The 288,358-nt window shown below is 37.9% G+C and overlaps 2 protein-coding genes, 1 long non-coding RNA gene and 1 other non-coding gene across 14 annotated transcripts; 2 read left to right on the top strand and 2 right to left on the bottom strand.

Annotated features, from left to right (window-relative positions):
• Positions 1-115,411: 115,411 nt before the first annotated feature.
• Positions 115,412-132,373, bottom strand: ANGPTL5 (angiopoietin like 5). The gene is made up of 8 exons (XM_086338900.1): positions 132,223-132,373; positions 130,149-130,293; positions 128,397-128,500; positions 127,392-127,485; positions 123,784-123,884; positions 120,630-120,750; positions 118,206-118,391; positions 115,412-115,971 (listed from the first exon to the last, which is right to left on the bottom strand). The coding sequence occupies exons 1-8, from the start codon at positions 132,316-132,318 to the stop codon at positions 115,652-115,654; spliced, it is 1,167 nt and encodes a 388-aa protein (XP_086195026.1). The 5' UTR covers positions 132,319-132,373; the 3' UTR covers positions 115,412-115,651.
• An 8,359-nt stretch (positions 132,374-140,732) lies between these two features.
• On the top strand, positions 140,733-256,380 carry CEP126 (centrosomal protein 126). 10 transcript variants are annotated; one of them, XM_086338873.1, is made up of 11 exons: positions 140,733-141,133; positions 147,901-148,020; positions 187,412-187,557; positions 199,429-199,540; positions 216,502-216,697; positions 223,734-225,876; positions 238,064-238,176; positions 241,674-241,749; positions 243,298-243,507; positions 249,850-249,914; positions 255,986-256,380. In XM_086338873.1, the coding sequence occupies exons 1-11, from the start codon at positions 141,006-141,008 to the stop codon at positions 256,043-256,045; spliced, it is 3,369 nt and encodes a 1,122-aa protein (XP_086194999.1). In that variant the 5' UTR covers positions 140,733-141,005; the 3' UTR covers positions 256,046-256,380. The 10 variants fall into 10 exon arrangements, 7 of the variants coding, with proteins under 7 accessions (XP_086194999.1, XP_086195003.1, XP_086195000.1 ...); XR_015141741.1 differs by lacking the exon at positions 238,064-238,176; XM_086338877.1 differs by lacking the exon at positions 216,502-216,697.
• On the bottom strand, positions 245,202-281,019 carry LOC147357305 (uncharacterized). Of its 2 annotated transcripts, XR_015141754.1 has the most exons (4): positions 280,886-281,010; positions 260,672-260,823; positions 248,876-248,966; positions 245,202-245,604 (listed from the first exon to the last, which is right to left on the bottom strand). It is a non-coding gene; the product is annotated as an uncharacterized LOC147357305 (long non-coding RNA). The 2 variants fall into 2 exon arrangements; XR_015141755.1 differs by lacking the exon at positions 260,672-260,823 and having other exon boundaries at positions 280,886-281,019.
• LOC147357306 (small nucleolar RNA SNORA57) lies at positions 260,541-260,690 on the top strand. Its single transcript, XR_015142562.1, has one exon. It is a non-coding gene; the product is annotated as a small nucleolar RNA SNORA57 (small nucleolar RNA).
• Positions 281,020-288,358: the final 7,339 nt, after the last annotated feature.

Here is a 288,358-nt window from a genome sequence, read left to right as displayed (position 1 = left end):
ATTATGATAAAAAATAATTTTTCTCTTGTATTTATAGTATTATTTGTTAAACTTTAGAACTGCCTATCAAATCTTCTACAATATAGCTATTATTTTAAGCATTTTTTCTGTTCTTACAGATACTGATTTATGAACACCATTTCATGAAATCACAATATCACACAAATTTTAGAATTGGAAAGGTCATTTATGGCCAACTAATTTAAGTTCCCACTCAGGGCAGAATTTACTCTACATTGTAGAGTCTACAATATTTATGATAGGTTCAGTCTCAATTTAAATACTTCCTTTCTGCCTATTGACCATATATTCTCCCTTATTCTAGGGAGAATACCCATACTTTTCTACCATGCTCCCCTTCTACCTCATTTCACCCTGTATGGCCCTTGGGAAGGACCCTTGTCTCAGGGGTAGCATAAATAACCCAGGAGAAGTTCATCAGCATATTGAGTCCACCCATTCACAGTAACTGACTTAGATGTGTGATCCATATTAATCCAGAAATAATGGGAAGGTACCCCCTTTTCTACCAACTTATACATGGGAGAATATGGATATGAGCTATTGATGGCTATTTTGTAGCCTTCTTTGTGATCTGTGGAACAGAATAAGTTGGAAAGCAGAAATGAGAGATGTAGAGAAACAGGTTTTCAATGATATAGCTTGAGTCCTAGGATTACGCTGCACATGGAATTTTCAGTTGAGTGAGCCAATAAATTTCCTTTTTGTTATTGTGGTTTTGTTTGTATTAGGGCTTTAGCCAGTGAATGTTGATTTTTCTGTCACTTGCAAATAAAAATATGAAAACTGACACGTCAAACAGATGTCTTCATAAATTATTCTTACTTTTAGGGTGTCCTTGAAGGAAGAATTTGTTATCACTCTCTACTCTAGACCCATGAACTCATTTTGAACTTGGGGCCAACTTAAACCTCTACTGTTAAATTAAGCAACTCCCTGCTGTGTACATAACTGGCACACAGGGAATCCTCAGTGAAAGTTGATTGATACATACAAGAATTTACATTTCCAAGGTTATATGGAAGTTAAGGTTAATAGTCAAATTGAACTACTAAATATCATTAATAGAAATGTCTCTTGCAAGGTTAACCACATTTTGTCTTTTTCATTCAAAAATTTGTAAAAATATTTAGCAGACAGATTCAAACATCAGAAGCCCTTTAAATAAGCCATTAAAAGGTTTTAAAGAGTTTAAAATATTTAAACACCACTGTTCATAGTCATTAAAATAGTATAGAATGGTAATGAAACCAGTATCTGGCAGGGAATTAACCATATGCTTAGATGTAAATGACTAGAAAAACTAGTATCTCCATCATTGAAAAGTTAAATATGTTTATTAAGATATAGGCACTATGCTAAGTGCTTTAATTGCATTATTTTATCCTTCTAATAACTTATAAGGTAGGTACCAAAAATTATCTCTCTGAACCTCAGTTTCTTTATCTGTAGGGTTCTAATCTGTAAATTCCCAACATCACATAACTAATAAATGTAGAAATTCAAGCAGACTTACCTCAAGTTCATGCTCTTAATCTGGAGCTTATAACCAATAAATCTAGTATGTAGACACACACTCTGAATGGTAAATATTTTCAGAAAAAATATTTTTTATTTAACTAACACCAGGTCTATTAGTTTATGTACATTCAGCTTCTTGCAGTGATACTCAAGAGTCTATGGAATGCACTTCCATCCCATAAGTATTACATGCCTTCTCAAATTTTTTGGCATCATTACAAGGTACAATAATGAATAGTAAATAATGATGTCTAAAAGTCCAAGGGAGTTCATTGTGGGTCAAAGTAATATGTCAAGAGGCCATGGGAAGAGAATGTTACTGAGTCACTCAGTTTTTAAAAAACTATTTTAGACTTCTTTTTTTTTTTATCTTATTTCTTTTTTATTTTTTTATTATTTTTTTTCCTTAAATTTTTAAAAGAAAATCCATCCTGAACCCTCCTCCCTCCTCCCTCCCCATATCATCCCTCTGGATCGTCCCAGTGCACCAGTCCCAAGCATCCAGCATCGTGCATTGAACCTGGACTGGCATCTCGTTTCATACATGACATTTCACATGTTTCAATGCCATTCTCCCAAATCTTGCCACCCTCTCCCTCTCCCACAGAGTCCATAAGCCTGTTCTATACATCAGTGTCTCTTTTGCTGTCTCGTACACAGGGTTATCGTTACCATCTTTCTAAATTCCATATATATGTGTTAGTATACTGTATTGGTGTTTGTCCTTCTGGCTTACTTCACTCTGTATAATAGGCTCCAGTTTCATCCACCTCATTAGAACTGATTCAAATGTATTCTTTTTAATGGCTGAGTAATACTCCATTGTGTATATGTACCACCGCTTTCTTATCCATTCATCTGCTGATGGACATCTAGGTTGCTTCCATGTCCTGGCTATTATAAACAGTGCTGCGATGAACATTGGGGTACACGTGTCTCTTTCCCTTCTGGTTTCCTCAGTGTGTATGCCCAGCAGTGGGATTGCTGGATCATAAGGCAGTTCTATTTCCAGTTTTTTAAGGAATCTCCACACTGTTCTCCATAGTGGCTGTACTAGTTTGCATTCCCACCAACAGTGTAAGAGGGTTCCCTTTTCTCCACACCCTCTCCAGCATTTATTATTTGTAGACTTTTGGATCACAGCCATTCTGACTGGTGTGAAATGGCATCTCATAGTGGTTTTGATTTGCATTTCTCTGATAATGAGTGATGTTGAGCATCTTTTCATGTGTTTGTTAGCCATCTGTATGTCTTCTTTGGAGAAATGTCTATTTAGACTTCTTTAATAAAGAGATCTTTAAATATACAGTTTCCAGCAATGATGACAATTTTGATTGATTCTAGTCTATCCTCCCTTTGTGTGCATGCTAAGTTGCTTCAGTCATGGCTGACTGTTTGAAACCCTGTGGACCCTGAGCCCCACCAGGCTTCTCTGTCCGTGGGATTCTCCAGGCAAGAATAATGGAGTAGGTTTCCAGGCCCTCCTCCGGGGATCTTCCCAACCCAGGGATTGAACCCATGTCTTTAACATCTCCTGCATTGGCAGGTGGTTCTTTACCACAAGCGCCACTGGGAAGACCAGTGGCTTCCTTTAAGAAAAGTTAACTATAATATAAGCCAGAAAGTGATAAGTAATGTTAGAGAGAAAAACTGCACACAGATATGAAAATTAATCAATATTAGTTGACATGAGAATCAAGCCATAAGTTTTTTTTTTTTTTTTTAGGAAAACATGTTTACTTTTAAAAATCAGTGATCTCCATGCATGTCAAGGTGTTTCACAATAAGATGGCGGAGAGACCTCTGCTTTTGCTCCGTAGGTGTATCTGTCACTGTGTTCTATTTGTGGATGAGTTATCTACTAAATTCACCTTCTGGTGACAGTAATTTCCAATAGCTGTTGCTAAGGAGTTTTGCCCTTTCATGGATCAAAGGGGCTTGCATAATTCAAGGAAGCTATGATCCATGCCATACAGGGCCACCCAAGATGGATGGATCATATGATGATTTCTGACAAAATATGGTCTACTGGAAATAGCAATCCAATCGAATGTTTTTGCCAAGAGAACACCATGAATGGCATGAAAAGGCAAAAATATTACACCAGAAGATGAGCACCCTAGGTCGAAGGTGTCCAATATGCTACTAGGAAAGAGTGGAAACAACTACTAATAGATCCAGACAGAATGAACTAGCTGGGCCAAAGTGGAAACAAAACTCATTTACAGATGTGTCTGATGGTGAAAATAGAGTCAGATGATGTAAAGAACAATATTTCATAGGAACCTGGGATGTTAAGTTCATGAATCAGGGTAAATTGGATGTGGTCAAGCAGGAAATCAGTTTAGATATTTTCCTGTAATTGTGGTTTTCATTCTGTCTGCCATCTGATGGATGAGGATAAGAGGTTGTGGAAGCTTCCTGATGGGAGGGACTGGCTGTGGGGAAAACTGGGTCTTGCTCCAGTGGGCAAGGCCATGCTCAGTAAATCTTTAATCCAATTTTCTGCAGATGGATGGGGATGTGTTCCCTCCCTGTAGTTTGACCTGCGTCCAAATTATGGTAGGGATAATGGTTCAGTTCAGTTCAGTCACTCAGTTGTGTCCACCTTTGCAACCCCATGGACTACAACATGCCAGGCTTCCCTGTCCATCACCAACTCCCAGAGCTTGCTCAAACTCATGTCCATCATGTTAGTGATGCCATACAATCATCTCATCCTCTGTCATCCCCTTCTTCTCCTGCCTTCAATCTTTCCCAGCATCAGGGTCTTTTCAAATCAGTCAGTTCTTCACATCAGGTGGGCAAAGTATTGGAGTTTCAGCTTCAACATCAGTTCTTCCAATGAATATTCAGGACTGATTTCTTTGGGGATTGACTGGTTGGATCTCCTTACAGTCCAAGGGACTCTCAAGAGTCTTCTCCAATATCACAGTTCAAAAGCATCAATTCTTCAGCACTCAGCTTTCTTTATAGTTCAACTCTCACATCCATACATGACTACTGGAAAAACCGAAGCTTTGACTAGATGGACCTTTGTCGGCAAAGTAATGTCTCTGCTTTTTAATATGCTGTCTAGGTTGGTCATAGAGTTTTTCCAAAGAGCAAGTGTCTTTTAATTTCATGGCTGCAGTCACAATCTGCAGTGATTTTGGAGCCCAAAATATAAAGTATGTCACTGTTTCCCTATCTATTTGCCATGAAGTGATGGGACCAGATGCCATGATCTTAGTTTTCTGAATGTTTAGTTTTAAGCCAACTTTTTCACTCTCCTCTTTCACTTTCATCAAGAGGCTCTTTAGTTCTTCTTTGCTTTCTGTCATAAGGGTGGTGTCATCTGCATATCTAAGGTTATTGATATTTTTCCTGGCAATCTTGATTCCAGCTTGTGCTTCATCCAGTCCAACATTTCTCATTATGCACTCTGCATATAAGGTAAATAAGCAGGGTGGCAATATGCAGCCTTGATGTACTCCTTTCCCAATTTGGAACTACTCTGTTGTTCCATGTCCAGGTCTAACTGTTGCTTTTTTGGCCTGCATACAGATTTCTGAGGAGGCAGGTCAGATGGCCTGGTATTCCCATCTCTTTCAGAATCTCCCACAGTTTGCTGTGATCCACACAGTCAAAGGCTTTGGCATAATCAATAAAGCAGAGGTAGATGTTTTTCTGGAACTCTCTTGCTTTTTCAGTGATCCAATGGATGTTGGCAATTTGATCTCTGGTTCCTCTGCCTTTTGTAAATCTAGCTTAAACATCTGGAATTTCACAGTTCACATACTGTTGAAGTCTGGCTTGGAGAATATCGAGGTAATGGTGACCTCCTCCAAAAGGACTTATGTCAGCATGCTCTGCCTCCCAAGACTGCTGCAGTCAGTTTCCCTGATCATGCAGCAAGCTGCTGTTGGCATAGGCCTCCACCAGAGAATCCCAAACACTCACAGCCAAGTATGGCTTGGTCTCTTGTGGGGTCACTGATCCTTTCTCCTGGATCCTGGTGCTCACAAGGTTTTATTTGTGCCTTCCAAGACTCTGTTTCCCCAGTCCTGTGGAAATTCTATAATCGAATCCAACTGGCCTTCAGAGTCAAATTCCCTGGGGGTTCTCAGTCTCTTTGTTGGATCAACAGGGAATAGCTGAGAAAGGAAGACAGGTAAAAGGCAAAGAAGAAAAGGAAAGACACATACAGCTGAATGCAGAGTTCCAAAGAATAGCAAGGAGAGATAAGAAAGCCTTCCTAAGTGAATAATGCAAAGAAATAGAGGAAAATAATAGAATGGAAAAAAACTAGAGATTTCTTACAAAAAAATTAGAGATATCAAGGGAACGTTTCATGCAAAGATGAACACAATAAAGGACAGAAAAGATATGGACCTAATAGAAGCAGAAGAGATTAAGAAGAGGTAGCAAGAATACAAAGATGAACTATACAGAAAAGATCTTAATGACCCGGATAACCATGTAGTGTGATCACCACCTCGAGCCAGACAGCCTGGAGTATGAAGTCAGGTGAGCCTTAGGGGCATCACTACATATGAAACTAGTAGAGATGATGGAATTCCAGTGAGCTATTTCAAATCCTAAAATACGATGCTGTGAAAGTGTTGCACTCAATATGTCAGCAAATTTCGAAAACTCAGTCCAGTGGCCACAGGACTGGAAAAGGTCAGTTTTCATTCCAATCCCAAAGAAAGGCAATGCCAAAGATTGCTCAAACTATCACACAATTGTGCTCATTTCACTTGCTGGCAAAGTAATGCTCAAACTCCTTCAAGCTAGGCTTCAACAGTACATGAACCAAGAACTTTCAGATGTCCAGGCTGGATATGAAAAGGCAGAGGAACCAGAGATCAAATTGCCAGCATCTGCTGGATCATAGAAAAAACAAGAGAATTCCAGAAAAACATCTACTTCTGCTTCATTGACTACTCTAAAGCCTTTGACTGTATGGATCACAACAAACTTCATGGCAATCGAATGGAGAAACCATGGAAATAGTGACAAACTGTTTTCTTGGGCTCTAAAATCACTGAGAATGGTGACTGCAGCCATGAAATTAAAGGAGCCTTTCCCCTTGAAAGAAAAGCTATGACAAATCTACAGTGTATTAAAAAAAAAAAAAAAAAGAAAGAAAGACACATTACTGACAAAGGTAAGATTTTTTCAGTAGTCATGTACACATGTGAGTGTTGGACCATAAAGAAGGCTGAGTGCCGAAGAATTGCTGCTTTCAAATTGTGGTACTGGAGAAGACTCGAGAGTCCCTTGGGCTGCAAGGAGACCAGTCAACCCTAAAGGAGATCAGTCCTAAATATTCATTGGAAGGACTGATACTGAAGCTGAAGCTCCACTACTTTGGCCACATGATGTGAAGAACCAGTTCATTGGAAAAGACCTTGATCCTGGGAAAGACTGAGGGCAGGAGGAGAAGGGGGCAACGGAGGATGAGATGGTTGGATGCCATCACCGACTGAATGAACATGAATTTGAGCAAACTCTGGGAGATGGTGAAAGACAGGGAACTCCGGCATGCTGCGGCCCATGGGGTCACAAAGTCAGACATGACTGAACAATTGAACAGCAACAAGCAAGTGACAGCAAGAGTGAACATCGACATCTTAGGAATCAATGAACTAAAATGGAATAGGTGAATTTAATTCAGATGACCATTATATCTACTACTGTGGGCGAGAATCTCTTAGAAGAAATAGAGTAGTCCTCATAGTCAACACAAGAGTCTGAAATGTAATACTTGGGTGCAACTTCAAAAATGACAGAATGATCTTTGTTCATTTCCAAGGAAAACCATTCAACATCACAGTAATCCAAGTCTATGCCCCAAATACTGATTTTGAAGAAGCTGAAGTTGACCAGTTCTATGAATACCTACAAGGCCCTGTCAAACCACACACACACACACACACACAAAAGATGTCTTTTTCATTACAGGGGACTGCAATGCAAAAGTAGGAAGTCAAGAGACACCTGGAATGACAGGAAAGTTTGGCCTTGCAGTACAAAATATTAACAGAGTTTTGTCAAGAGAACATGCTGTTCAAAGAAAAATTTTTCCTACAACACATGAAACAATGCTACACATGGACGTGGTCAACTGGAGGAGGAAATGGCAACCCACTACAGTATTTTGGACACAAGGACATCACTAGATGGTCAATATCAAAATCAGATTGATTATGTTCTTTGCAGTTGCAGATGGAAAAGCTCTACACAGTCAGCAAAAACAAGACCTGGTGCCCACTGTGGCTCAGAACATGAGCAACTTATTGCAAAATTTAGGTTTAAATTGAAGAAAGTCAGGAAAAAAAACACTAGGCCATTCAGGTATGACCTCAATCAAATCCTTTATGATTATACAGTGGAGGTGATGAATAGATTCAAGATAGACAGAGTGCCTGAAGAACTATGGGCAGAAGTTCAGAACATCATACAGGAGACCGTGACCAAAATCATCCAAAGAATAAGAAACACAAAAAGGCAAAGTGGTTTTCTGAGGAGGCTTTACAAATAGCCAAGGAAAAAAGAGAAGCAGAAGGCAATGGAGAAAGGGAAAGATATAATCAACTGAATCTAGAGTTCCAGACAATAGGAAGGAGTAATAAGGCCTTTTTAAATGAACAATGCAAAAAAAAAAAAAAAAATTGAGGAAAAATAGAATGGGAAAGACTAGATACCTCTCAAGAAAATTAGACATATCAAGGGAACATTTCATGCAAGAACGGTTACTATAAAGGACAGAAAGAGTAAGGACCTAACAGAAGCAGAGGAGATTAAGAAGAGGTGACAAGAATACACAGAAGAACTGTACAAAAAAGATCTTAATGACCCAGATAACCATGATGCTGTGGCCACTCACGTAGAACTGAACATCCTAGACTGTGAAGTCAAGTGCGCTTTATGAAGTGTTACTATTAACAAAGCTAGTGGAGGTGATAGATTTCTAGCTGAGCTATTTCAAATCCTAAAAGATGATAGTGTTAAAGTGCTGCATTCAATATGTCAGCAAATTTGCAAAGCTCAGCAGTGGCCACAAGACTGGAAAAGTTTACATTCCAATCCCAAAGAAAGGCAATGCCAAAGAATGTTCAACCTAACGTACGATTGTGCTCATTTCACATGCTAGCAATGTTATGCTCAAAACCCTTCAAGCTAGGCTTCAGCAGTATGTGAACTGAGAACTTCCAGATGTACACTTTCAGTTTAGAAAGAATAGAAGAACCAGAGCTCAGATTACTAATGTTCATTGAATTATGGAGAAAGGAGGGAATTCTTATGGAAAAAGATGTACTTTTGCTTCATTGACTACAATAGGACTTTGTGAATCACAACAAACTGTGGAAAATTCTTAAAGAGATGGAAGTACCAGACCATCTTACCTGTCTCCTGAGAAACCTGTATGTAGATCAAGAAGCAACAGGTAGAACAGGACATGGAACAATGGACTGGTTCCAAATTTGGAAAGGAGCACATCAAGGATGTGTAAGCACATCACCCTGCTTACTTAACTTCTATGCAGAACACATCATGTGAAATGTGAGACTGCATGAATCACAAGCTGAAATCAAGATTACCAGGAGAAGTATAAACAACCTCAGATATGCAGATGACACCACCCTTACGATAGAAAGTGAAGACAAACTAAAGAGCCACTTAATGAAGGTGAAAGAGGAGAGTGGAAAAAACTGGCTTGAAACTCAACATTAAAAAAACTAAGACCACGGCATCCGGTCCCATCACTTCATGGCAAATAGAAGGGGAAAATAAGGAAGCAATTGCAGACTTTATTTTCTTGGTCTCCCAAATCACTGTAGATGGTGAGTGCAGCCATGAAATTTAAAAGAGGTTTGCTCCTTGGAAGAAAAGCTGTGAAAAACCTAGACAGTATATTTAAAAGCAGAGCCACCACTTTTCTGACAAAGGTCCATCTAGTCAAAGCTGTGGTTTTCCCAGTGATCATGTATGGATATGTATGGATATGTTGGACCATTAAGAAAACTGAGCACCGAAGAACTGATGCTTTCCAACTATGGTGTTGGAGAAGACTCTTGAGAGTCCCTTGGACTGCACAGACATCAAATGAATCAATCCTAAAGCAAATCAACCCTGAATATTCATTGAAAGAACTGATGCTGAAGCTGAAGCTCCAATACTTTGGCCACCTGATGCAAAGGACTGACTCACTGGAAAAGACCCTGATGCTGGGAAACATTGAGGTCAGGAGGAGAAGAGATGACAGAGGATGAAATGGTTGGATGACATCACCAACTCAATGGACATGAATCTGAGCAAACTCCAGGAGACAGTAGAGGACAGAAGATCCTAGCTTGCTGCAGTCCATGGGGTTGCAGAGAGTCAGACATGACTTGGCAACTGAACAGCAATGACAACAACAGCAAGAAATTTTTTCATAATGGCAGAAATTTTCATCCTCCTTGCCCTCACCTGAATTCTGTGTCTTAACACTCTTTGGCCCAGTATAAGCACTCAATAAATAGTTTTTGAATAAACTAAATAAAGGTATAGTTCTTAATAACTTCTATGACTGCATTTGGCAGCAACCACCAGTGAAAACTGTCTTCAGCATCTGCTTTACCCCAATTTGCCCCAATTTACCACTGTAAATTTGGGGTATTTCTTGCCTCTGGGACAGCTCTCAGATTTCTAGTAGCTGGATGTCTCAAGGATAATTTCTGAGCACATTCCTATTGAATAATAAGAAATGGTCCCTGCTGAGAGCTCTGGGTAAAATCCTACACAACTCTTCCTAACAGCTCTGTGGAATGATCCAAAGCTCTGTGGAACTGTAATCTGAGCATAATTCAAAGACCATCACAATGTCCCATGCTAACTATCCGTTCTTATTCCTGTGTTCCAACTCAGAGCATAGTTCCCTTGACTCACTAAGGGAACCCTTTCAATAGTTGAAGTTATCAATAATTCAATTCACCAAATATGTACTGAGTGTCTACTCTAAGAAGGCATTCTTCCAGATATTTAATATAAGGCTCATAAATTTCTCCTAAGGACTTCAAATTCAGTTAAATGTGGACATTAGCAAAAGCTCCAGATTCCCCTTCACATATGGTTTGATTCTTACATTTCTATAGCATTTTCAAGTTAACAAACACCCTGACATATATTTCCTGACTTAGAGTTTCTTATCACCCCTGGGAGACAGACATAAAAAATATATATATATATATATATATATATATATATATATATATATGCACTATGCTGTACACCTGAAACTAAAAAAGCATTGTAAATTATACCCCAATAATTTAAAGAAAAAAACAGAATAAGCATGTTGACTAAGATCACAACAACTCTTAGACTCCTTGCTGCTGCTGCTGCTGCTGCTAAGTCACTTCTGTCGTGTCTGACTCTGTGTGACCCCACAGACGGCAGCCCACCAGGCTCCCCTGTCCCTGGGATTCTCCAGGCAAGAACACTGGAGTGGGTTGCCATTTCCTTCTCCAATGCATGAAAGTGAAAGTGAAGACGCTCAGTTGTGTCCGACTCTTAGCGACCCCATGGACCACAGCCTACCAGGCTCCTCCGTCCATGGGATTTTCCAGGCAAGAGTACTGGAGTGGGGTGCCATTGCCTTCTCCACTTAGACTCCTTAATAACCAGAAAACAGCAGTGCTTGGTTTTTTATTCAAGTCAAGAGACATTTTTCACTAGATCTTTCTGTCTCCTCTCAGGTACTAAAAATTTCTTGTTGCTGTTATTCAATGCAGATATTTATTAACTTCTTTGTGTATTCTATCTTTTAAGCACCTCATCCATTCAAGATACTGGAAGTATTGTGTGTATAGAGCATCTTTTCTCAAGGCTGTTTTACATTATAATGAGAAAAATAAAATATCTAAGGGTATCTATGTTAAAACAGGAAGTGAAACATACCATAAAAGAGCTCCAAAATAAAAGTGTATGAGAGAGATAATTTCCAGCTGGAGAAAGAGCAAGTAAGATTTTCTGCAAATAAGACACTGCAATAAGAAATACATGACTAAAGACAGAAATTCCATTTAATGATCTTTGCAAAACATCCCACTATTTTGGTCAGTTATAAGCTAAGGAAAAGACGGAAGAACACAATGACCCATTTCAAGTTCATGACATTGTTCTTGCATTTAAAAAAAAAAAAAACTGAACATGAAGTGCAAATGCATAAATTCCCACACTGGCAAATTGTGAGTGCAAAGTTAACAGAGGATCTCCACCCACCCACCCCCAATGCACTTTTCATTGGAGAAAACTTAGCTTAAATTAGTAGAAAATTATAAGCTTCTAAGTTTAGCTGACTCAAAACCTATCGGAGATAAATCTTAGTCACTGCTGGCAGAGTCATCTTCCTCCTGGTTGTAGTTCATATTCTGTTCATTCAGTTGATTACACATAACACAAAACAAAGTGGCATAGTCACGTGCAATCCAAATTTGAATCAACTGTGAGGATATCCTTAGTGCCAGTGTAATTAGGATTGGCTTAGATACTGGAAAATCCCATGGACAGAGGAGCCTGGTAGGCTGCAGTCCATGCAGTCATGAAGAGTGAGACACAACTGAGCGACTTCACTTTCACTTTTCACTTTCATGCATTGGAGAAGGAAATAGCAACCCACTCCAGTGTTCTTGCCTGGAGAATCCCAGGGACGGGGGAGCCTGGTGGGCTGCCGTCTGTGGGGTCGCAGAGTCGGACACGACTGAAGTGACTTGGCAGCAGCAGCAGTAGTAGATACTAAGTGGAAATTCATCAGCCAATATTGTCCACTAAGAGAGAATGTGTTTACCAAAAATGTACTTGCACCAATCAGCCTGTCTTTTTTTCTCTTCTAATTTTAAAGCATTATACTGGAACCAAGAAAAGGCATGATTTTGTCTTATATGTCTCTAAAGATAGTATTTGTTTTGATTTTTCTTCAATGTGCCATTAAGACAAAAGAGAAAATCATTATTTGAAAAATTTTGAAGCCTTGAGATGAAAATATTTAAAACCACTGGAGTAGAGAACTAGGGGCAATCAAATGGTTACAAGTAAGAGCCAGATAAGTGAAGACAGGAAGTTATAGTAGCATAGTTAAATGAGCCATAAAGTATATAAACTTATTTTGTGATAATAACCAAAATTTACATTATCAAGATGCTAAAGGATATTGTAAATAAAGCAGTTTTAGGTACGTCTCATATTTGTAGCTTGTTTATAATTTGGAAATTTACTAATTTTCACAATTCATAATTTTAGATGTTTTCTCTATGTGCTTTATATTAGAAGTATATATTTTCATTGCTTAGTTGTAGAAACTAAAGCCCAGATGGGTAGGTGTTGACCAAAGTCATACGACGAGTTGGTGGAGGAGCGTGGATGTGAATCTTGGCTTCTGGTTCCCAGTTCCAGTGCATATTAACCACCCTACATTCCTGTTAAGTGGTTTCAAAAATTCCAAAAATGAGAGTATACCTGGCTTCTTTACCAAAGTAAGCAGTAGAATGGAGGGATGTCCTTCATTCAGCAGAAGAGATCAGAGGAAAATGAATTAGAAACTGCAAGTGTGTTCACATTATTCAAATTCTTTGTAAAAGATAGATTAGCTACTCAAAGAAAAAAATTAGAAAAAAAATTTAATTAAAGGTTGGCAAGGCTTGGGGTCAGTCAATAAATGTCAAAATGGATCATTAAAGCCGGTTTAGGGACATTTTATGGCCAAATGAGTAATAAGATAAAAATAGCTAATAATAATTAAGAACTTATTTACCAGGTACTGTATGTACTAAGTGCTTTAAGCATACCACATCACTGAATACTCATATTATGAAGCAGGTATTACTTTGATCTCTATCTTACAGATGAAGTAATGAAGGAAAACAGGTTGAGGGATTTCCCCAAAGCCACAAGCTGAAAAGTGGCAGAAGTGGGACACAGAAAGTCTGATTCCAAGGCTAAAGGTCTAACAACCATATTTCCTCTACTTGTTCTAGTTATTGAGTCCAAACTGTGTCAATAGTATAAAATTGCATTACTACAATCCTTGTTATTCCTAAGAACCCTAAAATACATATAATGCCCACATGCTTTATATCTGGGAAACAAATTTGGGAGACTAAGTGGAAAAAATTTAAAAGTCTAAGGAGGAACTTAATCAAAGTCAAAAAGGAACAGAAGAAAGTGTTCTCACCAGAGGCAGGTAAAGGAGCCTCTTCTTACTCCTTGGAAGGACAGTTATGATCAACCTAGACAGCATATTAAAAAGCAGAGACATTGTTTTGCCAACAAAGGTCCATCTAGTCAAAGCTATGGTTTTTCCAGTGGTCATGTATGGATGTAAGAGTTGGACTGTGAATAAAACTGAGCACTGAAGAATTAATGCTTTTGAACTGTGGTGTTGGAGAAGGCTCTTGAGAGTCCCTTGGACTGCAAGGAGATCCAACCAGTCCATTCTAAAGGAGATCAGTCCTGGGGGTTCATTGGAAGGACTGATGTTGAAGCTGAAACTCCAATACTTTGGCCACCTCATGTGAAGAGTTGACTCATTAGAAAAGACCCTGATGCAGGGAGGGATTGGGGGCAGGAGGAGAAGGGGACAACAGAGGATGAGATGGCTGGATGGCATCACCAACTCGATGGGCATGAGTTTGGGTAAACTCTGGGAGTTGGTAATGGACAGGGAGTCCTAGCATGCTGCGATTCATGGGGTCGCAAACAGTCAGATACGACTGAGCGACTGAACTGAACTGAACTGAACTGATGAGAGAGAAAGGACACTTTGACATTAAAATGAGCCAAACGTCAAGTAGAATAAGACATTTAACTGCCCGTGTCATTTAGCAGTTCATCAGTGACTTGGCAAGAGTCGTTTCACGTAAGTCATTTTGGGAAGGGAATATAAATCAAATTTCAGTGGCTTAATGGCGTGACTGTGAGGTGTGTGCATCCATGCATGCACACTCAGTTGTGTCCTACTCTTTGGGACCCTGTGGACTGTAGCCCACCAGGCTCCTCTGTCCATGGAAGTTTCCAGGCAAGAGTACTGAAGCAGGTTGCCATTTCCTTCTCCAGGTGATCTTCATGAGCCAGGGCTAAGACCCACATGTCTTACATCTCCTGCATTGGCAGGCAGATTCTTTACCACCAAGCCACTTGGCTGAGGACATGTCAAATATAGTGTAAAAGAAAGACAAGAGGGCAGTAGCTGAAGGGAACTTCCAGAGAGACTATTCTTGACATAAAGATATTGGAACATATTTGGATGGAGATGGAAAAGACTCTTTGAAGAGAGATATTTAAGATACAAGGAGAGGATGAGGTAACCAAAGAAGCTATATCCTGAAACAGGGGAAAAAGATGGAATTCATAGCACGTGTGGGGAGATTTGCTTAGACAGGGTGAGAGCCAGCCATTTCAGGATGTCTTCTATGTCAACAGGGTGATTGAGGAAGTGGAATAAAATGCAGAATACTAAAATATTAGTTTATTTTGATAGATGAAGAGGAGGCAAGATGAGTGGCAGAGAGCTGTCTGATTATCAAGGTCATGGGAAGACTTTGGAGTTCAAAGAATGAGAAAACGTCTATCAACTGAAAGTGGATCAAAGCTTAATTTCAAAGCACTGGGCTTATGGAAAAGGGATTGGTAACAGTTTGTCATTTGTGAAAGTACAACATGTAAACATCACCCTATCCCACAGTACACTCATGTATTTTGGAAAAAAAAAGTTTTACTAATCTTCATCATGTTATTTTAGGACCTGCAAAATTATTGTGAATCATTAGTTATATAGTAGCTTCCCTGGTGGCTCAGTGGTAAAGAATCTGCCTGCAATTCACAAGATGCCTGTTTGATCCCTGGGTCAGAAAGATCCTCTGGAGAAAAGAAATGGCAATTCTTTCCAGTGTTTTTCCCTGGGAACTCCCATGGGCAGAGGAGCCTGGCAAGCTACAGTCCACAGGGACATAAAAGATCTGGACACGACTTAGCAACTAAAACCACAGCAACAATAACCATTCATTATATGAGACTGCTCCCACCATGAAATTTTAATAATTTTTTCTAAATTAATTTTTCTTCTAACATTCCCTGCTTGCCTCTGTGTCTATTCCTTTTTATATACATACAATTTTAAAGGTTACTTTCCATTAACAGTTATTACAAAGTACTGGCTATATTCCCCACGTTGTACAAAACATCCTTGAGCCTATCTTATACCCAATAATTTGTACTTTCCACTTTCCCCCCTCAATATTGCCTCTCCCATTCTCTCTCCTCTGGTAACCACTAATTTGTTCTATCTGTGAGCCTGTTTCCGTTTTGTTATATTCACTATTTGTTGCATTTTTTAGATTACATATATAAATGATAATTTTTGTCTTTCTCTGTCCAACTTATTTCATGTAGCATAATGCCCTCCAAGTCTATTCATGTTCCTGAGAATGGCGAAATTTCATTCTTTTTATGGTTGAATAGTATTCTATTGTGTATAGTATTCTATTGTGTATATACCAGACCTCTTTTGCACATTTATCTATTGATGGTCACTTAGGCTGCTTCCACATCTTGGCAATTGTAAATAATGCTGCTATGAACACTGGGGCACATGTATCTTTTCAAATTGGTGTTTGGGGTTTTTTTCACATATATACCCAGGAGTGGAATTGTTGAATCATATAGTAGCTGTAGTTTTAATTTTCTGAGCAACCTCCATACTGTTTTCCACAGTGACTGCACAAATTTACACCCCCACCAATAGAGTACAAGGATTCCCTTTAATCTACATCCTCGCCAACATTTGTTCTATGTGTTCTTTTTGATGACAGCAGTTCAAACAGATGTGAAGTGATACTTCATTGTGGTTTTGATTTGCATCTCCCTGAAGATTAGTGATGTTGAGTATCTTTTCATATGCCTCCTGGCCGCTTGCATTTCCTCTTTGGAAAAATGTCTATACAGTTCTTCTGACCATTTTTAATCAGATTTTGGGGGGATTTTTGTGATGCTGATTGTATGAGCTATTTATATACATTGGCTATTGATCTCTTATCAGTCATATCATTCCAAATATTTTCTCCCATTCAGCAAGATATCTTTTCATTTTGTTGATAGTTTCATTTGTTATACAAAAGGTTTTAAGATTAATTAGATCCCATTAATCTATTTTTTCTTTTATTTTCTTTACTTTAGGAGAGAGATCCAAAAATATATTGATGCAATGTTTGTCAAAGAATATTCTCCCTAAGTTTTCCTTTAGGAGTTTTATCGTAGTTGATCTTACATTTAGGTCTTTGATCCATCTTGAGTTTATTTTTGTATATGTTAGGGGTTGTTCTGATTTCATTCCTTTACTTGTAGCTGTCCAGTTTTCACAGCACCAGCACCACTTATTAGAAAAACTCCATTGTATATTCTTGCCTCTTTTAACATAGATTAATTGATCATAATTGTGTGTTTATTTCTGGGTTTTCTATCCTGCTGCATTTGTCTCTGTGTCTGTGCCAGTACCATACTATTTTAATTATCATAGCTTTGTAGTATAGTCTGAAGTCAAAGAGTATGTTTCCTCCAGTTCTGTTCTTTCTCAAGAATGTTTTTGCTATATGCAGTTTTGTGTTTCCATGCAAATTTTAAAATTATTTGTTCTACTTCTGTGAAAAGTACCATTATTGGTAACTTGATACAGATTACATTTAATATGTAGACTGCCTTGGGTAATATGGTCATTTTAGCAATATTGCTTCTTTCAATCCAAGAACACTGTATCTTTCCATCTGTTTGTGTCATCTTCAATTTCTTCAATGTTTTAAAGTTTTTAGAGTACAGGTCTTTGCTGCCTTAAGTAAGTTTATTCCTAGGTAGTTTAATATTTTTAATGCAATGGTAAATGGGATTGTTTCCTTAATTTTTCTTTCTGATGATTCATTGTTAGTGTATAGAAATGCAGGAAATTTATGTATGTTAATTTTGTATCCTGCAATTCTACCAAATTCAGTGATGAGCTTAATAGTTTTCTATTTATAGATTCATGTTGCCTACAAAACAGTAACAGTTTGACTTCTTTCTTTCCAATGTGAATCCCTTTTATTTCATTTTCTTCTCTGATTGTAGTGGCAAGGACTTCCAAACTGCGTTGAATAAAAATGGTAAGAATGGACATTTTTGTCTTGTTCCTGATCTAAGAGAAAATACTTTCATATTTTCACCATTGAGTATAATGTTAGCTGTAGTTCAGTCATATATGACCTTTATTATGTTGAGGTAGGTTTCTAGGTTTCCCTGGTGGTTCAGATGGTAAAGCATCTGCCTGCAGTGCAGGAGACCTGGATTCAATCCCTGGGTTGGGAACATCCCCTAGAGAAGGAAACGGCAACCCACTCCAGTACCCTTGCCAAAAAAATCCCATGGACAGAGGGACACTCAAAGAGTCAGACACAACTGAACGACTTCACTTTTTTTCTTTCTTAGGGTTCCTCTACACACAGTTTCTGGAGAGTTTTTTTCATAAATGGATGTTGAATTTTATCAAAAGCTTTTTCTGTATCTATTGAGATGATCATCTCTCTCTCTCTCTCTCTGTATATACATATATATGATTTTTTAAGTTGCTGATCTCATAACTACAAATGCATTTTTGAAATCCTGCATTTATACTCTTCTCTTATTATTGGTTTTAAGAACATATTTTATGTTTATTTGTATTTTGTATCTCTTAACTGCTTATTGTGGATATAGATGATTTTATTACTTTTGTCTTTTAACCACTATACTAAATTTGTGTGTAGATGATTTCCTACTCTTACTGGACGTTTGCCTTTACTTATGAGCTTTTTCATTTTGTAATACTCTTGTTTCTGTTTGTGACCTTTTCTTTTTAGCCTAGAGGAGTTCCTTTAACATTTGTTGCAAAGCTGGTTTGGTCATGCCAAACTCTTTTAGCTTTTTCTGGTACTTAAAATCTTTGATCTTACCTTCAAATTTAAATAAAAGTCTTTCAGGTAGGGCATTCTTACTTGTAGGTTTTTCGTTTTCTTCACTTTAAATATATGTGCCACTTCCTTCTGACCTACAAAGTTTCTGCTGAAAAGTTGGCTGATACCCCTCTAGGTGTTCCCTTGGATGTTATTTGTTGGTGTTCCTTCTCTGTTTTTAATGTTCTCTCGTTATAATTTTGTCATTTTAATTACAGTGTGTCTTGGTGTGTTCCTTTTGAGGTTCGTTCTGTATAGGAATCTCTACGTTTCCTGGACTTGGGTAACTGTTTCGGATGTTAGTGAATTTTTCAGCTATTATATCTTAAAATGTTTTCTCAGGCCCTTTCTCTGTCTCTTAACTTTATGGGACCCCTATAGTGAAGATCTTAGGGCATTTGATGTCTCAAGGGTCTCTTAAACTGCCTTTGTTTCTTTTTATTCTTTCTTTCTATTTCAGTTCAGTTCAGTTGCTCAGTCATGTCCGACTCTTTGTGACCCCATGAGTCACAGCACTCCAGGCCTCCTGGTTCATGACCAACTCCTAGAGTTTACCCAAACTCATGTCCATCGAGTTGGTGATGCCGTCCAGCCATCTCATCCTCTGTTGTCCTCTTCTCCTCCTGCCCCCAATCCCTCCCAGCATCAGAGTCTTTTCCAATGAGTCAGCTCTTCATATCAGGTGGCCAAAGTATTGGAGTTTCAGCTTCAACATCAGTCCTTCCAATGAACCCCCAGGACTGATCTCCTTTAGAATGGACTGGTTGGATTTCCTTGTAGTCCAGGGGACTCTCAAGAGTCTGGTCCAACACCACAGTTCAAAAGCATCAACTCTTCAATGCTCACCTTTCTTCACAGTCCAACTCTCACATCCATACATGACCACTGGAAAAACCATAGCCTTGACTAGGTGGACCTTTGTTGGCAAAGTAATGTCTCTGCTTTTTAATACACTATCTAGGTTGGTCATAACTTTCCTTCCAAGGAGTAAGCATCTTTTAATTTCATGGCTGCAATCACCATCTGCAGTGATTTTGGAGCCCAAAAAAATAAAGTCTGACACTGTTTCCACTGTTTCCCCATCTATTTGCCATGGAGTGATGGGACCAGATGGCATGATCTTCGTTTTCTGAATGTTGAGCTTTAAGCCAACTTTTTCACTCTCCTCTTTCAGTTTCATCAAGAGGCTTTTGAGTTCCTCTTCACTTTCTGCCATCTTTCTGTTCAGTGGTAGTGATTTTCACTACTCTACCGTCTAGCTCACTGATCCATTTTCCTGTATCATTTAGTCTACTATTGGTTCCATCTAGCATATTTTTATTTCTGATTTTGCTTTCTTCATCTCTGTTTAGTTGTTCTTATATTTTTTAACTCTTTGTTAAAAACCTCTAACTTCTCCCCCTGTGTATCTATTCTTCTTCCAAGTTCTTTGATCATCTTTACAATTATTACTCTGAATTGCTTCTTGAATAGATTGCCTATTTCTCTTTACTTAATTCTTCTTTGGGGGTTTAATTTTGTTCTTTCATCTGAAACATGTTCATCTGCTGCCTCATTTTGCCTACATTCCTGTTTATATTTTTATGTATGTGGTAAGTTAGTTACACTTCCCAACCCTGGAGAAGTGGCGTTCTGTAGGAGACATCCTATGCATCCCAGCAGTGCCCTCCCCGTTCATCAACCAAGCTATATGCTCTAGAGGTTTCCCCTAAGGAGGGTTGTGTGGGTCCTTCTGTTGTAGCTGGCAATATTGGCAATCTGGTAGACTTGGTTGGCTCCTAGCCTGATTGGTTAACAAGCTCTGCCTTGTGTGGATGCTGCTCTTTAATGGGGCCTGGTCACAAGGTGGCTGGCTGAAGAACCCTAGCAGGCCCTAGGGTTACTGTTAGCTCACTGCTGGGCAAAGTCAGGGTCCTGAAGACTTCAGAGCTGTTGTCTGCCCAATGGAGTTCAACGCCAGGTCATGAGGTTAGTCCTGGACTACTGGCAGATAGAGCTGTTTCCTGGAGTCTGGGTGGAGGCTCTAGGGATCCCAAAGATTGTTGATAGGGATTGGCCGATTTCTGATACAGTTGGATATATGGTCCAGGGTGTCCCAAAATTTGCCTTGACCTACTACTCAAGGACAAGGCCAGGGCTCAGCTTGTTCAAGGGTAGGTTGTGACCTGCTGTGAATGTGCTGAGTCTGCAAGCTGCAGGATTATATTTTTGTTTTGTTTTGTAACTGGTGTCTTCCACCTGATGAGTGAGGTTGGTCTAGAAGCTAGTTCAGGCTTCCTGGAGGGAAGGGTCAGTGTTTGCCCACTGGAGGGTAGAACTGTGGTTTGGCCCTCTGGTGGGCAGGGCCATGTCTAGGGACATGTGTGGGCTCAGGAGGCCTGTTTGCTGATGGGTGGGGCTGTGTCACTGCCCAATTAGCTGTTCAGCCTGAGACATCTCAGCACTGACACCTAGAGGTTGTTGGGTGGGGCCATGTCTTGGCACTAATGAACTAAGATGGCAGCCACCAGCACAAGTGCTCACATGTAAAATGTTGCCTAATATAACTGACATCAGCGTCTATGTCCCCAGAGTAAGATGCAGCTGCATCTCTGACTCTCCAAGAGTCTTTCTAAGAACAGCAAATAGGTCTGACCCAGGCTCCTATCAAATTGCTGCTCTTGTCATGGATACCAATGTGTATGAAATTTTAGGGGCACCCTTTAAGGTTGAAGTCTCTATTTCCCCCAATCCTGTGGGGTTCTCAAAATTAGTTCCATTGGCTTTCAAATCCAAATGCTCGGGGTCTTATTTTCCCAGTACAGGAGCCCAATGTGGGGCTCAGAACTCTCTTATAGGAGAACCTCTGCAAATAATTATCCTCCAGTTTGTGGGTTGCCTACCCAGGGATAGGGGATTTGATTATATCTCAAGTCCACTCCTCCTACCTGTCTCATTGTGGTTCATTTTTTGTGTCTTTAGTTGTAGAAGATCTTTTCTAGTAGGTTCCAATCTTTTTCAAAGATGGTTGTCTGCAGATAGTAGTGATTTTGGTGTGCTCACAAAAGGAGCTAAGTTCAAGGTCTTTCTACTCTGTCATCTTAGCCACTCTTTCATATCTGTGTCTATTCCTCCTGCTAATTCAGCTCCACCTCCCAAGAAGTTCAGGAAGGCCTAATGGTCCACTTAGAGGCAGCTCCCAGTTAGCCCACTATGGACCATTCACACCAGGACTGAATTATCTGTTCAGTCTTCTTAGGGTTATCCCTCACTGATCAAATCATGGCCTGAAAGCCAGCAGCCTAGGCTTCCCCAGACACACCAAGTCATAATCTGCATTCTTTCAAGGTCTCCAGGCCAGTCTTACACACATTACAATTTGAGATGCATCAGTTTAGACTTCTCTTCACAATCTGTCTTAACCTTAAGTCTGATTGTTTATGTCCCTTTCAATTTCCAATTTAAATTTCTGAAAGAAAGGCAATTTTTCATTCACCTTGCCTACAGCATATTTGCCTCTGGATTATAGTACCAACCATATTTAGCTCAGGGTAGGCAATTCTTCAGTTCATTTTCAGGTTCATCTTCTGCTGTTACAACCCTTTCAACTCAAATTTCTTTATTCAAGCCATAGTCATGCAGCTCCACCCGAAAGCAAGCTGTGCTGTCATACTATCATGACTTTTATCATGTTATTCTTTTGATCCCTCCCTAATCCTTTTCCTTTTGTTGAACTACTAATTACCATAAAAGTTTATTGTCACCTATCCTATAAAGCCTTGTGTGCTCAATCACCCAGTCATGTTCAACTCTCTGCAGCCTACCAGGCTCCTCTGTCCATGGAATTTTTCAGGCAACAATATTGGAGCAGGTTGCCATTTACCTACTCTAGCAGATCTTCCCAACCCAGGGATCAAACCTGCGTCTCTTGCATCTTCTGCATTGGCAGGCAGATTCTTTACCACTGAGCCACAAGGGAAGCCCCCATACCACACTGGATCTTAGCCAAAAGGCCGAGAAGTGAAAGCAATATAACTGTGTCCAAAAACCTATCATGCAGGACTGCTCTTTTCTCTACCATTATTTCTCTTTGTTACACGTCTATTATGTCAGATATAAACACTATATTATATATTTCTTTATCTATTTCATGAGGGCAGAACTATATTTTATTCATCTTATATCTCTGGCACAATTTCTAGCACCTTGCCAACACCCAGTTATAATGAATATGTAGATAAACATATGACACGGACATAGATATCGACATAGTTTACTTTTACATTATATTTAGTTAATTTATATATATTAGAGTTTATATATACAATTTCATATATGTATATGTAGTTTTTATTTAGTTTATATGTTTAGTATATATATATTTAATTTGTATACAAAGGATGAGATGGTTGGATGACATCATTGACACAATGGCCATAAGATTGAGCAAACTCCAGGAGATAGTGAAGGACAGGGAAGACTGATACACTTCAGTCCATGGGGTTGCAAAGAGTTGGACATGACTTAGCAACTCTACAACAACAAATTTTATATATATGTGTAAAGTCTAGTTTATATACATATAATTAATAAATATATTTTGTCTATATTAGTCTGTTTGTGTATGTATGTCTTCAGGATATGTAAATTATTTGAGTTTCTCAGTAGAAAATGCCAAAAAATTATGAGACTTACTAAACATAAGGGAGTTGGGGGGAAAAAAACTTCGTTCTCACAGCCCCCAAAATAACTGACATAACCACGTAAATCCCATGAGTTTATGCAGTTTCCTTTCAGCCAAAGTCTGAGACACTTTTGTTGTTGTTTAGTCGCTCAGTTTTGTCAGACTCTTTGCGACTCCATGGACTGCATCATGCCAGGCTTGCCTGTCCATCACCATCTCCCAGAGCTTCCTCAAACTCATGTCCCTTGAGTCAGTGATGCCATCCAACTATTTCATACTCTGTCGTCCCCTTTTTCTTCTGCCTTCAATCTTCCCAAGCATCAGGGTCTTTTCCAATGAGTCAGTTCTTCTCATGAGGTGGCCAAAGTATTAGAGCTTTAGCATCAGTCCTTCCAAAGAGCATTCAGGGTTGATTTCTTTTAAGGTTGACTGGTTTGATCTCCTTGCAGTCCAAGGGTGTCTCAAGAGTCTTCTCCAAAACTATAGTTTAAAAGCATCAATTCTTCGGCTTTGAGCCTTCTTTATATTCCAATTCACATCCATACATGACTACTGGAAAAACCATAGCTTTGACTAGATGGACCTTTATTGGCAAAGAAATGTCTTAGCTTGTTAGTATGCTGTCTAGGTTGGTCATAGCTTTTCTTCCAAGGAGCAAGCGTCTTTTAATTTCATGGCCACAGTCACCATCTGCAGTGATTTTGGAGCCCAAGAAAATAAAGTCTGTCACTGTTTCCATTGCTTTCACATCTATTTGTTATGAAGTGATGGGACTTGATGCCAGAATCTTCGTTTTTTGAATGCTGCTTTTTAAACCAGCTTTTTCATTCTCCTCTTTCATCCTTATTGAGAGGTTCTTTAGTTCCTCTTAGCTTTCTGGCATAAGGGTGTTGTTATCTGCATATCTGAGGTTACTTATATTTCTCCTAGTAATCTTGATTCCAGCTTGTGCTTCATCATGCATGATGCATACATGTAAGTTAAATAAAAGGGTGACAACATACAGCCTTGACATAGTCCTTTCCCTATTTGGAACCAGTCCATTGTTCCATGTCCAGTTCTAACTGTTGCTTCCAGATCTGCATACAGACTTCTCAGGAGACAGGTAAGGTGGTCTGGTATTCCCATTTCTTGAAGAATTTTCCACAGGTTGTTATGATCCACATAGTCAAAGACTTTAGTGTAGTCAATGAGGCAAAAGTAGATGTTTTTCTGGAAACCTCTTGCTTTTTCTATGATCCAATGGATGTTGGCGATTTGATATCTGGTTCCTCTGCCTTTTCCAAATCCAATTTGAATATCTGGAAGTTCTTGGTTCACATGCTGTTGAAGCCTAGCTTGGAGGATTTTGAACAATACCTTGATAGCATGAGAAATGAGTGCAATTGTGTGGGAGTTTGAACATTCTTTGGCATTGCCTTTCTTTGGGATTGGAATAAAAACTGACATTTTCCAGTCCTGTGGCCACTACTGAGTTTTCCAAATTTGCTAGCATATTGAGTGCAGCACTTTCACAGAATCATTTTTTCGTATTTGAAATAACTCAGCCAGAATTCCATCACCTCCACTAGCTTTGTTCAAGGTGATGCTTCCTAAGGCCCACTTGCGAAGGCATTCCAAGATGTCTGGCTCTAGGTGAGTGATCATACCATCATGATTATCTGGCTCATGAAGATCTTTTTTGAACAGTTCTTTTGTGTAATCTTGACACCTCTTAATATCTTCTGCTTCTGTTAGGCCCTTACTATTTCTGTCCTTTATTATGCCCATCTTTGTATGATATGTTCCCTTGGTATCTCTAATATTTTTGGAGAGATCTCTAGTCTCTCCTATTCTATTGTTTTCCTCTATTTCTTTGCATTGTTCACTTAGAAAGGCTTTCTTATCTCCCCTTGCTATTCTTTGGAACTCTGCATTCAGATGGGTATATATTTCCTTTTTTCCTTTACCTTTCACGTCCCTTCTTTTCTCAGCTATTTGTAAGGCCTCCTCAGATAACGATTTTGCCTTCTTGCATTCTTTTTCTTGGGGATTATTTTGATCACCACCTCCTGTAAAATGTTATGAACCTCCATCCATAATTCTTCAGTCACTCTGTCTATCAGATCTAATCCCTTGAATCTATTGTCTATCTGATCTAATCCCTTGAAACTAGATGTTTAATAGTTACCAAGTGTCTAGGTAAGTTACCCAAACTAGACCTGTGATCATTTTTCTCAGTCATGCGCTGCATGACTTCCAGCTCTTCCAATTCCTTTCTGAGCCACTTACAATGCAAAACTCCTTTTTAATAGCCACAACTGTCAGTAAATAAGCAAGAATTCATAGAAAGTCCAAAATGTACAAGAACAGAGTTGAAGAAGGAGTTCTTGTCCCTAGAAATGTGAGAAGGAAAGATTTTATTATATTTCAGGCATTATTCTAGACATTTCACCTGTATTTTCACTGCTATCTTCATGACAACTTAAAATGTAACCATATTATGATTATCCTCCAAGGATATTTTTAAGTTTTTATTCATAAATCATTGTTTAACAGAAAGGGTTGCACCTTGAAATCACTGAGAACAAAAATTCTCATTTTGACACTCATCTTTCAGAAGAAAAATCAATGCCCATCTTCTTTTTTAAACATTTGTGAGTTTTAATACATCCTATGAGGTGACTTCCCAAACTACCAATAAATATTGATTTTAAGAGCTAAATAAGGTGAAAAACTTATTGGGAAAATTTTTTCTGCTAATGTATATTGGTTTCTTTTCCCTTCACTCCTTGTCAGAAAAATCCTAATAGATAATTTCCGAAATCAATCCTAGAGTTTTATATAACTATTACAAGTTGTTGTTTGGATAGAATAATTAAAAGAATCAAGCTCTATCTGCATTGAAATATATAAAAATGAGCAGTTCTTCAGCAAACAAAGATTCTTCAGTAAACAGGAAATTTCTAATTTTACATCACCCAGTCAGTTCCAGTTTCAGTGTATCAAGATCTATTTTGAATATTGTCATTAATGTGCCTTCAGAAATATAATTTTCTCTTAAAATTCTTTTCAAATATGATTTTCTATTCTCTTAAGTATAATAATTTGTTCTTTTTGTCATGTAGATTTCAGTAGATTGTGTCAATCATTTTCCACAATGCAGATTGTGCTTAAAATGAAATTCAATGATGGCTACAAAAAAAGTGTTATTATATATACCTGCTGGTCTCCCTTTCTTCTAGTAATCATGGCTCCTCCTGCCCTCAGTTCACAAATGTAGCGAGAAGAAGGTCTGACCACACCCCAGAGAGCTGAAGGTGTGTGGGCATTTTGTCAGAACCGTCTTAAGACCTAGTGTTCAAGCAATAAGTCTTCACCCCTCCCTTGCCTCATTTAACTGGCTTTCCTTCTTCTACTGCTCAAAACCTATGCCTTCCCAAAGTTTCGTCTGCGGTCCTTAGGAAAGTTCTGATTAGGAAAATTGACTGATAAAAAGAGGTCCTTATTCTCACTGGATAGTTGATTTTTCCTGGGACCCTTTCACCTGATTCAAAAGTACAGCATAGCACCAACATATCTTATGCCACACATACCTTAGCAGTTTTGTCTTAACAATCGAGGGAGCTATATGCTACATAGCTCCCTGTAAATATTAGCAGCAACCTCATTTTTCCATGGAGACATTAACCTTGTTTCTTAACCCAACCAAAGATTCCTTGACAGATCAAACAATCATCCTATTGTCCTAACTGGATAAAGCTTCTAAGGAAATGCTAATGAGGTTAGCTTCCCTCAGGGTATTTTATGTTTTTGCAAGTGAAAGCAATTGAATGAATGATGATGTCAAACCTTTTGCTCATAATAACCAGAAATCTGGTGGGGAGGGTACAGCTAACCACGCCCCTTCCCCTCCGCCCCCAGGAAAACAAGAACTAATGAGAAACATTCTTTGAGCTGTGCTCAGCTAAATGAGGAGTATAACATCAAAATGTTCCTAAGAAACACAACTTTTCAGCCCCAGTAATTTTAGATGTAACAATTTTCCTATTATCTTCCAGTGAGAAGTGGTTTATCTTACATATATTTTATTATCTTTGAAGCTTTGTTTGCCACAACTAATTCGAATACCTGGAGAGAGAGGTCTTTCTTACTAATAAATGTCAATTTTTCCAAAATTATCTTGACTAACAAAGACTCCTGGACACCTGAATATTGTCTTAAATCTGTGATTCTTCAACCAGTTTGCATCAGAATCCTATAGGGCTTGTTAAAACAGAGCTGGGGGCCCCATACCCAAAGTTTCTGATTCAGTAGGAGTGGAATAGGGTCTGAGAATTTATATTCCTGACAAGTACCCAGGTGAGCCTGATGCTGCCGATCCCGTACCAAATTTTGAGAATTATAAGAGGTAATAAATAATAGGCTACTGTATTTATGACTGCTACTGCTAAGTCACTTCAGTCGTGTCCGACTCTGTGCGACCCTCCCCCCGTCCCTGGGATTCTCCAGGCAAGAACATTGGAGTGGGTTGCCATTTCCTTCTCCAACGCACGAAAGTGAAAAGTGAAAGTGAAGTCGCTCAGTCGTGTCTGACCCTCAGCGACCCCATGGACTGCAGCCCTCCAGGCTCCTCCGTCTGTGGGATTTTCCAGGCAAGAGTACTGAAGTGGGTTGCCATTGCCTTCTCCGGTATTTATGACAGCACTCTCTAAAACTGATAATTTTGTGTAAGAAGTTAGCAGTTAAATAGTGAAGAGAAATAGCTCCTATTACGTCCTGGAATGGTAATAAAGATTTATATTAATGGATTTTAAAAATTAGCTCTTTTAAAATACAAGGTGATGTCAGGATTCCCATAACTGATCAGCTGACGGGTCAGTGGTGAAATGGATGTTACTATCCCAAGGTACCAATGTCCCTGGCCTGTGACCTGAAGTAACTCATGAGCTTCACATTGGAAAGACCTTCCAGGGATTACTAGCCAAATGTCAATGGTGCCATTTATGGAGGAAAGACTATCTAAATAAGAGAGGCAAATTAAAGAAAAGTAGGGGAAAGAAGAATGAGGTTCTGAAAAGGCAAAGCAAAATCTCACCTATAGTCTATTATAATTTGCCTCGTCTGCTGCTGCTGGTAAGTGGCTTTAGTCGTGTCCAACTCTGTGCAACCCCATAGCTGGCAGCCCACTAGGCTCCTCTGTCCCTGGGATTCTCCAGGCAAGAACACTGGAGTGGGTTGCCATTTCCTTCTCCAATGCATGAAAGTGAAAAGTGAAAGTGAAGTCGCTCAGTTGTGCCCGACTCTTAGCGACCCAATGGACTGCAGCCTACCAGGCTCGCCGTCCATGGGATTTTCCAGGCAAGAATACTGGAGTGGGGTGCCATTGCCTTCTCCAGCTTCGTCTGCTAAGAAAGTCTATTCCAAACTTTAAGAGTAGGTCTGGACCTGATATTGAAAGAAATCTTTCCAATGTTTGCTCTATGACCATTGTCTTTTTCCTTCCCTTTTTTCCAACAGTGGAAACTTCTTGTTGGTGTTTTTAATTAAACAAGACCACCATCAGCGCCACATAAAAATGACATATTTCATATGGTTTTACTTAGAGATAATTCATGTTATAACATTTCTGGAGGGCAACTGGCTGTATAAACCAAAAAAAAATTTTTTAAGTAGGTATTTTTTGAACCAGCAAATCCCTTTCTTGGAATTTATGCTGATTGAAATCAGCATGAATATATCTTCAAATGTAGCAGTCTTTATTTTTAAAACAATAAAAAACCTAAATGAAAATAAAAATGACAAAACCTAATAACAATCTTTTAAAACTTGTTGTACATTAATATAAGCCACTTAAATATTATAGAAGAATTTTTAATTGATACAGAAAGATATTCAAGATATAGTATTACATTTTTTAAAAGCCCAAAACATGTTCTAAATCACTATTTTGGAAAAATGAGTATGTGAATATGTGAAAGACAGTGAGTAAACACCAATATACTAACCTATAATCTCACTATCTAGAGACAAATGATCACTGAATTCTTTACTTGACCAGATTTTTTAAATGATAATTTGTTTCATGGTGAGAAAAACAAAATTTAAATAATTTAATATTTTAAATAATTATGAATATAATTTTTATTCCTTAAAAATAAAGAAGCTATTTGAGAATTGTATAAAAGTTAATTTTATTTTCACATATAAATAAATTGTTTGGACCAGATAAAAAATGTTGAGTCTACAAAATATAAGGAAAAATTATCTGCGTTCATCAGTGAAAATTTTTCACAACCAAAAATTTGTTTTTCCAGTTTCTAGGGTAGATCAAAACTGATCAGTCTTGAAATAATAATGAAAGAAACTCTTCTACTACTAGGGTGCTACTAGATACAATGCTTTTTTTACTAAAAATATATGAACAAAAGACATGTGGGATTTTGTTTCTTTTTATTTGGTGTCCAGTAGCTAGTGCTTCTATTCATGAAAAAGTCAGTATTCTAATACTCACTCATTAAAGGGTATAAATTTAATTTCCTTTAGTTACTCTGTCCTAAAATGGTCAGCATCAAGGTATGGCTAGCACAGTTGTTTATAGTGTGGGCACTACAAGCTGCTCAGGAACACAGAGGGATTTCTAAACAGTGGATTTTTTTTCTTCACATTAAAGCATCAATGGCTAGCCTGCTACACTAAGTTGTACACATGCCAACTTCCAACGAAGCTCAAAATCCTCATGGTAGTTTCTTCTTCATTTACATACTGCTCAGATCTAGGTCCTACCACCTGAGTTATAACTCCATATTATACCTGCCATGTCCTTGTAATTTAATTACTTAAATAATCCTAGTTTCTTGAATACTTTGGCTATAACTGCTTGGAAAAGATACTTCAAAAAGAAATCTGAAAGAGATAATATCTAAACCGTAAGATTGTTTCTGGCTCCAACTTTTTAATCTTTGCACTTCTTGCTCAGTAGAGATTCTTCTCTTTACACAAGGCCCAAAGACATGAAGCAACTATACAAATAATTCACATTATTCTGGTGGGCCATTTTTTCCCTCTAAGGTGAATGTGTTTATTTTTTAAATGTTTAGTGAGCATAGTTGATTTACCACATTGCATTAGTTTCAGGTACACATCCAAGTGACTTACTTATACATATACAGATATCTACTTCTTTTTTAGATTCTTTTCCTATATAGGCCATTACAGAGTATGGAGTAGAGTTCCCAGTGCTACAGAATCGGTTCTTATTAGTTATCTATTTTATATATAGTAGCGTACGTATGTCAATCCCAATCTCACAATTTCTCTTTTGCCCCCTCTTACCCTTTGGTAGCCATGTTTGCTTTCTTGACTCTTGTTTTATAAATAAATTCACTTGTATCTCCTTTTCTTAGATTCCACGTGTAAGTGATATCATATGATACTTGTCTTTCTGTGTCTTATTTCACTCAGCATGACCATCTCTAGGTCCATCCATGTTGCTGTAAATGGTGTTCATTTTATCCTTTCCATGGCTGAGCAATATTCCATTGTATACATATATATACACCACATCTTCTTTATCCATTCCTCTGTTGATGGATATTCAAATTGCTTCCATTTCTTACCTATTGTAAATAATGCTGCAGTGAACGTTGGGGCGAATGTATCTTCTGGAGTTATGTTTTTTCTAGGAATATACCCAGGAGTAGGATAGCTGGGTCACATGGTAGTTCTAAGTTTAGTTTTTTAAAGAACCTCCATAGTGGCTGTACCAATGTACATTCCCACCAACAGTGTAGGAGGGTTCCCTTTTCCCCACACCCTCTCCAGCAATTATTGTTTGTAGATATTTTTTTGATGATGGTCATTCTGATTGGTGTGAGGTGATACTTCATTGTAGTCTTGATTTTCATTTCTCAAAATAATTAGTGATTTTGAGCATTTTTTCATGTATTTTTCAGCTATCTGTATGTCTTCTTTGGAGAAATGTCTATTTAACTCTTCCCCTTACTTTTTGATTGGATTATTTGTTCTTTTGGTATTGAGTTGCATGAGCTCTTTGTGTATTTTGGATATTAACACCTTGTTGGTTGCTTCATTTGCAAATATTTTCTCACAGTTTGAGGGTTGTCTTTTCATTTGATTTATAGTTTCCTTGGCTGTGCAGAAGCTTTTAAGTGTAATTAGGTCCCATTTGTTTATTTTTTTTTCTTATTTTCACTACTCTAGTAAATGGATGGATCAGAAAAGATCTTGCTGCAATTTATGTCAAAAAAAGTATTCTGCCTATGTTTTTCTCTAAGAGTTTTATGGTATCTGGCCATGCATTTAGATCTTTAATCCATTTTGAGCTTATTTTTGTGTATGGTGTTAGGGAGTGTTCTAATTTTGCTCTTTTACATATAGCTGTCCAGTTTTCCCAGCACAACTTATTGAAGAGGTTTTCTTTTCTCCATTTATATTCTTGCTTGTATTGTCACAGGTTAGGTGACCACAAGTATGAAGGTTTTACTTTGGGCTGTCTATCCTTTTCCATTGGTCTATATTTCTATTTTTGTGCCAGTACCATTCTGTCTGATTTCTGTAGCTTTATACTATTGTCTGACGGCAAGGAACCTGATACCTCTAACTCCATTTTTCTTTCTCAAGATCGCTTTGGCTTTTTCAGGGTCTTTTGTGTTTCCATACAAATTGTAAAAATTTTCTTCTAATTCTGTGGGAAACGCCATTGATAATTTGAGAGAGACTGCGCTGAATCTATGGACTGCTTTGGATAGTATAATCATTTTCACAATATTAAATTCTTCCAATCCAGGAACATGGTATATCTATCTGTTTTGTTGTTGTTCAGTCATCCAGCCATGTCCAGCTCTTTGCAACCCCATGGGCTGCAGCATGCCAGGCATCCCTCTCCCTCACCATCTCCTGAAGTTTGACCAAGTTTATGTCCTTGGCATCAGTGATGCCATCCAACCATCTCATCCTCTGATGCCCTCTTCTCCTTCTGCCCACTTTCATTTCTTTCATCAGTGTCATATAGTTTTCTATGTACAGGTCTTTTGCCTCCTTAGGTTGCTTTATTCCTAGGTATTTTATTCTTTTTATTGCAATGGTAACTGGGATTGTTTCCTTAATTTCTATGTTTGATCTTTTGTTGTTGTTGTTGTTGTATAGGAATCCAAGAGATTTCCATGTGTTAAGTTACTATCCTACAACTTTACAAAACTCATTGATGAGGTTTAGTAGTTTTCACACAGCACCTTTAGGATTTTCTATGTATAGTATCACGTCAACTGCAAACTGACTGTTTTACTTCTTCTTTTCCAATTCGGATTGATTTTATTTCTTTTTCTTCTTTGATTATCATGGCTAGGACTTCCAAAACTATGTTGAATAACAGTGGTGAGAGTGGACATCCTTGTCCTGTTCTTGATCTTATGGGAAATTATTTCATATATTTCACCATTTGACAATGTCTGTTGTAGGTTTGTCGTATATGTCATATATAGCCTTTATTATGTTGAGGTAGGTTCCCTGGTAGTTCAGATGGTGTAGAATCTGCCTGCAATGCAGGAGACCCTGGTTTTATTCCTGAGTTGGGAAGATCCCCTGGAGGAGGCATGGCAACCCACTCCAGTGTTCTTGCATGGAGAATCCCCATGGACAGAGGAGCACAGTGGGTTGCAGTCCATGGGGTCACAAACAGTCAGACATGACTGAGTGACTAATTACAGCACAGCACAGGTTCCCTCTGTTCACTTTTTTGGAGAATTTTTATCATAAATAAGTATTAAATTTTGTCAAAAGCTTTTTCTGCATTGATTAACATGCTCATATGGTTTTAATTCTTCAGTTTGTTAATATGATATATTACATTGATTGATTTGTGTATGTTGAAGAATCCTTGCATCCCTGGGATAAATCCCACCTCTCTATGGTATATGATCCTTTTAATGTTTTGTTGGATTCTATTTGCTAGTGTTTTGTTGAGGATATTTGTGTCTATGTCCATCAGTGATATTGGCCTTTAATTTTCTTTTTTGCATATCTTTGTTTGATCTTAGTATCAGGGTAATGATAGCCTCACAGAATGAGCTTTGGAGTGTTTCTTCTCTGAAATTTTTGGAAGAGTTTGAGAAAAATAGATGTTAACTCTTCTCTAAGTATTTGATAGAATTCACCTGTGAAGCCATCTGGTCCTGGACTTTTGTTTGTTGGAAGATTTTTGACCACAGTTTTGATTTCAGTACTTGTGATTGGTATGTTTATATTTTCTATTTCTTCCTGGTTCAGTCTCGGAAGGTTGTACCTTTCTAAGAATTTGTCTCTTTCTTCCAGGTTATCCATTTTATTAGCAAATATTAATAGTGGCTTGGAGTAGTCTTTTATGGTCTTTTGTGTTTCTGTGGTGTCAGTTGTAACTTTTCCTTTTTCATTTCTAATTTTGTTGATTTGAGTCCTCTCCCTTTTTTCTTGATGAGTCTAGCTAAAGGTTGATCAGTTTTGTTTATCTTCTCAAGAAAACCAGCATTTTGTTTCATTGATGTTTTGTATTGTTTCCTTTGTTTCTATTTCAGTTATTTCTGCTGCTATGATTTTTGTGATTTCTTTTCCCTCTGCTAACTTTGAGTTTTGTTTTTTCTTCTTCCTCTAATTACTTTAGGTTTAAGGTTAGGTTATATACTTGAGATACTTTTTGTTTCTTGAAGTAAGATTGTACTGCTATCAACATCCCTCTTAGAACTGCTTTAGCTGCATGCCATGCATTGTCCTGTATATATTGTCATCTGTTTCTAGGTTTTTTTAATTTCCTCTTTTATTTCTTCAGTGATTCATCAGTTGTTTAGCAACATTATTTAGCCTCCATGTGTTTGAGTTTTTAACAGATTTTTTTCTGTAATTGATTTCTAAACTCATAGTATTGTGGTTGAAAAAGATGCTTGATATTATTTCAATTTTCCTAAATTTACCAAGGCTTGATTTGTGACCCCAGATGTGGTCCATCCTGCAGAATGTTCTTTGTACACTTGAAGTTGTATTCTGCTGCTTTCAGATGGAATGTCCTATAAATAGCAATCAATTGTATTTGGTCTACTGTGTTATTTAGAGCTTATGTTTCCTTACTGATTTTCTGTCTGGATGATCTTTCCCTTGGTGTAAGTGGGGTGTTAAAGTCTCCCAAAATTATTCTGTTACTGTTTCCCCTTTTACAACTTTTTGCAGTTGTCTTATATACTGAGGTGCTCCTCTGTTGGTGCATAAATATTTACAGTTGTTATATCTTATTCTTGGACTGATCCCTTGATCATTATGTAGTGTCCTTCTTTGTCTCTGTAACAGTCTTTATTTTAAAATATCTTGTGTGTGATAAGAGTATTGCTGATTCAGGTTTCTTTTGATTTCCAATTGCATGGAATATCTTTTCCCATCCCCTCACTTTCAGCCTGTGTGTGTCCTTAGGTGTGATATGGGTCTCTTGTCAACAGGTTATAAATAGGTCTTATTTTTGCATACATTCAGTCAGTCTATTTTTTGGTTGGAAAGCATTTCATTCATTGACATTTAAGGTAATTATTGATATATATATGCTTCTATTGCCATTTTCTTAATTGCTTTCAGTTTGTTTTTATAGGTCTCTTTTCTTCTCTTCCTCTTTCTTTCTCTTCTCTTGGGTTTCTTGCTTTTAGCAATTCTTGTAAAACTGGCATAGTGGTGCTGAATTCTCTTAGCTTTTTCTTGTCTGTAAAGCTTTTGATTTCTCTCAAATCTGAATGAAAGCCTTGCTGCATAGCATAGTCTTAGGTGTAGGTTTTTCCCCTTTCATCACTTATAATATGCCCCTCCCTTCTGGCCTGCAGAGTTTCAGCTGAAAAATCAGCTGATAACCTTTATGGGGATTACCTTGTATTGGGTTGGCCAAAAGATTCATTCAGGTTTTCTCATAGAGGATATTTGTTGCTTTTAATATTTCTTCTTCATATTTAATTTTTAATAGTTTGATTAATATGTATCTCAGCATATTCCTCCTTAGGTTTATCCTGTGTGGAACTCTCTGTGCTTCCTGGGCTTAAGTATCTATTTCCTTTCCCATGATAGGGAAATTTTTGACTATGGTTTATTCAAATATTTTTTCAGGCCCTTTTTCTTCTTCTTCTGGGACCTCTATAATTTGAATGTTTGTGCTTTTAATGTTGCCCCAGAGGTCACTGAGACTGTCCTTATTTCTTTTTTTCTTTTTTCTTTATTCTCTCCCAGAGCAGTGATTTCCATCATTTTGTATTCCAGCTCATTTATCTGTTCTTCTGTCTCAGTTAATCTACTATTGAGTCATTCTAGTGTATTATTCATTTCAGTTACTCTTTTGTTCATCTCTTTTTGTTTGTTCTTTAGTTCTTCTAGGTCTTTGTTAAGCTTTTCTTATATCTTCTTAATCTGTACTTCCTTTCTGTTTTTAAGATGATCTAAGGATCATCTTTTCTATTATTACCCTGAATTCTTTTCCAAGTAGATTGCTATCTCCTCTTCAGTCATTCTCCTAGATTTTTATCTTGCTCTTTCATCTGCAACATATTTTTTGTCATCTCATTTTGTCCAACTTACTGTGGTTGTGATCTCCTTTCCAAAGGCTGTGGGATCAGTTTCTCTTGCTTCTAGTGTCTACCCTCTGGTAGATGAAGTTTTTCAGAGGCTTATGCTGTTATTGCCTTGGTACATGCTAAGTTGCTTTAGTCATGTCTGACTCTGTGCAACCCTATGTACTGTAGCCTGCCAGGCTCTTCTGTCCATGGGATTCTCCAGGAAAGAATACTGGTTGCCATGCCCTCCTTCAGGGCATCTTCCCAATCCAGGGATCAAATCCATGTCTCTTATATCTCTGGCATTGCAGGCAGGTTCTTTACCACTAGTGCCACCTGGGAAGCCCCTTGATGGGAATCCCCTTGTTAGGGGATTTTAATTGATGGTGTGGTGATTAGAGCCTGCCCTAGATATTGAGCAGGGCTTCCCCTTTGCTCTGTGGTTTTCACTTCCATCAGGCATAAGTGTGCTCCCTAGTTGTTGGAGTAGAAGCCCCCGATCTATTTCTTAGCTGTGATTCCGGTCTGCATTCAAGGTAAGCAGGATTAGAGCACTCCCACTGGGAGAGAAGTCACTGAGTTTTCCTCCTTTGAAGCTGTTCACCTGTGAATGTGCTCTGCTGTGTCCCCTTTCTCCTGATGTACAGATTCACAAAGTATACAGTTTTGGCACTGCTCTCAGACCCACTTTAACTGTGAATGTGCCAGAAATTGGCCCTGGTGACTCTCAAGCATTGCTTTCACTGGGCCACCGGTGCAGGTACACTGAGGTTAGGTCCCAGTATGGCAGGAGGTATGCACCTACACCACTGCAGGAGCTATAGAGGCAACTCAAGCCCTGATCTGCCCTACTCCCATGTGCACGTGCCCACAGGACCCACAGCTAGCTGCTAATGCCAGACTTAGCTATAACAGCACTTGATGTCCTTTTGGATGTTTTGCAGGTGTTGAATTTAGGTATAAGCACAGGGGTAACTCCACAGTTTGTGCAGCCACAAGGAGAGATTTCAGCTCTTCTTCCTTGGCCACAAAGCCCCTGGGGCTCATCTATGGTTTCAGCTCTTCCTGTGGATAAATTTCCTAGTTGGGGGAGCTATCTGCACCCTCTTGGGACAGTGGCACATATTCTGGCACCCAGTGGCAGATTTCCTAGTAGCAAGAGTTTTCTGTGTACTCCCAGGACAGCAAGGCAGATTCTGGCACCTGCTGATGGATTGTCAAGTAGCGAGAACAATCTACACCCTCCAGGAACAGCAGGTTTCCAGCACTCAGGGCCGGATTTCTCAGTCATGAAAGATTTCTAAAGCTTCCCAGGACAGCAGGACAGGTTTTGGCACTCACTGGTAAGTTTCCCAGCAGCAAGAGCAGGGCAGATCCCAGCCCCCACTGGAAGATTTCCCTGTAGGGAGTTATCTACGCCCTTCCGGAACAGAGGGACAGTTTCCAGCACCCACTGACAGCTTTCCCAGTCTTGGAAGCTTTCTTCACCTCCCAAGACAGCAGGGTGGGTTCCCGCACCCATCAACTGACCTCCTGGTCATGGAAGCTATTCATACCCTCCTGAGACAGCTTGGTCAGATACTGAGGACCGCTGGGGAATTCTCAGTGACAACTAGATCTGTCCTCACCCCTTTGGGTCTGCGGGGGCTGGTACTGCACCCCTGCTGTTATATGTTTTTAAATAGAAACTGGAAACAATTATAAAGCTATTCATAATGACACACTATTGGAAATGGAATTTTCTGCTTGATCTGAAGTAAGCAATGAAAGACAACTTCCTATTGAGAAATCAAAAACCCAGTGAACTGTTACAGAAATTCCTAAAAACATAAATGACAATTTTTCACCTATTTTTAAATTAAAGTTCATTTGTGATTTGTTTTAAATATTTGACTATAAATTGTATTTTATTTTGGTTTGCATGTAATCTTTACTTTTGAGCACTTAAATGAATCTGATTTGATTTTTAAAAAGAAAAAAAAAAGGACACTATCGAAAGTTTCTGGGTCCTTGTTTAGCTACTACCTTGAGTGTTTGGTATCAGTAATTAGTACCAAGCAAATATTTATGAAACTCTTAAGTTTTCACAATCCATTCACATAATTTATTATTTTGAACATCAAATCAGATGTGACACAGTCAAAATATAATTATCCTTGTTTTTTTAAGTAGAGAAATGGAGAAACTAACATTATAGTTTAGACCAATAATATCCAGTCACTGAACTTTAATTTTTTTTTAATAAAAGCTCTTATTTAAACTTCACAATGAGTAGAATATATAATTATTCTCTAGATGAGAAAACAACAACTCAAGAATTTTTAAAGTTATTCCAGACAAAATGATGAATAATAGTGGCTTTGGGGAAGTAATCAGTTAAATATGTAAAACTACAGTTTATGACTCCATTAATTGAGGCAATCTTAAATTTCAAGTTAATACATATTATAACTTTACCCTTTAGAAATTTGAAAATTTCCACTTACTTTTCTAAAAAATAAGCCTTCCCTGGTGGTTCAGATGGTAAAGAATCTGCCTGTGATGCAAGAGACCCATATTCAATTCCTAGGTTGGGAAGGTCCCCTGGAGAAGGGAATGGCAACCAACTCCAGTATTCTTGCCTGGAGAATTCCATGAACAGAGGAGCCTGGTGGGCTACAGTTCATGGGATCACAAAGAGTCAGACACAACTAGGCAACTAACACACACAAACCCTAAAAATAAACATTCTTATCTTTAAGGTAATTCAAGTATATCCTTGCACCTTACAAACTAAGGCATCTTAAATTATTTATTGAAATAATATTTTACTCAATGTGAAAAATTATTGTATGTACAGCATGTTTGGATGCATATTAATAAAATAAGATTCTTTAAACATAAATTTTGCTAAGCAGAATTTTCCCCCTCACCCTTCATGTCCTTTACTCATTTGCTCATCTATCTATATATCCATCCATCCATTCATCTACCATCCCCTTCTTCCCTCTCCCCCTCCCTATTATAGGCAGTAACTATTTCAAGGGCTGAGATAACAAAGAACTCACTGCCTCCTGGAGGCTCACACTCCAGAGGAAGAGCCTCAGAGAAAAGTAACATAATTTAAAAAAAAAATGATATTATAGATGTGAACAAAGAGCTTAGGGCCTGAGAAGAGAAAAAAAAAACTACAAAATTTATTAATATTTCTGACATACATTTGCCAGTCATTTGTCACTTTTGAACTTGACATTTGAGGTGATGTCTAAAATTCCTCACAAAAGTACCAATATTCATTGTGAATTTTAGTAAGACAAAGCAGTGAGTTTTTGTGTTTTCCATAAGTGGACTTTACATAACACAAAAAAATGTTTTATGTGCAACCAGAAAAAGAAATATAATTGATATTTTTAAATAACATACACAAAATTTACCCAAAGAGGAAACCTCTAGAGGTACACTTTTTCACTGTGATAGGAGAAGGAAAGAAAAGGAAACTGTTTGCTGCAAAGAATTTGAAAATTGCACCGTCATTAATTTTTTGGATAAGGAACACCACACACACTCAAAAAGACATGCTGTGGCCATTGCTATTTCCAATCTTCTATTCTTGTAATGTTTTAGAGATGAAGAGAGCCTTATTGACACCATCTTCTTCCACTAGTTCTCTTAAAAATGTTGGGAACTACATGGAGCAGAAAGAGCACAGAGTTCCATCTGAGACATGTTAAGCTGCAGTGTTAGAGGGGGAAGAGTATCAGCCCATTGTTGGAAAGAAATTTTAGAGAGAGCACAGATCTGGGTAATGTTCTATGATTAGAAGTAATATGATTTCTATGAGAGAAAACTGAATGCCAAGACTCTATATCTATTATTACACTGCCTACATTAATGTAAACAGTGTTAAGCTCCTTGTGAAATCTGTCCATGCTCTTCAAATTACCTGAAAGTCTACTTTCCCCACTAGATCTTCCTCTTTAATAGGCAGCTCAATTATCAGCACATGCAAAAAGCTTCTCCAGCCACCTCTGTTGACAATGACTTTGCCTTTAATAGTCAAGTTTGTGTTATAGTGAAGACACAGCTGTTTATATTCACAAACAGATCTGCCACCAAATAGTCACATGAACTTAGGCAAGTAGACTTCCTCTGCCTTTACAAGGGAACTCATATATGTATTGATACTAATCAGTACCTTCTGCATTGTTTTGTATGTTAGCTTTGTCTTTTTAGCTAAATGATAGACTTTGTGTCTGACAAAACTCTGGAAATGACGAAAATTATTAAATGCTATTAAAAAATCCATATGTAAAGGAAGATTTGAGGTTTGGAAGGTGTTCCTATGTATTAACATCTCTATTTTTAGGCACTTGAATTTGATTTCCAAATTTCTTCTGGCTCCACAAGTTTTTTAGTTTAGTGACAAGAAAGTAAAGTCCAGATGAGTTAAGTGATAACATCAAGAACAAATAGCTAGCTATTTACAGGATCGATTGATTTTGACTTTTACTCTTTTATTCTTTGTTTTGTATTATATTAGTAAAGAAAGATAAGAATTATTTGAATGATTGAAGTAAAGGTCTGCCTGTATGTTAACCAACTGCTTCTTAAAAGTCTTTCGGGTGCTATTTTCCAAAGTCAAAACTGATCAGATGTTTTTATGAATAAAGTTTGGCTATCTTTAAGGTGGCTAAAACTTAACATATATGTACACTATAAATATGTGATTTTATATATATATATATATGCATATATATCTAACAGAATATTGTGCAATATCTTGATCTACAGAGTGACCCACAATCTTAAAAAGAAGTAAGAACCGCTGGTATAAATGATGTATTAAGTCTCTTTCACTCTAAAATTCTATGACTACATCATTAGGTCTGCTAATTATAAATAGCTAGATTTTTGTGGTCAAATTCTTCATAATTAGCTGGATTGAAATGTCATACATACTATTTTAAACTTCAGAAAAATAACAATATTTACTTCTATTTTTAAGACAATGCTAAAATAAAAAATTTTTAATCATTTCTGGCTTTGGGTTACTGCATTTAGGAACTCCGAGAATGAATGAACTTTATATTACAACAGGGCAATGCAACATGAATCACAAAAGTGCTTGACTCAAGCAAGGCCACATCAACTCTTCATCAGAGAAATACACTGCTTTCCAACCATGGACATCTCAAGCTGTGCATAATTATTTATAGAAATGTTCTTCCTCTAGCTTATACTAGATCATTCTCATTTTAAAAATCAAAGACATAATCAATTAGAACCTAAATTGAATAAATTCAATATAGTAATAAGACATAAAATAAGAGATACCTCTGTCTTCTTTGGGCAAATTGCTTAACCTTGTCCAGGTCTCCATTTCCTCTGTTATAAAAATAAAGAAATGAGGAATCAAATCTCCTCCATTTTCTTCATCTACAAAACCTTACCCATCCCTTAGACATGGCTTACCTCAAATTGTTTGTACCTAGTTATTTGTATCCTCATTTATTTGTAAAGCCTCAGCTGTTTGTAAAGCCCCCTCAGCCAATTTAAGTTCAATTCAGTTGAGTCATTCAGTCGTGTTTGACTCTTTGCAACCCCATGGACTGCACCCCACCAGGCTTCCCTGTTCTTCACTATCCCCCAGAGCTTGCTCAAACTCATGTTCACTGAGTCAGTGATGCCAACCTACCATCTTATCCTCTGTTGCCCTTTCTCTCCAGCCCCCAACCTTTCACAGCATCAGGCTCTTTTCCAGTGAGTCAGCCCTTCACATCAGGTGGCCAAAGTATTGAAGCTAAACCATCAGCCCTTCCAATGAATATTCAGGGTTGATTTCCTTTAGGATTGACTGGTCTGATCTCCTTGCTATCCAAGGGACTCTCAAGAGTCTTCTCCAGCACCATTTCAAAAGAATCAATTCTTTGGTGTTCAGCCTTCTTTATGGTCCAACTCTCACATCTATACATGACTACTGGAAAACCCATAGCTTTGACTATACAGATCTTTGTCTGCAAAGTGATGTCTCTGCTTTTTAATATGCACTCTAGGCTCATCATAGCTTTCCTTCCAAAGAGTAAGTGTGTTTTAATTTCATGGCTGCAGTCACAATCTCAGTGATTTTGGAGCCCAAGAAAAGAAAGTTTGTCACTGTTTCCATTTTTTTCCCCATCTCTCTGACATGAAGTGATAGGATTGAATGCCATGGTCTGAATTAAATCCACCCATTCTCATCCATTTTAATTCACTGATTCTTAAGATATCAGTGTTTAATCTTGCCATCTCCTGCTTGACCATGTAAATTTGCTTTGATTCACAGACCTAACCTTCCAGGTTCCAATGCACTATTGTTCTTTACAACATCAGACTTTACTTTCACCAGCAGACACACCCACAACTGAGTGTCATTACTGCTTTTGCCCAGCCACTTCATTCTTTCTCAAGCTATTAGTAATTGACCTTGCTCTTCTCCAGTAACATATTGGACACTTCCAACCTGGAGGATATGATTGTCTACTGTCTTTTTTTTTTTTTTTTCCTTTTCATACTGTCCATGGGGTTCTCCAGGCAAGAATACTAAAGTCAGTCACCATTTCCTTTTCCAGTGGACCACGTTGCAACAGAACTCTTCACTATTATCCATCCATCATGGGTGGACCTACACAGCATGGCTCATAGCTTCATTGAGCTATGCAAGCCCCTTCACCACAACAAGGCTGTAATCCAAGAAGGGGATACACAGTGCTACAAATTCTCAAATCACAAAAATCTATCATGCCTGTGTTCAATAAAGGGAAGTTTAAAAATACCTTCCAAAAACAAAGGATTTCAAGATTCACAGCTATTTAGGGGGGAAAATAGCAAAAAGAGACTTTTAAGTAAAGATACAGTAAAATTGTTCTTTTGGAAGAATGGCCAAAAGATAAGCCTACCATATATAATAAGCCTGGCCATATATGATAAGTCTACAGCAAACATTATTCTCAGTAGTGAAAAACTGAAAGCATTCACCCTAAGATCAGGAATAAGACAAGGGTATCCACTTTCACCACTATTATTCAATATAGTTCTGGAAGTCCTAACTACAGCAATCAGAGAAGAAAAAGAAATCAAAGGAATACAGATTGGAAAAGGAGGAGTAAAACTCTCACTGTTTGCAGATGACATGAAACTGTACATAGAAAACCCTAAAATAGTAACAGAAAATTACTAGAGCTAATCAGCGAATTTAGCAGTTTCAGGATACAAAATCAATACACAGAAATCACTTGCATTTCTCTATGCTAAAAATGAAAAATCAAAAAGAGAAATTAAGAAATCAATCCCATTCACCATTGCAACAAAAACAATTAAATATCTAGGAATAAACTTACCTAAGGAGACAAACAGAGAAGGCAATGGCACCCCACTCCAGTACTCTTGCCTAGAAAATCCCATTGACGGAGGAGCCTGGTAGGCTGCAGTCCATGGGGTCACTAAGAGTCGGACACGACTGAGCGACTTCACTTTCACTTTCATGCATTGGAGGAGGAAATGGCAACCCACTCCAGTGTTCTTGCCTAGAGACTCCCAGGGACGGTGGGGCCTGGTGGGATGCTGTCTATGGGGTCGCACAGAGTCGGACACGACTGAATCGACTTAGCAGCAAGGAGACAAAAGAACTGTGCACAGAAAATTATGAGACACTAATGAAAGAAATCAAAGACAACATAAACAGATGGAGAGATACTCAATGTTTCTGGGTAGGAAGAATCAATATTGTGAAAATGACTATACTACCAAATGCAATCTACAGATTCAATGTGATCCATATCAAATTACCAGTGGCATTTTTCACAGAACTAGAACAAAAAAATTCATAATTCATATGGAAGCACAAAAGACCCCAAATAGCCAAAGCAGTCTTGAGAAAGAAGAATGGAGATGGAGGAAACAACCTTCCTGACTTCAGATTATACTATAAAGCTACAGTCATCAAGACAGTACAGTACTGGCACAAAGACAGAAATATAGACCAATAGGTCAAAATAGAAAGCCCAGAAATAAACCCATTCACCTATGGGTACCTTATTTTTGACAAAGGAGGCAAAAATATACAATGGGGCAAAGACAGCCTCTTCAATAAATGGTGCTGGGAAAACTGGACAGCTGTGTGTAAAAGAATGAAATTAGAACACTTCCTAACACCATACACAAAGATAAACTAAAAATGGATTAAAGACCTAAATGTAAGACCAGAAACTGTAAAACTCTTAGAGGAAAACAGGCCAAATACTCGATGACATAAATCAAAGCAAAATCCTCTATGACTCACTTCATAGAGTAACGGAAATGAAAACAAAAGTAAATAAGTGGGACCTAATTAAACTTAAAAGCTTCTGCACAGCAAAGGAAACTATAAGCAAGGTGAAAAGACAGCCCTCAGAATGGGAAAAAATAATAGGAAATGAAACAACTAAAAAATGGTTAATTTCCAAAATATACAAACTCATACAACTGAATACCAGAAAAACAAGCTAGTCAAAAAGTGGGGAAAAGACCTAAACAGAGATTTCTCCAACGAAGACATACAGATGGCTAATAAACACATGAAAACATGCTCAACATCACTCATTATTAGATAAGTGAAAATCAAAACTACAATGAGATATCACCTCATACCAGTCAGAATGGCCATCATTTAGAAGTCTACAAACAATAAATGCTGGAGAGGGTGTGGAGAAAAGATAATGCTCTTGCACTATTGGTGGGAGTGCAAATTAATACAGCCACTATGGAAGACAGTATGGAGATTCCTTAAAAATCTAGGAATGAAACAACCATATGACCCATCAATCCCATTCTTAGGCATATACCCTGAGGAAACCAAAATTGAAAGGCACATGTATCCCATTGTTCATTGCAGCACTATTTACAATAGCTAGAACATGGAAGCAACCTAGATATCCATCGACAAATGAATGGATAAAAAAGCTGTGGTGCACATACACAGTGGAATATTACTGAGCCATAGAAAGGAATGCATTTGAGTCAGTTCTAATGAGGTGGATGAAACTGGAGCCTATTATATAGAGTGAAGTGAATCAGAAAGAGAAAGATAAATATTGTATTCTAATGCATATATACAGAATCTGGAAAAATGGTACTGAAAATTTATTTACAGGGAAGCAATGGAGAAACAGACATAGAGAATAGACTTATGAACATGGGGAGAGGGGAGGAGAGAGTAAGATGTATGGAAAGAGTAACACAGAAACTTACATTACCATATGTAAAATAGATAGCCAACGGGAATTTGGTGTATGGCTCAGAAAACTCAAACAGGGGCTCTGTATCAACCTAGAGGGCTGGATGAAGAGGGAGGTTCAAAAGGGAGGGAATATATGTATACGTATGGCTAATTCATGTTGAGGTTTGACAGAAAGCAACAAAATTCTGTAAAGCAATCATCCTTCAACAAAAACAAAAATAATTTTAAAAAATCATTCTTTTGGATTCTATCACATCAGAATTTGGAGCAATTTTTATATTCAGTACAGGAGTAAACGGATGAAGTACACTGCTTCCCAGTGATCAAGTAAATGAAGAACTGAGAGGAAAGAAAACTTCCTGTATGTGAATGTTTACATATTTTTCTCTTTTGCGTATCATTTAAAACCTATGTTATCTATAGCAGGGATCAGCAAACGGTAGTTTATGGGCCAGCAACTGTTTTTGTAAATAAAATTTTTTGGAGAATATGGTGAGTGATATCAGCCACATGGCAACATAAGATGCCACTCCTATTTGTGCCCCCTCTTCAAAAGCTAAACTTTGGCATCCATCTATGAACAAAAGTACCTCTGTGGAAGTTGTGAGATCCAGCACCTTATGCCAAGGGACCAAGAAGAGTTCCACATATGAATTGGCAGATAGGTATCCCTACAGATTGTGAAACCAGCAAGATCTGGCAAATGGGCTCCAGTCCCTTTCAGCCCTGGTTGTAGAAAACCTAGAGAGTGCTGCTTTAGGCATACAAAATGGATGAGAGGGCCTTTTTCAAAAAAAAAAATAAGTCAATCCTTCCTAAATACAGATTTTAGCACTCCATTGTAGCAAAAATAACAGCAACAACAACAACAAAAAAAATGGGGTCGGGGTGGGGGGGGGGGAGGGACCCAAGTTTGGATACACTGGAAAAGATAAGTGGAAATTTGAAAGCACCATCCCGCCCCCAAGGCAGCATGGGAAACTTCCTTGCAAAGGGGAGGGAAAGCAGTGAGTGAGTACCCAGCAGTGGAACACTGCTAGAAAAACACATTTCTCTCCTGCAGCACCCAGATTAGCAAGTTGACCTCCACTATAGGGAGGAAGGTGAGAAAAGAGGCAGATAATATCAAAGGGCAGTAAAATGACACTGTTCCTGCTGACTTTTTCAGGACTCCAGCAAGAAACCTACCCAAGGGCTACTGGGAGAACTTCACTTTAGGATTCCTTCACCTTGTACCCCAAGTATTGAGTGATATGAGAACATTTCCTCCAACTCTGGGGCTAGATCCTGTGCACACACCTGGGTTTGGTGGCCAAGATCTGCTAGAGTAACTTCAGAAACAGAAAGCTAAGCCAAGCTATCAGGTAGGGAGAAACCACAAACACAAACAATAGCACCAATTCTGAAACACAACAGAGCAATTTCCTGAAGCTGGTCTGGTGACTTCTAAGAACCAAGAAGACATAAGACATCTACCCAAGAATGAGCAAGAAGTGTGGAATAAGTGCATCCATTCATTGTTGGAGAAATTCCCAGATATAAGCAGGGCCAATAAAAAGAATCTACCACATTAAACTAGTAAACATTTGAGGAAGTGATTGATATAGCTAATACAAAAACAGGAATGCAAAGCTCCAGAGAATAAGACTAATGAAGAAAGCATGTTATCTTCAGAAGTAATAATAATCCTCTAGTTCAGTTCCATTCCATTCAGTTGCTCAGTCATGTCTGTCTCTTTGTGACCCCATGGACTGCAGCATGACAGGCTTCCCTGTCCAGTCCATCGCCAACTCCTGGAGCTAGCTCAAACTCATGTGATGCCATCCAACCATCTCATCCTCTGTCATCCCCTTCTCCTCCTGCCTTCAATCTTTTGCAGCATCAGGGTCTTTTCCAATGAGTCAGTTCTTCCCATCAGGTGGCCAAAATATTGGAGCTTCATACTTTCATAATCTTCTAGTAACTGAATTCAAAGGCAAAATTTTGCAGTGTAATCAATAAAAAGTCAAAATAGCTATTTAGAGGATGGCTTAGATAGTAAAGCGTCTGCCTACAATGTGGGAAACCCGGGTTCGATCCCTGTGTCAGGAAGTTCCCCTGGAAAAGGAAATGGCAACCCCCTCCAGTACTCTTGCCTGGAAAATCCCATGGGTGGAGGAGCTCAGTAGGCTACAGTCCATGGGGTCGAAGAGTCAGACACGACTGAGTGACTTCACTTTACTTCAACAAACTTCAAGAAAACAGAAAGGCATGCAACAAAACTAGGAAAACAGTAAGTGAGCAAAGTGAGTAATTAACAGAGATAAGAATCATAAAAAGGAACTAAATTGGAATTCTGGAGCTAAAGAATTCAATGAATGAAATGAAGACTGTAAAAGAAAATATCTACGGCAGAATAGACCAAACAGAAGATAGAATCAATGATACACAGGATGGAAACTTTGAAACTCAAAGTCAGAGGAAAACAAAAAAGAAAGATATTCCACACAAATAGAAACTAAAAGAAAGTAGGAGCAGTGATACTTACATTTGACAAAATAAACATTAAGCAAAAACAATAAAAGAGACAAAATTGGTCATTATATAATAATAAAGGGGATCAATTAAATAAGAACGCATAACAATTGTAAATATACCCATATTCTACATCAGCCAAAGCAGAACAACATCCAGTTGGGGATGCATATGGTGGTGAAAGTAAAGTCCCATTCTGTAGAGAACAATATTTTATAGGAACCTGAAATGTAAGGTGCATAAATCAAGGTAAGCTGGAGGTAGTCAAGCAGGAGATGGCAAGACTGAGAATCAACATTTTAGGAATCAGTGAACTAAAATTAGAGAAACCAAAGGAAAATTAATGCAAAGATGGGCACAAAAAAGGACAGAAACTCTATGGACCTAACAGAAGCAGAAGAGATTAAGAACAGGTGGCAAGAATACACAGAAGAACTATACAAAAACGATCTTCATGACCCAGATAACCATGATGGTGTGATCACTTCCTAGAGCCAGATATACTGGGGTCCAAAGTCAGGTGGGCCTTAGAAGGCATCACTATGGACAAAGCTAATGGAGGTGATGGAATTCCACTTGAGCTATTTCAAATCCTAAAAGATGATGCTGTTAAAGTGTGGCACTTAATATACCAGCAAATTTGGAAAAATCAGCAGTAGCCACAGAATTGGAAAAGGTCGGTTTTCATTCCAGTCCCAAAGAAAGACAATGCCAAAGAATGCTCAAACCATTGCACAATTACACTCATCTAACATGAGAGCAAATTAATCCTTAGAATTCTCCAAGCTAGGCTTCAACAGAACATGAACCATGAACTTCCATATGTTCAAGCTAGATTTAGAAAAGGCAAAGGAACCAGAGATCAAATTTCCAACATCTGTTGGATCATTGAAAAAGCAAAAGAGTTCCAGAAAAACATCTATTTCTGCTTTATTGACTATGCCATGGCCTTTGACTGTGTGGGTCACAACAAACTGTGGAAAATTCTGAAATAGATGGGAATACCAGACCACCTTACCTGCTTCCTGAGAAATTTGTATACAGGTCAAGAAGCAACAGTTAGAACCAGACATGGAAAAACAGACTGATCCCAAATTGGGAAAGGAGTAAATCAAGGCTACATAGTCACCATGCCTATTTAACCTATATGCAGAGTACATCACATAAAATGCCAGGCTGGAGGAAGCACCAGCGGAATCAAGATTGCTAGGAGAAATATCAATAACCTCAGATATGTGACTGACTCCACCCTTATGGCAGAAAGCAAAGAAGAACTAAGGAACCTCTTGATGAAAGTGAAAGAGCAGAGTGAAAAAGTTGGCTTAAAACTCAGCATTCAGCAAATGAAGATCATGGCATCTGGTCCCAGCAGTTCATGGCAAATAGATGGAGAAACAATGGAAACAGTGAGAGACTTTATTTGGTGGGGGTGAGGAGGGGGGGGGGTTCCAAAATCACAGCAGATAGTGACTGCAGCCATGAAACTAAAAGACACTTGCTCCTTAGAAGAAAAGCTATGACCAACCTAGACAGCATATTAAAAAACAGGCATTACTTTGCCAACAAAATTCCGTATAGTCAAAGCTATGGTTTTTCCAGTAGTCATGTATGGATGTGAGAGTTGGACCATAAAGAAAGCTAAGCACCGAAGAATTGATGCTTTTGAACTGTGGTGTTGGAGAAGACTCTTGAGAGTCCCTTGGATAGCAAGGAGAGCAAATGAGTCAATCCTGAGGGAAATCAGTCCTGAATATTCATTGGAAGGACTGATGTTGATGCTGAAACTCCAATACTTTGGCCATCTGATGCAAAGAACTGACTCATTTGAAAAGACCCTGATGCTGGGAAAGATTGAAAGCAGGAGGAGAAGAGGGTGTTAGAGGATCAGATGATTGGATGGCATCACTGACTCGATGGACATGAATTTGAGGAAGCTCCAGGAGTTGACAATGACAGAGAAGCCCGGTGTGCTGCTGGGGTCATAAAGAGTTGAGCGACTGAACTGAACTGAACTAGAATGGACCAGAATGAGCGAATTTAATTCAGATGACTATTATATTTACCATGTGGGCACGAATCTCTTAGAAGAAATGGAGTAGCCATTTCTGAGTCAACAGATGAGTCTGAAATGCAGTACTTGGATGTAATCTCAAAAACGACAGAATGATCTTTGTTCATTTCCAAGGCAAATCATTCTCAGAGTAATCCAACTTTATGACAGTCCACGAATGTTGAAGAAGCTGAAATTGAATAGTTCTATGATGACATCTGAGACCTTCTAGAACTAACACCAAAAAAAAAAAAAAAAGATGTCCTTTTCATCATAGGGGACTGGAATGCAAAAGTGGGAATTCAAGAGATGCCTGGAGTGACAGGCAAGATTGGTTTTGAAGTACAAAATGAAGCACAGCAAAGGCTAACACAGTTTTGCCAAGAGAACACACTGGTCATAGCAAACACCCTCATCCAAAAACACAAGAGTCACTACACATGGACATCACCAGATGATCAATACCAAAATCAGATTGATTATATTCTTTGCAGTCGAAAATGGAGAAGCTCTATACAATCAGCAAAAACAAGCCCAGGAGTTGACTGTGGCTCAGATCATGAATTTGTTATTGCCAAATTCAGACTTAAATTGAGGAAAGTAGGGAAAAACCACTAGGCCTTTCAGGTATGACCTGAATCAAATCCCTTATGATTATACAGTGGAAGTGACAAACAGATTCAAAGGATTAGATCTAACAGAGTGCCGAGGAAGTATAGATGGAGGTTCATGACAACTGTACAGGAGGCAGCGGTAGAGACCATCCTCAAGAAAAAGAAATGCAAAAAGACAAAATGGTTGTCTGACAGGCTTACAAATATCTGAGAAAAGAAGTGAAAGGCAAAGGAGAAAAGGAAAGATATGCCCATATGAATGCAGTGTTCCAAAGACTAGCAAGGAGAGATAAGAACGTCATCCTAAGTGAACAATGCAAAGAAATAGAGGAAAACAATAGCATGGGAATGACTAGAGATCTCTTCAAGAAAATTAGAGATACCAAGGGAACATTTCATGCAAAGATGGGCACAAAAAAGGACAGAAACTCTATGGACCTAACAGAAGTAGAAGAGATTAAGAAGAGGTGGCAAGAATACACAGAACTATACAAAAAATATCTTCATGACCCAGATAACCACGATGGTGTGATCACTCACCTAGAGCCAGACATTCTGGAGTCCAACGTCAATTGGGTCTTAGGAAGCATCACTATGAACAAAACCAGTGGAGGTGATAGAATTCCAGCTGAGCTATTTCAATCCTAAAAAATGTTGCTGTAAAAGTGCTGCACTCAATATGCTAGCAAATTTGGACAATTCAGCAGTGGCCACAGGATTGGAAAAGGTCAGTTTTCATTCCAGTTCCAAAGAAAGACAATGCCAAAGAATGTTCAAACTACCACACATTGAACTAATTTCACACGCTTGCAAAGTAATGCTCAAAATCCTCCAAGCTAGGCTTCAACAGAACATGAACCATGAACATCCAGATGTTCAAGCTGGATTTAGAAACAGCAGAGGAACCAGAGATCAAATTGCCAACAGCCGCTAGATCATAGCAAAAGCAAGAGAGTTCTAGAAAAATATCTACTTATGCTTCTCCTGGAGAAGGAAATAGAAACCCACTCCAGTAGTCTTGCCTGGAAAATCCCATGGATGGAGGAACCTGATAGGCTATAGTCCATGGGGTCGCAAACAGCCGGACACGACTGAGTGACTTCACTTCACTTCACTTATGCTTCATTGACTATGCTAAAACTCTTGACTGTGGATCACAGCAAACTGTGGAAAATTCTTAAAGAGATGGGAATACCAGACCACCTTACTTGCCTCTTGAGAAACCTGTATGCTGGTCAAGAAGCAACAGTCAGAACCAGACATGGAACAGCAGACTGCCAAATTGGGAAAAGAGTATGTCAAGGCTGAATATTGTCACCCTGCTTATTTAACTTATTTGAAGGGTACATCACATGAAATCCTGGGCTGGATGAAGCACAAGCTATAATCAAAATTATGGGAAAAATATCAATAGCCTCAGATATGCAGGTAACACTGCCCTTATGACAGAAAGCAATGAGGAACTAAATAGCCTTTTGATGAAAGTTAAATAGGAGAGTGAAGAAGCTGGCTTACACCTCAACATTCAAAAAACAAAGATCATGGCATCTGGTCCTATCACTTTATTGCAAACAGATGGGGAAACAATGGAAACAGTGACAGACTTTCTTTTCTTATGCTCCAAAATCACTGCAGATAGTGACTGCAACCATGAAAATAAAAGATGCTTGTTCCTTGGAAGAAAAGCTATGACCAACCTAGACAGCATATTAAAAAGCAGAGACATTACTTTTCCAACAAAGGTTTTTATAGTCAAAAACTATGATTTTTCCAGTAGTCATGTATGGTTGTGAGAGTTGGACCATAAAGAAGGCTGAGCACCAAAGAATTGATGCTTTTGAACTGCGGTGTTGGAGAAGACTCTTGAGAGTCCCTTGGACTTCAAGGAGATCAAGCCAGTCTATCCTAAAGGAATACAATCTTGAATATTCCTTGGAAGGACTTATGCTGAAGCTGTAGCTCCAATACTTGGCCACTTGATGTGAAAAGCTGACTCATTAGTAAAGACCCTGATGCTGTGAAAGATTGAAGGCAGAATGAGAAGGAGACTACAGAGGAAGAGATGGATGGATGGCATCACCAGCACAATGGATTGAGTTTGAGCAAACTCTGGTGTAGTGAAGGACAGGGAAGCCTGGAGTGCTGTAGAACATGTGCATGTAGTACATGTAGAACACATCTCAATGTGTCAGACACGACTAAGTGACTGTACAACAATAACAGCATAACTACATCAGTGCACCCAAATATAGACAATGATACACTAATACTGCATGGATGCATGCTAAGTCACTTTAATTGTGTCCGACTCTTTGCAAACCTATGGACTGCAGCTTGCCAGGCTCCTCTATCCGTGGGATTCTACAGGCAAGAATACTGGAGTGGGTTGCCTTGCCCTCCTCCACAGGCATTTTCCCAAGCCAGGATTGAACCCACACCTCCTGCAGCTCCTGCATTGTAGGCATATCATTTGCTGCTGAGCCACTAGTGAAGCCCACAATAACAGTAGAGGACTTCAGTACCTCACATTTAGCAATGGTTAGATCATCCAGAAAGTAAATCAAGGATAAATTGGACTTAAATCATGTATTTGACCAAGCCAAACAGGTAGACTTATATAGAAATTCCATCCAACAACAGGAGAATACACCATAGTCTTCTCAAGTACCCAAGGGACACTCTGCAGGATAGACCATATGATGGTCAAAAGCAAGTCTCAAGAGACCTTCTAAAGATTTAAAGTATACCAAATATCATAAACTTAGAAATTAACAAGAGGAGAGCTGGAAAGTTTGCAAACACATGGAAACAAAAGAGCACATTCCTGAACCAGTTGGTCAGGGAAGTAATCAAAAGGTAAATTTAAAAAAAAGAAAAAGAAAAACTCGAAATAAATGGGAAGTTTCAACATCAACACACCAAAACCTGTGGGAAGTTGCAAAAACAGTCTGTGAGGAAAGTTTATAGTGAAAAAAATGCATATATTAAAAAAACAGAAAGATCATAAATAAATAATTTTATAACTCAAGGAACTAAAAATATAATAAAAAACTAAGTAATAAGAAAGAGAGAAATGGTAAAGATCAAAGAAGAAATGAAATAAAGACCAGAAAAAAACGATAGAAAAGACTGACAAAATTAACAGCTATTTTTTTGAAAAGATAAAATTGACAAACCTTAGCTAGGCAAATGAAGTGGGAAAAAAGACTCAAGGAAATAAAAATTTTAAGTGCAGAAGAGTCATCACAATTGACACTACAGAAATACAGAGGCTCGAGAGAAAACTATAATCAATTATATGCCAACAAATTTAATAACCTAGAAGAAATTTTAAATTTCCTAGAAACAACAACCTACCAAGGCTGAATCACAAAGAAATAGAAAATCTGAATTGACCAATTTTCAGTAAGGAGATTGAATCAGTAATAAAGAACATCCCAACAAACAAAAGTCCAGGACCAGATGATATTATGTTGAATTCCACCAAACATTTAAAGAAGAATTAACAACTGCTAAATTGCTTCAGTCGTGTTGGACTCTGTGCAACCCCATAGACGGCAGCCCAACAGGATGCCCCGTCCCTGGGATTCTCTAGGCAAGAACACTGGAGTGGGTTGCCATTTCCTTCTCCAATGCATGAAAGTGAAAAATGAAAGTGAAGTCGCTCAGTCGTGTCCGACCCTCAGCGACCCCATGGACTGCAGCCTTCCAGGCTCCTCCATCCATGGGATTTTCCAGGCAAGAGTACTGGAGTGGGGTGCCATTGCCTTCTCCGGAGTTAATAACAAACCTTCTCAAACACTTCCAAAAATAGAAGAGGAGGAATTTTTCCAGACTCATTATATGAGGCCTGCACTACCCTGATATGAGAACCAGAGAAGAACACTACAAAAAAAAAAAAAAAATCGAAAATTACAGACTGATTCCCTGGTGGCTCAGATTCTTTACGAATCTGCCTGCAGTACAGGAGACCCATGTTCAAGCTCTAGGTCAAGAAGATCCCCTGGAGAAGGGAATGGCTACGCACTCCAGCATTCTTACCTAGAGAATTCCATGAAGAGAGGAGCCTGGTGGGCTACCGTTCATGGGTTCATAAAGAGTTGAACACAACTGAGTAACTAACACTTTCACATCTATGAATGTACATGAAAAATCTTCGAGTATTAGTTTTCATATTTGATGAATATTATAAACTCTCAGATCTAAAAAGTTCAACAAATCTCAAGAAAAGAAAATGAAGAAACCTAAACCAACTCCCTAAGAGGGAAATCTATGTCTTTAATCACTTATATTAGACAGAAGAAAGTATAATATCAATGACAAAAGCTTCTACCTTACAAAGTTAAGACAGTCAAACCCAAAATGAAGAGGAGCAAAGGAATAAGGTAGAAATAAATAAAATACAAAACAGACATGCAACAAAGAAAAATAATAAAGATAAATGCTAGTCCTTGTAAAGGATAAATAAAATGATATACCTATTTAAGACTGAAAAAGGAAAAGAGAAAGAAAACAAAAATTTCCAATATTAGGAATAAAAGAAGTAAAACTATAGATTCTAAAAATATTAAAAAGAAAGTAATGAATAACTTTATGCTGATAATTTAATAATTTAGAGTTAAAAGCAAATTCTTGAAAAATAAATACTTAGCAAGACTATATGAACATTCTATCAATGAAAATTGAATTTGTTAATAAAACCTTATCACAAGGAAAACCCCAGTCACAGATGACTTCACTAATAAATTCTATCTGACATATAGGGAATAAATATATCAATCTTATACAAACTCTATGAAAATTGAAAAGGAAGGAACACTTTCCAACTGGTTTTCTGACATCAGCAGAATCCCAATACAGAAACCTCGAGGAAAAAATTTACCAGAAAGAATATTACAAAATAATACCTCTCATTAAGATAAAAGCAAAATTCCTTAACAAAATACTGCTAAGCAAGTTCAGCAATACATATAAAGGATAATACATCAAGATAAAATTCACAAAGGTGAATATCAGAAATGCAAGGCTGATTTAATATTTAAAAACCAATAAATGTAATTTACCATATTAATAGAATGAAGGAGAAAAACATATTAAAAATGAGATCATTTCAAATGACTCAGACAAAAGCCTTTGTGATAAAAATTCAGACCTACCTGATAAATGGCCTCAATGAAAACCTGCAGCTAACATCATGCTTAAAGGTAATATTGGGTGTGGTTTCCCTAAAACCAGGAACAAAGCAAGGATGTCTGCTATAACAATTTCTACTCAGTACTGTATAGTGTTCTGCTGGTATGGCAAGAGAAAGAAATAAAAGGAATAAAGACTGGAAAGAAAATTATTTACAAAAGATATTATTGCTTATATAGAAAATCCTAGACAATCAACAGAAAAGTGTCTAGAATTCATGGATGAATTTAACAGTGTTTTAGAATATAGGGTCAATAGGCAAAAATTCAATTGCATTTACATTTGGTAGCATCAAATATTTGGAAAATAAATGTAAAACAAAACAATTTGAAAAACATCAAAAAACAAAATATGTAGGAATAAACTTAATTTTTAAAAAATGCAAAATCTGTATTTTAAAAACTAGAAGACCTTGTAGAGAGAAATTTAGAAGAATGTTAATAAATGACAGATACACCATGTTCATGAATTGAAAACTCATGAACTGATATTAATTCTCCCAAAATTGATCTGTAGATGCTCAAGCCAAATCAAATCCAAGCACAAATTTTTTCTGTAGAAATAAGAAGGTTGATTACAAAAATAATATAGAGAAATGCAAAGATCTGAGTAGCCAATATACTCTTTTAAAGGAACAAAACTGAAAGATACTACATGATTTTAGGACATGTTATAAAATTACAATAACCTAGATAGTGTGGTATTGGTTGCAAAATGGGCATATAAATCCATATGTATGATAGAGAATTTAGAAATATATCTAAGTATACTAAACCATATGTACACACAGATAATATATGCTGCTGCTGCTGCTGCTGCTAAGTTGCTTCAGTCGTGTCTGACTCTGTGCGACCCCATAGACAGAAACCCACCAGACTCCCCCATCCCTGGGATTCTCCAGGCAAGAACACTGGAGTGGGGTGCCATTGCCTTACTTACCCATATATAGTTAATTGGCTTTTGAACATTTTTTTAACAAATGGTGCTAAAGCAATTTGTTACTCACATGAAAAACAAATCAACCTCAATCACTATCTCACACCATGTAAAATTAATATGAGATAAATCATAAATCCGTATTAAAAAGATAGACTCATAAACTTTACAAAAGAACACAAAGGTGAATATCTTTGCAATTTTGAGAAGCAAGTATTTTATAGGACACAAAAATCACTAACTGTAAAAGAAAAAAAATAGTGATTAATTAAGGTCTAACAGTTTTTTCAAATGCTTCTGCTTTTTAAAGAAATCATTAAGAAAATAAAAGCCAAATTATACATATGCATAAATATATATATATGTGGCAAAGTACTTTTATCAACTCTTTATCCTACAAAACAATTTTTTCTTAATGGAAAACATGGGCATCAGACACTTTGAAAAAGAAGATGTGTGAATAATCAACAGATATATGAAAAGATGAAAGATAATTAACATCAATAAATACAAGTTTAAAACAACCAGTAAATGCAACTTCAAATTCATGGATAAAATTAAAAAGACTAATAGTGTTGGTAAGAATTTAAGCAACTGGAACTCTCATACATAGCTGGTGAAAGTGTAAACTGATACAATCACTTGAAAACAGTTTAGCAGTTTCTTTATGAGTTAAATTTGCATTTACCACATGATACGCTAATTCTGCTCTCAGATATTTACCCAAGAGAAACGAAAACATATGTCCACAGAACACTTACCCATTACAATATTATTGATAAGAGAAAAAAAAAAAAAAGGATAAACAACGCACATATTCTACCACTTGTAGAATGGACAAATTTTGGCACATTCATTAAATGCAAAACTACTTGACAGCAAAAATGAACAAACTACTAAAACACAGAAGTGTATAAATCTCAAAAAATCTCATCCTATTGAGAGGGATGATCCCAAGATGGTGGAGGAATAGGATGAGGAGACCACTTTCTACCCCACAAATTCATCAAAAGATCATTTGAATGTTGAGCAACTTCCACAGAACAACTTCTGAAGGCTGGCAGAGGACACCAGGCACCCAGAAAGGGAGCCCATTCTCTTTGAAAGGAGGTAGAACAAAATAAAAAAAGACAAAAATAGAGACAAAAGAGTTAGAGACAGTGACCCAACCTGGGGAGGGAGTCTAGAAGGAGAAGTTTCCACACAGTAGGAAACCCTCTCACAGGCAGGTCTGTGGGGAGTTTTGCAATCTCAGATGGCAACATAACCAGGAGAAGAAAAAAAAAGCCCACGGAATGGTACCTAACAGAAATGGCCAGTAGAGAGTTAGCCCAGACACTCCCGTTCACCACCAGTGAGCTCCAAACTGTGAGCAGGCTCCCAGTTGCTAACCACGTCTTCCTGGGATCCTGGACAGTTGACATCTACCAGGAGTATTGCAACCTGATATCAGCTCCCCAGAGGAGACACACAGCACACCTGAGATGGTGCTCTCTGGCACACCTGGGAAGCCAAGCGGCCAGGACCAGGGAGCTGATTAAGACACACAACCCACCTTACAAAAAAAAAAAAAAAAAAGACCTTATTTTTAAAGCAAATTTCATATATGTATTTTTAAAATTTTCTGATTAATTTTATTTTTTATTTTTATACTGTATTTTGAGGATCCAACCTCTATTCTGGATTTTCAATCTTTGCTTTTTGGTATTTGTTTTCAATTTTGTACCTTTAAGAACCTAATTTTCAGTGTCCGTTTTCACTTAGGGATTTCATTATTGTCTTGATTGCTCTCTCCTCTTTTGACTCCAGCTTTTCTCCACCAGATCACCTCTATCTCCCTCCTCCCCCTTCTCTTTTCTATTAACTCTGTGAATCTCTGGGTGTTCCAGGCTATGGAGAGCACTTAGGGAATTGATTGCTGGCTAGACTGTTCTATCCCCTTTTGACTCCCCCTCTTCTCCTCCTGGTCACCTATATCTCCCTCTTCTCTTCTCCATGTAGTTCTGTGAATCTCTCTGGGTGTCCCTCACTGTGGAGAATTGTTTCACCATTAACCTAGATGTTTTATCATCTGTGATGTATCAATGGAGAAGTCTTGAGGATACTGTGAGAGGGACTGAAAGCCAGAGGCAGGAGGCTTAATTCCAAAATTTGAGAACATCAGAGAACTCCTGATTCCAGGGAACATTAATAGACAAGAGCTCACCCAAAGGTCTCCATATCAACACTGAAACCAAGCTCCATCCAAGAGCCAAAAAGTTTCAGTGCAAGACATACCATGCAAAGTAAGAACACAACACTGAGCATTAAAAGACAGGCTTCCCAAAGCCATGTCAAACCCATAGACACCCAAACTCACTACTGGACACTTCATTGCACTCCAGAGAGAAGAGATCCAGCTTCACCCACCAGAACACAGACGTAAGGTACCCCAACCAGGAAACCTTGACAAGCCACTAGTCCAACACCACCCACAGGGAGCAGGCTCCACAGTAAAGAGGAACCACAAACTTCCAACGTATAGAAAGGGCACCCCAAACACAGCAATCTAAAAGAAATGAAAAGGCAAAGAAATATGCAGCAAGTAAAGGAATCTGATAAATACCCACCAAACGAAATAGAAGAGGTGGGGATAAGGAGTCTACCTGAAAAAGAATTCAGAATGATGATAGTACAGATGATCCACAACCTTGAAAACAAAATGAAGTTACTGATAAATAGATTAGAGACAAGGATTGAGAAGATGCAAGAAATATTTTAAAAGAACCTAGAAGAAATGAAGAAGAATCAATCAGTAATGAATAGTGCAATAATTGAGACCAAAAGCACTCAGAAGGGAACCAACAGGAGAATAACTTGAGCAGTGCAGAGGATAAGTGAGTTGGAAGATAGAATGGTGGAAATAAACGGAGCAGAGAGGAAAAAAGAATTAAAAGAAGTGAGGGCAACCTCAGAGAACTCTGGGACAATGTTAAATGCCCCAACATTCGAATCATAGGTGTCCCAGAAGAAGAAGACAAAAAGAAAATGGCATGAGAAAATACTTGAGGAAATAATAGTTGAAAACTTCCTTAAAATGGGCAAGGAAATAACCACCCAAGTCCAAGAAAATCAGAGACTCCCAAACAGGACAAACCAAAGGCACAACACCCCAAGACACATATTAATCAAACTAATGAAAATCAAATACAAAGAGCAAATATTCAAAGCAGCAAAGGAAAAGCAACAAGTAACACACAAGGGGATCTCCATAAGGATAATAGCTCATCTTTCAATAGAAGCTCTTCAGGCCAGTGGCTTTGTAACTGTGGCCATATGTGCATGGATTTATCTCTGGGCTTTCTATTTTGTTCCATTGATCAATATTTCTGTCTTTGGGAGAAAATAATAGCAAATGAAGCAACGGACAAACAACTAATCTCAAAAATATACAAGCAACTCCTACAGCTCAACTCCAGAAAAATAATGACCCAATCAAAAAATGGGCCAAAGAACTAAATAGACATTTCTCCAAAGAAGACATACAGATGGCTAACAAACACATGAAAAGATGCTCAACATCACTTATTATCAGAGAAATGCAAATCAAAACCACTATGAGGTACCATTTCACTCCAGTCAGAATGGCTGCGATCCATAAGTCTACAAGCAATAAATGCTGGAGAGGGTGTGGAGAAAAGGGAACTCTCTTACACTGTTGGTGGGAATGCAAACTAGTACAGCCACTATGGAGAACAGTGTGGAGATTCCTTAAAAAACTGGAAATAGAACTGCCTTATGATCCAGCAATCCCACTGCTGGGCATACACACTGAGGAAACCAGAAGGGAAAGAGACACGTGTACCCCAATGTTCATTGCAGCACTGTTTATAATAGCCAGGACATGGAAGCAACCTAGATGCCCATCAGCAGATGAATGGATAAGAAAGCTGTGGTACATATACACAATGGAGTATTACTCAGCCATTAAAAAGAATACATTTGAATCAGTTCTAATGAGATGGATGAAACTGGAACCTATTATACAGAGTGAAGTAAGCCAGAAAGAAAAACACCAATACAGTATACTAACGCATATATATGGAATTTAGAAAGATGGTAACAATAACCCGGTGTACGAGACAACAAAAGAGACACTGATGTATAGATCAGTCTTATGGACTCTGTGGGAGAGGGAGAGGGTGGGGAGATTTGGGAGAATAGCAGTGAAACATGTATAATATCATGTATGAAACGAGTCGCCAGTCCAGGTTCGATGCACGATACTGGATGCTTGGGGCTGGTGCACTGGGACGACCCAGAGGGAGAGTATGGGGAGGGAGGAGGGAGGAGGGTTCAGAATGGGGGACACAGGTATACCTGTGGCGGATTCATTTCGATATTTGGCAAAACTAATACAATATTGTAAAATTTAAAAATAAAATAAAATTAAAAAAAAAAAAGAAGAAGCTCTTCAGGCCAGAAGGGAATGACAGGACATACCTAAAGTGAAGAAAGAGAAAAAACTACAACCAATATTACTATACCCAGCAAGGATCTCATTCAGATATGAAGGAGAAATCAAAAACTTTACAGAGAAACAAGACCTTAGAGAATTCAGCACCACCAAACCAGCTCTTCAACAAATGCTAAAGGATCTTCTCTAAACAGGAAACACAGAAAAGGTTTATAAACTTGAACCCAAAACAACAAAATAAACGGAAATGGGATCATACTTGTCAATAATTACCTTAAATGTAAATGCGTTGAATGCCCCAACCAAAAGACAAAGACTGGCTGAATGGATACAAAAACAAGACCCCTATATATGATATTTATAAGAGACCCACCTCAAACCAAGGGACACATACAGACTGAAAGTGAAGGACTGGAAAAGATATTTCATGCAAATGGAGGCCAAAAGAAAGCAGGAATAGCAATACTCATCAGATAAAATAGACTTTGAAATAAAGACCATGCAATGAGACAAAGAAGGACACTACATAATGATCAAAGGATCAATCCAAGAAGAAGATATATATAACAATTATAAATATATATGCACCCAACATAAGAGCCCCTCAATACACAAGGCAAATGCTAACAAGTATGAAAGGGGAAATTAACAGCAGCACAGTAATAGTGAGAGACTTTAACACCACACTCATACCTATGGATAGATCAACCAAATAGAAAATTAGCAAGAAAACACAAGGTTTTTTTAATGATGTAATGGACCAATTAAAGGTAATTGATATCTACAGGGCATTTCACCCCAAAAGAATGAATTTCACCTTTTTCTCAGGTGCACACAGAACATTCTCCAGGACAGATCACATCCAGGGCCATAAATCTAGCCTTGGTAAATTCAAAAACATTGAAATCATTTCAAGCATCTTTTCTGATCATAATGTAAGATTACATGTTAACTATAGGGAAAAAAAAAAAAACTATTAAAAATACAAACATATGGAGGCTAAACTAAACTCTTCTGAATAACCAACAAATCACAGAAGAAATAAAAAAGGAAATCATAATATACATACAAACAAATGAAAATAAAACACGACAACCCAAAACATATGGAATTCAGTAAAAGCAGTGTTAAGAGGAAGGTTCATAGCAATACAAGCTTACCTAAAGAAACAAGAGAAACATCAAATAAATAATCTAACTTCCCACCTAAAGCAACTAGAAAAAGAAGAAATGAAGAACCTCAAAGTTAGCAGAAGGAAAGAAATCATAAAAATCAAGAGCAGAAATAATGAAAAAGAAAAGACAGTAAAGCAAAAATCAACTAAACCAAAAGCTGGTTCTTTGAGAAGATAAATAAAATAGACAAACCATTAGCCAGACTCATCAAGAAAAAATGGGAGAAGAATCAAATCAATAAAATTAGAAATGAAAATGGAGAAATCACAACAGACAACACAGAAATACAAAGGATGTTAAGAAACTACTATCTGCAATTAAATACCAATAAAACGGACAACTTGGAAGAAATGGACGAATTCATAGAAAAGTAATACCTACCAAAACTGAACCAGGAAAAAGTGGAAAATCTTAACAGACCCATCACAAGCACTGTAATCGAAACTGTAATCAAAAATCTTCCAACAAACAAAAGCCCAGGACCAGACGACTTCAGTTGAAGTCTACCAAAAAGAAGAGATAACACCTACCTTACTCAAACTCTTCCAGAGAATTGCAGAGGAAGGTCAATTCCCAAGCTCATTCTATGAGAGCATCATCACCTTAACACCAAAACCAGACAAAGATACCACCAAAAAAAGAAAACTACAGGCCAATGTCACTGAGAACACAGATGCAAAAATCCTCAACAAAATTCTAGTAAACAGAATCCAACAATATGTTTAAAAGAGCATACATCATGACCAAGTGGGCTTTATCCCAGGGATGCAAGGATTCTTCAATATTCACAAGTCAATCACCATATTAACACATCACATTAACAAATTGAAAGATAAAAACCACATGATCATCTCAATAGATAAAGAGAAAGCCTTTGACAGAATTCAACACCCATTTATGATTAAAAAAAAAAAAAAAAGTCTCCAGAAAGCAGGCCTAGAAGGAATATACCTAAACATAATAGAAGCCATATATGACAAACCCACAGAAAACATTATTCTCAATGGCGAAAAATTAAAAGCGTTTCCTCTGAAGTCAGGAAGAAGACAAGGGTGCCCACTCTCACCACTACTATTTAAGATAGTTTCAGAAGTCTTAGCCATAGCAATCAGAAAAGAAAAAAATAAAAGAATCCAGATTGGAAAAGAAGAAGCAAAACTCTATTTTCAGATGACATGATCCTCTACATAAAAAACCCTAAAGACACCACCAGAAAATTACTAGAGCTAATCAATGAATATAGTAAAGTAGCAGGATATAAAATTAATACACAGAAATCCCTTGCATTCCCATACACTAACAATGAGAAAACAGAAAGATAAAGTAAGGAAACAATCCCATTTACCATTGCAATGAAAAGAATAAAATACTTAGGGATAAATTCACCTAAAGAAACAAAAGACCTATATACAGAAAACTATATAATGCTGATGTAAGAAATCAAAGATGATACAAATAGATGGAGAAATATACCATGTTCGTGGATTGGAAGAATCAGTATAGTGAAAATGAGTATACTATCCAAAGCAATCTATAAATTCATTGCAATCCCTATAAAGCTACCAACAGTATTTTTCACAGAACTAGAGTAAATAATTTCATAATTTTTATGGAAACATAAAAGCCTCAAATAGCCAAAGCAACCCTGAGAAAGAAGGATGGAAGTGGAAGAATCAACCTTCCTGACTTCAGACTATACTACAAAGCTACAGTCATAAAGACAGTATGCTGCTGGCACAAAGAAAGAAGTATAAATCAATGGAACAAAATAGAAAGCCCAGAGATAAATCCACACACTTATGGACACCCTATCTTTGACAAAGGAGGCAAGAATATACAATGGAGAAATGACAATCTCTTCAACAAGTGGTGCTGGGAAAACTGGTCAACCACCTGTAAAAGAATGAAACTAGAACACTTTCTAATACCATACACAAGAATAAATTCCAAATGGATTAAAGATCTAAATGTAAGACCAGAAACTATAAAACTCCTAGAGGAAAAAATAGGCAGAACACTCGACGACATAAATCAAAGCAAGATCCTCTATAACCCACGACCCAGAGTAATGGAAATAAAATCAAAAATTAACAAATGGGACCTAATTAAACTTAAAAGCTTTGGCACAGAGAAGAAATCTATAAGCAAGGTGAAAAGACAACCTTCAAAATGGGAGAAAATAATACCAAATGAAACAACTGACAAAGAATTAATCTCCAAAATATACAAGCAGCTCCTGCAGCTCAATACCAGAAAAATAAATGATTGAATCAAAAATGGGCCAAAGAACTACACAGACATTTCTCCAAAGAAGACATACAGATGGCTAACAAACACATGAAAAGATTCTAAACATCACTCATTATCAGAGAGATCCAAACCAAAACCACAACAAAGTACCATTTCATGCCAGTCAGAATGGCTGCTATCCAAAAATCACAAACAATAAATGCTGGAGAGGGTGTGGAGAAAAGGGAAACCTCTTACAGTGTTGGTGGGAATGCAAACTACTACAGCCACTATGGAGAACAGTGTAGCGATTACTTAAAATAGAACTGCCATATGACCCAGCAATCCCACTGGTGGGCATACACCCTGATGAAACCATTATGAAAGAGACACGAGTACCTCAGTGTCCATTGCAGCACAGTTTACAATAGCTAGGACTTGGAAGCAACTTAGATGTTCATCAGCAGATGAATGGATAAGAAAGCTGTGGTACATATACACAATGGAATATTACTCAGCTATTAAAAAGAATGCACTTGAATGAGGTGGATGAAACTGGAGCCTATTATACTGAGTGAAGTAAGTCAGAAAGAAAAACACCAATACAGTATATTAATGCATATATATGGAATTTAGAAAGATGGTAATGATGACCCTTTATGCAAGACAGCAAATGAGACACAGATGTAAAGAACAGACTTTTGAACTCTGTTAGAGAAGGCAAGGGTGGGTTGATTCAGGAGAATAGCACTGAAACATGTATATTACCATATATGAAACAGATCACCAGTCCAGGTTTGATGCATGAAACAGGGCACTCAAAACAGGTGCACTGGGACAACCAGAGAGATGAGATGGAGAGGGAGGTGGGAGGGTGGGAGAGGGTTTCAAGACAGGGGGACACATGTACACCTATGGCTGATTCGTGTCAATATATGGCAAAAACCACTATACTGTGTAAAGTAATTAGACTTCATTTAAAATAAATAAAAATTTTAAAAAACAATTTTTAAAAATCCTATTGAAATAAAAAATAATATATAAAAGAGAGGACTGACTAGGCATAAGAGAGAGGAAATTGTATAGTAGTGAAAAGTATTTGTTATGTTAACTGGGATAGTTTTGTTGCTTGGGTACTTACAATTATTAGAACATATTGAACTGTACACTTCAAATTTATTTGCCATCAAATGAACAAATTTTATCTCAAAAAAAAAAAAACTGGCAGCTGTAAGACTACTGTTAGTAGCCTTATACACGTTTTGTACACAAAATGATAAGTCACACAGATTCCCTTCAAGAAAGAGCTTGTTACCCAGCTGTGGAGAGTACATCTCTCAGCCCTTGGCAACCAAGCCAATGTATGAAGGATGTGACTTGACCAACATCCTAGCCTTTCTGAGGCAGCCGGCATTCGCTGACTGAACGCAGTGGAAGAATAAAGATCCAACCATTTTGGCCTGACCTAGGCCTCATCTCACTCCCTTATTTCCCCCTACAACACACACACTGCTACACCTCTTCCCCCAACGGTGTTGGCCACCACCCTGATAACTGTGATGCTTCCTCCACCCAATTCCTCCTCCTTCCTTTTGCAGGTGATGATCTCTGACACATATCTTTCACACTGAACTCCATCTCCTTATCTACTTCCAGAGAGATCAACTTGTGATAATTCACTTTGGCAACACTGTGAGTGGCACTTTGGCATCGCATACCTGTGGAGTTTCTCTAGGAAGTATCTTAGCCACATGCCTCAAAATCCTTGCCTTGGGTATGTTTCACCTAGCTTTACTCAGCAGAATGTGAACAGTCCTTCCAGAGGGTCTTCCTAAAAACTGAAGCATAACTTTTTATCTCTTCTGAATGTATGTTGGAATCTTTTCAAGCTGTTCTGCCTCTATTCAGTCAGGATAGCAGGAAACAGATGGCACACTCAAGTTGGTGAACTGGGAAAAAGAAACAGAAAAGATTATTTATATAGGTTGGGTAGGCCATATGGAAATCAGTGAAAGATAATTCAGTATCTAGAGTCTAACACCAACAGGATGTCCTAAGAAACTCCCACTGGGCCTGAAAGTGTGGAAAAGAGGCATGGTAATTGGAATCAGAGAGATTGTGTGCAAAGAGCTCCTAAGAGAATTTTCCTGCGAATTACCACATTTTGTTAATAATTTATAATTATTACATAGTTTCAGAAAAATGAGTAAAATATTTCTAATTCTACTTTAAAACTCCTAAATAATTATTTGGTCAGTATTGTATGCCAGTTATTTCATTCATTCATTCAACAAATATATATTGAATATATACTATGCCAGGAATACATTTAGCCATAAATTTATAATTATAAATTTATTTAGCCATAAATTTATAATCATATTCAAATTACATTTAGGTGGCAGTCTAAGGTTTCTGTAATTACTGAATACTTTTACCACTTGACACATCCATACTACCCATGTATATCCTTGAATGAAGGCACATTTACCCAGCAGGATTTTATATTATAATTAACTTCTGGTGGAATTATTTTGTGTGCTCAGTTGCTTCAGTAGTGTCTGACTCTGTGCGGCCCTATGGACTGTAGGCCTCCAGGCTCCTCTGTCCATGGGATTCTCCAGGCAAGAATATTGCAGTGGGTGCCATTCCCTTCTCCAGGGGATCTTCCTGACCCAGGGATCAAACATGTATCTCTTGTAGCTTCTGCACTGCTGGCAGATTTTTCACCCCAGAAGCCCACTGTGGAATTGTTATACTAAGTTACTATTGTTGACACACTCAAATATATCTTTATGAATGATTTGTGTGAGTAATCAAGTACATTTCTGGTTTAGGGTGAAAAAGTACTATATAATAAAATAGTCAATGCATAGAGGCAAACAACAGGGAACAGAATTATTCAAACATGTACTTTGAAAATTAAAGTCACATTCACTATTAAAATAGTGAAAACCTAAAAAGTCTGTGCATCTTTTGGGTCCTCCAGGAAACAGATGCCCAGGAGAAGGGAGACGAACAAGAGGCTTTCAGTTAACTCACTTCAATTGCGTCCAACTCTTTGTGACCCCATGGACTGTAGCCACTAGGCTCCTCTGTCCATAGAATTCTCCAAGCCTAGAGAATACTGGAGTGAGTTGTCATTTCCTTCTCTAGGGGATCTTCCCAACCCAGGGATCAAACCAGCATCTCTTATGTCTCCTGAGGAGAGTTCTTTACTACTAGAACCACCTGGGAAGCCCTTACTGAAAGTTCAGTTCAGTTCAGTCACTTAGTCGTGTCCAACTCTTTGTGACCCCATGGACTGCAACATGCCAGGCTTCCCTGTCCATCACCAACTCACAGAACTTACTCAAACTCATGTCCATCGAGTCAGTGATGCCATCCAATAAACTCATATTCTGTCATCCCCTTCTCCTCCTGCTTTCAATCTTTCCCAGCATCAGGGTCTTCTACAGTGAGTCAGTTTTTCACATCAGGTGACCAAAGTATTGGAGTTTCAGCTTCAGCATCAGTCGTTCCAATGAATGCCCAGGACTGATTTCTTTTAGGATAGACTGGTTGGATCTCCCTGCAGTCCAAGGGACTCTCAAGAGTCTTCTCCAACACCACAGTTCAAAAGCATCAATTCTTTGGTGCTCAGCTTTCTCTATAGTCAAACTCTCACATTCATACATGACTACTGGAAATACCATGGCTTTGACTAGAAGGACCTTTGTTGGCAAAGTAATGTCCTTGCTTTTTAATATGCTGTCTAGGTTGGTCATAGCTTTTCTTTCAAGAAGCAAGCGTCTTTTAATTTCATGACTGCAGTCACTATCTGCAGTGATTTACTACAAGTAGTATCTATGAAAATTAAGGGGAAAGGAAATAGGAGTAGATAAGGAAATTCTTCAGACTGTAATACAGTTCTGAAATCTCTGCCATTAAAGCAATATTATCTGCTTAACTGAGGTTGTTGCTGTTTCTCCCAGCAATCTTGATTCCAGCTTGTGATTCATCCAGCCCAGCATTTCATATGATAGACTCTGCATGTAGAGCTTCCCTTGTGGCTCAGCTGGTAAAAAATCCACCTGCAATGTGGGAGACCTGGGTTTGATCCCTGGGTTGGGAAGATCCCCTGGAGAAGGTAAAGGCTATCCACTCCACTATTCTGGCCTGAAGAATTCAAGAGTTGGACACAACTGAGCAATTTTCACACATAATCATTAACATAGAGCCTAAGAAAAGCATACCAATGAGTAAGATGTATTATTGTGCTGTGTAATCATTAGCTCCAGACCTAAAGAAAGGCCAGGTCTTGAGTGAGATATATTGTTGCTATATCAACACAGGGAGTAAAAGAAACATGTCCTACCTGACTAAGGCAAACAAATGTCTAAAAGAATGTTTGCCTCTTCCTCCCTTAAGGGCCTTGGACTTCTGATCAACCTGCCTAAGCTTTAACTCTCTCAGTATCATGGGTCAGACAAATAATATGGCCTAGGCAGCAGAGCTAATCACACCAGAGCCTGGTCTTAATGTGGAAACAATTCCTGCCTGGGTCCTACTCAAATCTGGCAGCCTTCTGGGTCACGCAGCAAATGGTCTAGAATACAACTACTGAGTGTGGAATGTGCTGCCCTCAAAACCCAAAGAGAAATGAACCCTATGTTTCTTTGTAGTAGAGGATGCAAGATGCTGCAAATTATCTTTCATATTGGAGTAGGTGTTCCAGCATGACCCTGAGCACTGGATCTCTAAGATTTTCTTGAATGGCACATTATGGAATCTTTGAATATTTTGTTTCCCATTCAACGTAACTTTTTTACTGTGATCTCCAGCATGCTAGCCACATCTAGTTTATCTGGCTTAATCAACATGATGTCACCAATTTAATGGATTGATGTGATATTCTTAGGATGTTCAGAGGGCCCAGATCTCTTTTGACCATATTGTGACAGAAAGCCCTATGGCAAAACTCATGTAAATTTTTGCTCATTCCCAGTGAATGCAGTTTCTGATACTTTTTTTCTGACTGGGAGAGAAAAGAACATATTTACCAAATCAGTGTCTGCATACCATGTGCCCAAGACCTTATTAACATACTGTTGCTATGATTCCACAGGCAGCATAGCAGCCAGAGTGGGTACCAATACTTAGTTGAGCTTGTAGTAATCTATAATCTCTTCTGAGAATCCATCCAACTGCTGCAGGAAAGAAACAGGTAAATTAAAGAGATAGATGAAGGGCACCACCACCCTTGCATCTTTATGATCCTTAGCAGCGGAAATAATCTCTGTCATATCGCCTGAAATATGCAATGATTATTTTATCTTAGCAGAAGGTAGTGGTTGGAGAGGAATGCATACAGTTTTAAAGGTTCCCACTTTGGCTTCCCCGCTATAGGATAAGGCCTAGAGAATAGCAGTTACATCAGCTGCTATGTATATCAATGCCATTAATACATTCCTAAACCAAGGAAATGGTCATGAGACTCCCAGTCTTGGACTCAGTAGACCTGATGGAAACTGAAACTTGGCCACTACTCCATTTACTGCCCAGAATGGAGCCACAGTGATGCTCCTGGTCTCCAGATATCAACATCAACCCAAATTCTGTGTCCAAGATTCCTCAGAACATCTAGTGCACTGTCATCCAAGTAAATAGCCATACGTCCCTTCAGGAAAAGATCAGAAGAATCAACATAGTATATGTTTTGTTTTAGAATTTCTAGGGGTATGCTGGCCAGATTTAACAACAACAAAAAAAAGGACACAATTAAATTTGAATTTCAGATAAGAAATGAATAATATTTAGCCAAAATACTTTCCAAGTATTGTATAGAGCATGCTTATACTAAAACGCTGTTGTTTATCCGAAATTCAAATTTAACTAGGCATCCAGTATTTTAGTTAACAACTCTATCCTTACCACCTCTTCAGTCAACAGATTCCAGATCTGAGAAATGGATTGAGTCCAGGTCTTGAGCAAGATACTCTTTTGGAGCAGGGAGTAACTGACTTCAGTCTCCTGCTTATGTATTTTTGTCTTCTGCCTTTAGCATGTACGGTTAAACCTGTTTTTCCCTTGGTGACATCATGTACTTTAATCATCTTTGCAATTCCTTCAAGGTCAAGCCATTTTGATGACTCCCCTTCAACCTTACTGGGCTTCCCTAATGGTTTAGATGGTAAAGAATTTGCCTGCAATGTAGGAGACCTGCGTTTGATCCCTGGGTCAAGGAGATTCCCTAGAGAAGGGAATGAAAACCACTTCAGTATTCTTGCCTGGAGAATTCCATGGACAGAGGAGTCTGGCAGGTTACAGTCCATGGGGTCACAAAGAATTGGACATGACTGAATGACTAACACACAAACACACTTCAACCTTACTGACTCTTATGATAATTGTGACTGCTCAGCTTCTGGAAGCTAACCACCAACAACCTCTTTTGCTTTGTGGCCCTGTCATTTCCACTGCAGTTAATAAGTCCAGCTCTATGACCAATTTTTCTACTGTCAACCTTGGCCTGCAGAGAAATCACCACAGCACTTTCACTTGATACTGATTTCTCTCGATACATTCCTGATTGTAAATGCATCCCTTGGGCCCTTCAGTGAAATAAAATAATTCCTTGTTGGATCTTTTGGTATCACAAAACATCCATTTCCACATGCCTCTTTTTCTGCATCTTTTAATATGTTCCTACAGAGTGTCAATTACAATATTGAATACTATTTACTCTATTACAAAATCAGGTGAAGGGGTGGATATATTTTCACTCCAAAGTTACTTAGAGTATGCTACCAGTGGTTGGCAATGAGATTATAGGAAATTTTTTTTCCTTCACGCCTTTATATATTTTATAAAATATTTTTTCAGAATTAGAAAAATAATTTTTAACACTTAAGTTTACCAGTTTATTATAAAGGATATTATAAAAGATACAAATGTTCAGCTAGATGAAAAGGCACAGAGGGTGAGGATTAAAGGATTAAAGGCATTTAGGGTGAACCAAATCAATAACCTCAGATATGCAGATGACACCACCCTTATGGCAGAAAGTAAAGAGGAACTAAAAAGCCTCTTGATGAAAGTGAAAGAGGAGAGTGAAAAAGTTGGCTTAAAGCTCAACATTCAGAAAACAAAGATCACGGCATCTGGTCCCATCACTTCATGGCAAATAGATGGGGAAACAGTGGAAACAGTGTCAGACTTTGTTTTTTTGGGCTCCAAAATCACTGCAGATGGTGATTGCAGCCATGAAATTAAAAGACGCTTACTCCTTGGAAGGAAAGTTACGACCAACATAGATAGCATATTCAAAAGCAGAGACCTTGCTTTGCCAACAAAGGTCCGTATAGTCAAGGCTATGGTTTTTCCAGTGGTCATGTATGGAGGTGAGAGTTGGACTGTGAAGAAAGCTGAGTGCCAAAGAATTGATGCTTTTGAACTGTGGTGTTGGAGAAGACTTAAGAGTCCCTTGGACTACTAGGAGATCTAACCAGTCCATCCTAAAGGAGATCAGTCCTGGGTGTTCTTTGGAAGGAATGATGCTAAAACTGAAACTCCAATACTTTGGCCACCTGATGCGAAGAGTTGACTCATTGGAAAAGACCCTGATGCTGGGAGGGATTGGGGGCAGGAGGAGAAGGGGACGACGGAGGATGAGATGGCTGAATGACATCACCAACTCGATGGACATGAGTTTGAGTGAACTCCAGGAGCTGGTGATGGACAGGGAGGCCTGGCGTGCTGCAATTCATGGGGTCACAAAGAGTCAGACATGACTGAGCAACTGAACTGAACTGAACTGAACTGAACTGATGGAGAAGGCAATGGCAACCCACTCCAGTACTCTTGCCTGGAAAATCCCATGGAAGGAGTAGCCTGGTAGGCTGTGGTCCATGCAGTCGCTCAAGAGTCGGACACAACTGAGCGACTTCACTTTCACTTTTCACTTTCATGCATTGGAGAAGGAAATGGCAACCCACTCCAGTGTTCTTGCCTGGAGAATCCCAGGGACGGGGGAGCCTGGTGGGCTGCCGTCTATGGGGTCGCACAGAGTCGAATACGACTGAAGCAACTTAGCAGTAGCAGCAACCCTCCCCCCCTAACACGGGTGTGTTCACCAACCCAGAAACTCTCTTAACTCTATAGCTTAAATATTTTTATGAAAGCTTTGTCACGTGTAAGCATGATAGTTTACTAGCTCATTCTCCAGCCCCTCTCCCTTCCCCTGAGGTCAAGCGTAATGCTGAAAGTTCACACCTTGTTCTTGCCAGTGACAAGATCTTGTGCTGACACTGACTAGGGAGCCCCAGTCACCAGTCATCTCATTAGCTTACAAAAAGCATTCTTTTGAAAATGGTGATAAGGAAAATAATTTTTAATATTTTATTTAAAAATTATTTTTAATTATTTTTTAAAAATTTTAAAAATTAAGAACATTGGAAAAGATACAGAACACCTTTGAGCAGCATTGACGCATTTTTTTACATTGTCAGTTACTATGATAATGCCGAGTTTCAGGTACTTTATAGACTGAAGCAGTTTGATGGGCATAAGTACAAGAGATGTGCAAAAAAAAAAAAAAACCCAAGAGATCATTTGTGACACTGCTGTATAGAAGCTAAAAACTTAAATGCCCACCAAACTGAAGTAGAATTTTTTAAATTAGAGCCAGACTACAATTCCCAGAAAATTGAATCAGTTTTATTCTTATCTGGAATTACATCACAACTTCTCCCATTTTAACAGGACTAAATTAATCTGGACTCTGAAAGTAAAAGATAGGCAGAGCTTTTTAAATTTTATGCCATATGAACAAATTCCCTATTGATGATTTTTTTTTTCACATTATAGCTCTAAATTCATGATTTGAAAACATACTGTTTGGCACAGTATTGACTATATTTTTCCTTAAAATACTGTATTTAATAGGTTCAGAAAAATGGAAGATGCTCTCTGCCTTACCTCCTATACCAGATACCAGTAGAAACTCTTTTTTTCAGACACTCATCTTTATAATGTAATGTGTCCAAGTTACCATACAAATACACTAAGAGAATCAGAAAACAAACGAGGGGGCCTGTGCCAGAATCATGTAGCCACTGCCTTTCTCCTGGGCCATTCTTCTTAGGAGTCTGTAACAGCCAGACCCTATTGCCTCAGTCTCCAACACATAATGGCATTCATTACAGCCGATATCAAAGCACAAGCAATCACAGAGATGCTGCACAATACCCCTCTCTTGCTTTTCATAAGCCTGAATCAGTCACCCCAGTGTGTTAGTTCTCCTCAAAATAAAAATGTCTCCAGGGACTTTCCTGGTGGCCCAGTGGCTGGGACTCCATACTCCCAGTGCAGGGGCCATGGGTTCAATCCCTGGTCAGGGAACTAGATCCCACATATTGAAACTAAAATGTTCACATGCAGCAGCTGAAAGATCAGCATGCTGCAATAAAGATGAAAGATTCCATGTGACCCAACCAAGACCAGGCGCAGCCAAATAAATTATTTTTTAAATTACCCGAGGACTGATATTTTTTTAAGAAAATGCCTCCAGAACCTGCCCTCTTTATTCCATCCCTATCATTACTGTTACTGCAGTGTAAGGTTTTGGAGTTAGACATTTTGGGGTTCCAGTTTTAGTTCTCATGTACGAGTCTTGAATAAGTTACTTAACCTCTTTGAGAAGTTACATAGCCTGGATTTCATTATCTGTAAAATGAAAATATCTCTTATATGGCATATTTATAAAAATAAAAGATTATGTGCAGTAAGTACTTAGCATTATGCTGCTGCTGATAAGTTGCTTCAGTCATGTCCAACTCTGTGCGACCCCATAGATGGCAGCCCACCAGGCTCCGCCATCCCTGGGATTCTCCAGGCAAGAATACTGGAGTGGGTTGCCATTAAGTAGTATAAAGTAGCTGCTTGATAAAAGTGGTGGTTTACTTTGTTCCATCCCTTAATGTCTAATCTAACCTTTACTATATGATATCCTTCTAATGGGACTCTTTGCCTCCTTTTTCCTCTTCATTCTAATCCTCTCTATTTTTGCCAAAACTTCTATATTTAAAAAAAAATTAATCACACCATATCCCCATTGAAAAATTATGTCACATTATTTATAAGATCAACTCTCAAATTCCTAGCTCACCATAAAATGTCTTTATGGTTTGGCTCCCATTTTTCCACTCCTCTCATTATTTGAGCCAAAGACAACCTTTAAATATCCATTATATGTCAGGTATAGTGGATATGGTGGGTAGCAAGACTCACATGACCCATAGTCATAGAGCTTATTTAACAGTCTCCATTATGTTAACTCTTTCCTGAACAGAGTATTTATTCACCATACAGTTTAAAATGAGGAAAGGGATCAAATCTGATTGAAGGAGAACTCAGAGGAAAGGCAGGGAAAATTGAAATGTTAATTCAACCTCTGGTTTTAGTTTAACACTAGCAGGAGAGAAAAGTTGCCAATGGAGCCAATGAAGCCAATGGAACTATGCACAGCTGGAGGAGAGTTCAAGTCCCTTAGAAGTGATTATCAGACAGACCTTCTAGACCAACTGTCATTAGGGCAGGGTCTTAAAGGTAGGTAGAATTTCTACAACTAGAGGAGGTGGAAGGTATTTCCAACTGAGAAGAGCATCCAGCCAGGCCAATCATCTTGTCAGTCAAGTTTGAAGTTACTATCAAAGAAACAGAGTGTTCAAATGATAATGTCTAGGTTTATTTACCCATAGGAAATCTAGTTATCTTAAAACAATCATCCTCAAACTTTTTGTGAGTCAGCATCACTTGGGTTCATTGAAGTATACTAAGTTCTGAGCCTGTTTTTACCAGTTTTTCCAGGTAATTCTGATACGCACAAAGTATTGAGAACCAGTGTCCTTAAAGAGCTAAGCCAATGCTTTCCAAAGCATGGTAAATGCAGCAGCATCACCTAGAAGCTGGTTACAAAAGCAGGAAATGAAAACCCACCATATCTACTGAATGTTTATGTATTAATAAGATCCTCAGGTGATTTATATGAACCTTTAAGTCTAACCTTTCAGTCTAAACCCTAGCTTCACCCTAGGAACTTAAAAATTACTGATACGTGGATCTCATCCTCAGATTCTTACTTAATTTGTATGGAAGTGACCTGGATGTGAGTTTTAAATGCTTCCTAGATAATTCTAAAAGGCAATAAAATTTACAAATCATGGATCTAAGCAATTTTCAGGCTTTCCTGATTCTTTATAAGTATACTAAACTAATATGGGCTCCTTGATAGTTTTTAATAGTCCCATAAAGACAAAAGAAATCTGAAGAAATTTCAGTTAATTATAAAATATTAGAACAGATTAATCTTTCACTAACTTCATATTACAAACCCATACACATGCTTAGTTTATATGTTATAGAAGGAAGCAATAAGAATAAAACTATGTATCATATGTGTAAGCTCTTCTAGTTATCAAAGTGCTCAGATATTAAACTTAGCAGCTCACTGCAAAAGTTTCTGTTGCTTAATTCATAGGGAAGTTGATTGGGAAAAAAATAGGAGGGTTCCCTTAACCAGTAGGGTTATGATATTTAAAAGAGGGTATTTTGAACCTTAGAAATCAATAATACTTGCATATAGACCATGTTCATATTGTTGAAATATATAATTTAGTTTGATTTTGCAATTAAAGACCCACTACTACAACAACAACAACAAAAAAGCTTATTCTAATTGTTCTTTACCAGCTGAGCCACAAGGGAAGCCCAAGAATACTGGAGTGAGTAGCCTATCCCTTCTCCAATGGATTTTCCTGACCCAGGAATTGAACCAGGGTCTCCTGCATTGCAGGCTGATTCTTTACCATCTGAGCTATCAGGAAAGCCCTATTCTAATGATACTATACATTTTAAAATTCATAAAATTCACCATCACAATATTGAGTCTATCGTTGATTAACATAGCTTCTCTGTAATAGTTTAGGGGTTTTTTCATGTTTTAAATAAAATTTTATAAATTTATCTTTAAAAATAAAATCAAGATCATAAAATCAGTGACTTTTTATAGCTTTTAAATGGATATAAAAAGACCAAAAAAGTCTTGGTGCAAGAAAATTCTGTGGGGTGAAATTGAATTTTATTTCTTTGGAAACATGGAGATATGCTATTTCCATATTTTACAAACTATCTAATTGCCTATGATCAGTAGCATTTATGATTATATTGCCATCTGCTGGTGAATAATTTAAGACTCATATAATGATGTAATGCTTATTTTCTTTTAAAATAAACTTGATTTTTTGCTACTGTTTTCAGTGAATGTATATCTCACATTAAAATTTAAAACTTCATAAGAAAAAATCTTTGACTCATCATATAAACCAGAACATAGTTAAGGCCTATTACAAAATATGCTTTGAGAAAATACGCGAACTGAGGATTTGTGAGTATTGATTTATATGCAGGATTTGGTCCACTGTCATCCTCAGTTCTAAGACTGCAGGGTAGAGTGTGCCTGGGCCAGGGGCCTGGGGTCACCCTGAGCTGTTTCCTGAGCCCACTGCTGCCAGCTGGCCAGAAGCTAGGTTCCCTTCACGGCATGTGGGACCCCGGGACAGCATGGGGCTGGTGTGGTCACCAACTGGTGACTGACTCTGGCCAGGGTGTTCTACCTCAATCACAAGTGTAACAAGGATGAGTTAAATCAGTCTCCCTGAAGCCCTTCTGGTATCTGTTGGTGCTGCCTCTTTCCATCTGCCTCTGGAACAGCCCAAGCTCTCGGGCTGGACCTTGAGGAAACCTACAGCACGATTTAGACTTTATGTTTTTGAAAACAGCTTTGGTGTGTGAATGCACACAACATTAAACCTCGCTCTGAAACTTGAAAGGAAAAGTAGACTGAAGAATACTTCAGCATGTCCCTGGCCACGGTTAGGTTATCAACAACAGGGAGTAGAGATGGGTTCTCTGCTAAGGCATTAAAGACAAGTCCAGGATTCTAGGGAATTCTCAAAGTGCAGTACTCACATAATTACACCTGGTGCCAAAGCAGAAAGAAAGGCAGAGAGAAAAGGCATGTGATTACACAAACGATATATGTACATTATGAGGAAAGTTAGGACTCATATAGAAAAATATAGGTCATTCTACACCTCTGAATGTAGTTGGACTTTTGGTCCTAAAGAAATAGGTATGTGGAATCCCTTCCAGTCCATGGTGGCTCTGGTGAAGAGCGATATAATGCTTGAAAGAGGAACAGCTTTGGGAGTGTGCTGTGACTTTCCCCTCTGCAGAGACCTGGGGTGTTTTTCCCACTCCCTCCTTGACACGCAGGGAGAAGAACATTAGCCAAGATTTCAGGCTCAAAGTAAAGATGTGAGGCTCCAGCTGGGTGATGGCCTTTCTGCTCCAGAAGGAGGCTGCCTCCAGGAGGGACACTGCTGTCTCTCCCTCTCCATATTGCTTCGAGAAAGTCCTGTACCTCTATGCCTTCTCCTTTACCTGCCTCTTCCTCCCTGACCAAAAAAAAAAAAAAAACACTTTGTGGAACCCAAAGAAGGGGTGCACATGTGTTTTAGCTTTCTAAATGTAGGATCACTCTTTCAGACCCCCACTTAGCTCTTAGACAATGCACTTCCAGCCATTGCTAGAGGTACGGAGACACCTACACAGACTTTGCTGCGTTGTGCTTAGTCACTCATTCATGTTCAACTCTTTGCTACCCCATGGACTGTAGCTTGCCAGGCTCCTCTGTCCATGGAATTCTCCAGGCAAGAATACTAGAGTGGGTTGCCATGGCCTCCTCCAGGGGATCTTCCCAACCCAGGGATCGAACCCAGGTATCACAAATTGCAGGTGGATTCTTTACTGTCTGAGCCACCAGGGAAGCCTAACGCCACCAGTGTAATTTTATGAATAATTTATTATGATTAGAAATAAAGCATGGCAGCTGTAAGTGTTCAGAGCCAGTTTCTATACCAATATTTCGCAGTGTAGCCTGATGCAAGTCAGTTCACCTTTGTTTTCTCTCTATTAATTAAGCAGTTGACCAGACTAACAAAGACAACTAGGCCTTTCATGGTGTGATCCTTAATTTTATGTGTCAGTATGGCTAGGTCACCAGGAGGGCATGTCAGCCCACTCCACAACACGCGTGGCTCAGTCACAGTATCCAGATGATTGGTCAAATGTTATTCTAGGTATTTGTGTGAAGGTTATTTTTAGATGATATTGGCATTTAAATCATTAAAACATTTTTAGGAAGGCAGGTAAACCTCCATAATGTGGCTGGGCTTCATTCAATCACTTGAAGACTTTAATAGAAAGAGAAGGAGGTCTCCTAATGGCTCTCTTTCTCTGGAGACCCCATGACTAATACACATGGTAATGGATTTATGTCAGCGAAAGTTATAAAGAATGTTCATTTATAAGTTAAAATGAGACATATTATTCCATAATACTTTTTCCCCATCAAAGTAACTGAAAAAGCCAAATTTGTCATCAGAAAGGGAAATCGATGGCTTCAAAGAATAAGATATTCTTGGCACTTCATATGCTGAAGTTATTTTGCTATGGAATATGCATTTGCCCTTTGTTTTTGGTTAGCTGATCAGCAGCTGGGAGGTTGTAGCTAGTACACTTTGAGTCACCCTAAAAGTCATATCTTTGTAGCCCTGCTATAGTCTTCTTCCCCTGAATATAGGTGGGGTATATGACTCACTTTTATACCAATAGAAAATGGCAAAGGATTTAGCAAGTCACTGTCTTGTTAGCTGACATTATATAAGACTCACAGTCTTAGGGAACTGGAGAGATTCTCCAGTCAGCCTTAAAGAAGCAAACAACCATTTGGGGCCTACAGAGAAGGCTACATGAGGGCCTGAGGACTTCAGTCCTATAACAACGAGGACACGAATTCTGCCAACAACCAGAATGAGCTTGGACGAGGATTCTTTGCTTAACAAGCCTCCAAATGAGAACTCAGTGTGGCTGGCACCTCAATGGAAGCCTATAAGATTCTAAGCATAAGACCCACCTAAGCCATGCCCAGACTCCTGCCCACAGAAATCATGAGATAATAAATTTTTTCTGTTGTAATTTACTAAGCTGTAGTAATTTGTTAAACAACAATTATAAACTAACACAGAGATAGTCCTCATTGTTTTAATCTTTCTCAGAAGCAGTACCCAGCATATCACTGTTGATGGCAATGGGAGTCAGACATTTCTTCTGTTTCCCCAACATCAAATTTGGGATTGTGACATTACGCCCATTCAAATAGATGCTCTCAAGATTCAAAGTCTTGGATAAAAGACATGAATATTCACAGAAAACAGTAATAGTAATATTAAGAATTACACACAATCTTTTACTATTACCTGTCACTTTTGCCAGCTGCGTGAACCTGGAGCAGCAGCTGCGTGGTGCTGGAGCAACTTTGAGGAGATACCCCCATGTCCAAGGGCAGAGAAGCCCCAGCAAGATGGTAAGAGGGGCAAATTTGCTTTTAGAATCAAACCCCATTCCCACCAGAGACATTCAGAGGGCTCAAACAAACTTTATGCACACCAGGACTCAGAGACCTCATAGAGACTGAGACAGAACTGTCTCTGAGCATCTCCTGTGGAGGTGTGGGTCAGCAGTGGGCTGCTGCAGAGACAGGCACAGCAGACCTGGGCATGGCATAAGCCCTCTTGGAGGAGATCGCCATTAACCCCACCACAGAGCAGCCAGAAGTTACACAGGACTGGGAAATAGACTCTTGCAGGGCACAAACAGAACCGTGTGCACCAGTACCCAGGAGAAAGGAGCAGCGACCCCACAAGAGACTGACCCAGACTTGTCTGTGAGTGTCCAGGAGTCTCCAGCAGAGGCATGAGTCGGCAGTGGCCTGCTGGAGGGTTGGGGGCACTGAGTATAGCAGTGCCTGCATGGGACCTTCTGAAGGAGGTTGCCATTATCTTCATTACCTGCACCATTGTTTGAAAGTGAAAGTGAAGTCGCTCAGTCGTGTCCAACTCTTTGCGACTCCATGGACTGTAGCCCACCAGACTTCTCCATCCATGGGGTTTTCCCATGGCAAGAATGGGAAAGAATGGCAAGAATACTGGAGGGGGTTGCCATTTCCTTCTTCAGGGGAATCTTCCCCATCCAGGGGTCAAACCCAGGTCTCCAGCATTGCAGGCAGATGCTTTACCCTCTGAGCCACCAGGGAAGCCACCGTTGTTTCAGTTCAGTTCAGTTCAGTCGCTCAGTCGTGTCCGACTCTTTGCAATCCCATGAATCGCAGCACGCCAGGCCTCCCTGTCCATCACCATCTCCCAGAGTTCACTCAAACTCATGTCCATCGAGTTGGTGATGTCATTCAGCCATCTCATCCTCTGTCGTCCCCTTCTCCTCCTGCCCCCAATCCCCCCCAGCATCAGAGTCTTTTCCAATGAGTCAACTCTTCTCATGAGGTGGCCAAAGTACTGGAGTTTCAGCTTTAGCATCATTCCTTCCAAAGAACACCCAGGGCTGATCTCCTTCAGAATGGACTGGCTGGATCTCCTTGCAGTCCAAGGGATTCTTGGACTCTTGCACTCCAAGACTCTCAAGAGTCTTATCCAACACCACAGTTCAAAAGCATGAATTCTTCGGAGCTCAGCTTTCTTCACAGTCCAACTCTCACATCCATACATGACCACTGCCCCAGGTAAATAGTAGGGAGGGAACACAGCTCCACCAATCAAGAGAAAATTGGATTAAAGATTTACTGAGCATGGCCTTGCCCATCAGAACAAAACCCACTTTCCCCTCAGTCAGTCTCTCCCATCAGGAAGCTTCCATAAGCCTCTTATCCTTCTCCATCAGAGGGCAGACAGACTGAAAATCACAATCACAGAAAACTAACCAATCTGATTACAGGGAACAAAACCTTGACTAACTCAATAAAACTATGAGCTAGGTAGGGCCACCCAAGATGGACAGGTCATGGTGGAGAGTTCTGACAAAACATTGTCCACTGGAGAGGAGAATGGCAAGCCACTTCAGTATTCTTGCCTTGAGAATCCCATGAACAGTATGAAAAGGCAAAAAGATAGGACATTGAAAGGTGAACTCCCCACGTCAGTAGGTGCCCAATATGCTACTGCAGATCAGTGGAGAAATAACTCCAGAAAGAATGAAGAGATAGAGCCAAAGCAAAAACAACACCCAGTTGTGGATATGACTGGTGATAGAAGCACGGTCGTATGCTGTAATGAGCAATATTGCATAGGAACCTGGAATGTCAGGTCCATGAATCAAAGCAAATTGGAAGTGGTCAAACATGAGATGGCAAGAGTAAACATTGACATTTTAGGAATCAGTGAACTAAAATGGACTGGAATGGGTGAATTTAACTCAGATGACCATTATATCTACTACTGTGGGCAGGAATCCCTTAGAAGAAATGGAGTAGCCATCATAGTCAACAAAAGAGTCCAAAATGCAGTACTTGGATACAATCTCAAAAACGACAGAATGATCTCTGTTCATTTCCAAGGCAAACCATTCATTATCACAGTAATCAAAGTTTATGCCCCAACCAGTAATGCTGAAGAAGCTGAAGTTGAACGATTCTATGAAGACCTATGAGAGCTTCTAGAACTAGCACCCAAAAAAGATGTCCTTTTCGTCATAGGGGATTGGAAAGCAAAAGTAGGAAGTCAAGAAACTCCTGGAGTAACAGGCAAATTTGGCCTTGGAGTACAGAATTAAGTAGGGCAAAGGCTAATAGAGTTTTGCCAATAAAATGCACTGGTCACAGCAAACACCTTCTACCAACAACACAAGAGAAGACTCTACACATGGACATCACCAGATGCTCAACACTGAAATCAGATTGATTACATTTTTTGCAGCCAAAGATGGAGAAACTCTATACAGTCAGCAAAAACAAGACTGGGAGCTGACTGTGGCTCAGATCACGAACTGCTTATTGCCACATTCAGACTTAAATTGAAGAAAGTAGGGAAAACCATTAGACCATTCAGGTATGACCTAAATCAAATCCTGTTACGATTATACAGTGGAACTGACAAATAGATTCAAAGGATTAGATCTGATAGACAGAACGCCTAAAGAACAATGGATGGAAGTTCGTGACATTGTACAGGATACAGGGATCAAGACCATCCCCAAGAAAAAGAAATGCAAAAAAAGCCAAATTGTTGCCTGAGGAGGCCTTACAAACAGCTGAGAAAAGAAGGGAAGCAAAAGGCAAAGGAGAAAAGGAAAGATATACCCATTTGAATGCAAAGTTTCAAAGATAGCAAGGAGAGATAAGAAAGCCTTCACAGTGATCAGTGCAAAGAAATAGAGGAAAATAATAGAATGGGAAAGACTAGAGATCTCTTCAAAAAATTAGAGATACAAAGGGAACATTTCATGCAAAGATGGGCACAATAAAAGACAGAAATTATGTGGACCTAACAGAAGCAGAAGATATTAAGAAGAGAAGGCAAGAATACACAGAAGAACTATACAAAAAAGATCTTCATAACCCATATAACCACGATGGTATGATTATTTATCTAGAGCCATACATCCTGAAATGTGAAGTCAAGTGGGCCTTAGGAAGCATCACTATGAACAAAGCTAGTAGAGGTGATGGAATCCAGTTGAGCTATTTCAAATCCTGAAAGATAATGCTGTGAAAGTTCTACACTCAATATGCCGGCAAATTTGGAAAACTCAGCAGTGGCCACAGGCCTGCAAAAGGTCACTTTTCATTCCAATCCCACATAAAGGCAATGCCAAAGAATGCTGAAACTACCATATGGTTTCAGTCATCTCACACACTAGCAAAGTAATGCTCAAAATTCTTCAAGCCAGGTTTCAATAGTTCATGAACCATGAACTTCCAGATGTTCAAATTGGATTTAGAAAAGGCAGAGGAACCAGTGATCAAATTGCCAACATTCATTGGATCATTGAAAAGGCAAGAGAGTTCCAGAAAATCACCTACTTCTGTTTTATTGACTATGCCAGAGCCTTTGACTGTGTGGATCACAACAAACTGTGGAAAATTCTTCAAGAGATGGGAATACCAGACCACCTGACCTGCCTCTTGAGAAATCTGTATGCAGGTCAGGAAGCAACAGTTAGAACTACACATGGAACAACAGACTGGTTCCAAATAGGGAAAGAAGTATATCAAGGTTGTATATTGTCACCATGCTTATTTAACTTCTATGCAGAGTACATCATGAGAAATGCTAGGCTGGATGAAGCACAAGCTGAAATCAAGGTTACCAGGAGAAATATCAATAACCTCAGATATACAGATGCCACCACTCTTATGGCAGAAAGCAAAGAACTAAAGAACCTCTGGATGAAGGTGAAAGAAGAGAGTGGAAAAGTTGGCTTAAAAATCAACATTCAGAAAACGAAGATCATGGCATTTGGTCCCATCACTTCATGGCAAATAGATAGGAAAACAGTGGAAACAGGGACAGACTTTATTTGTTTGGGCTCCAAAATCACTGCAGCCATGTAATTAAAAGACATTTATTCCTTGAAGAAAAGCTATGACCAACCTAGACAGCATATTAAAAAGCAGAGACATTATTTTGCCAACAAAAGGTCCATCTACTCAAGGCTATAGTTTTTCCAGTAGTCATATATGGATGTGAGAGTTGGACTATAAAGAAAGCTGAGCGCCGAAGAACTGATGCTTTTGAAATGTGGTGTTGGAGAAGACTCTTGAGAGTCCCTTGGACTGCAAGGATATCCAACCAGTCCATCCTAAAGGAAATCAGTCCTGAATATTCATTGGAAGGACTGATGTTGAAGCTTAAACTCCAGTTCTTTGGCCACATGATGCAAAGAACTGACTTATTTCAAAAGACCCTGATGCTGGGCAAGATTGAAGGTGGGAGGAGAAGGGGATGACAGAGGATGAAATGGTTGGATGGCATCACCGACTCAATGGACATGAGTTTGAATAAACTCTGGGAGTTGGGAATGGACAGGGAGGCCTGGTTGCAACCCCCTGCAGTCCATGGGGTTGCAAAGAGTTGGATACAACTGAGCAACTGAACTGAACTGAATCGATTACTTTTTCCGTATTCTATTTGTTAAAAATATGTCATTAAGTCAAATCAACTAATAGTGAGGGAATACACAAAGCATCATTATCAGGAAGCAGAATACCAGGATACATGGGGCCATCATAAACCATCATTTGTGGTTGCCTACCACAAATGGTGCCATAGCAGGAACTTTGCATTGGGTCTGTGGCTGGCAGGCTGGACATTCAGAGGCAACAGTAGGTAGATCATCCTTGGTAAATGAAGTCCACATTATTGGTGCATACATAGCTCATATAATGACCCTATGGGATTTCCTTGGTTGCTCAGACAGTAAAGAAACTGCCTGCAATGCAGGAGACCTAGGTTCGATCCCTGGGTCAGGAAGATCCCCTGAAAAAGGGAATGGCTACCCACTCCAGTATTCTTGCCTGGAGAATTGCATGGAGAGAAGAGCCTGGTGGGCTAATTGCCATTTCATTCATGTGCCCACCATCCGAACACAGGGCTGATCAGTACAGAGGCTGCCTACTGTCAGGTGACTGAGTCATTCTGTAGTTTGGGTTGTTCAGTCTTTCTTCCTTGGTGAACGCTTCTTGGTGAACACTACCGCTGGACACAAAATTCTTCACGTGTTGTGCCCACTTTAGCATATTCATCCAAATGACTACACTAGAAATTCTTGTCTCTGATTTTCCAGTCTTTTTCCTTTCAGACACATAACCAATTGATGTGACTTCTTGCAAATTGCCCATATGTTTACATAGAACATAATCATCCTTTGAGTATTGCAGATGCAGCTAGTATATTAATTATACCATGCTTACTTCCCTGAATCTTCCAATTCAGTCCTCTAGAGTCTTCATAATAATCATAGCATTTTGACTTCATAGTCATTATGGTTTCATAATAGAATGGGAAAGACTAGAGATCTCTTCAAAAAATTAGAGATACCTAGGGAACATTTCATGCAAAGATGGGCTCTATAAAGGATAGAAATGGTAGGGACCTAACAGAAGCAGAAGAGATTAAGAAGAGGTAGCAAGAATACACAGAAGAACACTACAAAAGAGATGTTAATGATCCAGATAACCATGATGGTGTGATCACTCACCTAGAGCCAGACATCCTGGAATGTGAAGTCAAGTGGGCCTTAGGAAGCATCACTATGAACAAAGCTAGTGGAGGTGATGGAATTCCAGTTGAGCTATTGAAAATCCTGAGAGATGATGCTGTCAAAGTGCTGCACTCAATATGCCAGCAAATTTGGAAAACTCAGCAGTGGCCACAGGACTGGAAAAAGTCAGTTTTCATTTCAATCCCAAAGAAAGGCAACATCAAAGAATGCTCAAACTATCGTACAATTGCACTCATCTCACACGCCAGTAAAGTAATGCTCAAAATTCTCCAAGCCAGGCTTCAGTAGTATGTGAACCGTGAAATTCCAGACGTTCAAGCTGTATTTAGAAAAGGCAGAGGAACCAGAGATCAAATTGCCAACATCCTCTGGATGATAGAAAAAGCAAGAGAGTTCCATAAAAACATCCATTTCTGCTTTATTGACTATGCCAAAGCCTTTGACTGTGTGGATCACGATAAACTGTGGAAAATTCTGAAAGAAATGGGAATACCAGACCACCTGACCTGCCTCTTGAGAAACCTTTATGCAGGTCAGGAAGCAACAGTTAGAACTGGACATGGAACAACAGACTGGTTCCAAATAGGAAAAGGAGTATGTCAAGGCTGTATATTGTCACCCTGCTTATTGAACTTCTATGCAGAGTACATCATGAGAAACGCTGGGCTGGAGGAAGCACAAGCTGGAATCAAGATTGTTGGGAGAAATATCAGTAACCTCAGATATGCAGATGACACCACCCTTATGGCATAAAGTGAAGAAGAACTAAAGAGCCTCTTGATGAAAGTGAAAGAGAGTGAAAGAGTTGGCTTAAAGCTCAACATTCAGAAAACGAAGATTATGGCATCCGGTCCCATCACTTCATGGGAAATAGATGGAGAAACAGTGGAAACAGTGTCAGACTTTATTTTGGGGGGCTCCAAAATCACTGCAGATGGTGACTGCAGCCATGAAATTAAAAGATGCTTACTCCTTGGAAGGAAAGTTATGACCAACCTACACAGCATATTGAAAAGCAGAGACATTACTTTGTCCACAAAGGACCATGTAGTCAAGGCTATGGCTTTTCCAGTGGTCATGTATGGATGTGAGAGTTGGACTATAAAGAAAGCTAAGTGCCGAAGAATTGATGCGTTTGAACTGTGGTGTTGGAGATGACTCTAGAGAGTCCCTTGGACTGCAAGGAAATCCAACCAGTCCATCCTAAAGGAGATCAGTCCTGGGTGTTCATTGGTAGGACTGATTTTGAAGCTGCAACTCCAGTACTTTGGCCCCCTGATACCAAGAGCTGACTCACTTGAAAAGACCCTAATGCTGGGAAAGATTGAGGGCAGGAGGACAAGGGGACGACAGAGGATGAGATGGCTGGATGGCATCACCAACTCAATGGACATGGGTTTGGGTGGGCTCCAGGAGTGATGGACAGGGAGGCCTGGCGTGCTGCGGTTCATGGGGTGGCAAAGAGTCGGACATGACTGAGTGACTGAACTGAACTGAACGGTAAGTTTGCATCACATCCTGCTGTCTTTGCAAGGCTTAAATTTTTTACTGCAGGAGAGTACTACCAAGTCAATAAATTCTTTCATATTTTGTTATTGATATCAGTCCCAAAGTTAAGGACCCTCACAATCTAGTCTCAGGCTTACACCATAACTCCTACTACAAATTCTACAACTCCTTTGGGATATACTCCTGTCCCTTCCCAATCCAACCCTGCACTTCTCAAACTAGATTATTCTGTAACTGAATCATGAATATACCTACTGGCCAAGACAAGGGTTGGGAAGATTTGTAGCAGAAATTTTTATGGACTGTCTTTCAACCCAAAAAAAGAAACTCTTAATTAAGAAGACATGAGCCATTTCTGCACTTTCAGAAATTTGGGGGGCATCAAAATTTATCTACCCAAATAGTCCCATCTCAGGTGTTAGAAGTCCAGAGTCTCTCAGCCAGTCCTAAACTCGCTCTAACACATCTGCTTAGATTGGGCTTTTTAACCATCTTTCACATTCTATCACTCAGACCACTGGGTCTTGAGTTTGGTCATCTTTTTCTGCCTTCCTGATGCAGGAAATGGGTATTTCTTTATATATAATCAAATAAGTCCTCTGGCTCTCACATCTATTTCAATTGCTTGTTCATTTTCTTTTTGAAAGAAAGCTTCTCATAGCTTCTATTTCCTCCATGTCTCAAATACCTGACACATCGCACACACTAGTGCAACCAACCCTGCCATGTGGTAGACCACCACCATATGCCACCAGTGAAAGTTTACATAACGTCCTCATTACCAGAGGGGCAGTGAATAACCCAGCTCCAAACCACAACTTATCACTTATTTTTCAGTCCATATCACTTCTAGTACCAACTGTTGCAGGTTGGATTTTCTAGAACCAATCTGAGATGGAATTTGGGATGCAAGCCCAACAAATCTTCTAACCAAACAGGCGAGGAACTCAAGAGGCAATACTGCTTACCAGAGTTGTCCTGTTTCGGGCTGCAATGCCCAGCCTTTTTCACCCTCTCCTATTCAGTCACTGGATATGAAATTTCCCAGCAAGGGGTGATTGTGGGTGAGGAAAGTGACCACAGAGGCAGATCCTGAAGGATCTCACAGCTAGAAGCTGCTGTGTCCTGAACTCCCCACAATGAGGCTAGAAACCCTAACGGCAAGAGACCTGAGTGCCACATCTCTGTGTTTGCCACATGGTGGCAGTAGAGGAAGAATGGTCTGCAATTATAAATGGAAAATTTACCAGCCAAAATAACTGCAGAATATTGCTACCTGAATTTGCAAAATATGGGAACATGTATGAGATTAAGTAGAAAATGTGAAGCTGCTAGACCAAGCAAGTTCTAACCTTTACCTTAGGCTTTATTTAGCGATGTGGGTGGAATTACCAGATTATGGATTTGACTATAAAAGCTGAAGTAGCCAGTTTACCGCTGAACAAACTCAGAAATTTGAACTCAAAGGTGGTCCTAGCTAGGTTCTGGCTTGTATAAACAAAGAATTTCTGTCGATTCAGGACTTCACAATATAGAAATCCTGAGTGGATTTATAATATATGAATTAGGAAATCACTATCTAAATAATTGGGCTTTCCCAGTGGCTCAGGGGTAAAGAATCCGCCTGCAATGCAGGAGCTGCCGGAGACTCAGGTTCAATCCCTGGGTCAGGAAGATCCCTGGAGGAGGGCATGGAAACCCAGTCCAGTATTTTTGCCTGGAGAATCCCATGGACAGAAGAGCCTGGCGAGCTATAGTATATAGGGTTGCAAAGAATGGGACACCACTGAAGCGACTTAGCATGCACACACATCTATTCAATTACATCCTATTAAAGGATGCAGAAGGCATACTCTTTCCATCAAGACTTAAGAAAGGAGACATCTTTAAAGTCCTAGAGTGGTGGTTAAATATAATGAGCAATAATTCCCAGGATGGAATGCAGGGCTACTATGAATTGGCTGATCCTTGTGCCAAGCAAGACCAGGCTTTTAACTGTAGCTGATACTTCAGTTGTCCCCACTTTGCTGTTATCCTTGCTGGTAACTGAGTGTGACTTTTAAATATATGCCATGGACCCTGGCATCTCACATTTCTCATTTTTCCTAATCATGAATTCTGAAGGTGTGGTCACTAGGATGGAAACATTCACTAGATAGTTGTTAGTGAGGTTTGGTGAATTTCCTCCCTTCCCAGGTTAACGGTTGCTACAGCCATAATTAGTTGTCAGAGTCCCTTTTGAAGATTCCCCAGCATAAGGTGATTTTCTGCCCATGCCCATGAGTTTCACTCAGTCTGGATCACCAGAGGCTCACCCACAGCTTCTCCCTGACTTCTAGAAGAAGGAGGTCATTTGAAAGCCCAAGATTTCTCTCCCCCAGTGATCTATGCTCCTAAAGCAGTAAAACTTGGATATTCAAAGGAGAATCTTCCATCAATGCACCAAGCAAATAAAGGATGTAGTAAAGTCTACAGCCCTTCTCCCACATTTGAGGCTCTTCCTTCATAAGAAATGAGAGTAGTTTCTTCTAGTTCAAATAGAAACATCTTTGCTACTCATATCAAATAATCATTTCTAAAGTTGGGCAGATAAAATCCCTGTTTAGGAGAAAACCTACCTCTAAGCCCTCCTTGAATAGGGGCCTGCACTGTTACTACATCCTGTAGATCCATTTGAACATCATCCACCCAAACCAGGAATCATAGTGACTGTGAGACCCTGCCCCATTTCCCACCATCCCTCCCTACCATGATGCCTTTTCTGGTACAATGAACCAGACAAGGAAAGAGTAAGACCACAGAGGCCCCACTGTGTAAGTCCCACTCAAGGCAGATCTCTACTTCCTCAGCTGGGAACTCTCTAGCTCAGGCAGAAACCTCAAGTCTCGCAAAGTATTCGGCATAAAGGATGGATAAGGCCATGTGTAAAAGGGTTCTCCTGATCCCATGTTGGAGTAGGAGGAAACACACAGGCCTCTACCCCTGTCCACAGCTGGAGAAGCTGCTTCTCTCTGGAGCCTCAGGCCTGGAGATAGTAAGGATCTGGCAGCTCAGGAAAGCCACAGCTGACCACAGACCCATCACCCAGGATAATTCATTCCCTTAGAACTGCTGCTACTGCTGCTAAGTCGCTTCAGTCGTGTCCGACTCTCTGAGACCCCATAGACAGCAGCCCACCAGGCTCCCCCATCCCTGGGATTCTCCAGGCAAGAACACTGGAGTGGGTTGCCATTTCCTTCTCCAATGCATGAAACTGAAAAGTGAAAGTGAAGTCACTCAGTCGTGTCCAACTCTTTGCGACCCCATGGACTGCAGCCCACCAGGCTCCTCTGTCCATGGGATTTTCCAGACAAGAGTACTGGAGTGGGGTGCCATTGCCTTCTCCATCCCTTAGAACAAGAGGCAGATATAACATAAGGTCAGGCCTGAAGGTAGCTGAGGCCAGGGTATCTTGGGGATCCAGGAGAAGAGTGCTTCCATTGAAACATCATAATGAAAACTCAGAATAATAAAGAACAGAAAAGAAGAGGCCTAGCAGTAACTAGGGATCAGAGCTCTTTCCCTCACCCCGCATTGAGTAGCAGAAGATCGCTTCAATACAATGAGGCATGGGTTCCAGAGCTCATAACTAGCTGTTTGATGTCTTGTTCTCTAAGAAGATTTGATTGAGGAAATGAGACATGTGCCATTCATCAGGGCAGATCAGGGATTCTGTCTTCAAGTAAACAAGGGTTAGAAGTCCCAGGAATGATTTTGAAATCAAACATCAATGGCTCAGAATGACCATCATCAAAAAGTCTACAAACAATAAATGCTGATGAGGATGTAGAGAAAAAGGAACACTTTTACACTGTGAGAAAGTAAACTGGTACAGCCACTACTGAAAACAGTATGGAGGTTACTCAAGAAATTAAAAATAGAACTGCCATATATTCCAGCAATCCCACTTCTGGATATATATCAAAAAGAAATGAAATCACTATTTGAAAGAAATATCTGCACCCCATGTTCACCATCAGTTCAGCTCAGTTCAGTCACTCAGTCGTGTCCAACTCTTTGCGACCCCATGAATCACAGCACGCCAGGCCTCCCTGTCCATCACCAACTCCCAGAGTTCACTCAGACTCACATCCATCGAGTCAGTTTTGCCATTCAGCCATCTCATCCTCTGTCGTCCCCTTCTTCTCCTGCCCCCAATCCCTCCCAGCATCAGAGTCTTTTCCAATGAGTCAACTCTTCGCATGAGGTGGCCAAAGTACTGGAGTTTCAGCTTTAGCATCATTCCTTCCAAAGAAATCCCAGGGCTGATCTCCTTCACAATGGACTGGTTGGATCTCCTTGCAGTCCAAGGGACTCTCAAGAGTCTTCTCCAACACCACAGTTCAAAAGCATCAATTCTTTGGCGCTCAGCCTTCTTCACAGTCCAACTCTCACATCCATACATGACCACAGGAAAAACCATAGCTTTGACTATAGCAACCTAAATATCCCTTGACAAATTAATGGATTATAAAAAGATGTGTGCATGCATATAATGGAACAACATTCAGCCATAAAAGAAGAGAAGCAAAAGCTGCCATTTGCAATAACATGGATGAATCTTGAGGGCATTTGCTCCCTTGCTTCAGTCATGTCTGACTCTTTGCAACCCTGTGGACTATAGCCCACCAGGATCCACTGTCCAGGGGATTCTCCAGGCAAGAATGCTGGAGTCAGTTGCCATTTCCTCCTCCAGAGGATCTTCCCACGCCTCTTACATCTCCTGTATTAGCAGGAGGCTTCTTTACCACTAGTGCTCCTGGGAAGCCCCTTGAGGGCATTATGCTAAGTGAAATAAGTCAAAGAAAGACAAATACTATATGATCTCACTGTGGAATTAAAAAAACAAAACAAAACAAAACACCAAACTCATAGAAACAGAGAGTATAATGGTGGCTGCCAGGGGATGCGTGATGAGGGAAATGGGTACGTGTTGGTCAAAGGTACGAACTTTCAGTTACAATATGAGTAAGTTCTAGGAATCTAATGCATAGTATAATGACTATAGTTAGCAATAATGTATTGTATACTTGAAAGTTGCTAAAAGATTAGATCTTAAGTTTCTTATAACAACCAGGGAAAAAAAGACAATTTGTGAGGAGAAGAATGTGCTAACTTCATGGTTGTAGTCATTTTGCATTACATGCATGTATCAGTTGGCTCAGACAGTAAAGAGTCTGCTCTATCCCTGGGAATGGATACCAGTATTCTTGCCTGGAGAATTCCATGGACAGAGGAGCCTGGCGGGCTCCATTACAGTCCATGGAGTTGCAAAGAATCATACACAATGGAGCAGCCAATGGAGCATGTTCACTTTCACTTTTCTCATGTATCAGATCATTATATTGCACACCTTAAATTTATACATTATATTTTAAATTTTTTCTCAAAAATTAGAGAAAAAAAGAACCAATGGCTAGAGTACATCAGCAAAGTGATGGAGTAATGAGCCAAAAAAATGAGATAAAACTGAATTATTAAAAAAAAGATTTAATTAATACAAAACTGGAGAGGTAGAGAAAACAAATACATGAGAAAAATACAAAGAGCAAGAAAACTTTAACTAATCATATCAATAAATACATTAAATACATATGCTTGAAAGTCCTCAATTTAAAGGCACAGATTTTAAGGTTGGATAAGAAAGCAAAACTGAACTACACACACTGTAAATATAAAGATAAAGCATGGTATATCTTTTTCCATCTGAACACTAATCAGACTAAAGCTGGAATGGCTACCTTAATAACCAACAAAGTATCCTTCAGAGAAAAGAGTATTTTCAGAAATAAAGAGGGTCCTTTTATTATAATAAAGCCATTAATTGATCAAAGGACATAAACCTAAAAGTTGGCTTAAAGCTCAACATTCAGAAAACGAAGATCATGGCATCTGGTCCCATCACTTCATGGGAAATAGATGGGGAAACAGTGGAAACTGTGTCAGACTTTATTTTGGGGGGCTCCAAAATCACTGCAGATGGTGACAGCAGCCATGAAATTAAAAGACGCTTACTCCTTGGAAGGAAAGTTATGACCAACCTAGATAGCATATTGAAAAGCAGAGACATTACTTTGCCGACAAAGGTTCGTCTAGTCAAGGTTATGGTTTTTCCTGTGGTCACGTATGGATGTGAGAGTTGGTCTGTGAAGAAAGCTGAGGGCCGAAGAATTGATGCTTTTGAACTGTGGTGTTGGAGAAGACTCTTGAGAGTCCCTTGGACTGCAAGGAGATCCAACCAGTCCATTCTGAAGGAGTTCAGCCCTGGGATTTCTTTGGAAGGAATGATGCTAAAGCTGAAACTCCAGTACTTTGGCCACCTCATGCGAAGAGTTGACTCATTGGAAAAGACTCTGATGCTGGGAAGGATTGGGGGCAAGAGGAGAAGGGGACGATGGAAGATGAGATGGCTGGATGGCATCACTGACTCGATGGACGTGAGTCTGAGTGAACTCTGGGAGTTGGTGATGGACAGGGAGGCCTGGCGTGCTGCGATTCATGGGGTCACAAAGAGTCAGGCATGACTGAGCAACTGAACTGAACTGAACCTAGTAATATAATTCATAAATTATCTCAGCAAAATAGGACCAGAAGGGAATTTTTTCAACCTTATAAAGGGCATCTACAAAAACTTTATTCATAAACAATGTGATTATCAATGTAGAAAATCTAATCAAACATGTTTAAAAGTTACTAGAACTGATAAGCAAGTTTATCAAAGTTACAAGATATAAAATCAATACATAAAAATCAATTTTACAATAGTAAAAGAAACGGTGGTGGATCCAACCATGAAATGCCTCTCGGCAAGAACGAGTATGAAACTATTGATACACACAATTTACATGAAACTCAAGGAAATTGTGAGTGAAAAAACAAAGCTCAAAATCTCAAAAGAATACACTATATGACTTCATTTACACAACATTTTTTAGATAACGTAATTAAGATATGGAGAGCAGACATGGTTGAGGAGAGAAAGAGGGAAAGCCTTCTGCACAGAGCACAGTTAGGAAACCAACAGCCTCCACTGTCCATGCTTTCAGAATCTCTCAATCTTTGACTTGAGGCCACACTCTTCCTGAGCAGCTCCAGGAAGTGATTGATCATGGGGGGAATCATAAGGCCTGGCTATTTCTGCACAGTATTGGAAACTCTAAAGGAGAATATTTGCTCTTTAGCTCCCTGATAGCTAGCCAAGTCTTTCTCAAACCTGGGGAATCTGAGCCACAATCTGAGGTTCTTCTTATCCAATCTTTCTTCTTTTTCTTTTATGGGTGTCAGACCTATATCACATTCCTATTCCATTTCTATTCCAGCCCCCCTCCCATTTCCTTTATCTTTCACATATATTGCCTCCAGTTAATTTGTTACAAAAGATGCTTTCAGAGATGACAAGTGGGAACTATTGCTCCTCAAATGCCAAAGAAAAATTTTGTTCAGTAACAGAGTCACAGATCACTGTGTAAGTATTAACTTATTTGCTGAATTATACAGAAAAGTGTCCAAATATGATGGTTTGGCTACACGCCCAACTCGTCACTGCATCATGTACCCTAATGCCTGTAGATCACGTTTTTGTAAATAAAGAGCAATCATCAAGGTAAAGAATGCTAGGCAAACAAACCAATGTCAGTTGACATGACTTGGTCGGCTTATATACATACTACTAATAGCCCATTGTCTGCTTAAAGCGTCTATGGGAAGCTCTTGGCATAATCAGACTATATTTTGACCCACCGCTACCCTTGTGGCATTATCCTGTAGAACTCAACATTTTGAAGTCCAAACGATATATTCAAAAATCCCCAAGTGCTCTATGTCAATGACACAGTAGGTGAATAATCCAACATTGGCCAAAATACTGTATAAGAGCCCTGGGTGAAAATGTCTAGGAGTCTTAGATCAAGCCAGATTTATCTTTAAAGAAGAGAAACATCCTGAGGGAAAACTTATCAGCCCATGTTTTAGGAGGAAGGGGAAGAGTGAAAGGAGACTGGACAGATAATATAACTTTTCAGACACTACAGGAGACTTAATGAGCTAGTTAGATAGAACCCTAGGGATCACACTAACTCAAGATAGACCCATAAGCATATTCATTCAAATGGAAGAAAAAAATAGGGCCACTTGTTGAAAACAATTAGAGACAATTTTTTAACATGCAGTTGTCTAAAGCAACAGATAAGAATTGGGAAAAACAACAGATTAATCAAAAAGCTTAAAAGGAAAAACTGGCAAGTAAAAGTCCATAAAGTCTTTAAAAAGCTGTATATACTTTAGTATAAAACATGGAAATCTTCTTGGGATTTTTCTAGATTTCTGAGAATCTAGAAGGCCATTTGAATGTGTAGAGCTGTGTGTACTCACAAGGCTATGTGCATACTCAGGAAAGATATAAGAAGGCCCTAAATTCTTGCCTTTGACTGACCTTGAGTTTCTGCACAAGGAAAAGGTAAACATTAAGGTTTCATTGTCAAATGCCTGGCTGAGTGTTTAAGGCAGGCCCCCAACACATATACAGAGGCACTTAGTAGAGACTGGGATCCTTACTGATTCCAGACACTTAGGACAATTTGTGTCCAATCATTGTATGACCACCAAGCTAATCAAGTAGACACTTCAGTGACCACATATGAAAAAGAATAAGAACTTTACAAAACTGATTCTGAAAACTCACTAAACAAAATTACAAATAACAATAAAAGCTCAAAAAGAATCTGAATTCCAGAGTTAGCACACTATATTATTTTAAATGTCCAGTTTTCAACAAAATATTATAAGACATGAAACTGAAGAAAAATGTATGATCAAAACACAGGACAAAAACAAACAAAACCAACAAATGGAAAGCACCATTCAATAAAAACTGCTTTTGAGGAAGCCCAGATATTGGAATTAGTAGACAAAAACTTTAAATTCAGTGTTTAAATAAAGGGAAAAAACCATATGTAAAGATTCACAGGAAAGCATAAAAATGATACCTCATCAGAGATTGTAAGTTAAAAATAGAAATTATTTTTAAAAAATCACTAAAGTCTAGAGCCAAAGAATATAATAACTGGACTAAAAAACTCACATTAGGAGCCCAACAGAAGATTTGAACAGGCAGGAAAAAAGAACTAGAAAACTTGAATAGAAGTCAACTGAGGTTACCTAGTCTGAGGAGAGAAAGACAAAAGAATAAAGGAAAATGAATAGAGTGACTTCCCTGGTGGTCCAGTGGTTAAGAATCTGCTTCCAATGCAGAGAACATGGGTTCAATCCCTGGTTGAGGAACTAAGATCCCACATGCCACAGGGCAACTAAGCCACAGCTTGCCATGCCGCAGCTAGAGCGCCCATGCATGGCTACGAAGAGCGGCAAAAGTTTCGCATGCCACAGCTAAGACCTGACAATGCCAAATAAATAAATAATTTTTAAAAAGATGAATCGAGTCTCAGAATCCTGTACGACACTATCAACTGTACCAACATATAGCACACTGTGGAGAAGGCAATGGCACCCCACTCCAGGACTCTTGCCTGGAAAATCCCATGGACAGAGGAGCCTGGTGGGCTGCAGTCCATGGGGTCTCGAAGAGTTGGACACGACTGAGCAACTTCCTTTTCACTTTTCACTTTCATGCATTGGAGAAGGAAATGGCAACCCACTCCAGTGTTCTTGCCTGGAGAATCCCAGGGACGGGGAGCCTGGTGGGCTGCTGTCTATGGGGTCACACGACTGTAGTGACTTAGCAGCAGCAGCAGCAGCATAGCACACTGAGAATCTAAGAAGGAGACAAGAAAGAGAAAGAAGCATTAAAAAAATCCCAAATTTGATGAAAATCATTCATCTACATGTTCAAAAATCTTTGTTGCTGTTGTTTAGTCACTAAGTCATGACTGACTTTCTGTGACCCAATGGACTACAGCATTCCAGGCTCCCCTGTCCTTCACTGTCTCCTGGAGTTTGCCCAGATTCATGTCCATTGAGTCGGTGGTGCTATCTAACCATCTCATCTGCTGCCCACCCCCCAGCCACCCCTCTTTTTTTGTCTTCAGTCTTTCCCAAGATCAGGGTCTTTTCCAATGAATCGGCCCTTCTCATCAGATGGCCAAAGTATTGGAGCTTCAGCATCAGCATCAGTCCTTCCAATGAATATTCAGGACTGATTTCCTTTAGGATGGACTGGTTTGATCTCTGTTCAGTCCAAGGGACTCCCAAGAGTCTTCTCCAGCATCACAATTTGAAAGAAACTCTAAATAAGATACGCTCAAAGATCAGATAAAAATGTCCTAACATTGATTGTGCTGATGGTTGTACAACTCTGAACATACTGCTGCTGCTGCTGCTGCCAAGTCACTTCAGTCGTGTCCGACTCTGTGCGACCCCACAGACAGCAGCCCACGAGGCTCCCCTGTCCCTGGGATTCTCCAGGCAAGAACACTGGAGTGGGTTGCCATTTCCTTCTCCGATGAACATACTAAATGCCACTGAACTAACTTTCTAAATTGTGAATTTGAGTAGTATGTAAATTATAGTCTCAATAAAACTTTTTTTTTTAAGAAAATGAAGTACTGTTACTTTTTACAACATAGGTGAAACTTGAAAGCATTATGCTAAGTGAAAGAAGTCAGTTACAAAAAAATCATGCATTGTTACACTTATATGAAGTGTTCATAATAGGCAGTGTCCTATGCCCTAAAATGGGTATAGGATTTCTTTTGGGAATGATGAAAATTTTCAATTACATAGTAGAAATTCTTACACAATCTTGTGAATATACTAAAAATCACTGAACTGTATACTTTTAAAGGATGACCTTTATGGCTTGTAAATTATGTCTCAATTCTTAAAAAAACAACTCTGCCTTCCTCAAATTTTTTATTGATGGAAAGAGATAAAATTATTATTAAGTTTGTACATGATTATGCTAGAAATTTACTAAACTTGGTTTAAAAACATGTTTAAAACACCACCTATTTAAAACAATGCTTGCTGGGAAACAGGTATTATTTCGGAAAATGTCTTTTCTTAGTTTTCTGTTCCCTGCCCAAGTTTCAGGGAAAAGAATAATATGCAACATATAATTAAAAAACTATGACCATTAGTCAAAGCATAGATTATATAGGATAGTTATGTTACTGCTGGACCAGGACAGCTCTATGCTTATCTCTGGGAATGCCTGGGATTCTAACTCTGACTTTTAGCCAAGCTAAGGGCAGTAAGCTAATGATTTATGATGTGCTGTTTAGAGTTTGAACTATCCTGGTGTCAGCCAGGACCAGTGTTTTTTTTCATTGATTGTTTATACCAGTGTAACCAGTCAGACAGCCTGGCTTGGCTATGTGACCAGGAGAGTCATAAAAGATGAAGATGGAAATTCAAATTCCTATCTCAAAAATCTATCATCACACAATTCTTGGTAACTCAGTCTGGAGACAAAATACATCCTTGCGCAAATAAGAACGGGGAGCCGCATTGGGAAGTTTCTTGGGCTCCAGATACTTGCTTGCACTCTCTTTCTCCTGCTGTACTAAATAATGTGCCTCTGTAGGTCATGATCTGTGATGCCTTGCAAGTCTTTCAATTATCCAATCTAATGTACTTATTGTACTAGTAATGCATTCCTTACTGCACATCTTTTTTTTATAAAAGTAAAGGAGGACACGGAGAAGGCAATGGCAACCCACTCCAGTACTCTTGCCTGGAAAATCCCATGGACAGAGGAGCCTGGTAGGCTGCAGTCCATGGGGTCTCGAAGAGTCGGACACGACTGAGCGACTTCCCTTTCACTCTTCACTTTCATGCATTGGAGAAGGAAATGGCAACCCACTCCAGTGTTCTTGCCTGGAGAATCCCAGGGACGGGGGAGCCTCGTGGGCTGCCGTCTATGGGGTCGCACAGAGTCAGACACGACTGAAGTGACTTAGCAGCAGCAAAGGAGGACAAGCCTCAGAAATTCTATTCGATAGGCTGATTCATGTCGATGCATGGCAAAAACCATCACAATATTATAAAGTAATTTTCCTCCAATTAAAATAAAGTAATTAATTTAATTAAGAAAAGAAAAAGAAATTCTATTCCAGTGAGGCTCTCACACTGTGAATACAAGCAGAGAGTAGTCCCATTCCTGGGGCAGTGCCAACATATCCAGGAGTTGTTCGTGAAAAGAGATTTCAAAGAGAATGCATCTCTTCCCAAACGTGGAAAGTCAAACCTGGGTACCCAATTCAAACCACCACAAGTGATGCATTTGATAGACATGGGTATAAGAGCTATATCTATGAAAGAGAAGCTTATGCTGCTGAAGAACTTTCTCAGTAAGTCCAAGAACTAAGGGTCAGACAACCAACCCCTGAAGCTAAGGATCTACTTTTAAAGTACCAACCCACCTCACATCATCTAGCATCTAGACCATAAAGTGAAAGTGTTAGTCACTCAGTTGTTTATGATTCTTTGTGACCCCATGGACTGTATCCTGCCCACCAGAATCCTTGCCATGGGATTCTCCAGGCAAGATTACTGCAATAGGTTGCCATTCTCTTCTCCAGGGGATCTTCCTGACTCAGGGATCTAACCTGGGTGTCCCACATGGAGGCAGATTCTTTACTGTCTGAGACACCAGGGAAGCCCATCTAGAACACAGGTCTCAGAGAAAGACTCTTCCAAGGCACTTCAGCAAACATCACAGTTATCTCTGGTCATGCCTGGGCTGGAAAAGGTTTACGGTTAAAATTTACCAGAATAATCCTGGAGCCCAAACATTCAATTCAGGAGGATAAGATCCCCCCATCCTCCACACAATTCACAATCAGGTCCTCTAGACCAGGGGTCCCCAACCTCTGGGATCTAATGCCTGGTGACCTGAGGTAGAGCTGATGTAATGATAATAGAAATAAGGTGTACAATAAATGTAATGCTCTTGAATCATTCTAAAACCATCCCCCCAACCTGGTCCATGGAAAAATTGTCTTCCACAAAACTGGTTCATGCTGCCAAAAATGTTGGGCGCCGCTGCACCCACCAGAGTCTTCCTCACATGTTATCTTAGCTCTCTGACACAGGTGTCCAAATTTCTCCAAATTCCGCCACTGAAAAAGTATCAGGGCACACGGTGCCATATCCTCACAGATTCGAAGTAAACTTTAGATGCTTCCCTCTGCTTTTCCTCAGTTCACCCTGTCAAGAAAGTATGCAGGGAAAGGCCTGACTCTAATTACCTTCCCACTGAATCTAACCACCAGACCCAGCCACTTCAGTTGCTATTTAACCACCCTCATTCGTTCTATCATGATGACCTGTTGTCTTTTTCACCCAAAATGTAACCAGCCAGACATCCTGGCTTGCTGCCACTCTAGAGAATTTCGACAATAGGCTGGTTCTCAAGACACTGGCTTGTATTTGTCATTTACTGTCACGGCTATAGGGCTTCCCAAGTGGGTCAGTGGTTAAAGAATCCACTGGCCAATGCAGGAGATGCAGGATAGATCCCTGGATCAGAAAGATCCCCTGGAGAAGGAAATGGTAACCCACTCTAGTAGTCTTGACTGAGAAATCCCACGGACAGAGGAGCCTTGAGGACTATAGTCTATGGGGTCGCAAAAGAGTCGGACACGACTTAGCGACTAAATAACAACACAGGACTATATTCTAGATCTCACCATTTGGAACCATATGGCTCTAAGATCCCTGTATTCACACAGAACTCTGGTCTCAGCAACCTGTTCTTCCCACTTGCTTAGGTGACAGAAGGGATTCCCGTGGCCTGCAAGAGCCCTAACGCAGGGAATAATCAATCCCAATGTAAATCCCTCTGGAGCACGAATTCATTTTTACTCTTTGAGCTATTTTTGAATATTTCTTTAAAAGCTGACAACAGAGAGAAGGAAATATGTTGTTTTCATTGGTTAATTTTTGGATGTGAAATAATCCAGTTAACCTTTCCTTCAGTTCAGTTCAGTTCAGTCACTCAGTCACGTCCGACTCTTTGCAACCCGATGGACTGCAGCACAACACACTTCCCTGTCCATCACTGACTTCCAGAGTTTACTCAAACTCATGTCCATTGAGTTGGTGAAGCCATCCAACCATTTCATCCTCTGTTGTTCCCTTCTTCTCCTGCCTTCAATCTTTCACAACATTGGGTCTTTTCCAATGACACAGTTCTTCACATCAGGTGACCAAAGTATTAGAGCTTCAGCATCAGTCCTTCCAATGAATATTCAGGACTGATTTCCTTTAGGATGGACTGGTTAGATCTCCTTGCAGTCCAAGGGACTCTCAAGAGTCTTCTCCAACACCACAGTTCAAAAGCATCAATTCTTCAGGGCTCAGCTCTCTTTATAGTCCAACTCTCACATCCATACATGACTACTGGAAAACCATAGCTTGGAAGTGACAAATAGATTCAAGAGATTATATCTGATAGACAGAGTGCCTGAAGAACTATGAACGGAGGTTTGTGACATTGTACAGGAGGCAGGGACCAAGACCATCCCCAAGAAAAAGAAGTGCAAAAAGGCAAAATGGTTGTCTGAGGAGGCGTTACAAATAGTTGAGAAAAGAGAAGTGAAAGGCAAGGGAGAAAAGGAAAGACATACCCATCAGAATGCAGAGTTCCAAAGAATAGCAAGGAAAGATAAGAAAGCCTTTCTCAGTGATCAATGGAAAAAAATACAGGAAAACAATAGAATGGGAAAGACTAGAGAGCTCTTCAAGAAAACTTTCCTTGAGGACTACCTGTTTCCTAGGGGAGAGAGTGAACACTGAGGAAAAATTCTCCAAAGACTCTGCTAGGAGAAGGCCCTAATCTTAGTCCCAGTTCCAAGGAAAATGACTCTATCTATGAAGGCAAATAAGAAAAGAGTGGATCATCAGCTGAGCACCTAAGAGGAGCAATGTGTAGCCTAAGCCATGAGGTGTCATCTGGCTGCTCATGTAAGCATCTGCTCTCAGGGCTCAGAACACTTAAGAACACCGGTGGGATACAAACACCTAGCAGGGAACTGACTGAGTTGGAAGCATTTAACAAGACAAGACAGTGGTTGACATATACAACAGTTGCACTATAAAGAAATATATATCTGTTTATATTCAGACTTATTTAGAATTAATAGTTAAATTTAAGTACTGCTGCCCAGATGACAGAACTTGTCAGATAATTAGCTGTTTTGAAATTTTTTATTTATGATACTAAGTCTGTTTACTTCTTGCATATCTGGTAGGTTTTAGGTTTCTATTTGAGTTATTTATGGAGTTTCACCACCCCCAAAATGTATTTTTGTAACAAAACACTCGAAGTGAAAAATTATAGTATTGTTAAAATGTAAATTAATTGTGTTTTCATACGTGTTTCCAAGAAATCTGTATAACTTATACTTCAGTTCAGTTCAGTCACTCAGTCATGTCCGACTCTTTGCGACCCCATGAATCGCAGCATGCCAGGCCTCCCTGTCCATCACCAACTCCCGGAGTTCACTCAGACTCACGTCCATCGAGTCAGTAACGCCATGAGCCATCTCATCCTCTCTCGTCCTCTTCTCCTCCTGCCCCCAATCCCTCCCAGCATCAGAGTCTTTTCCAATGAGTCAACTCTTCGCATGAGGTGGCCAAAGTACTGGAGTTTCAGCTTTAGCATCAGTCCTTCCAATGAACACCCAGGACTGATCTCCTTTAGGATGGACTGGTTGGATCTCCTTGTAGCCCAAGGGACTCTCAAGAGTCTTCTCATAGTTCAAAAGCATCAATTCTTTGGCTCTCAGCCTTCTTCACAGTCCAACTCTCATATCCATACATGACCACAGGAAAAACCATAGCCTTGACTAGACGGACGTTTGTTGGCAAAGTAATGTCTCTGCTTTTGAATATGCTATCTAGGTTGGTCATAACTTTCCTTCCAAGGAGTAAGTGTCTTTTAATTTCATGGCTGCAGTCACCATCTGCAGTGATTTTGGAGCCCCAAAAAATAAAGTCTGACACTGTTTCCCCATCTATTTCCCATGAAGTGATGGGACCGGATGCCATGATCTTCGTTTTCTGAATGTTGAGCTTTAAGCCAACTTTTTCACTCTCCACTTTCACTTTCATCAAGAGGCTTTTGAGTTCCTCTTCACTTTCTGCCATAAGGGTGGTGTCATCTGCATATCTGAGGTTATTGATATTTCTCCCAGCAATCTTGATTCCAGCTTGTGTTTCTTCCAGCCCAGCGTTTCTCATGATGAACTCTGCATAGAAGTTAAATAAGCAGGGTGTCAATATACAGCCTTCACATACTCCTTTTCCTATTTGGAACCAGTCTGTTGTTCCATGTCCAGTTCTAACTGTTGCTTCCTGACCTACGTACACATTTCTCAAGAGGCAGTCAGGTGGTCTGGTATTCCCATCTCTTTCAGAATTTTCCACAGTTTGTTGTGATCCACACAATCAAAGGCTTTGGCATAGTCAATAAAGCAGAAATAGATGTTTTTCTGGAACTCTTTTGATTTTTCCATGATCCAGCGGATGATGGCAATTTGATCTCTGGTTCCTCTGCCTTTTCTAAAACCAGCTTGAACATCAGGAAGTTCACCGTTCACATATTGCTGAAGCCTGGCTTGGAGAATTTTGAGCATTACTTTACTAGCGTGTGAGATGAGTGCAATTGTGCGGTAGTTTGAGCATTCTTTGGCATTGCCTTTCTTTGGGATTGGAATGAAAACTGACTTTTTCCAGTCCTGTGGCCACTGCTGAGTTTTCCAAATTTGCTGGCTTATTGAGTGCAGCACTTTGACAGCACCATCTTTCAGGATTTTCAATAGCTCAACTGGAATTCCATCACCTCCACTAGCTTTGTTCATAGTGATGCTTTCTAAGGCCCACTTGACTTCACATTCCAGGATGTCTGGCTCTAGGTCAGTGATCACATCATCGTGATTATCTTGGTCATGAAGATCTTTTTTGTACAGTTCTTCTGTGTATTCTTGCCACCTCTTCTTAATCTCTTCTGCTTCTGTTAGGTCCATACCATTTCTGTCCTTTATTGAGCCCATCTTTGCATGAAATATTCACTTGGTATCTCTAATTTTCTTGAAGCAACCTCTACTCTTTCCCATTCTGTTGTTTTCCTTTATTTCTTTGCATTGATCGCTGAGGAAGGCTTTCTTATCTCTTCTTGCTATTCTTTGGAACTCTGCATTCAGATGCTTATATCTTTCCTTTTCTCCTTTGCTTTTCACTTCTCTTCTTTCACAGCTATTTGTAAGGCCTCCTCAGACAGCCATTTTTCTTTTTTGCATTTCTTTTCCATGGGGATGGTCTTGATCCCTGTCTCCTGTATAATGTCACGACCCTCATTCCATAGTTCATCAGGTACTCTATCTATCAGATCTAGGCCCTTAAATCTATTTCTCACTTCTACTGTATAATCATAAGGGATTTGATTTAGGTCATACCTCAATAGTCTAGTGGTTTTCCCTACTTTCTTCATTTAAGTCTGAATTTGGCAATAAGGAGTTCATGATCTGAGCCACAGTCAGCTCTTGGTCTTGTTTTTGTTGACTGTATAGAGCTTCTCCATCTTTGGCTGCAAAGAACATAATCAGTCTGATTTCGGTGTTGACCATCTGGTGATGTCCATGTGTAGAGTCTTCTCTTGTGTTGTTGGAAGAGGGTGTTTGCTATGACCAGTGCATTTTCTTGGCAAAACTCTATTAGTCTTTGCCCTGCTTCATTCCGTATTCCAAGGCCAAATTTGCCTGTTACTCCAGGTGTTTCTTGACTTCCTACTTCTGCATTCCAATCCCCTATAATGAAAAGGACATCTTGTTTTGGGTGTTAGTTCTAAAAGGTCTTGTAGGTCTTCATAGAACCGTTCAACTTCAGCTTCTTCAGCGTTACTGGTTGGGGCATAGGCTTGGATTACTGTGATATTGAATGGTTTGCATTGGAAACGAACAGAGATCATTCTGTCATTTTTGAGATTGCATCCAAGTACTGCATTTTGGACTCTTTTGTTGACTATAAGAGGATCACAATTCTCCTTAAACCATTTGTTTCAGTTTCAAAAGACTAGCCTTACTGAAACACAAAATGCTTCAGGCATTAGTGGAAAATGAAATACCTCATCTTATTCCCAGCTGTTTAATGCATTAAATTTTTAAATGCCACATAACAAGTATTTGATTTCTTAAGCTCTTTTATAGAAAACAAAAAGTATGACTACATTAAATGTATAATACTAGGAACCACGAAATGAAAATAGCCTTCTATAAGCTTCAGTATTGCCAATTTTTCTCATCTCTATTTCTCAACATTTGTAGTTATACTTGTTTATTTTAATTGAAAGCACAAGTCCTGTGACACTCTTACATAATTTCTTGGATTGTAAGCAACCACTGCAAGCCTGACGGCAAGCCTGGTTGGGGCAAATTTCAATAGAAAATATAGTTTTGCTTTTGCTTTTTTTTTTTATCTCCTGTGTCTTTCCTGTTAGCTCAGTTGGTAAAGAATCTGCCCGCAGTGCAGGAGACCTGGGTTCGATCCCTGGGTTGGGAAGATCCCCTGGAGAAGGGAAAGGCTACCCACTCCAGTATTCTGGCCTGGAGAATTCCATGGACTGTATAGTCCATGGGGTCAAAAAGAGTTGGACACAACTGAGTGACTTCACTTTCATATCTTCTATTACATCAACCAATGGCTTTCCAAGTCTTTCTATATAAAGCACTGAAAATCTGTTTCAGACTAGCATAAGGAAAATCCCATGGATAGGGGGCCTGGTGGGCTGCAGTCCATGGGGTCTCGAAGAGTCAGACACGACTGAACTACTTCACTTTCACTTTTCACTTTCATGCATTGGAGAAGGAAATGGCAACCCACTCCAGTGTTCTTGCCTGGAGAATCCCAGAGACGGGGGAGCCTCGTGGGCTGCTGCCTATGGGGTCGCACAGAGTCAGACGTGACTGAAGTGACTTAGCAGCAGCAGCATGAGAAATATTCACTGCACAGTAGTACAATGTAGACAACAGATATTTAGGGGCAGGGCCAGATTTATGTAAGCCTCCGTATGTCACTCCATCCAGCTGTTTGTCATGTGGAAGGGGTTCAGAAGACCTGTGCTCAGTGGGGAGTGGCCACGATGATGGAGTAGAAAGACCCCTAGCTCACCTCTTCCTACAGACACATCAAAATTACAACTATTTAAAAGTAAATATTGATGAGAAAGACTGGATGGCTAGAAGAAAAAAATCTATACACAAAGATATAAAGAAGGAAAAATCAGATGTGTAAGAGGGGTAAAGATACAGAATAGTCAAGCCTATACCTCTGGAAGGGCAACCTACAAGCTGGAAGATAATTACAGAGGTTGCCCTCAAAGAATGAAGGGTCTGAGCCCCGCATTGGGCTCCCTAACCTGAGGCTCTTGCACTGGGAAGACAAACCCTCTGAACATCTGGACTTGAAGGCCAGCAGGGCTTACTTTAGGGATACCCTGTGTGCTATGAGAAAAAGAGACTCCACTTTTAAAGAATGCACACAAAATCTCACATGCTCTGGGATTCAGAGCAGAAGCAGAAATTTGAAAGGAGTCGGTCAAACCCATCTGCTGATCTTGGAGTCTCATTGGGAAAGGTAAGAAAAAACTGGAACTCACTCTGGGGATATAAATCCTGGGGGCACCTATTTGGGGGAGCTTGTTCTACCACAAGGATGCTGGTACTGACAAGTGCCATTTTGGAATCCTCCCTTTAGTTTGTTAGCACCAAGACCTAGCCCCACCAATGAGCCTATCAGCATCAGTACTGGGACCCTCAGGCCAAGCCACTAACCACATGAGGACCCCATCCACCAGCAGACCAGCTGCCTTAAGATCCCCTTAGCCCACAGCAGCCTCAGGATCCAACCCTGCCTTCCAGGGGCCCAAGATCCAGCCCTGCATACCAGGGCACCAGTACTAGGCCCAGGGTCTCCAGGGCCCTACAGCCAGAGACTCTGGGGCCCAGACACACTCACTAGCCCTGAGACCAGCTATATTCATTAGGGGGCACGCACTAGCCTCAAGACACACCGGGCCCCAGCCCCACCCTTCAGAAGACTGACAGACCAACTGCAGGACCCCAGGATACCACAACCAGAGAACTTAGAATTTTGCAAAGAGTTAGAATATATAAAGAAAAAACAAACAGAGATAAAGAATACAATCACTGAAATAAAAAATACAGTAGAGATCAGATCAGATCAGTCACTCAGTCGTGTCCGACTCTTTGTGACCCCATGAATCACAGCACACCAGGCCTCCCTGTCTATCGCCAACTCCCTGAGTTCACTGAGACTCACGTCCATCGAGTCAGTGGTGCCATCCAGCCATCTCATCCTCTGTCGTCCCCTTCGCCTCTTGCCCCCAATCCCTCCCAGCATCAGAGTCTTTTCCAATGAAGTCAACTCTTTGCATGAGGTGGCCAAAGTACTGGAGTTTCAGCTTTAGCATTATTCCTTCCAAAGAAATCCCAGGGCTGATCTCCTTCAGAATGGACTGGTTGGATCTCCTTGCAGTCCAAGGGACTCTCAAGAGTCTTCTCCAACACCACAGTTCAAAAGCATCAATTCTTCAGCTCTCAGCCTTCTTCACAGTCCAACTCTCACATCCATACATGACCACTGGAAAAACCATAGCCTAGACTAGACGAACCTTTGTTGGCAAAGCAATGTCTCTGCTTTTGAATATGCTGTCTAGGTTGGTCATAACTTTCCTTCCAAGAAGTAAGCGTCTTTTAATTTCATGGCTGCAGTCACCATCTGCAGTGATTTTGGAGCCCAGAAAAATAAAGTCTGACACTGTTTCCACTGTTTCCCCATCTATTTCCCATGAAGTGATGGGACCGGATGCCATGATCTTCGTTTTCTGAATGTTGAGCTTTAAGCCAACTTTTTCACTCTCCACTTTCACTTTCATCAAGAGGCTTTTGAGTTCCTCTTCACTTTCTGCCATAAGGGTGGTGTCATCTGCCTATCTGAGGTTATTGATATTTCTCCTGGCATATCAACAGTAAATTAGATGATACAGAGGAACAGATCAACATGCTGGAAGACAGAAAGGTAGAAATCATTAAAGCTGAATAGAAAAAAAAAAAAGAATGAAAAGAAGTAAGGACAGTTAAAGAGACTTCTGGGACAACATCAACATTCAGATTTAAAGAAGACCTCAAAAGCATAATAATAACCACTTTGTAGAGGTCCAAGAAGGAGGAGAGAGAGAAAACTGGGAAGAGAACATATTTGAGGATATAATAGCTGAAAACTTCCTTAACCTGGAAAAAGAAACAAGCATCTAGGTTCAGGAAGCACAGAGAATACAAAACAGGACCAGTCCAAAGAAGATTACACCCAGATATGCTATAAACAAAATGGCAAAAAAAATTAAAGATAAAGAAGTGAAGTGAAAGTCATTCAGTCATGTCCGACTCTTTGTGACCCATGGTCTATACAGTCCATGGAATTCTGCTGGCCAGAATACTGGAGTGGATAGCCTTTCCTTTCTCCAGAGGATCTTCCCAACCCAGGGAAATAAAACAAAAAAAACTCCCAACCAACACAAGTTCAGGACCAAATGGCTTCAATCTGCATTCTACCAAACATTTAGAGAAGAGTTAACATTATCATTTTTAAACAATTCCAAAAAAATTGCAGTTGTAGGGACACTTACACATTCATTCTACCAAGCCAACATCACCCTGATACCAAAAAAAGAGAGAAAGATCACACACAAAAAGAAAATTACATGCCAATATATCTGATGAACATGAATACAAAAATCCATAACAAAATATTTGCAAATGAAATTCAACAACACAGTAAAAGAATTATACACCATGATCAAGTGAGATTCATCTCAGGGATGCAAGGATGGTTCAATATCCACATATCAAACAAACTAAGAAAATAATCCCATTTAAAATCACATCAAAAAGAATAAAATACCTAAAAATAAATCTTGCTGAAGAAAAAGACCTGTACTAGTAACTTTAAGACATTGATGAAATAAATTGAAGACACAAATGGATGGTAAAATACACTTTGTTCACTGACTAGAAGAATAAATACTGTTAAAATGATCATACTACCCAAAGCAATCTATAGATTCAATGCAATCCTTATCAAAATACCAAGTGCATTTTCATGGAACTGGAACAAATAATTCTAACATTTATGTAGAAATACAAAAGACTCCAAATAACCAAAGCAATATTGATAAAAAAAAGAATACAGCTGGAGGTATCATACTCCTTGATTTCAAGCTATACTACAAAGCTATAAGAATCAAAATGTATGGTACTGGTACAAAATTAGACACACAGATCAATAGAGCAGACTAGACAGCTAAGACATGAACCCACACTTATATAGGCAATTAATCTATGACAAAGGAGACAAGGTATACAATGGGGAAAACAGAGCCTCCTCAATAAATGGTGTTGAAAAACTGGATAACTGCATGCAAAAGAATCTAACTGGCCTACTGTCTCACACCATGCACAAAAACAAATTCAAAATGGTTTAAAGATTTAAATCCAAGACCTGAAAACATAGGCAATAACTTTTTGAAATTGTTCTTGGTAATACTTTTTGGATATTGCTCCAGAGGCAAGAGAAGCAAAAACAAAAATAAATGGGACTACATCAAACCTAAAAGCAATTGCACAGCAAGGGAAACTATCATCAAGAAAGGCCACCTAATGAATGGGAGAATATATTTGCAAATTATATGTCTGATGAGTTAGTATTCAAAAATTCACAAAGAACTCATACAACTTAACATCAAAACACAAGCAATCTAATTTTAAAATGGGCAGAGGATTTAAATAGACATACAGGATCTGAATAGGAGACATGCTGATGGCTAACAAGCACATGAAAACATGCTCAACATCACTAATCAACAGAGAAATGCAAATCAAAACCACAATAAGATATCACCTCACACCCACCAGAAAGCTATTAGCAAAAATACAGCAAATAAGAAGTATTGGCAAGGATATGGAGAAAAGGGAGCCCTCAGCACTGTTGGTGTGAATGAAAGCTGGTGCAGCTGCTATGGAAAATAGCATGAGGATTTCTCAAAAAATTAAAAATAAAACTATCATATGACCGAGTCACAGATGTGAAAGGTACAGTGTGGGGACTATAGTCAATAACCATGCAGTATCTTTGTATGGTGACTGATCATAACTAGACAATAACAATATGGAAATACTGAATCACTATGTTGTATAACAGGTGCTAAATAGTGTTGCAGGTCAATTACACTTCAAAAGCAAATGAAAATTATACTTCAGAAACAAACTAATAGAAAAAGAGATCAGATTTGTGGTCATCCGAGGAAGAGGTTGCAGTGAGGGGGAATTGAATGAAGGCAGTCAAAAGGTACAAACTCCCATTTACAGGACAAATAAGTAGTAATGATACAATATATTGGGTTGGCCAAAAAGTTCATTCAGTTTTTCCATATTATGGAAAATCCAAAGAAACTTTTTGGCCAACCTAATACATGATAAAGGTAATTAGTACTGCTATATATATATTATATATAAATGTTGATAAGAGTAAGTCCTATGAGTTCTTATCACAGTGATAATTTTTTCTCTGTTTTTTACAATTTTGCATCTATTAATATATGCGTGAGTATCTATGGTTTTTCCTGTGGTCTTGTATGGATGTGAGAGTTGGACTGTGAAGAAGGCTGAGCACCAAAGAATTGATGCTTTTGAACTGTGGTGTTGGAGAAGACTCTTGAGAGTCCCTTGGACTGCAAGGAGATCCAACCAGTTCATTCTGAAGGAGATCAGCCCTGGGATTTCTTTGGAAGGAATGATGCTAAAGCTGAAACTCCAGTACTTTGGCCACCTCATGCGAAGAGTTGACTCATTGGAAAAGACTCTGATGCTGGGAGGGATTGGGGGCAGGAGGAGAAGGGGACAACTGCTGAGGTCCAGCCCCGGTGGATCCAGGGAATTCCAAGCAGGGATGGCGTCGGCGAGGATCAGGAAACAATTACTTAATTAAACGTTAATTAAGGATAGAAAGAGTGGTTAAATAAGGATAGCTCAGTGAGAAAATTTAGTGGAGAAAAGAGGCTGAATAACTTGGTTTACATGGAAAGCTAATAAAATTCCAAAATAAGGAATTTGTGTCACCTACGTAGGCCACAGGCATCCTCCCATTCTCCCGAAGGAGAGGAGATACTAAGGCCTTCCCAGTCAGATCTTAGAAGCTCAGGCAAAATTAGTAGGCTTGACGAGCCTCCCCGCCCCAGATGGGAATTCAGCCAGAAGGTGAGAGAAAGAACGACATGGGGAGACCAAGTTGCAGTGAACAAGGCCCGCGTTTTATTTTTCAAAGCAGTTTTTATGCCTTAAGTTATGCATAGAGGATAATGGGGGAAGGGGTAGAGTCAGTAGTAAGCCAGGCTTTCTTCCTGCAAACCTATCATATGCAAAAGTTTAGGTGATTTACATCATCTTCTGGCCCGGAGACCTGTTAACATTTTAAGATCCTTTCTTCAGAAAACTTATTTTTCTCTAAAGGTGATTATTCTAAAGTCAGGCACCACCCTCTGAAAGCATTAGATAAATTTGCATTCCTACAGGGCAAAGGTGTGGTGGACTATAACAAGAAAAAGAATTAACTCAAGGGTCCAAGGTTACAAACATTAAAGCTACTACTTACATTCCTATGCACCAATTATATTAATCAATACACTGCCAGGGATAAAGTAGGTAAGGGATATGGAAACTTAGCAGCAAACATTGGCCCAACAAGTGAAAAACCCTTCACCAATACAATTTCTAATCAGTCTTTTAACTGCTCAAAGGAATCTGTATTTAGACAGTTTAGAACATCTCATGCCTCTCACAGTTGGGAGGCTCTGAACAATCACATGTGGCTGGAAGAACCTATTCAGGCAGGCTAGAGGACTTCCAAAGGAGTTTGTAGTTTGAAACACCCTTGGCACGCCCAGGAACTTTATTAACTGGAGCTGTAAGTTAACTCTTTTTCAGAGAGAGGTGGTGGGGGGCAGCCCCCCGTGAAGTCAGAGGTGTAGGTGAGAGCACAAAGCAGTAAAGTAGGCAGATTCTGGTTTTGGGGGAAGATGCTTGAGAATTTCCAGGGGGACTCCTGAGGCTCGATCCCGCCTTTGCGTATGCCAAGCCTCCTTAGTCATGACCTTTGCCACAGGCAGAGTTCCTCACGCTGGCTCCCAGCAGATGACAGAGGATGAGATGGCTGGATGGCATCGTTGACTCGATGGACGTGAGTCTGAGTGAACTCCGGGAGTTGGTGATGGACAGGGAGGCCTGGCGTGCTGTGATTCATGGGGTCGAAAAGAGTCAGACACGACTGAGCAACTGAACTGAACTGAATTGATTGCTGCTGCTGCTAAGTCGATTCAGTCGTGTCCGACTCTGTGCAACCCCATAGACGGCAGCCCACCAGGCTCCCCCATCCCTGGGATTCTCCAGGCAAGAACACTGGAGTGGGTTGCCATTTCCTTCTCCAATACAGGAAAGTGAAAAGTGAAAGTGAAGTCGCTCAGTCCTGTCCCACTCTTCGCAACCCCATGGACTGCAGCCCACCAGGCTCCTCCGTCCATGGGATTTTCCAGGCTAGAGTACTGGAGTGGGGTGCCATTGCCTTCTCCGACTCAACTGATTAAGTCGCTTCAATTGAGTCCAACTCTGCTACTCCATGGACTGTAGTCCACCAAGCTTCTCTATCCATGGGATTCTCTAGGCAAGAATACTGGAATGGGTTGCCATGCCCTCCTTCAAGGGATCTTTCCCACCCAGAGATCGAACTTGCATCTCTTAAGTGAAAAGTGAAAGTGAAGTCGCTCAGTCATGTTCGACTCTTTGCGGCCCCATGGACTGTAGCCTACTAGGCTCCTCTGTCCATGGGGTTTTCCAGGCAATAGTACTGGAGTGGATTGCCATTTCCTTCTCCAGGGGATCTTCCCAACCCAGGGATCGAACCCATGTCTCCCGCATTGCAGGCTGATTCTTTACCAGCTGAGCCACAAAGGAAGCCCTTGTGGCATCTCTTAAGTCTCCTGTATTAGCAGGCAGGTTCTTTACCACTAGCACCACTTGGAAAGCCTGGAGCCATTTGCACCAAATCTCCTCTACAAAGAACATGACTATGCTGCCATTTAGAGTCATTTATGTTTCTCAGTTTTAAAATAGATTAGTAACCTACTTCTAAGCACTTTAGTTCTCAAAGCTATTATGAATGTTAACTTTTTTATTTATAACTAATCTATGCTGGGCTTCCCTGGTGGCTCAACTGGTAAAGAATTCACCTGCAGTGTGGGAGACCTGGATTCTATCTCTGGGTTGGGAAGATCCCCTGAAGAAGGGAATGGCTACCGACTCCAGTATTCTGGCCTGGAGAATTCCATGGACTGTATAGTCCATGGGGTTGCAAAGAGTTATGGACACAACTGAGTGACTTTCACATGCTGGTGTAGAGCAAAGTTTTTTGATCTGTATATTTTTCTTTTGATTTTTAAACTGGACACAGTTTTAATGTTTACTGATAATTAAGTTGACAAAATAACAAAGCATTTGTATTTTTAAGTGGAACCATTTATCCATGGACAGAAGGCCATGGGAAACCATACTTACCCACTTGCAACTATATCCTGTTCATGTTCTGTACATGATTTATTCACTGCTTGGAGAGGAGATCAAAGTGAAAGCACTCTTGAGAGGTGAACATGTCATTTTTGCTCATCCCTGAGCTTAAATCAGTGTTTGTGTTCTAATCAAGTTAAGCCTTTTGCTGGACTTAGATAATGCACTGTGATCTCTATACCTTCATGCATGGTAAAGAATTGAACTGCAAAGCAGGAGATGTGGGCTTGATCACTGGGCTGGGCTCAGATGGGAAGGAAGTGCAAAATCACTCCAGTATTCTTGCCTGGGAAACCCCATAGACAGAGCCTGGCAGGTTACAATACATGTGGTCTTAAAGAGTGGGACATGACTTAGCAGGTAAACAACAAAACAACATAGCTGATTTACAATATTGTGTTATTTTCTGCTGTACAGCAAAGTTAATCATTTACACATTACATGTATCCACTTTTTTAGATTCTTTTCTCATATAAGCTATTACAGAGTACTGAGTAGAGTTCCCTGCGCTATAAGGTAGTGTAGTGTTAGTCACTTAGTTGTGTCCAACTCTGCGACCCCATGGACTGTGGCCCACCAGGCTTCTCTGTCCATGGGATTCTCCAGGCCAGAATACTGGAAAGGGTTGCCATTCCCTTCTCCAGAGGATCTTCCCAACCCAGGGATCGAACCCAGGTCTCTTGCATTGCAGGCAGATTCTTCACCATCTAAGCTACAGGGAAGATCCTGTATATAGAATAGTGTTATACAGTAGTTCTCAATAGTTATCTATTTTATGTATAGTAGTATGTATAAGTCATTCCCAGTCTCCTAATGTATCCCCACTCTTTCCCCCATGGTAACCATAAGCTTGTTTCCTACATCTGTGTCTCTATTTCTGTTTTGGAAATAAGTTCATTTGTACCATTTTTTTTTAATATTCCCCATATAAGTGATATCACAAGATATTTGTCTTTGCCTGTAATTCAGACCTCCTCTCACTTCATTTTTTCAGATACTTCTACCCTCCTTTGTACATTGTATAATCCTAACTCTGGACAAAGTACTTTTCCGTTCAACCCTAATTTTCTTAATTAATTGAAATTTGGTCCAGCACATTCCTTGCTATGTTTTCCTATAGAAGCCTAACCATTCCAACTCCTTCAAACTTCATGAAAAGTAGAAGGGATAAGTTTGCTCCTAGAGCCACCTCTAACCCACTGATTCATTGCTCTTTCTTCTTCACTTAAAGTTCACACCATTCCTATTGGCTTAAAAAGAGTTAAGATACAAATATGTTTTAAAATGCAACTGGTAGTTTAGTTGTGTCCAACTCTTGTGACTCCATGGACTGTAGCCTGTCAGGCTTCTCTATCCTATGAGGAAGAAAGGATATATCCTATAGGATATGGGAAAATCTATGGGATTTTTCCAGGCAAGAATACTGAGTGGGTTGCCATTTCCTTCTCCAGGGAATCTTCCCAACCCAGGGATCAAACCCTGGTCTCCTGCATTGCAGTCAGATTCTTTATCTACTGAGCTACCAGAGAAGCCACCATCAGAATTCATCTGCTCAGGATACAAATGTATAGTCAGTTTATTACAAATAAAAGTAAATTTATTAGCCACAATAAAATAAGAAAACAAGGAAGACTTTATTTTTGCAGCAAACTCTTATTAATTGTAAAGTATTATGGAGTCACTCAGAAATAGGTTTTTAAACCATGTGAAGTTTATATATTAATCTGCACAAAATTATTCTATATAATTGTCTTCTATAGAAATTATCTGTGGATTATATGGGTAACTATTTCAAATAAATATAGCAATAAATAGAATGCCTTTTTAATTTTCCTAACACTCTACTATGGTTATATATGCTTTAAAGAAAAGGGAAAATCCTTTAAAAGGACAATAGATTTCAGGTAGACAAGTTGCAATTCACTCAAAACAGATTTTATTATATATTACTAATATAGGTAGTAGTAAAAGCATACATTGAGCCATGTTTTCCTTTATTAAAACCCTACAAAATTAAAGATTTCTAATTAGATTCATAATACCTAGATGTCATCTATGGTTAAATTTTGGCAAATGTGCTTAAAACAGTAAAAAGAGAACTATGTAGAATCTTTTATATATTATCAAAAATAGCATTAAATTTTTAAATGAGATTATTTAAAATATGGATTGTAAGTTCTTCTAATTTTCATCGAAGCAGATTTAATCTTGATGGGTGAGTTGTTTTTAGTCCACGTGTCCCATCGAATTCCAGTTGTAATCAACTTTCCAGAGAAGTGATGAATGCCATTCAGATTTGCGAGACCACACTGGCTGAACCACCAGCCGGTATTGTTACTGAGGTGGCTGCAGCTCTTCACAGACTGATCACTGATGAAGCATGCAGGACGACACCCGTCATTATCAACATCTGGTGTGCTGAAAGGCATTGCATTTTGATTATCTTCTTTTCTGAAGCCCCGGAATGCATCACCTAGGTAAAATAGATTTTTTTGATGACTAAATTTAAAGGCACTTTTTGTAATTTTAATCAACCTTTACCAACCAATCATGAAAAAGCATTGCATCTAAAACTAAGGCTTAAATTACTTTTTACTAGATATCAGATTAAAATCTCTCCTCCAGGAGCAATAGGCCAAAATCTGGTAATGAATTCCTCAACATAACAAACATCTTCAAGTGGACATTGCATGCGTGCTAAGTTGCCTCAGTCGTGTCCAACTCGTGTCCAACTCTCTACAACACTATGGACTGTAGCCCACTGGTTTCCTCTGTCCATAGGATTCTCCAGGCAAGAGTCCTGGAGTGGGTTGCCATGCCCTTCTTCACAAGTGGACATTTAATGGCACAAATTACAGAGGTCTGTGATGGCCTAGGTAAAACTCTGCATATTATCAGTTAAATTGAAAAGTATTACATCTTTGCTAACTGTGTAAAAGGACCAAACAGTAGCAGTATGAACTGAATGATGGCTTCTTTTGTATTTTTTTTTAAAACAAATGAAACATGAAAATACATCTCATTTTAGGAAAGAAATGCCAAATAGAGTTCCCTAAATATGTCTTTATCAATTAGCCCATTTTGTGTTCTCTTTTCCTTTTTGTCCAAAAAAATCCTATATATAGCATGATATGGCACTTTTCAAACATTGGAATTTTTTCTGAATCTTTGAATCATGAAAGGGTAATGTAAACTTTGTTGTACATTCTCTTATCACAAGGGTCTGTGCTGCTCCTTTGCCACACACCATCCGGCCCCACCTCTGCCCTATCCCCTTTATCTGGCATTCACTAATGTGTTCTCCATTTCTGTGCCTTGTCTCAAACTGTTCTCTTTGCCAACATTCATTTGCCCAAATGCCATCCATTCCTCCAAGTACAAATCACTGATTCTCAACTATAAGGATGCTAAATATCCATCTAGTTGATACAAATACCTGGGCCCAAACTTACTGCATCAGATTCTGCATAAGTATGTACTTTCAAAAAGCATCCCAGGTTGAATCTAACATTAATTTTTTGTTGAAAATCACCCTTCCATGAAGATTTCCTGGATGCAATCAGTCGGAATCATTCTCTCTCTCTTAACCTCAGTCCCTTGGACTGCAAGGAGATCCAACCAGTCCATTCTAAAGGAGATCAGCCCTGGGTGTTCTTTGGAAGGAATGATGCTAAAGCTGAAACTCCAGTACTTTGGCCACCTCATGAGAAGAGTTGACTCATTGGAAAAGACTCTGATGCTGGGAGGGATTGGGGGCAGGAGGAGAAGGGGATGACAGAGGATGAGATGGCTGGATGGCATCACCTACTCGATGGAGATGGACGTGAGTTTGAGTGAACTCTGGGAGTTGGTGATGGACAGGGAGGCCTGGCGTGCTGCAATTCATGGGGTCGCAAAGAGTCGGACACGACTGAGCGACTGAACTGAACTGAACTAACCTCCAAAGATGTATCAGTATTCTGTTCTATTCTGTTTCCAGTTCTATTTACTCTTCCCCTCTATATTGTGATCAGTTAAAGAGCTGGAAGCGCAACTCATTCATTTTTGGATTTCTAACACTAATCATACCTACTGAACAAGAACCATCATGAGCAATCAACAGAAGAGCTAAATTTAATATTAACTCAAGTTTAAAATATCAACATCAAAATATAAATTTAACATCAAGTATTTTAAAGTGCTAACAAATATAATTTTGGGGGGCGGAAAGTAGATGCACTGAAATATAGACCCTTAAAAACCCATTAAACTAGTTGTTCTATCAGCCTGGGTCCTTGCCACGGCTCAGATGTCATGAGCTGGCATCCCGGGAAGTCACTTAATCTTTCTTCACCTGTGAAGCGAGAAGAGTGAAGATCAGCTCTAACATTCTAAGACTTTTAAATGCTGGACTTTCAGAACATGAAAATGGAAATAATGCCTTCCCAGCCTGTCCCACAGAATCGCTATCTAAAGAATCAATTGAGATTACATATGGCAAGTTGTTTTAAAGTGTATAAAGCAGCTCAAAACCATGAGATGATGCAACCATCATAGCAGAGTTTCAAAACTCAAGACTTAAACAGTTTTCTCATTCTTAATCTAATCTGTCAACAGTTATATAAATATATATATATGCCAAAATAAATATATTACTTTTTATCTTCATCTAATATTGAATCAGCTAGATTTAAATCTTTTGGATAATTTTAGGAATAAAAAACTTACCAGCATTTCCTGAATATCGTCCTAAGTGCACTTTAAAAAATTTTGTTTCATCCTCTATCCAAAAATCATCATATGATGCATAAGCTAATGTGTCATCTTCAGATTCCAGTGCCACATGCAGCATAAAACTGGTATTCTTCTGATTCACTATATAAAAAGTCTTTTTCAGTCCTAGCCAAAACTCACCTGTTAAAAAAAATGCTTTTTTAAATATGTTATAGCATATTTAAAATAACTCGTTTTATTAGCATAACCCTGTGTTATTAAGTGCTTGATGTTGTTTGGTGTTTCAATAACTCTGAGATGGTCCACATAAATTATTTGAGGGAATAGATGGCCCTAGCTCAAATTATCACTGTGTGCCTAATTTGCCAATATATATATATATGTGTGTGTGTATATCTTCCCATTTCTGCTTTACTAGACCAAGGATAACTAGATTGTTTCATTTTTTAACTGCCTAAATTAAATTCAAAAAGTCATTTAAAGATTAAGTAAAAAGTCAAGTTCTACCTTAAGGCATATCAACAAAAACTACCAGTTCAAATATTATGGCAAGTAACAAAATGTTTGGGAAGGAAATGGCAACCCACTCCAGTGTTCTTGCCTGGAGAATCCCAGGAGCCTGGTGGGCAGCCGTCTATGGAGTCGCACAGAGTCAGACACGACTGAAGCGACTTAGCAGCAACAACAAAATGATGTATACCAGTAAATGTAAGAGGTTTAACCTCCATATCAGCAACTCCTAAAGAAATATGTCCTGAAAGTGCTCAATAGAAATTATTCTTTCTCTGTCTTTGAGAATAATGTTTTGTGAACTAATATTTCTTTGTTATAATGCAGCTTGTCAGTTACCTCTGAATGAATGAAAATGTAAGGTAGAAACACCAGAGTAATCTCAGGTTAGGGTCAGTATTTCCAAGATGATTGTAGATCCAGGATGAATTCCTAAACTCCGTAATACAAACTGCGTATTTGCATGTTCTAGCCATTGGCATTCTACCTCCCTCTACTCACTGACACGGCCTAAATGTGAACACTCCTGCTCTGAAGCACATCCCTCTGCCTGAATCATGAAATTACCAAAGGAAGTAAGGTCTAGTAAAATTAACTTCAAAGAGTTGGGGATGATGTGACAGCATTCAGACTCTTAAAACCATAGCTAAGACATTAAGTCACTCTCAAGGGCTTGCAGGAACATTTTAGCGGCATACCCACCTAGAACTTAAGATATTCTGAAGAAGTACAGGAAGAAAGGAAGTAAGAAAGACGGACAAGTAAGACAGGACTGCTTGGTTTCTCCTAGTCTGACACCAATTAAATGTCCTTGCCACACTTCCCCTATACCCCAAATCCCAAGTGTAACTTAAGATACTTTCCTAAATACTGTTTATTTCTTTAATAGGCCAAATACAAAGCAGTCTGTTTACCAAAGTATATCTGCCTGAAGACATTTTTCATTAAAACTAAAATGATCTCCCTACAGAAATAAGGATTATGTAAGGAAAATAACAATTTAGAGTATGCAGATCTATGACTGCTTGATTCAGATGGCCGGGCTTGTTGGAAAATTGGAGGTAATGCTGAGAAAACACAAGTATATCAACTGCACTCCATAGTATGGCAGCTATTTGGCCTTCTTTGTGACATTTTATTAAATTTCACACATTTTCTAACCTCTCTGACATGCAGTAGGGTTTTTAGCAGTAGGACTAACACCACCACTTACTAAATCCTTGAATGACATTATTATGGGATGTTAAATATTTTAAGTTATAACAACAGCAACTTAAAATAATAGCATAAAAATGATCAAAGTCACCTGCAAATGTTCCAATTAATGTAAAATTCTGCAGTGTTCAGAAATACTAATGTTTCTGTTCAACAGCCAAAGTGATGTTGCCATGGAATATTGGGAACAGATTTTACAGTTCACCTGGGGTTTCCATTTGCCAAATTTTGAGCATAGTGATTTTTACTGATGCTTTTATAAAGCACTACTTTCAGTTCACATTATTTGAGCTCATACACAATGTACCCCAAATTTCCATTTCATTTGTTTATACAGACACAGCACAAATCTCAAGAATTTCAAGGTCCCTGTTCATTCAGTTTTTAATTCTACAAATAACTATTGACCATCTGCCAGAACGCTGCTGGGTGTATAATCAATACTTAATAAATACCCAACTTACAATTTTCAGTCAAATCACATTTCAACAGGCATCTAAAAATAAAGATATCTAGATCCCAACTGAAGACCTCCTTATTTTAAATAATTTGGCTAATGATCAGAGAGTAGCTTAAGTCATGTTTTTATACACACAGGATTTACTATTTTTACTAATAATTTGACCAATACAGACAGTCTATAGGCATAATACCAAAAAGAAGAAAAAAGAGGAGAAATGAATAAAATTTGACCTAAGAGGTCACCAAATCCATCCAGATAATCACACCACAACTTTTGGAAATCAATTATCCCATCGATCCTTTTCTGTATCACAGTCCATCCACCTCCTCTGTAATCCATGTCACACATAACCTAAAATAAACCCAGAAAAGACAAAAACAACATGCTATTATTTTCATTCTTTGATATAAAACTCATACTTCAAGCTTGTGCAAGTCACTCAGTCATGTCCGACTCTTTGCGACCCCGTGGACTTTATAGTCCTTGGAATTCTCTAGGCCAGATTACTGGAGTGAGTAGCCTTTCTCTTCTCCAGGGGATTTTCCCAACCCAGGGGTTGAACCCAGGTCTCCTGAATTGAAGGCAGATTCTTTACCAGCTGAACCACAAGGGAAGCCCAAGAATCCTGGACTGGGTAGCCTATCCCTTCTTCAGTGGATCTTCCTGACCGAGGAATCAAACTGGGGTCTCCTGCATTGCAGGTGGATTCTTTACCAACTGAGCTATTAGGGAATCCCATACTTCACCCTGAGCCTAGAGAAAGAGACGATACTGCCACTGAAAGTTTCAATGCAGCTGTATATCATTAAAATATTCAGATTTTTTTTTTAAATCTCAAGAAATAATACTGTTTGTTATAAAACAAACATAACTGCAGTCCCTGCTTCAGTCAATATATGTGTTTGTAGCATTTTAAGGCTCTTATTCCTCAACTTTATAAATATTTTTCAGTTGAGTAATAATAGTGACTGATTTTACAGTAATAAAAGTGACAGATTTTATTTTCTTGGGCTCCAAAATCACTGTGGACAGTGAGTGCAGCCATGAAATTAAAACATGCTTGCTCCTTGGGAGGAAAACTTTGATAAACCTAACCTAGACAGTGTATTAAAAAGCAGAGACATCACTTTGCCAACAAAAGTGCATATAGTCAATGTTATGGTTTTTCCAGTAGTCATGTACAGGTGAGAGTTAGACCATAAAGAAGGCTGAGTGCTGAAGAACTGATGCTTTTGAATTGTGGTACTGGAGAAGACTCTTGAGAGTCCTTGGACCACAAGGAGATGAAACCAGTCAGTTCTAAAGGAAATCAACCCTGAATATTCATTGGAAGGACTGATGCTGAAGCTAAAGCTAAAGCTTCACATCATGGCCACATGATGTGAAGAGCTGACTCACTGGAAAAGACCCTGATGCTGGGAAAGATTGAAGGCAAAGGAGACAGAGGCAGGAGCATCATCGATTCAGTGGATACGAATCTGAGCAAACTCTGGGAGACAGTGGAGAACAGAGGGGCCTGGCGTGCTGCAGTCCATAGGGTCTCAGAATCAGACATGATCAAACCTGCATCTGTTATGTCTCCTGCAATGGCAGGCGGGTTCTTTACCACTAGCGCCACCTGGGAAGCCCCATAGATGGGGTTTAGACCATGCTTTTCTGTCTGAAAATCTCAATCTGAACACGGGTCATCCAGGCTATGGAGAAAAAAAGCAATCAAAGACAGACACACAGGCATATTTGACATTGTTTTAAAAATCAGTGTTTTGATTAAAAGGAAAAGTTATTTATAAAGAAATGTATCACTCTGCCACATCAGATGGATGTCATTTGTTTTTGTTGTTGACTTAGCAACTGAAAAACAGCAAAAACAAATGACATCCATCTGATGTGGCAGAGTGATACATTTCTTTATAAATAACTTTTCCTTTTAATCAAAACACTGATTTTTAAAACAGTGTCAAATATGCCTGTGTGTCTGTCTTTGATTGCTTTTTTTCTCCATAGCCTGGATGACCCGTGTTCAGATTGAGATTTTCAGACAGAAAAGCATGGTCTAAGCCCCATCTATGGGGCTTCCCAGGTGGCGCTAGTGGTAAAGAACCCACCTGCCATTGCAGGAGACATAACAGATGCAGGTTCGATCCCTGGGTCAGGAAGATCCCCTGGAGGAGGGCAATGCAATGCACTTCACTATCCTTGCCTGCAGAATCTCATGGACAGAGAAGCCTGGTAGGCTACAGACCACGGGGTCGCAAAGAGTCAGACGTGACTGAAGCAACTTAGCACATGCCCCATCTCAACAGGACTCATAGATGCATCTGTGGTGCTCTGCTAAGTGCCCTTAAGAGGATCACCATGGAGGACTCACTGAAGTGACAAAGCAAGAAAATCAGAGCAATCCTCCCCATCAGAAACTTCCCACACACAGACAGAAAAAGGCAGTGTGGAGGAAGGTAGGGAACCAACACTTTCCCACAAAAGAGGTAATTATGCGTCCCACTCTTCACAAAATTAGAAACCTTCCCTTTCCACATCTGTTCAGGCCCATTTCTGAATCTGTAGGTGAGATAATTTAGGTAATTTAAAATTATTTCCCACTTAATTCCCAATTTTTGACATTCTGTTAATAGATGTCAGAAAATGTTAGCAACTGAGATGAGAAACTGATAGTATCTACTTAGAAAAATTATTTTATTGTGTAATAAAGACCATTAATAAGGTATGATATTCATATTACAACCTTTCTAATGCACAAAAACGTAACCAGAAAATTATATATATAATATTAATATGCAATATACAATAACATATAGTTTTAATAATACATAGAGTTGAAATGGTAGAGGTAGAAAGGATAGATATGAGTAATTTATTTTATGCAGTTTAAGAAATGGATCAGCTTCTCAATCTTTCTCACAATTTAGTGAAAGGTTTTTTTAAATTATTAATTTTTTATACAATCACAAAAAGCCATTTACCATCCAAAGTATATCCATGTGTAGGAAGAGAAACTAAAGTATTTTTATCAAGCTCCAAGACAAAGTACACCATTATTTTTTAATATCCATAAGCTAATTAAAGCAAATAAGTATTTATTTTACATAATTCCATCTGCTGTAAGGATAAGATCTAGCACCAAAGGGACTCACTTTAAAGAATGTAACCAGAAACACTCAAATAGAAAAGTGAAAGACTCTCTAATTCTTTTACTGGTTTGTGGTTTGGGCAAAGAATCCCAGAAAATAAAACTTTTGAAACTGGAACCTATACTAATTTATCTGAAAATTTTTAAGAAGAAATAAAATAGTAAAACAATTAAAACTAATGTTATTTAAATAGATTAGATGCCTATCCTATTCCATATATAATAAGGGAAAACTTTACCTCAAACGGATGACTTGCGCCTTCTGGATGGATTATATACAAACCACTTGGTGTTTTGGTGACAGAACCAATGGTATCTTTAATATCTGTACAATCTAGACCTATAAAAGTAAAATTAGTTATTTAGGATATTTCCACATATACATTTAAGACTTCATCATTTTATTATAAAGAATTGACAGTGTTATGTGAAATTATTATTAAAATGTACATTAATGATATGCTCATTTAACTTGTATGCAGAGTACATCATGAGAAACACTGGGCTGGATAAAGCACAAGCTGGAAGCAAGATTGCTGAGGGAAATATCAATAACCTCAAATATGCAGGTGACACCATCCTTATGGCAGAAAGCGAAGAGGAACTAAAGAGCCTCTTAATGAAAGTGAAAGAGGAGAGTGAAAAAGTTGGCTTAAAACTCAACATTCAGAAAACTAAGATCATGGCATCCAGTCTCATCGCTTAATGTAATATAGATGGGGAACCAATGGAAATAGTGACAGGCTTTATTTTCTTGGGCTCCAAAATCACTGCAGATGGTGACTGAAGCCATGAAACTAAAAGACACTTGCTCCTTGGAAGAAAAGCTATGACAAACCTATACAGCATATTAAAAAGCAGAGACATTACTTTACCAACAAAGATCTGTAATAGTCAAGGCTATGGTTTTTCCAGTAGTCATGTAGGGATGTGAGAGTTGGACTATAAAGAAAGCTGAGTGTTGAAGAATTGATGCTTTTGAACTGTGGTGTTGGAAAAGACTCTTGAGAGTCCCTTGGACTCCAAGGAGATCAAACCAGTCAATCCTAAAGGAAATCAGCCCTGAATATTCATTGGAAGGACTGACACTGAAGCTGAAGCACCAATACTTTGTCCGCCTGATGCGAAGAGCTGACTCATTGGAATAGACCCTGATGCTGGGAAAGATAGAAGGCAGGAGGAGAAGGGGACGACAGAGGATGAAATGGTTGGATGGCATCACCAACTCAATGGAGATGAGTTTGAGCAAGCTCTGGGAGATGGCGATGGACAGGGAAGCCTGGAGTGCTGCAGTCCATGAGGTTCTTGAATCATGCAGTCCATGACTGAGCAACTAAACAACAGCAACAATGATATGATGATTTTAACTTCTTAAAAAGAAAAATCATCTCATCATTAAACATAAGAATCTAGATGAACAGAGGAACTGGGACTAAATAATTTACACTGCAATAAACCTTCACTGATAGCTCACTGTTATTGATTATTTGCCCAGTTGGTATCAACATTTATTTAACATGTTTTACAATTATGCACTCTCTTGTCCAATAAATAATGTATTTTCAGAAATCTAGACTTATCTTGGAAACATAATATGTGACAGAAATCTGTAATGATGACACAGAGAAAATCCAGAAGAATAAGTAGGCTAGCTACTATTGACACATCCTTTCTCCACTGTTTGAAACTTCAGATATTCTGGTGTATTGGGGCCCCCTTTAAAAACAAGCAAAGGGAGAGGAAGAAGGAATCATGTTCTTCACCAGAGGAATTGATGCTGAGGCTAAAGCCTGCTCTGTTGACAATAGCTAGAACTGTAGCAGTCTATAATCACCCCCTCTAAAGCATTCCACTTTCCAGGTTGTAAACATAACTATTATGCAGATATGATGCTACATTTTACTCTAGATGCTTTATTTTGCATTATCTCCTATAAACACAATAAAATAAATTTAATCTTACAATATCAATTACCCAGAGAACAAACACATCAAAGCCTGAGACTTCAGAGCCAGAAGCTTGGGTTAGAGTCTAGTTCTACTCTTTACTAGTCAGAACTATTAGCTAAGTTTCTTAACTACTTTTCTTCATGTGCAATATTGTTATAATAATAATACTATCTACTTCATAGTGTTATTCTGACAATATACATATAAGACATTATGTAAAGCACTTAGCATAGTGCCTGCTGCTGCTAAGTCACTTCAGTCGTGTCCGACTCTGTGCGACCCCATAGACGGCAGCCCACCAGACTCCATCGTCCCTGGGATTCTCCAGGCAAGAACACTGGAGTGGGTTGCTATCTCCTTCTCCAATGCATGAAAGTGAAAAGTGAAAGTGAAGTTGCTCAGTCGTGTCCGACCCTCAGAGACCCCATGGACTGCAGCCTTCCAGTCTCCTCCGTCCATAGGATTTTCCAGGCAAGAGTACTGGAGTGGCGCGCCATTGCCTTCTCCGAGCATAGTGCCTAGTACACAGTAAATATACAGAAAATATCATCTACAAAAAGTTAGCTGTAAAAAATTGTTTGCTTTCCCCTTTACTTCCAGAAGATATAGATTTGTTGCCTTTCTTCTGAGTTGCTAAGAGATATTTTTACGATAAGCTTATGCTTAGAGATATGATAGAAGCTTACTGCAAAGGACTAATCTGTGATAGAGTATCTGCTTTGCCATCACCATACAAATAAATGTGAACAGATTGTTTAGATTTTTCTGGACTCCATATTCCTTAGCTGATGATAATCATCATCATAGCAAACTCTTATACTGTCTTATTATGCTCAGGCAATACTTTAGGAGATTTTGATGTATTTACTCATATAAGTCTCACAAGAAACATACAAGGTAGGTACTATAAGTTTGGGCTTCCCTGGTGGCTCAGATGATAAAGAATCTGCCTGCAATGCAGGAGACCTGGGTTTAATCGCTGAGTTGGGAAGATTCCCCTTAGGAGGAAATGACAACCCAGTCCAGTATTCTTGACTGGTGAATTCCATGGACAGAGGAGACTATTATTTTCCTGATGAGGAAACTGATATCAGGAAACAGTGGATCAGGGATTTGAAGACAAATGATCTGACACCAAAGTCCATGCTCATGACCACCTTGTTACACTATTTTCACTACTCACAAATGAGGTAAAATAATATAATAAAAAATAACACAATAACATGTGAAAGTGCCTGTCATAGTCCCTGACACATAAGTGCTCTCAGTAACAGTTTATTTCCTTCTCTTTGCAAGGAAAAAAAGAAAGATCGCTTACTAGGCCGTCAATAAACATTTATTTGCTTTGAAACTTTGGTATTAATTCACAACTGTAAGATATATAGGGCATTTTTATTAGAAACCTATTCCTTTAGGAATTACTGTACTGTTATACTGTATTTTAGCATCAAAAGAGCTAAATTCTAGTTTCTTTCTGAATCAAGCTTCTTCTTCAAATTTTATATTCTAATTTGAAACATCTCAAGCATGTCAAAAGTACTTCTTACAGGTGGGAGGAATTCTGAGACTTTTTCTTCTAAGCAAAGACTGATTATTACTAAAATGTAAAAGGAGAGCCTACATTCGGTTACATATTAATAAAACTATGCTATTTTCAACAAATTCTGAGTATCTGTCTATAGCCATGGCTTTCAAATGGTCAGAAAAGTTTGCCAATTCAGAAAAGTATGCATTGTCTATGCCGAAATTTGCTTAATGGCAGGTGTTACTCCTCCAGCCTGTTAGATGATAACAAGCTATAATTTTTAAACAAAAGTTCTAGATGTACCAACCTGTCCATGAAATGTTTAAGTAACAAAAGACAAATATGAAAAGGCTGAAATACAAAAAGTTCTCACCATGTGACTGAACTGGTCTGTGAGGAAAAGTATCCAGCTGTTTTCTAAAAACTTCTGTTGTCAAAAGGAGAACTCGATTCATGAGCTCATTAACCTAAACACACAGGCATGCATTTAAGCAAATATGTATTGGAACAAAACTTTTTTAGCTGAATTCTGTAACTGATATCCCTAAGCCTCTTATAAATCCAGCTTTGAAACATATATAATGCTCATCTTTCTTTTGAATTTCTCACTGCTATAATAAAGCAGTAGATTGCTAAATAGCATTCATTAAATTCAGTACCATTTTCCCCTGAACACTGCCTTCATCTGCCCATTTCTATATTTGACTACTCTTGCAGATCTGTTCTTTGTATCTTGTCTGCTCCTTTGCTGTAGTTTGTTATCTGCTCTTCCTCTTGCCATCCTCCACACCAGCTGCCAATCTAGTCATTGCATTTCCCTGCTCAGACACTTCGATGACTTCTTGGTGTGGCATGATTTAGTTCCTATTTCTTTGAGTCAGTTTTCCTTATACACCCTCTACCTCACCAGTCAGTCCACCCCTGCACCACTTCAAGCAGTTCCCCAAGGATGGAACGTCCTGCTCTTAGTCTTCTTACCCAAACTTTGTGACCTCTGAAGTATTTATCCATCTTTCATGACTCATTTCATAATTTCTATAATCTGGGAAATTTTTCCACAGCTCAGATTTTGAATTGCTTTTGTGCAACTTTCTTCAAGTTTCTTTTGTGCAACTTTCTAACAGCATTCACAACATTTTCAATACATTTTTCTGCCCCACCCCCCAACCCCCCCTGCTCAGACTGAATAAGCTTTAAGTGAAGATCCTTTTTTTGGTTATTGCTTTCTGTTTGCCTGTACTTTACTATGGTGTCTCTGCCATAGTAGGCACTAAATAGATTTCTGGATATTAAAAAAATCAAACAATTATACTTCTAGCTAACTATATCAATGTATATATACAATAAGAGCACAGTTCTAAAAAAAAAAAAGCCATACCTGATTAATTAAATAATCCAAGGAAGCTTGCTGCTCATCCATCATGTTTCTTAGTAGTTTTTTGGTACTTCGTGTATAAGAAACAATAGAATTTTGCAAATTCCCTTAAATCATAATAAAACGGGTTTGCTAAACATTATATTGTTATAGAAAATAACTACAGTAAAACATAAAGAATTTTTTAATGATTTTGGATAAATATGTAAATGCAATAACATCTCAATCTAACTAAATACATAGAGTTGCATATTCTGCTTAGGACTTTTTTGTTTAACTAAAGATTAACGAAGAAAACAATTGTTTCAGTACGTCCCAATGAAAATATGCTTCCTAATAATCTATTTTAACCCCCTAATTTAATCTGATATAAATGAGAGACAACATTCTGAATATCAATTCTCACTTTATGAGAGAGAAAGAAGCAGGAGGTCAAAAATTCATCAATTCTTATTAATAAGAAAGTAAAAGGCAATAATTCCATATCATGAAAGTTAATTTCTAAGTTAAATCTCTTTTAATTTTTTTCTATTAATGCTATATTTTTGTATAAAGAAAATGCAAACACACAAGCATATACACCCATAATAAACCTCAGTCAAAAGTTTTGACTGGTTGATTTCTGGTTAAACTTTTTTACCATGTATTTTTTCTTTTTAAAAATGTTTTTATTTTAAAACAATCTTACTCATAGAATAGTTGTAAGAACAGTGTGAAGAATTTTTTCTTCTTTTGAGAGCATGCCACCACGATGCCTCTGGATATTTCAGGGTATTTTACACCAAAGACATTCTCTCCAACACAACCATCAAAATCAAGAATTATGCAGTGATTCTCAGACTTAATCCAAGTTTATTCAATTATACTGATGATATCCTTTATAACAAAAGAAGTCCCCTATTGTTGCATAATTATTCTTTTAAAAATTCGTCATTTCTATTTTCCTAAATTTCACTCTAGCAGTAGAATCCCATTAATAACTCTTGATAGTTTAAAATCTGCCTCGTTCAGTTTCACCTGTCATTTTTACTTTCGGTCTCTCACTTTCTATTAGATATTTGCTGGATTTAGACATTTATCTTAATGGATCTAAACCTACACTCATTGGTTTGAGAAGCCTGAGATATTTGTGTTACACGCAGAATTAAACACAATAAAGTGAGCTTTTTATATTTCTGACCTAGGAGTTAAAGTCCTATAAGAACTGGCTCAGAACTCCCTCTCCTTCTGATCCCCCTTCTCAACCCATCCCCTAGGTACATATGAGAATTACTCATATGAGAGAATTACTCATGAGAATTACTGTGCTGCTACTAAATAGTTTTAAACAAAAGCGAAAATTTTTAAATTCTTTATTTTTCATGCTTTGCTACATAAATTGGCTATGAATTTGCATTATATCTATTGTAGCAGTTATTCAATATTAATTAATTCCCCCCTCAAAATTTAGGTGAAATTTTCTATTGATTCAGACGAAACTAAGAAAATAGTCCTAGGCAAATTGATAGTATCAGGGCCTTCTGTGGTCACTTGATGTTACTGGGCTATATAATATAGAAGAAGGAATTGTTCATTTACAAATTAGGTAAATTAGGTGTGAAGCACCTACTATGTGCCCAAGACATATACCTCTAACCTAGGATGATCGGGATATATGGTAAATGACTCAACAAATGTTAAAGTATATTTTTCCATCTCGACCATAGAAATAATAAATCATATACTTTTATAATTCTGGTTATTTTTAATACTTACTACACATGAAATATTTTTCTTCTCGTGTAATTTTAGTTTTAATATCACATGACTCCTCACAATCTTCTTTGTAAACAGTAGCATTAGTTTTACTTTCACCTTTTGTATTAGATTCATCTTCTACAATGTTAACTCCTGGAGAATCCTTTATATTAAAAAAAAATAAGAAGAAGAAAAAATATATGAAGTATGTTATATTACCTAATATATCATAAATAAGACTCTAGAAAAAAAATGAGATTTTAGGACATACACGAAGAAAGACTATATAGTTAATTGGTTAATTCAAACTTCCACAAACAAATCTTTTGCTCTCTTTTTTCCTCTCCAATTCCAAGAGGATTCATTTAGGGCCTACTTTCCATTACAGTGGTTTTATGGCCTTGACTGTTACACATTTCCCTGTGTGATACAGTGCTGAGCCATTCCTCTTTCAGGAATCATGCCATTTGAAATTCCTTCTATGGATACTAAGAAGGTTCCCTGAGAGGCCTACATTTCTATGCCAGCAGGACATTCTGCCACCAATTTGTAGGAATTGTGATGTGGGGCTGAGGGGAAAATGTGTAGGAGATTTGTTGCTTTTGTATAAGCTAAAGTATTTACAGATTTGAAAGGTAAAGTATTCATAGACTTAAAAGGCAACAATAATAATAACAGAAACAAAGAATGGAATTTTTCTTTGCAAAATCAACAACAGATGTCATTTTAAAAAGCCAGCAATGTTGTATCTAGAATGGATAAACAATGAGGTCTTACTCTGTAGCACAGGGAACTATATTCAATATCCTAGGATAAACCACAATGGAAAGGAATATTAAAAAGGATACATATTTTATATATGTATGATATAAATATATATAACTGAATCACTTTGCTGTATAGCAGAAATTAACACAACATTATAAATCAACTACACTTCAATAAAATACATTTTTAAAAATTAAATTGAAATCAAAAGCTAACAACCAACTATAAACTTTTGAATACCAGTGGGGAGAAGGAAGGAGAGAGGGACAAGGTAGGGGGTAGGAGAGTATAAAGTACAGACTACTATGTTCAAAAAAAAAAGAAAAAATGCCGATTACAGCTGTCATTCCAAATGTATCAGTTCTTATTGGTACATTGTTGGGTTTTTTAATGTTAAAGCATACATTACCAGTTTTTTATTATTAAAACATTCTTTGGTAGAAGTTATAAGATTTAAATAACTATAATTAAAAGAAAATAATAACAAGATCTGTCATCTTTGACATGGATATTGAGAGAAAAGTGAAGAGCTAATCACATAATTTAAAAGATATTTGCCCAAAATACATTTTGCTACAAAGATCTACTTTTAACTTTTGCTCTTTCCCCATCCTCCTATAACAATTGACATATTAGCTGTTTTCAAAAACAGCTATAGTTTACAACTATAGTTTTTTAGATGTAAATAAGATTCTAAAATTTTTAGCACAGAGAATTCTTACTAATACTTCTGTAGCTTTCTTAGAATTTATTCTTGCTTCAACTTTGGAATTTGATATTGATACAGTGGTAAATACATTTTATAACATTTAAATATTATAAACCAATATTTAAATTATAGAGATTCAAATTACCATCTACTCATAGTATTGCATACAGTCTTAGCTACCACTCTGACATTGCTCAGAATACAATTTTTTAATATTAAATTTTAAAATTTCCTGAGTAACCAGGTACAAGATCATATTTGAAGTATGAAAGTTTATAGAACAGTTTTTGTTTTTTAGTAAAATTAACTTTTTATTTCCTATCAGATATTTCATTTTTAAAGTTAAGTGGAAAGTTGTTGTCTAGTTTTTAACCTAGGTCTGCAATTTCTTTAATGTTTTACAAGAAATGTGTTAAGAGTCAATCTTCAGTTTATAGTTTCCTACGTTTAAAAAGAATATTATTTAAGCATGTCTCAGCATTTCTAAATAAACACTTTAATTTTTCCATAAATTATATTGAGTGCTGTAATTAATCTTGTCAAACACCTAGTATATATCTTAAAAACTATATAATCATGCTTTCTTAGCTAAAATAACATTGCTGAAATTCTTACCGTAGAATGATGCTCACAGTTATCTTGTATAGCTTCTCCACAAGTAAAAATACATAGATTTAAGAACAAGAGTGAGGCTTGGAAAAGATAAATCATATTTTTCTTGGTTGGAGAAATGAAAATTTTCTTCAAATATCAGTTAGCTCTCTGTGGAAAGAGCTCCAGTACATTGAGTCTTCAGTCGAAAATTTCTGGAAGGTGTACAACAAAAACAGAAGCCAGTACTTACTGGTTTCCATGCCCTCGTTTGAAACAACACCCTTCATATAAGGAATAAGGTAGCCTCCAGAGATCCCATCATTCTATGTTATACAAACCCTTTTTATCACTATATGTCTGCATTGTAAATTCATGCTTTTGGAATATAAGCAATAGCTGGCCAACTAGCTAACTAAATCAAGAAAGCAACCAAGAATTTATAGTTATCCAAGTTTTATGAGCCAGGAATTTTTTTCCTCAGAAACAAATGCTTTTGATAATGTGTAACTCTCTTACTGTGAACCAGTTTGCATAAAAATAGTACGAAAGTAGAAATTAAGTTTCTACTTAAATGATGGAGTGGAAGACTAATACATTAAAACTATTTCTACAAAATACTAAATAGAAATTTAATCAGTGTGGACACCCAGAGCAGATAATTCAGACTTAAAACATTTTTACAACTGAATGTAGCTATCGATGATGGTCATATTCACCACCTAAACCAAATTCCTAGGACTGTAACTGATTTGTATGTTTACATCAATAGTGTTAAAATTTCAACAATTGTGAATATAAGGGCACTGTTGTTAATGAAAATCACTACTCTCTGAAAGCTGATTGATCTCTCTGACAGATCAATGTCTTTGATGGATTTTCAAATTCTCCATGATAGAGGCTCCTTCTTTTCCCTATAGAAACATGCCTAAGTCTTCATTACCCTAAAATTAAGACTTTCCTGAGTTTTATTTCCAATTCAAGGTATTATTGTCTCCATTTCCATTCCTAGCCCAAGAACCACAGGGTAGAGATGACAGTTTTGATGGCACTCCCATAGTGAGTGGTATGGTCTAGGTATTAAGATAGTAATTAAGGAAGTAATATCTTAGATTATTTTCTTACTTTACATCCTCACTACCCACTGCTTAAATGCAAGCACTGTCATCTCTTATTCTGCTGAAATTTTCTCAGTTTCTCCCAAGAGGCAATATGTGGTAGTTGAGAGTGCTGGCTCTCGTACCAGAATTCTTGGATGAATCTTGATTCACCACTCCATTGCTCTGGAAACTTGGGCATAGTTACCTAATATCATGATAGCTTACTTTCTCTGTAGAATGGGGATTGTCATGTGGATTCAATTATTTGACGTATGTGAGCACTGGGCACAGTGCAAGAGAAATGACAAGTATTCAAGTGTTAGGTGGTATCATTATTATTTTTATTTTCATCATTATTTTCGAGTATTAATCTTTAATCTTAAATTTCTAGTTGAAGTCTTACAAAATTGAAAAGAAGATGGCAGATTTTTAGTAATTTTAAAGCAGCCAGACGTTAAAATACTTTGTTCTTTCACAGCTTGCCCACAGACAAATTCAGGAAATTCTTACTTGAGCAAGAAAATAATTCAGCAGAAAAAGTAATAGCCTCAGCAAGAAAATACTTTGGTAGAAGGAAAAAATAGCCTCAGCCAAGAAGAAACTGAAAGCTCAAGAAATTGTCCATCACACACTGCCTCACATAATTCTCAAGGTTATGACAGTATCCAAATTAGATTACTATGTGAAAATGTTTTATAACCATAAAGTGGTTACTATATTTTCTTCTGTAAACAGAACATCATTAACAATTTCTGAAACCATGTTAACGAAATCAGATGTCTAATAGGCACCTCACACTTAACATACTTGAAACTTAAATCTTATTCCTTCTCCCACACTCAACCTATTTTAGTAAATGGCAATATTCCTTATGTAGTTGGTTCCAGTCCCATATCTGAGAGTCACATTTGACTCTTCTTTTAAAAAAAAAAACTCCACTCACTTGCCACAACCATGCATCAACACATCTTAATGACTCAGGTTAAAATTTTGAAAACTTCTCGCTACCTCTTTGACTACCTAGTAAAAGCCTCCATAATCTCTCAACCAACCTACCATAACATCCAATCTGGTCTCATTGTTTCTAGTGTTATCAACTGTAGACTAGTTTCCCCATAGCCACTAGAGCGATCCTTTTGAAAGATTAAATTAGGTCTTACTCTCCTACTCAAAATTTTCCAATGGCTTTCCCTCCATTGGAAGTTTGATTTTATATTAATTCCTTATGTATTACGTAAGTCACCACCATATTGGAAGGACATCCCCCATACACTGCTTTAATTTCATGTCCTAGGACACTTCCCCTACCTCACTCTGTTCTGGATACAGTGGTCTCCTTGTTGTTCCTTGAATATATCAACTAAAATTCTGCCCTCAGAGCCTATTGTACTTAAAGCCCCCACTGCTTCTGAATAACAACCTTCATCCATATAGTTGAGTGGCAACGTTCTTTCTTCATTCAGACCTCTTCCCAAATTTCCCATTTTGGGAGGCTTTTCCTGAGCACACTATCTAAAATAGAGCTGACATCAGTTCTCTATCCCTCTACACTACTCCATTTTTCCTCATAGTACTTTTCATTACCTAACATATTCTAGTAAGAAAGAAAAATAAATACAAGCTTAAAGAGCACAGGGACTTTGAAGTTTCGCTCACTGCTGTATCCCACCACTAGAGAGTACTTGGCACATAGTAACTGGTCAATATTTATTTTCTTAATAAAAGAATGGATTACTTTATGGCTTTTAATGTGAAAAACTAATCATTATATTTAATTCATTTATCTCTTTTAACAAAATATAGAGATTTTTCCTTTCCATTCAGTTCAGTAGCTCAGTTGTGTCAGACTCTTTGCAACTTCATGGGCTGCAACACGCCAGGCCTCCCTGTCCATCACCAACTCCCAGAGTTTACTCAAACTCATGTCCATCGAGTCAGTTTTGCCGTTCAACCATTTCGTTCTCTGTCATACCCGTCTCCTCCCGCCTTCAATCTTTCCAGCATCAGGGTCGTTTCTGGTAAGTCAGTTCTTCGGATCAGGTGGCCAAAGGATTGGAGTTTCAGCTTCAACATCATTCCTTCCAATGAACATTCATGACTGATTTTCCTTAGGATGGACTAGTTGGATCTCCTTGCAGTCCAAGGGACTCTCAAGAGTCTTCTCCAACACCACAGTTCAAAGCCATCAATTCTTCCGTGCTCAGCTTCATATCTATAAAGGTCCAACATACACATGGACATCACCAGATGGTCAACACCGAAATCAGACTGATTATATTCTTTACAGCCAAAGATGGAGAGGCTCTATAAAATCAGCAAAAACAAGACCGGGAGCCGACTGTGGCTCATCATGAACTCCTTATTGCCAAATTCAGACTTAAATTGTAGAAAGTGGGGAAAACCACTAGGCCATTCAGGTATGACCTAAATCAAATCCCTTATGATTATACAGTGGAAGTAAGAAATAGATTTAAGGGACTAGATCTGATAGACAGAATGCCTGATGAACTATGGTCAGAGATTCGTGACATTGTACAGGAGACAGGGATCAAGACCATCCCCATGGAAAAGAAATGCAAAAAAGCAAAATGGCTGTCTGGGGAGGCCTTACAAATAGCTGTGAAAAGAAGAGAAGCGAAAAGCAAAGGAGAAGAGGAAAGATATAAGCATCTGAATGCAGAGTTCCAAAGAATAGCAAGGAGAGATAAGAAAGCCTTCCTCAGTGATCAATGCAAAGAAATAGAGGAAAACACAGAATGGGAAAGACTAGAGATCTCTTCAAGAAAATTAGAGATACCAAGGGAACATTTCATGCAAAGACTGGCTCCATAAAGGACAGAAATGGTAGGAACCTAACAGAAGCAGAAGATATTAAGAAGAGGTGGCAAGACTACAGAGAAGAACTGTACAAAAAAGAGCTTCATGACCCAAATAATCAGGATGGTCTGATCACCCAGAGCCAGACATCCTGGAGTGTGAAGTCAAGTGGGCCTTAGAAAGCATCACTACAAACAAAGCTAGTGGAGGTGATGGAATTCCAGTTGAGCTATTTCAAATCCTGAAAGATGATGCTATGAAAGTGCTGCATTCAATATGCCAGCAAATTTGGAAAACTCAGCAGTGGCCACAGAACTGGAAAAGGTCAGTTTTCATTCCAATCCCAAAGAAAGGCAATGCCAAAGAATGCTCAAACTACTGCACAATTGCAGTCATCTCACACGCTAGTAAAGTAATGCTCAAAATTCTCCAAGCCAGGCTTCAAAAGTACATGAACCATAAACTTCCATTGTTCAAGCTGGATTTAGAAAAGGCAGAGGAACCAGAGATCAAATTGCCAACATCTGCTGGATCATGGAAAAGCAAGAGAGTTCCAGAAAAACATCTACTTCTGCTTTATTGACTATGCCAAAGCCTTTGATTGTGTGGATCACAACAAACTGGAAAATTCTGAAAGAGATGGGAATACCAGACCACCTGACCTGCCTCGTGAGAAATCTATATGCAGGTCAGGAAGCAACAGTGAGAACTTGCCATGGAACAACAGACTGGTTCCAAATAGGAAAAGGAGTATGTGAAGGCTGTATATTGACACCCTGCTTATTTAACTTATATGCAGAGTACATCATGAGAAATGCTGGGCTGGGTGAAGCACAAGCTAGAATCAAGACTGCCGGGAGAAATATCAATAACCTCAGATATGCAGAAGACACCACCCTTATGGCAGAAAGTGAAGAAGAACTGAGAAGCCGCTTGTTGAAAGTGAAAGAGGAGAATGAAAAAGCTGGCTTAAAGCTCAACATTCAGAAAACTAAGATCATGGCATCTGGTCCCATCACTTCATGGGAAATAGATGGGGAAACAGTGGAAACAGTGTCAGACTTTATTTATTTGGGCTCCAAAATCACTGCAGACAGTGATTGCAGCCATAAAATTAAAAGACGCTTACTCCTGGAAAGGAAAGTTATGACCAACCTAGATAGCATATTAAAAAGCAGAGACATTACTTTGCCAACAGAGGTCCGTCTAGTCAAGGCTATGGTTTTCCCAGTGGTCATGTACAGATGTGAGAGTTGGACTGTGAAGAAAGCTGAGCGCCGAAGAATTGACGCTTTTGAACTGTGGTGTTGGAGAAGAGTCTTGGAAGTCCCTTGGACTGCAAGGAGATCCAACCAGTCCATCCTAAAGGAGATCAGTCCTGGGTGTTCATTGGAAGGACTGATGCTAAAGCTGAAACTCCAGTACTTTGGCCACCTCATGCGAAGAGTTGACTCATTGGAAAAGACTCTGATGCTGGGAGGGATTGGGGGCAGGAGGAGAAGGGGACGACAGAGGATGAGATGGCTGGATGGCATCACTGACTCGATGGACATGAGTTTGAGTGAACTCCGGGAGATGATGATGGACATGGAGGCCTGGCATGCTGTGATTCATGGGGCTCGCAAAGAGTCTGACACAACTGAGCAACTGAACTGAACTGAACTGAACTCACATCCATACATGACTACTGGAAAAACCATAGCCCTGACTAGATGGACCTTCATTAGCAAAGTAACATCTCTGCTTTTCAATATGCTGTCTAGGTTGGTCATAACTTTTCTTCCAAGGAGCAAGTGTCTTTTTATTTCTTGGCTGCAGTCACCATCTGCAGTGATTTTGGAGCCCAAAAAGATAAAGTCTGACACTATTTCCACTGTTTCTCCATCTATTTGCCATAAAGTGATGGGACCGGATGCAATGATCTAAGTTTTCTGAATGTTGAGTTTTAAGCCAGCTTTTTCATTCTCCTCTTTCACTTTTATCAAGAGGCTCTTTAGTTCTTCACTTTCTGCCATAAGGTATCATCTGCATATCGAAGTTATTGATATTTCTCCCAGTAATCTTGATCCCAGCTTGTGCTTCACCCAGCCCAGCATTTCTCATGATGTACTCTGCATATAAGTTAAATAAGCAGGGTGTCAATATACAGCCTTCACATACTCCTTTTCCTATTTGGAACCAGTCTGTTGTTCCATGGCCAGTTCTCACTGTTGCTTTCTGACCTGCATACAGATTTCTCACGAGGCAGGTCAGGTGGTCTGGTATTCCCATCTCTTACAGAATTTTCCACAGTTTGTTGTGATCCACACAATCAAAGGCTTTGGCATAGTCAATAAAGCAGAAGTAGATTATTATTGCTTAAATCATACTTACCCTTCCTGCCAAAAGATAAAGCTTATAAATGCTTCAAATTATCTACTATCCAAATATTTAATCTTAAAGGTTTTTCTAGAATCTATGCAACTTAATAAAGGACTGTACTACTTAAAACATGAAAAGCCTGCTTAACATTTTGAAGAAGGGAATAATTTAAAGATCAAAAAATCCTGTAATTTTTTTAAAAATTGGTAACATTGTGTTTAAAATTTCTTTCCTTCTTTATCATTGTAAAGCAACATTTGAATGAAGAATGATTATATGGGCAAGCATTTGTAGGAAACTAAGAAACCAAATTATGCTTCTTAATGCTAATACACCATGTGACAAAACAATAAGGTGCCTAGAAGTCATGACATACAAAACTAATAATATAGCAAAAACTAGACTTTCAGGAAGGCTGCTGCTGCTACTGCTGCTAAGTCGCTTCAGTCGTGTCCGACTCTGTACAGCCTCATAGACGGCAGCCCACCAGGCTCCCCCGTCCTTGGGATTCTCCAAGCAAGAACACTGGAGTGGGTTGCCATTTCCTTCTCCAATGCGTGAAAGTGAAAAGTGAAAGTGAAGTTGCTCAGTCGTGTCTGACTCTTAGACGCCCCATGGACTGCAGCCTACTAGGCTCCTCTGTCCATGGGATTTTCCAGGCAAGAGTACTGGATCAGGAAGGCTAACCATGCCCAAATACTTCAAACAGCAAGCATTCACTTTTATTTGCACTTTACTGACCTACATTACTTGCATGCTAAGTCACTCCAGTTGTGTCTGACTCTTTGCTACCCTATGGGCTGTAGCTCACCAGGCTCCTCTGTCCATGAGATTTCCCAGGCAAGAATACTGGAGTGGGTTGCATGCCCTCCTCCAGGGGATCTTCCCTACCCAGGGATTGAACCCACATCTCCTAAGGCTCCCGCATTCCAGGTGGATTCTTTACCACTGAACCACAGGGGAAGACTCCCCTATATTGCTTACTCTCTCTCAAATTGGCTCTAGAGAACAGACTTGTGATGATAGCCAGTGGGAATAGAATCAATGTAAATTCCTGTGACTAAGTCAGTTAAAAATTTGCAAAGATAGCTAATCCTCCTAGTGTACACAGTTAGGCTTTCTTTGCCACGATTACATATTGTATCCTCTTGGCATGGTCCTGAAGGGGGCTTACGTGCTTTGTGTTTTAAGTCAAAACTCGATTTGTTGTGGCAGTTTTAATCAGAACACATTCCAGTTTGAATCATTGCATCCAACTTTGCAAAAACTCTGTTTCAAATAGCTTCAACTGGAAAAGTTTATTATTTTGAACTCTAAAAATGAACAAATTGATTCACAAAGACATAGGCATTTGAATGCTCGGTGAGTAATTTTCATTTGGTTTGTACATTCTGCTTCCAATATGGGAGGTTTTTCCACACACAAAGAAAAAAAAAAAAAACACACTGAAATATACTCAGAACTCACATGTGTTTTTACAATGAACTCCAACAAAAAGTTTCAGCCTTTTTTCAAATGTTTTACTTGCAAAACTTCTGAACTGATGGCTCAAAAATCCATTCAATTTTCCATACCTCCTGAAACAGTTTCAATATGATGATCTCTTTTGGCATGTCTTCCCAGGAGATTACTAAATTAAATCTGCACTACTTTCCTGGCCGCCGATGCTTGATGGTCTATTTCCAGAATCTGGCAACAAGGCTGGCACCATTAAAAGTCTTTGAAATGCAGACCTTATAAGTAGGGAAATGGCAAGGAAGACGACTTGCAGACGGAATGGCAGAAGCATCAGGGAGGGAGTGATGGAATGCAGAGAGAGGAAATTTCCACTCCCAAAGCTTTTTAAAAGAGATGGTGATTGGGAACAGTGATGCTCCAGAAAGACAGAACTTCAATCACACAACAGCACTCGGTAGTTAAACAACAAATCCTACCCTGAATTACCTCCGAGGAAATCATTTCAAATCCCCACAGTGGCTTTTGCCAATATCTGGGGATTTTTGCATCTCACTGTCTTTCATCACTCTTAGTACCCCCACTAAAACAGCCTCATAAAAGCGAGGTGGAACGGAGTCAGGTTCCGAGGCACAAGTCAGCACGCCCTCCTGAGAGGACTCGAGTCCCCGAGGATGCAAGCTTCCTGACCGCCGCCCACGGGCAACTCGGGGGTTGGAGCGGGGGGCGGGAGGCGGGGCACGGGGAGGGGTCCGCGCCTCCTATTGGCTGTCTCCAGGGCCCCGCCCCCACACCCTGGTCGCCGTCGCGAAGGACGCGGCGTCGGTTGCTTGTCAACATGGCGGCGGCGTCGCCACCTCTGCCGTTTCCAGGCAAGGTCGCCGCTGCGGCAGCTGCCGTCGACACCAGAGCCCAGAGCGCCGCTGTGCGGGAACCGGAGCTGCGGCGGCCAACTTTCCCGCCTCAGTGACGCGAGGCTTGAGAGACGGAGTGCTGGGAGGGCCGGAGGAGGCAGCGGGTGCTGCCATGAGGGCGGCTCTGGGGGCTAGCCGGGAGGCGGCGCTGAGGTGAAGGATGCTGACCAGGAGGCCTGGAGCCCGGAGCGCGGTCGCAGGACTGGGCGCTGAATCCCCGGACACCCAAGTCAAAGACCCCCTCAGCCCTCGCTTGAGCGGCGGGCGTCACCGACCTGGCGCCTACTTGTATCCTTCCAGTCGTGGTTGCCTGGGTGGCGGTGTTGGAAGTGGGGAGCCCCATCTTTTTTCTGTTCTGTTCCCATTATCACAGATGCTAGATGAGAGAAACCAGCCAGTCATCTTAATGCGGGTATTTGCTTCGGCAACTGTCGCTGCTCCCCTTAAACCTGAAATAACATCTTCTATTCTAGGACCACTTTCGCGGCCGCCTTGTTATCTCCCCCGTTTTCAACTTTGCGGTAATTTTTTTTTTTTTTTAATGAGTTTTGAAATAGGTAAACGTATTCTCTGGGGATTGTTTTCTTGTAGAGTTAGGCCATTATGTTCTTTACTTCATATTATCCATCTCCTGATAATTCATGCTGCTTGGAGAAAAGAATGCCGCAAGTAAATAAAATGTTTTGGTCTCCTGAAATAGTCCGTCTTAAGAGTTAACCTAACACTTCCTTTATTTTACAGAGCTGCTAAAGCCTAACATAGTTGGTTAATTTGTTTTGTTTTCCATCCTCTGTCCAGTCTGTTGTCAGAGAGACAACAGACAAAATGAGAAGCAAAGGACCTGGAGCCTTCACACTGGTTTATCACTGACTTGTCCCTACCTAAGAATTGGTCTAGCCCACCTTTGACATTATTATTGGTTGCATTGTAGAAAATTGAAAGTGTTCAACAGTTCTGTTTTCAGAATATGTAAACCATGTTTATTCCTTCAGAGAATGTTATGATAATTAGAGTGTAACCTTTGTATTCTCAAAGGACTTGGTTGGTAGTGATGATGCTATGTAATCATCTTCATTCTTGTCAGAGAGTCTCTGCTTTTCAAATTAATTCCCATTCTTATTGTCTCCAGGTTCTGGGAGTTGCACTTTTAAAAGCAAGTAAACAAGCAATTTTCATTTAGTGCTTCCTTTTTTGGCTAGGTGCTGAGGAAGACAGGTACATACAAAGCTATTTAAATAATGGTAAATATCCCTCTTCTGATCATGCTTCCTCAAGTTTTATCCCATCTTTTCTTGCTTTAGTCGACTTTTCAGAATGCTAACCTGCAATGACAGCTTCTGATTCTTTTCATCTATTCATTATTAACTCCATTCACTTTGGCTTTTGCCCTTGCTGCTCCTCAAAACTATCCTGACTCAAGGTGCAATCTGAAATAAACCGGATTGCTTTCAGTATGTATTTGATTCTGCCCCCTTGACACTGTGTTTCATTGAACCCTGAACTCCTATTACACTGACCCTGATTTATCTGTAAATCAGAAAATAGGGAAGCACTGTAAGTGGCTCATTGACAAGGTGTATCTTTCCATCATTTTCATTAGTGAAATGATCATAGACTTAATATTTTTAAATTTTTAAGGTATGAATGTTGATACAACAAAGGAAATAGTTGTAAAATAAATTTGGCAGTACCTCAAGTGAACAAAACCAAATAGATATAATTCCAGAATTATAATGTTGGTTTCCTATAAAGAAATGTATTACTAAAAATATACTTAAATACTAAATATATAGTTAAAATTAAGAAAGTTGTAAATAATCATTTCAATAGATACCCTGAGCCTTTGCTAAAATCCAACAACTTTTGCTAGTGTGTGTGTGTGTGTATATGCATCTATATGTATTATATATAATATACATTTTTTCCTAGTTTATACATATATATTTGCTAGTAAATCAAGAATATCATTGTTACTAGGTGGAGAAACACTTAAGCACTTGTGTCATATTGTACATTCTCAGTGTCTGTAATGTTTCATATTGGATACCTGGTACAGAGTAGGTGTGCAAATTTATTAATAACTAAATTTTAAAAAATGAACTGTAGACTTAAAATAAGAAGTGGCTTGGTAAAATTTCTACATGTGACTTCTAAATATGAATTCAGTACTCAGAGGCTATATTTCTCTACTTAAGTTGGAATTTCCTAACTCTAAAGGCTATGGAAGAACAAAACTTCATGAAGTTTATCTAATTAAAATTAGATGAAGTTCTATAATTTCAATTTCTTAAAACAATTCAAAAGGAAATAGAATAAAATTTGTTTTCAAAAAAAGGAGGGAAGGTCTCTCATGTCCCCTTCACACTATGCCTCTTTTTTCTCACAAGTATCTCCAGTCTTTTCCCCTTCCATTTTATCCTAGCACCCACCTTGCCTCTCTTTATTCCCTACCCAGTTTAACCCTTTTTAATTATCTACACATATTCTCTCAACAACATCCTTGGTTCTTTGTACTCCTGTTCTTCTTTCTCAACCATCCAGTAACTATTACCACCCTATATTTCTGCTCCTTCACTCAATAATAAAAAATCTGTCAGAGAAAAGTCACAAGATGGCTGTGCTTTGATTGTTCTCAGCTTCACCAGAACAAGAACGGAATTCTGTCTTGTTCCTTTTAAATTAACTTCTGTGCCAGCTCTTGATCACCTTCCCTCATTCTTAATACCCTGTCTTACTATTTCATAAGAGAATGGATGCGTAAACTCCCTCAAGTCCCTCCCAACAAACAACACAAACCATCCTACTCCCATCACCAACCTCAGTCCCCTACCCTATCTTTTTATCCAGGCTCACTGATAGGATATATATCACTTTTACTGTAGAAGGTGAATCCATTCACTTATGTCCTTTTTTTCATCACCTCTCTTTTCAGTAACCCTGGATTGTAAATTATCCTAACTCTCTATTACAATTTACTTCCAACTCTTCTCTAATAGCCTTCTTTCCCTAAAGCCTATAAACACCCTCTAGTCTTGGCTATCCTTAAAACTAAAAATCAAACCTTTTGATCATAAGAACTGTTTTAGTATCTCCTGTCTCATTATTCAAACCACTAAAAAAGAGTAGTCTAAATTCACTGTCTCCACCTTGAGTTACACTTTATACTTCATTCCAAAATATACTTGAACTGATTTAAAAAAAAAAAAAAAAAAGGCATGGACTGTAGTCTGTCAGGCTTCTCAGTCCATGGAATTCTCCAGGCAAGAATACTGGAGTGGGTTGCCATGCCTTTCTCCAGGGTATCTTGCCTACCCAGGGATCGAACCCAGGTCTCCTGCATTGCAGGAAGATTCTTTATCATCTGAGCTACTGGGAGGTTCATAAAAAATAAATACAAAATTGTAAAGAAAAACTGACAGAAAATAGATTTTCACATTTTTCATAACTTGAAGGTATAATAACTTTACCTTTTGAAAAGCAAGAACCAATTTCAAATGAAAAATATTTCAAAGATAACTTGTTAATTTAAAACTTTAGGGTAAGGGGAAATTGTATAATTAAATAAAATGAATTATCTGGAGGAAATACTTGTAATTATGATAGAAGGTTAATATTTATACTATTCTATATAGAATTTACTGAAATTGATTTTTTAAATGAAGTTCTCAATAGGTAAATGACCAGTGACTCTGAACTAACAATCCACCAAAGAGGAAAATAAAATTAGTATCAAATAAGACAATTTTTCTGTTTTGCTAATGCATACATACTATAACCTGACTTTCCACATGGTCTTTCTTTTTTTAAAAGTACTACCTTATACTCATGAGGTTTTAACTCATATTCATATATATCTAATGACATGTAAATTTATATAACCCTTTTGGAAATCAATTTGTCTGTGAGACACTGAAAGCTATAAAGATATGTATACCTTTTGTCTTAGTTTATCTGCTGAGAATTTTCTCCAAGGAAATCGTTCAGCAAGCTTTTATTATGCCATTACCATATTCTAAGCACCATGCCAGGCATATTATATTTTATAGAAATGTAGAGGAGATACACATGATGTACCCATGAGAGTGTCATATCATCCAGTGAGGGTTAGAAAAAGCTTCATAGGGTAAGAACTGTTTGAGGTGTCCCTGAAAGGATGGGTAGAGTTAGCCAGCATGTACCAAAATATAATGGCATACTATGTCATAGCTTGTTCTGTTAATAAGTATCTTGGTATGATAGTGTGACTGAGCTAGGAGTCATGTAGGGAAGTGTTGAAAAATGAAGATGAAAAAACAGACCAGATTATAGGATGCCTTATATTCTAATGTTATCATGAAAGTAACAGGGAGATTTTAGAGAACAGCAAAGAATGAGAGACATAGTGAGATTTGTGTTTAGCTGATTTTGTGGACGTTCAAATGGAGGATGACAAGTTTAGGAGTAGTATGATGAGTTAGAAGACTACTGAATTGGTCTGGGCAAGGGATTTAGAGCATCACAGTCAAGGCTGTAGAAGAAGGTACAGAAAAGAAAAAGAATCAGGATAGCTCTAATAATTTGACAAGAGTATTGGTTATATGATTCATAGTTATTAGTGGTGGTACAATATTTGAAAAAACCTAAATGAGCTACAATTAGAAAAAGACTATATTGGGAGAGGATGAGGTGGGGTATATTAGGCTATGCTTTTAAGTTACAATCATTATGTATTACTTAGCCAATACTACAACCTATAATTTTCTTGGTTTTGTTGTTGGGTTTTTTTTTTATATAAATATATAACCTTTCTTTGAACAAGTATTTAATTATGGTTTTTATGGAAATATCTTACCTTTACAGTACAGCTTGTATGAAAATAAAAGTTTAACCAGCCATCTAATATTTTTTAAATTTGAATACCATACTTTGAAGAGATGCAAAGGCAAAGCATTTTTTATAACTCAGCAGGCAATATTATATATATATATTAGCCATATATATATATAGAGAGAGAGATTTAATTAAATCTAACATATAGTTGTCAGAACATTATTACAAACATTACATTTGTGATTTTCTTTATGTTACTGTGCTGAGACTGCAAGCATGTTAAAACCTTGAACACAACTGTTTCCACGTGCATCACACTCCTTCATATTTCTCACCTGAACCGAAGCAACTTCTCCCTTTGCTCCCACCCAACAGTGTTGATCTTGGGTACCCTGAAAGGAAGTTGCACTTTCCTCCACTGAGATGTTGTGACTTAGCAGTTAGCCATCTTGTTGAAGTCTGACTCCTTCTAATAAATTACTCTATTGGAAGAAGAAGCTAAATCTTTAGCTTTTTCCATGCTAACAATGAACCAGATTCCTTCCTTTTTTTTTTTTGTTTCAATTTTATAAATCCTTCAAAAGAAACATTAAATAAAAATATCATGTATGCAAGTGCATGTATTTGTTTATGGTGAGGTACAAAATTTTATAATAAATTATTAATGGCCAATGGCATAAAAATAGATAAATAGCAACATAACTGAAAGTGCCCATTTGCAAAGTTTCAAATGACTAAAACATTCAAATAAATGTGATTGGTTTGAAATATATAGTATTGGATAGTTTTTTTTTTTTACTATGTTGATACTGAAACACTGTAGGATCCTAAAATTAAGACATTTTGAATTAACAAATTATGTACTGCTTAACTTATTATTTAATATGTTGTTTTATCACTAATATTTATATCTTATAAAAATTTTGATTAAATAGACCTCTTAAAGAGAATTTCAAATCTTTATTTGGGGGGAGGAGTGGTTTAAACATAGTTCATTCTAAAAAGACAACTAGGCATGCTCTCAATATATAACCTCAATACAATCTTATATACATCTGGAGGCCTGGCATGCTGCGATTCATGGGGTCGCAAAGAGTCGGACACAACTGAGCAACTGAACTAAACTGAATGATGAGGTACTGGAAATGGTAATTCAATGACCACTTCTTAAAACTTCAGAATCATTAAAAACAGAAAAATACTATGATAAACTTGATAAAGGCATTCAGTAATGCCAGTTGAAATGTAGCTGAGTAAATGCAGACATTAGTTAACCACAGCAATTCAACATTTAAAGAAATAAATTTCAAATGAATGGATGATTTAGATAACTAAAATACTCTTTATCTGGCAAACTTCTTGTAAACACTGCTATGTATGGTTTTCCTGATGGTTTGTTTTATAACCTATGAGTAAATCACCAAATTTTCCCAGTTATATTGCTAACTGATTTTTAATATTTTAATATGACTTTCATAATGTGAATTGGAGAAGGCAGTGGCACCTGGAAAAGCCCATGAAAATGTTGACCAAAACGTTTAACTCATCTACTTTATATTAGTGAAATATAACCTCCTTTCATTTTTCTACATGCATTCCTAAGATGTACATGTGTGTTAAGTCACTTCAGTTGTGTCTGACTCTGTGCAGCCCTATGGACTGCAACCTGCCAGGCTCTGTCCATGGGATTCTCCAGGCAAGAATGTTGGAAGTGGGTTGCCATTTCCTTCTCCAGGGGATCTTCCTGACCCAGGGATCAAACCCAGGTCTCTTAACATCTACCTGTATTGGCAGGCAGATTCTTTACCACCAGCACCACATGGGAAGCCCAACATTCCTAAGATAGCAACTTGTTAATAAATCCCAGGGACGGAGGAGCCTGGTAGGCTGCCGTCTATGGGGTCGCACAGAGTCGGACATGACTGAAGTGACTTAGCAGCAATAAGTACCCAAATATCTGTATAATGAAAGAAAAGATAGACATTCTCCTTATCTAGGCTCATGATGTATAAAAGTAATTAATTTTTCCTCAAAGAAAATGAGATGTATCTTCAGATCTATTATCAAGTCAGGAAAAAATAAAACATCTGCCAGTCATACACTGACACTAATGTGTACACATACTAGTTATTCCACAAAAAATCATTACGTCATTATATGAGGCCGTAATTATATTTATCAGGTAGCACTGACATTCATCCAACTAAAGACGTAAACCACTGTCCTTAACTTTATGCTGTTATTAGAGATATGAAAATTCATTTTGAGAAAAATTTAGAAGAAGAGCGCCAAATATTACTGCAGCAACAAAAAATATGTCGAAATCGAGCACGTAAATATTTTGTGGAGTCAAACCGGAGAAAAAAGTAAGTAACTGTATTTTATTCAAAAGCATAGAAACTCAGTCTTTATAAATTAATAATTTCTCTACTTTGTAGCATTTTATGAACCTAAGTCATGACAGTGATTTCTGTATAAAATTGATCAAAATTTTTGTGACTTTTAAATTTTATTGTTTTTCTGCCACACCACAGAATGATGTATCATCTAGTTTAGTAAATGTAACTGAGGCAGTCTTTTCTTGGTATAGAATTTATTAGTGTCATATCTACTTCTTAAAATGACTATAAAATATATTCTTCATTTTTTGTGTCATTTTATGATAAAAGGTGACCAATTAGCATTTATGCTCTAATAGAATATATTTTATTTTAATTATTATTCACTTATATATAATTTTTATGTATGTACTTCCCTCATTCATCCAGTCAGAAAAATAGGGGAAATATGAATAATGGTGGAAATATTATAAAAAGAATTTTATAAATGATTGCCACTTTAAAAAAAGAGCTTTCTAGTATAAACTGGCAACTAAATAAAGTAAAAACGCAAATGCAAACAAGCCTATCTCTGCTTGACATTTCTCAAAATTCATTTGAATTGCTGGTTTATTTTTTAATGCAGAGTGGTTATGCCATTTTTATTGTTGTTTCTTTCTCCCTTGTTTATATTTCTGCAATAGCTGAATAGCAGAAAATCCCTAGAGTTTATTAACTACATCATTGGGCATATGTTGCAAATCCCATTTGGGGAATATAAAATTGTTTACCTGTAATTTTTTTCTGGCACTGTATTTCTCTTTAGAGTAGCTCTGTACCGCCTGGTGTAGTTGATAATATTTAATGAAGCTTCATTTTGTTTCTGTTTTTTATTTGTGTATTTCTGTTTTTCCCCTACCTTTCAGCTCCTGAAGCTTATAAAAGGCACTGATAGATGTTCCATAAAGATGAATAATCTTATGTTGAAAGAGTCATTGGCTTTGGAGTCAGAGATCTAGGTTAAAATCCTAGCTCCATCAGTTAGAGCAAGTTATTTAAGCTCTTTGAGCTTTAGTTTCTCATTTATGATTGGAATTAATACTATGTATTTCAAGGAATTATTATGTAGAGCAAAAAAGTTTAATAATAGAAATGGTTGAGAACACATATACAAAATATTTGTCATGTAGTGCTTCAACATTAAAGCTTATTTTATTAACAAATTAGTATCTGTCAATTGTACATTTTTAATAGTCTTGCTGTATGAAATGGCAGGCTTTATATGTGGAATTTGATTCGTAAAGTTCCAACCTATCTTGTCTCATCAAATACCATAAGAATTCTGATGTAGAAAATATAGAAGAAAATTTGGGGTTTAAAATTCTAAGAGGCAGTACATTTTCCAGTATAATTTCATTATGTTTTCCTTTTCTGTTGCCCTACAGATGGGTAAAGAAAACCTGTTTTTATGTAAAACCACATAAAAGTGTTTTTTTAAACACTAATCATTTATTTCTATATTCACCTTTTATAAAGGGAACAAAGTTCTAGATACACTTCTGAACTTCAGAATATATCTATCATTGTGACTTTTTTGGCCTTGCCATTATCTATCCATTTATGCTTTACATCATCTGAGTTTATGGTGTCTATTCATATTATGGTCAGAGTTTAGAAAAACTATTTTTCCTACAGGTAGAGATGGTCTCCTAACACTTAGGTGTTTTCCTACAAAATAAGATAAATTTGTACTTTGACATTGTCAATACTGTCTCCCCAGTAGTACTCAAAAGATCTTCATAGCCCCAAGTGCTCTTTTTTACTTTTATTAATTGCCTAAAAATCACACACATTTTATTTTCTTGTTACCATTTTTTGCGTTTCTGTTGCCAGTATTTTTCTTGTATGTGTTTATCGCATTCTTAAGTTTTCTATTCTGTCACTCAGTATTCATACAGTGAAGTCCCCTTTGTTTCTCTCCAAGACCTTCCTCCACCAGTAGTTACTGCTGTAATAGATGCACCCATAGACCTAATCACAATAGGCATCCTGAGACTTCCCTTAATTGCTCTTAGCAATTAGAGCCACAGTTTCTTGTCTTCCATAGCATCCCTTTTTTTGTTTTGTTTTATAATATTAATTTGTGGGAACACAACCTCAAATAACTTTCTAGTTAGGCTGCTTTGTGGACCAAGTAATTTTAATATATACACATACTTAAAGAATATTAACTTATTTCCTACATTGTTTTTAATTTTCAACTTAGAACTATCTTTTGATAAATTAGTGAAGAGGCATTTATTCATCAACAGCATAGCTAATTCAGTACCAATTATTAAATACTATATTAGGAGAAAAAATAATTTTGGTTAATCTGTTTCATCATTATAAGTTAGAAATGTCAATAATCAGATCCAATATGGCTTCATGAGGAAACTAAATAGAAATAAATTTTAAGAAGTAAAGAACTCGAAAGAAACATTCAAATAGTTTTAAAACAATATAATGTTAGTATGTAGGCTTAAAAGTTCAGATGATCAGACAAAACTCCTATGTAACTATATAACCAACTGGCATAATAAGAAAGAAAAGGATTGAATGGGGAAAACTGCCCAAATAAAGCAAAGAGGAAACACTAGCAAGTGGTGAGGGTCAGGCACTTTGGAAGAATCTTTAAAACCTGTAATAAAGAAGCTTCCTTAAATATCCTATAGGCAGAAAAAAAATTACCTAGAGAATCACAGGGTGAATTATTTGGTGAACATGAAGTATGAGGTAGCTACATTATCTATTTGTGAGAATGGTGGAGTATGGAGTTCCCCATGAAGCAGGAAAACTGTACCTTGGAATAAATAAGGACTTATACTTTAAGGAATTTAAGTCATATTAATCAAGCCTACATATATAGATGTATGGAATAAGCTAAAAAATATAAACAGATTCAAATAAATCCAATTATCAGTAGATTTAAATATCCCTGGATATATTATCCATGCATGCGTGCTCAGTGGCTTCAGTTGTGTCCAACTCTTTGGTACCCTATGGACTGTAGCCCATAGGCTCCTCTGTCCATGGGATTCTCCAGGCAAGAGTACTGGAGTGGGTTGCCATGCCCTCCTCCAGGGGATCTTCCCAACCCAGGGATCAGACCCACGTCTCCTGCATTGCAGGTGGGTTCTTTTCCACCGAGCCACCAGTGAAGCCCATGTTATCCATAATATGTTCATAATATATTAAAGAGAAATGAAAGGAATTCAGGATATTTAGAAGTTATTTTCAGCTATTGAACGTGTTATAAAGGATAACATTTATTCATTCAATTAACATTTGAAAGTGTAGTGAAAGTGTTAGTCTCTCAGTCTGAGTCATGTCCTACTGTTTGCAACCCCATGGACCATAGCCCACGAGGCTTCTCGGTGCATGGAATTCTCCAGGCAAGAATACTGGAGTGGGTTGCCATTTCCTTCTCCAGGGCATCTTCCCAACCCAGAGATCAAACGTGGGTCTCCCACAGTGAAGGCAGAGTCTTTACCATCTGAGCCACCTTTCATATACCAGAGGATAAAAAATAAAATGCATCATTCTTGCTTTCTATTTACTAATAATGAAGTAGTAAAAAAAAAAAAAAAAAAAAAAAAAGGATGGTAGTGCTGTACAGTAAATACTACAATTGAGTCACCAACAAGGTGCTGTGGAAGTACATCTCACACAGTACATGACAAAGAATTCCTGGAAGGGTAAATTCTTATTAGATAATGAGGAGTTAGCTCACTTGAGCGGCAAAGGAGAACAATATGTGAAAAAACTTAAATGTTATGAAATAAAAGACATTAAAAAATAGTTTTATGTGATTTAGGCACTGGAAAATGTGGAAGGGTATCAGGAGAGGAAACTATAGAGCTGACAGGAGACATTACTAAAATAACTTTTGTGCCAGTCTAAAGAAATTAAACTCTATCCTGAGATGCTGTTGAAAGAGTAAAAGAGAGATGGATGCTCATGTTCATATTTTATCTCATTATAACAAAGGGTAGAGAATGAATTGAAAGCATAGGCTGGAGGCAAAGAGGAGGGGTAGAAAGCTGTTATGGGAATCTAAGCAAGAGAAGGTATGAAGCTGGCCTATGAAGGCAGAGTCGGGATTGAGTAGTAGGGTCAGTAGGAGTCAAGGGTCAGTTATGGGTGGCTCATGAAGAGCATTGTCAGAAGAGGAATACTCATCAATTATGCAAACCTTATTCTGACATTTTTAATACAAATCTAAATTACAATGCATATTTCTGTCATCTTTTATATAGATTATGATAAATGTGTTTGATCTTTTCTTCATGCCTTTGAATCATTATTATGGGCATCAAAATATTTTACTCTGTTATGTTACTGTGTTGCCCTTGAGCTATTAAGTTTAATTAGTTTACAATACTAGCCTCTACTGGTTAGCTTGGTGAATTCTTTGTTAAAAGATTTTTTCCCTTACTGCGTAGCTGTAATTTCTTTTTTAAAGTTAAATTTAACTTTGTTATTGTTACTGTTTAGTCGCTAAGTCATTTCTGACTCTTTGAGACCCCATAGACTGTACCCCACCAGGCTCCTCTATCCTTGGGACTTGCCAGGCAAGAATACTGGAGTGGGTTGCCAGTCCCTTCTCCAGGGGATCTTCTACACCCAGGGATTAAACCCAGGTCTCCTGCATTGTCAGGCAGATTCTTTACCACTGAGCCTCCATTTTGAGGTAATTGTAGATTCACTTGCAATTGTGAAAAAAAATACAGAAAGATCCCATGCATGCATGCTGACTTGCTTCAGTCATTTCTGACTCTTTGTGACCCTTTGGACTGTAGCCTGCCAGGCTCTTCTTGTCCATAGGATTCTCCAGGCAAGAATACTGGAGTGGGTTGCCATGCCCTTCTCTAGGGGATCATCCCAACCCAGAGATGAACCTGCGTCTCCTGCAGCTCCTGCCTTGCAGGTGTATTCTTTACCGGTGAGCCACTGGGGAAGCCCAAGATCACATTATACTCTCTATTCAGTTTTCCCCGGTGGTAACATCTAGAAAAACTATAGTGCAGTCTCACAACCAGGATAATGACATATATATAGTCAAGACACAGAGCATTTCTGTTATTTCACATTGCCCTTTTATACCCATACCCACTTCCCTCCCACACCCATCCCCTGGAAATCACTAATCTGTTCTCATTTTTGTAATTTTTTTCATTTCTAGAGTATTATATAAATACTATCATATATATGTATAGTGTATATATTATATATATGATGATTTATGTATGATTCAGAATTGCCTTTTTTCACTCAACCCATTTCTCTGGGATTCATCCAGATCGCTGGATTATTATCGATTAATATCGAATGGATTATTACCATTCACCCATTAAGGATATCTGGGTAGTTCCCAGTTTGGAGTTACTATGAATAAAGCTGCTATGAATATTCATGTATAGGTTTTTGTGTAAGCATTGAAGGCAGGAGGAGAAGGGGATGACAGAGGATGAGATGGTTGGATGGCATCACCGAATCAATGGACATGAGTTTGAGTAAACTCCGGGAGTTGGTGATGAACAGCGAGGTCTGGAGTGCTTCGGTCTATGGGGTCGCAAAGAGTTGGACACAACTGAGTGAACTGAACTGAACTGAACATTTTTATTTCTCTGGAATAAATGAAGGAGTACAATTGCTGGATCATATGGTGGTTTAGTCTTTTAAAAAACTGCTAAATTGGTCTTCAGAGTGACTATCCACCAGCAGTGTAAGAGTGATCCAGTTTTCCACATCCTCATTAGCATTGATATTGTAACTATTTTGTATTTTAGCCATTCTTAAAGGTATAGTATCGAGAAGGAAATGGCAACCCACTCCAGTATTCTTTCCTGGGAAATTCCATGGACAGAAGGAGCCTAGTGGGCTACAGTTCCATTGGGTTGCAAAGAATTGGGCACAACTTAGCAACTAAACAGCAACAACAACAAAGGTGTAATATCTTGGTGTGGTTTTAACTGATATTTTCTTAATGCCTATTGATGCAGAATATCTTTTAATGTGCTTATTTGCCATCTGCCTATCTATGAAATTTCTCATAATGTCTTTTATCCATTTTCAATTTTTTTGAAGTATAGATAATTTACAATGTTATGTTAGTTTCAGGTGCACAGCCAAGTGATTCAGTTATACGTATATGCACGTTCTTAGATTCTTTTCTGTTACAGGTTATTACAGGATATCGAGTGCAGTTCCCTGTACTCAATATCCTGTAATATTGAGTATTACAAACTTGTTTGTTTTTTACCTAGTCTATGTATAGTAGTGAGTATATTTTAATCCCAAACCCCTAATTTATCTTCCTGCCCCTCCCACTATCCCCTTTTGTAACCATAAATTTGTTTTCTATGTCTGAGACTATTTCTGTTTTGTAAATATGTTAATTTGTATCATTTTTTAGAGTCCACATATAAGTGGTATCATATATTTATCTTTCTCTAACTTCACTTAATATGGTAATCTCTAAGTCCATAAGCAAATGGTTTTATTTCTTTCTTTTTATGGCCAAGTAATATTCCTTTGTATATGTATACTACTAATTTATCCATTCATCTGTTAGTGGACATTTTGGTTGCTTCTGTCAGGTTGGTTTATTTCTCTCCTTTCATTTTTGTCTCATCCATAACAAAGATTTGGAATGATGGACTAATTACAGCTAAAGCAGGCAGGATATCTTGACTGTTGTCTCATAATAGCAAGGATTCAAAACAACAGACTAGTTACAGATCAACTACAGCTCAAGCAGACAGAACTTTTATTAAACCAAAGAGTGGATAGTACACTCTGGAGACTTGGCAGCAGCTGTGGCTACGGTCCTCTTGGCTTCCATTTTTATACTTCCCATCTCCTCCTCTTGTTTCTGCCCTGTGTACCTACCACCAATCAGGAAAGGGAATGCAAATGGATGTATGCTCAAGGTCAATCAGGGAAGGGGGCATGTCTGGGCACATGCAAAAATAGCATTTTTACATATTCATCTAGGTGGGGGTGGGCTGGGAGCTTTGTTAATAGTTGCAAGTTACATAACAGGCTCTATTGGTCCTGCTTTCCCATATTTCAGTCTGTTATAATCATACATATGTATAGAATATTTATGAACCTTTAATGGGCTCCTGGCTGCCTAAGGATACTTGAGGACACAGCTGTGTACAAGAGAGAATGTGCCAGAGTTGGAGAAGCCCTGTGGCGAGTCTGTATCCACTGTGGGCCTAGGGCACATGGGCAAGAATTGGAAAAGTCTCTGTGGCTGTTTTTGTAGCATATCTGTGAGCTCTCCTGTGAGTGTCTGAGGTGGGGTTTAGAGATCAGCTTGCATCCCTTTCCCTTAAGCCACCCCTCATTGCTCATGCCTAACTTCCTACCTAACATTCCATGTCTTGACTATTGTAAATAGTGCTGCTGTGAACATTGGGGTGCATGTATCTTTTCAAATCAGAGTTTTCTCCAGATACATGCCCAGGAGTGTGATTACAGAATCATATGGTGACTATTTTTAGCTTTGTAAGGAACCTCCATGCTGTTCTCCACAGTGGGTGCACCAGTTTAAATTTCCATCAACAATTTAGGAGAGTTCCTTTTTCTCCAGACTCTCTCCAGTATTTATTATTTGTAGGCTTTTTAATAATGGCCATTCTGACTGGTATGAGATGATACCTAACTGTAGTTGTGATTTTCTAATAATTAGTGATATTAAGCATCTTTTCATGTGTCTATTGGCCATCTGTACGTTTTCTTTGGAGGAATGTCTCTTTAAGTCTTCTGCCCATTTTTTTTATTGGGTTGTTTGTTTTTCTGATATTGAAGCTATGTGAGCTGTTTTTATATTTTGGAAACTAATTCCTTGTCAATAGCATCATTTGCAAATATTTTATCCCAGACTATAGATTGTCTTTTCATTTTGTTTATGTGCAAAAGCTGTGTAAAAGCTTTTAAGTTTAATTAGGTCCTATTTGTTTTTGTTTTTATTTCCATTAGTCCAAGAGATGGCTCCATAAATATTGCTATGATTTGTGTCAGTGTTCTGCCTATATTTTCCTCTAGGAATTTTACAGTATCTAGCCTTACATTTAGATATTTAATCTGTTTTAAGATTATTTTTATATGGTGTTAAAGAATATTATAATTTCATTGTTTTACAGATAGCCGTCTAATTTTCCCAGAACCACTTCTTGAAAAGACTGTCTTTTCTCCATGTATAGCCTTGCCTCCTTTGTCTTCAGTTCAGTTCAGTCACTCAGTTGTGTCCGACTCTTTGCGACCCCTTGGACTGCAGCACACCAGGCCTCCCTGTCCATCGCCAACTCCCAGAGCTTACTCAAACTCATGTCCATTGATTCAGTGATGTCATCCAGCCATCTCATCCTCTGTTGTCCCCTTCTCCTCCTTCCTTCAATCTTTCCCAGCATCAGAGTCTTTTCCTTTGTCTTGGATTGACTTTTCATCCATTTTCTAATTAGATTATTTTCTTTTTTACTGTCGAGTTTTGAGAGCCCTCTATATATTCTAGGTACAAATCCTATGTCAAATGTGTGGTTTGCAAATATTTTATTCTGCACTGGAGTTTATATTTTCACCTTCTTAATAATAGAGTCTTTCCTAGAGCAAGTTTCTCATTTTTATGAAGTCCAGTTTATAACTTTTTCTTCTTATAGATTGCATTTTTGGAGAAGTCTTTGCTTAGTTCTAGGTCCTGAATATTTTCTCCTAAAAGTTTATACACTTACAAACTGTAAAAAGTTTGTGTTTTTACAGTCTAGGTGTGTGATCTATTTTAAGTTAATTTTTTTATAGTGTGTGAGACATAGGTCATGGTTTTTTGGTTTTGTTTTGTTTAACCTATGGATATCCAATTAGTCCAGCATTCTTTGTTCAAAAACTATCTTTCCTCCATGAATTTTTTGCATCCTTGTCAGAAATCGTTTGTGCATATTTATGTGGGTCTATTTCTTGGTTCTTTAAATGGCAATCCACTCCAACACTCTTGCCTGGAAAATCCCATGGACGGAGGAGCCTGATAGGCTACAGTCCATGGGATCGCAAAGAGTCAGACATGACTGAGTGACTTCACTTTCACTTTCATTTTCATCCCTCCACCAAGGCTATTACCCAGTTTTGGTTACTGTGGCTTTAAGTCCTCAAATCACTTCCTTCCATTTTACTCTTTTTTTTTTTCAAAATTCTTTTATTCTAATTATTTTGCCTTTACATATAAAATTAAAATAATCTAGTTTGTATCTGTAAAAAATTCCACTAGGATTTTTATAGGAATTGCTTTATACTTGTATATCTAAAGGGTATGGGAAGAATTGACATACTTTCTATGTTGAATCTCCTAATAAATCCACTGAGTATTTTTCTTTCAATAGTGTTTTTTAGTTCTAAAATTTCCATTTGGGTTTTCTTTGTATCTTCTGTTTAGTTTTTGAGACTTTATGTTTTCATTTGCAAACCTGTCAACTTGGTGTTGGCCTATGGACTATCTTTTTTCATTTAGTTTGTGATCTTCCTGGTTCTTAGAATGACAAGTGATTTTTCTACTGGAAATCAGACATTTTCATATCTTGTTATGAGACTCTGAAACTTACTTAAACCTTCAGCCTTAGCTGGCTTTCTCTGGCACTGTGCCAGCAGAGGAAAGGAGTAGGAGGGGGAGACACTGCTTCATTGCTGACTGTTGGAGGTGGAAGTCTAGGTTTACCCCTCTGTTGACAGGGTTGGGAAAGAGACTTCTTATCACTTCTGGGCAGTTGGAGTTACAGCTCCTCACGTGGTCCCCACTGGCACCACATTGGGAGTGGCCTCATTACTGTTAGTGAAAGTTGGTAAAAGTTTTGTCTTTCCACAGGCCTCTTGAACAGAATCCAACCAGGGGAAGTAGGGGATATCTCATCACTGCAAGGCAGGTGATAGTGCAGACTCGCCAGGTAATTACTGCTAATACTGGGACTAGGAAGGACCTCATTATCACTGGATGGGGATGAAAGCCTAGCACTCTACTGAGCTGCTCTGACAGCCAGTTCCGGCTACATTCTGGCGAGGATGGAAATGAAATCTAGGCTCCCTACTCAATCTTGGCTTAGATGGGAAAAGAACCACAGGTCTTTTTTTCTGTGATGTTTGGATGGAGTAATAAGATTATTGTCAAAAAGTTTTCTGTCTTGCTACACTGGCCTTTTCCTCCTCATGGAGCTACAGATAGCAGACTCTTTTTTTTTTTTTTTTTTGGTGGTGGTGGTGGTGAACTGAGAGATGGTGCTTTTTTGTCCTGTTGACATTTCTATGTTGCCTATTTCTCCCACTCCAGGTATGGGATATAAGAAGCCAAAAGAAAACTCAGGGAGCTTACGATCATGTTTTCCCTTGGATCCTGAGGTCCCTAGCCAGTTTACCTCCTTTTCTCCATCTTTCAGACTCTTCTAAATTTTTTTTATAAAAATGTAATGTCCAAGATTCTTATTTGTACTTAGTGAAAGACATAGCAGAAAGTCTGTTTACCTCCTCTTCTCAGAAGCAAAATTTCTTTTTTTTTTTATCTTTTTTTTTTAATTTTATTTTATTTTTAAACTTTACATAATTGTATTAGTTTTGCCAAATATCAAAATGAATCCACCACAGGTATACATGTGTTCCCCATCCTGAACCCTCCTCCCTCCTCCCTCCCCATCCCATCCCTCTGGGTCGTCCCAGTGCACTAGCCCCAAGCATCCAGTATCGTGCATCGAACCTGGACTGGCAACTCGTTTCTTACATGATATTATACATGTTTCAATGCCCTTCTTCCAAATCTTCCCACCCTCTCCCTCTCCCACAGAGTCCATAAGACTGTTCTATACATCAGTGTCTCTTTTGCTGTCTCGTACACAGGGTTATTGTTACCATCTTTCTAAATTCCATATATATGCGTTAGTATACTGTATTGGTGTTTTTCTTTCTGGCTTACTTCACTCTGTATAATAGGCTCCAGTTTCATCCACCTCATTAGAACTGATTCAAATGTTTTCTTTTTAATGGCTGAGTAATACTCCATTGTGTATATGTACCACAGCTTTCTTATCCATTCATCTGCTGATGGGCATCTAGGTTGCTTCCATGTCCTGGCTATTATAAACAGTGCTGCGATGAACATTGGGGTACATGTGTCTCTTTCCCTTCTGGTTTCCTCAGTGTGTATGCCCAGCAGTGGGATTGCTGAATCATAAGGCAGTTCTATTTCCAGTTTTTTAAGGAATCTCCACACTGTTCTCCATAGTGGCTGTACTAGTTTGCATTCCCACCAACAGTGTAAGAGGGTTCCCTTTGCTCCACACCCTCTCTAGCATTTATTGCTTGTAGACTTTTGGATCACAGCCATTCTGACTGGTGTGAAGTGGTACCTCATAGTGGTTTTGATTTGCATTTCTCTGATAATGAGTGATGTTGAGCATCTTTTCATGTGTTTGTTAGCCATCTGTATGTCTTCTTTGGAGAAATGTCTATTTAGTTCTTTGGTCCATTTTTTGATTGGGTCATTTATTTTTCTGGAGTTGAGCTGTAGGAGTTGCTTGTATATTTTTGAAATTAGTTGTTTGTCAGTTGCTTCATTTGCTATTATTTTCTCCCATTCTGAAGGCTGTCTTTTCACCTTGCTAATAGTTTCCTTTGTTGTGCAGAAGCTTTTAAGGTTAATTAGGTCCCATTTGTTTATTTTTGCTTTTATTTCCAATATTCTGGGAGGTGGGTCATAGAGGATCCTGCTGTGATTTATGTTGGAGAGTGTTTTGCCTATGTTCTCCTCTAGGAGTTTTATAGTTTCTGGTCTTACATTTAGATCTTTAATCCATTTTGAGTTTATTTTTGTGTATGGTGTTAGGAAGTGTTCTAGTTTCATTCTTTTACAAGTGGTTGACCACATTTCCCAGCACCACTTGTTAAAGAGATTGTCTTTAATCCATTGTATATTCTTGCCTCCTTTGTCAAAGATAAGGTGTCCATATGTGTGTGGATTTATCTCTGGGCTTTCTATTTTGTTCCATTGATCTATATTTCTGTCTTTGTGCCAGTACCATACTGTCTTGATGACTGTGGCTTTGTAGTAGAGCCTGAAGTCAGGTAGGCTAATTCCTCCAGTTCCATTCTTCTTTCTCAAGATAGCTTTGGCTATTCGAGACTTTTTGTATTTCCATACAAATTGTGAAATTATTTGTTCTAGCTCTGTGAAGAATACTGTTGGTAGCTTGATAGGGATTGCATTGAATCTATAAATTGCTTTGGGTAGTATACTCATTTTCACTATATTGATTCTTCCAATCCATGAACATGGTATATTCCTCCATCTATTAGTGTCCTCTTTGATTTCTTTCATCAGTGTTTTATAGTTTTCTATATATAGGTCTTTAGTTTCTTTAGGTAGATATATTCCTAAGTATTTTATTCTTTCCATTGCAATGGTGAATGGAATTGTTTCCTTAATTTCTCTTTCTGTTTTCTCATTATTAGTGTATAGGAATGCAAGGGATTTCTGTGTGTTTATTTTATATCCTGCAACTTTACTATAGTCATTGATTAGTTCTAGTAATTTTCTGGTGGAGTCTTTAGGGTTTTCTACGTAGAGGATCATGTCATCTGCAAATAGTGAGAGTTTTACTTCTTCTTTTCCAATTTGGATTCCTTTTATTTCTTTTTCTGCTCTGATTGCTGTGGCCAAAACTTCCAAAACTATGTTGAATAGGAATGGTGAAAGTGGGCACCCTTGTCTTGTTCCTGACTTTAGAGGAAATGCTTTCAATTTTTCCCCATTGAGGATAATGTTTGCTGTGGGTTTGTCATATATAGCTTTTATTATGTTGAGGTATGTTCCTTCTATTCCTGCTTTCTGGAGAGTTTTTATCATAAATGGATGTTGAATTTTGTCAAAGGCTTTCTCTGCATCTATTGAGATAATCATATGGTTTTTATTTTTCAATTTGTTAATGTGGTGTATTACATTGATTGATTTGCGGATATTGAAGAATCCTGGCATCCCTGGGATAAAGCCCACTTGGTCATGGTGTATGATCTTTTTAATGTGTTGTTGGATTCTGATTGCTAGAATTTTGTTAAGGATATTTGCATCTATGTTCATCACTGATATTGGCCTGTAGTTTTCTTTTTTTGTGGCATCTTTGTCAGGTTTTGGTATTAGGGTGATGGTGGCCTCATAGAATGAGTTTGGAAGTTTACCTTCCTCTGCAATTTTCTGGAAGAGTTTGAGCAGGATAGGTGTTAGGTCTTCTCTGAATTTTTGGTAGAATTCAGCTGTGAAGCCGTCTGGACCTGGGCTTTTGTTTGCTGGAAGATTTTTGATTACAGTTTCAATTTCCGTGCTTGTGATGGGTCTGTTAAGATTTTCTATTTCTTCTTGGTCCAGTTTTGGAAAGTTGTACTTTTCTAAGAATTTGTCCATATCTTCCACATTGTCCATTTTATTGGCATATAATTGTTGTTAGTAGTCTCTTATGATCCTTTGTATTTCTGTGTTGTCTGTTGTGATCTCTCCATTTTCATTTCTAATTTTATTGATTTGATTTTTCTCCCTTTGTTTCTTGATGAGTCTGGCTAATGGTTTGTCAATTTTATTTATCCTCTCAAAGAACCAGCTTTTGGCTTTGTTGATTTTTGCTATGGTCCCTTTTGTTTCTTTTGCATTTATTTCTGCCCTAATTTTTAAGATTTCTTTCCTTCTACTAACCCTGGGATTCTTCATTTCTTCCTTTTCTAGTTGCTTTAGGTGTAGAGTTAGGTTATTTATTTGACTTTTTTCTTGTTTCTTGAGGTATGCCTGTATTGCTATGAACTTTCCCCTTAGGACTGCTTTTACAGTGTCCCACAGGTTTTGGGTTGTTGTGTTTTCATTTTCATTCTATGCAAATTTTGATTTCTTTTTTGATTTCTTCTGTGATTTGTTGGTTATTCAGCAGCGTGTTGTTCAGCCTCCATATGTTGGAATTTTTAATAGTTTTTCTCCTGTAATTGAGATCTTATCTTACTGCATTGTGGTCAGAAAAGATGCTTGGAATGATTTCTATTTTTTTGAATTTACCAAGGCTAGCTTTATGGCCCAGGATGTGATCTATCCTGGAGAAGGTTCCATGTGCGGTTAAGAAAAAGGTGAAATTCATTGTTTTGGGATGAAATATCCTATAGATATCAATTAGGTCTAACTGGTCTATTGTATCATTTAAAGTTTGTGTTTCCTTGTTAATTTTCTGTTTAGTTGATCTATCCATAGGTGTGAGTGGGGTATTAAAGTCTCCCACTATTATTGTGTTATTGTTAATTTCTCCTTTCATACTTGTTAGCATTTGTCTTACATACTGCAGTGCTCCCGTGTTGGGTGCATATATATTTATAATTGTTATATCTTCTTCTTGGATTGATCCTTTGATCATTATGTAGTGACCATCTTTGTCTCTTTTCACAGCCTTTGTTTTAAAGTCTATTTTATCTGATACGAGTACTGCTACTCCTGCTTTCTTTTGGTCCCTATTTGCATGGAAAATCTTTTTCCAGCCCTTCACTTTCAGTCTGTATGTGTCCCGTGTTTTGAGGTGGGTCTCTTTGTAGACACCATATGTAGGGGTCTTGTTTTTGTATCCATTCAGCCAGTCTTTGTCTTTTGGTTGGGGCATTCAACTCATTTACGTTTAAGGTAATTACTGATAAGTATGATCCCGTTGCCATTTACTTTATTGTTTTGGGTTCGAATTTATACACTGTTTTTGTGTTTCCTGTCTAGAGAATATCCTTTAGTATTTGTTGGAGAGCTGGTTTGGTGGTGCAGAATTCTCTCAGCTTTTGCTTGTCTGAAAAGCTTTTGGTTTCTCCTTCATACTTGAATGAGATCCTTGCTGGGCACAATAATCTGGGCTGTAGGTTATTTTCTTTCATCATTTTAAGTATGTCTTGCCATTCCCTCCTGGCTTGAAGAGTTTCTATTGAAAGATCAGCTGTTATCCTTATGGGAATTCCCTTGTGTGTTATTTGTTGTTTTTCCCTTGCTGCTTTTAATATTTGTTCTTTGTGTTTGATCTTTGTTAATTTGATTAATATGTGTCTTGGGGTGTTTTGCCTTGGGTTTATCCTGTTTGGGACTCTCTGGGTTTCTTGGACTTGGGTGATTATTTCCTTCCCCATTTTAGGGAAGTTTTCAACTATTATCTCAAGTATTTTCTCATGGTCTTTCTTTTTGTCTTCTTCTTCTGGGACCCCTATGATTCGAATGTTGTAGCGTTTAATATTGTCCTGGAGGTCTCTGAGATTGTCCTCATTTCTTTTAATTTGTTTTTCTTTTATCCTCTCTGATTCATTTATTTTTACCATTTTATCTTCTAATTCACTAATCCTATCTTCTGCCTCTGTTATTCTATTTGTTGCCTCCAAAGTGTTTTTAATTTCATTTATTGCATTATTCATTATATATTGACTCTTTTTTATTTCTTCTAGGTCCTTGTTAAACCTTTCTTGCATCTTCTCAATCCTTGTCTCCAGGCTATTTATCTGTGATTCCATTTTGATTTCAGATCAATTTCACTATCATTATTCGGAATTCTTTATCAGGTAGATTCCCTATCTCTTCCTCTTTTATTTGGTTTGGTGGGCATTTATCCTGTTCCTTTATCTGCTGGGTATTCCTCTGTCTCTTCATCTTGTTTCAATTGCTGAGTTTGGGATGTCCTTTCTGTATTCTGACAGTTTGTGGAGTTCTCTTTATTGTGGCGTTTCCTCACTGTGTGTGGGTTTGTACAGGTGGCTTGTCAAGGTTTCCTGGTTAGGGAAGCTTGTGTCGGTGTTCTGTTGGGTGGAGCTGTATTTCTTCTCTCTGGAGTGCAATGAAGTGTCCAGTAATGAATTATGAAATGTCTATGGTTTTGGGGTGACTTTGGGCAGCCTGTATCTTGAAGCTCAGGGCTGTGTTCCTTTGTTGCTGGAGAATTTGCTTGGTATGTCTTGCCCTGGAACTTGTTGGCCCTTGTGTGGTGCTTGGTTTCAGTGTCGGTATGGAGGTGTTTGATGAGCTCCTGTCAATTAATGTTCCTTGGAGTCAGGAGTTCCCTGGAGTCAGGGTTTGGACTTAAGCCTCCTGCTTCCAGTTATTGGTCTTATTTTTACAGTAGTTTCAAAACTTCTCCTTCTACACAGCACCATTGATAAAACATCTACGTTAAAGATGAAAAGTTTCTCTACCGTGAGGGTCACCCAGAGAGGTTCACAGCATTACATGGAGAAGAGAAGAGGGAGGAGGGAGTTAGAGGTGACCCAAATGAGATGAGGTGCAATCAATAGTGGAGAGGGTGGGCTAGCCAGTAATCACTTCCTTATGTGCGCTCCACAACTGGACCGCTCAGAGATGTTCACGGAGTTATACAGAGAAGAGAAGAAGGAGGAAGGAGACAGAGGTGGCCAGGAGGATAAAAGGGGGGAATGAAAAGGAGGGAGACAGATCCAGCCAGTAATCAGTTCCCTAAGTGTTCTCCACCGTCTGGAACACACAGAAATTCACAGAGTTGGGCAGAGTAGAGAGGGGTTAGGGAGGAGACACATGTGACCTGGTGGAGAAAAAAGTGAGTCCAAAGGGAGAGAGAGCAGTCAAGCCAGTAATCTCGCTCCCTAGTGAAAAATGGGTACTGAAGATTGGGTTCTTAAAGGTACAAAATTGGTAACAAATACATAAAAGCAAAAATTAAAAATCTAGAGTAGAGTTTGGAATTTCAAAAATACAATGTTAAAGAAAGAAGAAGGAAAAGAAAGAGAGAAAAAATGAACAAACAAAAACAAACAAGGTCACGAAAATTATAAAGAAAATATAGGTACAAAATTCATGACTAATACCAAAAAGCAAAAGTTAAAAATCTAGAGTAGAGTTTGGAATTTCAAAAATACAATGTTAAAAAAAAAGAAGAAGAAAAAGAAAGAGAGAAAAAAAAACAAACAAACAAAAGCAAACAATGTCGCAAAAATTATAAAGAAAATACAGGTACAAAATTGATATCAAATACCAAAAAGCATAAATTAAAAATCTAGAGTAGAATTTGGAATTTCATATATACAATGTTATGTAAAAGAAGAAGAGAAAGAAACAGAGAAAAAAAAAAGTCACAGAAATTATAAAAAAAAACTATAGGTACAAAATTGATAACAAATACCAAAAAGCTAAAATTAAAAATCTAGAGTAGAGTTTGGAATTTCAAAAATGCAATGTTAAAGAAAAGAAGAAAAAAAAAAAAACAAGGTCAAAAAATTATTAAAAATATGTATATGGAGTTTGCTGAAGAAAAAAAATAGGGTCTTTTTTTTTGCAAAGTAATAGGTTATAAAAGTGAAAATTAAAGGAATAATAGAGGACTTAAATTTTTTTTTAATTTAAAAAATGAAAGAAAGAATGATCGTAAAAATAGTGAAAATATATCTAGGACTTTCTCTGGTTTTGTTGTGAGTATTGTGGGTTCAGTTCATTTTTGGCTAGTTCCTTGGTCCGACTTATATTTCTCAAGATCTATAGGCCCCTTCCTATGTAGTCGGTAGTAACCACAGGGTTTTAATCTATTACCTGTAGCTTCCAAGGCAGTTCCCTCTGTTATAGCTTCTTCTGTTTGCTGGTCTCTTCAGTGTCTGGTTTCCGCCCTGACACAAAGGGGATGGTGGAGGACACTTTTTCTTTTTAGGCTCACTTGTTCAGTCGCGCTGTGGGGAGGGAGGGAGGGATCCTGCAGACAAATAACACTGGCACGTGCTCGCAGTGCCTCAGCCACACTGGGTCTGCCCCCGCTCACGGCGCGTGTAGCCTCCCTGCCCACACTGCTCAGGCTCTAGGTTGTTCCACCAGGAACCATCCATGGCTGGCCCTGGGCTGCCTGCACCTCCCAGGTCCAAGCCGCTCAAGTTCAGGCACTCGGGTAGTCCTCAGAGGCGCAGACTTGGTTGGGCCTGCGTTTTGTGCCCTTCCCAGGTCTGAGCAGCTCAGGTGATGAGGTGTTTGGCGAGCGCGATTGCTGCAACTTATCGCCTCCCTGCCGCTCGGTTATCTAGGTGTACAACTGGCGCACCTTCTCAGGCAGATGTTGACCGTCCAGACCCCCAAGAAGTTTTAGTTAGCAAAGAAGCCTGCTTACAGTTTTATAGATAATGTCTCTCTGGGGCTGCGATTGCCCCCTTCCGGCTCTGGCTGCCTGTCACCAGAGGGGGAAGGTCTGGAACTGGCTATCTCTGTTCAGTCCTTTGTTCCATGCGCGGGCCTGGCGGTGTTTTAGGTTAGGGCTGGCTTTTCGCGTGGTAGATATCCCACAGTCTGGTTTGCTAGCCCAAATTTTTTCACTCAGATAGCGCTCAGGGTATTCAGGCCAGGTCCTTACTCTCAGCGATGCAGCCCGCGCCGCACCTCCCTGCCCAGCACCCGCTTGCTAATGGCATGTGCAGGCGTCTGCGCTGCTTCTCCGCTGGGGGAGTTACCGTAGGGCTCGCAATCTGTGAGTTTTAATTGTTTATTTTTTCTCCCTGTTATGTTGCCCTCTGTGCTTCCAAAGCTTGGCACAGATTCGGCAGTGAGAAGGTTTCCTGGTGTTTGGAAACCTCTTTTTAAGACTCCCTTCCCGGGACTGAACTCCGTCCCTTCCTCTTTTGTCCCTTTTTTGTCTTTTATATTTTTTCCTACCTCCTTTCGAAGACGTGGGTTGCTTTTCTGGGTGCCTGATGTCCTCTGCCGGCATTCAGAAGTTGTTTTGTGGAATTTTACTCGGCGTTTAAATGCTCTTTTGATGAATTTGTGGGGGAGAAAGTGTTCTCCCCTCCTAGTCCTCCGCCATCTTCCAAAATTTCTTTTTGATGTTAGTATTTCTTCTTGTGGACTTCCCTATTGGCTCAGTGGTAAAGAATATCTCTGCTAATAGAGGAGCCACAGAAGTGGGTTCAGTCCCTGGGTTGGGAATATCCTTTGGAGGAGGCAATGGCAACCCACTCCAATATTCTTGCCTAGAGAATCCTATGGTCAGAGTATCCTGAAGAGCTACATCCATGGGGTCAAAAAGAGTCAGACACTGAACACTTACATAAACATACACATTTCTCCCTCTAGACTCTTGTTCACCTTTCTTCTTTTATTTCTAATGCAGTATTACCTAAGTAAACAAAGGATTTTGTCGGAACTGAATCTAATAAGAATTTATGTGAATAAGGACTTGAGACTCTTATGATTGAAATTTATGTGCTTTAGTTGATATTGATATTTATTTTAGCCAATACCTCAGCCTATAGAGAAATGAGGTGCTATTATATTTTCCCTTTGTAGTATGTACATTACTAATTCTATGTGTTAAGTTAGAATATGAATCTTTGTTGTTTGGGTATTTTCCCCTCCAATAAGGGTAATTTTTCATTTTTTGTTGTTTTCTTTTCCAGTTAAATGACAGATAATAAGTTGGAAATATGATATTCAACATAGATTTGGGGCATTCCAAATAAGTTTCACTCTTTTCAAGTACAAGATGTGTTTCTTTGCCATGCAGTGAAAATTGACAGTATGTTCTTGAGCTGTCTTATTTCTTATAGGATATTGGCATTGTTGTTTGTTTAAAATGTTATACTTTATTCTTAAAAACTATTTTTCCAATTGCATTAATTTAAAATATGTTTTATTCTATTTTTAAATATCTTTAATTATCTCAAAATATAGTTGAATTTTAAACTTATATGTGATCATATCTCTAAAAAGTTATAATTACCTAAATCTGAATTATAGTTCCAAATAGAAAAAACTGCATCACAGAAGGCCAGCTCTCCTGTGTTGCAGGAGAGCTGTGTTCTGCCTGTGTTATTCTGATTGAAGTTACTCTTAGTCACTATTGTTTTGGTTCTGTTGTTAAAGGAAGTTATTGTCATGGTGGTTATTTATATACTTTTTAAGGAAGTATATAAAGAAAAAAATTATATTCCATAATTGTAGATTCCCAAACTGTTTGTTTGTGGAAACCAAACAAACAGTTTAGGAAATAGCCATCATTTTATGAAGTGTATCGCTTTGAGTCAAGGTGGTCTGAATCTTTCATGGTCTACATCAAGGTGGTCTACATCTTTCATGGTCTACATCAAGATGGTCTACATCTTTCAGAATTATACATTTTAAATAGACTCTTCAAAAGTTGCTAAGGCACATTATTCATAATACCCGATCCAAAAGTCTATTAACAGATGAATGGATAAAGAAAAAGTAGAATATAAATACCATGGATCCATGTCTTGGCTATTGTAAACAGCAGTGAATATTGGGGTGCATGTATCCTTTCAAACCATGTTTTTTTCTGTATATATGCCCAGGAATGGGATTGCAGGGTCACTCTATGCAATGGTAGCTCTGTTTTTGGTTTTTTAAGGAATTTGTTCTCCATAGTAACTATACCAACTTACATTCCCACCCCTAGTATAGAAGGGTTCCTGTCTCTCCACATCCTCTCCAGCATTTATTGTTTGTGGGTTTTTTGGATTCTTTTTTTGATGATAGTCATTCTGACTGGTGTAAGATGGTATCTCATTGCATTATAGATTTGTATTTCTCTGATCATTAGTGATGTTGAGCATCTTTTCACATGCCTTTTGGCCATCTGTACATCTTCTTTGGAGAAATGTCTGTTGAGGTCTTCTGCCCATTTTTTTGATTGGGTTGTTTGTTTTGATGAAGTTAAACCTCATGAGCTATTTGTAGATTTTGGAGACTAATCCCTTGTCTGTCACATCACTTGCAAATATTTTCTCCTAATCTCTGGGTTGCCCTTTCATTTTGTTTATTGTTTCCTTTGCTGAACAGAAACCTTTGAATTTAAGTAGGTCCCACTTCTTTATTTTTGTTTTTACTTGTTGTATTTTGGGTGAGAAATTGAAAAAGATATTGCTGAGATTTATGTCAGAGAGTTGCAGCACTGTTTACAATAGCCAAGACATGGAAGCAACCTCAGTGTTCACCGACAGAAGAATGGATAAAGAAGATGTGGTATGGAATATTACTCAGCGATTAAAAAGAATGAAATAGTGCCATTTGCAGCAACATGGATGGACCTAGAGATTGTCATACTGAGTGAAGTCAAATAGAGGAGAAATATATAACATCCCTTATATGCATGATCTAAAAAGAAATGATAAAAATGAACTTATTTACAAAACAAACAGAATCATCAGTTCAGTTCAGTCATGCAGTTATGTCTGACTCTTTGCGACCCCTTGGATGGCAGCATGCCAGGCCTCCCTGTCCATCACCAACTCCCGGAGTTTACGCAAACTCATGTCCATTGAGTCGGTGATGCCATCCAACCATCTCATCATCTGTCATCCCCTTCTCCTACCACCTTCAGTCTTTCCCAGCATCAGGGTCTTTTCCAATGAGTCAGTTCTTCGTATCAGGTGGCCAAAGTATTGGACTTTAAGCTTCAGCTTCAGTCCTACCAATGAATATTCAGGACTGATTTCCTTAGGATGGACTAGTTGGATCTCCTTTCAGTTCAGGGGAATCTCAAGGGTCTTCTCCAATACCACAATTCAAAAGCATCAATTCTTCAACACTCAGCTTTCTTTATACTCCAACTCTCACATCCATACATGACTACTGGAAAAAACTATAGCTTTGACTAAACGGACCTTTGTTGGCAAAGGAATGTCTCTGTTTTTTAATATGCTGTCTACGTTGGTCATAACTTTTCTTCCAAGGACCAAGCATCTTTTAATTCATGGCTGCTGTCACCATCTGCAGTGATTTTGGAGCCCCAAAAAATAAAGCCTGTCATTGTTTTCATTGTTTCCCCATCTATTTGCCGTGAAGTAATGGGACTAGATGCCATGATCTTAGTTTTCTGAATGTTGAGTTTTAAGCCAACTTTTTCACTCTACTCTTTCACTTTCATTAAGAGGCTCATTAATTCTTCTTCACTTTCTGCCATAAGCATGGTGTTATCTGCATATCTGAGGTTATTGATATTTCTCCTGGCAGTCTTCATTCCAGCTTGTACTTCATCCAGCCCAGTGTTTCTCATGATGTTCTCTGCATAGAAGTTAAATAAGCAGGGTGACAATATACAGCTTTGATGTACTACTTTCCCAATTTGGAACCAGTCTGTTCTTCCATGTCCAGTTCTAACTGTTGCTTCTTGACCTGCATACAGATTTATCAAGAGGCAGGTCAAGTGGTCTGGTATTCCCATCTCTTTCAGAATTTTCCACAGTTTGTTGTGATCCACATAGTCAAAGGCTTTGGCATAGTCAGTAAAGCAGAAGTAGATGTTTTTCTGGAACTCTCTTGCTTTTTCGATGATCCAGCAATGTTGGCAATTTGATCTCTGGTTCCTCTGCCTTTTCTAAATCCAGCTTGAACATCTGGAAGTTCATGGTTCACATACTGTTGAAGGCTTAGAGAATTTTGAGCATTGCTTTGCTAGCGTGTGAGATGAGTAATGCTAGTATTACTTTGTGCGGTAGTTTGAGCATTCTTTGGCATTTCCTTTCTTTGGGATTGGAATGAAAACTGACCTTTTCCAGCCCTGTGGCCACTGCTGAGTTTTCAAAATTTGCTGGCATATTGAGGGCAGCACTTTCACAGCATCATCTTTTAGGATTTGAAAGAGCTCAACTGGAATTCCATCACCTCCACTTACGTTGTTCATAGTGATGCTTCCTAAGGCCCACTTGACTTTGCATTCCAGGATGTCTGGAATAATCACCATTGTAATTATCTTGGTCTTGAAGATCTTTTCTGTATAGTTCCTCTGTGTATTCTTGCCACCTCATCTTAATATCTTCTGCTTCTGTTAGTCCGTACCATTTCTGTCCTTAATTGTGCCCATCTTTGCATGAAATGTACCCTTGGTGTCTGTGATTTTCTTGAAGAGATCTCTATAGTCTTTCCCATTATTTTGTTTTCCTCTATTTCTTTATATTGATCACTGAGGAAGCCTTTCTTATCTCTCCTTGCTATTCTTTGGAACTCTGCATTCAAATGGGTGTATCTTTATACACTTAGAGAATAAACTTATGGTTTCCAGGGAGAAGGATGGCAGGAAGGAATAGTTAGGGAGTTTGGTATCAACATGTACACAGTACTATATTTAAAATGGATAACCAACAAGGTCCTACTGTGTAGCACAAAGAACTCTGCTCATTGTCATGTGGCAGACTGGATGGGAGGGGAATTTGGGGGAGAATGAATACATGTATATGTATGGCTGAATCCCATTGCTGTCCACTTGAAAATATCACAGCGCTGTTAATCAGCTATACTCAAATACAAAATAAAAAAATTTTAAGTAAAAAATAAGTAAATAAATAAACACCATGGAATGCTGCTCAGCCTTAAAAAAAGAAGGAAATTCTATCATTTCTGACAACATGAATGAACCTGGAGGACATTACACTAAGTGAATAAGCTAGACACAGAAAGACAAATATTGCACGATCTTTCACTTAGACTTATATGTAGACTCTAAAAACAAAATTGAACTCATGGTAACAAAGTGGAATTATGGTTTCCAGAGGCTGGTAGGGAGGATTGGGGATAAAAGGAGAGAGATTGATCAAAGAATACAAACTTTGGATACAAGAATACAGCTTTCAGCTATAAGGTGAATAAGTTTGCAAACCAAATGTACAGCCTGGTGACTGTAGTTAATATTAATAATAATATATTATAAAAAATAATAATGTATTATATGCCAGAAATTTGCTAAGAGAATAGAGCCCAAGTTATCACACAAAGTAATCAGAGGTGATGGGTGTGTTATTAGTTTGATTGTTGTAATTATTTCAGTGTGTACATGTATATCAAAACATCATGTTATAAATCTTTAATACATACAGTTTTTATTTATCCAAAAATATTATTTTTACATTGCCAAAGAAGACCATGTTTCTTCTGTGAAAAAGTGTAATTCCATGGTAAATGGGAGGCAGCAACATACCCTTCCAGTGCTGAATTCTGCAATGGCAGAGAAGCTGTCTCTCGTTTGCATCCCCAGATCCTTTTATTCCCACAGTCCTTACCACAGTGCCTGACATATATTAACATAAAAGAAAATCAGTAACTACTCATTAAGTGAATAAGGACGGAACTACATTAATCATCACTTTTTTAATAAGCAAAGTTTTTTAGTAAGACTTTGTTTTATTGAGCCTGTCATTAAGTTTGGGAGTAGAAATGTCTGCTTTTTGATCACATTCCATCCCTTGTTTAATTTGATTAGGTCTATCACAGCCTATATTTCCTATGATACAAGAAAGTGCTGTGTGAAATTATTTTTTACTATCTTTATGCATTTTATCCCAGAGAACAGGGCCACTGTGGAACATTATAAAATTATAGTGATAGTAGTTTGCTATCAAAATGACCTTCTGATTATAGCGTGGAAAATAATCACTTCTTAGCTTTGGAAATCCATCATTCCTCATTGCCAAATTGTTGAACTGGTGTTATTTTCTCAATATTTTCTCAATCTGAAAAACTGCTAATTTTTTTCTTTTTCTCAGCTCAGAACTTTTGCATGCTATTTATTCAACCTAAAGCATATCCTTCCCCCTCATTCTTTTCATGACTGGCCTCCTTATTCTGAAAATTGTAGCTTAAATGTCATGTCTCCAGAGACATGTTCCCTGTTTACTTTATTTAAAGTGAGTTTCCTTGGTTCCCTATTATGGACTAAAGTTTATTTACTTCAGAGCACTATGACAATTAGGAATTCTTTGTTTACTTGAGTAGATTGCCTCAATAAATTATAAATAACTACATAGACCATATCTGTTTTACTTATCCCCAGCAGATAAATTATTAAGTTAAAATAATAAATAACTGCTTTTAAATGTGCGCTGATCTATTGATGTTAACATGTGGTCAGACATTTGTTCAACAACTATTTATTGAGCATCCACCAAGTGCAAGGCTTTGGTATTCCAGAAATACAAAATTCCAAGAATTCTAGAAATTAAGTTTTCAGTCCCTGTACCCAGAGAACTGAATATGATGGGGGAGAGGCTATGAGATTAATTCTTTGATTCAACAATGAATATTCCAAGCAGGATGCTGTGTGCTCACCCAACTGTCCTTCTTAAGATACTGAGAGTCTAACAAGTAATACAGAAAACTGAAGAGATGATTACAGGTTAGTGGACAAATACTATAAGAAAATCAAGCTTAGTGTTCTTTGGGAAGCCAGTTTTGTTACAAGTGATGTCAGAGACAGAAATGCTTTAGAAAAAGAAAAATTACCCCAAAAAGGCTGTTACATAGTATATCGTATAATGATTAAAAACCAGCCAAAACCAGACTGCCTAGTTTAGACTACCAGTTCTTCCACTTAGTAATTAATGTGACCTTAGAAAAAAGTACTTAACCTTTCAAAGACTGAGTTTTTTCATCTATAAAATACTTAACTCAGAGAACTGTTGTGAGATAAAACAAGATAATACACATAAAATACCTATCATATACAATGCCTTAGTATTACCTGGAATAATAGTAATAATAATAGTAATAATACTATTATAGTAGTAATAATAATAGTAGCACCTGGAATAAATTATTATTATTATTATTATGTCATTTTCACAGGTTGCCTTATGTGTAGTAATGAACTTTTCTTTCCCAGCAGTCTTCACCCAAACTTCCTTTTTAAATCAGTCCCTAGAATCCTGATTGTATCCCCTGTCCAGAATACAAAGGTCAGCTATATAAACTCTTACCCATGTGCAGAGTGCCTTTCAGAACACAATAAACGTGGAAAATGTTCATCCCCTCCAAAGCAAAATGAAGGCTTAAAACAGGTGAAGATGTGATTGTTTAGAAACTATTCCTAGAACCTCAAATTTAGATTAATATGGATAAAAGTAAATTTTTAGGTGTATAACAAATTCTCTGCTTAACAGCTTCTGTTTTTCTCTATGATAAAGTATGTGAGAGGAAAATAGAAGGTGATATTGTAGAAAGTAAAAAGAAACTAGTAGATATTTGATTGGAGAAGGCAATGGCACCCCACTCCAGTTCTCTTGCCTGGAAAATCCTATAGACTGAGGAGCCTAGTAAGCTGCAGTCCATGGGGTCGCTAGGAGTCGGACACGACTGAGCGACTTCACTTTCACTTTCCACTTTCACACGTTGGAGAAGGAAATGGCAACCCACTCCAGTGTTCTTGCCTGGAGAATCCTGGGGACAGGGAAGCCTGGTGGGCTGCCATCTATGGGGTCGCACAGAGTCGGACACGACTGAAGCGACTTAGCAGCAGCAAAGGATGGAGTACGAGGAATCATTGTTACCCCTCCTTATCACTCCTAACCTGTCTGTTTTCTTTAAAATCCTCCAGCTCTTTTGAAGCACATCCAGTCAAACTATGTTACTTACCACTCTCTGATTGTGGTTATCTATAGATCCTCTATGTCATCCCTTGAAAATTTTAGCACCTGGCTCTTTTTGTCTCCCTACCACTATTCTAGTGATTGTACTTTGTAATTTCAGTATTTGCCTAAACCACCCATCCAACCTGATGGCCTGTTATTTTCTTGAACTTCACCCTGTCATTGACCTCAGCTATTACCAATTGCTTCTCTACCTCCTAAACCTAAATTTCAAGCATTTCAATCTCTATACCTCCTATCTTTCCATATCACTTCCTCCTAGTACTCTGAATTCAGCAACTAAGAACCCACCCCAGTCCACTTGTCTTATCACCGTTTTTCTGTTCATTGTGTGCTCAGTCATGTCCGACTCTTCATGACCCCATAGACTATAGCCCACAGGCTCCTCTCTCCATGGAATTTCCCAGGCAATAAACCCGGAGTGGGTTTCCAGTTTCTTCTCCAGGGGATCTTCCCCACCCAGGGATCGAACCCACTTCTTTGTGTCTCCTGCATTCATGCGTGTTAAGTTGCTTCAGCCATGTCCAACTCTGTGACCCTATGGACTGTAGCCTGCCAGGCTCTTGTGTCCATGGGATTCTCCAGGCAAGAATACTGAAATGGGTTGCCTTGCCCTCCTCTAGGGGATCTTCCCATCCCAGGGATTGAACCTTGTCTCTCATATTTCCTGAATTGGCAGGCGGGTTCTTTACCACTAGCACTACCTGGGAAGCAGACAGTTTCTTTACCACTGAGCCGCGTGAGAAGCCCCTGTTCATTCCATCCCTTATATCCTCACTTTTATTCAAACTGAATAAAGTGATCTATCATTATCATTCCCTTGCATGTATTAATGCCTCCAAATCCCTTGTAGTTAATTTCTACCCTTATAACAACCATTGTTCTGATTTCTATAATCAGAATTCATTTTGCCTGTTTTTGTACTTTTGTTTCTGGCTTCTTTTTCTTAATGTTGAAAGTCATCCTCATCATTATATATATATCTATATATATATCAGTAGGTCATTCTTTTTTATTGTTGAGTGGCATTACATTGTAAGAATATATCATAATTTGTGTATCCATTTTCCCATTGATGGACATGAAGTTGTTCTAATTTAGGACTATTAATAAAGCTACTGGCTGTGATAATTCAAGCTGAAGTGGTAAAACATGCAAGAATTGATAAGAAATTTTTTTTGTAGATGTGTGTTTGATTTCTCCCAAGTAAATACCTAAAAGTAGAATTGCTGCATCTTAGGGTATATGTGTGTTTATCGGTGTATGAAGCTGTCAAACAATTTTCCAAAAGGGCTAACCATTTTACACACCCATTAACAATGTACATGAGCCCCAGTAGCTTTTTAACCTTCTGACTCAACCTTTTCACATTTAGCCATATAATAGACTTTAAATAGTTTTATTTTGCAATTCCCTGATTAGTCATTCCTGTATAGTTTTTGTGAAGTCCCTGTCCTAATACTTTGTTCATTTTTTAATTGGATTTTCATCTTCTTGTCATTGTAAGATTTTTTTAATGTATTCTGGATACAGTTTCTTTGTCAGATATGTATTGTAAGTATTTTCTTCCAGTTGATGGCTTGCCTTTTCATTTACTTAATGAAATCTTTCAAAAAGCAGTTTTAATAAAGAACAGTTTATCAATTTTTTGTTCTATGGATAGTTCTTTTTGTGTCCTCTGTAAGACATTTTTGTCTACTCCAGGGTTATGAACATAGCCTTCTTGTTTTTTTCCAAAACAGTTATAGTTTTAGCTTTTTAGTTTAGGTTATCATTCATCTCAATTTGTGTGTGGTGTGATACAAAGGCTGAGGTAGTTTTTTCCTGTAAGTGTATCTAGTTGCTCTGGCACCATTTGTTGGAATTGTTTTCTTTTTTCATTTAGTGGCCCTGGCTTCTTCTTTCAAAAATCAATGAACCATGTATGGGAAGGTCTACTTCTGTGTTGCATATTCTGTTCTACTGGTCTATATATTCCATACCAATACCACTATAGGAGGAAAATATTTCATGTTTTGTTTTTCTTCTGTAGCAGTTTTACTAACTTATTTCTTTTAAGAAGTTAGTCCATTTTATCTAAGTTGTCCAATTTACTAGCATAAAGTTGTTCATAATATTTTCCTATTTTTTAAATGCCTGGGGTATTTGTAATGATCTTTCATTCATGATATTGATCATTTTTGTTTGCTTTTTTTTTTTCTTCATCACTTTTGATAAGAGTTTATCAATTGTATTTAGATTTTCATAAGCAAATTTAGTCTCTGTGGTCTCTATTTTTTGTTTAGTATTTCATTGGTTTCTTTTCCAATTTTTGTTTATTCCTTTCTTTAGAATAAATTTGTTCTACTTCTAACACCTTAAAATAGAAATTAAATTATTGATTTTAAACCATTCTGTTTTTCTAATATATGCTTTTAAAGTTATTTCCCTCTTAACAATCTTATAACTACATTTAACAGGTTTGATATGCTGTATTTGCATTTTCAGTTAGTTAAAAAGTTTTCTTTACTTTTGATTTCTTCTTTGACCTGTGGCTTATCCAGGAGTATATTGCTGTGGTGGTTTTTAATTTCCAGTTATTTGGAGCTTTCTTAGATATCATAATTGATTTCTAATTTTTTGGTCAGAAAACATGTTCTGTAGGATTTGAATTTTATGAGATTCATTGGCATGTATGTTATGGCCCTACCTAAGATTTCTTATGGTGTACTTGAAAAGAATGTATATGTTGTTTCTAAAATAGTTGTTGGTTATAAATAAATAACAAGGTCAAAGTAGTTGATAGTGTTCTTCAAATCTTCTATATTCTTACTGATATTATTTATCTGGTTGTTCTATCAGTTATTAAGAGTGGGATGTTACAATATGCAACTATGATTGTGGATTTATCACTTCCTCTCTTTAGTTCTGTTTGTGTGATGTATCTTGATGATCAGTGCATACATATTTATGATTGTTATGTTTTCTTGATAAACTGACCCTTCTCTCGTTATGAAATGTTGTTTTTCATCTTGTAATACTCCTGTCTTAAGGCCTACTTCATCTGGTATTAATATATATTATATATATATATATATATATATTTTTTTTTTTTTCTGCTTTTTCATCCTTTGGCTTTCATCCTATCTGTATTTGCAGTGGTCCTCTTGGGTTTTGCTTTATAACCAATTGAGCAAGTATTTCAGTTATAAACTGTGAATAACTGTGAATAACTATGAAAGGTCTGAGATTTTTTAACTGGCTTGCAAGCTAATGATTTCGCTTACACAATTTCATATATGTTGTGGTAGGCTAAAAGAAAAACATAACCCCCCTAATTCAAAGATAGACTTTCCATAGGAAAAGCAATAGCCAAAGAATATCATGTGTCAATTCCCAAACTTCAGGCTCCAAAGGGCAATGCAGTGAAGGCCACAGCAGTTATATATGCAGTAGGGTTCATTACAGAGTAGGAAGCAGAGAATTGGGCAAGTCTAATCTTATACATTGCTGCTGCCCATCCTCCCCTCCAGAGAGAGAGACATCTTATCTTTACTCTGGAATGTAAACAAGTAGAGATCTCTATCTTTACTACCCCAGATTGTCTCCAGGAAGAAAGACCTTTCTAAGTTTTACTAACCTGGAATGTCTCCTTATACAAACATTTTTAACTAGGCTGTAAATGCCTTCAAAGAGGACCTGAACTGTGTAGAAACATGAAATATTCATAGAGAATTATCTCCCAAAACCAAGACTCTGCTTTTTAAATGGAGTGTTTAGTTCATTTACATTTAATAATTATTGAAATGGTTTGATTTAGGTCTATAATTTAACTTTGTTTTCTATTAATTCTTTATTTTTTCTATTGTTTGTGTGTTCCTCCTTCCTGTCTTCCTTTGACTTAGTAAAAACAAAAAGTTTTTTTTTTAAGTTCTCCTTTTTTCAGTGGTTCCTATAGTTAATATTAGATCATTTCAACATTTTACTTATGTTTACCCACCTCCCTGGCATCCTTTGTGCTGTTTTGTCATTTCTTTTATACCTATAATGTTATAAACCCACAATACAATATTGTATTTTTTGTATTAAACCTCCAGTTGTCTTTTTAACAGTTGAGGAAGAGAGAATTAATATACCCTTTTCCATTTACCTGCATATTTATTGTTTTCAGTGTTCTTCATTCCTTTGTGTAGATCCATGTTTCCATCTGGTGTAATTTCCCTTTAGCCTGAAGAACTTCCTTTGGCATTTCTTGTAGTACAGGACATCTGGCAATACTCTCAGCTTTTGTTTATCTGAAGATAACTTTATTTTACTTTCGGTTTTAAAAGACAGTTGCACTGAATCCACAGTTCTGAGTTAACAGCTATTTTCTTTAGCACTATAAAAAGGCCACTCTCTTGTCTTCTGACCTCCATGTTCCTCATAGAGAAGTTAGCTGTCATTCTCATGAAACGTTAGCTGTCATTCCTGTTTTATTCCTGTATATGTAGTATACCTTTTTTTCTGTAACTACTTTTAATATTTTATGTTTGGTTTTCATTAGTTTGACTTAAATTACCTAGGTCAGTGGTTTGGTATTTATCTTTATAGGAGTTCACTGAGCTGCTCTTATCTGTAATTTAATGTTCTTCACCGAATTTGGAAAATTTCAGGCCATAGTTCTTCAGACATTTTCTGCCTTATTCTCTTTCCCTTCTATTTCTGGGACTCCTGTTATACATATATTGTACTACAGACACATAATAATGACCACTTATCATTTGGTGACCCACAGGTAACTAAAGTTGTTACTCATTCTTTTGCCCTCTCATCTGTGCTGTTGTTCAGACTAAATGATTTCTAATTAGTCCTCAAGTTTACTGACTCTTGTGCTATCAGTAATCTGCTACTAAGCCTACTAGTGGAAATTTTTATTTCAGATATTGTACTTTTTCAGCCCCCAAATTTCCACTTATTTCTTTTTAAAAATAACTTTCATTTCTCTCCTCAGTACATTTTTATTTCCCTTTAAGTATTCAAGCTATGAAAAGTTCTCATACATTTGCTAGTCTGTATCTCCTAATACAAGGGCTTCCTTGGTGACTCAGTAGTAAAGAACCCTCTTGCCAATGCAGGAGACATAGGTTCAATCCCTGGGTCAGGAAGATCCTCAGAAAAGGAAATGGCAACCCAGTCCAGTATTCTTGCTTTGGAAATCCCATGCACAGAGGAGCCTGGGTGGGAGTCAGACATAACTTAGTGACTAAACAATAACAATCTGCTAATATAAAGCCAATGTAAACATCAATTATATTTTCACGCTCTTACAAGAGTAATAATGGATCAGTTCAGTTCAGTCGCTCAGTCATGTCTGACTCTTTGTGACCCCATGGACTGCCGCACACCAGGCTTCCCTGTTCATCACCAACTCCCAGAGCTTGCTCAAACTCATGTCCATCAAGTTGGTGATGCCATCCAATCGTCTTATCCTCTGTCATCCTTTTCTCCTCCTGCCTTCAATCTTCCCCAGCATCAGGGTCTTTTCTAATGAGTCAGTTCTTCCCATCAGGTGGCCAGAGAATTGGAGTTTCAGCTTCAGCATCAGTCCTTCCAAGGAATATTCAGGACTGATTTCCTTTCAGAAGGACAGGTTTGATCTTCCTGCAGTCCAAGGGCCTCTCAAGAGTCTTCTCCAACACCAAAGTTCATAAGCATCAATTCTTCAGCGCTCAGCTTTCTTTATGGTCCAACTCTCACATCTGTACTTGACTACTAGAAAAATCATAGCTTTGACTAGGCAGACCTTTTTTAGTAAAGTAATGTCTCTGCTTTTTAGTGTGCTATCTAGGTTGGTCATAGCTTTTCTTCCAAGGAGCAAGTGTCTTAATTTCATGGCTGCAGTCACCATCTGCAGTGATTTTGAAGCCCAAGAAAATAAAGTCTGTCACTGTTTCCATTGTTTCCCCATTTATTTGCCATGAAATAGTATATAACAAATTTGCAATTATTATTTCTTGCTTACTAGAATCTTTTCAGAATCTTCTATCTTTTCAGTAACAGTAAAGTGGTTATAATTCATTTTTCCTGTTTTAAGATTCTAAACAACAAATAACTTGTTTCCCTATTTTTGTGTCTGCTATGCCAAGTAAATGTTTAGTGTCTTATCTGATGACTCAAATATAAGCTATTAATGAACCACTTTACACATTTGAATTACAGAAAAAAAAATTTTTATTTGACAAATTCCCTTAAGCATCTGGACAGCCATGGATTTCTCAAGCCACCTCTCAGGTATATAGTTTTGTCTAGAGTAAGCTTCACAATGGCCAAATTAAAAAGGACAGATAGTGCATTCGCCCACCCTAATTTTTGTGACAATCAAAACTCCTTCACAAATTTGTAAGCACCCAGGGAAGGGGAAATATCCCAGGGTTGAGAACCACTGTATTAGAATAATTAAAGGAAACTCTGTTTTAAAACAAAATTTTTATAAAATTAAATGACAGCTATGTGTTTTCCTATGAATTAAAAGAAAATTATTTAAGAAGTTGTATTAATCCTTTTATAGGCCTTCTTAATTTCTAACCTAGCTTCCTTATTATTAAGTCTTTGTCTGCTGTGAAAGCTCTTCCTTCTTCTGAAAACCAAACCGCCTACCAGAAAAGTTTATTAAAATATCTGCTAGTCTGATATGTCCATTGAGCACTTAAGATGTAACTAGTCCAAATTTAAATATAAAGCAACACTTAGTACAAAAAAGGATATAAAATATTTCAATAATTTTTACATTGATGCATGTGTTGAAATGAAAATATTTGAGACATACTGAGTTAAATAAATACTGAAATTCTCCTGGTTTCCAATGTGGCTACTAGAAAATGTAAAAGTATATATACAGCTTACATTTTATTTCTAATCGACAGTGCTGATAAATTATATCTCAGTATGGAGACGCTTAAGTGTTCATCTGATTGCACAGTTGCACAAAGGACCTTATAGCTACACTTGCTTTGTACATTACATAAGGTTGAGAAAACATCCTTCATATCAAATACCTGAGGGGATTCTTATTTTTTATTGTGATAAAATATGTATAACATAGAATTTACCAGTTTCACCATTTTTAAGTGTATAGTGAAAGTGAAAGTCGCTCAGTCATGTCTGACTCTTTGCAACCCCATGGACTATACAGTCCATGGAATTCTCCAGGCCAGACTCCTGTAGTGGGTAGCCTTTCCCTTCTCCAGGGATCTTCCCAACCCAGGTCTCCTGCATTGAAGGTGGTTCTTTACCAGCTGAGCCACAAGGGAAGCCCTTTAAGTGTATAGTTGTGACATTAGGTACATTCACAGTGTTGTGTAACCACCACCATCATCCATCTCCAGACCTTTTTCACCTTCTCAACTGAAACTCTGTGCCTATTAATTACTAACTTCTCATACCCTCACTCCCTCCAGCCCCTGGCCACCAGTATTGCACTTTCTGTCTCTATGAATTTGACTACTCTAGGTACCTCATATGTATGCATGCATGCTGTTGCTTCAGTTGTGTCCGACTCTGCAACCCCATGGACTGTAGCCCACTAGGCTCCTCTGTCCATGAGATTCTCCAGGCAAGAATACTCAAGTGGGTTACCATGCCCTCCTGCAGGGGATCTTCCTAACCCAGGAATCAAACCCACATCTCTTATATCTGCCTGCATTAGGCAGGCAGGTTCTTTAGCACTAGCACCACCTGGGAAGCCCAGGTACTTCATATAAGCGAAATTATATAAGATTTTTCCTTTTGTGATTGACTTATTTAACTTAGCAGAATATCTTCAAGGTTCATCCATGTTATAGTATGTGTCAGAATTCCTTATTTTTAATACTGCATAATATTCCATCGTACGTGAATGTTACATTTTGATTATCCCTTCATCTGTCAGTGGATGCTTGAGTTACTTCCACCTTTTGGCTATTGTGAATAATGCAACTATTAACATAAGTATATAAACATATATTTGAGTCGCTGATTTCACTTCTTTAGGGTATATTCCCAGAAGTGTAATCATATGGTAATTAAAAGTAATTTTCTGAGGGCTCACTATACCGTTTTCTACGGCAGCTGCTTGTTTTACAGTCCCACCAGCAATGCATAAAGGTTTCAATTTCTCCATATCCTTGATAACAGTTGTAATTTTCTGGGTCTTTTTATAAATATAATAGTCATTCAGATAGTTCCAGCCAGTGGAGATCTTTGGAAGGTTGGTTAATAGTGACCTATGGCATTAAAAAATTTAAAGAGTTCTTGCCAACCACCTCCCAACCCCATGTACTCCCAAGAGATACTTGACAGTTTCTCTACCAGTGAGACATACCAGTGTGCCTTCACTTTTTTCATTACCTATGAGATATTATTGACACACTCAAACACACACATTTTTATGAACAAAATTAATTTTTTATATTAGTTCTTTGAATATAAAATCAAGTGCCTAGGGACAGTCAGAAATAAATGAAATAGGAAAGATAAAAATAGAGAATGGGAGGCTTCCAGTTCAAGATGGTAGAATAGAAGGACATTCATTCATTTCCTCCTTCAAGAGCACCAAACTCACAACTAGCTCTTGAACAACCTTTGACAGGAGGACACTGGAACCAACCAAAAAAAAAAAGAGATGTCCCATATCCAGAGACAAAGAAGAAGCGCCAGCAAGATGGTAGAAGGGGCACAAACATGATAAAATCAAATTCCATGTCTGTTGTGTGGGTGACCCACAATCTGGAGAATAATACCAAAGAAATTCTCTCACTACTGTGAAGGTTTGGAGCCTCATGTCAGGCTTCCCAGCCTGGGGATTCAGCAAAGGGACCGGGAATCCACAAGGAATCTAAAGACCAGTGGGATTTGATTATAGAACTTCCACACAATTGGGGAAAACAGAGACTCCACTCTTGGAGGGCAAAACAAAATCTTGCATGCATCAAGACCCACCAAGACTGCTTCCCCCCTCTGTGGGGAAATAAGAAGTGATCCCAAAGGAGACTGACCAGTCCTACCCGCTAGTGCTAGAGAGTCTTCTGTGGAGGCATGGGTCTGCAGTGGCTCACCACGGGGACAGGAGCAGTGGTAGCAGCAGTAGCAGTCCTGGAAGATGCTTCTCGGTGTAAGTCCTCTTGGAGGTTGCCAGTAGAGCCGATAGACCCCAGGACTGGATCACCTCAGGCCAAACAACTAATAGTGAGGGAGCATAACCCCACCCATCAGCAAATAATTGGGTTAAAGTTTTACTGAACATGGGCCTGTCCACTAGAGCAAGACCCAGTTTTCATGCACCCCAAGTCTCTCCCATCAGATGCTTACACAAGCTTCTTAGTCTCATCCACCAGGGGGCAGACAGAAGAAGCAAGAAGAACCACAATCCCACAGCAGCTAGAACAAAAGCCACATTACAGAAAGTTAATCAGAATGAAAAAGTAGAGGTTTATGTCCCGGATGAAGAGACAAGATAAAATCCCAGAAAAACAATCAAATAAAGTAGATACAGGCAACCTTCCAGAAAAAGACTTCAGAATAATGAATAGTAAAGATGATCTAGGATCTTGGGAAAACAATGGAGAAGATGCAAGAAATGTTTACCAAAGACCTAGAAAAACTAAAGAACAAATAGATACACTAGAAGAAATCAATAGCAGAAAAACGGATAAGTGACCTGGAGGACAGAATGGTGGAAATCACTACAGCACAACTGAATATAGAAAAAAGAATGAAGAAAAGTGAAGATAGCCCAAGAGACATCTGGGACAACATGAAACACAACATGAATAGGGGGTCCTATTTAAACAGCATTCACATGATAGGGGGTCCTAGAAGGAGAAGAGAGAGAGAAAAGACCTGAGAAAATATTTGAAGAGATAATAACTTAAAGCTTACCTGACATGGAAAGAGTCAGTCAGGTCCAGGAAGTACGGAGTCCCAGGTAGGATAAACCCAAGGAGGAACACACGAAGACATATAGTAATCAAAATGATGAAAATCAAAGACAAAGATAAAACATTAAAAGAAACAAAGGAAAGATGATAAAGGTTATCAGCTGGTTGCTCAATGGAAAATCTACAAGCCAGAAGGGAATGGCATGATGTATTTAAACCGATGAAAGGGAAGAACCTACAACCAAGAATACTCTACCCAGCAAAGACTTTCATTTAGATTTGACAGAGAAATCAAAAACTTTCCAGAAATCAAAAGCAAAAATTAGTAGAATTCAGCACCACCAAACAAGTTTTACAACAAATGCTAAAGGAACTTCTCGAGGCAGGAAACAAAAAAGTAGGAAAAGACCTATAAGAAATAAACCCAAAGCAATTAAGAAAATAGTAATAAGATTGATCATACATATCGATAATTACCTTAAATGTAATTGGATTAAATCCACCAACCAAAAGACATAAACTGGATGGGCAAATGAAAACATGTGCATGTATGAACTTTCACTTACCACATCAGTCTACTTAACCCACCAACTTATATGTAACTATTTATATTGTTAGGTTAATCATGTTTCCATTATGACTTGCCATTGTAGTTATCTTTTATTTTTTGTCTGGCTATTGATTGTGAAAACTGATAAACATCTTTTACTATTGTGATTATGTAACTGTTATTCGCCTAATACCATTGGATCATGGTCAGTACCATTGGTCAGTAGAAAGTAATAGAATTCTATATCACTAAAACTACCATTTAATACAAAAACTTGGAATTACTTTTTAAAATCCAGATGCATATCAGAATTCTCTTGGAAATTTTGAAAAATAAAAATGTCCAGGTATTGCTTTTTTCTCCAAAGCTCCAATTGTGCTTCTAATGAGAAGGCATGTTTAAAAACAACTGGACTATATGATGACCTTTTACTTTTATCTAGTTTGTTTTACTTTTTCTGTTTCATATTTAGTGCGCCCATTTCATTTAGTTTATGTTTTCCAATTTCTCCATCTCTTTTTTTGTTGTTGTTATTGTTCTTTCTCAAACCTTTATCAAAGGTAGTAGAAAAGCTTTTGTATACATATATATAGTGTATGATATATATGTTTTTAGAAAATTTATGAATTTTTGCTGAGCTAAAAGATTTATGATATTTTGATTCCACTTGTTTGACTTAGTATGAATAGAATACTAGATTTCTAATTTATATTCCCTCAAAACTTTGAATATAGTTCCATGTATTTTGGCATTTAGTATTACTGCTAATAGTCTAGAAAATTTATTATCTTAGTAATTTAAAAAAAAATTGAATGAGGCTTGAAACTTCTAATTCAGTTCTGAGGATATAAAGAATACTATGTTGTTAGTATTCTTACTACTTACAAAGTTACTATGTTGTTGTTAGTTCAACAACAACAAAAGAAAAAAAACAAGAAATTAACATGTGATACAGTATTATTAACTAAAGTACAGATTTTGTTCAGATTTCACAAAATTTTATGGAAGTGTCCATTATTTGTTTTCATTACTTATTCAAGACTCCACATTGTATTTAGTTGCATTGAGCAGCTTCAGCTGCATGCAACAAATTCTAGTAAATTCTCTTTTCATTTTTATTATATTACAAATATTTTCTAGTTTTCCTTGTTATGGCTTCTTAGATACACCCATCATTTAAAAGTGGACATTTAATTTCCAAACCCATGGGATTTTTAAAAAATGTGTTTGATATTAATTTTTCATTTTGATACAGGAAATGGCAACCCACCCCAGTATTCTTGCCTGGAAAATCCCATGAACTGAGGATCCTGGTAGGCTACATTCCATGGGGTCGCAAAGAGTCAGACATGACTGAGCGACTTCACTTTCACTTTGTAATTTCAATATGTCTTCTATGCAATCACCCTCTGTATTTTTTCAGTCTTCTAACTTTATTGAGGTTTTCAGTGGCTAAGTCAAAGATCTCTCTTGGTAAATGTCACATTGCACTTGAAAATATGTTGGTTATTTTCAAATACAATTTCTAATATAATTCTACAATGATAAGGGAACAAACTGTATGATTTCAATACCTTTAGACCATGAAATTTTTGCACCTTGTTTTATGTCTCTGTATATGTTCCAGTGTCTCCTAGTTTATAGTTTATGAGAACTTGAATAGAATTTGTATGAAAATTGTATAAATCTTGATTATACTGAATTGATTCATAGTGCTTTGCAGATCTATGTATCCTTCTACCTCTTTGTATAATCATTCTAGTAATTTTTGAGAGTTTGATATTGAAACTCCAACTAAAAATCTTAATTTATCTACTTAAGAATACAGTTGTGGTATATAGAGGAATTATATGTAACCTTGTTCTGTACTTCCTAACTCTCCTGTAAATCTGTTATACCTCCATTGTTTAAAAAATTAAAAAACTATTAAAAAAAAAGAAAAATAGAGGATGGTAAGAATTATGGGAAGATGTTTCTAACCATAAGTGAATAAAGAGTCCAGGGTTGTCAAGTCTTTCTTGTTTTCAAAACAAGTTGAGAATCACTATTTTTATGTAAATTGTCTGAATTTTTAGCACAACTCAGACTTAACATGACTGCCAATTTTAAACTTTTGGCTAAAAGAGAAATACATATTATCTTCCTGGCTACTACATAATTTGCAAGGCTTATTATTTTACCAATCAGTTTTTTTCTTCACAGTACAGAAAATAATGTAGCTTTTTAGAAGAGATTTTTTCCACAGCAGGGTTTGGAAAATGAAAATGGGAAGTGTGTGCAGGCCTGTCCCAAGTTAGAAAGCAGTTCATTACATGCCTTCTTTTAGTTGCAAAAGACCCAGGTAAGATTCTGAAATTACTACTTGCAAAGATATTTAAACTGTTAACAAATGGCCTTTTTTTTTTACTTAAAAGTTGTTTTTTGTAAGTAATTAAACCTTTTTTTTATTTTCAATGTTTGAAACATGAAAGCACTATTATATAATAAATGCATTGTTTTAGAACTATTTCTGTGTTGAGATTTTTTTTTAATATACTACCTAATTCTGTTCTCTGCATTGTTTTAAATATAGAGCATTTGAAGAAAAACGAAAAGAACAAGAAGAAAGAGAACACCAAATCAGAGAACAGATACTTCAACAACGAAAACAGAAGGTTGAAGAAGTTACTGAAAAATTCCAGCGTGCCCATATTCCTTTTTCACAGCGGAGGAGAACAGGTGCCTTAATTTCTAGAGCAATATAAAAATAAAAACGAAAGTTGTAATCACATTCAACTTGAGTAGACAGTAAAATAAATTAAGAAACAAAGTGGAAATTCAGCCTATATGTTTTGAATAATAAGACTTTTTCCAAATGGAAAATTGCAATTTGATATAGGTTTAATTTGAAGAATTAATATTTTGTTGGATCTGTTGGTAAATTTGAAAAGCATACAAGTTTGATTATACTTCATACTGGCTTACAATGTGTTGTCTTTTTAAAACTGATTTAGTAAATAGCTTAACATTAAAATACAATTTAACATTTAGATTTAATAAGTTAATATCAGATTCATTTTGGCATTTTGTCCACATTTTTGTTCAAATTCACATTTGAGAGACCAGCAAAATAAAGAGATCCATAAAGAGGGTACATAATCCAACAATCTAAGACTGGAGCCAATTAAAAATTTTAAAATGATTATGTTTGATTCTTCAGTATCACATCTACATTTTTATGCCTTAAATAGTAACACAGAATTAGCAACAAAATGTCAAAGCTTCAGAAAGAAAAAGGACAAGCAGAACCTTTGAGTATTTAGCAAACACATGTTGTGCTGCTATATTGTACACCAGTCTGGGGTAAGCAAAGATGCCAAGATACAGAAAAATCTAATTGTACTCTGCTGTTAAAGACCTCACAGTTTATTTTGGAGATGAGAGTAATATAAACAAGTAATGTCAATAAATCTAATTGCTGTAGTAGCAGAATGTGTAAAGTACTATGGAGCACAAAGAACACTGGACATATATAGGAACTTGCAGGCTATCATCCCTGAAAAAATGACTTAATTTGAATCTTAAAGAATAAGCATTTTGCCAGGCAAAGAGGCAATTTTTAAAATCCCAGACATAAGGAACAACTTTTGCAAGTAAATTATGAATTGCAAATCCAAAGTGTATCCAAAGCATAGGATGGGGAAAAAAAAAAGAAAAGAAAAATGGATACAAGACTAGAAAAATGAATTGGGACAATTCTCTAAGAAATTTGGATGCCATGCTAGGAATTTCATCTTTATCCAGTATGCAGTCCACTTAAAGTTTTTTAACTGGAAAGCAAGCCTTTACTATGTCAATAAGAGAGCTTACTGAAAGTAAGAGCACCTGGTAACACTGCTAAAATTAATATAGCTTAAACGTGATAGAGGTTGCTTTTTCTCTTGTATAATGTGAAATACTCAGATAGGCAGTCAGGAGCTGGTCTGAAGATCATGCAATGCCACAGGGAACCCGGACTCCTGTCTCAGTTCAGCTACCCTTAATATATGATTTATAGCTTCACCTTCATTGGTCACATGGTAACAGCTAGAGCTCCAGCATCATGTCACTGTTGTCAGCATTGTAGACATGAAGGAAGAAATATATAAAGGAGAGAAGGGTGTACCTCTGAACTCCTGTTAAATTGTTTTCCTAAAAGCCCCCATCTATCTGCTTATATTAATATGTAATTGGCAACTCCATCTGCAAGGGAGACTGGAAAATATAGGGGTACTTAATTGAAGTATTGATTTACTTTTTTTCAATATTCTAGAACTTTATTTTCAACAGTAAATAATTTCTTTAAACACATACATAACATACACAGAATATGAAAATTAAACTTAACGTTCAGAGTAGCAAAATCCTTGTTTACCATTTTAGTGTCTTTATTGTGGCTATATTGCCACCCCTAACAATATAGAGTGTGCTACCCAGGAATAAGGGCTTCCCAGGTAGCACAGTGGTAAAGAATCTGTCTGCGAATGCAGAAGATACAGGAGACCTGAGTTCAATCCCTGGGTCAGGAAGATCCCCTTGAGTAGGAAATGGCAACCCACTCAGGTATTCTTGCCTAGAGAATTCCATGGACAGAGGAGCGTAGCAGGCTATAGTCCATGGGGTCACAAAAGAGTCAGACACAACTGAGCTTGCACGCACATCATCATTACGTACCAAAGAACAAAGGGAAAAATGGATATTAGGTAGGAAATGAGGGGTCTTTACTAAAAATTAGATTTGTTTGTTAGAAAGATAATTCTCAGTACAACATGGAAGCTGAATTGAAGTAGAGATATATTAAAGTAGACTAATAGTAGACTATTTCAGTATTTGTGGCAAGAAGTGTTAAGTTGCTAAAATAAAGCACTGCTCTTTATATAGAGATAGGAGGTAATATATTCAGGATATATAATCAATAGATTGAGTTACTGATTTATCAAGAGTGCTGGAACAAAGACTAGGAGAACAGTGCCCCTAGGACTTAGCAGGAAACCTCACAAATATTTAGCACTCGATAACTACTTTGTTAATGAATTAATTATTTTCCTGGATGATGATATTAATCAAGACTACAAATAAAGGAAAAGAATTAGGTTAGAGGTATGAAAGATCATTAAGTTTTAAATGCATTGACTTTGAGCCTTCCTTGATTCATGCAAATGAGGAAATCAAGTCAACAACTAGAAAAGTCTAACTGAAAATTAAGAAAAAGATATAGAACAGAAATTGTATTTGAGTCACTGATGAAAAGATACATAGTTGGTAAAGGAAGCTATGTGCAAAGATAAGGTGAATATTAGATATAGAGTACAGATTGAAGATAGAGCCTAAAAATAAGACCTAAATGCACACTAGCATTTATTATAGGTAGAAAAAAACTGAAAATGGATTTTGAGAAGTAGTTATCAGGAAAACAGGATGGGAAATAAAAGGAAATAAAGAAAATTGTATAAGAGGCAAAAGAAAAGGTAGTTTTTCTTAAGAAAGAGGATGTACTTAGTTGTGATAAATGCCTCAGAATACTCACCCCTCCTGGGTATCCTTTACCCAGAAAGAGTGCTGACTACCCAAGGGCATAGGTACAGAGAGTCAGAAGTGTTAGTAAAAACAAATGGCATGTACATTCACTCAGTGGAATATTATGCAGCTATTGAAAGAAGAGGAAACAGTTTGCAGACTGATATGGAATGATGTCCAACAGACACAGATTTACCATGAAGTCAATAAGGTTCAAGTTTCAGGAGCTCTCTCTGTCATGGTCCCTACATCTAATTTTGTATTAGTAATTTTGTATTATTTTTTTCTTAATTGGGCCCTCAAATTGTGTAAGCCTTATACTTTCATAAAACCCGGATCTACCCCTGATTTCCAGGATTTGTTGTTGTTCAGTCATTATGTCCAACTCTTTGTAACCCCATGGACTGAGCATGCCATGCTTCCCTGTCCTCCACTATCTCCCTGAGTTTGCTCAAACTCAGGTCCGTTGAGTCAGTGATGCCATCCAACCATCTCATCCTCTGTTTCCCCCTTCTTCTCTTGCCCTCAATCTTTCCCAGCATCAGGGTCTTTTCCAATGAGTCGGCTCTTCACATCAGGTGGCCACACTATTGGGGCTTCAGCATCAGTCCTTCCAATGAATATTCAGGGTTGATTTCCTTTAGGATTGACTGGTTTGATCTCCTTGCAGTCCAAGGGACTCTCAAGAATCTTCTCCAACACCACAGTTCAAAAGCATCAGTTCTTATACCCAGCCTTCTTTATGGTCCAGCTCTCACATCTATACGTGACCATTGAAAAACCATGGCTTTGACTAGATGGACCTTTGTTGGCAAAATATGTCTCTGCTTTTTAATACAATTTCTGGGATATATTTTTTATTAAGTATAAAAATAAGGTTCAGATGAGTATACTTAGTATTCTGACTTCTTTGTAAGAAAAGGAAGAAATTAGAATGTATGTTCAGAGAGGAGATCAAGATGGTGGCATAGGAGGATATGGAACTCACCTCCCCCAACAAACACATCAAAAATATATCTACATATGGAAAAATTCTTGCTGAAAACTAACTGGAAACTGACAGAAAGACTCCTATACAACTAAGGCTGAAAAAAAAGATCCTCATAGAATAAGATAGGAAGGAAAGAGAAGCAGTCAGTTGGGGACCTGTGTCCGGAGGTATACCCAAAGGAAAAGGGAGATTACACAGGCAGAAATCCTCTTGGGGGAGTGAACGGTTCAAGCCACATATTAGACCCCCCATCCTGGTATCCAGCACAAGGGAGATGAGCCCCTAGGCTGATTGGAGGGCTGGTGGGACTAACAGGAGGACTGCAGGAAGCCTGGACTCCACTTGGGAGGAGTGCACAAGGAGTGCACTTATTCCCAAAAGAGGGCAGAAAAGACAGATTGAAACTGCGCAGTTGACTGGCTGGTCTCCTGAAACTGCTCTGGAGTATGCAGAGCTCCATACTGGAGTGAGGGTTGCCCTAGCCAAGGAAGAACTCAGCCAGGAGACACAGAGGTAGCTCAGAACCAAAGTGGCATCTTTTGGGCAAGGACAGCCATTATGGGCACTTGCACAGGCAGCACATCAGAAGCAGCCTAAACTTTATGTGGCCAAACAGTTGCCACCTGCACCTGGTCACACACTAGGAGCTCATACTGGCCCCTCTTGCTCCAGCACTCCTCACCTCCGGGGCCAGAGTGCTGATGTTGGGAGAGAGAAAAGCTCATACCTGACTAGCTCAGACCTGCTCCTTGGGGCTTCTATTCCAGGAATTTGGGACCCAACCCTGGACCTGATAGGGTGGTGATAGTCCCTGACAACAGAGGAAGCCCTAGCTCTGGCCCTAGCCCCTCCTCCCCAGCCTCAATCCTTCCAAAGTGATATGGAAGCATGCCCTGTGTAATATGGAAGCACAGCGTGAGAAAAGACGTGACCTGTGTTCATGTCAAATCCAGCTCTCCCACCAAAACCACTGGACACACAGGCGGTATAGGGTTGCTCCCACAAAAGAACACCCCTTCAAGACAGCAATTGGCAACTGTTTCACCTAATTTCATAGAGATGGAGACTGTTAAGCAAATTGAGAAAACAGAGGAATTGATCTTAATGGAAAGAGCAAGAGAAAAAAAAATGAAACAGAAAGTTTACCAGAGGATTCAAAGCAATAGTGATAAGAATACTAACTGAATTAAGGAAAATATATATAATGGAATATTCAGTTCAGTTCAGTCACTCAGTCCTGTCCAAATTCTTTGTGACCCCATGAACTGCAGCACGCCAGGCCTCCCTGTCCATCACCAAATCCCAGAGCTTACTCAAACTCTGTCCATTGAGTCGGTGATGCCATCCAACCATCTCATCCTCTGTTGTCCCCTTCTCCCACCTTCAGTCTTTCCCAGGATCAGGGTCTTTTCAAATTAGTAATTTCTTCACATCAGGTAGCCAAAGTATTGGAGTTTCAGCTTCAACATCAGTCCTTCCAATGAACTCCTAGAACACCCAGGATCTCCTTTAGGATGGACTGGTTGGATCTCCTTACAGTCAAAGGGACTCTCAAGAGTCTTCCCCAACACCACAGTTCAAAAGCATCAGTTCTTCAGCGCTCAGCCTTCGTTGTGGTCCACTGTCACATCCATACCTGAATACTGGAAAAGCTATAGTTTGACTAGATGGACCTTTGTTGGCAAAGTAATGTCTCTGCTTTTTAATATGCTGTCTAGGTTGGTCATAACTTTTCTTCCAAGGACCAAGCATCTTTTAATTTCACAGCTGCAGTCACCATCTGCAGTGATTTTGGAGTCAAAAATAAATAAAGTCTCTCACTGTTTCCATTGTTTCCCCATCTATTTGCCATGAAGTGATGGGATGAGATGCCATGATCTTAGTTTCCTTAATGTTGAGTTTTAAGCCAACTTTTTCACTCTCCTCTTTAACTCTCATCAAGAGGCTCTTTAGTTCTTTGCTTTCTGCCATAAGGGTGGTGTCATCTGCATATCTGAGGTTATTGATATTTCTCCCAACAATCTTGATTCCAGCTTGTGTTTCATTCAGCCCAGTGTTTCTCATGATGTACTCTGCATATAAAATAAATAAGCAGGGTGACAATATACAGCCTTGACGTACTGCTTTTCCTATTTGGAACCAGTCATTGTTCCATGTCCAGTTCTAACTGTTGCTTCCTGACCTGCATACAGATTTCTCAAGAGGCAGATCAGGTGGTCTGGTATTCTGATCTCTTGAAAAATTTTCCACAGTTTGTTGTGATCCATACAGTCAAAGGCTTTGCCATAGTCAATAAATCAGAAGTAGATGTTTTTCTGGAACTCTCTTGCTTTTTCCAGGATCCAACAGATGTTGGCAATTTGATCTCTGGTTCTTCTGCCTTTTCTAGATCCAACTTGAACATCTGGAAGTTCACGATTCACATACTGTTAAAGCCTGGCTTGGAGAATTTTGAGCATTACTTTAGTAGCGTGTGAGATGAATGCAATTGTGCAGTAGTTTGAACATTCTTTGGCATTGTCTTTCTTTGGGATTGGAATAAAAACTGACCTTTTCCAGTCCTGTGGCCACTGCTGAGTTTTCCAAATTTGCTGGGATATTGAGTGCAGCACTTTCACAGCGTCATCTTTTAGGATTTGAAATAGCTCAACTGGAATTCCATCACCTCCACTAGCTTTGTTCATAGCGATGCTTCCTAAGGCCCACTTGACTTTGCATTCCAGGATATCTGGCTCTAGATGAGTCATCACACCACCGTGATTATCTGGGTCGCGAAGATCTTATTTGAACAGTTCTGTGTATTTTTGCCACCTCTTCTTAGTATCTTCTGCTTCTGTAAGGTCCATACCATTTCTGTCCTTTATTGAGCCCATCTTTGCATGAAATGTTCCCTTGGTATCTCTAATTTTCTTGAAGAGATCTCTAGTCTTTCCCATTCTATTGTTTTCTTCTATTTCTTTGCACTGATCACCGAGGAAGGGTTTCTTATCTCTCCTTGCTATTCTTTGGGACTCTGCATTCAAATGCAGTATTCAAATGGGTATATCTTCCCTTTTCTCCTTTGCCTTTCACATTTCTTCTTTTCTTAGCTATTTGTAAGGCCTCCTCAGACAACCATTTTGCCTTTTTGCATTTCTTTTTCTTGGGGATGGTCTTGATCCCCTGCCTCCTCTACAATGTCATGAACCTCTGTCCATAGTTCTTCAGGAACTCTGTTTATCAGACCTAATCTCTTGAATCTATTTGTCACTTCCACTGTATAATTGTGTTTGCTATGACCAGTGCGTTCTCTTGGCAAAACTGTGTTAGCCTTTGCCCTGTTTCATTGGGTACTCCAAGGCCAGATTTGCCTGTTCCTCCAGGTATTTCTTGACTTCCTACTTTTGCATTCCAGTCCCCTATAATAAAAAGGGCATCTTTTTTGGGTATTAGTTCTAGAAGGTCTTGTAGGTCTTCATAGACCCATTCAACTTCAGCTTCTTCACCATTACTGTTTGGGGCGTAGACTTGGATTACTGTAATATTGAAAGGCTTGCCTTGGAAATGAACAGAGATCATTCTGTCATTTTTGAGATTGCATTCAAGTACTGCATTTCGGACTCTTTTGTTGCCTATGATGGCTACTCTGTTTCTTCTAAGGAATTCTTGCCCACAGTAGTAGATATAATGGTCATCTGAGTTAAATTCACCCATTCCAGTCCATTTTAGTTTGCTGATTCCTAAAATGTCAGTGTTCACTGTTCCAATTTGCCTTGATTCATGGACCTAACATTCCAGGTTCCTATGCAATATTGCTTTTTACAGCATCAGACTTTTACTTCCATCACCAGTCACATCCACAACTGGGTGTTGTTTTTGCTTTGGCTCCATCTCTTCATTCTTTCTGTAATTATTTCTCCACTGATCTCTAGTAGCATGTTCGGCACCCTCCAACCTGGGAAGTTCATCTTTCAGTGTCCTATCTTTTTGCCTTTTCATACCATTCATGGGATATTGAACAGTAATGGAGTATTACTTGGCCGTAAAAAGAATGAAATTCCACTGTTTACAACAATGTGGATGGACTTAGTGTTATGCCTATTAAAATGTCATAGACAAACTTACATTTAAAAATAAATATGTTATCACTTATATGAAAATCTTTAAAAAATAAATGAATCTATGTTTAAAAAAGCAAACAAGACTTCCCTGGTGGTGCAGCATTTAGCAATCTGCCTGTCAGTGCAGGGGACATGGGTTCAGTCTCTAGTCCGGGAAAATTCCACATGCCGCATAGCAACTAGGCCCACATGCCACAACTACTGAGGCCGCCCTCTGGAGCCTGTGCTCTGCAACAGGAGAAGCCACTGCCGTAAGCCTGCACACTGCAGCCAAGAGTAGCTTCCGCTCACCACCACTAGAGAAAGCCTGCACAAAGCAACGAAGACCCAGCAGCAGCCCAAATAAATAAATAAAAGTTAAAAAAAAAAAAACTTAGAGATATAGAGAACTAGTGATTACCAGTGGAGAGAGTGAAAAAGGAGGGACAAATAGGGATATGGGTTAAAAGACACAAGCTACTATTAATATGAATAAAATAGTTAAGCAACAGGGATATCTTATACCTCACAGAGAAACATAACCATTATTTTTAACAACTTTAAATATAATCTATAAAAATATAAAATATCTGATTGCATACCTGAAACTAAGATAGTATTATAAATTAACTATACTTCAACTTTTAAAAATAAAATATATATTTATGTATGTTTATATCTGCATAAACAGTGAAAGAATACACAAATACCAGTTAGAGCAAAACTTCCAAATTTGTATTATATTTTTTAGTTTCTAAATATGTTACCTGTACAAAATATTAAATTAAAATTTTAAGAAAGTTTACAGTCATGAATGAAGAACAACAAAGCTGTGATAAACAACTGTTTACTTAATTGTCTATTCATTTAGTTTATTCTCAAATATTAGAGTTACACCAAAGGTTCACCCAAAATGCATGATAGCAAATGCTTCCCCTTGCTATGAAAAAGGGATGGATTGGGGGTTTTAATGAGGTCAGAAAATTGTCGGATTCAGAGAATTGTTGGAGTTAAACTATCAGGGCAAAAGAACTAGAAAAAGGAGCCTAGTAGTTTAAATGGAATAATAAAGCCCTGGTAAGTTGCTTCAGTCATGTCTGACTCTATGCGACCCCATAGACAGCAGCCCACTAGGCTCCTCTGTCCCTGGGATTCTCCAGGCAAGTATACTGGAGTGGGTTGCCATTTCCTTCTCCAAATAAAGCCCTAATACACAATAAATATTCAAAAAATGTAGACTTGAATATTCCTCAGTGAGTAGGAGGTACTGACTAGGAGATCATTAGATAATAGCAACAATAAATAGCAGTGAGTGTTTGTAAATGACCCAAGTTAGTTTTAAAAGTAGTTTTTAAATTCTCTTTGATAGTAAGTGGTGAGTGTTAATTAAAGCAAATCTCAAACTATAATCTAGCTCAACTAAACATTTTTTTTTTAACAAATCACACACAAAACAATCAGTGTAATTGTTCACTAAGTTCAATAAAGTCCCATCTCTATGTTATCTTAGGTGCTCTGACTACACTTTATGTGAAAGATCCATTTAGACTTACACAGTCACATTCTAGAGATAAAATTATGTGCCTTCTGGCACTGTACAATCAAGAATGTTCCTATTTAACAGCTGGAGCCAAGACTAATTAGAGGTCAAACCTCAATGCCATCTGTAAAGGTAAAGGGTATAGACTCCCTAGATTCTTATTCTCTGTTCATGCAAGGGTAGGGAGTGATTAAAATACTTTAGGGAAGTCCATCTGTCTTGAACATCTTTAATTTCAACAAAGAAAGTTCATTTTTAATATCCATCAGGCTATGCACCTAGCCATTAATTTTACCAATAAACAATCATTTGGGATATTGCTTATGCTTATTAGAAAAACAATCAAAATCTAAAGCTTGATAGTTTCTGCCTCAAGAGGATTGGTCCTTAATGGTTAGAATATCCAGCAAACCATATCATAACTGGCAATTTTCACTAGTATTTTATGCAATCACCACTTGACTCTAGAGTTCAAGTTCAAACTAACCCATTCGTAATAATATACTGATTTTGCTTAAAAATTTTAAGGTGAATAACAAACATCAGAATCATGATGATATGGGTTTTTTTAAGGAGAAAGGAGAAAAAAATAATTTGGTAGCATCACTGAAGAGCTAGAAAGTCAGCTATCCTATCTCCAGGCCTTCAGTTATTTGTAGTTACTTGTATCTCCACCTAAGAGGGCTGCAGGAAAGCAATATCCTTTAAATAGAAGGTACGTTTCAACTTGAACAAGAAGGTGTGTACCAAAGGGCACAGTGGGAATTCTTGGGAAAGTGGATACTTATGGGAGCTAGGGTTGGATTAGAGGTTGTGCAGAATGATATATGGATGAGTACCCATATAATGTGTGACCCTGAACAAGTTACTTAGCTATGTTTCAGTTTCCTCAGTTGCAAATGGAGATTGGGGCTTCTCTGGTGGCTCAAACTATAAAGAATCTGCCTGAAGTACAGGAGACCCAGGTTTGATCTCTGAGTTGGGCAGATCTGTTAGAGAAGAGTATGTCAACCCACTCCAGTATTCTTTTTTTTTTATTATTTTATTTTTAAACTTTACATAATTGTATTAGTTTTGCCAAATATCAAAATGAATCCACCACAGGTATACATGTGTTCCCCATCCTAAACCCTCCTCCCTCCTCCCTCCCCATACCATCCCTCTGGGTCGTCCCAGCGCACTAGCCCCAAGCATCCAGTATCGTGCATCGAACCTGGACTGGCAACTCGTTTCTTACATGATATTTTACATATTTCAATGTCATTCTCCCAAATCTTCCCACCCTCTCCCTCTCCCACAGAGTCCATAAGACTGTTCTATACATCACTGTCTCTTTTGCTGTCTCGTACACAGGGTTATTGTTACCATCTTTCTAAATTCCATATATATGCGTTAGTATACTGTATTTATGTTTTTCCTTCTGGCTTACTTCACTCTGTATAATAGGCTCCAGTTTCATCCACCTCATTAGAACTGATTCAAATGTTTTCTTTTTAATGGCTGAGTAATACTCCATTGTGTATATGTACCACAGCTTTCTTATCCATTCATCTGCTGATGGACAACTAGGTTGCTTCCATGTCCTGGCTATTATAAACAGTGCTGCGATGAACATTGGGCTACACGTGTCTCTTTCCCTTCTGGTTTCCTCAGTGTGTATGCCCAGCAGTGGGATTGCTGAATCATAAGGCAGTTCTATTTCCAGTTTTTTAAGGAATCTCCACACTGTTCTCCATAGTGACTGTACTAGTTTGCATTCCCACCAACAGTGTAAGAGGGTTCCCTTTTCTCCACACCCTCTCCAGCATTTATTATTTGTAGACTTTTGGATCGCAGCCATTCTGACTGGTGTGAAATGGTACCTCATAGTGGTTTTGATTTGCATTTCTCTGATAATGCCACTCCAGTATTCTTGCCTGGAGAATCCCATGGACAGAGGAGCGTGGCATGCTTCAGTCCATGGTGTTCCGAAGAGCTGAACACAACTTAGTGATTAACGCTTTTTTTTCTTTCAAAGGCCTTAGTGAGAATAAAGTAGTTAATACTTATACAGTGCTCAGAAATAATGTCTTTAACAGTAAATGCTCAATAAATGTTAACTGCTATTTTTATATCTTCCCCTTTTCTTAATAAGGATATTTGTAAAATTTGTCAGAAATTTATGGAATTATGAGGCTAGATATAATGGGGTTTGCATGCCAGATCAAAGAGCCTGGACATTTCTCAGATTTCATTTTTCCAAATAAGTATTCTTAAAATTGGTGATGAGAATTTTGAGATAACTATTTCTTATTGGGAAGTGTATGTTTAAATTTAAAATATACTGTTCAAAATAAATTTGTCACAAGAGTTTTAAGATAGTATTTTATCATTGACCAATTAAATTATGTATAAAGAGATTGTTGAAGTGATTCTGTACTATTTGATCTTTATTATTTCCTTAGTTCTTCAAAGACCAGTTCTTCCATTAGAAGATGCCCTCAAACAAATTCAGGAATCCAACTTAAAATCAGAAGTAAACCTTTCCTCTTCCCACAGACCAATAATAAACTGGAGGTAAGTAACTTATGATTATCATGTATAGTTACTAATATACAATAATTAAATAGCTCTCTAGTTGCTGAGTTTACAGGCCTTTTCATCAGTTACTCCTCACCTCTATTTTATAGTATACTGTTTTATTTTCACACATTGAATTGGAGTGTAATATTAATTTCTTCAAGAGTAAGTAAAAATTTTAGTTTCTTGTCTTTAGTTTTAGTGTTGCCTATGTTGAGTAATTTTCTATGGGAGCTATAATAAAAACCATTTAAAAATAGTGATACTGGTTTTACTGAGAGGAAAAAAAGTTGAATAACAGTGATATAAATTTAGATAAAAAGAGTAACTTTATGATAGAAATAGGGTTTTCCTCACTGAAAATCTTTCCTGGATGGATATATTTTAAAAAGCTACTACAGTGCCCCCTGGTTCCTCTCTAGGTTAGTGTAAATGAATCATCTTGATTCAGTAGAATGGACCAACCAACTAGAGAGTACCCTCTGACATCCTGTATTTTCCATTTATTTACTATAAATGTTTCTTGAACCTACTATGTACACAGCAGTAGATCAGCCATTGTGAAGGGGATATGGAGAAATATGATATTCAAAAATATAATCCCAAGAGTATAATCTAGGAGAAAGTGAAATAATGCTTTAAAAATTATAGAACAGTACCAAATGGGTAATAATAATACTATTTAATGTTTACATATATAAAGATATATATACATAATTCATATGTAAAGTGTGTTAATATTTTAACTGTTTATAATGTATGTACTAAAGTATTTCCATTTTTAGAATACCTGTGGCAAACTGTTCCCTTAATCAGATATAAGAACAATTAAATTCATTCTCTCAAGTCTTTATTATAGTTCAAGAAAGACCTCATGGAATAGAAGAATCTTCAGCAAAGCTTTGAAGAAAATAGGAGTTAATCGTGAAACAAGTGGGTAGATGGTATTCCAGACAGAGGGATGAGACTGTGGAAAGGCCAAGAGTAGTAGAAGGAATGATATGTTCCCGGAATAAGAGTATGGCTGAATAACAGAATGCAAAGTAGCAATAGCTTCACTAGATACGAGATTAGAAAAGTAAATACACCTGTATGCTAAGGAATAGAAGCTTTATCCTGAGAGTTTTCAGAGGAGTCAGTTAAGGATGGGTAATAAGATCAGCTTTTCCTGTTTAGACTTCCCTGGTGGCTCAGACGGTAAAGCGTCTGCCTACAATACAGGAGACCAGGTTCAATCCCTGGGTCAGGAAGATCCACTGGAGAAGGCAATGGCAATGCACTCCAGTACTCTTGCCTGGAAAATCCCATGGACGGAGGAGCCTGGTAGGCTACAGTCCATGGAGTCGCAAAGAGTCGGACACGACTGAGCGACTTCCCTTTCCCTTTTCTTTCCTGTTTGACATATCATTCTAATCTATTGTGAACAAGTGTGGATAACTGATTGAAAGAGGACAAAACAGACTATTTCAGTATCTGTAACTGAAAATACATAGGTCTGAAGCTCAAGAGAAAGATTTAGACTTAAGATATTAGAAGCCAAAACAATGGATGAAGTCAGCAGTGGAGAGTATGTACTATGACAGCAGAACTAGGATAGAGCACTATAGAAGAGCAATATATAAGGAAGTGAAAAAAGAGAAGCCTGCAGATAGGAACAGAATAGTTGGTAGAGACTGTATATAGGGAGAAGATGGAACTAAGCAAGTATAGACTTTCACGGGGAATAAAAGCTTATGGAAATCAAATGGCTTCTAGGTAATCATTAATATAAAAAGTTTTACCAGTTGGGATACTGGCAGAAAACATGTAGCATTTAAAAGGGGTAACTGAAAAGAGGTTAGTAAAGAGACTGGGATGCCAACAAAGGATGATGAAGCAACCCCAAAACTGACAGCAAACTCAGTATTATCATAACAAACTTTAAACTGAAAAGAGCTGTAGCTGTACAAGAGGGCTACTAGGCAGAGGAGCATTGCCACTGCTAAACCAAGCCAAGCAGAGAGGAAGCCAGAGGAGCGGTTGTCAAAAACCACTTTGTTCTGTCACATTCCCATTTCTTGCTAGTACCTTTCATTGGTCAAAACAGCCATAAATCAAAAGGCAGGTATCATTCAGTCTCTGCCTAGCAGAGATAAGTGTGGAAAATGAATATGGAGTGGCAAAGAGAAAATATCCAGCTTAGAGGGAATATGTCCCATATATTTCAAAATAGAAAAGTCACTCTGGCAGTTTTTGTCAAATTTCAGTGGAGGGATGGAGACAGAAAAAAAGATTGCAATGAGTTGAAAGGAAACTGCAGAGTGAGAAAGAAAAAATACCAACTGTAGCTTGGCTGTGAAAGGAAAAGAGTGGTAGAACAGTAGCCAAAGGGGATGTAGGGCCAAAATATGGCTTTTTCTCTTATGATGGAAGAAATATTATCCTGTTAAATATGGATGTTAAACTAATGAGTAACAGAAATGCAGTCTAGAAAGGTAGAGAATAAAAATGTGAAGTCTTAAGTACCTATTATATGCTGTACATTGATTAGCAAGAGTTATAATATGAATGAAATATGGTCCTCTGCCCAATAAGTGTTTGCAGTTACATTATAATACCGTGTAATGGTAATTACACTGTAAGACTCGAACAAAACTGTGTAATGTGTGCAGTTACAGAAATACTAGCAAGGTGATAAAGGTGGCTCAGTCAGTAAAGACTCCACCTTCAATGCAGGACCCGAGTTTGATTTTTGGGTCAAAAGATCCCCAGGAGAAGGGAATGGCAACCCACTCTAGTATTCTTTCCTGGAGGATCCCATGGACAGAGGAGCCTGGCAGGCTACGGTCCATGGGATCACAAAGAGTTGGACACAACTGAGTGACTAAGCATACACACACACGTGATAAAGTACAAAATTTAAAGTTGGAGAGGAGACTTAAAGGATGAGTACATATTGTCTACTAATTAAGCACAGGTTGATTTCTGGCATGTTCAGGCCTACAGTGTTGTAAAAGGCAAAGACTCCTGAGGACATAGAATTTGTTCAGAGTAACAAGACTGTAGTATATGTTGCTGGTAGGACGAGAGATTATCTAGAAATGTAGATTGAGGTCAGATGTGAATGCTTGTATTTCTAGCTAGGAAGTTTTTATTTCACCCTATAACTAGTAGAGAGCCAATGGAGGTTTTTAAACAGAGTGACATAGTCCTCTTTATATTGGAAGATAATTGGTATGAATGTTGGAGAATGAAAAGAATGGAAAGAAACTGGAAACAAGGAGACTAGAAAAACTTAATGGGCTAATCCAAGTGACAGATCATTACTACCTAAACTAAAATAGTACTATTTTGTATAGTGAGAAAAGGAGGGCCCTCCCTGGTCATCCATTGGTTAAGACTTTGCCTTCCAGAGGGTGCAAGTTTGATCCCTGGTTGGGGAGCTAAGATTCCACATGCCTCATGGCCAAAAAAAGCAAAACAGAGGCAATATTGTAACAAATTCAATAACACTTCTAAAATTATTTTGAGAGATTAGAAGGAAAAGATGAGAGAATAAGAAAAAATGAAAATGCCCTTTATGGCAGAGAAGAGACATAAACGTTTAAGAATGTTGATCAATCAGAAGTATAAGAAGTAGAGTATAAAAAATGGGAGCTGAAGAGGACCTGAGCTTACCTCCCATAATAAACAATGCAAAAATACATCCACATGTGGAACAATTCATGGAAAGCTAACTGGAAACTTGCAGAAGGACCCTTATATAACCAAGGTTATAAGATACACGTGTAATCAGGCAGGATAGGAAGAAAGCATCAGGTAAGGGGTCTGTGCCTCTGGGAGAGGACTGAAAGGAAAAGGGAGATCATGCCGGCAGACACTCACCCTAAGAAGTGAGTGAGTCCAACCATAGCCTGGGCATCCCCATCCTGGAGTCCTGCACATAGGAGACAAGCCCCTTTGGCTGCTTGGAGAACCACTGAGAAGGCTAGAGAAGCCTAGACTCCACTCGAGGAGAGTGCAAGTGTTAGCTTGCCACCAGACCGGGCAGAGAGAGGTGTACCCTAGTAGCTGCCGCCATGCCACACCCCCCAGTCTGAGCCAAGTGAAGGTTACCCTGCTCACTCCAAGCCACAGCTTGGCCCTGGATCTCAGGCATTCAGGACCTGGGAAAGAGTCAATCTAAAGATCCAAAGGTGTCCTGGGGGCCAGGGATGTAGTCTAGATAGAGCAGTGTCCATTGCTGGTGCTTACTCAAATAGCACCCAAGAAATAGCCCAGACTTGAATTCCCACAACCACTAGGCCATGTTCAAGCCTAGTGCTGCTGCTGCTAAGTCACATCAGTCGTGTCCAACTCTGTGCGACCCCATAGACAGCAGCCCAACAGGCTCCCCCGTCCCTGAGATTCTCCAGGCAAGAATACTGGAGTGGGTTGCCATTTCCTTCTCCAATGCATGAAAGTGAAAAGTGAAAGTGAAGTCACAGTCGTGTCCGACTCTTAGCGACCCCATGGACTGTAGCCTACCAGGCTCCTCCATCCATGGGATTCTCCAGGCAAGAGTACTGGAGTGGGGTGCCATTGCCTTCTCCATAGAAGGCATTTGAAAGTGAAAGTGAAAGTGAAGTCATGTCCGACTCTTCGCGACCCCATGAACTGTAGCCTATCAGGCTCCTCCGTCCATGGGATTTTCCAGGCAAGAGTGCTGGAGTGGATTGCCTAGTGCAGGGAGAAGGAAAAATACACACTTAAAGGAAGCAGAACCAGCTTGAACCCAAATTTGAGGGCTTTTGCTCCCACCACTTAGGAGCAGATCTCACCCCTGACAGGACAGTGATGGCCACTGAGCATAGACGTACTGTCCCACACCCTGCACAGACTCTGAACTCCTCCATTACCAGCCATACCCCCTTTCCAATGTGGTAGAGGCCAGCATACCATGAGGAAAGACATGACTTGCATCCACATCTAATCCAGCCCTCCCCCCAAATACATTGGGCACACACAGTCTGCATAGGGACACACCCACATAAGAACACCCCTTCAAGACTGTAATAGGTAACTGTTTCACCTAAAGTCAGAGACACAGAAAGTTAAGTAAAATAAAAGGGCAGAGGAACCTGCAACCTAAGATAGTCTACCCAGTGAGATTATCATTTAGAATAGAAGATGAGATAAAGAACTCCTCAGACAAGCAAAAACTAAAAGAATTCAGCAATAATAAACCTACCCTAAAAGAAATGTTGAAGGGTCTTCTCAAAATGAAAAAGAAGAATCTATAGGAAAGAGAAAACCCCAATAGGAAAGACATATACAGTGGGGATTGAAGATCACTTAAATAAGCTAGCTGCTGCTGCTGCTAAGTCGCTTCAGTCGTGTCCGACTCTGTGCTACCCCAGAGAAGGCAGCCCACCAGGCTCCCCCGTCCCTGGGATTCTCCAGGCAAGAACACTGGAGTGGGTTGCCATTTCCTTCTCCAATGCAGGAAAGTGAAAAGTCAAAGTGAAGTCGCTCAGTCGTGTCTGACTCTTAGTGACCCCATGGACTGTAGCCCACCAGGCTCCTCCATCCATGGGATTTTCCAGGCAAGAGTACTGGAGTGGGGTGCCATTGCCTTCTCCGAAATAAGCTAGCACATAGATTAAAAGACAAAAGTTGTAAAGCAACTGTAACTACAATAAATAATTACATCAGAAATACAAAATGTGGGGTAGAGTAGTAAAAAATGTAGATCTCTTAGAATGTGTTTGAATTTAAATGACTATGAGTTTAAAGCAAGTAGACATAATTAAGGTTTAACGTATATGAACACCATGGTAACCACAAATAGATACACAACAATCAAAAAGCATGGAACTCAAGTGTACTACAAAAGAAAATCATCAAGCCAGGAAAAGAGAGAGACAAAAAGAGAGAAAAATGACAAAACAACTGGAAAACAAGTAATAAATTGGTAATAAGTATATACCTATTAATAAATTACATATCAGTGGATTAATGCTTCAATCAAAAGACACAGCTAGCTAATTGGATTTTTAAAAAGACCCTTCTATATGCTGCCTATAAGAGATTCATTTAAGGCAAAAGATACAAACTGAAAGTGAGGAGACAGAAAAGTATATTTTATGCAAATGGAGATGACAAAACAAAGGCTTAATGAAAGACAAAAAGAGTAATATGTAATGATAAAAAGAGATGAGTACAAGAAGAGGATATGTACTGTTTAACATATACATACCCAATACAGTAGCACCTAACTGTATAAACACTAACAAACATAAAAGGAGAAATTGACAGTAGTGCAGTAATTACAGGAGACTTTAACACCCCAGATATCAATGAACAGATCATCCAGAAAGAAAATCAATAAGGCAGTTGTGGTAAAGTAATTCTTTGCCACCCCATGAACTGCAGCATGCCAGGCTTTCTTGTCCTTCACTATCTCCTGGAGTTTGCTCAAATTCATGTCTATTGAGACAGTGATACTATCTAACCATCTCATCCTTTGCCATCCTCTTCTTCTTTTGCCTTCTTCTTTCCCAGCATCAGGGTCTTTTCCAATGAGTCAGCTCTTTGCATCAGGTGGTCAAAGTATTGGAGCTTCAGCATCAGTCCTTCCAATGAATATTCCAGGTTGATTTCCTTTAGGATTGACTGGTTTGGTCTCTTTGCAGTCCAAGGGGCTTCTCTGATGGCTTAGACTGTACAGAATCCACCTGCAATGCAGGAGATCCGGGTTTGATCCCTGGGTAAGGAAGATCTCCTGGTTAAGGGAATGACTACTTACTCCACTATTCTTGCCTGGTGAATTCCATGGACAGGGGAGCCTGGTGGGTAACAGTCCATCCAGTCTCAAAGAGTCAGACATGACTGAACAACTAACATATATCACATACTAGGTCTCAAAACAAGACTCAACAAATTTAAGAGGATAGAAATTATATCAAGCTTTTTCTTTTATAACCTCAAGGGTATGAAACTAGAAATCAACTACAGAAAGAAAAACAGAAAAGAATAAACATGTGGAGACTATACAACATGCTACTGAAAAAAAAAAAAAGAGGGTAACGAATAAATCAAAGAGTAAATCAGAAAATATCTCAAAACAAATGAAATGGGAAGCAAAACTTTCCAATTTATGTGATACAGAAAAAGCAGTTCTAAGAGGGAAGGTCATAGCAATACGGTCCTTCCTCAAGAAATAAGAAAAAATCTCAAAACAACCTAACCTATCACCTAAAAGAATTAGAAAAAGAACAAAGTCCAAAGTTAGCAGAAGAAAGGAAATAATGATATCACATACATGTGGAATCTGAAAAATAAGAGGAATGAATCTATTGATGTATACAAAACAGAAACCAACTCACAGGCATTGAAAACAAACTTATGGTTGTCAAAGGGGAAAGGAGGGGTAAATTATGGGATTAACAGATGCAAACCACTTATATATAAAATAAACAAGCAAAAAGGATTTATTGCATAGCATAAGGAACTATAGTTAATATCTGTAATAATCTATAATAGAAATAATCTGAAAAATATATATATATAACTGAATCACTTTACTGTACACCTAATACCATACTTTAAATCAACTGTGCTTCAATTTTTTAAAAAGTCATTTCCTAGGAGAGAAAAAAACAGTAGAAAAAAATGAACGAAACCAAGAGCTAGTTTTTTGAAAAATAAACAGGCTCACCAAGAAGAAAAGAGAGAGGATCCAAATAAAATAAGAAAATAAAGAGGATAAATTACAACCAATACCACAGAGATACAAAAAAAATCATAAGAGAGTACTATGAACAGTTTATATGCCAACAGATTGGACAGCCTACAAGAAGTGGACAAATTTCTTGAAACATACAGCTGCCAAGACAGTCAAGAAGAAATAGACAGTTTGAACAGAAGACCATTCACTAGACGTGAAGTTGAATTTTTAAAAAAAGAAAAATGCCCAGCAAACAAAATTCAGAACAGGACAGCTTTGCAGGGCAATTCTACTGAATGTATAAAGAAGAATTAATACCTGTCCTAATCAAACTATTTCATAAACTTGAAGAGTTTATTAGAATACTCCCAAATTCATCCTACAAGATAATCCTTACCCTGATACCAAAATGAGGCAAAGACACTACAAAAAAAGAAAAAATTATAGGCCAATATTTTTGATGAATATAGATGCAGAAATCTTCAACAAAATGTTAGCAAACTAAATCCAACAATACGTAAAAATAATCATACATCATGATCAAGTTGAATTTATCCCAGGGTCACAAGGATGGTTTGAGATACATAAATCAATCGATTTGATAAACCATATTAACAAAAAGAAAGAAAAATTATGTGATTGTCTCAATAGATAACAGAGAAAAACAGAAAAAATTCAGTGTCTATTTATGATAAAAAGCCCTCATCAAAGTGTGTATAGAGGGAACATATCTCAGCATAATGAAGACCATTTTATGACAAATCCAATAGCCCACATCATATTCAATTGTGAAAATTTTTAAAATTTTCCTTTAAAATCAAGGACAAGACAAGAATGCCCACTTTCACTGCTTCTATTTAACATAGTGTTGGAATTCCTAACCACAGAAACAGCAATAAAAGGAATCCAAATTTGAAGATGAAGAGGTAAAACTTGCTCTGCAGATGACATAACACTCTATATAGAGAACTTCTATAGTCTCCACCCAAGAACTATTAATATTAGAAACTAATGAATTTAGCAAGGTTGTGGGATATAAGAATAATATGCAGAAATCTATTGTCTTTTATACACTAATAATGAAATATCAGAAATATAAAGTAAACAATCCTGTTTAAAATCACATCAAAAAATAAAATACCTAGGAGTAAACTTAGCCAAGAGAATAAAAGGCCTGTACTCTGAAAACTGTAAAACCTGATGAAGGAAATTGAAGATGATTCAAAGAAATGTAAAGATATTCCATGCTATTGAATTGGAGGGAGTAATATCATTAAAACGGACATACTACCCAAAGCAATCTACAGATTTAATGCAATCTCTATCAAAATACCTATAACATTTTTTCACAGATCTAAAACAAATAATACTACAATTTATATGGAATCACAAAACATCCAGAAATGACAAATCCTGAGAATAAAGAACAAAGCTGGAGATATAACCCTCTCAGACTTGTGACTATACTACAAAGCTCCAGTAATCAAAACAGTAGTGTTATTGGCACAACAGACACATTGACTAATGAAACTGAATAGAGAACCCAGCAATAAACCCACACACTTACAGTCAATTAACTTATGACAAAGGTGACAAGAATACACAATAGAGAAAAGACAAGCTGTCCAGAAAACTGGACAGCTACATGTAACAGAACGAAGTTAGAACATTCTCTAACACAGTGTACAAAAGTAAAAACTCTAATGGATTAAAGACATAAATGTAATATGAGGAACTATAAAACTCCTAGAAGAAAACATAAGCATAACACGCTTTGACATAAATCATAGCAATTTTTTTTGAATCTGTCTCTTAAGTCAGTGGAAATAAGAGCAAAAATAAACCAATATGATCTAATTAAATGCAAAAGCTTTTGCACAACAAAGGAAACCATCAACAAAATGATAACTTTTTAAAAATGGGAGAAAATATTTGTAAATGATATAACTGAAAAGGGGCTAATAGCCAAAATACATAAACAGTTCAGTTTAATACTTAGAAATCACATCCCAGTTTTCCAGATGATTGGATTAAGATGTGTTATGTATATGGTGGAATATTATTCAGCCATAAAGAAGAATAAAATTGTACCATTTGCAGCAGCATGGATGGACCTAGAGAATACAGTGCTTAGTGAAATAAGTCAAACAAAAGCAGGTATTATATGATATCACTTATATGTGGAATCTAAAAATACATATAAATGTACATGCAAAACAGACATACATATATAGAAACAAACTTGTGGTTGCCAGAGAGAGGGGGAAGGACAAATTAGAGATATGAGATTAACAGATACAAACTACTATATATAAAATAGATAAATGGGACTTCCCTGGTATTCAGTGGTTAAGACTCCCTTAAACTTCAGGGAGCCCAGGTTCCATCCCTGGTGAGGGAACTAAGAACCTGCATGCTGTGTAAATCAAAAAAATAATAACAAAATAAAATAGATAAGCAACAAGAATATACTGTATAGTATAGAAAATTATGCCCTTTATCTTACAGTAACCTATAATTGAGTATAACCTGCAAAAATACTGAATCAGGTGCTGTATACATGAATTTAATGTAATAATGTAAATCATCAAAGAATAAATTAAAGAATAAGAATAATGTGATAAGTTTCATATAGAATAAAGTATCTCTTGATATAAAAATAATTGGAGTATGGAGAGGATAGTGCAGGAAAATCAAGAGATATTCAAGCAATGAGTTTAAAAGGACTTATGTTAAAAGAGTGGTAGTGAAATACAAAAGAAAGACAGAAGAAAAATATTTCGTGGAAAGACTGTATTATAGCTTTGGTGTATGGTGGGATAAAGAAAATGAAAGAAGTAAAAAAATCAAAAGAGGGTGAAATTTTGAATCTTGATCATTGAGGGAATTTCCTGACTTTAAAAATTATAAAGAATGTAATAAAAGTGTATAGGTTTAACAAGATATTATTAAACTTCATTTGAGCTTTCTGAATTTAGAGAGTAAATATCCAAGTAGAAATGTATAAAAACAGTTGAACGTACGATGAAACAAGAGCTCAAGGCTATATCAATAAATTTTAAAATCATGATTGTATATGTTATTGCTCAATTTTTATGTGTAGTTATGCCTGCCCCACCAAACTGTAATATTGTAGAGAACAATAGCTTAATCTCGCTCGTGCAGATATTCCCTATGATGCTTAGTTCAGTGCTGTGCATGTTGGAAATATTCAACAAATACTTTAAACAGAGAAACATCACTGGCATTATGAAAACTCAGAGGATATAAACATGACCTGAAGCTTAATAAATGAGGAAGATATTTATCAGAGACATTGAGAGGGAACTCCGGAAAGATGGAACAAATAGTATGTGAAAAAGAACAAAGGTATAAAAGGATGTGCTGTATTAAGAGAGCTGAAAGAGGTGGTTCATTTTGTTCATTTTAATTTTTATTTTATATCGGAGCATAGTTGATTAACAGTGTTGTGTTAGTTTCAGGTATATTGCAAAGTGATTCAGTTATGTATATATACATGTATCTATTTTTCAAATTCTTTCCCCATTTAGGTTATTACAGAATATTGAGCAGTGTTCCCTGTGCTATACAGTAGATTTTTGTTGGTTATCTATTTTAAATATAGCAGTGTGTACATGTCAATCCCAAACTCCCAATCTATCTCTTCCCTTCTGGTAACTATAAGTCTGTGGTAATTTATTTTGACTAATGTGTACATTGAGAAATTGTAGACAGATAGGTTGTTTAGAAAGGAAGCCATGAATTAAGACATGAAGAGCTTTGTTAAGGAATTTGTCCTAAAAGCAGTTACTGAGAGATTTTAAGCAAGCATATAACATTTATATTTTAGGAATATTGTCAGGTTGAGGAAGAATATAGTAAGACTAAAGGTTGAAAAATCAGACAAAATGGTAGTTTAGTTAATGAAAACAAAGACTTATGAAGACCTACTTAGTAGGTAGAATCAACATGATTTGGTAACTTTTTAAGAACCAAAAGGTGAATGGGAGGAATCAAGAATGACTGTGGAGAATGGATTTGGTTAGTTAATGGATAATGAAACGATTTATCAAAATAAGGACTGTTCAGGACAAAGTGGTTTAAGGGAGAGAGTAACTGGAAGGATGATGACAAATTGTGAGTTTGAGACACTTATGAGCTATTCTGGAGTCAATTTCTCATTGGTAAGATGTCTGGGCCATGAATGTAGGTATGATAGTTGTCAATGAATGGATAAGTTAAAGCCATAGTTCAGTCCCTGGTGGCTCAGATGGTAAAGAATCTGCCTGCAGTGCAGGATACCCAGGTTTGATCCATGGGTTGGGAAGGTCCCCTAGAGAAGGGAATGGCAACCCACTCCAGTATTCTTGCCTGGAGAATTCCATGGACAGATGAGCCTGGTGGGCTATAGTGCATGGGGTCACAAAGAGTCAGACACAACTGAGTGACTAACACTTTAGTACCCACTAGTGGTGGTCTTGGTTCAGCTGAACACTCAAACTCATGACTGCAGTAGACCAGGTTTGACCTCAATTAGAAGACATAAAACACTGCATGCCAACAGGCAACATTCTTAAGTAGGCGGAATCCTCATGGCATGCTGCGAAATAGTTAAAGGGCTCATCTTTGCTATCCCCCTCTTCCCACAATGCACAGACAACCTGGGTTAGAAATCCTCTGTTCTAAACAAGAGCCAATATTTCTTGTAATGACTACATGAATAGCTTCCATGCAAGCGATATGTTCAGTTTTAAGAATTACCACACTTGGGGAAACCCAAAGCTATAGCTTCCTACCAGTCCTTCCTATAAGTCCTTCCTATGACTTATTCACAGTCCTGTCAGTACAGACAGTTTATCCATGAAGGGTCATTTTTTATATCTGTGTGCCTGAAACACAGTCCTAGTTCTGCTAATAATCCAGGGAACAGAGATAAAGAGTTAACCCAGAGTTGAATTGGTCCACAGAGGATGGATTAACCCTTCACTTACATACAGATACAGATAAGATCACACAGACAATATGAATAAGATTACACAGAGAATATGGATAGACAAGCAGAGGATTGCATATCTCAAAAAATCTAGCATATCCAAGCAAAGAAAGAGGAGCTCAAGAAAGAGCCTGAGGAGGAACAACCAGAGAAGTTACAAAATATCCAGGAACATATGATAATATGAAAACCGAGGGAATTAAAGTCAAGAAAGATAGTGGTCAAGAAGTGTCTCTTTTTGCCGTTAGGTCAATTAGTTAATCACTAGCAAAAGCAGTACATTGGAATGGTAGAGACAGAAGCCAGACAGCAGTAGATTAAGAAACAAATGGAAGCTGAGGCAGTGAACACAGTGTGATTTTAGAGTACTCACTGGAAATTTTTGTCTCTAAAAGGAAGATGACAGACAATTAGAGGGGGTTTAGGGTCCAGGGGAATTTAGAGGAATAAAAAATTTCCAGTAATTTAGTATGGAAGTAATGTGCATTTTTATATACAGGTTTTCTGCTCTACTAGATTTATTTTTCTGTGTATTATTATCCTGATAACATCAACTATTTTCAATCAAAAAAACTTTTGCACAAGGAATAAAAGGATAGACATTTTTGTTCAACAGTATACACTTTCTAAAGTCTTAGAAGAGATAACACATCAGACAACTTTGATTTCACTGTAGCAAACAAACATGTAGTTATTGTTATACCAAATCTGTGCTAGGACCATTGTACCAGTTTTCTTTTACAAGAAATTATTTCCATTCTAAACTAGAATACATAGTTTTCAGTTATTGTTGTAATATACTATTATTACTATGACTTCATGATGTCTATATCTCTATATACACATACATAAATTTTATGTATTTGGAATACAACAAATGTATACAATTTATAGAGAGAACACCCTTGTTTACTTATTATAAAGTTAAGCTGCTCTCCACAGATAACTGACAGTATTAAAATAATGTATGTGAAAATGCTTTATAAACTATAAAGATGCTGTACTACAAATGTGAAAGCTTGGAATATTAAAGATCAGGTGTTAAGTTCATAGAAATATTTATATGTACTAGGATTAAAAATGTAATTAGGCTACAAATACTTATATGTGGTTATCACATTAAAAATACATTTTCTGTACAATATAAACCTAAAATGTGTTAAACAATAAGGTAATACCAAGAAACGGGCCTTCCAAATAAGGGGAGATATATCTGTACTCACAAATGATTGTTCTAATGTAGAAAATATTAGTGGTAGATAAAAATAATTTAAGATGCTGTAATGTGATAATCTAAAGGAGAGAAGAATTGTATTAAAAATGGAAGGCATTCAGTGCTTAAGCCTCAAGAAAAATAAGACTTATGTCCATATGAAAATAAAAACTATTTCAAGAAATAATGAGATATAAGAAATGACTAATAAAAATAAAAGCCTTCCATCACAACCAAATCCTTATCACAAAGATAATATACTTGACCCTTTTGGTAGACATAGAGCAAAAGAAACTACATTTTCCCCATATTTTTATACTTTAAGATAATGTTGTTAGATATCTATCTCCAATATCCATGTATTTGTGGTGAGACAGTTGATCCTGAACCACAGGCTACCTACCCTGAGAAATCTGACTAAAGCTGAGCAGTGATCTGTTTGACCTCTATTTGCCCTTTGTGTCATCACTTTCAACCAGATTTTCTAGCCCATATTCATTATCTGTATGACTGTCAGACTTCTGAGAGGTGAAAATACTGTTAAAGGGCAAGGAATGAGAAAAGGGGAACCTGAATAAGTAACCTATGTACATTTCTCAACTCATGAGAGGACACTGGTTGGTCAGAAGGACGTAATGCATGGACCCTCAGAACAAAGCATAGCATGAACATAGAGGGAGCCCAATACAGCGAAAAACCATCTTAATAAGGCTGTCTCTCTACTTCCTGTTCAAATGCTTTTCCACCTATGCAGATCCATTCCTGCCTGTCCAGCTACCTCCACACCTGATCCCCACTTACCTAATAAGCTATCTCCCTTCAGAGCCCCATTGCTATCCCACCATTCCCAAATTCTTCCTAGCTATCCAACCGTTTCTTCCACCTGCCAGCCTGTCCATCCATCTGTCCCCTCTGCTCTTCCAAAGAACTTCTTAGCAGCCCCGTTACCATCCTACCCGATCAAGTATCTTCCTCGCCCACCAGCTTCAGTTACTTCTAGCTTTCCTGGCAGGTTCCCTCATCTGCCAACCCCAATTCCTTCTGGCCCACCTGACCATTTACCCCACCCACCCCGAGGTTCACCAGTCATTTCTGATTCAGACTCACAGAGCAAGTTGTTTTATAAAACTTTCAGATCCGAACATTCTCTTCCAGCACAGCATTCAACCCCAACAACTCTAATGCCTGCCCTTGGCCGTCGTTCCCTTCCAGCTCGACTGACTGTTCCTCCAACCCCTTTGGAAGGTTTTCCTGTTTTGAAGCCTTCCTGTTTAGCCAGTCATCCCCCTCATCAAACAGTCCCCACTCTTTCTGCTGTCACTCCGTTGCCTGAACATCCTGCTCAGTTAGATCCTTTTCCATCAGTCCAGCAATCTGTCCCACCAACCATAGCATTGTCAAATCTTCCCCAGGCCTTTGTAGGTCATCCGTCTGTGTCAGTTCTGTCCAATCTGCCTCCCTGTAATTCTCCATCCTCCTCTTTGTCTTCACCTTCTAATTCCATATCCTCTTCTTCATCCTCTCTACAGCTTTCTTCCTCTTCGTCTGTTCTTTCCTCCTCTCCTTCACCTTCCCCTACTACCTCTCCATTCTTACCTCTTTTGTCTATCCCTCTTTTTTCCTCTCCTTTGTATTCATCTCCCTCTCCATATTTGCCTTCAGCAAATTTAGATTTCCCCTCTCCTATTCCTTCTGTTTCTTCTTCTTTTATGATTTCTTCTTCCTTTCCCCCTGTGCTTCACTCTTCCTGTCTTTCTGCCTCTCCATCTCCTTTTATTCCTATACATTCCTTCAATCCTCCTCACTGGGGGAAGAAAGTAGAGAAGAGAAGAGAAGCAAGAGAAGCAAGAAAGAAATAGAGAAGAAAAAGTTGAGAGACGACAACTTAAAAGGTAAATAAATTTAGTTTATTAGATATTTCTGTAGATTTAGCAATACTTCATTTGGGAAGGGTGCCTGAAAGGGAAGGAATATGTAAGAGAAACGTAATCTCAGTGTTCAGGAACTTAGATACCTTTTTGCTCTCCTTGATCTCTCTGTGGTTGCAAAACGATAGTCAGGAATCTAGTAATCATTGACTTTGACTATTCCAGTCTGTCCAAATAAAGATATATATGGGTATTGGAGATAGATATATGTCACATGTGGCCACAAGTCACTTTTCAAAGTATTTTAATCCTCATTGAATTGAGGATAATTCAAGTGAATTGGGGATAAATACCCTTGGGATTCATACCGCCAGCCCTAATGCAATAGCAGTCAGCTTTTGATATACTTTCATCTCTCACCCACCCCCAAAAAATTTTCCTTTTTTCTTTTTATTTTCACTTTGTTCATATACTGAAGTGTAACATGCTGTAAGTTTCTAGAAGATGCAAAATTCTGAAACAGGATGATATCATCCACTGATAATTTGGAGCTGGCACTTTAACACACTAAAAATAGACTCTGCTTTAAAGGTGCCCCCTCTGTGCCATGAAAACAATGCTTATATTTGTGGTACAACTGAGAAAAATATGTTAGTATCCTCCAAACCTAGTAAAGTTAGATGGAATCCAAGTTTCCAAACGTATTAAAGTTAGATGGAAATTCCAGTCTACCCTGACAAGAAATTTTCATATTTTCTAACTGCTTGAATCTTCAACCAACTCTATTAGGGTTATAGGGATAGCACCATCTATGATATCAACTCAGAACTAAGGGTAGTGCAGCATATTATTATCCAGATAGGGATGCTCTTAAAGAACTGAGGACTGACTCTGTACATCTATAGTAATTACTTCAATATCTATCCCAAATAGTAGAGGAATAGGATTTAATAAACAAAGCCATGAAAAATTGGGCATTCCTACATGAAGATGGAATGCTTTATTGACACTATAATCCCACATCCATTTTTATTCTATTATTGATTCCTTTAAATTCCCATTCTAATATATCTATGTATTTCTCCAATATCCTTATATATGATTATCTGGACACACACAAACACATATTACATGATATGTCATTTGTATGTTAACTTTATTTAAGTATACTAAACATTTTTTATGTGTGGTTCACAGAGCTATAGATAATGACTTGCCTTCATCATTGTCAAAAAATGATCATAAGCATCAGAAATATCTCATATCCAAAATCAATTGTGGTCAAGAAATGGAAAACAGCAAGGCAAACTTGACTACTAACAAAGATGCATTCCAGCTTAAACTGGAGGAAACGCAGAAACTCCTAGAAGATCAGCATCTAAGCAGTTTGCAAGTATGAAACTCTAAATACATTATTAATATTTTAATATCTAACAATAATTCTGTCCCATTTTTGCATTGTTATCCACTAAAGAAATATATAACACTAGCCAACGGTATGTTTGGATGAATCAGCACAGATTCATCACAGATACTAATGAGAGAAGGTTTTAATAGCTTTTTGCTCCAATTTTCTCTGTGCTGCTATTCTTCTTTTTCCACATCTCATACATAGAAAAATATGCTTTATGAATGTTATTTTTTGAAAAATATGAAAGTTATTTAAAAGTATAATGTATCTTAAGTATCATTATAGATTGGATTATAAAATACAAATTGAAAATTATAATACATGTGGCTATTAAGTTCTTGATAAATAAATGGCATAATTAGCTAGAAATGGTGTTTCTCTTCTCTCTAATATGGTGTTTACTTCAGTTTTTCCTACAAATGAGTATGGATTTCATACTAAACTTCCTGAAATGTTCATGCACTTTATTTTTTATGAGTAATTGCCCACATTTATAAGATTGTCAGTATGCTGATATCAAGGTTAAATTTGTAATCTTGGCCTAGTTTATCCAGTAACTGAGCAATTGTGGCAAGGCTAGAAAAGCAAAACAGGAGACTTCATCTGGCTATGAAGAAGTGCCGTCCTGCCACACACAACTATAATTCGGAATAAAATATATGAAACAGTTATTTTTAAACTGTGCAGAACAGGTAATATAAGAGATGGTCTTGAATAAAGGGAAACAAATGAGGTAAGCCCTATGATCATATAGGCTTTTTGCCTGGACATATCCTCCTGACAGGTCTCGGAAAAAATCCATAGGTATTTTAACTACCTGTCAAAAAAAGAAACACTCTTTTAAAGAAGACTGAAATTTAGACATACAGCATAATGTTCCTAATGTCCAACACTCAGAACTCACTAGGTATGAAAAAGCAGAAAGCTATATGACCCATAACCAGGAGAAAAAATAGTCAATATAATCATAAATGACAGAGATAATTATCAGGCAAGAGTTTAAAGTAACTTTTACAAATGTGTTCAGAGAATTAAAGAAAAGTGAACATAATGAGAATGAAATTTTTGGAGGAACCAAATAGAATTTCTAGATCTGAAAAACATATTACCTGAAATTAAAATTATACTAGTTGGACTTATCAATGAAGGCTCTATAGACAAAAGGATCAGTGGACAGAAATCATCCAGTCTGAAGCATTGGGAGAAAAAAGTCAGAAAAAATATATTTAACAAAACTTAGTGACATGAGGGACAATATCTAAATCTAACATTCATTTAATTAATCTCACAAAGAGGAGAGGGAACATTTAAAGAAACAGTGGCTGGGAATGTTTCAAGTTTGATGAAACTGCAAATCCATAAATTAAAGAAGCTCAACAAACTCCAGGATAAGTAAGTATACACTCATATGTATGTGCACACAGCCCATCACAAAAAAACCTTATCAAAATTAAATTAAGCTAAAGTGAGTAAAAGATGTATTACATGCAAGTTAACAAAGGTAAGATGAACCACACTAATTTCAGGCCAGAAGACAGTGAAACATTTTCAAAGTTCTGACAAGTAAAAAAAAAAACTACCAACCTATAAGCTATATTTAACTAAAATGTCCTTCTGATATGAAAGCCAAATAGGCATTCATATTCAAATGAGCAACAGCTGAACACAACAGTATCTGCAATAAAAGATCCTCTGGAAAGTCTTTCAGGCAGAATGAAAATGATACCAAATGAAAACTCAGATCTATATAGTAACAAAAAACAGATTAGTAGTTGTCAGTGGTGGGTAGGTATTTACTACAAAGAAGCATGAGGGAACTTTCAACAGATGCTGCTGCTGCTAGGTCGCTTCAGTCGTGACCAACTCTGTGCGACCCCATAGACGGCAGCCCACCAGGCTCCCCCATCCCTGGGATTCTCCAGGCAAGAACACTGGAGTGGGTTGCCATTTCCTTCTCCAATTCATGAAAGTGAAAAGTCAAAGTGAAATCGCTCAGTCATGTCCGACTCTCAGCGACCGCATGGACTGCAGCCTACCAGGCTCCTCCATCCATGGGATTTTCCAGGCAAGAGTACTGGAGTAGGGTGCTGTTGCCTTCTCCATTCAACAGATGGAAAGTTCTTAAAGATTTCAGGATGACAGTTATGGGTAAATAATTTGTCAAAACCTATCAAACTATACATTTAAAATATGATAATTTAGGGGCTCCCTGGTGGTCCAGTGGTAGAGACTTCACCTTCCTATGAAGGAGTGTAGGTTCAGTCCCTAATGAGGAAGCTAAGATACCACATGCCTCATGGCCAAAAAATCAAAATATAAAACAATATTGTAAAATTCAGTAAAGATTTTTTTTAAATAGTCCACATCAAAAAAATATGACACAAATATGTAAATATATTAGGTAACACTGTTATTTATTTCTCTTAACATAATTTAAGTTGTAGCTATACCATTGGAAATATTTTTGAAATAATGTATATTCACATTGCTTGTATTTTGTTTTTTAAAGTTTGTATACATCATGTGTGTATTTTTGGTTTGAAATAAGGTGCTATTGTAATTTTTCTTGGCATTTTGTACATAAATTTTTTGAAGAAATGGTAACTTCTCAAAGATGTGAATAAATACGTTTTATATTTAAAAATAATAAATTATTTGATTATTACTAGTTTCACTCCATTCAGTTCAGTTCAGTGGCTCAGTCGTGTCTGACTCTCTGTGACTCCATGGACCGCAGCACACCAGGCCTCCCTGTCCATCACCAACTCCCAAAGTTTACCCAAACTCATGTCCATTGAGTCAGTGATGCCATCCAGCCATCTCATCCTCTGTCGTCCCCTTCTCTTCCCACCCTCAATCTTTCCAAGCATCAGGGTCTTTTCAAATGAGTCAGCTCTTCGCATCAGGTGGCCAATGTATTGGAGTTTCAGCTTCAGCATCAGTCCTTCCAGTAAACACTCAGGACTGATCTCCTTTAGGATGGACCAGTTGGATCTCCATGCAGTCCAAGGGACTCTCAAGAATCTTCTCCAACACCACAGTTCAAAAGCATCAATTCTTCAGTGCTCAGCTTTCTTTATAGTCCAACTCTCACATCCATACATGACTACTGGAAAAACCATAGCCTTGCCTAGATGGACTTTTGTTGGCAAAGTAATGTCTCTGCTTTTTAATATCCTGTCTAGGTTGGTCATAACTTTCCTTCCAAGGAGTAAGCATCTTTTAATTTCACAGCTGCAGTCACCATCTGCAGTGATTTTGGAGCCCCCCAAAATAAAGTCAGCTGCTGTTTCCACTGTTTCCCCATCTATTTGCCATAAAGTGATGGGACCAGATGCCACAATCTTAGTTTTCTGAATGTTAAGCTTTAAGCCAACTTCTATGTTATGAAATTTTACTCCATAAACATACGATAACAACCAAAAAATGAGTGCATTTTACTGTAGATAAGTATATCTCAATACAGTTGATTTAAAAATTAAAAGACAAAGCATGTTAAGTCTGCTGCTACTGCTACTGCTGCTAAGTCTCTTCAGTCGTGTCCGATTCTGTGCGACCCCATAGACAGCAGCCCACCAGGCTCCCCCATCCCTGGGATTCTCCAGGCAAGAACACTGGAGTAGGTTGCCATTTCCTTCTCCAAGGCATGAAAGTGAAAAGTGAAAGTGAAGTCGCTCAGTCGTGTCCAACTCTTAGCGACCCCATGGACTGCAGCCTACCAGGCTCCTCTGTCCATGGGATATTCCAGATAAGAGTACTGGAGTGGGGTGCCATTGCCTTCTCCAATGTTAAGTCTAGTACAATTTATATCAGTAACTTACAAGCAAAGCTTGAAGCTGATCACAATGTTTCTTTTTTTTTTTTTAGTGATAAGAAAAATTCTGAGAAAAAAAGTTTGATTTAGTGAAAAATTCTGAGAAAAAAAAAGAGTTTGCTGAACTTCTTTTTAGGTGCTTTGGGAAATGAAGCAACCACAGACCTAGGCAAAGAGAAATGTTAAAGCCACAGACATCATACTTATGTCTAAAAGGACCTTCTAATCCAGATTTCTATATCTCATTAGATGCAGTCTCGATGAAATTCTTGTTAGAGTCATAGAGCTTTTAGGAGCCTCATTATCAATTAAAATAACTGTTCCAAAAGCAGACATTGAAGGAGCTGTGCTTTGCTTTGTTTGAGTTAGGTTGAAGGAAGTAACAGGTAATAAAGGCTAGTAATATCAAACTCTAATAAACCATTTGCAAAACATTTACAGTAGTATATCAATAAGTACTAACTATACAAACTAAAATATTTTTAATCTGTAACTGACTTCTTTGGTTTCTCAGTTTATTTTCAGGGCTAAAAAAATACTAAATTTTTGTTTAATATCAGAATATTTAAATTTTCTAAAATTTGTGTAAATTTATTTCTACATATGTTATGCTGATTAATGCTTTTTAAATATCTGTGTTATATGTGTGAAATTAGAAATAGTTATAAACATTGACTATACCATCACTGCAGATGGTGACTGCAACCACAAATTTCCAAGGAAGCCTGGCTTCAACAATACATGAACCAAGAACTTTTAGATGTTCAAGCTGGATTTAGAAAAGACAGGTAAACCAGGGATCAAATTGCCATCATCTGTTCGATCACAGAAAAAGCAAGAGAATTCCAGAAAAACATCTACTTCTGCTTCATTGACTATACTAAAGCCTTTGACTGTGTAGATCACAACAAACTGGAAAATTCTGGAAGAGATGGGAGTACCAGAGCACCTTACCTGCCTCCTGAGAAACCTGTTTGCAGGTCAAGAAGTAACAGTTAGAAACAGACATGGAACAAGGACTGGTTCCAAATTGGGAAAGGAGTATGTCAAGGCTGTATATTGTCACCCTACTTATTTAACTTCTGTGCAGAGTACATCATTGGAAATGCCGGGCTGGAGGAAGCTGGAATCAAGATTGCTGAGAGAAATATCAGATGACACTACCCTTATGGCAGAAAACAAAGAGGAACTAAAGAGCCTCTCAATGAAGGTGAAAGAGGAGAGTGAAAAAGCTGGCTTAAAATGCAACATTGAAAAAACGAAGATCATGGCATCCAGTCCCATCACTTCATGGCAAATAGATGGGGAAACAATGGAAACAGTGACAGACTTTATTTTCTTGGGCTCCAAAATCACTACAGATGGTGACTGCAGCCACGAAATTGAAAGATGCTTTCTCTTTGGAAGGAAACCTATGACAAACCTAGGCAGCATATTAAAAAGCAGAGACATTATTTTGGCAACTAAGGTTCATCTGGTCAAAGCTATGGTTTTGCCATTAGTCATGTATGCTTGTGAGAGTTGAACCATAAAGGAGGCTGAACGATGAAGAATTGATGCTTTTAAACTGTGGTGCTAAAGAAGACTCTTGAGAGTTCCTTGGACTGCAAGGAGATCAAACCAGGAAATCCTAAAGGAAATCAATTGTGAATGTTCATTAGAAGGACTGATACTAAAACTGAAGCTCCAATACTTTGGCCTCCTGATGGCAAAGAGCCGACTCATTAGAAAAGACCCTGATGCTGGGAAAGATTAAAAGTAGGAGGAGAAGGGGACAACAGAGGACAAGATGGTTGGATGGCATCACTGACTCAATGAACATGAGTTTGAGCAAGTGCCAGGAGATGGCAAAGGACAGAGCAGCCTGGCATGCTGCAGTCCATGGAGTTGCAGAGTTGGAACAACTGAGTGACTGAACAACAACAATCTTGGAATAGCTATGACAAAGCTACATAGTGTATTAAAAAGCAAAGGCATCACTTTGCTGACATAGGTCCATATAATCAAACCTATGGTTTCTCCAGTAGTCATGTATGATGTGAGATTTGGATTACAAAGAAGGCTGAGCCCCAAAGAAGTGATGCTTTTGAACTGTGGTGCTGGAGAAGATTCTTGAGAGTCCCTTGGACTGCAAGGAGATCAAACCAGTCAATCCTTAAGGAAATCAACCCTGTACGTTCTTTGGAAGGACTGGTGCTGAAGCTGAAGCTCCAATACTTTGGGCACCTGATGCGAAGAACTGACTCATTAGAAAAGAACCTGATGCTGGGAAAGATTAAAGGCAGAAGGAGAAGGGGACAACAGAGAACGAGATGGTTGGATGGCATCACTGACTCAATGGACATGAGTTTGAGCAAACTCCGGGAGTTGGTGATGGACAGGGAGGCCTGGCATGCTGCGGTTCATGGGGTGGCAAAAAATTGGACACGACTGAGCGACTGAACAACAAGAATACTTTGAAGTGATCATGAAATTTTATTAAAAACTGATAATTTCCATTAGATTACATTGAAGTAATGATGAGACTCTTACTGTAAAGAATTCATGGAAATTATTACTGTGCTAAATCTCCAAAAATGAGTCATTAAAATCAATAGTTCTCAGTCTTAAATCCACATTAGAATTCCCTGGGGAATTTAAAAATAATAATACCAGTGCATGCACTCCATCTAAGTATTAAATCAGCAGGATCCAGGCATGTTTTCATAGACATCTTATATTTTTATAGACCATGAGATTAACTTTTATAAGAATGTATAGCCTTACCAATAGGAAAGTCATATTAGAGTCATAGGGCTTTTAAGAGCCTCATTCAAGTCCAGTCCGAGTCTCAGGAAAAAAAAAATACCCTTTGTAAATAACTATGTTTCAGAATTTCACATGCTGTTATGAAACCTTCAGGAAACTATTCTCTGAATGGAACAGCAATAGCAAAAATTATTTTCTAAGCTATAACTAATGGCTAGGATAATTGAGTAGTTACTTTAAGGTGAAGAAACTAAGGCAAATACATTTTATTGTCTTTGTTGGCTCCCTCTTTTTCACTGTGAGGACTGCTCCAGGGATATGGATTATTTATATACCTATACTGTCTGTAGTCATATTACTCTCTTTTATGTGCCAAGTAATGGTGGTATGTTGAATCATTTTTGTTGACACTTAAAATTTCTAAGCTATAAAACAATGTTCTTTTTTTTCTTTCAGAAATTTCGTGATGAAGTTAATCAGATAATAAATTCTGAAACCCTCTCAAGTATAGACAGTCTTGAGGCTGGGGAACGTGAAGAAATATATTTAACACTTAATAAGGAGCCTTCCACATCAGTCCAGCAGCAGAATTCTATTTCTCTCAAATTAGCAAATCTGCAATCAACTAATCTAAGCTGCTTTGATGAAGATAAACTGTCATTCTCTAAAACTCAACACATAAATAATTGGCTTATAAATATAGATGATCCAAATATTTTCTCAGATATTTTTAGTAAACCTAGTATTCTCCCTGATTCAAGTAAATGTTTTAATAGTAAAGAACAAAATCCATCTGCTCTGAGTAGAACTGAGGAAAGAGCCGTAAATACTGCTAATAATTCAGTAGCCGTTCTACATAGTCCATCCATATTTGTACAAGATAAAAAAAGCAAAAACACATCTGAAACTAGTGTTATAAGGACAACTGACTCCTCTTCTGGAGCATTCAAAAGGGAGAGACCATTAGTTACTGAGAGCCCAAAATTTAAATTCAGCAAAGCCTGGGCCACTCCAGATTCTCTAACCCAGGAAATCACAATAATTTCAGACCAAGAGAAATATTCTGAAATGACTCAAGAAAATAGAACTACTTCAGTTCCTACTTCATTTGTACCTTTGGCAACACCTTTAGTTTTGCCATCGAATACACAATCAGCTAGGCCTTTACCAAAGAGCAGTATACACATAAAAGAAATTGACCCAGTGCAGTGTTCTGATAAGTTAGGGGAAATGAAAGACATTAAAGATGAAAAGACAAAATATTCTAATTGTAATGAGGAAGAGTTGTCTTCGTTTTCAGATAATTTTCAAGTAGCCTGTATACTTCACAACTCTGATTCAGAAGATAAACAGAAAATACATGAAGCATCAAAATCATTATCTAATATAATTTCTAATTGTGACTTAGTCAGTCAGCACAAGAAAATGAAATACAATATTTGTGAGAAGAATAGTGTGAGATTTCTTAAAAGTATTTTAAAGAAAGAATCTAAATACGAGCATGATTATTTTAAGGCACTGGTTACAAACCAAGGCTTTAAGTTAGGAAATCAAAAAGCAGCAGATATCAGAGATAGTATTGAATTAACAAAAGAAAAAGGGAAAAGTGCAGAAACTCCAAAAACTATTAAAAAACTGAGATGGTTTGATGAAACTGGCAATACAAGGAAAAATGCTGAAGATAGTCATTTGCTGAAGAGTAGAAAAAGAGTATCTCAACAGTGGTCTCAACCATGCCACATTCGAGCTAAAAGTGGTGCTGCCAGCAACATGCCTAGTATTCCTGCTTCTGCTGTGGATTCTGCTAATAAAAAAGAGCCCAAGGACAATTTTATCTCTGAAAATGTCACTGCTTTAGGAGGATCTGGAACAGACCATGTGCCTTTGAACTGTTTTATACCTTCAGGTTATAACACTGCTAAACAAGCCTGGCCAGACTCCACAGAGGAGGAAAGTATATCCCCTGTAAAGAGCGGTGGTTCCAAAACTCAGAAAACTAATCCACAAAGGAGTGAAGCGAAAGTCATTAGAAGAACAAGATCTGCTAAAGTCCAGTCAGGCTTTGTATGTATGAACAGAAAAGGCACTGTTACTCGACCACAGTCTGCGAGCAAAGCCAACACATTTGTACAGGCTCAGGGTAAATTAATTGTACCTCATCCTCCTCCTACATCTCAATTAAATATTAGAAGTTGTAAAAATGTACAAGCATCTCAGTGTCAGTCTGTAATGCCTGAAAATTCTCAAAACATGAGTACATGTAACTACTTTAATTCAAAACATATGCTTCCAACAGAATACAAGTTGAATCAGTGGAATCAAGAAAGTAGTCTTCCACTCCCTCATGTCTGTTCTGACTTAGTCACTGTGATGCCAGCTCTACCATATTGTTCTTCGGAGTGCCAAACGTTAACGAAAATAAATCATTCACATGGCAGGCGAACTGTTGCCCTGCAAGATGGGACGTTATATTGCCCCCAAAGATGTCCAACATATGAAGAAAGTCATCCCTCTGTGACTCTTAAAACTACTAGAGAAGAACTGGTTCCCTTGTGGAAAAGACAGCATAATATTCTGGGTCAAAATGAAAAGGCTGCTGGTAAGAATAAATTTATATATTTTTATAGGTAAAATGTGAAGTTTTTCTTATTGTGGTTTGATAATGTACCTTACAATATATTAAAATTGAACAATAACAGCCTTATAGAAATAACATCACCCATAATATTGTACCTTTGTCTGTCTAGTAGCTAACACTTTTAAGCAAATGACCCAACCTTTGCTTAACTAAAATTAGAAACTTTTGCTAACTTCTGTTTTTCCCATGACTTGTTAGTTTAAAAGAGGGAAGACAAGAAATGTGGTTTGATTCTTATCCCATATCATTCTGTTATTACTGCAGTGTTATAGTCAAAATTTCTGTCAAAGTAAGCACAGTGGAAAATATTTGTTTAAATTATTCTAAACAGGTGAATAAATGTGATTATAATACTTTTCTTTATTCTTATTTAAAATATTTGTTAAATTTAATTGTTATTTGCTAACAATAGGTGTGCCTAACCCTCTAATTATCTTTCCAAAAGAGGGGCAGCTCTGTTTTAATTGGCTATGTATGGAAGGTTTCATATGAAGGAAAAAAATATAGAATTCCTTTAAACATTTTTGAAAATTAATTCTCTGTGTTATGCCATTGCCCTTAGTGGGCCTTGTTGACTCTTCATGAGCTACTTTCCTCTAAAGGAATGGACTACAGGCCCATACATTTTTCTACTAGTAGAAATCAGATGACTAGTCAGAAATACATAAGATTTGAGAAAAAAATCAGAAAAGCAACTCTTTCTTTTCCCAAAGGTATGAATAAATATTAAGATATAAAGTGAGAGTTAGTTTAGATTTAATATTTACACCTTTCTTCAATTGGCCCATGAGATTTTAAGAACAAATATTTAAGAACAAATATCATTTTGATATTTGGCAAAACTAATACAATTATGTAAAGTTTAAAAATAAAATAAAATTAAATTAAAAAAAAAAAAAGAACAAGGGAATTTTTTTGACTTCTTTACCTTATCCCCAGATTTTAACAATGCCTGGCACTTAATAAGCACCCAAACTTTTCTTAAACTGAATGGACACAGGCCATGTTAGCAGATGGGAAGCTAAATGCAAAGACTCTAGTTTTAAACTAGATTTTTAAATAGTATTTCTCTTACTAAAGGTTTTGCTTTATTTTTATCCAGCCACTTCACAGTGTAACTTTAGTTTTCACACTACTTCCAAAAAATGAAAGCATCATGTAGATTTGATATTTTAAAGGAAATTATGATGGTTAACTGTTTTGAATTTCTACTCTTTGCCAATTATAGTAATAAGTGCTTTATACATATTATCTCATTTAAGCCTCACAGCAATCCTAACAAATATGTATTTTTTAAAACCTCATTTTGCAAAGAAGGAAATAGAATTGCCAAAAGTCAAGAGCTATTATCAATAAATAGCAAAAATAGTATTTTCATCTAAATATCTATGATTCCAAGTCCCATGCTTATTCTACTAAAACTATGTAATAAATATAATCATTAAGAAAACATATGTCTGAGATGATCAGGAAAAGCATTAGGAAATATAATTTCCCAATAGCATAAATATAAAAATATAACATATGAAAATTATATTCTCATTCTCTGATAAAAGAAAAAATATATATTGTATATATAATCTGAGAAACAAATATTTTTCTAACTTATAATCAAAGTCGGGGCCTTTGTATAAGAAATACTGGAAAAGTTTAATATTTTTAGCCATGTTTTTAAAGAGAAATGTTGAAAGTGTTGTGTATATCCATACTTTTTGTTCATTGTTTTGTTTTTATGGAAGTATAGTTGATGTACAATATCATATTAGTTTCCAGTATACATCACAGTGCTTTAATATTTTTATAGATTATACTTCATTTAAAGTTATTAAAAGCCAATGGGTATATTTTCCTGTACTGTACAATATATCCTTGTTGCTTATCTATATTTTACATAGTAGTTTGTATCTCTTAATTCCATACCTCTATCTTGCCTGTTCCCCCTTTACACTTCTCACTGGTAACCACTGGCTTGTTTTCTTTTTTTTTGGCTTGTTTTCTATACTGTGAGTCCATTTCTGTTTTGTTATATACTTTCATATGTCTTAGTTTTTAGATTCTGCAAGACAGTGATAACAATACTGTTTTTATTCTCTGTCTGCCTCATTCACTAAGCATAATACTAAGTTTGTCCATGTTATTGCAAATGGAAGAATCTCATTCTTCTTATGGCTGAGTAATATTCCTCTGTGTGTGTGTGTGTGTACCACATCTTCTTTATCCATTCATCTGTTGATGGGCACTTGCATTTCTTCCATAACCTGGCTATTGCACATAATGCTGCTATGAACATTGAGGTGCACATAGCTTTTTAAATTAGTGTTTTCATTTTCATCATATATATGTCAAGGAGTGGAATTGTTGGGTCATACAGTAGTCTTATTTTTAGTTCGTTGAGGAAGCTTCATGCCCTTTTCCATAGTGACTGCACCAATTTACATTCCTACAGTACAGGAGGGTTCCTTTTCTCCACACCCTCTCCAGAATTTATTATTTGTAGACTTTTTAATGATAACACTTTGACTGGTATGATACCTCACTGTAGTTTTGATTTGCATTTCTCTAAAACTTAGTGATATTGAGCATCTTTTTGTGTGCCTGTTAGCCATCTGTGTGTCTTCTTTTGAGAAATGTCTATTTAGGTCTTTTGCCTGTGTTTTTTTTTTTAATAGGATTATTTATTTTATTTTACTTTTTTGCTATTGAGTTATCCGAGCTGTTTACATATTTTAGATATTAACCCCTTATCACAAAGAGTCAGACATGACTGTGCAATTGAACAACAACAACAATTGGTCATATAATTTACAAGTATTTTCTCCTATTCATGAGGTTGTCTTTTTGTTTAGTTGATGGTTTCCTTTGCTGTACAAAAGCTTTTAAGTTTAACTGGATTTTCTTTATTTTTTCTCTTATTTCCTTTGCTTTAGGAGACAAATCTTGAAAAATATATTGCTATGATTTCTGTCAGAGTGTTACACTTATATTTTCTTCTAGGAGTTTATGATTTCCAGTCATATTTAGATCTTTAATCCATTTTGAGTTTATTTTTGTACACTGTGTTAGAGAATATTCTGATTTCATTCTTTTACACTTAGCAGTCCAGTTGTCCCAGCACCACTTATTGAGGAGACTGTCTTTTCTCTATTGAAAAGCAGAAAAGGTTAATTGTCATAGGTTAATTGACCATAGTGGTGGGTTTATTTCTGGGCTCTCTCTTCTGTTCAGTTGATCTATGTGTCTGTTTCTGTGCCAGTACCATGCTGTTTTGTTGTTTATTTCTATACTTCTTTTTTTTTTATTTTATTTTTTAACTTTACAATATTGTATTGGTTTTGTATTTGTATTGTATCAACATGAATCTGCCACAGGTATACACGTGTTCCCCATCCTGATCCCACCTCCCTCCTCCCTCCCCGTACCATCCCTCTGGGTCGTCCCAGTGCACCAGCCCCAAGCATCCAGTATCGTGCATCGAACCTGGACTGGCGACTCGTTTCATATATGATATTATACTTCTTATTATTGTAGTTATACTTAGAAAATATAATACTAACAAAACTTTGTATGTTCAGTCATTCAAACATTGTTTAAAACTGTTTTAAATATTAAACATTTCAAGTGAACCCCTTGTTAATACTGAATTATAGTTCTCAGGGCTAAGTCATTTCGTATCTGAATCTGCAACCCCGTCGGCTCTAGCCTGCCAGCATCGTCTATCCACAGGATCTCTATCCACAGGTATTCTCCAGGCAAAAATACTGGAGTGGGTTGTCATTTCCTATTCCAGGGGATATTCCCAACCCAGGGATCAAACCCACATCTCTTATGTCTTCTGTGTTGGCAGGCTGGTTGTTTACCATTAGTGCCACCTGGAAAGCCCATGAATTATAGTTCAGTGAGCATCTATTCATTTTTTTCTACTCTACTATTTGCTATGGCATTTTTATTCTCATAGTCAGTGTACCCAGAGTTGACAGTTATGGATGGTGTCTTGCTCTCTGTTAGCATATCCAAAACTCTCCAGCAAAACTTTCAGTAAAAACTCTATTCCATGAAACCCAAGCCATTCAACTGTACCAACTTCTGACCTTTCAAGTCATTTTCCCCTGAAGATGACTTTGATATCTAGTTCACAGTCTTCCTTTATTGGAAAAGTCTTTGCCAATATACTGGTGACTCAGCATTCATGTGAGCGAACGATCCAACACCCTGATCTCTCTCAATCCTTTCTCACCTCTAGTGATTTTCTGTACTAGTGATTTTCTAGTGATTTTCTGCCTCAAGTACCCATTCCCTTTGTCATACTTTGGACTGGGTCAACATCAATAACTTCCTTACTTCTAAAATTAGTAATTTAATTTACATTTTTCTTTCTGATTGCAATATGCTTTTTGCACCAGGTGTTTTACATCAGTGGAATAAAATACAATCTAAAAACAGACTCATATTTGAATGCTTGATTTTTGGCAAAGATGGTACTGCATAGCAGGGAGAAAGTACTTGTCTTTTTATTAAATGGTACTGAGTCAATTGAATGATTTTATGAAATTAGTAAAATGACTCTTAGCTCACACCATACACAAAAATCAATTCCAAGTGAACTGTATATATGAATATGGATAAAATAAAATTTAAAAAAAAATGAATATGGAAAGTGAAAAAGAAATGCTTCTAGAAGATAATACAGGGAATGTGCTTATGACTTTGGGATGGGCAGAGATTTTTTATACAGACATAAAAAACACTAACCATTAAGGATAAGACTGAAATTTTTTCATCCAAAACACCATTAAACTGTAGAGTGAAAGCAGATATTTATAATGCATAATACCATCAAAGAGTTCATGTCCAAAATATATAAAGAACTCCTACGATCAATAAGAAAAAGACAATGTAGTTATATGAGTCATGTTTGAACCAACAAAACAGAACCAGTAAGATATATTGTTTATTGCAACAGATTGGCTTACGTAAATATGGGGAATAGGGAATCTAAGCAAGTACAGAATTTTTAGGTCAGGCCAGGAAGAAGGGCAGAAACTCATAGCAATAGATGAAACTTGCCATTCACAGGCAGAATTTTGTATTCTCTCAAAAAAGACTTACCTTTGAGGCCTTTGACTTAATTGACTCAAGTTCACATGGGTTATCTAAGATAATCTCCATTACTTAAAGCAAACTGATAATAGACTTTAATAATATCTACAAAATACCTTCACAGGAATACATTAGTGCCTAATTGAACAACTGGGGACTGTAGACAGATGACATATCAAAAAAACCATCACACCAATTTATTTTAAAGGCAGTATATTTGAATTAGCTTTTCATAAAGTAGGCTTATCAAATAGTAAATTAACATATGAAAGACTTCAACCTCAGTCTTCAGAAGAATTCATATTAAAATAATTAGATAAAATTACATCTGAAGGGCTAAAATTTTTAAGCTACAATGCTGTTAAGAAGGATGTGTGATGCCTGGGAGCTCACATCTACTAAGTTTGAATATATGCATATCCTATGACTCAGCAATTCCAGACCTGCAGGTGTGTGTGTGTGTGTGTGTGTGTGAAATTCATTCATATGTAAAACAGAAGATATGTACCAGAACTTTCATAGCAGTTTTATAGCCATAATCTAGAATAATCTCAAATGTTCTTCAGTGCTATAATATGTCAAGTAAAAGTTATTCATTCAGTGTAATACCATAATAAAAAATGAATCAGCCACTACTAAGAAACAGTAACGTGACTAAATCTCACATCAGGATATCGTGCAAAAGAAGCCAGTCATAAAAATGCATATTATATTCCATTTCTATCAGGTTGAAGAATAGGTAAAACCATGGATGGGGTTATATGGAAACAGGTAAGAAGGAAAGCTTTTTCAGTGCTGGTAATGTTCTATTTCTTGACTTGGGTGTCTGCCATCTGGGTGTGTCTACCTGAATACTTACAATTTGCACATGTTTCTATAGGCAGCTGTACTTCAGTTTTTTAAAAATCCAAATGATGTTGACATACTAAATACTTTGAAATCTGATTGCAAAAAGAATGCTTTGTTTTCTTCTCCAGGGAGTATTAAAAATACCTTCAAGGAATCAAAAATTTGATTACTAGAAAAGATCAAAGATACAATTGAGCTTAGCTCCCATACTTTATGGATGAGGAAACTGATACACATAAGGAGATTATATACCCCAAGATGACACAGGTAGTTCAAAGCAGAGCCAGAATTTTGTATTGCAGCTGAATTTATTCTTATGGTAGAATAAATCTAGTTTTCATGAGATCAGAAATGTAATTAGAGATACTGAAGCAAATTATTCTAGATATAAATTAGGTAGCATTTACTATGTGCCAGTCAATATTGTAAGCACTTTACGTGTGGAAACAAGTTTAATTCTCTCAATAGTTTAGTGAGTAAATAATAATACTCCCATCTTATAAATGAGGAGAATGAAGCAGTGAGAGGGCTAATAACTTGTGTAAGCCACATGACTAGGACTAATGGCAGACCCAGGGTTAAAATTCAGGCATTCTGTCTCTGTTATCTCTACTGTTAATTACTTAGCTATTATGCTTATAATTAAAAACAAAAACAACAAAAATACCTCTCTCTGTAAGAAGATGGAGATAATCTTATTGTGATGATTATTTTGAAATATATATGTTACCTACTAATCACATTGTATACTTTAAACTTAAATATGTTACATTGTCAATATTTCACTAAAGCTGAAGAGTATAAATTAATTTTTAAAACTCTGAATAACCACAAATTTTTCAGTGATACACATTTTTAAAATAGTACATTCATCTAATACAGTTTGTCAAAAGTACAGAGTAACGAAGTCATTAATCAAATGAATAATGGCATGAAGATTTAAAATCATCTTTACCAGTTGAAGTGATAAACCAAAACTAAAAAACTATGTAGAGATAACTATAGTCATGTATATGCATTCAATACAATTTTTAAAAATTTTTAATTGGAGCATGGTTGATTTACAATGTTTTAGTTTCGGGTATATAGCAAAATGAATCTGTTATACATATATTCACTCCTTTTAAAATTATTTTCCCACATAGGCCATTACAAAATATTGAGCAGAGTTCCCTGTGCTATACAATAGGTCCTTTTCAGTTATCTATTTTGTATATAGTTGTGTGTATTTATCATCCCAATCTTCCAATTTATTCCTCCCTGTCTGCATTCAATATACTTTTTTAAGTCTCTCAATTGTGAAGTGTATCTTACATACAAAATAATATACATAATATACAAGAACAAGTTAAAGACTAATAATAAAAGAACCCAATGCCCAATTTCAAAAACAGAAAATCACTGGCATTGTTGAAATCTCACATGCCTCTCCTTGATTACATCCCCTTTCTCTCTTACAAAATGACACTATATAGACTTGTGTAAATGATTCCATGCTTTGCTTTATAATTTTACCATATGTAAATATATCTCAAACAATATATTATTTAGTTTTGCTTTAGTTTTGTAACTCATATAAATAGAACCATTTCACCTATATACTTCTATGATTTTCTTTTTTTCAATTAATTTTGTGTTTTGGATTCATTATTATTGATTAGTTTAGCTGCACTTCATTTGTATTTGTTTTGTATTACATTTCATTAAAATTGCTGTGTTACAGTCTATGGAAATTTTTCATTTTCCTACTCCTGGCCATTTGGCGTCTTTCAGTTTGTCACCTTTGTGAATAGTGCTTCTAGGAACAGTTTTGTACATCTGCTGATACACATGTTGCTGGGTATGTGTATTTCACCCAGGTTAAGTATACTGCCACAGGTAATGCCAAATTATTTTCCAAAGCAATGAGAGTGCCTTTACTACATGCTCACTAAACCTCCAGTAGTCAAACTTTTTAATATTTTCAAAAGTATGGGTGAGAAATGGTGTCTAATTATAACAGTTTGCATTGCCCTAGTTACTAATGAATTGAGCATTTTTCATATCTTTATGCACAATTTGCATTTCCTTTTTTGTGAAATGTCTGCTCTTGGGTTCTGAGTTTTTCTTCCTTATTGATAGAAGTTCCTTATATCAATATATTCTAAGATTCTACATCAGTTATATATATTGCATATATTTTCTGCCAATTTGTGATTTGTGTGGTCTTTTTTTTTTTTGCATTTTGCTTCTATCTTTTTAGTTTGGCTTTTTTTTTTTTTTAACAGAAGCAAGATATCTATCTTGACAATTTTTCTTTAAGAAAAGAAAAAATCAAGACAAAACTAAACAAACAAAAAAGAAAACTTTACTATATCTGTTAGAAACTTAATATAATTTTAGGTGATAATAACCAGATCTTTGGAAGTACTGCAATAGTCTACATTATTTTAGGCTATGTATTTTAAGAGCCGTATATAAACAAACTGGAGTGAGCCAGAACTGTAGAAGGAGGGGTTGTGTATGAAGGCCAATTAAAGGAGCTTAAGCCAGAGAGACATGTACAGGCTCTGTACAAATGTTTGAAGGTTTATTATGTAAAAAAAGGAGGAAACAGAACTAAGTGAAGGGGTAAAATGTGCAAAAATGTTTTCAGCTCAGCTTAAGGAGGAATTTGAGCTAATACCACCAACAATTGAGGAAGGTACCCCATGGGGAAGTGGCTCCCCATCACTTAAGCATTCAAGCACAGGTTGACTGTCCACCTCTGAGTGATTTAGGTTTATGAGCAAGAGGTTGAACTAATTAACATCTAAGATCTCTTCCAAAGTTATAATTTCATGAATGTCTCCAGAATTTCCCCTTGTTTATAATTAACAATACTACAGATTTTAAAATATGTAATACTTTCCTAAAGATTAGTAGCTTTATTTTGTGTTTTGGTAGTAATTCTATCATATTTAGAATTTTCATATGGGACAAGAGGTTTGGCTAGAGATGCCAGTACAAACTATATTAGTTTTGCAAAAATACCTATATTCTCAGCTATTATATTAATTAGTAAATAGTATTTAAGTTCATGTATGTGAATTGAACAAAACATGAACAGTTTTAAGCAAATATTTTCATCTGTTCTTAGGATCAATCTATAATCCACAAAACTGAACATCTACACAAAGAACAATCAAAAGCAAATAATTATGCTACAAATCAAGAAAGTACAAAAGTATTAGTAGATCTTGCCTCCAGAAGATTTATTAACAGGCTGAATGAAGAGAAAAATTATTGATACAGCAGTCATGTAACCAAGTTAATTTTCATTTAAGATATTTTTAGAACTGTTCAAAAATAGAAAAATGGAGACTTTTCAAGATTTAGAAGACAATCCAAGCATAATAAACAGTATTAAAACTTTATTGGTACCCAAACTATCTCACTATAAGCTATTAACATTTAACATATCTAGCATTTAACATATCTAGCATTTAACATGGAGAAGGCAATGGCACCCCACTCCAGTACTCTTGCCTAGAAAATCCCATGGACAGAGGAGCCTGGTAGGCTGCAGTCCATGGGGTTGCTAAAAGTCCGACACGACTGAGCGACTTCACTTTCACTCTTCACTTTGATGCATGGGAGAAGGAAATGGCAACCCACTCCAGTGTTCTTGCCTGGAGAATCCCAGGGACAGGGGAGCCTGGTGGGCTGCCGTCTATGGGGTCGCACAGAGTCGGACACGACTGAAGTGACTTAGCAGCAGCAGCATTTAACATATTTAGCATCCCCATATTAGAATAAACATAATACAGTGTTTTTTAAACTGTTGATCATGACTCATTAGCAGGTTATAAATCAGTTAATGAGTAGTAACCAGAAATTTTTAATGAAATATAATTGTAGAATGTTCTAGAATAGAAACTACCAGAGGGCACTGTATATTTTAAGAGTAAATATGGTTCACCAAACTATATGTGCATCACAGGTTACAATGGAAGATATCTTTCTATGAGACACAGTCAAATCAAAATGAAAATTACTAGCATAGAGAGTAAGAGCTAGAATTCTAGATTTTAGAGACTGTTTGAGCTGGATCTCACCTTCACCCTTTACTGGCTCTGTGACCTTGAGCAAGTTACTAACCCTTGCCTGTGCCTCAGTTTTTTTATCTATAAAAATAGTGATGATAATAGTGCCCATAGTATAGAACAAGGCCTTGGCAACTATAAATGTTCAACACAGTAGCTAAAATTATGTTAGTATTTCTTACTCTAAAAAGTCAGATGTTCAGTTACTAGCCAGCTTTCTTGAAATTTGAAAGCTTTTATGTCTTTGTTGTTATATAGATACAGATATTTACTTACTTATAGTGTATGTATATAATTATATATATGTTATATAGAGAAAATATACAGATAGTTAGCTATGGTAGCATAAATATCTGTGTTCTTTCAGTACATAATTTCGGCTAAAAATATTTGTATATTTTTTCCTACCTAAGCCTGTATGACAGAAGCACACATATACACTCCCAAGACATTTGTGTGCTTATACACACTCATTGCATTTTCCACCTTTCAGGCCAAGAATCTCATTAACTATGTATCATTGTTACTTTGTACTTTAGAACATAATGTTCCTTTTGACTCAAAGATCCTTATACTTGGAGGCCTACTACTCCTTTAAGACCAAGCTTAAACATAACCTCTATGAAAGCTTTCTTGATTCTCATAAAGGCTCTGTGTTTTCACTTAATTCTATTACAACTTCACTTACAGTTTTTTCACTTTACTGTAATAATCCATTTAAATTTATATCCATTCTTCTGGAATACTTCGAGTTTTTATTGTACCACCATTAACAAAAATGTTGAGCAAATATCACATACGTATATACCATACATACATATTACTCTACTGATATATACATTAAGCACCTTAGCCAGAAATAGAAAAAATTTTTAACTGAGACAAGGATGAAATACAGACTTTTAAAATAATTTTTATATTTTGTATCTTATAAATCATACATTTTAAAATAATTATAAAAATAGTTTTATGTATTAACATGCAAAAATTCTCATATAAATAATTTTCTGAATGGTTTCAAATGTCTTATCAATTATGATGACTTCATTCTATATACCATCCTTAGATATCTCAAGGCATAATACACAGATTGAGGTTTATTGTTATTTTTTACAATTTTAGATTTATGATCCTTTGTTATAATGTAACTATACTGTCATTTTATTATGTGGCAAAGAGTTTGTAATGAGAATAAGATGTGTATCAGCTCTGTCTTTCTCATTCACCTGTGCTTGCACTATTAGTATCGTCTTTATGATTTTGCAAGACTATGTTTTTAATTAGTCATAGAGAAAATAATAAGTAAAATAATAATAATAAAACATTACACATACAATAAAAGCCCTACAAAAGTCATTGTAGCCTCTTTTCCACTTTGTAAGGATTCATTCAGATATTATGCTATGCTATGCTATGCTAAGTCACTTCAGTCATGTCCAACTCTGTGCGACCCCATAGACGGCAGCCCACCAGGCTCCCCCGTCCCTGGGATTCTCCAGGCAAGAACGCTGGAGTGGGTTGCCATTTCCTTCTCCAATGCATGAAAGTGAAAAGTGAAAGTGAAGTTGCTCAGATACTATGAGATATCCATAAATCCAGGGCACACATAAAATTCAGTGCATTGAAGGACACAAAAGAACACTAATGAAAATAACACTGCCAACCTCACACACTTAGAACCTCTGCTCTTCCTCCAAAATAACTGTTTACTGTATGCAATGTGCATACTTTGTATGCATACTATATGCATCTGCCTTGCAAACTCACAAGGGTGCCAGTATCAATCATGTTTTACCACAGTAAATTTTAAATTTCTAGTTTTTAGTTAATAGAAAATGAAATTTTAACATGTTCTTCTTGTGCAACAGTGATTTGTTTTGCATATCCTCCTGGTGTTCTGCCACAACACTTTAGAGGTCACTGCTCTAAAGTATAGACCCCTCAAAAGCAGAGATGTTTAAATCTTTATGGTACCTGTGTCATGTATAGTACATGTAAGAGAAGTTCAATAAAAGCTTGCCAACTGAATGAATGAAACTTAGGGTTTTCTGTGGTGTTTGAAGGTAACTTGGAATTTTACAGTGGATATATACTGTCTACTCATGTAAATTTTGACTTTGTCGTGGTATTTGTTTAAGATTCTAGTGTTACAAGAAGAAAACGAATTGTAGAAAATAAGCACAAAAGTCTTTTAGAGCAAAAAAGACAAAACCCTGGATCTGTAGGACAGAAGTACAGTGAGCAGATGAATGTAAGTACCACGTTAGTAGACATCTCTATTCAATAGTGAAAAATTCTTGGAAAACAGAATGTTCTTAAAGGTCTGTGCTCTGCCTGCAAACTGTTCCACAACATAAATGATATAGCCGAAGCCATTGTGAAGCACTGGAACTCTCTATGCTAGGAGCTTATTGTACTATCAGATCAGATCAGATCAGTTGCTCAGTCGTGTCCGACTCTTTGCGACCCCATGAACCGCAACACGCCAGGCCTCCCTGTCCATCACCAACTCCCGGAGTTCACTCAGACTCATGTCCATTGAGTCAGTGATGCCATCCAGCCATCTCATCCTCTGTCGTCCCCTTCTCTTCCTGCCCCCAATCCCTCCCAGCATCAGGGTCTTTTCCAATGAGTCAACTCTTCGCATGAGGTGGCCAAAGTACTGGAGTTTCAGCTTTAGCATCATTCCTTCCAAAGAAATCCCAGGGCTGATCTCCAAATGCTATATTCTAGTTTGCCTAAATGATCAGTTACTAATGAATATTTTAAACCAAGCTTAAGAAATCACATCATTTTATTTGTTATTATGTATAGTCAGCTCTGGGGAAAAGCTGAATTTATTCACAACAATATTAATATTTAGCTATACATTAAAAAAGGGAAAAAAAGAAAAGTGAACCAGAGCCATTGAAAATAAAGCAATGTGCTTACAAAGACTAATATAGTTCCAGTGTGTTTAAATGCCCTCCTTGAACCTGAACTTCCTGGAAGACATGCCAAGAAGGAAAATAGAGTGTTGCATTGTTCTCAGGGGATATCGATAATGACTTTGTTTATATCATTGAGAATCTCCTATACAGGACCTTGAAGTTCATAATAGATATCTCCCTATTAACAGTCAGCAACAAATAAATAAGGAGTTTCCTGTGCTGTTTGAAATAGAGGCCTTCAGTAAAGGTCAGAAGCATAATAATGTGGATTTAAAAGTTAGTAGAGGCGATTCTGTGAGAGCTAAGTAAGTGTCACCTAAATATAACATTTTCTAGAGGTGTAATTTGATCCAAGGATTGTATTTAAAATATTTTTTAAAACCTAGATGGATGAGTGATACAATTTGTAAAGTTTAAAAATAAAAATAAAATTAAAAAAAATAATAATAAAAAAGAGAAAAAAATTAATAAATAACACCTCTGATCTTTTATAGAATTGAAAATAGAATGTTTTATGAAAAATTTGTATTTCAAGTTAAAGGTAGAAGGTCCTATTGTTTGAATATTGTAGGAACTATTAATTTTTATATGGCTAGTTATTAATATGGAGAACAATCAATCATGATTTAGCAAAACAAATCATTAGTTTTTTTATTTATGTAAATAATGCTGTCACATTACCAGTACACTTTTAGTGTTTAATAACAAACATAGTACTTAATTATAAATATAACTTCCTGATTACAAATGGAATAATACCTAGTAAGTCCTTCCTTTTTACCTTCCATGTTGTTCATATCAAACATCTCAAAATCTCTAAAGTCAACAATTTATCTTTATTTTCTCTTTATTTTTGTCAATATATATTAAATTTATAAGTAATGTATAGTTGTTATAACAAAAAATGAACAAACTGAATTTTAAATGCCATTACTACTGTCCTCTCTAAATTCATCCCTGTCTTCCTGTGTCTTTTTCTGTTTTCCTGTGTATTGCTCCTTTGCATTCTATCTTGCTGCCTTTAGAGTCCATTTCTATTCTTCCCAGAAGCTCCACTTCCACTTTCACATACTCACTCCACTTACACATCTACAAAAGTCTCATTAGCTTTAAAATAGGTCAGTGTTTCCTGACTCAAAACAAAGTTTTGAGGTTTCATTTTTTTTATCCCTATTGTTTTGTTTTGACTTTTGGTTTGGGGTTGAGTTTGGTTTTGTTTTCACTCAAGAGGGTAAACAAGAATTCAGTTTCTATAGCACTGGCTCTTGTCACCTTGTTATTAGGAAATGTATTTTATCACACTGGATTTTTCCCAACCACTACTTCTGTGTGGAGAGAATCGAAAAGAGGTCAGTTCAGCTCAGTCGCTCAGTCGTGTCTGATTCTTTGCCACCCCCTGAACCGCAGCTTGCCAGGCTTCCCTGTCCATCACCAGCTCCCGGAGTTTACTCAAACTCATGTCCATTGAGCCGGTGATGACATCCAACCATCTCATCCCCTGCCGTCCCCTTCTCCTCCTGCCCTCAATCTTTCCCAGCATCAGGGTCTTTTCAAATGAGTCAGCTCTTCACATCAGGTGGCCAAAGTATTGGAGTTTCAGCCTCAACATCAGTCCTTCCAATGAACACCCAGGACTGATCTCCTTTAGGATGGACTGGTTGGATCTCCGTACAGTCCAAGGGACTCTCAAGAGTCTTCTCCAACACAATGAAAGATAAAAAAACTCACAATTGCCACTTTGTGCCATGGTCTCAGTCCAGGTTGTCTCAAGTCTATAATGGAGATCAGGCAAGGCTATGAGAGCTATTGAAGCAGGGTTTTTGCAGAAACCTGCCTCAGTTACTCTTCCAATTAGACTGAACAAAGGCTAGGTATAGTCATAGCCAGGCAACTTTATCTAAGAATCATTTCTTAAAGTGGAACAGAACGAGAGTAAAGAATCAAAGTAGACCATATCCAGGGAAGGAGAGTTGGTATCACTCAAGAGTGTTGAATGGAAATGCTAGTTGCCAGTGCTCTGATATTTCTTATTGCCCAGTTCTGCGCAGCATTGAGGCAGCTGTTTCTTTTCTAAGTATTGTCATCTAAGATGCTTGCTTGTCCTTGGCATAAAGCCACAATCAGAGACTTTTCGGTTAGTAATTGTCACCTACCCTTACAATGATAAACCAGACTTAGGGTAATTTTTTACCTTTCCTTTAGTTAATACTTTTGATTAACACCCAACTTACTTCCCTCTTCCAAATGTCCAAGATGATATTGCAATCTGAAAATGTACCAAAATTGACATAAAACATTTTTCTAATCTTTAGTTACCATGAAAGTGGAAGTTACTCAGTCGTGTCTGACTCTTTGGGACCCCATGGACTATACAGTCCATGGAATTCTCCAGGCTAGAATACTAGAGTGGGTAGCCTTTCCCTTCTCCGGGGCATCTTCCCAACCCAGGGATCGAACCTAGGTCTCCCGCATTGCAGGCAGATTCTTTACCAGCTGAGTCTCAAGGGAAGCCCAAGAATACTAGAGTGGGTAGTGTATCCCTTCTCCAGGAAATCTTCCTGACCCAGGAATCAAACAGGGGTGTCCTGCACTGCAGGTGGATTCTTTACCTACTGAGCTATTCAAGGAAGCCACTTAGTTTCCATAGAAAGAGCTTATTCTAATAATTCCTAATTTCTGCTCCAAAAAAAGGAAATACGTATTATATGAATAGTGATAATTGAAAATAAAAACAGCAAATAAAAGTTTTTAAGCCAATATATATATCACTAATTTTAAATATGGAATTATATTCTGATTTAATGTTCTATTTTTATAGAATTTTGGACAAAGTATCCAGCTAAGTTCAAGTGAGCCAAAACAAACTACAAGGGGTACTTCTAATATTGAAGAAGGTATGTTTTAGTTTAAACATTTTCTTCTCAGCTTTGTTCCCAATGATTTCTTTTTTGTTGTTCTTACATATTTTCCAAAGCTCTTACATATCACATGACTGTTATACCACCAATTAGGACCTGAATTCTCCTCACCCTGCACATTTAGACTGTTGCCAGTTTTTATTTGTTCTAAATAATAATATATTGAACATCTTTCTACATCATATTTTTTCCTATTTGATTATTTAAAATTAGAATACCTGGCTTAATTGGCACCCAACTAATATTTATTGAATGAAACTCTGTGTATTAAATGAGTACTAGGTCAAAGGAAATAAATTTTGTTGTGGCTTTTTTTTATATATTCCTGTAGCATTTTCATGAAAAGTATTATCATTCAAAATTATTCTGGGGTGTATGTGAACTTAAGGTAAATATCACATCTCTTATTTGCATATATGACAGAGAAATGGTGTGTTATTAGTTCTTATTTGAGTACCTTTTACTAATAATAAGCTTAATTGTTTCTGTATGTGTATTTATTTTGGTGAATTATTTCTTCATATTCTTTTTTCCTATAAATATTGGAGTTTTAGTATTTTCTCACTCATTTCTGCAAACTCTTTAAATATCAAGGATTCTGATCCTTATGCTAGTTATAAATGTTTTTACTACTTTATTATGTGCATTTTATTCCACTTATGTTTTATTTTCACATATAGAAGTCTTACTTTACATTTTTTCATTTAACAAATAATTATTGAGAGCTAATTTCCTGCCTGCAACTAAATATTTTGGATACATAATAATTAATCAAACATGTAAAAAGTCTTGGCCTTCAGAATTTAAAATCTATTTGGGAAGACCAACCTCAAAAAATTTTTTTTGGTTTTGTCTTAGTGATTTGTGCATTACCAAAGAAACTTTCCGATGAAGAAAGTTAGAAATGTTTCTTTTCCCTCTAGATTACTTTAATGATTTGATTCATTAAACTTAACTCTTTAATTCCTTTGAAATTTGTTTAAATAGATGATGTGAAGTGAAACTCCAAAGTGCTTATTTTATAAGCAACAAGCTAAGTTATTTGACTCATCTTCTTTGAAGTATTTGATCCTTCTATAGTCATATGGTCTTTTATTTGGTCAGTTTCTAAGCTTTCAATTCTGTCCAGCTGATCATCTAATTTTCTAAAATTTCTGTAAGTTCCTTTTCTCTTATCATCATAATTGCTATTATAAGACAATCTACTTCATCTCTTTATTCTACTAATGAATAATAAAAACAACACAGAAATAATCTACATATACGTAATGTATTTTTTCCTTAGTTAAACTAACACCTATGAACTTTTATTACCTCACTGCCATCATTTTGAGTATCTGTTTTTTACTTAGCGATAGGAAAATGCTAGATATAGAAGACCCTGATAAATAAAATGCAAAGTAACAAAAGATTTACTGGGTTTCTGTTTGTGAAATTAATACATACAGGCGTGTCAGTTATGTATAAGGACAGATCCCAAAGACAAAAAGGGATCAAAGAATAGTTAATATAAAGTTTCTGTAGTTTCAGGCAGTACTTCTGAATTTTTGATGGCTGAAAATCTAGTGAAAGCTTCAGTGCCTGAGGATGAGATTCTAACTGTCATGAATAGCAAGCAGCTACAGCAAACAAATCTGGCTTTAAATAAAATGCAGCAATTTAACATCTGTGCACTATCAGCTGAAGAACAAAAGATCCTACAGTCCCTTAATCATCTCAATGAAAGATTATACTGTAAGTATGGAAGAACACTTTTTGTGTGCAGGAAATTTTGTATTTTATTCTTAGACAATTTTTATTTAAAATTTAATTTAAAAATTGAAAATGAAAATGCAAAATGTGTCCAGATTATCACCTATTTGAACCAAGTATATAACAATTTAAAATTTATCTGAATGTATATACTATTTCAAGTATACTATATTCATATCATTTACAATGATACCAGTTTCACTGGCAGGCTTAATTGTCTTTTGGCAAAGTGTGAATATACTTCTATTTCAGCAATGTGACAAGCTAGTTATCTGTACTTACCATCCATCTAAAACAACCATAGATCCAGGATTATTGTTGTCATTCAGTCACTAAGTCATGTCTAACTCTTTGTCAGCCCATGAACTGCAGCATGCCAGGCCTCCCCATTCTTCACTGTCTTCCTGAGTTTGCTCAAACTCATGTCCATTGAGTCAGTGATCCCATCCAATCATCTCATCCTCTGTATTTACCATCCATCAAAAACAACCATAAATTCAGGGTTATGTACTTTAAAATCTTAAATATAGCAATAAGATGGTGAGAATACAGAAATTCACAGGACCAGGAACTAAATATAAATAAGATCCTAGAGCAATAAGGAGAGTGCTGCTGCTAGCTTTTCTCTTGAGAACATTTAACCCACAGAGTGAAATTGAGCTTTGCTTTTCATGGCCTCATGGAAAAATGGGAACAGAAGACAAAATCCATGGCCTACTTAAAGATGAGTAGTCTCATGGAAGACCCTCCCCCCCTAAAGTTGGGCCTACCGAGGAGCTACATCCTATGCAGTCTCACACTCCCAGAGAGACAAAGAGAGAGGTTAAAAAAAAAAAGCTTGCCTAACAAGTCTCAGAATTAAACAGATGAGGGGCGAAGACATGCAAGCTTTTTCACCCCTCTGTATGTCTCTGTATGTCTATGTAACTCTTTAAGAGGTTTTTGTCAACAACAGTCTCTTACTAAAGGAAATTCTAAAAATTGTACTTTAGCAAACCGAAAGTGATCTCAGATGGATAGTCTGAGAGGATAAATTTGAACAAACATTGTATAAAAAAAATAAATGTAATTAAAAAGTAGTACGTGATTCAAAGAGAAAACAGAGTTTAAATACCTATCAAAAATATTACATAAATTGGAGAACATAAATGGTGTTAAAGTGTACTAGAACTCTCGTATGGTTATGGAATTGAGTAAAGATAGAGATTAACTTTGTACATGCTTGCTAAGTTACTTCAGTCATGTCCTACTCTTAGCAATCCTATGGACTGCAGCCCACCAGGCTCCTCTGTCCATGAGAGACAGAAATTAACTTCAGATGTTGATGAATAAAGTATGTCTGTGCTCATTACTAAGGTCACAGGGGAAAACTAGTTTAGATGAATTATTATCAGATGAAATTGACTATAAAGCAGAAAACATTACTAGACATAAAAAAAGATGACTTCATGATGATCAAAGTTTTAATACAGGAAAATCCTATAAAATATTTTCATTGTATAAACATTTAAAAACATAGACTCAAAATGTATAAAGTATTTTTTAGCCATGATTAGGGGATATTTTAACATTAATTATAATTAATTACAATCAGTAATTGATAGAAGAAATAGACCGAAAAAATTGGTATATAATAATCAAACATGATTAACATTCTTGATCAAAGGGACACATTCTTTGTAAGCTCACACTTAGAACATTTATTAAAAGGAACCAATATTATCCTATAAAACACATTGACACATTTCAAAGGATTGGAGTAATGCACATCCTCTGACCACAAACATGAGTAACAAAAAATAACCATTAAGAAAAACATTTTTAAACAAACCAATGTTCTGGAAAATTAACTATAATAGAAATTACAAACTATTTAGATGTGAACACTAATAAAAATATTTTCTATGTATGTATTTATCAAGGTCTCTCAACCTTGTCACTACAGACATTTTTGGTTGATAATCATTTGTTGTGGGGGGCTTTCCTGTGCCTTGTACCATGCTTAGCAGTATCTCTGGCTTCGAAAATCATAGAATGTCCCCATCATGATAAGTGTCTTCAGACATAGCCAGATGTCCTCTGAATGGCAAAAAGAAAATTACCTATGGTTGAGAACTACTGAATATTTTTTTATATGTCATATATATAAAAATATATATGTATTTACTGTGTGCATGTATATATTCCACATTTGCATAAAATGTAGAAAACTGGAATATATCAATCACACACTAAGAATGAGAAAAAACAGATAAACAACAAAAGTGTAGGTTTTCTTGAACCCATTAGAGAGCTGAGATCCCAGCACAACCAAGTAGCCTGACATCCAAGGAAAGACAGGAACTTCCAAGGAGAGACAACATGACCGTTGGCTCACTGTGGCAGAATATGGTGCAATGCCAGATTCCATACAAGCTGATGTTAGGAATTATGTTTAAATTGCTAACAGATAAATGTGGGCTATTACTGGAATATAAAACCCCTAGGAGTCACAGACACAAGAGTTCACACAGCTCACAGATTCTTATTTATAAACTTGTACTGTGTATTCATAAGAAAAAAAGCAGAATAGGAGACTAGAGAAATCCTTTCTCAGTGGCGTAGTCTTGGAGAAGGGGAGCAGCCATCACTTTAGGAAAGGTATCAAGCTCCATGCAGAACCTTCTTTCCTGCAGAATGAAGGTCTGGGCTTCCCAGGTGGCACTAGAGGTAAAGAATCCACCTGCCAAAGCAGGAGACAAAAGAGATGTGCGTTTGATGCCTGGGTCAGGAAGGGTCAGGAAGATCCCCTAGAGTGGGAAATGGCACCCACTCCAGTATTCTTGCCTGAAAAATTCCGTGGGCAGAGGAACCTGGTGGGCTACAGTCCATTGGTGTGCAAAGATTTGGACACGACTGAGCAACTCAGCACACACACACACAGGTATTGGGATAGAGGCAGCAAACTTTGCTGATTGCCCCCAGGGCACAAGTGAAGACTTACTGGGTGTAGCGGAAACGTAAGAGAAGTAGGCTTCTACTCTTGGAGAAGGGGCAAAAAGGAGGCAGAGACCCATATTATTAGAGGTATCATGCTATTGGAGAAGGGGCACAAAATTGTCTTGCACAAAACCTTCCAAAGATATAGTGCACAAAGTGGACTGCCCTGGAAAGGAGGAGCAGAATGACTGAGGAGGCATAGAGGACATGCCTAAGGCTTAAGCCTGGAGCAAGACAACAGAAAGACTCCACTACTCCCCCACTACAAGGCCAGCGAGTACCAAAGAACAAGCAATGGAAATCAGCTGGAGAAAAGCAAGAGCATAGAGAGTCTTGTGGTACTGTGCAGACACACAGGGAGGCAAAAACTGAAAGTAGAGGGGAAAATTTAAGGGAAAAACCTCTGATACCTGCAGAAGCACAAAATAACACTAGAGAATTTTGAAACCATTGATGTACTGAAGGTAACCATAGCAACAATAAAACTCAAACTGAGTTGATTAACGACACACACACACATACATACACACCAATTGTCTAACAGAAAAGACATGCCCATTTTCTGGCACAAACATATTTACCCCAAACAAGAAGTTCAGCATTCAGTCAAAACTTAAAAAGCAAGGAAAAAAACTCATAGTCAAGGGACAAAGCAATGAACAGAGTGAGACACAGATGGCCCAGATGTTGAAACTGTTGGATAGATAATTTTAAATAACTATGACTAATATGTTAAAGGTTATAGTGGAAAAGGTGGGCCACATGGGAGATTACAAGCCTGAACAGATAAGAATTTCAGCAGAGAGATGGAAACCATACAAAAGGGTCAAATAGAAATGTGAGAAATAGGAACACTGTAACAGAAATTAGTATTCTATGTACTTGTCAGCAGATTCAACAAAGCTGAGGAAAGAATTTATGAATTTGAAGATAGGTGAGAGAAAATTTCCAAACTGAAACACCAAAACGTTTGAAGGAAAACACCAGAACAGAGGATCTAAGAGCCATGGGACAATATAAACCAGTCTAACAAACATCTGATTGGGACCCCAGTGTGAGAAACTGCAGCCTTTTTCACTGGAATGAGCTACTGATTGGATTTAGGTAAAGCCCTTTCACATAGGATGAGAACCCATTCTTCGATCCCAAATAGCTATGAAGAACTTCTGGGGTCATTCTGAGACAAGTTGTTTGTCACTTCAAATTGCAACAATTGGGCACCAAATAGAAATTAAATTGAGCTCCTATTACATAAGTAAAAATCGGTTACAAGGTGATTAAAGATTAAATATGAAATATATATATAAAGCTTTTAGGAGGTAGTATAGAAAATATTTATAATCTCAGGATTTCAAGGAAAGATTTCTTAAGTAGAGCACAAGGATCATAATCCATAGAGGAAAAAGATAATAAATTTTACTGTATTAAAGTTACAAACTTTTCTTCATATCAGAACATTAAAAGAAAGAAAAGGCAGGCCACAAAACAGAAGAAAATTTAATACATCGTTCAAATATATAAAGAACTTCTATATATCGATAAGAAAAGTCAATTTAGTAGAAAAATAGGTGTGGGAAGATGAACAGGAACGTCACAACAAAGAAAATGCAAATGACAATAAGCACTAATAGATTATTCAACATTTTTAGTAATACAAAATAAAACAATGAGGTACAGTTATATACTCATCAGAAAGACATGAGTTTAAAAGCATGGCAATGCTAAGTGTTGGCAAAGACATACAGCAATTAGAGCTCTCTGATAATGCTGATGGGAATGTAAACTGAGGCAATCTTTTAGGAAATGTTTTGCTACCCATGTAATAAATTGAACATGAACATACCCTACAACCTAGCAATTTTACTTCTAGGTGCATATCTAGAGAAAACTGCACATGTGTATCAGGAAACATGTATAAGTACGTGTAGTGTGTGTGTGTTAGTTGCTTAGTCGTGTCCGACTCTTTTCAACCCCATGGAGTGTAGCCTGTTAAGTTCCTCTGTCCATGGGATTCTCTAGGCAACAATACTGGAGCGGGTTGCCATTCCCTTCTCCAGCATATAGAGATCATCATAACAACAAAAGCCAAAAATTTTAAAATATATATATATATATACACACACATATATATGTGGTATATTCAGGTTCTGGATTACTATTCAACAAGGAAAATGAACAGCTACACACATGGAAAATTAGATCTACACACGTCATCATGGATGAATCCAAATAATATATAATTTTGAGCAAAATAAGGCAAATCTCGGAAATACCATTTATGTAAAGAAACATGCAAAACTAGACAATTATTTGGGGGATATGTATACATGTATTAAATCTATAAAGAAGCAAAGCCAGTTTAGTGCATTACCTCTGTGAGCAGGGAAGAGAATGCAATCCCCAGAGCATCTGAGGTATTCCAGGATTTCTCCAAAGTGATGATAATGTTCAAATATCTTAGTCTAGGTAGTTACACAAGACATTAGCTTTATTATTACTGAATAAATATGCACGTATGTTTTACATACTCTATGTTAATTTCAAAATTAAATGCTTAATACATTAATAAAAGACAGTGTGCTGAATCTACAAAAGCAATACATAACTAAAGCTGTAGGTTTAAGGTAAAATTATGCAGCTGTGCTGTGCTCAGTAGCATCCAACTCTTTGCAACCCCATGGACCATAGCTCACCAGGCTCCTCTGTCCATGGGATTTTCCAGGCAAGAATACTGAAGTGGGTTGCCATTTCCTTCTCCAAAAATTAAGCAGATATAGAATAAAAGCATCAAGTCAGTTTTTTTGGAGGGTTCTTTTTTTCCTTTAGATACTTCCACATATCTTAAATGCTTCATATAAAAGATTCTGTCTTAATTTTTTTCTTTTGTCCAGATCCTTGCAATTATATGGACAAAAGCAAAAACATTGAAAAGGCAAGAGCTGACCAAATTACTAAACTTTTTGCACCTCAGTAGCTAAACATCTCCTCCTTTTTCCTGAGATCCTCCAAGAATGAAATTTGTTTTTTGTTTAAAAAGATAGAAAAATTAAAAAAGAAAAAAACAAGAAGATAGAAAAATTTTAAAGAAAAAATAACCTAGCATTTGAATAAAGATTGGTATGGAACAGTCAAAGTACTAGGAATGTCTTTTTAGGAACATAAATTTTGTGTATAATAATAGTTTTTAATCAAATTAACTCGACTGTTTCTGAGTATAATAAGGAAAAAAGTTTCTTATTCAGTTTTCAATATTTTGACACATCAGAATTTAATATTTGATTCTTTAGCCAGTCCTTTCAATATATATAACTAAATTATTTATATATCATGGTATAATTATTTCAGATATACAAGAAACCATTTGCAAAAATCCATCCATCAAAAGTACTTTACAAATAATACCACTTCTGGTAAGTATTTTCAGAGTATTTTTTGTTTTCTTTTTTTAGGAAACATCATGTTTTTATATGTAAAAATCCTTTATTGGTAATAATTTTTCTTGAGATTGACTTTTAGGAAGCTTTTCTCCCCAGTCAACTTTTTAATTATAAGATGTTTTCTTAGAATCAAGCAAATATCCTCTCATTTAAAAAATCATAATATAAAGATTTTTACATTGAGAGCATTTCATCAATTGACAGATGGTAACCATTAACTTTCTCTCTAAAAACGTTACTCTTCCTTATTTTAACATCAGTAACATCGGTCAGCAACCTTCCTTTCTCAGGGAAAATGGTATAAATTCACAGAGTTATGACATCAAAATTACTCCATTCCCCTCCTCCATCAATACGGTTTCATTTGCCATATTCTGCCTGGAGATTTGAACATTTTATTTTTGTTTGACCGTCTGTCTGCTGTTTTTATTTTATGTTATTTTACTCTTCATTTAGATTCACCAGCTGATGACATTTTGCCGTCTTTGGTTTATCTGATGTATGGATGGATGGGCAAATGAAAGAGCAAAGTAGAATAGGTGGGCTCAGATAGGACAGGGTAGATGGGACAGAAGATGCATAGTTACACACACACAAACATATATTTTAATGAACTGCTTAAAAGTGTAGACATGGTGATACTTCCCCTCTAATACCCCAGCATACAGAAATTCACCTTCCATCAAAATTATCACACCCGAGAAATTTAATATCACATATTATTTGATATACATTCCACATTCAAAGTTCTTCAGTTGTCTAAAAAAAACTCTCTGTGGCTATTTTATTTCTCTGATCCAGGATCTAACCCAGGATTATAATGTTGCATTTGGTTGTTGTATCTTTTAACCTAGAAAAGTCTCCTGTTTTTCAGTCTTTCATCTACATTGACACTTGCGAAGCATCCAGACCGATTATATTGAATACCCTATAATCTGGATTTGTCTGATTGTTTTCTCATTATTAGATTCAGGTTATTTTTTTATTCAGGTTATTATGAATGCAGAGTTCTCAGTTTATGTTTTTGTAGCCTGTTTTTCTTTTAATCACTTGGGCTTATTTCTACCTGTATCTTGCCCAATTCTATTTAACTGCTTGTTATCTATAGTCCCAAAAACAGATGTCCACACTTTTAGATGTCCAAGCTTAGTTCCTCCCTTTGGAATAAAGTGCATGGGCTTTCGATGTACTTTGGTCTTTTAAAAGATTTCAAAATTTGTTCTTGGATCTTCACTGTATTTTATATATGTAAAATTATTTAATATGAAAGTTCTAAAAAGGCAATATATAACCATATTCTTACACTTTCTGTATGTTCAAGAGACCATTAAAATTGTATTTACCAGGACACCTGTAGTATAGCCTATTTCTAGTCAATAGAGATTTTTCCAAAAAATATTTCTATCTCTTTAAATGGCAAAAATGTCTGTTCAAAAGTATTTGTTATTTTGGAGATATTGCAGATAAGTTTTTTATCAGTGTTTTTTTGTTTTTCATTCATCTCCAATGTTTTCCTATCCATATGAACAAGAATTTTGTTTTTAAATTATAATACTATATCATAGCTTTACAATGTGCAAGTATTATGTAGTTAATTCAGAAACTAAATTTCTCCACCTAGGAACACTAATTGTATAATATCTATCAGGTACCCCAGTACTAAAAACCCAAATGTCATTGGTTTAACATTGGAGAATTGATGTTTCATTCCCAGAAGTTGTATATCTCTCTGGAAGATTCACAACTTGAGTAAAGTTTATATATTAATCCACCACCCTCCACCCCACATATATGGTTTTATTGTTGTTGCTGTTTGCATATTTACCCCATTCAATTGCCCTTTGGGATGTTTCCCCCATACCAGTGCTTGATAGTGTTGATCTGGGTTTCTTTCTCATCTCAGGCATAGAAGTAAACTGATGTATTTTTTCTTCCTAATGTGTTTAATGGAGAAGGCAATGGCAACCCACTCCAGTACTCTTGCCTGGAAAATCCCATGGACGGAAGAGCCTGGTAGGCTGCAGTCCATGGGGTCGTGAAGAGTCAGACACGACTGAGCAACTTCACTTTCACTTTCCACTTTCATGCATTGGAGAAGGAAATGGCAACCCACTCCAGTGTTCTTGCCTGGAGAATCCCATGGACGGAGAAGCCTGGTAGGCTGCAGTCCATGGGGTCGCACAGAGTCGGACACGACTGAAGCGACGCAGCAACAGCAAGCAAGCAAGCAATGTGTTTAGTATGAATTTTAAAAGATACTTTATCATTTTAAAAAATCATTCTGAAAGGTATAAAACCATTTAAATCATTTGAAACCATTATCTAGAAAGAACAATAATGGATTTCTAATAGTGAGATTTCAGGCACTTTAATACTTGGGTTAGAGGAATAATTTTGAGCAGGAGAGCCACCTCAGTATCTTTCATAGCACAGTCAACTGCTATTGCTTAGAGCAAGTACTGTTCTGAGATTTTTCAGAAGAGAAGTATTCAACCCACTCTTTTCTGTATTCCTTCATTGAACACTCATAATCACTTTAATAGTATCCACCCCCATAGAGTACTGATTAGCATTATGTGAGATAATCACCCATGTAAAGCACTTAGAACAGAACCTATAACATAGCATGTGCTAAATACATGTTAAGTTGCACTATCATTATTATTGTCACCTCGGCTTCCCAGGTGGCTCAGATGGTAAAGAATCTGCCTGCAATGTGGGAGACCTGGGTTCGATCCCCTGGAGAAGGAAATGGCAACCCACTCCAGTATTCCTGCCTCAAGAATCCCATGGACAGAGGAGCCTGGTGGGCTACAGTCGATGGGATCACAAAGAGTCAGACACGACTGAGCAACTAATGCACATGGTCATCTTACTAGTTTAAATTATCTCCAAAAAAAGTGACATTCCAAAAAGTATTTACATGAAATTTACATGCAGAATATAACTTCTCTTCTAAAAAATATGAATTATTCTAACAACAATTTTTAATCCCACAATGTACAGTGTTGATCTATTCTAGCCAAACATGTTTAATATATTTAATGTGAATTAAGTTTGCAATGCTCTGCTCTGCTTTCATGTTTTTCTCATGCTTTACTTACATTCTTGCCCAATTCCTACCTGCACTATATTTTTGCTCTACTCTTCAGACACAACCCTCTAAGCTGTAGTTTAATGTTACTTCTCCCATGAAGCATGCTGTGACCAATCCATCTATGATATTCTAAGCCTCCTCTGAACTTATTACTGCAGTATATCTGGTTTTACACATGTGTACTCCATATGTGCTTTGTTAGTTGTCTTTCTAAGTGAATAATCTTTTTTGGATCTTAGAGGATTTTTTTCACTTATCTGCCCACTTCATAGAAATTTGCACATACTCAATCTTTGAAAATACTGGTGGAGATTATATGGCTTTTTTATACATGGTCTGTGAATATATAAATTATCCACATTTTTCAGACTTCAGTAAAATGCAGTGAACCTGAAACCTTTTTTAATATTCTAAGGATTTTATGCTCCATAAAAGTACCACTGTTTCTAGCGTTCTTCCAAAGGCCTCTACTGAGTGTTGTTTATCTGTTTGCTTGCTTTGGCTGCACAGGCTTTCTCCAGCTGTGGGCACACAGGCTCCTCTGGTTGCAGAGCGCAGGCTCCAGAGCACACTGGCTCAGCTGTCCTGTCAGTTGAGGTCTTGGTTTCCCGACCACGACCCCACCCACAGCCCTGTGGGCTCCCAGCCACCGGGCCACCTGGGAAGTCCCTGAGTGTTAATGTTGTTGTGTACTCACTCAGTCGTGTCCAACTCCAAACCCATGGACTGCAGCCTGCCAGGCTCCTCTGTCCGTGGAATTCTCCAGGCAAGAATACTGGAGTGGGTTGCCATTTCCTTCTCCAGGGGATCTTCCCAACCTAGGGGTCGAAGCTGTATCTTCTGCACTGGAAGGTGGATTCTTTACCAGTGCACCGCCTGGGAAGCCCCTGAGTGTTAACATTTAATCAATACAGTCTTTGCGGCAACTGAACATTTTTGAGATATAAGTAGAAGAAAGGAAACTGACACTTACTAGGCTCCTACCATTGAAAAGCACTGTACCAAATGGTCTCACAGATATTCTTCTGTTTAATCTTCTACGTTGGTGACATTAAGTGATTTTCTCAACTCTCAGAACTGTGATGAGTTCTGGTGATGCGTTCTCAGTGATGAGTCAGGATTTACACTTTCCCATCTAACCCCCAAAATCTGTTCTACCTTTTATAATCCTTATTTCAATGACACCATTATCCACCAAATTTCCCAGAGAGAAATTTATATCTTATCCAGGCTTCTCATTCTCCCTTAACCCCTAGTCAATAAATCCTCCCAATAATAAAGTGCATCTCAAATCCGCTGACTCCTCTCCATTTCTGCTATTATCTTAGTTTAAGAATTCACCATGTCTCATCTAGACCATTTCAACAGCCTCCCTTTTTGCTCTCACCACTGTGTCTTTCACACCATCACCATCAGAGTAATCTTTTTAAAGAGCCAGGTAGGAACATAACACTCTCTTTCTTAAAACCCAATCTCAGTAGTTACCCATCACCTGAAAGATAAAATTAAGACTTCCCTGGTGGTACCTTGAATAAGAATCCATCTGCCAGTGCAGGGCACAGGGTTCGATCCCCGGCCCAGGAAGATTCCACATGCCACAGAGCAACTAAGCCCATGCACCACACTACTGAGCCTGTGCTCTAGGGCCTGTGACCCACAACTGCAGAGCCCACGGGCCACAACTGCTGAAGCCCCTTCACTTAGAGCCTGTGTTCTGCAACAAGAGAAGTCACCCCAATGCGGCAAAGAGCTGCCGCTGTTTGCTGCAGCTAGAAAAAGCCGGTGCAGCAACGAAGACCTAGTGCACCCAAAAATAAATAAATAGACAATGAAAAGTAATTTTTAAAAACTCCAGAGAACTACACTCAAGAGCTTTTCACCCTCATCTCCAGTTGCTCTACAGGTCATAATTTACATACTCTTGAGTAAGAAGCAGGTCTCCCTGGAACTTCTTGCAGCATCCCGGGCCCACACTGCTCCCACTGCTTCACAGGAGTGCTCCTAAACTCCTCTCTCCTCTATTCTTTTAAGACTTGACTTCAGTGTCATCCCTGATAGGCCTACCCAGCTCAGACTTTGTTTTAACCAAAATTTAGAAGTTCTTCTTTTTGGAAACCGTAGCAGTCTGATTTTTTCTTTTTGTAAAAATTATTGTATTTGCCTACTTTTATTCACTGAACAAATAAAGGCTTAGTTCTTACCCTGTGTCAGGCTGGAACTCGAAAGCAGAAAACACTTTCCTTTCCTCAAGTAAGGAAGTAAGTCTGTGCATTATAACACGGACATACAGATAAAATGCAAACAATATAGGATAAAAGGGTTACTGCAGGGCAGCCTCCAGGCCCTCCCATGATTTTTCAATATAAAAACTAGGAATCTTAGAAGCAGAATTTTCAGTTTGGAATATTTTACCTGCTTTTTTAATGGGGAACACATGTATACCTGTGGTGGATTCATTTTGATATTTGGCAAAACTAATACAATTATGTAAAGTTTAAAAATAAAATAAAATTAATTTAAAAAAAATTTTTTAAATAAAATAAAATACATTTAATGAATTTTTAACAATCACTTTCCCAAGAACTTCTTTAGCCTAACATTGTTAAACTACTCCTAGGGTATTGTATGGGCTCCAAGTGATTCCTATAGAAACTAAAATTATTAAATTTTGACCATTTACACAGCAGGTTATGATTTTTAAAAAGCACCTGTAAACATCTTGCCAATAGCAAAGAGTAAAGATTATGAACCATTATAATTAGTATGATGCCTTATATAAAGTGATAGTCATCATGTTGAGATTGATGTTTATGTAGCATTTGAGAAATTGAATTATGAGTTCAGTCTTATTAAAATCTGTAATCTGTAAGGAGATCCACCTAACAGGTTTTTCCTTAAAGTCTATGAATACTACAGTAAAAGAATATATTCTGAAATTATGTTACAGAACAGCCAGCCAAGGACCAGTCCATCTGATGTTGGATCCAGATCACAGAGAAAATACTGATGAGTATAACAGTAGTTATTAAATGGAATCATTATTTTTGAGAATCTCCTATAAATATATATTTATGTGTCTGTTAATTATTAAAATACTATAACCATCAAATAACATGAACAATGGAGATAAATTGATTTACATTTATGCTTATAATACTTTATGTATTTTATTGATAAATACATTTTTAATAAATGAAAATACTTCACTGTTTTTAATGAGAATGCTACTGGAAATAAATTCATTGTATTTAAAAGTAAGATATTTTATTATTCAAATTATGTGTTAGCTATAGTTCAGGACCTTGTTTTGCTGAAATTCCTAATAAATTCTAAATTTTTGTAGAATGGTGTAAAAAGTTTATGATTAATAATACCGCTCATAAATAGTAATTCTATTTGTTTAAGACTTTGAAGGATCTCTGTACTTTGGAGATGTTACTAAAGGGTCTTATTCTCAATTCTGCATGTTCAGAAATTAAAGTTATCATATTTGAAAGGGGTGGTTAGCCTCTAAAGAATTGGCTTTACTAGCAAAGCTCATGAGGCAGATGATAAATATCAAAAGTAAACTTCAATCCCAACTGGATTACTTAAATTGTCTGATCAATATGTTCTTTTCTCAATGAGAGTGTCTATTGGTGAAACTAGATTTATATTAGAAGGTTGTTTAAGTTATAGAAACAAAACCAAAAGTTGTATGATCATAAAAAAAATTGTTTTCATAAAATTATAATAGTCTCATACATCCTTTTGAAGAAGGAAATGGCCACCCACTCCAGTATTCTTGCCTGGAAAATTCCATGGACAGAGGAACCTGGCGGGCCACAGTCCATGGGATCACAGAGTCGGCCACGACTGAGTACATCAGCAGCATACATCCTTTTATCAAGTATTTCTCCTTCATGCTCTCATCACCTCTCATCTGGACTATTTCAAGATGAATCTCTGACCTCTGGCACCAGTAAGGCTGCTAGAGTGGCATTTCTGAAGTATGAGTGAAGTGACCAGAATGAAAATCATATCAATCCCAACTTAAATGTCTTTAGAGCTTCCTCTCTGGCTGCTAGAGAAAATTTACACACCTGCACATGGGATATAAGGCTCTTCATATCCTGAGTCCTCCCTGTTTACCTACATCATCTTTACCAACTCTCTCACCACACCACTTATTTCAGCATACTGAACTTTCAGTTCAATAGCTCAGTCGTGTCCAACTCTTTGCAACCCCATGAATGACAGCAAGCCAGGCCTCCCTGTCCATCACCATCTCTTGGAGTTCACTCAAACTCACGTCCATCGAGTTGGTGATGTCATCCAGCCATCTCATCCTCTGTCGTCCCCTTCTCCTCCTGCCCCCAATCCCTCCCAGCATCAGGGTCTTTTCCAATGAGTCAACTCTTCTCATGATGTGGCCAAAGTACTGGAGTTTCAGCTTTAGCATAATTTCTTCCAAAGAACACCCAGGGCTGATCTCCTTTGGAATGGACTGGTTGGATCTCCTTGCAGTCCAAGAGACTCTCAAGAGTCTTCTCCAACACCACAGTTCAAAAGCATCAGTTCCTCGGTGCTCAGCTTTCTTCACAGTCCAACTCTCACATCCATACATGACCACAGGAAAAACCATAGCCTTGACTAGACAGACCTTTGTTGGCAAAGTAACGTCTCTGCTTTTGAATATGCTATCTAGGTTGGTCATAATTTTCCTTCCAAGGAGTAAGCGTCTTTTAATTTCATGGCTGCAGTCACCATCTGCAGTGATTTTGGAGCCCCCAAAAAATAAAGTCTGACACTGTTTCCACTGTTTGAAGTGATGGGACCAGATGCCATGATCTTCGTTTTCTGAATGTTGAGTTTTAAGCCAACTTTTTCACTCTCCTCTTTCACTTTCATCAAGAGGCTTTTTAGTTCCTCTTCACTTTCTGCCATAAGGGTGGTGTCATCTGCATGTCTGAGGTTATTGATATTTCTCCCGGCAATCTTGATTCTAGTTTGTGCTTCTTCCATCCCAGCGTTTCTCATGATGTACTCTACATATAAGTTAAATAAACAGGGTGACAATATACAGCCTTGACATACTCCTTTTCCTATTTGGAACCAGTCTGTTGTTCCATGTCCAGTTCTAACTGTTGCTTCCTGACCTGCATATAGGTTTCTCAAGAGGCAGGTCAGGTGGTCTGGTATTCCCATCTCTTTCAGAATTTTCCACAGTTTATTGTGATCCGCACAGTCAAAGGCTTTGGCATAGTCAATAAAGCAGAAATAGATGTTTTTCTGGAACTCTCTTGCTTACAGACCCCCAAATACAACCTGCTATTTCATGCCTCTCTGCCTGTACATATACCATTGATACTATCTTGGAATGCCTTCCCTTTCACTCTACTTACATCTGCTGGTAAACTTTAATTCATTCTTTTAAATTCTGTTTAGGTTAAATTTCCTCCCAATTTTTTCTAGTAATCATCTCCACTACCTATAAATCTCCACTACATATAAATTTGTACCCTGCATTATAATTATTTGTGTGCATAAATGTCTGTTCTTCTAGATCAAGAGAATTCCAAAAGGTAGAAATTGTCCTTAATTTGTTCCCTTTGAAATTAAAATAAAGTACATAGTGGCAGATCAAAATAACAAGGAAAAAATATTCAATTGTTCAATTTGTTGAGCCCCTACTGTGTACTAGGTACTGCTTTGTGTGCTACGGATACAATAAAAAACAAAACTAACTGTCTGCCACTATGGAACTTAAATTTTAGTGAGAATTACAGATTTTAAAACATAAGACTATAATATTAGATAGTTATAACATACTATAATATCAGATAACACTGAATGAAAATCAGAGCATGGTAAGGGACAGAGAATGATGGGAGTATTATTTTAGACAGAGAGGTAAAGTGCTCAGAGAAGGGCTCTGAGAAACTGACATTTGGGTGCATATGTGAGTGAGGTACAGTGACCTCAGGATGGAAAAGGTCAGTTTTCATTCCAGTCCCAAAAAGCGCAATGTCAAAGAATGTTCAAACTACCACACAATTGCACTCATCTCACACACTAGCAAAGTAATGCTCAAAATTCTCCAAGCCAGGCTTCAACAGTATGAACTTCCAGATGTTCAAGCTGGATTTAGAAAAGGCAAAGGAACCAGAGATCAAATTGCCAACATCTTTTGGATCATCGAGAAAGCAAGAGAGTTCCAGAAAAACATCTATTTCTACTTTCTTGACTTTTCCAAAGCCTTTGACTGTATGGATCACAACAAACTGTGGAAAATTCTGAAAGAGATGGGAATACCAGACCACCTGACCCACCTGTTCATAAATTTGTATGCAGGTCAAGAAGCAACAGTTAGAACTGGACATGGAAGAACAGACTGGTTCCAAATAGGAAAAGGAGTACATCAAGGCTGTATATTGTCACCCTGCTTATTTGACTTATATGCAGAGTACATCATGAGAAATGCTTGGCTAGATGAAGCACAAGCTGGAATCAAGATTGCTGGGAGAAATATCAATAATCTCAGATATGCAGATGACACCACCCTTAAGGCAGAAACTGAAGAATTAAAGCGCTTCTTAATGAAAGTGAAAGAGGAGAGTGAAAACGTTGGCTTAAAACTCAACATTCAGAAAACAAAGATCGTGGCATCTGGTCCCATCACTTCATGGCAAATAGATGGAGAAACAATGGAAATAGTGGGAGACTTTATATTTTGGGGCTCCAAAATCACTGCAGATGGTAACTACAGCCATGAAATTAAAAGACACTTTCTGCTTGGAAGAAAAGCTGTGACCAACTTAGACAGCATATTAAACAGCAGAGATATTACTTTGCTAACAAAGGTCCATCTAGTCAATGCTGTGATTTTTCCAGTAGTCATGTATGGGTGTGAGAGGTGGGCTATAAAGAAAGCTGAGCACTGAAGAATTGATGCTTTTAAACTGTGGTGTTGGAGAAGACTCTTGAGAGTCCCTTGGACTGCAAGGAGATCCAACCAGTCCATCCTAAAGGAGATCAGTCCTGAATATTCATTGGAAGGAGTGATGCTGAAGCTAAAACTCCAATATTTTAGCCACCTGATGAAAAGAGCTGACTCATTGGAAAAGTCCCTGATGCTGGGAAAGATTGAAGGCAGGAGGAGAAGGGGACGGCAGGGGATGAGATGGTTGGATGGCATCACCGACTCAATCGACATCGGTTTGGGTGAACTCCGGGAGTTGGTGATGGACAGGGAGGCCTGGCATGCTGAGGGGTTGCAAAGAGTTGGACACGACTGAGCAACTAAACTGAACTGATTCAGTTACCATAGTCCAGAGACAGCTTAAACCCACCCAAGATCATGACCAACTGAAAGAAAAAGTATTTTGTACAGTCTTATTTGGAGTGTATAAGAGTAGAATTTAATAAGGTAACATAAAATTTAGAGCTCAGATTTAAAAAAATAGAAAGTTGCTTGCCTCTACCAGTAAACATTTTGGACATTTTTTTATGCCATCAATATACCTCTGTGAATCAGGATAGCATTAAACAACTTTCCTTTCAGTCCTGGTCATGTGCAGAGGTCCAGAAAGGGCTCTGGCCTTCTCTGTGTCCTGCCTTTGGTACCGGTGGCTTCCAGTCTGTGAGTACTAACCTCGAGCACCCGGACATCAGGCTCCAAGGAGCAGCCAGGTTCCCCAAGGTACTGATTCATTCTCCTTTGATATCAGGTCTGTGGAGCCGCCCTGGGAGCCTGAGCTGTGCTAGCCTCTCCTCTCCCACTTCACATTTCAAATAAAGGCTGTTCTACAGGAAAATAAATAAAACAAAATTATATTCCCATGGGGTAATCAGGCAAGATGGGTGTGCCATGATGTTTGTGAAGCATTTCAAACATTTAAATGAATACGTGGTGTGTTTTTTTTTTAAGACAAGGATTCATATTTATGTGTTGCTGTAAATGTATTCATCAGCCTCCTACATGCTAAAGCAACTCCACAGTTAATAATCCCTAACTTTAATCCCTTTCATTTATACATCAAAGAATATCTCTAAACAAGAGATAGTTAAAAATAATTAAAAATCCAAAGTCAGGCTAGACCAGAACAACCTCACTAGTAAACTGGTAAAGCAGGACAATATTCAATATGACCAGAATCCCCATGAAGTATTGGCCCTGTGTGTGTGTGTATGTGGCAGTCGCTCAATCATGTCCAACTCTTTGTGACCCCATGGACTATAGCCTGCCAGGCTCCTCTGCCCATGAATTCTCCAGGCAAGAATTGATAACCATTCTTGCCTGGAGGAATGGCTGGAGTGGGTAGCCATTCCTTCTCCAGAGGATCTTCCTGACCCAGGTATTGAACCTGGTCTCCAGCATTCCAGGCAGATTCTTTACTGTATGAGCCACCAGGAAGCCCATTATTGGCCCTAACTCCTCCAAAAAGAGATGTTATAATTTTAGACCAGAGTGGCTTCATTAAATAAGAAAAGTAGAAGGACAAAAATATACATTCCTTGCAAATTAAAGTGAATAGTGTTTTGCATGCGACCAAAGTGAACACTAAGTAAGAATGTGATAATATATACATTTCAAATAATGTAAGAAAAGTGCCTTACAACACTGAGTTTTAACTTTTAGGGAAAAAAAAGAATTCTCTTTCAAATTGAGAAGGTAAACTTAGAAGAAACCAAAGAAAATACCACTTTCCTCAGTGAATAAACTTATAAAATCACTACAAGGTACAATAATCTCTTAGGCAAAGAATATCAAAAAAATTTTTTTTAAATTAGACACATCTGTGATACACAGAGTTTCTAATAACTGATAAGAAATTTAGGTTTATCTTTAAAACTGGTGTCAGAGAGGATACTTGCTTTCAAGAGCATGAAAAATATTTGAATATTTGAACTAAGGATGAGTCTGGAAATTTTTTAAATAGATGTTTTAATTATAAAATTATAAAGGGGGGGCAAATTATAGATAGATAGATACGTCCTATGTCTTGATAAAATTTTATGAAGTGGACACACCTATGTAACCACCACCTACATGAAGATATAGAGCATTACTAGCACCCCAAAGTATTATACATTACCCCCGAAGACAATTGCCATTCTGATTTCTATCACCAGAGATTTAATTTGTCCATTTTGGGCCTTTACATAAATAAAATCATACTGGGAAATATATATATACATATATATAATATTAAAATAAAATTAGCATCAGAGATGATTACCAATGACTTTATTTTAAATCCATGTTGGCAAAGCACATGAAAAGATGCTCAACATCACTAAGTTCATTTCAGTTCAGTTCAGTCGCTCAGTCGTGTCCGACTCTTTGCGACCCCATGAATCGCAGCGCACCAGGCCTCCCTGTCCATCACCATCTCCTGGAGTTCACTCAGACTCACGTCCATCGAGTCAGTGATGCCATCCAGCCATCTCATCTTCTGTCGTCCCCTTTTCCTCCTGCCCCCAATCCATCCCAGCATCAGAGTCTTTTCCAATGAATCAACTCTTCACATGCTGCTGCTAAGTCACTTCAGTCATGTCCGACTCTGTGCGACTCCATAGATGGCAGCCCACCAGGCTCCCCTGTCCCTGGGATTCTCCAGGCAAGAACACTGGAGTGAATTGCTATTTCCTTCTCCAACTCTTCGCATGAGGTATCACTAAATTAGAGAAATACAAATCAAAACTACAATGAGCGATCACCTCACATCAGTCCAAATTCATCAAAAAGTATACAAACAATAAACGCTAGAGAGGGTATGGTGAAAGGGCAACCCTCCTACACTGTTGATGGAATGTAAATTGGTACAACCTCTATGAGGTTCAAAAAAAAACTGAAAATAAGTTGTCATATAATCCAGCAATCCCACTCCTGGCACATATGCAGAGAAAACCATAATTATAAAAAATGCATGCACTCCACTGTTAATTACAGTGCTGTTTACCATAGCCAGAGAAAACTCTTGAGAGTCCCTTGGACTGCAAGGAGATCCAACCAGTCCATTTTGAAGATCAGCCCTGGGATTTCTTTGGAGGGAATGATGCTAAAGCTGAAACTCCAGTACTTTGGCCACCTCATGCGAAGAGTTGACTCATTGGAAAAGAGTCTGATGCTGGGAGGGATTGGGGGCAGGAGGAAAAGGGGACGACAGAGGATAAGATGGCTGGATGGCATCACTGACTCAATGGACATGAGTCTGAGTGAACTCTGGGAGTTGGTGATGGACAGGGAGGCCTGGCGTGCTGCGATTCATGGGGTTGCAAAGAGTCGGACACAACTGATTGACTGATCAGATCTGACTTACCATAGCCAAGACATGGAAACAGCCTAAATGTCCATCTACAGAGGAATGGATAAAGAATATATATATAGTGGGATGTATATTTATATATATAGTGGAATATTACTCAGCCTTTAAAAAGAATGAAATAATGTTATTTGCAGCAACATGGATGAACCTAGAGCTTGTCATACTGAGTGATGTAAGTCAGACAGATAAAGACAAATATCATATGATACTGCTTATATGTGGAATCTAAAAAAAATGACACAAATGAGTTTATTTATAAAACAGAAATAGAGTCACAGATGTAGGAAGCAATCTTGTGGTTACTAGGGAGGAAAGAGTGGGAGGGGTAAATTGGGAGATTGAGATTGACATATACATGCTATTATATATAAAATAGATAACTAATAAAGACCTGAAGGCAGGAGGAGGAAGGGACAACAGAGGATGAGATGGCTGGATGACACCACCAACTCAGAGGACATGAGTTTGAGCAAACTCTGGGAGATGGTGAAGGACAGGGAAGCCTGGAGTGCTGCAGTCCATGGAGTCCCAAAGAGTTGGACATGACTGAGCAATTGAACAACAGCAAATAAGGACCTACTGTGTATCACAGAGAACCTTACTCAATACTCTGTAATGACCTACATGGGAAAGGAATCTTTAAAAGAGTGGGTATATGCATACACATAACTGGCTCACTTTGCTGTACAGCAGAAATGAACATGACATTGTAGACCAACTATACTCCAATAAAAATTTTTAACTTAAATAAATCCATGTTGGAAGTAAAATGCACTAACACCAGTCAACACAAGAAATATATAGATTTGCATAAAGGATACTCTTGCTTTCCAAACCCTTCTCTGAATCTCATCTCCCTTCCCTTTATGTCACCTCAAGGTCAGTGTCCCTCTGTGAAGTCCTGCTGTCCAGTGCAGTTTCTGGATCAAGGCACTGACTACAGAACTGAGGCGCAATTGCACCTGAGGGCTTTCTTCTCACTCCTATCCAGAAATTCCTCAAAACTGAAACTCTTCCACAAAGATTCACAGCCTCATCACCTCAAGCAATAAGTCTACCTTTCATCTTCTCATGGACAGAAAGATCAAGCCCTGAGCCTTCGGGAATGGGAGCACTAACTCCAAGACCCTAGATTACCAGAGAACTAACCCTGGGGAGTATCAAATACTGAGAACCTACACAAAGGAAACCACTTGAATACAAGACCCGACATCACCCAACCACCAGTAGCACCCTGTGCAGGATGCCTCATCTAAACAACAAACAAAACAAAAATACAAACCCACTCATCAGCAGACAAGATACCACCTCACTCAGCCTTGTGCATCAGAAGAAAATCAAACAAACAAAAACTCAGCAAAAATCTCACCCTATACAAAGCTTACACAAACCACTGGACCAACCTTAGGAGAGCAGAAACCAAAAGGAAGAAAGAATCCAAACTTGAAGCCTGGGGAAAGGAGACCTCAAACACAATAAGTTAAAAAAAAAAAAAAAGATAATGAAGGAGAAATACTACACAAATGAAGGAACAAACTGGAAACACAGAAGTCCAAATAAATGAAGAGGAAATAGGCAAACCCCCTGAAGAATTCAGAATAGTCATAGTAAAGATGATCAAAAACCTTGAAAATAAAATGGAGAAAATGCAAAAATCAATTAACAAAAACCTAGAAAAAGAATAAACATATAAACAACACAATTACTGAAATTAAAAAATACTCTAGAAGGAATTGATAGCAGAATATCTGAAGCAGAAGAATGAATCAGTGAACTAGAAGATAAAATGGTGGAAATAACTTCTTAAGAGCAGAATAAAGTAAAAAGAATGAAAAGAACTGAGGATAGTCTCAGAGATCTGTGGGGTAATATCAAATGCACCAACATTAGAATTATAGGGGTCTCAGAAGAAAAGCAAAAGAAAGGGTATGAGAAAAATTTTAAAGAGATTATAGTTGAAAATTTCCCCAACATGGAAAAGGAAATAATCAAGTTCAAGAGGCGCAAAGAATCCCATACAGGATAAACCCAAGGAGAAACATGCCAAGACACATACTAATCAAACTAACAAAGACTAGATACAAAGAAAGAATATTAAAAGCAGCAAAGGAAAAGCAACAAGTAACATACAAGGAAAACCCCATATGTTTAATAGCTGATCTTTCAGCAGAAACTCTGCAGGCCAGAAGGGAATGGCAGGATATATTTAAAGTACTGAAAGGGAAAAATCTACAGCCCAAAATTACTGTACCCAGCAAGGATCTCATTCAAAATTGATGGATAAATAAAAAGCTTTTCAAACAAGCAAAAGTTAAGAGTATTCAGTACCACCAAACCAGCTTTACAACAAATGTTAAAGGGACTTAGTCAAGAAATACAAGAGAAGAAAAAGATCTACAAAATCAACCCCAAACAATTAAGAAAATGGCAATAGGAACATATCTATCAATAATTAATTTAAACATAAATGGATTAAATGCTCCAACCAAAAAACACAGACTGGCTGAATGGATACAAAAACAAGACCCATATATGTGCTGTCTACAAGAGACCCACTTCAGATTTAAAGACACATATAGACTGAAAGTGAGAAGATGGAAAAATATATTCCATGCAAATGGGAAGCAAAAGAAAGCTGGAGCAGCAATCCTCATATCAGACAAAATAGACCTTAAAATAAAGAAGATTACAAGAGATAAGGAAGGACACTACATGATGATCAAGGGATCAATCCAAGAGGAAGACATAACAATTGTATACATCTATGCCCCCAACATAGGAACACTTCAATACATAAGGCAGACATGAACAGACATAAAAGGAGAAATTGACAGTAACACAATAATAGTAGACTTTAACACCCCACTCACACCAATGGACAGATCATCAAAACAGAAAATTAATAAGGAAACAAGTCTTAAATGATACATTAGATGAGGCGGATCTCATTGATATCTTCAGGACATTCCCTCCAAATGCAGAAGAGTACATCGTCTTCTCAAGTGCACATTCTCCAGGATAGACCACATCTTGGGTCACAAATCAAGCCTCAGTAAATTTAAGAAAACTGAAATTATATCAAGCATCTTCTCTGACCACAACGCTAAGAGACTAGATATCAATTACAAGAAAAAAACTAAGAAACACAAACACATGGAGATTAAACAATACGTTTCTAAATAACCAACAGGTACTGAAGAAATAAAAAGGGAAATCAAGAAATTTCTAGAAACAAATGACAATGAAAACACGACAACTCAAAACCTATGGGACGCAGCAAAAGCAGTTCTAAGAGGAAAGTTTATAGCAATACAATCCTACCTCAAGAAACAAGAGAAACACTGAATATACAACCTAACTTTACACCTGAAACAACTGGAAAAAGACGAACAGCAACAACAACAACAACAAAAATTATCAGAAGGAAAGAAATCATAAAGATCCGAGCAGGAATAAATGAAAAACAAACAATAGTAAAGATTAATAAAACTAAACGCTGGTTCTTTGAGAAAATAAAATGACAAACGTCTAGTCAGACTCATCAAGAAAAAAAAGAATCAAATCAACAAAATTAGAAATGAAAAAGGAGAGGTTACGACAGACAGTGCAGAAATACAAAGGATTATAAGAGGATATTATGAACAACTATATGGCAATAAAATGGGTAACCTGGAAGAAATGGGCAGATTCTTAGAAAAGTTCAATCTTCCAAGAATGAACCAGGAAGAAATAGAAATTATGAACAACCCAAATACTGAAATTGAATCTGTGATCAAAAATCTCAAGCCCAGGAGCAGATGTCTTCACAGGAGAATTTCATCAAACATTTAGAGAAGAGCTAATGCCTATTCTTCTAAAACTCTTGCATAAAGTTACAGAGGAAGGAACACTTCCAAACTCATTCTGCAAGGCCACCATCACTCTGATACCAAAGCCAGACAAAGGCAACACAAAAAAGAAAGCTACAGGCCAATACCACTGATAAACATAGATGCAAAAATCCTCAACAAAATTTTAGCAAACAGAATTCAGCAACTCATCAAAAACTCATACACCATGATCAAGTTGGGTTTATTCCAGGGATGCAAAGATTCTTCAATATATGGAAATCAGCCAATGTGATTACACAATATTAACAAATTGAAATATAAAAACCATATGATAATCTCAATAGATGCAGAAAAAGCCTTTGACAAAATTCAGCACCCACTTATGATTAAAACTCTTCAACAAATGAGCATAGAAGGAACCTACCTCAACATAGTAAAGGCTGTACATGAAAAGTTTACAGCAAACATTATTCTCAATGGTGAAAAACTGAAAGCATTCCCCCTAAGATCAGAAACAAGACAAGGGTGTCCACTTTCACCACTATTATTCAAAATATTTCTGGAAGTCCTAGCTACAGCAATCAGAGAAGAAAAAGAAATAAAAGGAATCCAGATTGGAAAAGAAGTAAAGCTCTCACTGTTTGCAGATGACATGAAACTGTACATAGAAAACCCTAAAGATAGTATCAAAAAATTACTAGAGCTAATCAGTGAATTTAGCAAAGTTGCAAGATACAAAATCAATACACAGATATCACTTGCATTTCTATATACTAATGATGAAAAATCAGAAAGAGAAATTAAGGAATCAATCCCATTCACCATTGCAACAAAAACAATTAAAGATCTAGGAATAAACTTATCTAAGGAGATAAAAGAACTGTACACAGAAAGTTATAAGACACTAATGAAAGAAATCAAAGATGACAGAAACATATGGAGAGATATTCCATGTTCCTGGGTAGGAAGAATCAATATTGTGAAAATGACTATACTACCAAACACAATCTACAGATTCAATGCAAACCCTATCAAATTATCAATGGTATTTTTCACAGAACCAGGACAAAAAAAATTCACAATTCATATGGAAACACAAAAGATCCCAAATAGCCAAATTAGTCTTAAGAAAGAAGAATCAACCTTCCTAACTTCAGAGTATACTACAAAGCTACAGTCATCAAGACAGTATGGTACTGGCACAAAAACATACATCTAGACCAAAGGAATGAGATAGAAAGCCCAAAAATAAACCCATGCACCTATGGGTACCTTATTTTTTACAAAGGAGGCAAGAATATACAATGGGGCAAAGAGAGCCTCTTCAATAAATGGTGCTGAGAAAACTGGACAGCTCCATGTAAAAAAATGAAATTAGAACACTTCCTAACACCATACACAAAGACAAACTTAAAATGGATTAAAGACCTAAATGTAAGAAACTATAAAACTCTTAGAGAAAAACATAGGCAGAACACTGGATAACATAAATCAAAGCAGATCCTCTGTGACCCACCTCCTAGAGTAACAGAAATAAAAACAAAAGTAAACAAGTGGGACCTGATTAAACTTAAAAGCTTTTGCACAGCAAACTATAAGCAAGGTGAAAAACCCTCAGAATGGGATAAAATAATATCAAATGAAACAACTGACAAAGGATTAATTTCCAAAGTATACAAGCAGCTCATAAAACTCAATACCAGAAAAAAAAAAAAAAAACAATCAAAAAGTGAGAAAAAGACCTAAACAGACATTTCTCTGAAGAAGACATACAGATGGCTAACAAACACATGAAAAGATGCTCAACATCGCTCATTATTAGAGAATTGCAAATCAAAACTACAGTGAGATATCACCTCACACCAGTCAGAATGGCCATCATCAAAAAGTCTACAAACAATAAATGCTGGAGAGGGTGTGGAGAAAAGGGAAGACTTTTGCACTGTTGGTGGGAATGTAAACTGATACAGCCACTATGGAAGACGGTATGGAGATTCCTTAAAAAACTAGGAATAAAACCACCATATGACCCACCAATCCCACTCCTAGGCATATACCCTTAGGAAACCAAAATTGAAAAAGACACGTGTGCCGCATTGTTCATTGCAGCACTATTTACAATAACTAGAACATAGAAGCAACCTAGATGTCCACTGACAGATGAATGCATAAAGAAATGGTACATATACACAACAGAATATTACTCAGCCATAAAAAGGAACACATTTGAGCCAGTTCTGATGAGCTTATTATACAGAGTGAAGTAAGTCAGAAAGTAAAAGATAAATATTGTACTCTAATGCATATATTCAGAACCTAGAAAAAGGGCACTGAAGAATTTATTTACAGGGCAGCAGTGGAGAAGGCAATGGCAACCCACTCCAGTACTCTTGCCTGGAAAATCCCATGGACGGAGGAGCCTGGTGGGCTGCAGTCCATGGGGTCATGAAGAGTCAGACACGACTGAGCGACTTCACTTTTACTTTTCACTTTCATGCATTGGAGAAGGAAAGGGCAACCCACTCCAGTGTTCTTGCCTGGAGAATCCCAGGGACGGGGGAGCCTGGTGGGCTGCCATCTATGGGGTCGCACAGAGTCGGACATGACTGAAGCAACTTAGCACCAGCAGCAGCAGCAGTGGAGAAACGGACAGAGAGAATAGACTAATGGACATGGAGAGAGAGGAGGAGAGGGTGAGATGTAAAGAAAGAATAACATGGAAACTTATATTACCATATGTAAAATAGATAGCCAACGGGAATTTGCTCTATGGCTCAGGAAACTCAAACAGGGGCTCTGTATCAACCTAGAGGGGTAGACTGGGGAGGGAGATGGGAGGAAGGTTCAAAAGGGAGGGGATATATGTGTACCTATGGCTGACTCATGTTGAGGTTTGAGAGAAAACAACAAAATTCTGTAAAGCAATTACCCTTCCATTAAAAATAATTTTTTTAAAAGAAATATGTAGGTAACTTTTTGTTTCTAAGAACAAAACCTTGTTAGTTTAAGTCAGAATGGCAATGTCTGTGTTCCTACAAATGTCGATGCTTTTAGAGAAAACTACATTGTGTGTGTTTATAAGTATATAAATAGATAAATTTTTACATGTATCAGATTTTCTCAATTTCATGTATTTTTTCTTTTTCAATTAAAAGAAATCTTTCAGTGAATAACTAAATATGACTAGTAAGAGAGCATGGCAGTGTCATGTTGTACTGCCTTATCTAATGCACTGAGAAGGGTGTGTCATTTCTGTGGCACTCCTCCCAAAACTCTACAAACTCAATAATCTGGAGAAAAACATCACACAAACTCAGACAAATTAAGGACATTCTACAAAACGCTTGATCAGTACTTTCCAAAAGTGCCAAGATTGTGAAATGAAAGGAAAGGCTGACGAACTGTCCCAGATTAGAAGAGACTAAAAGACAGAACGAATGTAACATGAAGTCTTGGGTGGGACTCAGAAACAGAACAAGGACATTACTGGGGGAGGGAATGGTGAAATCCTAATGAAATCTGTAGTTCAGTCAATAGTAGTGTACAAATGTTTGTTTCTAAGTTTTGATAACTCCACCATGGTTATATGAGATGTTAACATTAGGGAAAGCTGAGTAATGGGTATTTAGGAACTCTCTGTACTGTCATGGCCACTCTTTTGTAAATCTAAAATTATCTCAAAATTAAAAGGCTAAAATGTTTTAAATTCTTAAAATGTTTTAACATTTTTGTTGTACCATATGAAAGTGAAAGTCGCTCAGTGGTGTCCAATTCTTTGCGACCCCATGGACTGCATAGGCCAAAATACTGGAGTGGGTAGCCTACCCCTTCTACAGCGAATCTTCCCAACCCAGGAATCAAACCTGGGTCTCCTGCATTGCAGGCGGATTCTTCACCAACTGAGCTATCAATTTTGGCTCAGAACAAATGGCACTATGGTCATATAAAACATTAAAACATATAATTTTAAGCTTAAAAATATATTAAGCTTAAACTATTAACAAATGGCACTATAGTTATATAAAACATTAAAACATATAATTTTAAGCTTAAAAATATATTAAGTACTTATGTATGTAACTTGCCTAGTGGCTCAGGGATAAAGAATCTGCCTGCAGTGCAGCAGACCCAGGGGATGCAGGGTCGATCCCTGGGTCGGGAAATGGCAACCACTCCAGTATTCTTGTCTGGGAAATCCCATAGAGAGAGGAGCCCAGTGGACTGCAATCCATAAAATGGCAAACAGTTGGACACAACTGAGCACACACACACACACACATACTTATGTATTAATATATATGTCATTTTGATATGATTATACAGAGCAACGTTCCTACCCACAGGAGTTGATAATTTAGACAGTCTGTCTGAAAACCATATTCCAAGCCAACATCAGTGATGCTGAAGAAGAGAAAGCTCACTCTTGCCAAAGCAGTAGAGGAGCCTCAAGAATGCTTAATAGCAAGGCTGTATGCCTCACTGCATTCGCAGGGGCAGCAAAGGTAAGAGCTCTCTGGGTGGGAAAACACTGGAAGAGACTTTCTGAGGCCCACAAAGTCCGACTATAGCACCCACAGCAGGGCCTTCACTTCATCTCCGCCAAGGTTCTCGTGCTTGCAAGCCCCCATTAGCTTATGTTTTATCAGAATGGGGAAATAAACTTCTTACTGCCATAGCAGTGGAATGAGGGGTGGTGGGAATCCATTAAGCACTAGTTATTTGAAAAAGAAGAAAGAAAAACTCGCAAAGAAAAAATGATTTTATCTTGCACTGAAGATCTTCATCTTATAATAAGAGCTAATGCTAAAGCTGAAACTCCAGTACTTTGGCCACCTCATGCGAAGATTTGACTCATTGGAAAAGACCCTGATGCTCGGAGGGACTGGGGGCAGGAGGAGAAGGGGACGACAGAGGATGAGATGGCTGGATGGCATCACTGACTCGATGGACGTGAGTCTGAGTAAACTCTGGGAGTTGGTGATGGACAGGAAGGTGTGGTGTGCTGCAATTCATGGGGTTGCAAAGAGTCGGACACAACTGAGTGACTGAACTGAACTGAATGTCTACTGAAAGCTCACAATATGCCAAATCTTGTGTAAAGCTCTTTACATGCAGACCTTTGTCTAATCCTCCTAGCAACCCCACTGAGGGAAGAACTGCTGTGTCCGTATTTCAAATGAAGGAACTGAGGTGAAGTGAGGTTGAGAAACATGCCCAGGTTCACAAAGCTAGAAAAAAAAGACATATCCAGGACTCACACAAAAGTCCATTTGACTTTAGACTTCATTTACCGCTTGTAATATACAACCAGGTCTCTCTACAGAGCAGAATTTCCCGGATGATATGAGTATGGGCAGAGGAACCTGGAGGGCTCCATGAGGTTGCAAAGAGTTGGACACGACTGAGCAACTAACACACACTAACATACATTAACACACTTGAGTATGGGCATACCTACAAAATTGTAAGCAAGCTAAAACTATGTTTTAATCTTTTTGCAAACTTCTAAAGTGAACATATAAGAAAAACTTTTATAAACAGGTACAAATACCACTTGGATGGAGAACTGTTTAATTTGCCATATGAGGACTTGGAACATGTTGAAACTTGACTCTGATTCCTTCAGCTTTTGTAGATCACAATGGAATGTACTAGGCACCCTGTCTTCTTAATACTGCTAGCCAAATGACAAACGTAACCACTTCGCCTACTTGGCTAGTCTAAGAAAGGGATGGAAGAACAAAGATTATTCAGTCTCAGCTGTGTGTTGCTAAAGTGAAGATCATCCCCCAGGGTGTCATGGGGAAATATTAGGGAAACCTAAATTTTCCTCCAAAATTCTTTTCCCTTCCCTTCCCTTGTTTGACAAAGCCTAACTCTCCCTCACCATCAGTAAGTCAAAAAAGCCTCTCTGGTTTGCTATGGAAATTGGATAGATGCTTTTTAGTGGCATGGTTAGAAGGAGAGGATGGAAGAACTAATGGAGAGATCATGAGGAAATTATCTCCTCACAGCATCTGTTCATAGCACTTTTCTTTGCTCGTTTATTAAATGTGCATTTTAAGCACTGACTATGTCACAGACACAACTAGAGAAATGAAAATGAACAACACATCTTTTGCCTTCCAGTAGTTCAGTTTCCTAGGGAAAAGAGGTCACCAGGTCTAAGAGGATTACAGTTGAGTGAGTGAAATGGAGAAAACACATGCTTGCACTTAACTTTGCCTGGGAAAGTCAAGATATTGGAGGTTGAGGTATAAGTTAGGGTTCAACAGGCAGAGAGAAGCACAGTATTTCAGGAAGAGGGAACAGCATGTGCAAGACGATTAGGAGGAGTTGAGCACGACCACAGGTCAGGTTGCAAGCTGTGGAGTGGCAGTGTATGAAGCTAGAAAGGCGGACAGGAGCCAAACCAAAGAGCGTAACTGTCTCGTCCTCTTACTAAATTATAGAACATGTCTTATTTACCAGTTTATCCCTATCTCAGTGTATGCCATGTGGTAGGTTCTCACATAACAGTAATAGTCCAACACAAAATTACGTGTAATTTTATGTCTCTCAATCAGTTGTAAAACTAGATCCACTGTATTGTCAGATTTTTTTTTAACTAATGTAGTATACTGCCCTCTAGTGGTTAGGAAACAATAGGCTTTCTATCACAATGAATGCCAGTAGTTTCACCCGGATTTGCTCTGCTGCTGCTGCTAAGTCGCTTCAGTTGTGTCCGACCCTGTGAGACCCCATAGACAGCAGCCCAGCAGGCTCCCCCGTCCCTGGGATTCTCCAGGCAAGAACACTGGAGTGGGTTGCCATTTCCTTCTCCAATGCATGAAAGTGAAAAGTGAAAGTGAAGTTGCTCAGTTGTGTCTGACTCCTAGCGACCCCATGGACTGCAGCCCACCAGGCTCCTCCGTCCATGGGATCCTCCTTTCATGCCTTAGCTATTGAAAACAATGCTGCAATGAACATGGGGGTTTGGACATCTTTTTGAGATAGTGATTTCATTTCCTTCAGATAAATACCCAGAAATAGAATCGCCTGATTATGTGGTAGTACTTTTTATTTTTTGAGGAATTTGAAAATTGCTTGGAAGTTAACTGAATTTATTGTGGTAATCACTTTGCAATGAATATATTATTTGGTACACATAAGAGTAATACAATGTAACACATCAATTGTTTTGTTGCTCATTTGTGGCCAACTCTATGCAACAGTATGGACTAGCCCGCCAGGCTCCTCTCTCCAAGGGATTTCCCAGGCAAGAATACTGGAGTGAGTTGCCATTTCCTTCTCCAGGGGATCTTCCCAATCCAGGGATCAAAGCCATGTCTCCTGCATTGCAAGCGGATTCTTTACCACTGAGCCACCAAGGGAAGACCCATCAATCATATCTCACTTCAAAAACAAAGCTATGCTAGTTACAACCAATAAGATACATTCACTCACTGATATCTTGCCACCCAGTTTGAAAATCAGTGCAAACGAAGCAACCGACAAAGGATTAATCTCCTAATTATATAAACAGCTCATACAGCTCAATATCAGAAAAACAGTCCAAAAATGGGCAGAAGACATAGACATATCTTCAAAGAAGACAGACAGATGGCAAATGAACACATGAAAAATGAAAATATATTCAACATAGCTCATTATTAGAGAAATGCAAATCAAAACTACAATGAGGTATCACCTCACCCCAGTCAGAATGGCCATCATCAAAATGTCTACAAATAATCAATGCCGAGCAGACGTGCAGGAAAGGAAACCCTCCTACACCGTTGGTGGGAATATAAATTGGTGCGGCCACTGTGGAGAACAGTACAGGGATTGTTTTAAAAGCTAGGAATAGAACTACCGTATAACCCAGCAACCCCACTACTGGGCATATACCCTGCTGCTGCTAAGTTGCTTCAGTCATGTCCGACTCTGTGCAGCCCACCAGGCTCCCTCGTCCCTGGGATTCTCCAGGCAAGAACACTGGAGTGGGTTGCCATTTCCTTCTCCAAAACCCTGAGTAAACCACAATTCAAAAAGATACATACCCCAATGTTCATTGCAGCCCTATTTACAATAGCCAGGACAAGGAAGCAACCTAGATGTCCACTGACATATGAATGGATAAAGAAGATGTGGTATATATATACAATGGAATATTACCCAGCCATAAAAAATAATGAATTTGAGTCGGTTCTAGTGAGATAGTTAAACCTACAGCCTGTTTTACAGTGAAATAAATCAGAAATTACAGAAAAATATTGTATATTAATGCATATACATGGAGTCTAGAAAAATAGTACTAATGAACCTATTTCAGGGAAGGAATGGAGATGCAAATGTAAAGAATGGACTTGTGGACACAGGAGGGGAAAGAGAAGGTAGGAGAATTGACATCCACACACTACCACGTGTAAAATAGATGGCTAGTGGGAAGCTGCTGTATAACACAGGGAGCCCAGCCCTCACGTCTGTAATATCCTGGAAGGAAGGGATGAGGGGAAGGGAGACTCAAGAGGGAGGGGACATATAATCATTATTGCTGATTAGCGCTAGTATACAGGCAAAAACCAACACACCATTGTGAAGCAATTATCCTCCACCCAAATAAATTTTAAAAAAGAAAATCAGTGGTCTCTGACAATATTCATTTCATTTTAATATATTGTTTTATATATTTGGTGTTCCCTGGTGGCTCAGACAGCACAGTATCTACCCACAATGTGGGAGACCCAGGTTCAATCCCTGCATGGGGAAGATAAGATCCCCTGGAGAAGGGAATGGTTACCCACTCCAGTACCCTTGCCTGGAGAATCCCATGGACAGAGGAGCCTGGTGGGCTACAGTTGATGGGAACTCAAAAAGTCAGAAATGACTAAGCAACTAACGCTTTATTTTCACTTTACATATATATATATATATATATATCATAGACTATGATTAATGATATAATTCACTCTGAATGTAGATATGATCTACCTTCTTCTCCAAATAGTAAGTTGGTTAACTCAATAATACAAATAATATAAATAAAAGTCTCCAAGCATGCTAAATCACTTAAGTTGTGTCTGACTCTTTGTGATCCTATGGACTGTAGCCTTCCAGACTCTGTCCATGGGATTCTCCAGGCAAGAATACTGGAGTGGGTTGCCATTTCTTACTCCATACACTAATACTAATAGAAAGCTAAACCAGGTAAATGTATTACGTTTTTTAATTTATATACATTTCACATGCATTATCTCAAAGTGTCTATGAAAAGCCTCTCCACTTTTACTCTTCAGAGTTAAAGACTAAATTTCCTCAAGAATAGCAATTCTAATATATGTAACAAAGTTTATTGTTACCAAAAAAATGTAATAAAACACCCTAGGTGACAATAGGAAAATTGTAAATTACATGCATTCTTCTGATGACCATTACACAACCATAAAGATCATGTTTGTAAAGAATACTTAATGAAACAGAGAAAAAACAATGATTCATTGCTATGTGAGAAAAGAGGGAGCTATACTTAAACAGTGTCTTAACTGTGAGAGGAAACCCACGTGGAGAAATGAAAGCAGGAAATGTATGCAACAAAGCATTAGCAGTAGTGGTTTCTCAGCAGTATATTTTTCACACTATCTACCTTGTGCATTTATTGCTTTTTTTTAATCAGGTAAGTCAAAAAATTAACAGCAAATGAGAACGTCTTTGACAAAAATGTACACATGAAAAACTAAAGAATTCCCCTGAAGGCCTGCCTTTCCAAATTTCCTATGAAACTGAATTACAGCTCCTGTGACAGTTTTCCCATATTGGAGGTTGAGTTTGCTTGTCACAAAAGCACCTTCCAGGTTAAACAGGAAGTCTCCTGTACCTTCAGAATCAGAAGATGAGTAACCATAAATTTGCTTTTATTCTGCTTTATTGACTATGCAAAGCCTTTGACTGTGTGGATCACAATAAACTGTGGAAAATTCTGAAAGAGATGGGAATACCAGAACACCTGATCTGCCTCTTGAGAAATTTGTATGCAGGTCAGGAAGCAACAGTTAGAACTGGACGTGGAACAACAGACTGGTTTCAAATAGGAAAAGGAGTTCGTCAAGGCTGTATATTGTCATCCTGTTTATTTAACTTATATGCAGAGTACATCATGAGAAACGCTGGACTGGAAGAAACACAAGCTGGAATCAAGATTGCCGGGAGAAATATCAATAACCTCAGATATGCAGATGACACCACCCTTATGGCAGAAAGTGAAGAGGAACTCAAAAGCCTCTTAATGAAAGTGAAAGTGGAGAGTGAAAAAGTTGGCTTAAAGCTCAACATTCAGAAAATGAAGATCCAGTCCCACCACTTCATAGGAAATAGATGGGGAAACAGTGGAAACGGTGTCAGACTTTATTTTTCTGGGCTCCAAAATCACTACAGATGGTGACTGCAGCCATGAAATTAAAAGATGCTTACTCCTTGGAAGGAAAGTTATGACCAACCTAGATAGCTTATTCAAAAGCAGAGACATTACTTTGCCAACAAAGGTCTGTCTAGTCAAGGCTATGGTTTTTCCTGTGGTCATGTATGGATGTGAAAGTTGGACTGTGAAGAAGGCTGAGCGCTGAAGAATTGACACTTTTGAACTGTGGTGTTGGAGAAGACTCTTGAGAGTCCCTTGGATGGCAAGGAGATCCAACCAGTCCATTCTGAAGGAGATCAGCCCTGGGGTTTCTTTGGAAGGAATGGTGCTAAAGCTGAAACTCCAGTACTTTGGCCACCTCATGCGAAGAGTTGACTCATTGGAAAAGACTCTGATGCTGGGAGGGATTGGGGGCAAGAGGAGAAGGGGACGACAGAGGATGAGATGGCTGGATGGCATCACTGACTCGATGGATGTGAGTCTGAGTGAACTCTGGGAGTTGGTGATAGACAGGGAGGCCTGGCGTGCTGCGATTCATGGGGTCACAAAGAGTCAGACACGACTGAGCGACTGATCTGATCTGATCTGATCTGATATATGAATATCAATGAAAATACATTCTCCAAGAAATTCCTTGGAAAGGTTACATCAGAATGACATTTATTCTGTGGTTTGCACTTTTGAAAACAAAGTATGTAAAAAGTGAAAGTGTTAGTCATTCAGTCGTGTTCAACTCTATGCAGCCCGCCAGGTTCCTCTGTCCATGAAATTCTCCAGGCAAGAATACTGGATAGTCATTCCCTTTTCCAGGGGGTCTTCCTGACCCAGAAATTGAATATGGATCTCCTGCACTGCAGGCAGATTCTTTACCTCCAGGGAAGCCTCAAACAAAGTATAGTAAAACACTATTAGTATTGCACTACAGAATGCACACTAGGTAGGCAAAAATACAATATTACCATTCATATTTGGAGGAAACAGAGTAAGTTTACACTGCAACACAGAGAAGCAGTATATAACCCAGACTTGGGCTGTGAAGGTACGTGTCCTGGAGAAGGTGACTGAGACCTGAAGGGTGGGTTAGACAAGCAAAGACTGAGAAGAAAAAAGGGGTAATTTCAAACTTAAGAAACAGCCTATGTCAAACTCTGCCCACTTTCTTTTTTTTTTTTTGGTTGCCACAGCCATGTGGGATCTTAGTTCTCTAACCAGGGATCAAATCCACACCCCCTGCACTGGAAGTGTGGAGTCTTAACCACTGGACCACCAGGGAAGTCTCTTCCCAATTTACCTTTGTTTCATAATTCTCTGAATCAGAACACTGAGAGAGCTTCTCAGCAAGAACAGTTGAACCCTATGCTCCTTCTTGAACCCAACTTAAATGACAATTAAGGAATAAAAAAGAGAGACCAGAGGAGACAGCATCAGACTTTTGAAGGTCAGAAAGCAGAGGTCAAATGGGAACTGACTTGGATGACGGGGGAAAGCTAAACCCTGTGCTGCAGTCAGAGAAGCCTGAGAGCCAGCCGTCTCTCCTGCAAACCACAGAAGAGGCTTGGGCTAGCCGAGGCAAGGGGAGGCTGACAGAGGAGGAGTGGAAAGCCTGTTTAAAAAACAGCTGGACCCCACATCCAGTTCTGCACACCATACAGGTAGGCATGGCCTCTTCTTTTACCAACCCAGGAAAACATAACAAACCTAAGAATAAAAGAAAATTCTTCAGTCTTCTAAAGGGCCTTGAGCATCTCTGTGACTCTTAAATGCTGAGAAACCCCCTTCAGGCCAGGGTGGTATTTGCCCAGCTGGTGGGAATGTCTGCAGCTCAATTGAGTCATTCTGCAGGCACTGACCTCAGGCCAAGAGGCTCCCCACACAGGGTCACACCCAGTCCCTGAGGGCAGTCTTCAGCCAGTAATTGGTAGATAAGGGGTATAAACGCCAGGCCCCCTTGCCTGAAGGTAGGACAACTCTGAAAGGCATGACTACACACCATCAAGAAACAGAAAATATAACGTTTTTTGAAGAAAAGATACCATTTACATCAGGGACAAAAATTTAAATTATCAATGTTGAATCTTTAAAAAGATATGCAAGACTTTTCTGGGGAAAATTTATACATATAATATCGAAAGACATTTTAAAAGAAATAAATGAAAGTATATACCATATCATTGGATTTGAAGATGCACTGTCACACAGAGTTCTTCCCATTGATCTTAACTATTGAATGCAATTCCAGCTAAAACATGAAAACTTAACAAACTAATATAAAAATGTATGTGAGTGAGGAAATGAATGAGAATAGCCCAGATACTATAAGGAGAAAAACACGGATGTATTTGCTTTACAAATAACAAGACTTAATAGAAAGTCCTTACAAAATAAAATCATGTGGTAGTAGCACAGATATACTTATAAAATCAATCAATGGAACAGATTAGAGAATCACAAAATAAACACATACAAACAAAGAAACTTGATTTATGACAGAGCAGTGGGGGAGGATGGAAGTGACCCTCAGGGGCGTGCACTGCTCAGATCTCCCTTTGTGAATAAAAGCAACGAAGCCTGTTATCCATGATCATACAAATGGGTTAAGATGAAACACAGCAACAGTGCACCCGAAGGGGAATTCAGGATTGGAAAGGCAAGATGAAAGTGCTGTGTTTTTGGATATTTGGGCCCCTAGATAGTTAAGATGCATACCTAAGGGAGAATTTCAATGACCCCAGAATCTTGAATCTTCTTACAATAGAAAAGCACTAGTCATTAAATTGAGACATCTGTTATTTTTTGGAGCTTCCCAAGTGGCTCAGTGGTAAAGAATTCTCCTGTCAATGCAGGAGACGCAGGAAACATGGATTCAACCCCTGGGTTGGGAAGATCCTTTGAAGAAGGGAATGGCAGCCCACTCCAGTATTCTTGCCTGGGAAATCACATGGCAAGAATTTGATTGCCCACCAGGCTCCTCCTGGTGGGAGGAGCCTGGTGGGCTACAGTCCCTAGGGTCAGAAAGAGTCAAACACGCTTAGCAACTGAACGCACGTGGGCGTGCGTGCGCGCCCGCGCACACACACACACACACACACGTGACTACAATATTTCCCAGCCAGAAAGTTCATATATATACTAACTAGCTCCTCCCCTGCCTCTTAGAGCAGTCTGTCCTGAGAAGGCTATTTTCCAAGCTATAGTCCTCAGTAAGGTTCCTGAATAAAACTTGACTCACAGCTTTCACGTCATTTGTTTTTCTTTAGATAGACACTTTTGACCCCAGGAGGATATTGGCTGACAGCCTCCATGTGTTGTACCTGCAGGATCCAGCACCACATTCACAGCCTAGGCCTCTCACCATGACTGATAGTGAGTGGACTTGAGGAGGACCATTCTGGCCAGCGGGGACTCCTCACAGCTGACTCACCAGCCTGGTCAATACTCTCTGAGCTGCTGCTTCCTTCCTGCTCTCCTTTTTCAGTTGTCAGACCCATGTCATAATGTCAAAAGTTTCCTAGCTAACACCTGCTCTTGTTCACTTTATCCTTCACAGGTGTTTCCTCCTAATAAAACCTTGTACATCTCCACTCCATCACGGTATCTGCTTTTCAGAGGAACTGAACTGAACAGTTGGTACTAGCAAATGGTCTGAGAAGGCAGCCTCTAGGGCAGAGAGTGGATTGCTCACTGGCCGGCAAGGAAAACCCCAACCTCAGTGGGATGTGGGCCACAAATCGTCCCTGGCACAAGGCGGTGTCTCAGCTGCTGAGTATTTCACAGATGATGGCCTGAGGAAACATACCCAGTGCAGAAAATCAAGCTTACCCATGCAATGAATGAGGCCTTTAAAGACACAAGAGAGCCAGCACCTGCAAAGACAGGGGCTAGTCTTTACACGTGAATGGAAGCCCTTCAGAGGGATAACTAGAAACTGAAGGCAGTTAATGAGAAGTTCAAGGCTAAGTATGAGAGCCAGCATGTGCTTGTGGTGGTACTTCTTACAAAGCCATCCTTATCTCCCTGCAGTGGCAGAGAACACAGCTCAGGAGCAATCACGGGACTTTGCAGATTTACAACTGGGAGCCACAGAGATGATTAAACACTCTGTTACACTAAGGTCCGAGCCCTGAAACGTGGGATGGGGACATCTAGGTGGATGTCCCCCAGTATTGAGGCTCAACACACCCACAATTCTGTGCTCACTGTCCTACCACCAGCCCCAAACTACAGAGAGGAGCCAGCACTGAAGTTCTTGGTGATGCTGGTACCTCTCTCACCAGATGCTGCTTTGCAGACCCTCAGGTCCAGCACTTCCCAGCTGTATTGTGTTGGGATGTAATAACAGTTATCTGCCTAGCAGCCAGGAGAGGAAACGGGGACAACTCTGAGGGCTATTCATTGGGCTGTGGTAGAAAAGCCTCAGTAGGGGCTTACTGTCATAGGAGAAATGAGGCAAAAAAGGATGATCGTGTCCCAAGTCTTAGGTGAGCCCCTCCATCAGGCCACCAAGTCAGGGTCCTTGGCTTTGAACAGGAAAGAACTCAAGAGCGAGCCTTAAGGAAGTAAAAGCAGTTTTATTCAGGGAGATACGCATTCAAAGACAGAGCATGGGCCATCTCAAAAGCCAGACTTGCACTCTGGGCACGCAGTCAGGGTCTTGGAAAGTGAGAGTGGCCCTGAGGTGTGGGAGTGATTGGTTTTTGTGGTTTGTTTTGTTTTTATGTTATGTTATGGTGGTGAAAGTCATCTAATATAAAACATTATTTTAACCATATTTATCTATACCTTTCAGTGGCACTAAAGTACATTCTGAGAATGGTTAGTTTTTATGGGCTGAATAATTTCATAGACTAATGAGTGGGAGGATTATTCTCAATCCAACTATTTTGGGGAAGGGGTGGAGATTTCCAGGAATCGGGCCATCACCCACTTTTTGGCCTTTTATGGTTGACCTCAGAACTGTCATGGTGCCTGTGGGTGAGTCAGTTAGCATGCTGATGTATTACAATGAGCATGTAATGAGGCTCCAGGTCTCCTGAAGTCCAGTCTCCTGCCATCTTGGGCCTGCATGCTAAGTCATTTCAGTCATGTCCAACTCTGTGTGACTCTGGGCTGTAGCCCACCAGGCTCCTCTGTCCATGGGATTCTCCCGGTAGGAATACTGGAATGGATTGCCGTGCCCTCCTCCAGGGGATCTTCCCCAACCAGGGATGGAACCTGTGACTCTTACATCTCCTACCTGGGAAGCCCATCTTGGGCCTAGTAGATTCTAACTGGTTTTTGTTGTATCCTGATCTTCTCAATAGTTGTGGTATCCTTTTAATGCTTGTGCCCTGCCGCCTTTCTTCCTGTCTCATTACAAGGGGTAAGTGCTGCTTCTTACAGAAAACAGTGCTGTCACTAAGAACTTTAGTACCAGTTATCTGTAATCCATGCCTAAATGTAGGAAAAGATGGCTCAGAGCCAGGCTCACTAATGGTGACAGACATGATGAGTCCCAGGAATAAGAGAAACCAGGTGGCAGCACTTATCTGCAGAAGTCAAGGGACCACAGTTACCATAACCACCAGCAAGGTCAAAGTAGCAGCTGAGAGAACTTAGCTGGCAGAGAAATAATTAATAGAAATTTAGGTTTCTAGGGACAAAATGCCCAGGCACCCTTCAAAGGTACGACTTAACATCTGCAATCAGAGGTAGAAATGGAGGAGCAGCTGTCTGAGGACAGTGATCCCAGCAAAGAGTCACAGTGCCTTGCTCAGTCCCCAGACCTGAGCCCATTTTCAGATATGGAACCACCAAATGAAGAGATAGCTAGGTTCCCAGGAAGAAGGACCCTGCAATACATCCAGCAAATATATACTGTAAAGATTCCCTCAGGCCTTGCCTAGAGGGACAGTTTTAGTGGATAAACACTGAGAAAAGGGGGATAAACACTGAGAAAAGGGGAATAAACCAAATATTAAGGAATATTGCACAGGATATTAGTGCACTGTGATCTTAAGCAACTAGAGGATATGATCTACCAAAACAAGGGAATAAACTAAGGGGAAAAAATATATGAAAACTAAGAAACAAGGTGGCCTTAGTGGCAATGAGAATGCATCTGGCAACCCTCCAAACTATAGGAGAATATTGACCAAGCGTCCTAACTGCTGTGCTCAGAAACCCAGCCCAGCCTGCACTTTCCACACACTGGTCCCAGCAAATTATTCCATTACTAAGAAAGGCTTATTCCTGGGAGACCCAGGACTCTTCTCATGGGCCACATGAAAGCTTGTTTAACCTTCGTTCCATCAAACCCTCCATCCCTGAGGGTCAGACTTGTCTTCTGATCTGATGGATTCCCTCAGCCTGTCCAATATCCTTGTTTCTATTCACAGGCATTTCATTAATAAATTATTTGCTCATTTATCCACATCTTGGCATTTAGTTCTTAGAAGACCCAAAGCCAACACAGGAAAAGGATTTTTTTCTTAAATCCCAGGATAACGATAAAGGAAGATTCCAGCTGAGCACCAAGCCTAGAAAGCAATAGTTTAGACAGATGCAGAAGAGATGACTGTAAGAACATAAAAAGGAGGGAATTCCCTGAAGGTCCAATGGTTAGGACTCCACGTTTTCATAGCCAGTGAACTAAGACCCCACAAGCAGTGCAGCTGGGAAAAAAATCAACAACAAAAAACATTAAAAGAGTAGAAAGTCTACTCTGATGTTATTTATTACTCTGCAATGTGGAAGAGCATGAAATGCAATTAAAAGCTAAACAGAAAATTGTGATTTCTTAATAAAAACCAAAACAAAAGGTTGAATAAGAAATAAATATGTTCATAGGACACTATATGACAAGAGCAAAAAATTATTTATGTGAAAGTGAAAGTCGCTCAGTCATGTCCGACTCTTTGTGACCCCATGGACTATACAGTCCGTGGAATTCTCCAGGCCAGAATACAGGTGTGGGTTGTCTTTTCCTTCTCCAGGGGATCTTCCCAACCCAGGGATCAAACCTGGGTCTCCCACACTGCAGGTGGATTCTTTACCAGCTGAGCCACAACGGAAGCCCATTATTTATATAAGGGAAGCCCATTACTTATATAGTCAATTATTAAATATTAATTTAATATATTAGTAAATATTTTACAGGTTGAAAGGAAATGTGGTATGGGGAAAAGGGTAGAGAATGCTATAAGAACTACAATGAAGTGAAAATTTTAAAGTGTTAGTCACTCAGTTGTATCCAACTCTGTGACACCATGGAATATAACCCATGAGCCTCCTCTGTCCACAGAAATCTCCAGGCAAGAATACTGGAGTGGGTAGCCTTTCCCTTCTCTAGGGGATCTTCCCAACCCAGGGATCAAACTCACATCTCCCACATTGCAGGCAGATTCTTTACTGTCTGAGGGACAAGGAAGGCCAAAAACTACAGTAGGAGGTGAATGTATCACATACACAACTGAACTATCAAGAATGACAGCATAAGCTCATTGCTTAGAAATATGGAGGTAAATACTAATATTAATAGGAAAAAAAAAACTAAAAGAATTAAAAGTGATCATCACCAGGAAGAAAGAATGGAGATACAGCTGGTGATTATTTCATGATAACGCTTGTAATGTTTTAAGACTTTTTCATCATTTATTTTTGACTGTGCTGAGTCTTCATTGGTATACATAGGCTCTCTCGTTGCAGCGAGTAAGGGCTACTCTTTGTTGCAGTGTGTGGGCTTCTCATTGCAGTGGCTTCTTTTGTCATAGAGCATGGGCTCTAGGGTATGCTGGCTTCAGTAGTCACAGGATGTGAGCTCAGTAGTTGCAGTGTGGCTCTAGGTGTGTGGGCTTCAGTAGTTGCTGCATATAGGCCCAGTAGTTATGGCTCATGGGCTAACTTGCCCTACAGCACGTGGAACCTTCCTGGACCAGGGATTGAACCCATACATGTCCTCTGTATTGGCAAGTGAGTTCTTAACCACTAGACCACCTGGGAAGCCCCAACACTTGTATATTTTTAAGCTATATGTACATTTGGTAAAGTTTAAAATAAAAATAATTATTAAAAATCAGCAATTTGCATATGTAGAATATATAGTTATTAGAAATCAATAAAAAATAATGTGAATAAACAAATCATTAAAAACTGAAAATATGAATTAAATGTAAAAACATTTTATTTCTAATTAAATTAAACTCAAAATGGATTAAAGATCTAAATGTAAGACCAGAAACTATAAAACTCCTAGAGGAGAACATAGGCAAAACACTCTCTGACATACATCACAGCAGGATCCTCTATGACCCACCTCCCAGAATATTGGAAATAAAAGCAAAAATAAACAAATGGGACCTAATTAAACTTAAAAGCTTCTGCACAACAAAGGAAACTATAAGCAAGGTGAAAAGACAGCCTTCAGAATGGGAGAAAATAATAGCAAATGAAGCAACAGACAAACAACTAATCTCAAAAATATACAAGCAACTCCTAAAGCTCAATTCCATAAAAATAAATGACCCAATCAATAAATGGGCCAAAGAACTAAATAGACATTTCTCCAAAGAAGACATACAGATGGCTAACAAACACATGAAAAGATGCTCAACATCACTCATTATCAGAGAAATGCAAATCAAAACCACTATGAGGTACCATTTCACGCCAGTCAGAATGGCTGCTATCCAAAAGTCTACAAGCAATAAATGCTGGAGAGGGTGTGGAGAAAAGGGAACCCTCTTACACTGTTGGTGGGAATGCAAACTAGTACAGCCACTATGGAGAATAGTGTGGAGATTCCTTAAAAAACTGGAAATAGAACTGCCTTATGATCCAGCAATCCCACTGCTGGTCATACATACTGAGGAAACCAGAATTGAAAGAGACACGTGTATCCCAATGTTCATCGCAGCCCTGTTTATAATAGCCAGGACATGGAAGCAACCTAGATGCCCATCAGCAGATGAATGGATAAGAAAGCTGTGGTACATATACACAATGGAGTATTACTCAGCCATTAAAAAAAATACATTTGAATCAGTTCTAATGAGGTGGATGAAACTGGAGCCTATTATACAGAGTGAAGTAAGCCAGAAAGAAAAACACCAATACAGTATACTAACACATATATATGGAATTTAGAACGATGGTAACAATAACCCTGTATACGAGACAGCAAAAGAGACACAGATGTATAGAACAGTCTTTTGGACTCTGTGGGAGAGGGAGAGGGTAGGATGATTTGTGAGAATGGCATTGAAACATGTATAATAGCATATATGAAACGAGTCGCCAGTCCAGGTTCGATGCATGATACTGGATGCTTGGGGCTGGTGCACTGGGACGACCCAGAGGGGTGGTATGGGAAGGGAGGAGGGAGGAGGGTTCAGGATGGGGAACACGTGTATACCTATGGCGGATTCATGTTGATATATGGCAAAACCAAAACAATATTGTAAAGTTAAAAAATAAATAAGTAAGGAAATCCTAAAAAAAAAAAAAAATTTAAAACAGTAATGAAATTATGTCTAGATCTATACCCAAAAGAATTGAAAGCATATTTCCACATTAAAAACTTGTACATGAATATTCATATCAACTTATTCATAATAGCTAAAAAAAGTTGATGGACCCAAATGTCTAGCAACTGATGAATGGATCAATAAAATGCAATATATCCATGTAGTAGAATATTATTCAGTGATTAAAAAGGAAGTACTGACACATGCTACAACATGAATGAATCTTGAAAACATGCTAAATGAAAAAAATCAGTCGAAAAATGTCACATATTTGTATGATTCATTTATATGAAATGTCCAGAACAGGCAAATCCACAGAAGCAGAAAATAGTTTAGTGGTTGCCAGAGACTTGTGGAGGAGGAAATAGGGAGTTTTTGCTCATGGGTATAGAGTTTTTTATGGAATTGTGAAAATATTATGAAATTAGATAGTGGTGATGATTGCACAACTCTATGAAGGTATTAAAAAACCACTGAACTGTATACTTTATAAGGGCAAGTATTATGGTATGAGAATATATTTCAATAAAGCTGTTGTAAAAATCACCAAAAAAAAAATCCAAAAAAAAGAGACGAGAAAAGAAATCTGCAGCAGAAAATAGTAAAACTGAAAGAAAAATAAACAGAAGAAAAGCAGGAAGCCACAATTCCAGCAAATGTGTTTCATGGTTAAATAAATGAATGTTAAATTATAAAGTCCTCACTCATGGTATCACATATGGAAACTTATTACTCAAATAAGTAGTATGCATTTGGATATGTCATTTTTGTGTGTGAAATATTTTATTTTACATACTGATTATCACAAATTTTGGCCACCTCATGCAAAGAGTTGACTCATTGGAAAAGACTCTGATGCTGGGAGGGATTGGGAGCAGGAGGAGAAGGGGACAACAGAGGATGAGATGGCTGGATGGCATCACTGACTCGATGGACGTGAGTCTCAGTGAACTCCGGGAGTTGGTGATGGACAGGGAGGCCTGGCGTCCTGCGATTCATGGGGTCACAAAGAGTCAGACACAACTGAGTGACTGAACTGAACTGAACTGAATGTTCAAATAGTTCAAGATTTTTAAAAATATTTTTATGGGCTAGGAATTAGAATAAAAACCTATGACAAAATCTATTTCATCAACAAAGAGAAGACTATTTTCTCCCTGACCTGAGAAGAAAAACAAAGAACAAATGGATTAAAAAAAAAAAAAACTGTTAAAGTCACACATTTAGCAAGTAGATACCACATTTCTAGGAGAATCTAGCTGAACTACCCCAATGCAAAAACTG

This window comes from Bos grunniens, chromosome 15 (assembly GCF_055505025.1).
Source record: "Bos grunniens cultivar Pamir isolate PY7600 chromosome 15, Bosgru_T2T1.0, whole genome shotgun sequence".
Lineage (NCBI taxonomy): Eukaryota > Metazoa > Chordata > Mammalia > Artiodactyla > Bovidae > Bos > Bos grunniens.
The sequence above is the reverse complement of the archived record's forward strand: the minus strand, read 5'-3'. Positions and strand labels throughout refer to the sequence as shown.

Bases quoted from the DNA above. Each gene is read 5' to 3' on its own strand.
- ANGPTL5 (XM_086338900.1), bottom strand. From the start codon at position 132,318: ATGATTTATCTTTTCCAAGCCTCACTCTTGTTCTTAAATCTATGTATT. The intron at 130,294-132,222 runs GTAAGAATTTCA...TTTAATATAAAG, and splicing joins ACTGTGAGCATCATTCTACG to GATTCTCCAGGAGTTAACAT. The intron at 120,751-123,783 runs GTAAAGTTTTCC...GGTTTATTTTAG, and splicing joins GCGCAAGTCATCCGTTTGAG to GTTATGTGTGACATGGATTA.
- CEP126 (XM_086338879.1), top strand. From the start codon at position 141,006: ATGCTGACCAGGAGGCCTGGAGCCCGGAGCGCGGTCGCAGGACTGGGC. The intron at 148,021-187,411 runs GTAAGTAACTGT...TTTTAAATATAG, and splicing joins GAGTCAAACCGGAGAAAAAA to AGCATTTGAAGAAAAACGAA. The intron at 225,877-238,063 runs GTAAGAATAAAT...TATTTGTTTAAG, and splicing joins TCAAAATGAAAAGGCTGCTG to ATTCTAGTGTTACAAGAAGA.